General features: G+C 43.8%; 4 protein-coding genes and 1 non-coding gene across 7 annotated transcripts; 3 read left to right on the forward strand and 2 right to left on the reverse strand.

Moving 5' to 3' along the window:
• Nucleotides 1-438: 438 nt before the first annotated feature.
• ANKMY2 (ankyrin repeat and MYND domain containing 2) lies at nt 439-39,512 on the reverse strand. Of its 2 annotated transcripts, XM_038739858.1 has the most exons (11): nt 39,439-39,512; nt 39,240-39,389; nt 25,661-25,725; nt 18,578-18,716; nt 14,994-15,092; nt 12,004-12,164; nt 8,340-8,554; nt 7,204-7,339; nt 2,991-3,119; nt 2,246-2,387; nt 439-1,220 (listed from the first exon to the last, which is right to left on the reverse strand). In XM_038739858.1, the coding sequence occupies exons 2-11, from the start codon at nt 39,304-39,306 to the stop codon at nt 1,030-1,032; spliced, it is 1,344 nt and encodes a 447-aa protein (XP_038595786.1). In that variant the 5' UTR covers nt 39,307-39,389; nt 39,439-39,512; the 3' UTR covers nt 439-1,029. The 2 variants fall into 2 exon arrangements, with proteins under 2 accessions (XP_038595786.1, XP_038595794.1); XM_038739866.1 differs by lacking the exons at nt 25,661-25,725; nt 39,439-39,512 and having other exon boundaries at nt 39,240-39,316.
• Nucleotides 39,513-41,019: 1,507 nt separating this feature from the next.
• On the forward strand, nt 41,020-128,091 carry BZW2 (basic leucine zipper and W2 domains 2). Of its 2 annotated transcripts, none has more exons than XM_038767786.1 (12): nt 41,020-41,137; nt 69,528-69,592; nt 79,291-79,467; nt 84,756-84,859; nt 88,250-88,315; nt 94,310-94,445; nt 97,687-97,796; nt 101,785-101,955; nt 104,055-104,201; nt 109,735-109,873; nt 125,780-125,902; nt 127,665-128,091. In XM_038767786.1, exons 2-12 carry the CDS (start codon nt 69,535-69,537, stop codon nt 127,691-127,693), a joined length of 1,260 nt encoding a protein of 419 aa, XP_038623714.1. In that variant the 5' UTR covers nt 41,020-41,137; nt 69,528-69,534; the 3' UTR covers nt 127,694-128,091. The 2 variants fall into 2 exon arrangements, with proteins under 2 accessions (XP_038623714.1, XP_038623705.1); XM_038767777.1 differs by lacking the exon at nt 41,020-41,137 and adding an exon at nt 42,931-42,959.
• Nucleotides 128,092-178,517: 50,426 nt separating this feature from the next.
• On the forward strand, nt 178,518-227,684 carry TSPAN13 (tetraspanin 13). Its single transcript, XM_038741758.1, has 6 exons — nt 178,518-178,744; nt 213,156-213,323; nt 218,411-218,491; nt 221,029-221,142; nt 221,419-221,532; nt 226,533-227,684. The coding sequence occupies exons 1-6, from the start codon at nt 178,682-178,684 to the stop codon at nt 226,605-226,607; spliced, it is 615 nt and encodes a 204-aa protein (XP_038597686.1). The 5' UTR covers nt 178,518-178,681; the 3' UTR covers nt 226,608-227,684.
• A 6,255-nt stretch (nt 227,685-233,939) lies between these two features.
• LOC119924953 lies at nt 233,940-234,077 on the forward strand. The gene has a single exon (XR_005449630.1). It is a non-coding gene; the product is annotated as a small nucleolar RNA SNORA7 (small nucleolar RNA).
• A 2,346-nt stretch (nt 234,078-236,423) lies between these two features.
• On the reverse strand, nt 236,424-247,178 carry LOC119919934 (anterior gradient protein 2 homolog). Its single transcript, XM_038740750.1, has 8 exons — nt 247,125-247,178; nt 243,982-244,128; nt 243,784-243,847; nt 243,171-243,223; nt 241,079-241,152; nt 240,088-240,151; nt 238,696-238,779; nt 236,424-236,735 (listed from the first exon to the last, which is right to left on the reverse strand). The coding sequence occupies exons 2-8, from the start codon at nt 244,118-244,120 to the stop codon at nt 236,686-236,688; spliced, it is 528 nt and encodes a 175-aa protein (XP_038596678.1). The 5' UTR covers nt 244,121-244,128; nt 247,125-247,178; the 3' UTR covers nt 236,424-236,685.
• Nucleotides 247,179-288,358: the final 41,180 nt, after the last annotated feature.

Consider the following 288,358-nt stretch of genomic DNA (forward strand, 5'->3'; position numbering starts at 1 on the left):
CTCATCTGTAAAATGGGGATTAAGACTGTGAGCCCCATGTGAGACAACCTGATTACCTTGTATCCACCCTAGTGCTTAGACAGTGCTTGGCATGTAATAAGTGCTTAACAAATACCATAATAATAGTAATTATTATCAATTATTGTCCACCATGAGAGAATTGAGACATTCACAGTTAGTGTTTTGAGAACAGGGGAGGAAAGATGCTAGAGACATACAGAAGCAAATAGGATATACTTTCAAAAACAGTATACCCTGGCAGATTTTAAATAGTTTAAACCACAAATTCCTCCTTTACATTTGCCACACTATTTAATTTTAATTAGTCATTTCTCACAGCAACCCTCTCACAGCACATTAGCATTTCCTTCTCTTGGTGTTTTGTCAGTCTTCTGTGCAGATTTGAATATTAAAAAAAAGCTCTAATCTCTTTAGATGAATAGATCCCAAAGTAAATATTATTTATTTATATGAAAAGAATTTCACAGTCAGTGCAAGGGACATATCTAGGTCATAGAGATGGCATAACTAGGCTGACGGAACGTTAACTATAAGGTGAACGTTGTTGTATGGAAGCAAACTCATGAGAAAAAGGAAAAGCTGTAAATAGAAACCTTGGAAACTTGGAAGTTGCAAGGTGAATTTCAGGTGAAGTTGGCAGGAGACCGTCACGAACTGATTAGCTCCCAGAAGACTCTGAAAGACAATTTCTCATCAAGTCTTGTTTACCAATCATTAAATCAAAAAGTCTCATTATCTCTCCTTTTACCTCAGAAGAACAAAGATAGTCCACATGGTTCGGATGTTCCCACTGTAATGGCTTCTTGTCCAAGGATCAGATGCAGATACCTGAGATGGTTTGTCATGACACAGTGAGCCTGTCTAGACACACCTCAGGAGGGACGCCTAAAGTGATAACTACAATCAAGACTGACGTTTACTGCCTTAGGTTTGTCATGCAGCGACAAGGAGATGACACATGGATCTTCTAACTGACTGCACCTTTTGAAGCCATCAGCTAAATCCTCCTTACTCTTCTGATAGCCGCACGTCTCCAGAAATAGCATCTACACTGCTTTCGCTTTCGGACACAAACGCAGGCTGAAGAGATTCTTTAATTTTCTCTTTTTCTTCAGTCGCAGAATCCTCTTTCCTAAGTCCTGGCTCGGAATCTGACCTTTCTTCGTTTTTGGACGAGGAATCTACGGCCAGTGCTTCGTCTAATAAAAGAGGAAATAGTTACAAGTCTATAGAGTGGCACATAAGTTACCATCAAACAATCAAGGGCCTGACTTCACTTTACTAAGCATCTGCAGAAGAACAGAAGCAAAACACATGCTGTCTGTAATCAAGGAGCTCAAAATCTAATGGGGGAAGAAAGGCAGACAAAGTGTGGTTTGACCTAGCCCAGGTGAGCATAGGAAGTATCTTTGTTAAGGTTCTGGAAGTCTAAGAGAACTTCCTTAGGTCTGTTTTTCCATTTCAATAGCTTCTCTGATTACTTTGGCTCTGAACAGGATCTTCTGTTCATTTCCAGGGAACATGGTCGAAGTTTCTCAAAGGCAGGAATTGCCTCATTTACTTCTATTGTATATCAACCAAGAGGTGAGTAGAGTGCTCTACATTCAGAAAGGGCTTAATAAATGCTGATTCAGGATGGCAAGTCCATCTTGCACCTGGCCTGGTGCTGATGGGCCAGTTCCCTTTCAACTGCAAAAACTCTGGTCCCCTGGTCTAGCTTAATTAACAATCTAATTAACTTGTACCTACCCCAGGGCTTAGACCAGTGTTTGACACATAATAAGTGCGTAACAAATACCATTAAAAGAAAATGGTGTGTATATATCTATAATTCTATTTATCTATTTTAATGTTATTGATGTTACTGTTTTGTTTTGTTGTCTGTCTCCCCCTTCTAGACTGTGAGCCCGTTGTTGGGTAGGGATTATCTGTATCTATTGCCCAGTTGTACTTTCCAAGCACTTGGTACAGTGCTGTGCACACAGTAAGAGCTCAATAAATACGATTGATTGAGTGACAGGGACCGTGTCCAACCTGATTAGCCTGTATCTACTCCAGCACTTAGTAAAGTACCTGGATTATAGTAAGTGCTTAACAAATATCACAATTATTACTATTAAAAGATGAACATCAGGCTGGTCTCTTCCCAATCTGGTCCCTGGACCAGAGTTGCCCTCCATTTCTCAACTGGCCACTAACCGAGCTCCATATGTCCCACGGTTACCTTTCTTCTGCCTCTTTTCTTGCCGCTTTTTTTCCCTGGCAGCTTCTTTCTCTTGCTTTTCATATGATTCCTTCAGTATCTTGCAGACTTTTTTATGGGTAAACCAGTGTGTCTTCTGGCAGTTCTGATCACAATAGATCACCTAAAAAATGTACAAAGATATCATTTACAGCTCCATGACCGTGGTCCAACTTGTAACTTTAGAGTGTAGCAAGGGAATATTCTCCCGGCTAGAAAGCTAGAAAAATGCATTGCATTTGCGCTTCGGACTGCTAAATGATGCTTTCATAATGGTATATTGTTAAATGCTTCCTATGTGCTAAGCACTGGGCTAGGTTCAGGATAATCAGAATGAAAACTGCCTCCATTCCACACAGGGCTCAGGGTCTTATGTGGAAGGAAGAACGGATATTTAATCCCCAGTTTACAGATGAGACAACTGAGGCTCAGATCATTTAAGTGACTTGCCCAGGGTCACACAGAAGGCAAGTGGCAGAAACAGGATTAGAATCCGTGTCTCCTGACTCCCAGTTCTGTGCTTTATCCACAACAGCTTGAACTTTTAAAGCCTCGTGGTGCACCGATCAATGTAACTCATTCCATAATTCCCTTCCAAATGCATCTTTGGGCGCCCAATAGCTGTGCAAAATGTCCTACAAATTTACTTTTCCAACACACTGACAAAGTTGAACCCTGACTAATAGCTTTCCCAGCCTCCAGAGTGTTACCAGTTGCTCAGACTTACCATCTTGCACACTGAACACCGTTTATCGGCTCCCTTTTCGCCACATGTGGTACAAAATTCCACATCCACGAATCCCACTTGGCCAGTGATGGCTTGAGTAAGGACAGAGAAAGCAGTAGGGTCAGATCCCTAGTTGGGGAAGGGGAGAGGAAGAGGGAGAGGGAGTCAGCACAAGGGGGGGAAAAAAAGTGAAATCTCTTGAAACACCAAAATTAGGTAGATGTATTTTTTTTTAAGTGAAGACGCCCCAATATCAAACAGCCCCAAATAGAGGAACAGCAAGTGTCACAGGCACCTACTGTCTATGCAAGGGGACAAAGATGGTGTGTATTCCCTCCACAATTATTTGAGAGGGACTCCCAAGCCTACTCCTCCCAATTCTCAATTTTCTGACAAGGCTGCAGAGTTTCCCCTCAGGGTTGAAAAGACCCAAAATGCTGCCTTTCTGACCTATTTTTGGAAGGCTGTTACATTCCCAATCCTCACCCCCGTTTAAAATCCCCACTTCCTTTTCATTCCCCCCATGCTCAAAATTAAAAGTTGGCACCTAGGATGGAGTCAATTAGCTGGAAAATTCAGACCAGAAATCCAAATATCGAAAAACAGCCAACCAAAAATAAAAAACGCACACCAAAAAACCCAGAAGATTTGTCCTGAATGATACTGATTTCAGGACTCCGGTTCATCTTTCCACATGTCCTTTGGAAAAACATACTAAAATCTACCCCCGTCCCCAGATGCTGAAGATTATTGAATTTCCATTTGAATAGTTTATATATGACTAAATGCTGTCAAGAACAGAGCTCTTACTGGAAAATGCTGAATCTATATACCACTTGGAGAAATGTAAAGAGGCCTGGAATCTCATATTTTACCCTGCTCCAGAGTTTCAGGTTCTTAAACTGAACTGCTATAACCATGATTAAAATTTTATTTCTTTTATGTCTGTTTTTGTAATTTGGGCCCTAGGAGAAGTAGCAGCTAGAATTTATCATAATATACAGCCAGCTCTTTATTAAGTTTATGGGAGTTAAAAAAAAGTTTTCCAATTTCACAGGCTACTACTGTGCCTAGCATATATTTCCAATCATATGCCATTAACATTCTCTGGGCACATCTAAATTTAAAATCTGATAAAGTATTGTTGCCACACCCTAGCGATCCTTATCATTTTGAGGCAAATGAATACAGACGTTTGTTACTGAAGAAGAGATCGAGATTTTCTTCACTGTCAGTGTTTATAAATAGCTTGCTAGGGGAGGCCTATATAAGTGATAATAATAATGTGAATAATAATAACACTAATAATAAAATATGATATTTGTTAAGTGTTTATTATGTGCCAAGCACTGTACTAAGTGCTGGAGTAAATACTGTATGAAGCAGTTTTAAGGGTAGGGAGAATAGATATCGAATCCCCATTTTTAAAGACAAAGAAACTGAGCCACAGAGAATTAAACAATCACTAACTCAATCAAATTTATTGAACACTTATAATGTGCAGAGCACTGTACTAACTGCTTGGGAAAGTACAATATAACAGTGTTGGTAGATGTATTCCCTGCTCACAGTGAGTTTATAGTTAAGTAACTTACCCAAGGTCACCATCCAACAAGAAAGTCAAATAACTTGGTCTTAATCCCTGCTCCACCATTTGTCTGCTCTGTGACCTTGGTCAAACCACTAAACTTCCTGTGCCTCAGTTTCTTTATCTGTAAACTGGGGATTCAATACCTGCTCTTCCTCCTACGTAGACTGTGATTCTCATGTGGAACATAGACATCATGTGGGATATGGACTGTGTCTGACCTACTTATTGTGTATCTATCCCAATGTGGAGTACAGTGCTTGGCACATAGTAAGAGCTTAAAAATACCACAATTATTATATTAATTCCTATTACTAGTATTATGTAATACATTTCAAATTGTAGGTTGAAATTTTTCACCATTTGAATTTTCTTGTAAATGTACTTGGGAAGCACGTGTACATGGACATGCTTCATGGGAAGCAGTGTGGCTCAGTGGAAAGAGCACGGGCTTAGGAGTCAGAGGTCATGGGCTCTAATTCCAGCTCCGCCACTTGTCTGCTGTGTGACTTTGGGCAAGTCACTGAACTTCTCTGGACCTCAGTTCCCTCATCTGTAAAATGGGGATTAAGACTGTGAGCCCCATGTGGGACAAACTGACTACCTTGTAGACCCCCCAGTGCTTAGAACAGTCCTTGGCACACAGTAAGCACTTAACAAATGCTATTATTATGATTACTTGCTGAAATACTAATGAGTTCTGGTTCAGATGTTGAGTATTGCTGGCATTTTTGCAAAATGTTGAGATTAATTTTGCTAGAGCCTCTGCTTCTGCCTACTGTAGTAAGTAAACCACTCTAAACATCCCCCTTAGTGGGCTGAAAGGGCAATTGTTTCTTCCAAAGACCCAAAGTAATTTAACACTCAGTGATCAGTATAGAATAGGGCTTCATCAGAAACATCTGGGGTGAAACACTAAAAAAAAAAAAGTTTGCCAGTGTTACACTGCCTGTTCCATGTACTCAGTTACTCCAAGCAGAATAAACAGTCTATATCTGAGAACTTTAAAATGTACCATGTGATTTGGCACCTCCATTTTTCTTCTTATAATAAAGGCAATAACTCCTGTCTATACTTCCTCGTTAACAGAGCTCAGAATTCCACCTTGGAATAAAAAGCTACTGGAAGACTTAGTACCGGGAAAAACAGCATGAGCACTAGTCTTGAAGCATGAGATCATTTGGGAATTCTCACACTGGTAATCCAAAGCACTGGAAATGGTCTATCTTAGCTCTTAAATGCCTACAAGAGTCTACTGCTTTCACTAGGATAGTCAAATTACTAGTAGACTAACCTAAGTCTCCCTCACACAGCTCAGGCTAAACTACAGTCATTTCTCCCCTTGTAACCAGGGACACAAGATTGTGATAAGCACACTGCTTCCACTTTTAAAGAATATGTAGACACTATCCTTGACAAATCGGAAAATCTCTGGCTGTCCTCAACCCTGTCTGTCTCTATCTCTTGTCACTGTCCCTGCCTTAACCAAACAAAAATCTCTGGACGCAGTCAGAGGCAAGTGTGATTCCTTGGGAGGTTGCTGTGAGTTTAAAAATTGGAGCGATCACTATTTTACTACTACTACTACTACTACTACTACTACTAATAATAATAATAATAATGGTATTTGTTAGGCACCTACTATGTTAAGCACTTTTCTAAGCACTGGGGTAGACATAAGGTCATCAGATTAGATGCAGTCCCTGTCCCACAAAGATATCACAGTCTTAATATAGTGGTGTGTGTGTGTGCAAGCACGTGTGTGAATGTGTGTATGTAAATCTACGTGTGGGACGCAATAAATTATTCTTACTCCTGTGTTTAATTAGTCAGGCCAACAACAGAGAGGCATAGAGAAAAGACACCTGCCAAAGGGGAGCAGTTAAATCACTCTATTCTCAGAGGCAGACTATGCCTCTGACAGAGGTAATTTGTTTTACTGGTCAACTGGGGCATCATTTGTAAAGTCCATTTCTGTGAGAAAAATGATTGTACAAACCTTTTGCTGTGCTGAATGGGCTTTAGTTTCACGGATTAACTCACCTAAATCACTCAATCAGTGGTATTTGTTGAGTGCTTACCGTGTGCAAAGCACTGTACTAAATACCTGGGACAGTCCAATAAAGTACATAGATAACTCTTAAGGACCTACAAAATGTCCACAGATAGTGGAAAAATGATGATACACCTGAGGAGATACTGACAGCAGGAGAAGGACCAGAGAAACATGGTTTCTCGGTTAATCTCCCTCAACAGAAACACTCACACACTACAGGCATCAAATCCCCTCAAAACACCTGGTCAACCAATCAGGCATAATAATAACAATAATGATGACATTAATTAGGTGCTTATTATGTGCAAAGCACTGTTCTAAGCACTGGGGAGGTTACAGGATGATCAGGTTGTCCCACGGAGGGCTCACAGTCTTAATCCCCATTTTACGGATGAGGTAACTGAGGCCCAGAGAAGTTAAGTGATTTGACCAAAGTCACACAGCTGACAGTTGGCAGAGCCAGAATTTGAACCCATGACCTCTGACTCCAAAGCCCATGCTCTTTCCATTAAGCCACGCTGCTTCTCATATTATATTAAGAACAAGGATTTTGTTAAAAGGAGTCTTACAATTTCTACTGGTGCAATACTTCTCACAAGCTGCTGGAGGAGGGTAGCTTCACAATAAGGAAACTTTCGAATGCACTCTCGAATGAGCTTTTCTTGATACACAGGAAAGCCATCTACGTCTCTGCCTTTTAACAAGCTGAAAGAAAGCAAAATTTCCAAGAGAGTAAACTTCACAAACATTGTCGAGTTGTTGTTGATTGTCTATGTAAAGCAGTTTTGTCACGTCTCTGGCCAATTGGGGTTGGCCACGCGAATCAAAAACGGCATCAAACTTTCTTTTTGGACTGCAGCACTGCCTCTGATGCATCTGTAAAGTTCTCTCTTTGCAAACGTGTCTTGGGGCAGAAATAAGAGAAGAGTTTGTATTGGAATATATCCGCAGAATGACTAATGTGGCCATAAAGCTATGTCAAGAGCCATGCTAGAAGTGGCCATTGCTGAATAAGTTACTTCCAAAACATCTTTCTTATCAGAAAACCCAAAAATTCAAAACAAGGATCAGACTTGGCAGAACCCTCCTGTCTCAAGTAACTTTTCAAGAGCCAGAAAAAAAAATACTACTTTTCAGCATCATTTCCCATACACTCCTTACATCATCCCAATGAACTCAATCAATCGTATCTGTTAAACACATACAGTGAACAGAGCACCATATCAAGGTATTGGGAGAGTATGTAAGCTTGTTCATTCACTCATTCAATCGTATTTATTGAGCGCTTACTATGTGCAGAGCATTGTACTAGGCACTTGGGAAGTACAAGTTGGCAACTTATAGAGATGGTCCCTACCTAACAACGGGATCACAGTCTAGAAGATTGTGGGCAATCTTGTGGGCAGGGAATGTATCTACTGACTCTGTCATATACTCTCCCAAGCACTTAGTAGAGTGCTCTGTACACAGTAAGTGATCAATAAATATCACTGGTGATACAATACAATAGAATTAGCAGACACAAACCCTGCTCTCAAGGAGCTCAAGAGCGAAAATTAAACACTGAACTTTTTTTTTTACAGATGCGGGGAGAAGAAAGTGCCGCTGTAAAGAGGACATCAATTTCATAAATATAAACTAGGGTTTCAGGAAAAAATTTGCCAGTGTTTTAATATACAGGATTTAAAGAGATCCAAAGCACCACCTTTTGATTAGAACATCCAGCGAACCCTCACGTTCTTTCAAGAAGTTAATGCACTTCTGGAACACACAACTGATGTAGTGCATTTTTATAGCCAAGACTTCATTCATATCTCTTTGTTTCATGCATTTCTCACAAATCAGATCCAGCACCCGGTAGCATTTTGTCAGTGCTTCTGCTTCAGCCAAGAGAGGATTCTCTTTCACAAGCAGCACGATCTGAAAGAAATATCAGATAGCTTAGAAGAACGGCAGACTTTCCCTCAAAACCGAAGCCCAGGAGCAATACTATACTGGATCAGTTCCATATATACGTACTGAGGATCTACTGCTTGTAATATGCTGTGCTAAAAACTTGGCAAAGTACAAGAGAAGCACAAGATGCATTCTCTGCCTACAAGGAACTTACACTCTAGTTGGGGGAAACGAATATAAAATATTACAAATATGGAAACAGTGTTCCATCCAACCCAGGGATCTAGCAAGGCAACAGGATGCCTGGCAGAACAATTTAATAGTTTTCCTCCTTCATCTATCCTCAAGCTACATACACTAGAGAAGCAGCGTGGCTCAGTGGAAAGAGCACAGGCTTTGGAGTCAGAGGTCATGGGTTCAAATCCTGCTCTGCCAATTGTCAGCTGTGTGACTTTGGGCAAGTCACTTAACTTCTCTGTGCCTCAGTTCCCCCATCTGTAAAATGGGGATGAAGACTGTGAGCCCCCCGTGGGACAACCTGATCACCCTGTAACCTCCTCAGCGCTTAGAACGGTGCTTTGCACATAGTAAGCGCTTAATAAATGCCATTATTAGTATTATTGTTACCTTCTAGCACCCCTAACTATTCTCTTCTAACCCATTTTGGACCACAGCATTAATTTATTCAAATCCTTCTTGAACCTCTTGATAGTTTCCGCTTGCACATTCTCTCAAATAATGAATTCCAGATATTTACTATCCGGTGTATAAAAACTCAATTATCATTATTAGTATCATTATTATTGTTCAGCGCTTATTACATGACGAGCACTGTTCTAAGCCCTGGAGCCGATACAGTTTGATCAGATTGGACATTGTCCCTTTCCCACATGGGGCTTGCAGTCTAATGAGGAGGGAAAACAGATATTTTAGAGCTCAGGAAACTGAGGCACAGAGAAGTCAAGTGACTTGCCCAAGGTCACACAACATACAGAGCTGGGTTTAGAACCCAGTTCTTCTGACTTCTAGGCTTGTGCTCTTTCCACGTGGCCACACATCTTCAGCCTTCATCATTTTTATCATCTAGACTGTTTGCTTGTTGTGGGCAGGGAATGTGACTATTATATTGTTATATTATACTCTCCCAAGCGCTTTGTACAATGTTCTGCGCACAGTAAGCAGGAAATAAACACAAGTGATTGATCATCACGCATAACACTGTCTCTATATGTTGCCAACTTATACTTCCCAAGCACTTAATACAGTGCTCTGCACACAGTAAGTGCTCAATAAATATAATTGAATGAATGAATGAATAACAAAAAATTCCCTTGGATTTGTAAAGCACCTTTATGTATGCCAAAGAATTATCGTATTCCATATCCCAGTTTGTTCTCAGATTATCCTGGTGAGGTAGGGATAGGCAGGAATTAATATCCTCATTTTGTAAATGGGGAAGCTGAAGTTAAACGAATTGCCTGAGCTCACTCAGCAGGCCAAGGGCAGAGTTGGAATGCCAACCCAGGTCTCTCGACTACTAGATCTGGATTTTTTCCAGTGAAATAAAGTTAACTCACTCTAAATATAAAACACTGGGATTCTAGAAGTGGAAAACAAAACATCTGGAAAATTGAGCCAAGTAAAATTAAAATATTTAATTTTCATTTAAAAAGGAAAATTAATTTAAAATTTAAAAATAATATTGAATTATTTTTAGCCACATGAATTTTTTTTTTTTTTTTTTTTTACTGAGCATGAACTTCGGGCTCAAGAGTTGTTTTCACAGTTGAAAAAGATGGCACTGATGTTGAAATTCACTCCTGGGTGCATGCACGGCTACTATGGGCCTCCGCATCCAGGCTGAACTGTGTGTCCCGACAAAGACTGTCCCTTGTCGTGCTGTTGTGTTTTTGTTCGCAGGGCCCACTGCTATTTTTGCTTCTTCCTCCTCGTTTTACAATCCTTCCAGAGCCTCCGCTCAACTTGGACGGCCCCATCTAACCACAGAGCGCTGTATTGGCCCACCTGAACCGATTGATTTCCTACTCCCAGCCACTCTACAGTATGGCCTGAGAATTGGCTTAAAAATTCTCACAGCACTATACAAAACACTTGGGAGAGTAGAATATAACAATATAAAAGAAATATTCTCTGCCCGGACCAGTCTTCCGCCAAGCTTCACGGGAGCAGAAGAGAATCCCCATCGTCTTTACTCAATTTTCTTTTTTTCCTTTGGATTAGACCAACCGCTTTAAAAAAAATATTGGTTTCCACAGGCATCTGTCAACCTAAGAGTGCAGTTTGATGTCCTAAATGTGCGACAGAGCAGGAGAGCAGTAGCTGAGGGCTGTGTCTCTGTTCTTGAGTCCCAAGGAGGACTCATGACAGGGGTTCTGATGGAAAGTATGATGGGAAATGAAATGGATGCTGGGTCAAGGCAGAAGCTGATAATTATAGTAATAATAATAATAATAATAACAATTGTGGTACTCGTTAAGAGTTTACTATATTCCAGACACAGTACTAAGCACCAGAGTAGGTACAAGTTAATTTGGTTGGACACAGTCCCTATCCCACGTGGGGCTCACAGTCTTAATCACTGCTTCAAGAGAAGCAGTGTGGCTCAGTGGAAAGAGCCCGGGCTTTGGAGTCAGAGGTCATGGGTTCAAATCCTGGCTCCGCCACTTGTCAGCTGTGTGACTTTGGGCAAGTCACTTAACTTCTCTGTGCCTGTTACCTCATCTCTAAAATGAGGACTGAGACTGTGAGCCCCACGTGGGACAACCTGATCACCTTGTAACCTTCCCAACACTTAGAACAGTGCTTATACATTAGCAGTGTACATTATACACAAGTACATTATACACAGTGTACATTATACACAAGTACACTGGAAATATTGTTGTATTGGACTCTCCCAAATGCTTAGTATAGTGCTCTATACTATATACTATAGTATGTACTATATATAAGTATATAGTATATTATATATATATACTTATACACTATATACTATAGAGAAGCAGTGTGGCTCAGTGGAAAGAGCATGGGCTTTGGAGTCACAGGTCAGGGGTGTTCAAATCCTGGCTCTGCCAATTGTCAGCTGCGTGACTTTGGGCACGTCATAATTTCTCTGGGCCTCAGTTCCCTCATCTGTAAAATAAGGATTAAGACTGTGAGCCCCATGTGGGACAACCTGATCACCTTGTATCTCCCCAGCGCTTAGAACAGTGCTTTGCACATAGTATGAACTTAACAAATATCATCATCATTATTATTATTATTATTATTAAGCGAACTTAACAAATGCCATTATTATTATTAAGCGCTCAAATATGACTGAATGAATGAATTGATATCTTCTTCCAACAAATAACTTGAACTTGGTGATCATTCCTGCTATTCAGAGAAATGTTCAGCGTGTAAATGTCGAATAATTACACAAACGAAATTCAGTCACACAAAACCCTCACCTTTACAGGATGCAGGTTTGTTGTAGTGATAATCCTGTGTAGGGGCCCAGCCAACTTGATGGGCAGCTTGGGCTCTTTATCCAGTCCTTGGGGCTTGGTATAATAGTCCAGCCTTTCTCGAGGAAAGAAGTTGTTGATCACCGTCACACAATCATGTTGCCCTTTGAAAAGAGGAGAGGGGAGAAAACAATATATCATTCCTTAGTGTTCACTGAGTGCTTCCTATGTGCAGAGCCCTGTACTAAGCTAAGCTCTTGGGAGAGTACGATACAACACAGTTGGTAGGCATTTTCCCTACCAACAGGGAGCTTTTACAGACTAGATGGGGAGACAGACATTAATACAAATATATTACCGATATTCATTCACTCATTCATTCGTTCAAATTTATTGAGCGCTTATTGTGGGCAAAGCACTGTACTAAGTGCTTGAGAGAGAACATTACAGCAAAAGACACATTCCCTGCCCACAAAGAGCTCACAGTCTAGAGTGGGTGACAGACAGTAATATACATAAGTAAATAAATAATTAACAGATAAATGCATAACTCCCAAGGGGCTGGCAGGGGGGATAAATGAAGGGAGCAAGTCAGGGATATGTACGTAAATGCTGAAGAGATGCGAGTGAAGGTCATAATAGTAATAATAATAATAATAATGGCATTTATTAAGTGCTTACTATGTGCAAAGCACTGTTCTAAGCGCTGGGGAGGTTACAAGGTGATCAGGTTGTCCCATGGGGGGCTCACAGTCTTCGTCCCCATTTTCCAGATGAGGTAGCTGCGGCACAGAGAAGTGAAGTGACTTGCCCAAAGTCACACAGCTGACAATTGGCGGAGCCAGGATTTGAATCCATGACCTCTGACTCCAAAGCCCGTGCTCTTGCCACTGAGCCACACTGCTTCCTGGCTCTGCCACTTGTCTGCTGTGTGACCTTGGACAAGTCACTTCATTTCTCTGTGCCTCGGTTCCCTCATCTGTAAAATGGGCATTGAGACTGTGAGCCCAACATGGGACGGGGACTGTGTCCAACTCGACTTGCCACCCCAGCGCTTAGACAGTGCCTGGCACAAAGTAAGCGCTTAATACACACCATCATCATTATTATCAAGTGCTTAAAGGGTGCAGACGTGGGGAGAGGGAAGAGGGGGAAAAGGGGACTTAAGTGGGGAAGGCCTCTTGGAGGAATCATTTTGATAAGGTCTTAAGGGTGGGAAGAGTAGGGGTCTGTCGTATATGGAAGCGGAGGGAATTCCAGGCCAGAGGGAGGACATGGGCAAAAAGGCAGCAGCAAGACAGAGAAGACTCAGGTCTGGCGATTAAGTTGGTGTTGGAGGAATGAAGTGGGCGGACTTGCTGTAGGAGAGCAGAGAGGCAAGGTAGGAAGGAGAGAGGCGATTGGGCGCTTTAAAATCGACAGTCAGGAATTTCAGTTGGATATGGTGATGCATGGGCCACCACTGGAGATTCTTCAGCAGTGGGGAGACATGGACTGAACATTTTTTTAGGAAAATCATCTGGGCACCAGAGTGAGGTATGGGCTGGAGTGAGTAGAGACAGGAGGCAGGGAGGTCAGTGAGGAGACTGAAGCAGTGATCAAGAAGGGGCAGGAGAAGTGCTTGGATTGGCCTAGTAGCAATTTGGATGGAGACAGAAGGCCAGATTTTAGCAAGATTGTGAAGGTAGAACCGACAGGATTTGGTGACAGATTTATTATGTAGGTGAATGGCAGATATGAGTCGAGGACAAAGCTACAGCTATGGGCTTAGAATAATAACTAATAATAATGATGATGGCATTTGTTAAGCGCTTACTATGTACCAGCCACTGTTCTAAGCGTTGGGGTAGATACAAGGTTATCAGGTTGTCCCTTGAGGGGCTCAAAGTCTTAATTCCCATTTCATAGAGGAGGTAACAGGCATAGAGAAGTTAAGTGACTTGCCCAAAGTCACACAGCTGACAAGTGGCAGAGTAGGGATTAAAGCTCACAACCTCTGACTCCCAAGCCCGTGCTCTTTCCACTGAGCCATGCTGCTTCTGGGCTAGAGAGGATGGTGATGGTGTTGTATATAGTAATGGGAAAGATGCGGGGAGGACAGGGTTTGGGTGGGAAGATGAGGAGTTCTGGGAGCAGAAGAGAAGTAGAGTGGAGGTGATCCAGGGTGGTGGGTTACTGGTAAGAGATCAGCGAAGGGACAGGGGATCAAAAGAGTTGAGTTCAGTGCAGTGGTCCGTGTGGAGGAAAACCCACCATGCTTAGAATATTGCTTTGTAAGACACAGCAATCTATATGAAAAGCAAAGCAAAGGGATGGGAGAGTGGGTAATGCTTTATCCCTACACATCCGACAGATCGGTATTCTTCCCTTCTTCAAAGCCCTACTGAAGTCATATCTCTTCCAGGAAGCCTTCTTGAACTAGTGAACTTGAGAAGCCGTGTGGTTCAATGGAAAGAACACAGGCCTTGGAGTCAGAGGTCATGGGTTCAAACCCCGGCTCTGCCAATTGTCAGCTGTGTGACTTTGGGTGAGTCACTTAACTTCTCTGTGCCTCAGTTACCTCATCTGTAAAATGGGGATGAAGACTGTGAGCCCCCCATGGGACAACCTGATCACCTTGTAACCTCCCCAGCGCTTAGAACAGAGCTTTGCACATAGTAAGCGTTAACAAATACCATCATTATTATTATTAGTGTCTCCCCACCTTATTTTTCCTCCCTACCACCCTTAGTCCCACCCTCTACGCACTTAGGCAATCACCCCACTCCCAGCCCCACAGCACTTTTGACTGTACCCTTATACTTGGTTCGTTTCCCTAGCTATAATTTCTTTCAATGTCTGTCATCCAATTAGACCGTAAAGTCCTTAAGGGCAAAGATTGTGACTACCAAATCTAGAGTACTCTCCCAAGCCCTCGGCACAGTGTTCTCTAAATACCACTGATTGACAACACTGGTGGGAATCCGCAACCTAGCAACATTCGACCAATTTACCGACAAAGGCAGCCATCTGAGCCGCTGTTCTTCCAACCGAATTGACGACATCTGTCTCTGCTCCAGCTTCCAACATCACCCATGTGATTTCCTTATTGCCTGGATATGAACAGAGAACACACGTGTTGTCTTTAGGAGGTTCATGCATTCAATTGTATTTATTGAGCGCTTGCTGAGTGCAGATTTGGCAATAAATAGAGATAATCCCTACCCAACTATGGGCTCTTCAGCTAAGCTCTTCAGCTAACACCCTCCCTCTGGGTCTAGTAGCAAGCCATTAACACACATCTCTTACTTCTCTATAAAACCTAGAGTGGAACAGTGTGGCCTAGTAGAAGGAGCCTGGGTCCAGGAGACAGAAGACCTCGGTTCTAATTCTGGCTCCTCCACTTGACTGCTGTGTGACCTTGGACAAGTCATTTAACTTTTATATGCCTCAATACCCTCACCTATAAAATGAGGAGTAAATACCTGTTCTGCCTCCTACTTGAACTGTGAGATTCATGAGCGTGGGGGACAGTGTCCAACTTGATTATCTTGTACCTTTCTCTTAGTACAGTGCTTGGTACATAATGAGCATTTAACAAATACCCTAATGAAATTATTATTTCTAGATGGTGAGAACTAAATTACTGAAGGGGATCGCCATCAACATAAGAGTAGTTACACTATACGGACAGCTGAAAGAACTCCACATTCAATTTCACCTTCGAGTACAAATGTACATAATACAGAAAATTATCTATAATAATTGTAGTAGGGACAAAATGGTAATATTAGATTAAATATTAGTTGAAAGGGAATTGTTTGCAAGGAAAATTGATGGATTTATATTGTCTGAGCGTTAACCACACTATTAACTATTTTTAACCCTGGTTCCAACAAGTGACCTTACTGACGTTAGAGGGGTAGGGCTAATTAAATATATGACACTCTGCCTTCCTTCCACCTACTTTTCTCAGAGATAAACTATGTTCAGAGGAATGTCATTTGCTCAACCACGTTGTTCCACTTAATCCAAAACTGCACTTCTCCTGATTTAAGATGTGTCAAAGGAATATGGGGACAGAGACTGTGTCCACCCTGATTAACCTGTACCTACCCCAGTGCTTAGAATGGTGCTTAATGCACAGTAAGTGCTTTCAAATATGACAATAATCATAACAGTAACTTAATAATAGTGATAATAATATTTGAACAGAACCAGAATCACTTCTATCAAGACATGCAAGGCATAAAGGGTGGCGGGAGGGCTTGGATTTGGACCATCTTGGAGAAGCAGTGTGGCTCAGTGGAAAGAGCCTGGGTATGAGAGTCAGAGGTCATGGGTTCTAATCCCGGCTCCACCACTTGTCTGCTGTGTGACTTTGGGCAAGTCACTTAACTTCTCTGGGCCTCAGTTACCTCATCTGTAAAATGGGGATTAAGACTGTGAGCCCCATGTGGGACAACCTCATTACTTTGTATCCCCCTCTAGTGCTTAGAACAGTGCTTGGCACACAGTAAGCACTTAACAAATGCCATCAATAATTAATCTTGTCAGGCATTGATCTGGAGCAAAAGTATTCTACAAAGAAATTCATATGAAGCAGAGTTCAGGATTTTCTATTCCATCAGCCCAGACTCTTCCTTAGTGTCTAGACTGGCTTTTTAAAAAAAATGTACTTGTAAAATGCTTACTATGTGCCAGGCACTGTACTAAGCACTGGGGTAGATACAAGATAATCAGATTGAACACAGTCCATATCCCACATGGGACTCACAGTCAACTCACAGTCATAATCCCCATTTTACAGATGAGATAACTGAGGCACAGAGAATAAAGTGATGACCAAGATCACACAGCAGACAAATGGAGGAGCCGGGACTAGAACCCTGGTTTATTGGGGTTTTTTTACTTCCAGGCCCGGGCTCCATCCACTAGGTCACACTGCTTCTCACTAGGCTACGCGGCTTCTCATTTATCTTGATTTGGACCCTGTCCAAAAGCAGGGAGGGGGAGTGAGAGGAGGTTTGACCAGGGGAGTGAGAGGAGGTTTGACCATCGCACACAATGTAGCCTGAAGGGAGATAGGGGGTGTATTCCACTCCAGCTTTGGTATCCTAGCAACAGTACATCCTTCCTTCCCCACGGCAATGGCTTTAGGGACCCAAGGGGCAACCAAGCAGCATGCAAGGCAACTTTCCGCCCCCCTCACCCGGCAGCAGGAACCTGGCACGTTGCTGAAGTAGAGAGCAGATTCCAGGGTGGGAAGGGAGAAAGGGGTTGAGGGAGGGGCAGGGCCTAAGAGGAGAAGAGATAAATCAGGAACAAGAGAAAGCTGAGGGTGGAAGAAAAGAACTCCGAGAAGGAAGAGGAGGAAAAAAAATAAGATGAATCAAATGAGACGGAAATTGGGGAAGTAGGATTAAAAAAGAAGGTGGAGGACAAGGCAAATGGGGCAGCGTGGCCGAGCAGATTTAGCACAGGCCTGGCAGTCAGAAGGGTCTGGGTTCTAGTTCTGGCTCCACCATTGTCTGCTGTGTGACCTTGAGCAAGTTGCTTCACGTCTCTGTGCCTCAGTTACCTCATCTGCAAAATGGAGATTAAGATTGCGAGCCCCATGCGGGACATGGATTGGGTCCAAGCTATCCACCCCAGTACTTAGGACAGTGCCTGGCACACAATAAACACTTAACAGTGACCACAATTTTAGGAAGTAGCATGGCCTAGTAGATAAAGCATGGGCCTGAGTCAGAAAGACCTGGGTTCTAATCCCAGTAATGCTGCCTGTCTGCTGTGTGGCTTGACTTCTCTGTGCCTCAGTTTCCTCATCCATAAAACGGGGATTAAGACAGTGAGCCCCATGTGAGACAGGGACTGTGTCCAACTTGATTCACTTGTATCTACCCCAGCGTTTAGAACAATGCTTTCATTGATTCATTCACTCATTCAATCGTATTTATTGAGCGCTTACTGTGTGCAGAGCACTGTACTAAGTGCTTGGGAAGTACAAGTTGGCAACATACGGAAACGGTCCCTACCCAATAATGGGCTCACAGTCTAGAAGGGGGAGACAGACAACAAAACAAAACACGTGGACAGGTGTCAAGTCATCAGAATAAACAGAGGTAAATAACAATAATAATAATAATAATAATAATAATAATGGCATTTATTAAGCGCTTACTATGTGCAGAGCACTGTTCTAAGCGCTGGGGGGATACAAGGTGATCAAGTTGTCCCATGTGGGGCTCACAGTCTTAATCCCCATTTTACAGATGAGGTAACTGAGGCACAGAGAAGTTAAGTGACTTGCCCAAGGTCACACAGCAGACATGTGGTGGAGTCAGGATTCGAACGCATGACCTCTGACTCCAAAGCCCGTGCTCTTTCCACTGAGCCACGCTGCTTCTCCAACACATCACTGACAAAATAAATAGAATAGTAAATATGTACAAGTAAAATAAATAGAGTAATAAATCTGTACAAACATATATACAGGTGATGTGGGGAGGGGAAGGAGATAGGGCGGGGGGGATTGGCACATAGCAGGCACTTAACAAGTACCACAGTTATGAAAAACCTAGCGGTCCAAATTTACCTGAGAGCCCGGCAAACATCAGGGCGGTATAGCCATGCTCGTGTTCGTTGCAGTTGACGTCCGCTCCGTGTCGCAACAGCAGCCGGCACATGTCGATCTTCCCTTTATATGCTGCGTGCATCAGGGGAGTCATCCCATGCTTTGGGAGAGAGAGGGAAAGGGAAAAGCGTTGAGGGGTCCATTCATCAATTTTGTCTACCTGCCCCCCTGCTCAATCGCAAGCGCCTCGCAGGCAGGGATCCTGCCTACTTTCCTCTATTGTAGGCTCCCTAATGGCTAGTATGGTGGTCTGCACATGGTAGATTGTAAGCTCCCCGAGGACAGCAGTTATGTCTCGAACACGGGCCCGGGAGTCAGAAGGTTGTGGATTCTAATCCCGGCTCCACCGCTTGTCTGCTGTGTGACCCTGGGCAAGTGACTTCTCTTCTCTGGGATTCAGTTACCTCATCTGCAAAATGGGGACTGAGACTGTAAGCCCCAAGTGGGACAGGGACTGTGTCCAACCCAATTTGCTTGTACCCACCCCAGCGCTTAGTACAGTGCCTGACACACAGTAAATGTTCAACATATACCACAATTATTACTAGAGAAGCGGCGTGGCTCAGTGGAAAGAGTACAGGCTTTGGAGTCAGAGGTCATGGGTTCAAATCCCGGCTCTGCCAATTGTCAGCTGTGTGACTTTGGGCAAGTCACTTAACTTCTCTGTTCCTCAGTGACCTCATCTGTACAATGGGGATGAAGACTGTGAGCCCCCCGTGGGACAACCTGATCACCTTGTAACCTCCCCAGCACTTAGAACAGTGCCTTGCACATAGTAAGTGCTTAATAAATGCCATCATTATCATTATTATTATTATTATTATTACGTCTACTCATTCTACAGCAGACATAGAAGACTGTAAACTCGTTGAAGGCAGGGAACGTGTCTACCAACTCTGTTATACTGTATATTCTGTACTGTACTCTATATTCTGTATACTCTGTTATACTGTTCTAAGAGCTGTTCCAAGCTCTTAGAACAGTGCTCTGCACACAGTAAGTGCTCAATAAATACTACTGATTAATAGTGACTATTATAATAATGATTGTCACATTTGTTAAATGCTATGTGTGGGGCACCGTTCTAAGTGATGAGGTAGTTACAAGCTAAAGGGGTTGGACACAGTCTCTGTCCCACATGGGGTTCACAGTCTTAATCCTCATTTTGTAGATGGGGTAATGGTGGCACAGAGAAGTTAAGTGGCTTGCCCAAGATCACACAGCAGATGAGTGGCTGAGCTGGCATTAGAACCCAGGTCCTTCTGACTCCCAGGCTCGGGCTACATCCAGTCGTCCACGCTGCTTCTCTGATTGATTGGTTCTCTCCGAAGCGCCTAGTACAGTCCACACAGTATTCATTCATTCAATCGTATTTATTGAGCACTTACTGTGTGCAGAGCACTGTACTAAGTGCTTGGGAAGTACAAGTTGGCAACCTATAGAGATGGTCCCTACCCAACAATGGGCTCACAGTCTAGAAGAGTAGTCACTCCGTGAATCCTGTAGCCTGTTGGCTACAACCAAAGTAAAAAACCTTAAATGACACCTTTTTAACCCCAAACTCTTCTTTAGAAAAAAAAAAATCACAGGTCCTTGATCTATAATGTATAACGCTGAAGTGATGGTAAACATGTTCCCATTCTGAATCTAGGGAAGGTTCCAAAGCATGGACTTCATCTTTTTTTTTCCTTTAGGGAATATAGTAGATTTTTCCCCAAATAAAAGATTAAGTCAGGAAGTAACTTGTGAATAAATGAAACAGATGATCCCATTTGGCTATGTAGGTAACAAGCAAAATAATAGATGCTTGGCATACGACATTCACCCTTTTCAATCCTGGGTTTAAACTAATCTCCAAGAGTGCAGTCCTAATTTGCATTCTTCTTCAGCCTACCCTCTTGAATTTAATTGAAATATGGCAAGCAGCTGGAAGTACCTAGATAAAACATGGCCACACCATAAAGAACTAGAGAAAAAAAATAGAATGACTTCTCCACCATAGATTCTTCTAAGCAATTGAATATGGGATGAATATTTTTTATAGCGATCAAAGTGACCTCAGAGTCCAAAGAAGGGTCACTTTGTCCTAATCTCCAAGCATCTTTTGTTGACTTCTTTCTGCTCATTCATACACACACTCTCTCTCTTTCTCTCTCTCTCTCACACACACACACACAGAGAAACATTTTATTTGAATTGCAGAACCAGATTATATTTCCCTGATAGGAAACTATTAGAACAAAGCAGCCTTTTTAGCTTATTGTTTGGAGCAGTCGTTCTAATTAACGACCTTGGAATTAAAGCACATTTTCCTCTGCTCCCTTCCAAAGCTGTTCAGGGCGGAATACCATGAAGAAAATAAAAGATAGGCCCTTAATCAACTCCATGGGGTATAAGAAGCTACTCAGAGCAGAGAAATCATGTAACTGCTCGTGCACAATCCACTTCCTCAGCTCTAGTAATGAGGGTACTTAGCCAAAGGATTTCAAAGGAATACAGTGGAAAGACATCATCATTATCATCATCAATCGTATTTATTGAGCACTTACTGTGTGTAGAGCACTGTACTAAGCGCTTGGGAAGTACAAGTTGGCAACATATAGAGACAGTCCCTACCCAACAATGGGCTCACAGTCTAAAAAGACATGTTCGTGGACTTGAATATTCTAATTAAAAAACAACCTAGGATGGGGGTGAACATATGTGAGTTGGTCAACCCTCCAAATACTAGAGAAAATATCTACATTTATTCTTTTCGATTCTTTCAATCTAATGGAAAGGAATAGCATTACTGAATTAATTGATGGTACGTACTGAGCACTTACTGTGTACATTGTAATAGCAATCAATGGTATTTATCGAATGCTTACACTGGGTAGAGAGCACTGTGCTAAGTGCTTGGGAAAGGACAACTGAGTTTGTGGACACAATCCCAGCCCACAAAGTGCCTAAAAGCCTGGGTTTGTAGACACGATCCCAGATGACAGAATTTTTTTTTAATGGTATTTGTAAAGTGCTTACTATGTGCCAAGCACTGTTCTAATCACTGAGGGGGGATACAAGGTAATCAGGTTGTCCCATGTGGGGCTCACAGTCTTAATCTGCATTTTACAGATGCACAGAGAAGTTAAGTGACTTGCCCAAAGTCACACAGTTGACAAGTGGAAGAGCCAGGATTACAACCCATGACCTCTGACTCCCAAGCCTGTGCTCTTTCCCCTGAACATGTAGTTCTTCACGTTTATATTAGACTTGTTAAGGGGACTGATAAGCACTATGCAAATTAGCTTTTTTATGGTATTTGTTAAGTGCTTCCTATGAACCAGGCACTGTACTAAGCGCTTGGTACACACAAGAGAATCAGTTTGGACACAGTACTGGCCCCAGGTGGGGCTCACATTTTTAATCCTCATTTTACAGATGAGGAAACTGAGGCACAGATGAAGTGACTTGCCCAAGGTCACACAGCAGACAAGTAGTGGGCCTGGGATTAGAACCGAGGTCCTTCTGATGTCCAGGTCCGTGCTCTATCCACTAGGTCAAGCTGCTTCTCAATGTACAGTTTGAGGTTTGGTCCAGTTTGAGGGCTGCCTTTCATTTTGCAAGGACCTGGGTTCTAATCCCAGTTCTGTCTCTTGTCTGCTGTGTGACCTCAGGAAAGTCACTTCACTTCTCTGTGCCTCAGTTCCCTCAACTGCAAAATGGGGACTAACACTGTGAGCCCCATGTGGGACAGGGACTGTGTCCAACCCGACTTCCTGTATCCACCCCAGGGCACAATACAGTGCCTGGTACATAGGAAGCACTTAACATATACCACAATTATTATTATCAATCAATCAATCAATCAATCGTATTTATTGAGCGCTTACTATGTGCAGAGCACTGTACTAAGCGCTTGGGAAGTACAAATTGGCATCACATAGAGACAGTCCCTACCCAACAGTGGGCTCACAGTCTAAAAGGGGGAGACAGAGAACAGAACCAAACATACCAACAAAATAAAATAAGTAGGATAGAAATGTACAAGTAAAATAAATAAATAAATAAATAAATAGAGTAATAAATATGTACAACCATATATACATATATACAGGTGCTGTGGGGAAGGGAAGGAGGTAAGACGGGGGGATGGAGAGGGGGACGAGGGGGAGATGAAAGAAGGGGCTCAGTCTGGGAAGGCCTCCTGGAGGAGGTGAGCTCTCAGCAGGGCCTTGATTATTAATAATTATCATCATCATTATAATTATCATTATCATTATTATCATTATCATTATATTATCATTATCATTATAATAATTATCATTATTAGGAGGGTAGGGATCATGTCTACCTACCCTTTTTCCTCTCCAAAGTGAACAGAATAGTGTTTTTCACACAGCAGGTGCTTGATAAATATCACTGATTGACTGTGGGCAACTAGATTCACCTCAATCAATTAGTACTATTTATTGAGCAGGGCACTGTACTAAGTACTTGGGAGAATATGGTAGGGGCACATGACCCCTCCCCTAAAGGATCTTACAATCTAACACTGAGATAAGCCTAGCTTCCACCGAATTTAGAAGAACAGAAGGAAAGGACTTGAAGCTTTAATTCCTTTTTTGCTCTCCCCACTAGTCTCTAAGCCCATAAAGGGAACTGATCATCATCACCGGTATTTATCGAGCGTGTACCATTTGCAGAATACTGTACTAAGTGCTTGGGAGAGTACAATACAGCAGAGTTGGTAGACATATTCCCTGCCCACGTCAAGCTTACTGTCTAGAAGGGGACACAGAAATTAACACAAATAATTTCAAATATATAATATATAGATCCATACCTAATAATTGGAGATTAGGTACATAAATTCTGTGGGACAAATATCAAATGCCAAAGGTCACAGATCCCAGTGAGTAGATAACACAGAAGAGAGAAGGGGCTGGGGAAAAGATGGCTTAATTGGGGAAGGCCTCTGGGAGGAGATGTGACCTTATTAAGGCTTCCAAGGTGGGGACAGTAGTGGTGCCTTGACCTTTATTGGATTCTCCAGGGCGCCTAGGGTGACTTTCTGCTGAAAGGAGACACTCCAGATATTCTACTGCTTTAACTGAAGGAACTGAGATTTTCACTGAAGCTAAATTGGGTCCGTGAATTATTTCATCTTCTCGAAGCAGTAGTCAACGTGATCAGCAAGGCATTTACCAGTTTTATTTTGAGAGTTCACTCACGCTCCCTGACATCCTGTAGCTTGAAGTGATGCCATGGTCACAAGGGCCAAGTTTTTACGGAAACTGTTTACACATGCTCCCAGCACTACCTAGAACAGAGTTTGGCACTTGGGACAGGAATCTCATTCCCCTTCCAATTTAATCATCACTCTTTGTGTTCACATCATTTATCCTCCTCGATAAACATTTCATGTGTTGGGATTCCTCCTTGATGGGCTCAGAAGTGTTATTTCCCTATGCCCAGATGTCCTTGAAGTCACCTTGAAATTGATACTGGCCCCGACTCGGCTGCAGGGTTTAGTGGTTAAATCTTTAAAGCGCTCAGTCACCTTGCCCCCTCCTTCCTCCCCTCACTGCTCTCCTACTCCAACTCAGCTTGAACAATTTGTTCCTCTAACGCTCACCTTCTCATTCTTTCATTCATTCATTCAATTGTATTTATTGAGCACTTACTGTGTGCAGAGCACTGTACTAAGCGCTTGGGAAGTACAAATCGGCAACATATAGAGACGGTCCCTACCTAACAACGGGCTCACAGTCTAGAAGGGGGAGACAGACGACAAAACAAGTAGACAGGTGTCAATACCATCAGAATAAGTAGGATTATAGCTATATACACATTATTAATAAAATAGAATAATAAGCATTTAGTACAGTACCCTGCACACAGTAAACACTTAATACATTTGAACTGAATACGTGTTATATGGCACTCTTAGAGAAGCAGCGTGACTTGGTGGAAAAGAGCTCGGGTCACTTAGCTTCTCTGGGCTTCAGTGACCTCATCTGTAAAATGGGTAAGACTATGAGCCCCACGTGGGACAATCTGATGACCTCGTATCTCCCCTAGTGCTTAGAACAGTGCTTGGCACATAGTAAGCACTTAACAAATACCATCATTATTATTACTCTAGCGCTTAGAACAGTACGTGGCACATAGTAAGTGCTTAAATACCATCATTATTAGTATTATTATTCTAATGCTTAGAACAGTGCTTGGCACACGGTAAGTGCTTAACAAATACCATTACTATTACAGTCTTTTGCACCCAGTAAGCACTCGATAAATACAATTGAGTGAATGCACTGGTGGTGTCAGAATTAGAACTCAGGCCCAACGCCTCCCTTGCCCAAGGTCTTTCCATCAGGTCATGCTGTTTCTCTAAGATGCCACGTTCAGGGGAGAAAACAGTCCATTGGTGTGGAAGGCTGACACACAAACCCCTGCCCGCTTCGGGGCACTTAAGGCCCAGAGGAACACTATACCTCAATCTTGTCTGTCTCACTGCCGACCTCTCACCCATGTCCTGCCTCTGGTCTGAAACACCCTCCCTCCCCATAACTGACAGACAATTACTCTCTCCCCTTTAAAACTTACTGAGGGCCCATCTCCTCCAAGAGACCTTCCCTGACTGAACCCTCCTTTCCTCTTCTCCCACTCCCTTCTGCATCACCCTGACTTGATCCCTTTATTCATTCCCCTAGCCCAGCCCCATAGCACTTTTGTATATATCTGTAATTTCTTAAAATTTCTATTAATGTCTGTCTTCCCCTCTAGACTGTAAGCTTACTGTGGGCAGGAAATGTTTCCGTTTATTGTTATACTGTACTCTCCCAAGTGCTTAGTACAGTGCTCTGCTCATAGTAAGCGCTCAATAAATACAATTGACTGACTAACCATATCATTTGTACAAGTGTAAACTACCAAGGGGAAGACGTCAACCTTATTATTAACTCTGAGCTGCCAGGAAACCTATGCCTTTTGCAAACCACATTTCGGAAGTTGTGAATTTCAAAAGGAAAAGACTTCTATTTAAAAATGTTTCGGTACCTCATCTAAACAGTTGACTCGGACATTCTTGCTGCCTAAAAGTCTTCCGGCCTCTTGCATGTTGCCTTGAGAAATAAAACACAGAAAACAGAGATTACATTGTAGTAAATCATCGTCAAGGAAGAACCCAAAGAAAAATGAGAAGTCATGTCAGAGGACGTTTAAAAGTCAGTGTTTAAAAATATCAGGTAACTAGGCAAGAAACAAAAGGGCATTTTGTGGAAATAAATTATTGTATTATTAGATTCCCAAATGGAAGCATCCTGAATGTTAATGGGTAAAACCTCAATAGCACGGAAATAGTCATTTGGGCATATATACAATTGACATACAGGTAACTAATAATAATAATAGTAATAATAATGGTATTTGGTAAGCATTTACTATGTAAGTGCTGAATTAATAAAGACTATCAGGTCGAGCACAGATACTGACCCACATAAGGGGGAGGGAAAACAAGGATTTCATGCTCATTTTACAGAGAAGAAAACTGAGGCCTAGAAAGGTTCAGAGACTTGCCCATGGTTACTCATTCAATCATACTTATTGAGCACTTACTTTGTGCAGAGCACTGTACTAAGGGCTTGGAAAGTACAATTCGGCAACAAATAGAGACAATCCCTCCCCAATGGGCTCCCAGTCTAGGTTACATAGCAGGCACGTCGCAGAGCTGGGATTATTAACCCACATCCTCTGATTTCCAGGCCCATGCTCTCACTGCTAGGCCATGCTATACTTGCTGATACAAATGACTGTACCATATCCATTGCAAGGCCAAACTTCCCTGTCGATTCAGAATGTTAACAACAGAGGCAATTAGTATGCTTAGTTTTCCTACAGAACAGGGAACGCATCCTTGTGAACACAAACACAAAAGTCCTTTCTTCTGACCCTGAGGGGTCCCAAGGAGCTCACGTCATTGGATGACCGATACCCAATTTCTTAGCAAACCCAGTAGGGATGTGTAGTAGAAACTGTTGTTAAGACTCTATTACTTATTATTTATTACTCTATTTATTTATTTATTTTACTTGTACATATCTATTCTATTTATTTTATTTTGTTAGTATGTTTGGTTTTGTTCTCTGTCTCCCCCTTTTAGACTGTGAGCCCACTGTTGGGTAGGGACTGTCTCTATATGTTGCCAACTTGTACTTCCCAAGCACTTAGTACAGTGCTCTGCACACAGTAAGCGCTCAATAAATATGATTGATTGATTGATTGATTAAGACAGGACTTTGGTTCTTGTCCTATCCTGGAAGTGCCTCCCCCCCTTCAAATTTGGCAACCTCCCCATCTTCTACTCCCCTCTGATATCACATCTCCTCCAAGGGCCCTCCACTGAATACTTTCTCAGTCCCCCCACTTCTTAGCCCCCTAGCTGCCACTCAATCAATCAATCATACTTACTGAGTGCTCACTGGGTGCATTTCACCGTACTAAGCGCTTGGGAGAGTACGACACAAAAATATACTGGACACATTCCCTATCTACAAGCTGTGAAGCAGCTTGTGGAGTAGGGGTAAATGGTCTGTCTCTGAATTCAGAGGTTGTCGGTTCAATCCTGGCGGTCGGTCTGTAAATATAATGTGTGTGTGTGTGTAGATGCGCCTGTATAGAGATAAGCATTGTAAGGTGTAAATACAATGGTGTGTGTAAGCGTCTGCATAAAGTAAAATAAGGTTGTAAATGTACATGCGCATCTGCCTTCACCTGCGTAGTGTGTTTCTTCCCTGTCTATCTGTGTCAATTTAATAATAGAGTAAAATGCTCTGTCTGCAAAGGGCTGTGTACCAAAAAAAAAAAATGATATTTCTCTCTCTAACACCTGTATATATGTATATATGGTTGTACATATTTATTACTCTATTTATTTATTTATATATTTTACTTGTACATTTCTATCCTATTTATTTTATTTTGTTGGTATGTTTGGTTCTGTTCTCTGTCTCCCCCTTTTAGACTGTGAGCCCACTGTTGGGTAGGGACTGTCTCTATGTGTTGCCAATTTGTACTTCCCAAGCGCTTAGTACAGTGCTCTGCACATAGTAAGCGCTCAATAAATACGATTGATTGATTGATTGATTGATCTACAATGACCTAATTCTAATTCTGCTAATTCTGTTATGTACTACTCTCCCAGGAGCTTAGTACCATGCTCTGCATATAGTAAGCACTTAATACCTCTGATTTATCAATTAACTACAAACAACCACCAGGGTTCACACACATCTTACCTGCCCTGTCACTTACGCACTAGATCATGTATGTATCCTCTTTCCCTCCTCCCTCCTATCTGTAATTTAACTAGGCTGTAAGCTCCTTGAGGTTGGGAATTACATCTATTAACTATTGTACTCTCCTCTAGAGCTAAGTACAGTACTTAGAGAAGCAGCATGGCTCAGTGGAAAGAGCCTGGGCTTGGGAGTCAGAGGTCATGGGTTCTAATCCCGGCTCCGCCACAAGTCTGCTGTGTGACATTGGGCAAGTCACTTAACTTTTCTGAGCCTCAGTTACCTCATCTGTAAAATGGGGGTTAAGACAGTGAGCCCCACATGAGACAACTTGATCACCTTGTATCCCCCCAGCGCTTAGAACAGTGCCTCGCATATAGTGTTTAACAAATGCCATTATTATTATTATTACTTTACAGTCCTAGGTACCCAATCAATCAATAGTATTTACTGAGTGTTTACTGTGTGTGGAGCACTGTACTAAGTGCTTGGGAAAGTACAATTCAATAACTGTATTGTAATTCAATAATTCAGTTGGTAGATATGACTCCTGCTCACAAGCCTCCCCACCTCTAGACTGTGGGCAGGGAACGTGGCTGTTTTTTGTTGTGTTGTACTTTCCCAAGTGTTTACTACAGTGTTCTGCACACTGTAAGCGCACAATAAATACAATCAAATGAATGAATGAATGAAAGGAGCCCAATAAAGTTTACTGAGTGTGTAAAAGGGCTGAGGTCCCACAGTAGCTCCCCTGGACATAGTAGGCCAATCAGTCATATTTACTGAGCGTTCACTGTGTGCAGAGTACTGTATTAAACACTTGGGAGAGTACGGTATAACAATAGAGTCTTATGGGCATTCTCTGCCCATAATGAGCTCACAGTCTAGTAGATCTGGGAGAGGTGTATAGGGTGGCAAATGGTTGGTGATCCAGGAAAGAAATAGCTGTCAATCACCCCCACCCTAATCACCTGTCCATCAGTCAGAAGATGAAAAATCGAATAGATAAGAACCTGCCTTAAAGATGGCCACTATATCTCTGATTATTCCAAGCACTGGATCCTACCCTACCTGACGGCTGAAGACCAATGGGACTAATTTGCACATCTCAGCTAGAAATATTGCAGACAGAACAAAGACAGGATGATGAATATTAGCTTTTGGTTTTGCTATACGATCCCCTACCTGACACTGAAATTGCAAGCAACGGGGAATTATATTACTTCACATGGGGCTGCCCACCAGTTCTATTTAATTGAAGGGGGCTCAAAGAGAAATCTCGCTGAATTATATTGCATTGGCATCAATTTAAATTAATACCAAAGCCTTAACTCCACAGAGATAATGAATTCTGTAGGAAGGCCGAACAAAGAGGGGGAGTGATTATCCAAAAGGCTTTGTGACATTTATAAAAACATTCTGACTGGTACATTTGCCCGTGCTCCAGCCACATATTCATTTTTCATGCTATATGGTTGTCAGCCCATCATCGCCTAATAGATTCCCTTAACACAAAAGCAGATTGTGACTATGAAACTATGCCTTTCCTTTCTTCCCAATCATTCTAGGTTATATGCTTCTTTGGGCCATTAAATAAAAAAAAAAGAAAGAGGGCGGGGGGGAGGCTTTTCTTTTGGTGTTTGAATTACTTTTTAGATAGAGAATTAGAAAGTGCACATTAAATTCAACATAATTATTGCTCTGCTTGCTCTGGGGACATTAACCCCCATCCTCTTCCCTCCACAGGGCCATTTTAGAGATCTGCTCTCATAATCCGCTATACCCAAACTCACTCTTTTCATTCCTCCCAAGCTATTCTTCTAACTAGCTCACTCTCAGTTCTATCCCCTCCCTTACGTTGTTTCAAGGCTTAGAAACCACCCCCTCACGCCAAATCTGAAAGACCTCCTCATATTCAAAACCTTCCTGATATCCCACCTCCTTCAAAATATCTTGCCACGAAATTTCCAGACCCCCCGAGTCCTATAAACCCATTAGCCATCTCTAGAACTTATACCATTCTCTGCATTTAGGTGTATTTATTCAGTTGTACATTCAGGTATTTAATTTTATTACTGTATTAAAAATGTTTTATGACTGTCTTCTCCACTAGATTGCAAGCACCTTGTGAGCAAGGAACATGTCGCTTACTTATTAGGGAAGCATTGTACTCAGTGTTTGGGAGAATACATTACAACAGGGTTCAAGAAAGGTATAGACTATAATGGTTATTGGAGGAGAAAGTTCAGAAAGAAGGCCAAAGCTTTTTGGGTGGTAGATTCTTGGTGGGTAGGCCGCCTGGGTTATTTTCTTTGAAAGCCAGGGCAATGGAACACTGGTTTCATTTAAGTGTAGAAGTTTCCTCTTAGCCCTTAGTGAATCTGCAAGATTGTAAACTCTGCAAAGGCTGAGACCATGTCTTCCAACTCTAATGTATTCTCCCACGTGTTTAGTAGGGTGCTCTGCATAGAGTAAGTGCTCAGTGAATATTATTGATTGCTCGATTGGAAGCAGAAAGTAAGTAGACCCCCTGTGTTGTCCCAGAATTGGATAACCCCCATTTTTTTTAATGGTATTTAAGTGCTTACGCTGTGCCAGACACTTTACTAAGCACTGGGGCTGGTACAAAGTAATAAGGTTGGAGATCCGTTTCTGTCCCACATGGGGCTCATGGTCTGAGTTGGAAGGAAGAGGATTTAATCCTCATTTTACAGATGAGGTGACTGAGGCACAGAAAAGTTAAGTGACTTGTCCATGGTCACACAACAGACCGGTGATGGAGTCAGGATTAGAACCTAGGGTCTCTGACTCCCAGGTTTGTGCTCTTTCCATTAGGCCACACTGCTTCCCCTGGAACAGGGTTTGGGCCCACCCCTGTCTGCATACGGAAGAGTCCAAAAATTTAATTGGAGCAAGAGCTGTGGTTATTATAAAGTGGGCTAGCCAGCTTGCATGGGGCATCTGTTTACTTTCCTCAAATTCCCATTTTCACTTACAGATGCCTTCATATTAGTCTTGAGTGTCCCAGCTAAGCCAGCATATAGAGATAGGTTTATATTCAAAGGAAAAGTTAGGCATGTATTTCTAGCAATGAGACTAATATTTTTTGAGCCCTTATCATGTGCACAGCACTTTACTAAGTGCTTGGGAGGGTAGAATATAACAGAGTTGGTAGACACATTCCCTGTCCACAAGGAGCTTACAGTCTAGAGGACTGGACAAGATGTCAGAAATCAGCCACATGAGTCCTTGGGTACCCCTGTGGGAGATAGTATTCTTGTCTGGATGCACTATGGAATGGGAATCTCAAACTAGGTTAGTTAAAACACAGTCACTGTGATGTCTCAAAAAAATTAAAGCGTGACTTGAGAGTTACCGGAGAACTCACCTGAGTGGCTAATACATTCAAAAGTTATGGTCTCACCAAAAAGAAAATGTGCTAAGGCCTCTAGCTATTAGAGGTCATCCAGTCTTCTCCCAGGCCTGGGAGTTAGAAGGACCTGGGTTCTAACCCCACTTCCAGTTCTTGCCTGTCCCACCATCGATCCCCGGCCTACATCCTCCCCCACATCCGCCAAGCTAGCTCTCTTCCTCCCTTGAAGGCCCTACTGAGAGCTCACCTCCTCCAGGAGGCCTTCCCACACTGAGCCCCCTCCTTCCTCTCCCCCTCGCCTTACCTCCTTCCCTTCCCCACAGTACCTGTATATATGTTTTTACGTATTTATCACTCTATTTTACTTGTACATATTCTATTTATTTTATTTTAATATGTTTTGTTCTCTGTCTCCCCCTTCTAGATTGTGAGCCCACTGTTGGGTAGGGACCGTTTCTATATGTTGCCAACTTGTACTTCCCAAGCACTTAGTACAGTGCTCTGCACAGAGTAAGTGCTCAATAAATACGATTGAATGAATGAATGAATGAATGAAAGAAGCAGCTTGGAAAGAGCACGGGCTTGGGAGTCAGAGGTTGTGGATTCTAATCCCGGCTCTGCCACTTATTAGCTGTGTGACTTTGGGCAAGTCACTTAACTTCTCTGTGCCTCAGTTACCTCATCTGTAAAATAGGGATTAAGATTGTGAGCCCCATGTGGGACAACCTGATTGCCCTGTATCTACCCTAGAACTTACAACAGTGCTTGGCACATAGTAAGCACTTAAATACCATCAGTACAGTAAGAATTCAATAAATACCACTGACTGACATCCCCATTTTATAGTTGAGGAAAATGAAGGAACAGAGAAGTTAAGTGACTTGCCCAAAGCCACACAGCAAGCGGTCAGCAGAGTCCGGATTAGAACCCAGGTCCTCTAACTTTCAGGCCAGTGCTCTTTCCACTAGGCCGTGCTGCTTCTTGACACAGTTCAATTAATTACCTCTGCTGTGAAAAACATTTTGGACATAGGAACTTTCAAACATCTTTCTCAGTAAAAGACTGAGTAATTTCGTACTGCAGACGGTGTAATTCAATCAATCATATTTGAGTGCTTACTGTGTGCAGAGCATTGTTCTAAGTCCTGGAGAGAGCTACAGTTGGTAGACACGGTCCCTGCCCACAGCAAGTTTATAGTCTACTGGGGGATAGAGTCATTAATATAAATCAATTACGGATATGTACAAAAGTGTCATGGGTCCGTATTTGTATTATTTTGTATTTTTTGTAATTTGTAATAATTTTTATTAGCTGCCTTTCCTTGGGTTTCATAAAACATATAAATAGACTTATTTACCTGCTATCTCTTTACACGCAATTTATAGATTGTGTTACTATACAGCTATAAGTCATTCCAGAGTTGGATTTCTCCAACTGGATTTCTGGATTTCTCAGAGTTAGAGAAGCAGCGTGGCTCAGTGGAAAGAGCATAGGCTTTGGGGTCAGGGGTCATGGGTTCGAATCCCGGCTCCGCCACATGTCTGGTGTGTGACCTTGGGCAAGTCACTTCACTTCTCTGAGCCTCAGTTACCTCATCTGGAAAATGGGGATTAAGACTGTGAGCCCCATGTGGGACAACTTGATCACCTTGTATTCCCCCCAGCGCTTAGAACAGTGCTGTGCACATAGTAAGCACTTAGCAAATGCCATTATTATTATTTTATTTCTCAATAGCCCTTTTAAGTGTTATATTGGGGTGGCTCTGTGATTCATTTACGCTGGTATTCTGTTTTGATTTTATACATACACACACACACACACACACACACACACACCCCACCTCCCTTCCGATTTAAAGGACACTACTGACAGTGAAGTTCTTCTTACAAGTGGATGTGTGACCGCAAAGACCAATTTGGAATCTACATGGAGCACCCAAAAAAAAAAAATCTGTTGCGTTGTCTTGTTTTATATTTGCAGACTTTGTGGCCTTTTAGTCTTTTCTGCCTCCTTATCTCTTGCTCCTCATAATGCTTTTGCTTGAAAAGAGCCACTTCTTTCAGAGGAGCAGCATAGCCTAGTGGAAAGAGCACAGGCCTGAAAGTCAGAAGGTCTAGGTTCTGATCCCAGGTCTGCCACGTGCTTACTGCATGACCTTGGGCAAGTCACTTTACTTCTCCATGGGGCAGTTGCCTCATATGTAAAATGGGGATTAAGACTGTAAATCCCATGTGGGACAGAGACTGTGTCCAACCTGCTTCTATTCTGGCACTTAGTACAGTGCCTCGCATATAGTAAGCGGTTGAACAAATATCATTAAAAATACCACGGAGAGCAGTACCCCAAGTAGGTCTGTCCATGTGAAGATGAGCTAGGAAGGAGTTCTCAATGCTAGGTATTCAATGCTAGGTGCCTCTGATAGCACTTGTGACAATGACAATCAATCATTCAATCAAATGATCAATCAATCAATGACACCCAAAGGTATATAGTTTACTTATGAAGTTGAGCCCCATGACAGACAGGAACCATATGTCTAATTCCCATCTCAGCACATAATAATAATAATGGCATCTGTTAAATGCTTGTCTTTGTAAACACTGCTGTAAGCACTGGGGTAGATACATGCTAAATAGGTTGGATACAGTCCCTGCCACCCCCCCCACCCCGGGGACTCACAGTCTTCATCCCCATTTTACAGATGAAGTAACTGAGGCCCAGAGAAGGTCATAAAGCAGGCGAGTGGCAGAGCTGGGATTAGTAACGAGGTCCTTGTGACTCGCAGGACTATGCGAGGAGCCAGGAGTACCCTTCTAGACTAGGAGCCCACTGTTGGGTAGGGACCGTCTCTATATGTTGCCAACTTGTACTTCCCAAGCGCTTAGTACAGTGCTCTGCACACAGTAAGTGCTCAATAAATACGATTGAATGAATGAATGAATGAATATGCTCTATCCACTAGACCATGCTGATTCCCCAGTGCTCTGTACACAGTACTTAACCAGTACTGCAATTATAATAGAGGGGTCTTTTTTTAAAGACAATATTCAAATGAATGTGCATCAAAAATGTTGGACTATAATTTGAAAATGTGCTCTTTCAAACGTAAGAGCTTGCAATAACAAACTGCTTGGGGCATCACTGTAAATGATAATGACACGGGATAGAACATCACTCCAAGGACAAAACAAAATTATTGCTACTCTAATAATGACTTTTGAAATTCGTCAAGCTCTGTCTATGGGCCAAGCACTAATTGCTGAGGTGCATACAAGATAACCAGGTCAGTCCTTGTCCCACATGGGGTTTCCAGGCTAAGAGCACGAGATAACTGTTACTGAACCCCTCTGCATGTCAAATGAAGAATCTGAGGCCTAAAGCTATTTACTGAGCACTTACTGAGTGCAGACCACTGTATTAAGCACTTGAGAAAGAACAATACGAGACGTTAGACAAGACCCCTGCCCAAAAGGAGCTTACAGTCTAGAGGAACATTGGGAATTTTCTGGAATTTGAACGTTTTCTAATAGTCACTCCTGACTTTTCTGTCTGCGCTGTGCCATCACACCACACAGCGATCTTCAAATCTTCCTGGGGCCCAAGGGATCCCCGGGACATCCTGCCAAGAACCAGGATGACCTGTGAGTGGCATGGAAGGGCTAGAAAGGAAGGAAGTTAGGAGTTTCATCCCATCTTGACTGTGAACTGCCCTCCTTTCCACCCCATGGACACTCGGACAGGGCGAGGGGCTGGAGGATGGAGGTCATGGTGCTGCAGTGGATAGACAGCCCATGTTCCTTCCTTCCGCCCACTGACAACAACTGAACGCTTCCAGGCCTTAGATGTGAAGCTTCACCTCATCCTGCTGTTCAACGCCAGTTCTCCCTCCTCCTTAGCCTGGGAGCTCCATGTGGGGCAGGGACTGGGTCCGATCTCATTAACTTGGATTCATTCATTCATTCATTCAATTGCATTTACTGAGTGCTTACACAGAGCACTGTACTAAGCTCCTGGAAAGTACAGTAATAATAGTAATAATAATGATGGCATTTATTAAGCGCTTACTATGTGCAAAGCACTGTTCTAAGCGCTGGGGAGGTTACAAGGTGATCAGGTTGTCCCAGTGGGGCTCACAGTCTCAATTCCCACTTTACAGATGAGGTAACTGAGGCCCAGAGAAGTGAAGTGACTTGCCCAAAGTCACACAGCTGACAAGTGGCGGAGCTGGGGTTTGAACCCATGACCTCTGACTCCAAAGCCCGTGCTCTTCTCCAGTACAGCAATAAAGAGAGACCATGAGCTCACTGTCTAGAGGGGGGAGGAGACAGACATCAATACGAGTAGGCAGGCATCAATATAAATAAATAGAATTATAGAATTGAGAAGCAGCGTGGCTCAGTGGAAAGAGCCCAGGCTTGGGAGTCAGAGGTCACGGGCTCTAATCCTGGCTCCGCCACTTATCAGCTGTGTGACTTTGGGCAGGTCACTTAACTTCTCTGGGCCTCAGTTCTCTCATCTGTAAAATGGGGATTAAAATTGTGAGCCTCACGTGGGACAACCTTGACTACCTTGTATCCCCCCCCAAACCCCGCACCTAGAACAGTGCTTGGCACATAGTAAGTGCTTAACAAACACCAACATCATTGTTATTATTATTATTATTATTCTCTGTGCTTCAGTTACCTCATCTGTAAAATGGGGATTAGGACTGTGAGCCCCACATGGGACAACCTGATCACCTTGTATCCCCCCCAGTGTTTAGAACAGTGCTTCACACATAATAACAATTATGGTATTTGTTAAGTGCTTACCATGTGCGAAGCACTGTTCTAAGAGCTGGGCATTCTTCTATGTGCTGGACATAGTCAGCGCTTAACAAATACCATTATTATTATTATCATAGATACACACATAAGTGTTGTGAAGCGGGGAGGGGGAAAGCGCAAAAGGAGCAAGTCTGGGTGGCGCGGAACAGAGTGGGGGCCGATGAAGAGTGGGGGCTTGGTCTTGGATCTATCCTGGAGCTCAGTACAGTGCTCAGCACATAGTAAACGCTTAACCAGTCTGTGAGCCCGTTGTTGGATAGGGACTGTCTCTATATGTTGTCGACTTGTACTTCCCAAGCGCTTAGTACAGTGCTCTGCACACAGTAAGCGCTCCTCCCTTCAGGCTCGTGTCTCCTCCTACCTTCAGGACATCTCCATCTGGATGTCTGCCTGCCATCTAAAACTCAATATGTCCAAGACTGAGCTCCTTATCTTCCCTCCCAAACCCTGCCCTCTCCCTTTCCTGTCACTGTAGACGGCACTACCATCCTTCCCATCTCACAAGCCCGCAACCTTGGTGTCATCCTCAACTCTGCTCTCTCGTACACCCGTCACATCCAATCCGTCACCAAAATCTGCCAGTCTCACCTTTGCAACATCACCAAGAACAGCCCTTTCCTCTCCATCCAAACCGCTACCTTGCTGGTTCAATCTCTCATCCTATCCCGACTGGATTACTGCATCAGCCTCCTCTCTGATCTCCCAACCTCCTGTCTCTCCCCGCTTCAGTCTGTACTTCACGCTGCTGCCCGGATCATCTTTGTGCAGAAACGCTATGGACATGTTACTGCCCTCCTCAAATATCTCCAGTGGCTGCCAGTCAACCTACGCATCGAGAAAAAACTCCTCACCCTCGGCTTCAAGGTTGTCCATCCCCTCACCCCCTCCTACCTCTCCTCCCTTCTCTCCTTCTCCAGCCCAGCCCGCACCCTCACTCCTCTGCCACTAACCTCCTCACTGTACCTCGTTCTCGCCTGTCCCGCCATCGACCCCCGGCCTACGTCCTCCCCCTGGCCTGGAATGCCCTCCCTCCTCACATCCGCCAAGCTAGCTCTTTTCCTTCCTTCAAAGCCCTAGTGAGAGCTCACCTCCTCCAAGAGGCCTTCCCAGACTGAGTCCCCCTTTTCCTCTCCTCTTCCCCATCCCCCCAGCCCTACCTCCTTCCCCTCCCCACAGCACCTGTATATATGTTTGTACAGATTTATTACTCTATTTATATTACTTGTACATATTTACTATTCTATTCACTTTGTTAATGATGTGCATCTAGCTTTATTTCTGTTTGTTCTAATGTCATGACACCTGTCCACATGTTTTCTTTTGTTGTCTGTCTCCCTCTTCTAGACTGTGAGCCCACTGTTGGGTAGGGACCGTCTATATATGTGGCCGACTTGTACTTCCCAAGCACTTAGTACAGTGCTCTGCACACAGTAAGCGCTCAATAAATACGACTGAATGAATGAATAATAATAATAATAACAATAATACATAGTAATAATAGTAATGTTAGTCCAAAGCAATTGGGGTCAGTGAGCAGCCAGAGGGCCGGGATGGTCCTGGGGATGGTGGCCATTGGCGTGGGAACTGCCTGATGCCCACCAGGCCGGACTCCTGTCTCCTCCCGGCCTCCCAATCTCTCGACCTCCCAACCTTGGGAGACCGCAGGACTGGGCCAAGGGCCCGGCCGGCAGCAGGGCATCCTGGAAGTCCAAAGGACATGGATGCATTCACTCACTCTTATTTTATGGGGCGCTTACTATTACTAATAATAATGATGACATTTATTAAGCGCTTTCTACGTGCAAAGCACTATTCTAAGCGCTGGGGAGGTTACAAGGTGATCAGGTTGTCCCATGGGGGGCCTCACAGTCTTAATCCCCATTTCACAGATGAGGGAACTGAGGCCCAGAGAAGTTAAGTGACTTGCCCAAAGTCACACAGCTGACAATTGGCAGAGCCGGGATTTGAACCCATGACCTGTGACTCCAAAGCCCGTGCTCTTTCCACTGAGCCACGCTGCTTACTGTGTACAGAGTTCTTCTCATCCCGCCCCACCCCTTGCCTGCTGTGTGACTTTGGGTGAGTCGTTTCCCTACCTCTGGGCCTCCATTCCCTCACCTGGAAAATGGGGGTTAAGAGTGTGGGGGTCCATGAGGGTGGGCCGGGGGCCGCTTTAAGGGGAGGAGGCATGGTTTGGTTTTGTTGTCTGTCTCCCCCTTCTAGACTGGGAGCCCGTTGTTGGGTAGGGATTGTCTCTATCTGTGGCTGAACTGTACTTTCCAAGCGCTTAGTCCAGTGCTCTGCACACAGTAAGCGCTCAAGCAATACGATTGAATGAATAATGATGGCATTTATTAAGCACTTACTATGTGCAAAGCACTGTTCTAAGCACTGGGGAGGTTACAAGGTGACCAGGTTGTCCCTTGGGGGGCTCACAGTCCTAATCCCCATTTTACTGATGAGGTAACTGAGGCCCAGAGAAGTTAAGTGACTTGCCCAAAGTCACACAGCTGACCATTGGTGGAGCCGGGATTCAAACCTCTGACCTCTGACTCCAAAGCCCGGGGTCTTTCCACTGAGCCACGCTGTTTCTCCATGGATTGAAAGGAGATGGGGAGGCAGAGGTGGGGCAATGAGGAAGTGGGAGGAAGGGGCTAAGTGTAGAGAGGAAGGAGATCGGGGAGAAGGAGGTGGAGGAAATGAATGAATGAGGGAAAGCGTTTAGTCCAGTGTTCTGTACACAGTAAGCGCTCAATCAATACGATTGAATGAAAGGGAAGAGGAGGTGTCCAGCAGCACGTGACGGCCGGAGCAAGGCCCAGGGGCAGCCCCCCACCATGGGCTTAGTAGAAAAAGCCCGGGCTTGGGAGTCAGAGGTCATGGGTTCAAATCCCGGCTTTGCCGTTTATCAGCTGGATGACTTTCGGCATGTCACTTCACTTCCTTGGGTCTCAGTTCCTTCATCTGTCAAATGGGGATGAAGACTTTGAGCCCCACGTGGGACAACCTTGTATTACCTTGGATTACCTTGTATCCCCCCCCCCCCGCCCCCCGGCGCTTAGAACAGTGGCTGGCACAAAGTAAACGCTTTACAAATGCCATCTTGCCCCCGAACAATTCCTGCTGGGCTGGGGGTCCGGCCTTACCTTGGGCGATGACGTCCAGCAGCTCCTTCTCTTCCTGGCTCAGCCCGCCTTTCTGTGGCCCAGCCATCGCCGTCGCGGCTCCTGCTGCTGCTAGCCCTCCTTGTCCAGCTAGTCCGGCTGCTGGCCCTCCTGGTCCGGTTGCTGGCCCTCCTGGCCCGGTGGACCCGCTGCTGGCCCTGGTAGGCCTGCTGCTGCCCTCCTGGTCCTGCTGGTGGCCCTCCTGGTCCTAGTGTTGGCCCTGTTGCTGGCCCTCCTGGTGGTCCTTCTGCTGGCCCTCCTGCTCCGGCTTCTGCTAGCCCTGTTGGTCCTGCTGCTGGCCTTGCTGGCCCTGTTGGTCCTGCTGCTGGCCTTGCTGGCCCTGTTGGTCCTGCTGCTGGCCTTACTAGCCCTGCTGGTCCGGCTGCTGGTCCTGCTGTTGGCCCTGCTGCTGGTCCGGCTACTAGCCCCACTGCTAGCCCTGCTGCTGGCCCCCCTTTTCCGGCTGGTCCGGCTGTTGGCCCTGCTGCTGGTCCTGCTGCTAGCCCCGCTAGTCCTCCTGGTCCGGCTGCTTCTAGCGCTGCTGGTCCGGCGGCCGGCCCTGTTGGCCCTCCTGGTCCGGCTGCTGGCCTTCCTGGGGCTCCTGGTCCGGCAGCCCTGCTGGTCCTGCTGCTGGCCTTACTAGCCCTGCTGGCCCTCCTTTTCCGGCTGGTCCGGCTGTTGGCCCCGCTGCTAGCCCCGCTGGCCCTCCTGGTCCGGCTGCTGCTAGCCCTGCTGGCCCTGCTGGTCCGGAGGCCGGTCCTGTTGGTGCTCCTGGTCCTGGTGTTGGCCCTGCTGCTGGCCCTCCTGGTCCGGCTGCTGGCCCTCCTGGCCCGGCTGCTGGCCCTCCTGGCCCTGCTTCTGGCCTTGTAGGCCCTGCTGTCCGGCTGCTGGCCCTTCTGGCCCTGCTTCTGGCCTTGCTGGCCCTGCTGGTCCGGCTGCTGGCCCTCCTGGTGCTGCTGGTGGCCCTGCTGGCTCTACGGGTCCGGAGGCCGGCCCTGTGGGTCCTCCTGGTCCTGGTGTTGGCCCTGCTGGTCCGGCTGCTTGCCCTCCTGGTCCGGCTGCTGGCCCTCCTGGCCCGGCTGCTGGCCCTCCTGGCCCTGCTTCTGGCCTTGTAGGCCCTGCTGTCCGGCTGCTGGCCCTTCTGGCCCTGCTTCTGGCCTTGCTGGCCCTGCTGCTCCTGCTGGTGGCCCTGCTGGCCCGGCTGCTGGCCCTCCTGGGGCTGCTGGTGGCCCTGCTGGCCCTCCTGGTGCTGCTGCTGGCCCTCCTGGCCCTGCTTCTGGCCTTGTAGGCCCTGCTGTCCGGCTGCTGGCCCTTCTGGCCCTGCTTCTGGCCTTGCTGGCCCTGCTGCTCCTGCTGGTGGCCCTGCTGGTGGCCCTGCTGGTCCGGCTGCTGGCCCTCCTGGTGGCCCTGCTGGCCCTGCTGCTGGCCTTGCTGGCCCTCCTGCTCCGGCTGGTCCTGGTGTCCCGTCCGGCCCACGCGCCAAGGGGAAAATGGTTTTTTTTTTTGGGGGGGGGGTGGAGGGTTGGGTTGTGGTCCCTGTGTGTATGTGTGTGTGCGCCCAGCCAGGCCCTCTCCCCCCCGGGGGTCCGGGTCCGCGGCCGCTGGCCCTCCTCTTCCTCCCCTTCCTCCTCCTCTTCCTCCCCCTCCTCCCTTCCCCCCCTCCCGCGGCCGGGAGGGGCGGTGGGAGGGAGGGGCGAGCCTCAATCCCTCCTACTGCATTGGGATTGGGCGCGTGTGTTTGGGTGGGATTGATTGTGTGATTGTGTGATCGTGTGTGTGGTGGCGGCGGCTCATGTGTCGGTCCTTCCCGGCTCCATTGTCTGCCGCCGCCGCCCGCTCGCCCGCCCGCCCCCGGGCCAGGGCCGGCCCCCAAAGGGCAGGTAAGAGGACCGGGACGGACCGCCCCCCCCCCCCCGGACTCCTGGGTGCCCCACCCCGGGGTCCCAAGGGCCAGGGCGGCTCCCCGGCTCAGCCCCCGCCCCCACGGCCGCTCGGAAACACCCCTGGGGGGGCGGGAGTGGGGACCCATCGCCCTCTCACCCCCCAGCCCAGCCCACCTCCCATCCCATCCCCTCTAGTCCCATCCCATTCCCTTCTATCCCATCCCCTCTACTCCCATCCCATTCCATCCCTCCCCATCCCACCCCCATCCTATCCCATCCCCTCTAGTCCCATCCCATTACCTCCTACCCCATCCCATCCCACCCCTATCCCATACCATCCCTCCCCCATCCCATCCCCTCTAGTCCCATCCCATTCCCTTCTACCCCATCCCATCTCATCCCATCCCCTCTAGTCCCATCCCATTCCCTTCTACCCCATCCCATCTCATCCCATCTAGTCCCATCCCATTCTCTCCTACCCCATCCCATTCCCTCCTACCCCGTCCCATTTCATCCCTCCCCATCCCACCCTCATCCCATCCCATCCCACCCCATCCCATTCCCTCCTACCCCATCCCATTCCCTCCCACCCCATCCCATCCCCTCTAGTCCCATCCCATCCCCTCTAGTCCCATCCCATTCCCTCCTACCCCATCCCATTCCCTCCTACCCCATCCCATCCCACCCCTATCCCATCCCTCCCCATCCCATCCAGTCCCATCCCATTCCCTCCTACCCCATCCCATCCCACCCCCATCCCATTCCATCCTACCTCCCATCGCCTCTCTTCCCATCTCATTCCCTCCCACCCCATCCGATCCCACCTCCATAATAATAATAATAATGATGGTTTTTGTTAAGCACTTACTATGTGCCAAGCATAGTTTTAAACCTCATCCCACCCTATCCCATCCCCCATTTCACCCCATTCCACACCCCATTCCACCTTCCATCCCTTCCCTCCCATCCCACCTCCTATCCCACCCCTCATCCCATCCCATCCCTTGCATTGAGGACCGGACAAGCCAGTCCGGGCCATTAGCCCCCCTTGCCCGGCTTTTCAGAATCCACCTGTGCCCGATCCTTACTCGAGCACTTCATACAATGCTCTGCGCACAGGAGTTGCCCAATAAATCCTAATCAATTCATGATATATATATATATATATATACATTTTAAGGGCTGGATGTGGAGCACAGTACAGAAGGCTTGGGTGAGTACAATGGATCAATAAGTAGATCTCTTCCCTCGAGGATTTTACAATCCAGCGGGAGTGACAGACAACTAATATAAATTGCAGGTATGGGGGAAAAAGATCGAGTAAAGATATCCTACAGAACCGTGTTTGCAACTCTGTTGTATCCTCCTAAGCACTTAACTATAGTGCTCAGCAACCATTCATTCGTTCATTCATTGTCGTATTTAATGAGTGCTTATTGTGTGCAGAGCACTGTACTAAGCGCTTGGGAAGTACAAGTCGGCAACATATAGAGATGGTCCCTACTCAACAACGGGTTCACAGTCTAGAAGGGGGAGATAGATAGACAGCAAAACAAAACATGTAGAACGCTCAATAAATAATAAGCACTACCTCAGCCCCACAGCAGTTATGTAAATATATGGACATATTTATTATTCTATTTATTTTATTAATGGTGTGTATCTATAATTCTGTTTATATTGACGCTATTGATGCCTGTTTACTTGTGTTGATGTCTGTCTCCCCTCTTCTAGATCGTGAGCCCGTTGTCAGCAGGGATTGTTTCTAATTGTTGCTGAACTGTACTTTCCAAGCACTTAGAACAGTGCTCTGCATACAGTAAGCGCTCAATAAATACGATTGAATGAATGAATGTACATAGCTGTAATTTATTTATGTTAATGATTGTCTCCCCTCTCCAGACAGTAAGCTCATCGGGGGCAGGAAACGTGTCCAGCAACTCTGTTGTATCATATTTACTCAAGTGTTTAGGACAGTGCCCTGCACACTAAGTGCTCAGTAAATATGATTGAATCAATCGATGGTATTTACTGAGTGCTTTCTATGTGCAGAGCACTGCACTAATTGATTAAATCTCCTGCCACTGAAAAGTTCTCCAGAAAAGAGGCTGCGTTTCTTTCTCCTCTCTCTCTCCCTCTCCCCCTCCCCTCCTACCTGCACAAATAACACAAGCCCCTTTGGTAGTTGCTCATTGTTTACTGAATATGAAATATTTTGGAGCCTTTGTCCAGCTGGACTCTGAGTCGTTATCATTTGTCCTGTTAAAATGCAGGGCCCACGCCAATGTCTCCTGCTCTATGCTTTCTGACTAACCTTCAACTCGTTTGCATTTTCTGATTTGAACTGAGACCCAGGACACACATCGATCAATCAGTGGTGTTTATTGAGCCTTTAATCTGGGCAGCGCACTGTAATAAGCACTTAGGGGATTTAAACCTGAGTGAAGTCTCTTCTCAGAAACAAAACAAGTCCAGTAAATTGTTTGTGGCCCAAACTGGACCTTCTGTAAAATCTAGAGGTGATTGAAATGCTGGGAAGTGTTGCTTTGCTGAAAACACAATAGCTCAGATTAAATTTAAGGACACATTCTTTTTGACATTAAGAACAGTGTAACGCTAGGGCAATGTGGATAGAGTCCCAGTGATCCCTGGGGCTGGCACTTGCTAGATGGCTTTGTAAACTTGATAAAAATGCCTGTGGAGTAATCTCATGCTCATGGGATGCTTTAGCCGTGGAGGAGTCGGAAGAAATAGGTTCTCGACTGATATTGTTTCCATGATGTCTGCCAATGTTTTCTTCCAATTGCTTACCTGTCCCACTTACTGGTCTCCGTGGGAATTCTGTGACAAATCAGAAAATGTCCCTGTATTGGCAACATGTCATAAAAGGCAGTCTAACCAGTAGACACATTTAAAAGCTGCTGTCCGGTGAGTCTGCTGATAGTACCCCAAAGTACTTTGCATCATTGTTCCAAGGAGTGCAAATATTTATGTGGGAATAGGGTTGGCTCTTAAGCATTTGTTAAAAGGCTACTCCATCACTCGGGATCTTTCCTAAGTTCAGTGATTAGCAGTGATAATGTATCCTACCCATATTCCTGATTTCCTTTGAACATGGACAATGAAGGCTCTTCCTTCTCTTCAGTAGGTTAAATGTGACTTATTTGAGAACACCTTTTTTTTCTCAGCTATGATCAAGACATCTTGGTAAGGTCTTAGAGAGCAGCTAATATGAAACTCTCTCTCTCTCTCTCTCTCTCTCTCTCTCTCTCTCTCTCTCTCTCTCTCTCCCCCCCCCCCCCCCCCCCCCCAGCCCTGCGAAGCTATTTCTTGCAGCAATCAGCTACTCCTAAAATCTAGAGAATTATGCTAAATGTTCATTTTCATTGATATGGGGACCCCTAGGGGATTTAAACCTGAGTGAAGTCTCTTCTCAGAAACAAAACAAGTCCAGTAAATCGCTCGTGGCCCAAACTGGACCCTTCTGAAAAATCTAGCGGTGACTGAAATGCTGGGAAGGGTTGCTTTACTGAAAACACAATAGCTCAGATTAAATTTAAGGACACGTTCTTTTTGACATTAAGGACAGTGTAACACTAGGGCAAACTGGATAGAGTTTAAGAACTCAGACCTGTTCTGAGTTCCTAAAAGAGGAAATGGTTTCCAAGATAATGTTTCCTTTGAGGTGTCATTTCTTTCTCGTTGAAAAAAACATTGACCTCTAAAAGTTGTACTTTTGTGCACCCAAATCATTCTTTGGTGTGCAAGCAGCTGCTTTTAAGAAACTATTTGACTTTTTTTTATTTTTCCAAGTTGAGAATAATGATAATAATAATAATAATAATAATAATAATGATGGCATTTATTAAGCGCTTACTATGTGCAAAGCACTGTTCTAAGCACTGGGGAGGTTACAAGGTGATCAGGTTGCCCCACAGGGGGCTCACAGTCTTAACCCCCATTTTACAGCTGAGGTAACTGAGGCACAGAGAAGTGAAGTGACTTGCCCGAAGTCACACAGCTGACAATTGGCAGAGCCGGGATTTGAACTCATGAACTCTGACTCCAAAGCCCATGCTCTTTCCACTGAGCCACACTGCTTCTCCTATGAAAGCCTGACATGAGTACTTGACATTTAGAACATGGAATCCTTTTGGATTTCAGAGAAGTTGAAAAGGATGATCAGAGTTGCTAAATGACCATGCTTAATTTTATATTGCTATGATGAAGACAGGTATAATTAACTGGGATAGCTACCAACATTCAAAGTGGAGAATTTAAACCGGGGGCCAATTTGGATACAATTGAGCACTATTCAGACTGTTACCTTAAAATAACCTCCTTGCTGAAACTTACCCTAAAAATGATTGACTGTTAGCATTTTTTTTTCCTCCAGAACATAACTTTGCTGGGGTGTTTTTTCCCCCCATTTTAATTGACTATGTTTAGTGTAAAATTATTTTTTCATTCCCAGGGTAAAAAAAAATCTTCCTCGAGAGGAATATGGGATGAGTAGTTCAATCTGTGAGCATGGTGTGTTAATGCAAAAATTTGCTTACTTGATTCTAACTCCTTTGAAGATTGTGAGCCTGTTGTTGGGTAGAGACTGTCTCTACATGTTGCCCACTTGGACTTCCCAAGCACTTTGTACAGTGCTCTGCACACAGTAAGCACTCAATAAATACGACTGAGGAAGAAGAAGGGAGAGGGGAGAAAGCTTTAAGGTGCCCCCTTGGAATTAAAAGATTTAAAGACTTTAATCTCTTGTCTCTGAGGATATGTAACTGCATCGCTTATTAAAAAGTAACATGTTTGCATAGTAATCGTGGCACTTCTTTTCACAAGAACAGAGCTTTCATTTTGAAACAGGCCCAATTCTAGTTGCTCTCATGTCTTTAGAATTGCAATGAAACAAAGAGATAAACCAAAAAATGTGTTATTGGACCAATATTGAAAAAGGAATTCCCAATTTTTTTTAAAAAAGTGGTCCTCAATGCAGTTTTACTTCTTTGACCGATGAATGGGTAGCTTAAGCATGGCAAACTTTTTACATATAATTTTTTTTTTAATGGCATCATTGTTTAGTGGGAGTAGTTGGGTCTGGAAGTGACAATCTGGATTTTGGTCGTAGCTCTGCCTGCTGAGTGACCTAGGGTGAGTTGTTTAATCTCTCAGGGCTTTAATTTTCTCCTACCGACTGTCTCTCCCACTTCACGTGGGGTTTTGTATTAATGGGGTGTAATGGGAAGTAATAAGGAAGCACTTTGAAAAAATACAAGGGCTCCACAAATTCAAGATATCATCACTTCCACTCCAGTACTTGTTTTCCCTTGCACATTTTGGTAGGCACTCTATTGAGGAATTAGGGAATGTTCATCTCATACCACTTACCACTTACCAATCAATCATCTTCATTAAGCACTTATTGTGTACTAAGTGCTTGGGAAAGTACAACACAACAATACATTAGAGTTGGTAGATGCATTCCCTGCCCTCAACAAACTTATAATGTAGTGTAGAATTGGAAGAAGCAGATTGTTCCCACTGTAGATGTAAGCTCCTTGTAGGCCTGGAGCAAGTTGTACCAATTCTATTGTACTTTACTCTCCCAAGGGCTTGGTACAGTGCTTTGCACAAAGTGTTCAATAAGTACTATTAATGGATTCATCCCTGTAGCACATCAAGTACTCCAGCGTGAGGTCCTTCAGAAACACAGCCTCATCAGGCAAGAATTGGCTGGAATCGAATGGATAACAATAATCATTGTTGCATTTGTTAAGTGCTTACTACGTGCCGAGGATTGTATTAAGGCAGGGGTAGATTAACCCTACATTAACCTCGATTAACAAGTTAATCATGTCAGACACGGTCCTTGTCCCACAGCATGCTCAGGAGAGGGGAGAGCAGGTATTGAATTCCCATTTTACAGATGAGGAAACTGAGGCGCTGAAAAGTGAAAATTTGCCCAAGCTCACACAAGAAGACCAGTGGCGGAGCTGGGTAGAACCCAGGCCCTCTGGCTCCCAGGACTGTGCTTTAATACACTAGGCCAGGCTGCTTCCCACTGTGCACTGTGGGAAGCATGGTTTCTAATTTCTTAATAAAGCGCCTTAGCCAAACCATGAAATGGAAGAATATGTTCTAGAAGAATCTACAGTCCTGGAATGCTGCAGGTTTCTGTCCGTTGGGTCACTTTTAGCTCCACTAGGATAAAATTATTGCCCTTGATAGTTGGAAAGCAATAGTAATTAAGGTTTGGGCAAGATGTGCTTTTTCTTCTTTTCTTCCCCTTCTTTCCTTATAGCTTGCATGTGTCCAGTAGATGTGCAGACTCAAGTTTTATGATGCTGTATTATTATTATTATTATTTTAATCGACTTGGGTCTTCTAAAGTGAATATCTGCCCTGCCAGGGTAATGCTTTTTAGTAGATGATAAAAATATTAATAAACCATTACTTTTTTTCCCCTCTCAAGTTCCATTTATGGCACCGCCATCCTTCCCATCTCACAAGCCCGTGACCTTGGCATTATCCTTGACTCTGGTCTCTCATTCAACCCATGAATCCAATCTGTCACCAAATCCTGTCGGTCTCACCTTCACAACATCGCTAAAATCCACCCTTTCCTCTCCATCCAAACTGCTACCATGTTAGTACAGTCACTCATCCTATCCCACCTAGATTACTGCATCAGCCTCCTTTCTGTCCTTCCAACCTCCTGCCTCTCCCCACTGCAGTCCAACCTTCACTCGACTGCCCAGGTTATCTTTCTACAGAAACTTTCTGGGCCTGTCACCCCTCCTTCAAAAATCTCCTGTGACTATCTTATCTACCTCCGTATCAAACAAAAAAGTCCTCACCATTGGCTTTAAAGCTCTCCATCCCCTTGCCCCCTCCTACCTCCCCTTCCTTCTCTCCCTCTACATCCCAGCCCATACACTCGGCTCCTCCTGTGCCGCTAACCTTCTTACAGGCTTCCATCTCGCCTGTCACACCTCTGACCCGCAGCTCATGTCCTGAACGGCCTTCCTCCTCAAAGAGACATTGACTCTCCCCCACTTCAAAGCTTTACTAAAGGCACATCTCCTCCAAGAGGCCTTCCCAGACTAAGCCCCACATCTCCTCATCTCCCACTCCCTTCTGAGTCACTCTGACTTTCTCGCTTTGTTCTTCCCTCCCTCCCCACCCCACAGCACTTATGTATATATCTGTAATTCTAGGTATTTACGTGGATGCCTGTTTACTTGTATTGATATCTGTCTCCACACATCTAGACTGAGAGCGTGTACTGGGCAAGGGTTGTCACTCTTTATTGCTGTATTGTACTTTCCCAAGCGCTTAATACAGTGCTTTGCACACAGTAAGTGCTCAATAAATACAGTTGAATGAATGAATGAATTTATGAACTTGAAAATCACTGACAAAGGCATGCTGTTACCTACAAAATTTTCATCTGATATTTTACCATCATCATTCTACATTATTATGTTTCAAAGCACTGTTTTTCTTCACATTTGAGACTACTGAATGATGACGATGATGATATTAAGCGCTTACTATGTGTAAAGCACTGTTCTAAGCGTAGGGGAGGTTACAAGGTGATCAGGTTGTCCCACGGGGGGCTCACAGTCTTAATCCCCATTTTATAGATAAGTTAACTGAGGCACAGAGAAGTTAAGTGACATGCCCAAAGTCGCACAGCTGACAATTGGCAGAGTGGGGATTTGAACCCATGACTTCTGACTCCAAAGCCCGTGCTCTTTCACAAGTGACGGAATGGTCAAGCTACCCATTCCCACCCAAAAAAGTAAAGAAAGGATCCCAAAAGGGATATTTTATTTTAAATTTCCATTTCCTCTGCATGCAAAATTTCCTTTGAGAAGCATTTGGAATAATGAGTATCAATATTTCTCGGGCAAGCAGATTCACGTCTGTGGTTAATTCAGTCGCTGACGACTGGAAATGCCCAGTTCATGTCCATAATCCTGAGGATTGTTTACTAGGTTCTGTATTTATTTTCAAGAGCACCAAATCAACACTGAAGCTGTCTTCTTGGAAGACGCCGTTTAATATGAAAGCTTGTTATGAGTTATGGGAATTAAAAGGTTAGGTTCTCAAGGACACCAATTTTTTTCATGGTTTTGAAAAGGAAAATATTTAGATGTCTTTTCCAACAATGTGCATTTAAAATGGATTGTGTTATATCTCTGGGAGTCAGAAGGTCATGGGTTCCAATCCTGGCTCCGCCACTTGTCTGCTGTGTGACCTTAGGCAAGTCACTTCACTTCTCTGTGCCTCAGATTCCTCCTCTGTAAAATGGGGATTAAAGTGCAACCCAATTTGCTTGCATCCACCCCAGGGTTTTGTACCGTGCCTGGCACGAAGGAGGCACTTAACAAATAGCACAATTAGTATTATTATCATCCCCCGCATCTTACCTCCTGCCCTTCCCCACAACACCTGTATATATGTATATATGTTTGTACATATTTATTACTCTATTTATTCATTTATTTTACTTGTACCTATCTATTCTATTTTATTTTGTTAGTATGTTTGCTTTTGTTCTCTGTCTCCCCCTTCTAGACTGTGAGCCCACTGTTGGGTAGGGACTGTCTCTATATGTTGCCAGCTTGTACTTCCCAAGGGCTTAGTACAGTGCTCTGCACACAGTAAGCGCTCAATAAATATGATTGATTGATTGATTGATTGATTATTAGTATTATTTTTATTGTTTTTTGCATTTGCATGTCTCTCCACACACCACCCCCATTAAGACTGTGAACTCTTTGGGGTAAATCAGGTTGGCTTTTAGGTTCTCTTGCAGTTCCTTTGGGAGCCCAAATCAGTTGAGACACCCAGTAAGTGTCAAATAAGTAAACCCTGACAGTGTCAACTATCTGTTTATTAAAGTCACATTGGATAAATTAATTTCATCCCCCTAGCAGCTGTATTTATTGAGGATTTTACCATGTACAGAGAATTTTGCTGAGTGCTTGAGAGGGTATGATATAAATGTAATCTACATACAAGATTCTGCTTACTAGACCACAGGCCTGGAAGTCAGAAGGTCATGAATTCTAGTCCCGGCTCCACCACTTGTCTGCTCCGTGACCTTGGGCAAGTCACTTCACTTCTCTGGGCCTCAGTTACCTCATCTGTAAAATAGAGATTGAGACTGTGAGCCCACTGTTGGGTAGGGACTGTCTCTATGTGTTGCCGACTTGTACTTCCCAAACGCTTAGTACAGTGCTCTGCACACAGTAAGTGCTCAATAAATACGATTGATTGATTGATTGTCCAACCCAATTTGTGTTTGTACCCTCCAGCGCTTAGTACAGTGCCTGGCACAGGATGAGCACTTAACAAATACCACAATAAACTATTATTATTTTTATGGTAATTCTCTCCTCCCATTCCCTACCCCAACAAGTTTGAGACTGTCACCTCAAATTGAATCTGAATTGATTTTCCTGGAAGAAAGCATTATTTTCAGACTTCTACATTTCCTGAATAAGGAAAAACCTTCGAAGGTTTCATTCAATATCCTAATGTCCTAGGCTTTATTTATGTTACGGTTGATTGTGTGTCTGCTCCAAGCAGTAACTGTGTCTAAGCCAATAATTCAAGAAATCACGGCATCGTAACATTATTAACAATGCACTCAATGAGGCAGTGTTTCTATCAACCCTACTTCGTTAATGTAGCGGCTTCTGTTGTTCAATGTTTGAAACCTGAAGTCAGATGGATTCCAATTGCTCTAAACATTCGGGGTAATCTCCTCTGACACAAAGTACACTTTCAGCCAACTAAATTAGCCTGCATGTCAAGTCACCTCTAAAACGGAAAAGCTGCAAGACAACTTGATGGACAGGTTAGTCATTGAAATCACAAAAGTAACTGGCCATGACATTTACCCTCAGAGATTTGCATGAAAATTCAGCTCCCTTGCTTTTGGTAAACTTTGACGTTGTCAGTCCTGACAAGTGATCTATTTGGGTCAGGAGAGTTCCCTGGAAACTTAGTCATAAGCTTCAGTTTCCATTAGGGATTCCGCCCTGAAGTCATTGTCTTTCAAATCCTTCATGTATTTGGGAAGACCCCCAATTGTGACCTGTTTTAAAACAGATACATATTCGTTCAAATAAAGGAAATCATTACATCACACTCACATTCTGACTTGCCTTAAGGAAAAAAAAAGCGGAAGAATCCATTAGTGTGTCATTTGTCAGCTTTACAAATAAATGTACACTAAATTACCAATCCACGCAATAGTGTTTTAAACCTCTCCTCCTTCCATACAGAGATATTCAGTTAAGGAAGTGGACAGAATCAGCATTATTTTCTATTCCCACTAACCAAAGGCTATTTTCAAAATTAGGGACCCTCAACTAAACCAAAGAACTAAACCTCCTCATTGCAAAATGAGCAAAACATATGTGCATGCATGTGCACACACACACATACATGTACACACACACCACTCCCTACCTCCCGTGCTCCCCTCCCCCAACTCTGATTGGACTGTGGCCCATATTAAAAACAATATTGGACCTGGTTGAGGGGTGGTGTGGAGAGGAAATGTCCAGCAGCCTGGCCTAGTGGTTAGAGCACAATCCTGGGAATCAGCAGGTCATGGGCTCTAATCCAGGCTCTGCCATATATGTGTGTGACCTTTGTTAAGTCATTTCACTTCTCTGTGCCCCAGTTCCCTCATCTGTAAAATGGGAAGCCATCTACACAGATTTACACAGATGTAAATCTGTAAAATGTGAGCCCCACGTGGGACAGCAACTGTGTTCAACCCAATTACCTTATATTTACCCCAGTGCTTAGAACTGTGCCGGGCACATGGTAAGTGCTTAACAGATACCATAATTATTAAATCTACTTTTTTTCCAACTAATATTGTATTTGTAAACCTATTGCTTAACAAAGAATTTTACTAATAATCAATCGTATTGAGCGTTTACTGTGTGCAGAGCACTGTACTAAGCATTTGGGAAGTACAAGATGGCAACATATAGAGACAATCCCTACCCAACAGTGGGATCACTGTCTAAAAGACTAAAAGACTCCCTACTAATAAGGTAGGGAGGCCGTCATATTGGTAAGAGCATATGAAACTGGGAGTCAGGACATCTGGGTTTCTTGTCCTGGGTCTGTTCCGTAAACTGTTCTTCCTCTTAGACTAGGAGCCTCATTCAGAACCAGGTCTGAGGGGAGGAGAGGAGCGTCTCAATTAATAATAGTAATCATGGTATTTGATAAGCGCTTATTGTGTATCAAGCACTGCTCTAAGCACTAGGGTAGATTCCCCCCGGCCCTACCTCCTTCCCCTCCCCACAGCACCTTTGTATATGTTTGTACAGATTTATTACTCTGTTTTGCTTGTACATATTTAGTATTCTATTTAGTTTGTTAATGATGTGCATCATGTTTTGTTTTGCTGTCTGTTTCCCCTTTCTAGACTGTGAGCCCGTTGTTGGGTAGGGACTGTCTCTATATGTTGCCAACTTGTACTTCCCAAGCACTTAGTACAGTGCTCTGCACACAATAAGCGCTCAATAAATACCATTGAATGAATGAATGAATCTAGTGTTACTTCTATTTATTCTGATGACTTGACACCTGTCCACGTGTTTTGCTTTGTTGTCTGTCTCCCCCTTCTAGACTGTGAGCCCGTTGTTGGGTAGGGACCGTCTCTATATGCTGCCATCTTGTACTTACCAAGTGCTTAGTACAGTGCTCTGCACACAGTAAGCGCTCAATAAATGCGATTGAATGAATGAATGAATACAAGCTAATCAGGTTGGACCTAGTCCCTCTCCCACAAGTGGCTCACAGTCTTAATCCCCATTTTACAGATGAGGTAACTGAGGTCCAGAGAAATTAAGTGACTTGCCCAGGGTCACACAGCAGACAAGTGGAAGAGCCAGGATAAGAACCCAGGTCCTTCTGGCTCCCAGGCCTACTCTCTATCCACTAGGCCATGCTACTTTCTTCTCATTTGATTATCTTGTATCTACCCCAGCACTTAGCACAACGTGTAATGCCTGCTAAGTACTTTAATAAATATCACCATTATTATTGTATTTTTTTAATGGTGCTAAGTGCTTACTATGTGCCAGGCACTGTATTAAGTGCTGGGGTAGAATCTAGATGATCAAGTTGGACACAGTCCGTATCCCATGTAGGGCTCGAAGTCTTAATCCCAATTTTTCAGACAAGGTAACTGAGGCAACAGAGAAGTCAAGTGACTTTCCCACGATCACACAGCGGACAAGTGGTAGAGTCAGGACTAGAACCCAGGTCCTCTGGCTCCCAGGCCCCTGCTCTTTCCATAAGGCCATGCTGCTTCTCTTTGTTAAAGTGCTTACTGTATGTCAAGCATGGTTCTAAACCGTGGGGTAGATAAAAAAAATAATCTAATGAGAGTTGGTTTAATTCTAATCCCATTTTTGAATTAATCATTCATTCATCCATTCAGTCGTATTTATTGAGCACTTACTGTGTGCAGAGCACTGTACTAAGCGCTTGGAAAGTACAAGTCGGCAACATATGGAAACGGTCCCTACCCAACAGTGGGCTTAATCAGGTCAGACACAGTTCCTGCCCCTCGTTTATTAAAAGAAAATTGGCCATCTGTTCATCTGAAGTGATCGTGCAAAATAAGGAAATTCTGGCAGCTAGATATTCCTCCCCCCCTGCATGAAGATAAATAGTAATCATAATAATGATTATGGTATTTGTTAAGTACTCACTATGTGCCAGGCACTGTACTGAGCGCTAGGGTGGATATAAGCAAATCAGGTTGGACACAGTCCCTGTCCCACGTGGGGCTCACACTCTTACCCCCATTTTACAGATGAGGTAACTGGAGCGCTGAGAAATGAAATGACTTGCCCAAGGTCACACAGCAGACAAATGGTAGAGCTGGGATTAGAACCCATGATCTTCTTTCTGTTTCCTCTGCCCATGCTCTATCCACTAGGCCATGTTACCTCTCCCAGGTTCTAGGGGTGTGGGGCAGGGATCATTTTTATAGTGGATAATGGGTTCTTTTTCTGTCCCTGATGCCAGTTTCCAACTGCCCAGTTTTCCCACTGGGAACCAGTGTTCCCAGTTTATAGATACCCCCCACCCCATTAAATTAAGAAAGATGGCACCTTGGAAGGTTAATTTGTTTCATTGGGGTAGTCAGAGGGGGGGGTGACTAAATATCTGTTAATTAGGTGACAGTCGCACATAGAGAAGCAGCGTGGTTCAGTGGAAAGAGCACAGGCTTGGGAGTCAGAAGTCATGGGTTCTAATCCTGGCTCCACCACTTAGCTGTGTGACTTTGATCAAGTCACTTAACTTCTCTGTGCCTCAGTTCCCTCATCTGTAAAATGGGGATTAAGACTGTGAGCCCCATGTGGGACAACCTGATGACCTTGTATCTACCCCAGCGCTTAGAACAGTGCGTGGCATATAGTAAGCGCATAACAAATACCATCATCATCATCATCATCAACATCACTCTGGAGGGGAAAAAAGGGAGTGTTTGCCATTTGGAACCACAGGTTGAACAAGGGGATGGGGTGAGCCAGGTTTGCATAACAAGGGGTTCGTCAATCAATCAGTAGTATTTATTGAACATCTTTTATGTGCAGAGCAGTCTCCTAAGACCTAGAAAAATTTAGAGAAGAACTATCCCCCACATCTTACCTCCATCCCCCCCATCGTACCTCCATCCCCCCATCTTACCTCCTTCCCTTCCCCACAGCACCTGTATATATGTATATATGTTTGTACATATTTATTATGTATTATTATTTATTTTATTTTGTTAGTATGTTTGGTTTTCTTCTCTGTCTCCCCCTTTTAGACTGTGAGCCCACTGTTGGGTAGGGACTGTCTCTATATGTTGCCAATTTGTACCTCCCAAGCGCTTAGTACAGTGCTCTGCACATAGTAAGTGCTCAATAAATACGATTGATGATGATGATGATGATGATGATGGACTGGGAGTCAGGAGACCCAGGTTCTTGCTAGCTGTATGACCTTGGGCAAGTCACTTAGCTTTTCTGTGCCTCAGTTGTGTCCCATCTGATTATCCTTTATCTACCTCAACACTTAGTACCCAGAACACCCTTAGCAAATACCCTAGTTGTTATCAGGAGTAGTAGAACTATTGTCCTGAGGAAGTTGATTGTGTATTATTTCATACTATTAGGAGGTCCATCTCTGGAGTATCCATGAGCTCAGTATTTTACTCTTCCAAGTGCTTACTACAGTTTTCTGCACATGGCAAGCACTCAAATTATTATAATTAAGTGCTGTTGAGTTGTTTCCGATTCATAGCGATTCCTTGGATATACTTTCTCCAGAATGTCCTGCCCTCTGCCATAATCTGCGACCTTTATAAAAGTTCTTCCGTTTTCGTTGTTATGGTCTCTTGCCACCTAGCTGCTGGTCTGCCTCTTCCACATTTTCCCAGGACTTTTCCTAGCATTAGTGTCTTAATACCATTGGAAAATCCCAGGAAAAGGGCACCTAAGGGGATGGTATTTTTTCCTGGAACTTTATCAGGCAGCCTGACCTAGAAACCACCTCTTAAGTGCATTTTCTAGAAGACCTGAAATGATTTGTAAGAAGTTCTGTAACTTCCTTGATGGCAATAGTAGTAGTCCTAAACTCTTCCAGAGGCATGCACTTTTTTATTAGAAGTCTCACTGTTTAAGATGTGCTGCACATGGGTTGCTCCTTGCCGGGCTGTTTCCAAAGATGAATGATCCAGGTTTCGTGACATCTTCTGGGTGTCTGAATTTATTTTAAAATCTATGTCCTTCACTAGATTGTACAACTACTTGAGGGTAGAGAAGGTGCCTACTCTCTTTTGCATTTTACTCTCCCAATCACTTAGTACAGTGCTCTACCCACAACAAGTGTTCAATAAGTAATAATATTTAACTGTGGTATTTGTTAAGCACTTACTGTGTGCCAAGCACTGTTCCAAGCACAAGGGTAGATACCAGAAAATTGGCTTGGACACGGTCCCTTTTACACATAGGGCTCTTAATCCCATTTTACAGATGATTGTTTATTTGAGTGGAGGTGGGAAGGGTGCAATTTGGTAAACAAGTTTCGCACCCTCTTAGGGAAGAGATGTTTATGGGCATTAAGATTTTCAGGGCATCAAGGATTTTAATGTGTTTTCCTCCACTGCTCAGCAGACATAGTTTGGGATGTATAAATAATGTTACTGTGAATCTTTTCCTGCTGTGAACTACCATTTTGCTTTGCTTATATATTTGTTTATGGTGTTTATATGTTTTGCCCTCGTTCTGTTGCAGTGAATGAATCATTTGGAAATGATGCAGTCGGTCCTCTTGTTTTGTTTTATGGTATTTAGTGCTGACTATGTGCCAGGCACTGTACTAAGTGCTAGGGTAGATACAAGCTAACCAGGTTCATTCATTCATTCATTCAATCATATTTATTGAGCACTTACTGTGTGCAGAGCACTGTACTAAGCGCTTGGGAAGTACAAGTTGGCAACATGTAGAGACGGTCCCTACCCAACAGCCGGCTCACAGTCTAGAAGGGGGAGACAGACAACAAAACAAAACATATTAACAAAATAAAATAAATAGAATAAATAAATATAATATAAATATTCAGGACTCAAACACCCAGATTAGGGGCAGTTGTGGCTAAAATCCAAATTTCCCAGGAGAAATTTCATTGGAAATATATATCACTTGTCAAGAATTTTAATTATGAAGGAAAAAACCCCCAGTAAATCTAAGAAGAAAAAAAATCCAAGTTAATACTGAGTTTAAAATATAGGTTGGACACAGTCCCTGTCCCACATAAGGGTCACAATATTAATCCCCATTTTACATTTGAGGTAACTGAGGCACAGAGAAGTTAAGTGACTTGCCCCACCATGACACCCTGCCCTTGAATGCTTTCCATGAATTTCAGGTTAAAATTAGAACCTTATTTCCCAGAACATGAGGATTTGTAAAAGTTGTTCCCCCAATTCAAGCTGCTTGCATCCAGTTGGATAGCAAATCCATGTTTGGGAAGGAATTAATCAGTATGCAAATAGGACTGGAGCTTTGCTCCATCTTGGAGAGGAGTTTTGACACTTCTTGTTCTTGGAGAGGAGCTTTGACACTTCTTGTTTGCCTGTCTGTTGTCATTCCAGTCAGCTTCCAATTCTGCTCTCTTTTGCCTTTCCCTCAGGGGCAAGGAAACTATTTTAGGCGAAACGATGCAGTTTGTTGTTGAAGAACTAAATTACCGTGGGGAGGGGTCTGGTCTTAGCACTGAGGCAAAATTGAACGATCGAAAGTTCAAGAGTTGATGGGAAAAATTCAAAATTGCAAGGGAAGTTATTCCAATTTATGAACTGCCGAACAGGCATGTCTGTGGCCCGGCCAACTCCCTGAATCCCAGGAGAAAATTGAGGTGGTCTTGGGCCAGCTTGGAGGATTGAATTTGAGGTCTGGGTTTCCCATTTGAACTGCAGCTGCCTTGAGGGAAATCCACTCGAGGTCCTTTGCAGCTGCTTTAGCCTGTAGGGAGTATGGTCTAGTGGAAAGATCATGGCTCTGAGAGTCAGAGGGTCTAGCAACCAGTAATCAGTAGCATTTATTGAACGCTTACCCTGTGCAGAGCACTAAGCGCTTGGAAGAGTATGGTGGAAATGGTAGATCCCACCCCTGCCTTCCAATGCCTGCATAGTATCGACTTAAAATTGCTACTTGTATCGACGTAAAATTCCCAAACCGTGAGCACTGAAGCCTTCTACCAACTATTCCCGCCCTTAGTCAACTCCTCCATTACCTTCTTTACTAGCAGACCACAAAAAAACAAGTCAGAAACTTCAGAGCTTAACATTTTCCCTCAGCAAAAGAAGTACTATAAGAGTATTTAACAAATTGACTATTGTTTCCCGTGTCAAGAAAAGCTTCTGGCTCTCAAGACAGTTGTCTTATTTTTATTTGTCTTTCATCCTTAAATGCATTAATAGCCGAGCCAAAAGGAAAATTATTCATGTTTTTCAAGTCTCAAAATTGAAGTCTAGAGATGTTAATGAGCTGCATGAATAAACATGCAACAGTTTCCCCAAAGCGGCTATTAGGGAATTTATTCTCAGAGAATAGGTTCTCAAAACACTGTAACTTGAGTACACCATTATAGGTGAGCTTCATTTATACCCCATTTTCTGGATATTAAAAGCCAAGAAATTCTTTAGAGTAGCAATTTTCCAAATGTGTGATTAAATATCTCTGTTTGCTATAACTTGGGGATATCAGTGTGTGTTAAGAACAATTTTTGGTATCAGTGAATCACTTACTGGTGCAAAGCACTGTATTAAGTACTGAGACAGATATAAGGTAATCAAATTAGACACATGGGGCTCTTGCAATCTAATTGTTCTGGAAGATGATTCAGGCAGGAGAGTGTAAAATTAGTCCATGGTATTTTCTGAGTACTTTCTGTGTGCAAAGCACTAAGCAAGAGACTGAAGAGAGCTTATTATTATTATTATTGTGGTATTTGTTAAGTGGTTCCTATGTGTTATGCATTGTACGAAGCGCTGGGATATTTACAAGGTAATCAGGTTGGTTGTACATCCCAAGCACTTAGTACTGTGCTCTGTACACAGTAAGTGCTCAATAAATATGATTGAATGAATGACACGATCCCTGTCCTAAGTGGGGCTCACAATCTAAATAGGTGTGAGGACAAGTATTTAGTCCCCATTTTTCAGTGGAGGAAACTGAGGCCCGTAGAAGGTAAGCAATTTACCTGAAGTCACACACAGGCACTTGACAGAGCTGGGATTAGAACCCAGGTCCTCTGACTTTCAGGCTCGGGCTCTTTCCAGTAGACCATACTGCTTGAGTCTGGAAGATGCATTACTGTTTTCTCTGCGGATAACAAGGGAGTTTATGACAGTCATTGACAGTTTGAGAAGTCATTCGCTGAATATGCTGAATATTCTGAGTCTGGACAAATTATGTAACTGCTCTGTGCCTCAGTTTCTACATCTGTCAAATGGGAATTCACAGGGTGGTGGTGGTGGCGATGTTGGGTTGTGGACCCGCAGAAGCAGCCAGAGAGTGTTGAAGGAGAGTGAAGGGAAAAGACGGGAACCCAAAACCATAATATCTCACATTACAGCAACTGGTCCTTCAATGTAAAAATAGTGATTTATTTCCCTCCCGCAAGGGAAAATATGCTTCCCATGGGTAGTGTTATATTTTAGCCTTAACAACTGGGGATAGTGGGGAAAAGCGGGATCATTAAGAAAGGGTGAAACTGGTTTAAAGTAGATTTCTGCAGTAGCTAATAGGAACTGCAGCATGAAGCACCATGGCCTTGTGAAAAGAGCACAGGCCTGGGACTCAAGAGAGCTGAGTTCTAATTCCGGCTCTGCCTCTTACCAGCTGTTTTGGGCAAGCCAGTTAACTTCTAAGTGCTTCAAGTTTCCTCAACTGTAAAATGGGGATTAAATACTCGTCCCTTCCCCTTACACCATAGCCCCGTGTAGGATAGACTCTGTGCCTGATCTGATTGTCCTAAATCTGCCCCAGTGCTCAGCATAGTGTTGGGCCCATAGTAAGCACATAGTAGGGAGAAAATTATGTGTAGAGCATTGAGTTGAATCAGGTGTTTCTGGTGGAAAAAGCCCCACAGATCTCTGAGCATCCTATTGATTTTCTGCAAGGATGAGTTTTTGTGTGATTATAAGTTTAGTCTCCATTGTTAAGTCCTATTCCTCGTTCCTGAATGTCGGAAGAGCTTAGTTACTTATTTAGGGTCTGAACTTGCACTGTACGGTTCAGTTTTAAGGCGTATTCAGCAAATGACTTCTCAAACTGTCACTGATTGTCATAAACTCCGTTGTTATTTGCAGCCCACAGAGAAAATAGTAATGCATCTTCTATGATATTTGGCCATGTTTGGGGAAGCAGTTTCTCGGAGCCAGAAGTTTTATTGCTGTTCCCAGATTGAAAACAATACTGAAAGCACCGTAGGCATTTCAGTGGATTTCCTGCCATCAAGAAAATATCTTGAACCTATGGTGGCCAGCGATGGTGCTGAAAACCACCAGATCGTGAGATGCTCGGCAATCAATCAGTGCTATTATCTGAGCATTTATTGTGCACAGAACCCTGAACCAAGTGCTTCGGAGAGTACAGCTTCTAGACTGTGAGACTGTTTTTGGGTAGGGACCGTCTCTATGTGTTGCCAACTTGTACTTCCCAAGCGCTTAGTACAGTGCTCTGCACACAGTAAGCGCTCAATAAATCCAATTGAATGAATGAATACAACATAGTGAAGTTGAGAGAAGCAGCATGGCGCAGTGGGTAGACCACTGTCCTGGGAGTCAGAAGGTTATGGGTTCTAATCCCAGCTCTGCCACATGTCTATTATGTGACCTTGGGCAAGTTACTTCACTTCTCTGGGCCTCTGTTTCCTCCACTGCAAAATGGGGACTAAATACATGTCCTCCTGCCTACGTAGATTGTGAGCCCCACTTGGGACAGGGACCGTGTCCAACCCTATCACCTTATGACTATCCCAGCTCTCAGTATAGTGCCTGGCACTTAATAAGTGCTTAACAAATACCATAATTATTATTATTAGGGTTGGTGTTCACGATCCCTCCTCCCCAGGACCTTATAGCAATCATGTGTACTGACTTTATTGCCCTTCCCCAAGTGTTTTGTCCAGTGTTCTGCCCAGAAAATATGGTTGGACACAGTCCCTGTCCCTCATGGGACTCACCATCTTAATCCCTATTTTACACCTGAGGTAACTGAGGCCCAGAGAAATGAAGTGACCTGCCCAAAGTCCCACAGTAGACAAGTGGCAGAGCTGGGATTAGAACCCTTGTACTTCAGACAATAATAATAACAATAATAATAATAATAATAATAAGTGCTTAGTACAGTGCTGTGCACATAGTAAGCGCTCAATAAATACGATTGATGTTAATAATAATAATAATAATAATGATGTTTGTGGTATTTGTAAAACACTTAATATGTGCCAAGCTCTGGGATAGATAATGCAATCAGATCAGACAAATTCCCTGTCCCATGTGGGGTGCAGTCTAAAGGAGAGGGAGAATGGGCACTTAATCCCCATTTTGCAGATTAGGGAATTGAGGGACAAGGATGTTAAATGACTTGCGTAAGGTAACGCAGCAGACAAGCAGAGGAGCCAGGATTATTCATTCATTCATTCAACCAATTGTATTTATTGAATGCTTACTGTGGGCAAAGCACTGTACTAAGTGATTGGGAGAGTACAACAGAACAATAAACAGACATATTAGAACGCAAATTACCTGAACCCCCCCACCCCCCCCATCTTGTGCCCTCCCCACCTGCTTGTTTTATTTTGTTGTCTGTCTCTCCTTTCTAGACTGTGAGTCCGTTGCTGGGTGGGGACAGTCTCTAACTGTTGCTGAATTGTACTTTCCAAGCGCTTAGTACAGTGTACTGCACACAGTAAGTGCTCAATAAATGTGATTGAATGAATGAATGAATAAGCAGAGGAGCTAAAATTGATCTAGCCACCCGGACAGATGGGCGGAGAGGAAATGAAGAGTGGAGGGAGTGTGAGAGAGGAAACTATACCCTTATCTTACCCATGACAGGTTGGTTTTACTGCATGCCTGTATCTGAAATCTCCAGTGGACAGCCCGTAGATTTCCACAAAGCTGGCATTGGACTCATCTGCTCTGCCATGTTACTTCTAGTCATTCATTCATTCATTCATTCAATCGTATTTATTGAGCGCTTACTTGTGCAGAGCACTGTACTAAGCGCTTGGGAAGTACAAGTTGGCAACGTATAGAGACGGTCCCTACCCAACAACGGGCTCACAGTCTAGAAGGGGGAGACAGACAACGAAACAAAACATGTGGACAGGTGTCAGGTCGTCAGAACAAATAGAATTAAAGCTAAATGCACATCATTAACAAAATAAATAGAATAGTAAATATGTACTAGTAAAATAAATAGAGTAATAAATCTGTACAAACATATATACAGATGCTGTGGGGAGGGGAAGGAGGTAGGGTGGGGGGATGGGGAGGAGGAGAGGAAAAAGGGGGCTCAGTCTGGGGGCTGAGTCAATGTGTTCATGTTACATCTAGAGCCACTGCTTGGGGCTGTAGGTGCTCTCGAAAATTCATCTAACCACTCTGTTACATCATACTCTCAAGCGCTAAGGCCAGCGCTCTGCACACAGTAAGCACTCAGTAAATATCGGCATACCCACAGAGTCAAGAAGTAAGTATTGATCATTGATATGAGATTCACGGATGAAGGGCAAACCATAAGCAAACACTCGTGACCCACAGCGATGGCAAAGGGACTCCATCTCCCAACAATCTAGACTCCCCCTTCTAGACTGTGAGCCCGTTGTTGGGTAGGGACCATCTCTATATATTGCCAACTTGTACTTCCCAAGCGCTTAGTACAGTGCTCTGCACTAGTAAGCGCTCAATAAATACGATTGAATGAATGAATGAACAATCTGAAACCCTCCTTATTAATAAAATGAGGTCTTAGGGAGGTGCACACAATCTTCCCATCTATTAAGGTGCTGATTAGTGCTTTACTGCCCGAAGACAGACTTTTCATTAACCTGTTCAGCTCTTGAGCTGTAGTTTAGCCATTTTATTGGCTATAAAGCATCAGTCACAGCAGACTTAAGTTGCTTTGTGATCCGAAAGAGAGAAAAAGCTGTCTGTTCTGTTCTCCAGTGATCTGGGCTTTGTCCTGAATGCAGTGCCCTGGACACTGAGGCATGGGAGAAGCGTGGCACTGCCTTGGTGACCTTTAACAAGAGTGCCTGTTTTCCAAAGTGTTGTTTTATGGCTGCTTGTCATCTTTTGTTCATGAATGATCTCCCTAAAAGAAGTAATAATAATGGTATTTGTTAAGTGCTTATTATGTGCAAAACACTGTTCTAAGAGCTGGAGTAGAGTTAATCAGGTTGGACACAGTCGCTGTCCCACCACAGTCTTAATTCACATTTTTCAGATGAGGGAACTGAGACCAAGAGAAGTGAAGTGACTTGCCTAAGGTCACACAGTAGAAATGTGGTGGAGCTGGGATAATAATAATAATAATAATAATGATGGCATTTATTAAGCATTTACTATGTGCAAACCACTGTTCTAAGTGCTGGGGAGGTAACAAGGTGATCAGGTTGTCCCATGGGGGGCTCACAGTCTTCATCCCCATTTTACAGATGAGGTAACTGAGGCCCAGAGAAGTGAAGTGACTCACCCAAAGTCACACAGCTGACAAGTGGCGGAGCCGGAATTTGAACCCATGACCTCTGACTCCAAAGCCTGGGCTCTTTCCACTGAGCCACGCTGGTTCTCATTAGAAGGGATTAGAAGTGACCTTCTCACTTCCAGGCCCCTGCTCTGAGTTTCACCTCAGGATGGGTAGCAGTCTTGTCTGCTCATTAATCCAACGATCCCTTCTATGGGATGACTGGGGTTGGGTGCGGGCTTTGGCCCCTAGGCCATGCTGCTTCTCATGATTCAAATCACTGCTCTGCCACTGCCACTGCCCTGGACAAGTCACTTAACTTCTCTGGGACTCAGTTTACCTCATCAATAAAATGGGGATTAGGACTGTGAACCCCATGTGGGACAGAGACTGCATCCAATCTGATTATATTGTATCTACCCAGTGCTTAGTATAGTGCCTGGTGTGTAGTAAGCACTAAACAAGTACCATTAAAAAAAAGTAAGCACTCAATAAATACCATCATTTGGCTCTCAGTTTATGGAATTTGGTGCCAAGTACAACTAACCAAGAAATTCCTTATTGTAGTAGAAAATTAAGACACTTAAACTTTGTTGAGGGAACAGAATTTTGTAATAGTTTCATAGCAAATAAGGCTTTATAATGGAAATGAAAGTAGATCTTTCTCTTTTCATAGTAGTTTTGTCAACTCCCTATAAATATCAAGAATAGAGGGGGAGAAAAAGTAGTTTCAAAATCTACAGTTCCAACTATTTGGCATTCTTAGTGAAGCAGCGTGGCTCAGTGGAAAGAGCCCGGGCTTTGGAGTCAGAGATCATGGGTTCAAATCCCGGCTCTGCCAATTGTCAGCTGTGTGACTTTGGGCAAGTCACTTAACTTCTCTGTGCCTCAGTTGCCTCATCTGTAAAATGGGGATTAAGACTGTGAGGCCCCTGTGGGACAACCTGATCACCTTGTAATTTCCCCAGTGCTTAGAACAGTGCTTTGCACATAGTAAGCGCTTAATAAATGCCATTATTATTATTATTATTATTCTATAAACTCTTCCTGGCATCTCCTTTTAATGCCCATCGCTCTCTCACAGAGAAAGGGGTATAAAACTCTTCTCTTTGGAAATCTTAAGAGTCTTGGATGTGCTGCTTTTGAGCATGGAGCATCTGGGTGTAAATGACAGATGAGCCTCAAAGACTTGGGTCCTGAGAATCTGTAGAAAAATGAAATATAGTGCCAGTGATCTGCACCGCAGATCATAAACAATGGAAATGTAATGCAAGCAGCTGTTGCTTCATGCACAGTTGTGTTTTCTGTCGCCATTGGTTCGGAGTACGTTGTTTCGATTGCCCATATTTTGTAGGGATTGTGTACTTTTTTTTTGGCTTCTTGCTCATTTGTTAAAATTAGGCTTCAGACAGTAATCAGGACCCCAGAGCTGAAGTTAGCGGAGGTCCCGTGAAGAACACCTTGGATAGATGTTACTGTCTGCCAGGATGGAGTAAGTTAATTGTGGTATTTGTAAAGCGCTTACTGTGTACCCAGCGCTGTATTAAATGCTGAGGTAGATGAAGAATTTGCAGATCAGACACAGTCTCTGTCCCCCATGGGACTTGCTAGCAAAGTAGGAGAACAATATTGGATCCCCTTTTTGAAGATGAGAAAACTGAGGCATAGAGAAGTTAAGTGACTTGCCCGAGGTCACACAGCAAAGTGGCAGAAGAGGGATTAGAACCCAGGTCCTCTGACAGGCAGCCCCATATTGTTTCCACTAGACCATGCTTCTTCTAAGGTTAGAGCCAATATTGGCCTAAGATGTTGGACTATTTCCAGCTGATTTTTCAGGACATTTTCTCTGATTTGTTGAACTGTAGACAATTATCTAAGAGTAGTGACGTAATAATAATAATAATAATGATGATGATGATGGTATTTGTTAAGCGCTTACTATTCATTCATTCATTCAATCAATCATATTTATTGAGTGCTTACTGTGTGCAGAGCACTGTACTAAGCATTTGGGAAGTACAAGTTGGCAACATATAAAGACGGTCCCTACCTAACAGCGGGCTCACAGTCTAGAAGGGGGAGACAGACAACAAAACAAAACATATTAACAAAATAAAATAAATAGAATAAATATGTACAAATAAAATAAATAAATAAATGGAGTAATAAATACGTACAAACATATATACATATATGCAGGTGCTGTGGGGAGGGGAAGGAGGTAAGGTGGGGGAATGAGGATGGGGAGGAGGGGGAGAGGAAGGAGGGGGCTCAGTCTGGGAGGCTTATTATGTGCAAAGCATTGTTCTAATCACTGGGGGGATACAAAGTGATCAGGTTATCCCACTTGGGTCTCACAATCTTAATCCCCATTTTACAGATGAGGTAACTGAGGCACAGAGAAGTTAAGTGACTTGCCCAAATTCATACAGGCGATTAGTGGCAGAGCCAGGATTAGAACCCATGACCTCTGACTCCCGAGCCCGTGCTCTTTCCACTGAGCCATGGTGCTTCTTGAAGTTCCTAAATATTGAGCACCTTTATAGGAATTTAACTCACTGGGGAAACATCCTGATAGGGAACAGGATAGATGATAGATGAGAGGGAACATCTGGAAATAATTTATTTCTGAAAGGGGGAACGATTTGAAATCTTTTCAAATCCATGAGACATTTTGATTTTCTTCTCTGGTTTCAGAAACAAAAGACTATCTAGGCTGCTTTGAGGCAATTGAACCATTTTGTACCTGTATAGTTGTGAGTGTAGAGTAGCGTTGCTCAGTGAAAAGAGCACAGGCTTGGAGTCAGAGGTTGTGGGTTCTAATCCCGGCTCCGCCACTTGTCAGCTGTGTGACTTTGGGCAAGTCACTTAACATCTCTGTGCCTCAGTTTCCCTCATCTGTAAAATGGGGATTAAGACTGTGAGCCCCATGTGGGACAACGTTGATTACCTTGTATCACCCCCGCCCCCCTTGCCAGTGCTAGAACAGTGCTTGGCACATAGTAAGCACTTAACAAATACCAACATTATTATTATTATTATTTATTATTATTATTATGGAAGTGCTTGTTTCTGAATTCCTGGGAAATCCATCAATCGCGGATATTTATTGAGTGCTTACTGTGTTGAGAGCACTGTACCCAGCACTTGGGAAAATACAATAGAGTTGATAGTCATGTTACCTGCCCACAAGGAGTTTACAGTCTTGAGGGGGAAATAGCATTTATCATTATACTGGAAGTTGTAAATAAATATAAGATTATACAGAATTTTTGCCTAGAAGATTACTACTTATTTTTTATTTTATATTTTTAAAGCTTTTGCATTGTTTTGAGAGGGAAAACTATAAATGCTCCTATATAATATATATATATACTTCAAGTTGTATGAAAGTGTTGCTTCTAGAGTTAAATGTGATTGAGCTTTGTTTTTCCCAGGGTCTGGCTTATGCAATTTCTTGTTCAAAGTGCCTTTGCCTCTCCTGATCCAGGACTTTAGTGAGTACCTTATAAAGCCTGACCCTTGCTGAAGCTGATTATAGTGCTGCACACTTAAAGCTAAATATAGAAGAAGGCAGCGCCAAAGAATAACCGTGGAATGACAGATAGTCATATACTGCATTGCTGTTCCACGAATCCTTTCACAACAAGCGTCTTGGTTTCAGACGTGTATCCAGACTTTGTTACTGCAAATCTTTGCTTCTCTAGATATCCCCCTTTTGATGGATAAAATGTCAGAGTTGATGCTTTGCAGATCATCTGGGCATTAAATGCACTTTGAGGGGAGGAGAGAGGCCGCGTAGAAGGATGTTATCCCCAAATCACACCATCCATTATTAGTTAGCCTGGAGTTCCTCATTACACGGGTTGATTGGGTTATTCACAGGGAAATGGTTTATGCTTTTTTTGTGAAAAATGTAAGTCATCTCAAGGGATTTATTTACTGCAAGGTCTAGTTAGAGGGTTTTAGTTGAGCAGAGAAGGGAAAAAAGCTATAGTCCAAAGAGTCTGAAACGCTAGTCCTCTATCCACAGTGCCCTATCCGTCTTGTTGATATAGCACTGTCCTTGTCCTTTATACTGTTAATGTTTTTTATTTTTCATTCTTGCCAATGGCTCTGTCACCCATCTCCACTCCCCTGCCATGTTCTTAGATTGTGAGCTGCTTCAGAGCCATTGCGTCATTTTTTCCTCCATTTATTCCTCGTAAATACCGTTACTAGTACTAATAATAATCGTGGTATTTGTTAAGCATGTACTGTGTGCCAGGCACTGTACTAAGGGCTGGGGTAGATACAAGATAATCAGGGTGAACATAGTCCTGTCCCACATAGGGCTCATAGTCTTAACCCCCATTTTTCAGATGAGGGAACTGAGGCACAGAGAAGTGAAGCAACTTGCCCAAGCCTATTGTGGGCAGGGATTGTCTCCATTTGTTGCTGAATTCTACTTTCCAATTAATACAACTGAATGAATGAATGGGCCTCAGAAGGACCTGGGGTCTAATCCCGGCACTTCCATTTGTGTGCTGTGAGACCTTGGGCAAGTTACTTCACTTCTCTGTGGCTCATTTACCTCATTTGTATAATGGGGATTGAGACTGTGGGTCCCATGTGGGACAGGGACTGTATCCAACCCAATTTGCTTTTATCCACCACAGTGCTTAGAACAGTGCTTGGCACGTAGTAAGCACTCAACAAATACCATGATTATTATTAGTAGTAATAATAATAATAATAATCATCATCATCATACTATTTGCTAAGTGCTTACTATGTGCCAAGCACTGTTCTAAGCTTTGGGGTAGATTCAAGCAAAACAGGTTGGACACAGTCCGTGCCCCACGTGGGGCTCATACTCTTAACCCCATTTTATAGATGAGGTAACAGAGGCACGGAGAAGTTGAGTGACTTGCCCAAGATCACACACAGCACACATGTGGTGGAGCCGGGATTAGAACCCAGGTCCTTCTGACTCCCGGGCCCATGGTCTATCGACTAAGTCACGCTGCTTCCCAAATTGTGGTATTTGTTAACCGCCTCCCAACGTGGAACCGGCCATTGCCATGTGATATCGCCAACAAATGCCATCAAGGTGTTTCTGATTCATAGCGACTTTATGGACATATTGTCTCAAGAACATCCTTCTGCCATAATCCGTCACCTTACTGGCGAATCTTCCGTTATTGTTGTTATGATTTCTATCCCTCTAGCTGTTGATCTGCCTCTTCCATGTTTTTCTTGGACTTTTCCTAGTGTCTTCTCCAGAGAATTAGTCCACCTTATGATGTGTCCAAATTATGCTAACCTTGACTAGCCTATAAATTGAATGTTGTGATATAGGAGGAAGTCCAGCTCACCTTTCCAGTTCAGAGGGTGAGCATCTCTCTCACCCTCTCTCCATCTCTTCCTCCCTCCTTCATCATCATCATCATCAATCATATTTATTGAGCGCTTACTATGTGCAGCTCCCCCCTTCCCCCACCCAAGCCATCCTTTTGCCTACGGCAATAAACATCTCAGTAAATATCACTTATTGATTATTCTTTCCAGTGCCAACCACCAATCCCTTCATAATTAGCTGGATCAGAAACCTCATGGCTGCACCGAGTCCCCAGTGAATTCTTCTTAAATCATTACTGGTTTCTTTTTGCTTTATGGTGTTTACATAGTTTCAGATGGAAAGCCTAGGTCACTCCCTTTCCTGGGGTCTTTTCTGTGAGGAAAGAACAGTTCATAATAAGTTTTCCATTTCCAGTTCAGTGTCAGGTATCCCCACAACCTCATTTATTTCCAGGAAACTTCTGGCATTCTATGAAATTTAATAAAGATGACAGGTAGTTTGGTATAATAGTCTAAAGTCATTTGGTTACCAATCTAGTTTATAATTTCAATGGGAATCGCTTATAAAATCACTTTCTATAAAATCACATGTATTTTAAAAAGCAGCTCTACCAGTCTTCTGAAGTTCAGTGGAGGGTCTTCACAATCTATTATTTCAACCCAGGTTTTGGTGCTTTGTCATTAGAACCAAGTTCTATTATGCTTATCAAGCTTAATTTTCATTTCTTTCCTGTTTTTTTCAGAAATTTTATGAATAAGCATCAGAAGCCAGTGTTAACAGGGCAGAGGTTCAAGACACGGAAAAGGGGTACGTTGGATTTTTTAAATTATGTCTTTGAGTGTTCTCATAACCTGTGGTCTTCAGTTCAGCTGAATCCCATGCATTTCATATTGATTCTTTTTATAATCTGAGAAAGTGTATGGGCAAGTATTGGGAGTTTGGACATTTTTCTTCCCTATTTTGGTAATGTTCAGAAAACCTTCCTTGTAGCTCTTGGTGATAATAAGGGGCTCGTTCAGATTTTATCAAGATGATGGGCATTTACTCTCCGCGTATGTCCTTCACCCAAGGTTGTTACTGAAACTTTTGCCTGACTCTTAGAGTTCTCTGTGTCACTCAACCTAAAATGATGTCCTGAGAAAGTCCTGAAATTTCTGGGTGTCTCTCACATCCCACTGAAGATTCTTGGGATGGGTTGACATCAGGTGAGCCAGGCGTGGTTGGGGATGAACTGGACTATGTGACATACTGAGGCATAGAGAAGTTAAGTAACCTGCTTAAGGTCACACAAAACTTCTGTCCCCTCATCCCTCCCATTTCCAAATATTGGAAACATGTACAGTGAGGTGGGTGACTCCTTAGTGGAGATCTGAGAACATGCCTGCTAATTCTGTTGTACTGTATTCTCCCAAGGGCTTAATAGAGTGCTCTGCACATAGTAAGCTCTCAATAAATGATTGATTGATCTGATCAGGAATGATTTCCACATTGTAATAATAATAATAGTATTTTTAAGCACTTACTATATGCCAGGTGCTGTACTAAGTGCTGGAGTGGATACAAGCAAATCGAGTTGGATACAGTCCCTGTCCCATATAGGACTCACAGTCTTAATCCTCATTTTTCCAGATGAGGAAACTGAGGCTTAGAGAAGCGAAGTGACTTGCCCAAGGTCATGCAGCAGACAAGTGGCAGAGTCGTGATTTAGAACCCAGGTCTTTTTGACTCCCAGGCTTGTGCTCTATCCATTAGGTAATACTGCTTCTCAATAAATACTGTTATCAGGCTGACAGGCTGGCTCATCTCTAATTGCCCTTCTTAGTTCTTTCTCCCCTCTAACTTTCCTTACCTATTTTATTCCCTTGGAGCAACTGAGTATACTTCCCAAGCGCTCCAACTTGTACTTCCCAAGTGTTTAGTACAGTGCTCTGCACACAGTAAGTGCTCAATAAATACGATTGATTGAGTGAGTGAGTGAGATTAGGGCAGCAAAACCATCTCACTTCTGTTTGCTTCTTACTTCAGCTTTCCTGACCATTTCCATAATCATGAAATCTCACCCAAAAGGAGATGCCTTTTCAACCAGGCCAAAGATAGGAAACAGGCCTTCACACAGCAGGTGGTATCAAAAGAATCCTTTCCTCAGGAAGTTGTGACCTGGGGTGTCAATCAATCAATCAATTGTATTTACTGAGCTCTTTCTGTGTTGATTGAGTGATTCTTTTCTTATCATTTCCACAATGTTGCACTTCCTGTGTTAACTCTTTTCTTATCCTTTCCACAATGTTGCCAGTAAACTTTTAACTTCAAAAACCATTTATCTAAGCAGTTTCAAAAGGCTGTAATTAGTGAATGACAATTGAATGTAGAAACCTGATTACAGTATAATTTTAAGGTATCGGCTGCCTAGGGGAATTATGAAGTTCATTTTAGATACAAGAATATATTGTAGGACAATATGCTGTTCATTGCCTGCTGGGGGATTTTGTTAATCTGTGACTGGTATCTCCAGTTACAGCCCTTTTATTAAAGTAATGCTGATTCATAGATACTAAACTGAGCAGCCAAGATAGAACTGAAAAATGTGTTGCACAATGACCGGCTTGATTCCGGGAGTAAATTGAGACCCTGGGATTTGGTCTTAAATTTGAAACCGGAAAGATTTTCTCTTATTTAGAGCCGCTGATTTGCCTATGATTCATTTGGCATTTATGTTGTTTGTTTCAATTTTTTTTATGATGTATTTAGAGCATGTTTACATAATACTACATTAGATTATAGGTTGATGCGGCTGCATTAGCCTCTGCTTTGTGCAGGAATGAACTCCACTGCCCTAGTTAGATTGGGTAGGCAAACTGGAGACCAAAAAAAATGAGACCATAAGCTCATCTCTAGACCATAAGCTTGTTGAGGGCAGGGAATGTCTGTTTATTGTTATAGTGTACTCTCCCAAGCGCTTAGTATAGTGCTTTGCATACAGTAGGCGCTCAATGAATACGATCAAATAAATGAATGAATGAGTAGCAGTGGTATTTGAGCCGATACCGGACACATTGCAAAGGACTAAGCACATGGGAAAGTACAATGCAAAGAAATGATGTGTTCTCTGTCCACAAGGAGCTTACACTCTAATGGTAACAATATTTATTGAGCACCTACCACAAGCAGAGCACAGTATTGAATAGAAATGGCAAATTGCTGTCCTCAAGATACATCTGACTAGTGGGAGGAGCAATTGGGTGTAGATTGCCAACTATGCATGAGGTAAAAAATAAGGCCATAGACACACATGATGAAAGACAAAAGTAAACAACTATAGTACGGATGACCAGATTCATTCATTCATTCATATTTATCGGGTGCTTATTGTGTGCAGAGCACTGTACTAAGTGCTTGGGAGAGTACAATATAACAATAAACAGACACATTCCCTGCCCACAAGGAGTTTACAGTCTAGAGGGGGAGACAGGCACGAATAAAAATAAGTAAATAAATTACAGGTAAGAGGCATGGTAATGTGGCATGACCAGGAAAGTGAAAACTGATCTAGGAATCCCTCTGGGAGGAGGGACCACTTGTAAGATCAATTAATCAACTGTATTTTTGACCACTTACTCTGTGCAGAGCATTGTACTAAGCACTTGGGAGAGTACTGTATAATAGAGTTGGCATTCACGTTTCTTATCCACAAGAAGCTAAGATCCAGGAGGGTCATGGTTTGGAGACTTGAAAAACTAGAGTTCCTTAAAGGGAAAAAATTGGAGATGGGGTGTTGGTGTGATTTGCGTTCTACTTTGGAAGAAACCACGGTGGAAATCTTATAGGAGGTTCCTCCTAATGACCTGGATTTATTATTCAGAGAAATTGTCCAAGGGATCACTTTTCTAAACTGTGAGCCCGCTTTTGGGTAGGGACCGTCTCTATATGTTGCCAACTTGTACTTCCCAAGCGCTTAGTACAGTGCTCTGCACACAGTAAGCACTCAATAAATACTATTGAATGAATGAATGAATGAATCGCTATCTTTCCTGGTCAGTCACACCAGTGTAAGAACACAAGGCTATAGACAATGCCATATTGGGTCAGCTCATTGTGGGCAGGGATTGTATCTGTTATATTGTACTCTCCTAAGTGCTTAGTTTAGTGCTCAATAAATACGATAGACTGACTGACCAGTGGTCCATAATGTCGCCAGCAGTGGCCAGAGGATGATTAGAAAAATGTGTGATGGTTACCCCCTATGGATGGGCAATCTAACTTACCTAACATTTTCTTTAGTGAACCATTATGGGCTTCAGATGTCAAGTTCTCAAAACTGAGACCCTGGTTAATCAATCATTGGTATTTATTGAGCACCTCTTATGTGTAGAACACTGTACTAAGCGCTTGGGAGAGCACACTATTACTGAGTTGGTAAACACATCCCCTGCCCACCAGGATCTTACAGTCCATAAGGGGAGGCAGACATTCAAATGAATTATAACTATGTACTATTATAACTATAACTATTATAACTTATGTGCTGTAGGGCTGAAGGTGAGGTGAATATCGAGTGCTTAAAGGGTATGGATCTAAGAACATAGAGAATGCAGAAAAGAGTGGGAGTAGGGGAGATGAGGATATAGTCAGGAGGCTTCTTGGAGATGTTATTTTATGCAGACTGGGCTGTAGAAAGAAATCAACAAGGTAAGGTAGAAAGGGGCGAGCTGATTAAGTACTCTAAAGCCGGTGTAAAGGAGTTTCCGTTTGCAGAGGTGGATGGGCAAGATGGTGGTTCTTGAGGCGGGGTGGGGGGTGGGGAATTGTGGATTGAACATTTTTTTAGAAAAATAATCCAGGCAGCAGCAGCAGCAGGGAGAAACAGAAGGCCTGAAGAACAGTGAGGAGGCTGATGCAGTAGTCATGGAGGTATATGACTACTATATGAGAAGCAGCATGGCTCAGTGGAAAGAGCCCGGGCTTTGGAGTCAGAGGTCAGGGGTTCAAATCCTGGCTCCACCATTTGTCAGCTGTGTGACTTTGGGCAAGTCACTTAACTTCTCTGTTCCTCAGTTACCTCATCTGTAAAATGGGGATTAAGACTGTGAGCCCCCCATGGGACAACCTGATCACCTTGTAACTTCCCCAGCACTTAGAACAGTGCTTTGCACATAGTAAGCACTTAATAAATGCCATTATTATTATTATTATTATTATTATATGACAACTCGTTCGAGTTGCTCCTTGGGCTCTCCCACATCCAGCAGCGGTCTATCCTGCACCCATCCCTCAAGCCCCAGAAGCTGCTCATCAGCCACCTGGGAGAGCTCAAGCTGGCTGACTTTGGTCTGGTCTGGCTTGCGCCAAGTCTGTCCCCAGCCACACGAACTCCAGTAAAGTGGTCACCCTGCGGCACAGGCCCCCCCCCAACGTCCTTCTGGGCTCCACTGAGGACTCTGCTTGTTAGGATATGTGGAGATGATCCAGGGAGTGGCCACCTTTCCCGGAATGAAGGACGTCCAGGACCAGCTGGAGCGGATATTTCTACCCGGCCCGCACCCTCCGCTCCTCGGCCGCCGCTAACCTCCTCACTGGGCCTTGTTCTCACCTGTCCCACCATCGACCCCTGGCCCACGTTCTTCCCCTGGCCTGGAATGCCCTCCCTCCACACATTCATTCATTCAATGGTATTTATTGAGCGCTTACTGTGTGCAGAGCACTGTACTAAGTGTTTGGAAAGTACAAGTTGGCAACATATAGAGATGGTCCCTACCCAACAGTGGGCTCACAGTCTAGAAGGTTATTGGGTAGGGGCCATCTCTCTATGTTGCCGATTTGTACTTCCCAAGTGCTTAGTACAGTGCTCTGCGCACAATAAGAGCTCAATAAATATGATTGAATAAATGAATGAATATGATGAGTGCTTAACCCAGTCAAGTAGCAGTTTGCATGGAAAGGAAAGGGCAGATTTCCGCAATGTTGGGAAGGTAAAACCTCCAAGTTTTGGAGATAGATTGAATATGAATGTGGCTAGCAATTTTAATTGAGAAGCAGCATGACCTAATGGATAGGGCATGAACCTGGAAGTCATAAAGATCTGGGTTCTGATCCCAGCTCTGCCGCTTATCTGCTGTCACTTAACTTCTCTGTGCCTCAGTTACCTCGCCTGTAACATGGGGATTAAATAATAATAATAATTATGGTATTTGTTAACTGCTTACTGTGTACCAAGCACTGTTCTAAGCGCTGGGGTGGATACAAGCAAATCGGGCTGGACACAGTCCCTGCCCCACGTGGGGCTCACAGTCTCAATCCCCATTTTACAGACGAGGTAACTGAGACACAGAGAAGTGAAGTGACTTGCCTAAGGTCACACAGCAGACAAGCGGCGGAACCGCGATTAGAACCCATGACCTTCTGATTCCCAGGCCCACGCTCTATCCATTATGTCATGCTGCTTCTGATCACACTCCCTACTACGTAGGGATGGTGTCCAACCTGATTATCTTGTATCTACCCCAGAGCTAAGTACTGTACCTAACGCACTGTAAGTGCTTAACAAATACCATTAAAAAGAACAATTCGTTCCATGAAAATAGACCACCAACACAAAGAATGGTTTCCCATAGGAAGTACATGAATGCATTCCCAGGATCCAAAAAAAAGAGAAACAAAACAATATAAATGTTCTAGAGAGTGATAATAACACAATATCGTTTCTTGATCCATTCACAATGTAAATATATACCAATAATTAAAATTATGAATTAGATCTAAGTGTATTGTAAATGTAATTCACAAAGTGTTATCTTTCATATCCTACTGTGCGAAAAAGTTGCCTCCTGCTAAAATAGCAGCAGCTGCACAATATTTTTTATCAAGTGGAGAACAAAGAGCTATTTAAATGAGTTTTTAATCTCCCTATTGAGATCATTCCAAGTACTGAAAAGCAGATGGGGGAAGACACAGAAAGAGGTGTTTGAGCCAAGGTAGAGTTTGCAAAGCCAAAGCATTATTTCGGAGTGCTATAAGACGTGTCACCATTAACATTTGCAGCATTAGTTGGAAAAAAGTGCTGAGGGACTGTGATGGGAGGTCCTTGGATTAAGATCACTGTGGGGATCGCAGCGATTAATGTGTTTGTTTTTTAGTTACCACTGTCACATCCATCCAATGGGTCTCTTTTTATCGCTGTAGTGTTTTGGGGAAAATATAACTTTTGACTGCCCTTTGTTGCTGAAGAGATTTGTGCTTCCCAGAGAAATCTGCAGAAGATTGAAGAAGGGAAAGAATAATACTTTGGGGATGACATTTTCAATAACTGATCTGGGATCCTGGTGAAATGATTTGAAAGAGGGTAATTGGAGTAAGTGTCTGGAGGCTTGTGAATTCAGAGAAGCAGTGTAGTTTAGTGGAAAGAGTCAGAGGTCATGGGTTCTAATTCCGGCTCCGCCACTTATCAGCTGTGTGACTTTGGACAGGTCACTTCATTTCTCTGTGCCTCAGTTACCTCGTCTGTAAAATGGGGATTAAGACTGTGAGCCCCACCTGGGACAACCTCATTACCTTGCATGTACCCCAGCACTTAGAACAGTGCTTGACACATAGTAAGAGCTTAACAAATACCGTCGTCATCATTATTATTATTCTTGGGTAGGTCATCTGATTGCAATTAGACCATGGCTTTAATGTTTCTGTCTCTCTCCCCCACCACCTCACCCCCAAACCTCAATCCAGCTAGTCTAGTTTATTTAATTGTCAGTAGGGCAAAAAATGGGAATTTTAAGTTCCTCTCACTTATCTGAAGCTAAGATCTTCAGCTTGTCAGTGATGAATCTCTAAACAAAACAAAATATTCTCTGAAATCAATCAGTGATATTTAATAAGTGCTTACTGTGGGCAGAGCGCTGTACTAAGCTCTTGGGAGAGTACAATATAACAGAGTTGGCAGACATATTCCCTGCCCATACCTCCAGAGAGCAAAGAAACAAATGGACAATGTTTGCTGTGAAAACTACTGATTGCCGGAATAGCTGGCAGGAGACCTGCATTCTCCATTGTATCATGTTATTACATAGGTGGGCCACTTAACCTCTCTGGATTTCAGCTTCCCATTAGCCAAATGGGATCCTCTTTCCCAGCACTTAACAAATACGCTGGAGGCGTAGCGCGTTGTTGGGAGTCCTTTGGAATGATCATGTGATGGCACTACCAATTGTGTAATTTGTAATTGGAAAATGTGTTGGAGAAGCAGTGTGGCTCAGTGGATAGAGCATGGGTCTGGGTGTCAGAAAGACCTGGGTTCTGATTCCAGCTCTGCCGTGTGTCTGCTGGGTGACCTTGGGCAAATCACTTCCCTTCTGGGCCTCAGTTACCTCATCGGTTAAATGGGGATTAAGACTGTGAGCCCCATGTGGGACAGAGATTGTGTCCAACCTGATTACCTTTTGTCAACCCCAGTACTTAGAACAGTGCTTGGCACATAGTAAGTGCTTAACAAATACCATAATAATAATTATTATTATTCTGGGCCTCACATGCCCTAATTGGTTTGTGCAACATCACTATTGCTTTTGTAATTCAACATCAATCATATTTATTGACTGCTTACTGCGTGTTGAGCACTGTACTAAGCGCTTGGGAGAGTACAGTATAACAGCATTGTTAGACATGTTCCCTGCCCACAACCAACAAACGTACAGTCTAGAAGGGGAGACAGAAGTGAATATAAATCAATAAATTACAGATATGTACATATATACATCTCTAACAAAATGATCCTGGTTTAAATCTTCAAGCCCAGATAATCCAAAGTGCTCCCAAAGAGGCAAATACTCAAGGCAAAAGTTGACACCATGATTTCTAGGCAATTCATTCATTCATTCAATCATATTTATTCAGTGCTTACTATGTGCAGAGCACTGTACTAAGCACTTGGGATGTACAAGTTGGCAACATATAGAGACGGTCCGTACCCAACAACGGGCTCACAGTCTAGAAGGGGGAGACAGACAACAAAACAAAACATGTGGACAGGTGTCAAGTCATATATGTTTGTACATATATACTTCCCAAGCGCTTAGTACAGTGCTCTGCACATAGTAAGCGCTCAATAAATACGATTGATGATGATGATGAAGTCATCAGAATAAATAGAAGTAAAGCTAGATGCACATCATTAATAAAATAAATAGAATAGTAAAGATGTACAAGGGAATAAGAATGATGGTATTTGTTAAGCACGTACTATGTGCCAAGCACTGTTCTAAGCGCTGTGGTAGATACAAGGTATTCAGGTTGTCCCACATGGGGCTCACAGTCTTAATCCCCACTTTACAGGTGAGGTAACTGAGGCACAGAGAAGTTAAGTGACTTGCCCAAAGTCACACAGCTGACAAGTAGCGGAGCCAGGATTAGAACCCACGACCTCTGACTCCCAAGTCCGGGTCTTTCCACTAAGCTACACTGCTTCTCAGGAGTTCAAGACCTCCAAGCCAGAAATAGGTTGAACTATGTATATTGCTGGTACTGATTCAAAACAATTTCTGGGAAAGGGTACATAAGTTCCCTATGCTACCGCAGTCCTGAATATTTTTTAAATTATTTGGAACACTGATGTCTGTGTGGCACAGAAACTCCCCTGCATGTTTCATATTGCTTTCTGCTTGACCTTGGACACTGTAAGGATGTGAAATAAACCTGGCTGTCCCCGCAGATTAGAGAACAAAAACATTAGAAGCCCTTGCTAACCTGTAAGAGGCTTGTTAATCTATTAGGGCTTTCAAGGCCTGAACCAACCTTCCAAATCCCTAACAGTGAAAAATGTTAAATTGTGTGGCAGTCCCATGAGAATAAATCACTGCTTTTAGAGACAATGTTTACCTGATGAGGAGACCCCCATCTCCCTCCCTTTTTTATGGTATTTGTTAAGCGCTTACTATGTGCCTTTTAGACTGTGAGCCCACTGTTGGGTAGGGACTGTCTCTATATGTTGCCAACTTGTACTTCCCAAGCGCTTAGTACAGTGCTCTGCACACAGTAAGCGCTCAATAAATACGATTGATTGATTGATTGATGTGCCAGGCACTCTACTAATTGCTGGGGTAGATACAAGCAAGTCAGTTCACTTCTCTGTGCCTCAGTTACCTCATCTATAAAATGGGGATTAAGATTGTGATTGTAAGATTGTAAGGTTGGACTATGTCCAACCTGATTAGCTTATATCTACCCCAGTGCTTAGAACAGTGCCTGGAACATAGTAAGTGCTTAACAAATATCACAAAATCCAAAAAAGGTCCCTCCCACTTAGAGATGCAGGATTCATTAGGGCAGGGAACACTGCAACAATTGACTTGATTTTTCCTTCCCCCTTGGTTAGTCTACTCAACACGCAAAAAGGTCATTAGAAAAATTAAAAAAAAAAAACAAAAAAAACGAAAATAAAGGCAAATCAACTCATTATCTTGGCAGGCCTGTCTGTTTGCTGTGGACCATGTGAGTGACTCACAGTAGCCATTTTCTTCCAGATGAAAAAGAGAAATTCGAACCCACAGTCTTCAGGGATTCACTCGTCCAGGGTCTCAATGATGCCGGAGGTGACCTTGAGGCTGTAGCCAAGTTTCTGGACTCCACTGGCTCGCGATTAGACTATCGTCGCTATGCTGACACTCTCTTTGATGTCCTGGTAGCCGGCAGTATGCTTGGTAAATCTTGCGCTTCTGTCTTTCCATTTAACATCTTAGTTCTATGTTAAAAAACAAAGTACACCCTATTGAAAAAGGATTTGCTACGTGTTCCTTTGTTGTTAGCTACTCTATGAAGATAAAGGTAGAGTTTATAATAGGCTTGAATGCCTCTGTGAATGAATCAAAATGAAAATATCCAGTGTTTTAGAGTGCACAGGAAACGGGGCTGGTAATTTCAATCCCAGCTCTGCCCTTGGCCTGATGTGTGTGACTCTGGGGGATTTGTTTATAAGTAGGGTGGCCTAGTGGATATAAAATGAGCCTGGGAGTTAGAAGGACCTGGGTTCTAATCCTGACTCTGCCACGTGCATGCTGTATGATCTCGGGCAAGTCACTTTGCTTCTCTGTGCCTCAGTTCCTTCATCTGTAAAATAAGGATTAAGACTGTGATCCCCATGTGGGACGGGGACTATGTCCAACGTGATTAGCTTGTATGTACCCCAGCACTTACTACAGTGCCTGGCTTAACAAATGCCATTTAAATTACTGCAAAGCTGTAGTTGGCAAATCCCTTTTCATGACCCTCTCTAGACTGTGAGCTCGTTGTGGGCAGGGATTGTGTCTGTTCGTTGTTATAGTGTATTCTCCCAAGCCCTTAGTACAGTGTTTTGCACACAGTAAGTGCTCAATAAATACAATTGAATGAATGAATGATTTTTTTAAAAACCTCCTTGTGCCTCAGTCTCCTCATCTGTAAAATGGGAATCTATCAATAGCATTGAGTGCTTGCTATGTGCAAAGCACTTTAAAGAGTACATTAGAATTAGTAGCCATGGTTCCTACCCTCAGAGCATTTACAGTATAGCAGAGCAGAGAATAATTCATTCGTTCATTCATTCAGTCGTATTTATTGAGCGCTTACTGTGTGCAGAGCACTGTACTAAGCTCTTGGAAAGTACAATTCGGCAACAGATAGAGACAGTCCCTACCCAACAACGGGCTCTGCTTACCTCCTACCATGTGAGTCCCATGGGGGAGTAAACCTGTGTCTGATCTGATGTGTCAAGCAGCAGCATGACCTAATGGATGGAGACTGGGCCTGGGTTCTTATCCCAGCTCCTCCACTTGTGTACTGTGTGAACTTGGGCAAGCCACTTCACCTCTCTGGGCCTCGGTTACTTCATCTTTAAAATGGGGATAAGACTGTGAGCCCCATGTGGGACAAGGACTTGCTTGCTTGTATCTACCCATACCTACCCACATAGTAAGCGCTTAACAAACACCTCAATGATTATGTCTGCCCCAGGGCTTAGCACACTGTAAGCCCTTAATAAATTCCCTAATAAAGAATGAGCAAGTCCCAGACAGTCAGATTGCTCAGGATTTTGGCTGAGTGAGAAGGGATTTTTTTATTTTACAGCTGCTGCTGCTTCTTTCCATCCTGCAACTGCTGTGGGCTGGACTTCCCAAAGGTCCTTTTCCCTGCAGCTGACACAGGCAGTGACGGAAGAGAAATGAAGTCCTGCCGCTCTCCCTGCTTTAACCTTCTCCTGGCCCCCTTCATTCATTCAGTCATATTTATTGAGCGCTTCCTGTGTGCAGAGCACTGTACTAAGAGCCTTCCCTCACATCCTTCCAACAGAAAGGCCACAGAAGACATCTCTCCATCTCCATCTGTCGCTTTCTACTTCTCTCTCCAATCCCTGCTCCCCACCTGCTTCTAGGGGAGGGAAGCAGCAAAGCAACCACTTAGAACAGTGCTTTGCACATAGTAAGCGCTTAATAAATGTCATTATTATTATTAGTTTGTTTTTCCTGTCCTAAACCCGACTTAATAAATAGCCCTTGACCCAGAAGCAGCCACAATGATGGCTTCAAGTAGATTCTCTGTTTTTTTCCCTCATCACATCCTTCGCCCCCATCAAGAACTTATGACTTATTAAAAATGGATTTGAGAGGGCTGGACATTGTGCCTGTAAAAACCACTTTCTGTACTTTGTGGGGTGGGGGGCGGTTTGACTTCTCAACATTGTTGTAAGGGGGACTGCACATAAACTCCAGATCAGCTGAAACCAGCAAATGAAATTGCTGCAAATGGGTTATTTTGCTACCAGACCTTCAAATTGGGCAATTATAAGGTTTAATCGTGCAGTAGCAATCAGCAACTATTAGATGTGGCCCCAGACCTAAGAGGATCTGGTTGCCTTGATTTTCAGTTTCCCAGAAGCAGGGTAAACCAAAGAGTGATTTGGGACTCAGCCTTTGTTTCTGGGTTATTTGCCATCTAGCACCAATGAGACAGACAAGTGGCTTCTCCACTCTGGCTGGAGTTTTTTCATTCATTCAATCGTATTTATTGAGTGCTTACTGTGTGCAGAGCACTGTACTAAGCGCTTGGGCAGTACAAGTTGGCAACATCTAGAGACGGTCCCTACCCAACAGTGGGCTCACAGTCTAGAAGGGGGAGACAGAGAACAAAACAAAACATATTAACAAAATAAAATAAATAGAATAAATATGTACAAAGAAAATAAATAAATAGAGTAATAAATACGTACAAACATCTATACATATATACAGGTGCTGTGGGGAGGGGAAGGAGGTAAGGCGGAGGGGATGGGGAGGGGGAGCACTTGTTTGTTTGTTTTTAATGGTATTTGTTAAGCTCTTACTACATGCCCAGGCACTGAACTAAGAGCTGGAGTAGTTACAAGTTAATCAGATTGGACTCAGTCCCTGTTCCGCATAGGACTAACAGACTTGATCCCCACTTTACAGATGAAATAACTGAGGCACAGAGAAGTTAAGTGACTTGCCCAAGGCCACACAGCAAACAAGTGGCTGAGCAGGGATTAACTCATGTCTACCTACGTCCCAGGCCTGTGCTCTAGCCATTTTTTTAAATGGCATTTATTAAGCGCTTACTATGTGCAAAGTACTGTTCTAAGCGCTGGAGAGGTTACAAGATGATCAGGTTGTCCCACAGGGGGCTCACAGTCTTCATCCCCATTTTACAGATGAGGTAACTGAGGCCCAGAGAAGTTAAGTGACTTGCCCAAAGTCACACAGCTAATTGGCGGAGCCGGGATTTGAACCCATGACCTCTGACTCCAAAGCCCGTGCTCTTTCCCACTGAGCCACGCTGCTTCTCTTAGGTCATGCCGCTTCTCAGTTTACCTGTGACTCCAGGGAACAATCTCAGCTTTGCCCTGACTCCCAAAGGAAAAGGATTTCCAGCTTCCTCCTGTTTGGGCTTCAGTTTCCTCATCTGTAAAATGGAGCTATTATTAGGAGAAGCAGCATAGCGTAGTGGTTATAGCAGGGGGCAGGGAGTCAGAAGGTCATGGGTTCTAATCCTGCCTCCGCCACTTGTCTGCTGTGTGACCTTGGGTAAGTCATTTCACTTCTCTGGCCTCAGTTCCCTCATCTGGAAAATGGGGATTAAGACTGTGAGCCCCATGTGGGACAGGGACTGTGTCCAACCTGTTTATCTTGTGTCTACCCTAGTGCTTAGAACAGTGCCTGGTACATAGTAAGTGCTTAACAAATACAAGCGCTTAGTACAGTGCTCTGCACACAGTAAGCACTCAATAAATACGATTTAATGAAATACCATCATTATCATTATTAATATGACCACCTTTGTAACTTCAATAAAATGGGGATTATAAATACCTCCCTTTTTACCTGAAAGGCAATATGTATGAACAAAATGAATAATATGAACAGTGTTTTGGAAATTGTTATTACGATTATTACTACTGATTAACTTATATCTACTTCCGTGTTTAGAACAATGCTGGGCATATAATAAGTTCTTAACATGTACTGTAATTTAATTATTTTATTTATTTTAAAATGGATTCCATCTCTGTCAGAGCCATTAGGTAATGGAAAAAATAATAGTGGGAAAGAAAAAAAACTCAAAGTCTACTTCTCACTTATCTTTTGAGAATACTGCAGCCTAGTGGAAAAAAAACACAAGCTACTGGGGTAGATACAAGTTAAGAACAATAATAATAATAATAGTGTTATCGTTGAGTGATTTTTTTCCATGCCAAACCCTACACTAAGCAGTGTGGTAGATTCAAGATAATCAGTTCAGACAAAGTATCTGCCTCACATGGAGCTCTTAGGTGTTGGGGAGGCGAACAGGTATTGAATCCCCTGTTTACAGATGAGGAAACTGAGCCCCACAGAAGTTAAGTACGAATGCCATCATTATTATTATTATTATTAAGTGACTTGCCCAAGATCACACAGCAGGCAAATGGCAGAGCCAGGATTGGAACCCAGGTCCCATGACTCGGGCTCATTTTTTTTTTTCCACTAAGCTGCAGTATTTTCAAAAGAGAAGTGAGAGGTGGACTTCGAGGGTTTTTTTCTTTCCCCACTGTTATTTTTTCCATTCATTCATTCATTCATTCAAACGTATTTATTGAGCGCTTACTGTTTGCAGAGCACTGTACTAAGCGCTTGGGAAGTACAAGTTGGCAACATATAGAGAGGGTCCCTACCCAACAGCGGGCTCACCGTCTAGAAGGGGGAGACAGAGAACAAAACCAAACATATTAACAAAATAAAATAAATAGAATAAATATGTACAAATAGAGTAATAAATAAATAGAGTATTTATTCCATTGCCTAATGGCTCTGACAGAGATGGAATCTATTTTAAAATAAATAAATTAGAGTACTTGTTAAGTGCTTATTATGTGCCAAGCCCTGTTCTAAACACTGGGGTAGATACAAGGTAATCAGGTTCAATACAGTCCCCGTTCCACATGGGGCTCACACCCGCAATCCCCATTTTACAGATGAGGTAACTGAGGCCCCAGTGAAGTGAAGTTACTAGCCCAGGGTCACACAGCGTACGCGTGGCGGAGTTGGGATCAGAACCCAGGTCCTTCCAACTCCCAAGCCCGTGCTGATTCCACTCCGCCACGCTACCTCCATTTTGTCCATCCATCAATCATATTTATTGAGCGCTTACTGTGTGCAGAGCACTGTACTAAGCGCTTGGGAAGTACAAGTTGGCAACATATAGAGACGGTCCCTACCCAACAGTGGGCTCACAGTCTAAAAGGGGGAGACAGAGAACAAAACCAAACATACCAACAAAATAAAATAAATAGAACAGATATGTACAAGTAAAATAAATAAATAAATAGAGTAATAAATATGTACAAACATATATACAGGTGCTGTGGGGAAGGCAAACAGCGTGGCTCACTCGGCTTATCGCGTTTTGGTTCTACGGGCCCCTTCTAAGTATTTCTCCTTGTATGCCCCTCCCTTCTCCTCAGCCCCCGGAGGGACTCGGATAGATGACGGAGATAAGACCAAGATGACCAAGCACTGTGTGTTTTCTGCCGCCGAAGATCACGACGCCATCCGGAATTATGCTCAGGTTAGGGCTGGCCTGGAATCCCTTGATGAGCCGGAGAGAGAGCCGGAGTAGGAGGAGTAGCGGAGAAGACGGCCGGGAAGGGTCAGGGCTCACTTCTTTTTCAGTCCTTAAGGAAGGAAGATTCCCAGACAAAGCCTGCAGGAGGGGACTGTCTCTATATGTTGCCAATTTGTACTTCCCAAGCGCTTAGTACAGTACTCTGCACATAGTAAGCGCTCAATAAATACGAGTGATGATGATGACCATGCTGGAGACCTGCACAATCAGCCAGTACCCTCGTTTCATCCTCCCCTGATGAACATAGACATTAGTTATCTCATAAAGAAGCAGCATGGCTCAGTGGAAAGAGCGTGGGCTTTGGAGTCAGAGGTTGTGGGTTCAAATCCCGGCTCCGCCACATGTCTGCTGTGTGACCTTGGGCAAGTCACTTAACTTCTCAGAGCCTCATCTGTAAAATGGGATGATGACTGTGAGCCCCAGGCGGGACAACCTGATCACCTTGTATCCCCCCAGCATTTAGAACAGTGCTTTGCACATAGTAAGTGCTTAACAAATGCTATTATTATTATTATTATCCCAATAATTACTACAAGGCCTGCCACATAGTAAGCACTGAACAAATACCATTAAAGAGAAGCAGTGTGGCTTAGTGGAAAGAGCACGGGTTTGGGAGTCAGAGGTCATGGGTTCCAATCCCGGCTCTGCCACTTGTCAGCTGTGTGTCTTTAGGCAAGTCCCCATGTACAACCTCAATTCTCATTCTAGTTAATAGCCTTGCCGGTTTTGAAGCACTCTGAGGTGATCAATACACAACTGAATGGTTATTGTACTCTTTCTTCCTGATCTGTCCCTGAATTTTGAGACTCTAATATTCTAGCTCTCTGAATCATGCTGTTTGTAATGCTTTTTCTCATTAAGGTATTTATTGCCAACTGTTTAAATCCTTTTAGTAAGGTTCAGAGAGTTGTCTAAAACTTTTCTCACCTTTCATTTTTGTTGACTGACCGTTATTTGTACATATTTATTATTCTATTTGTTTTATTTTGTTAATGTTTTGTTTTGTTCTCTGTCTCCCCCTTCTACACTGTGAGCCCACTGTTGGGTAGGGACCATCTCTATATGTTGCTAACTTGTACTTCCCAAGTGCTTAGTACAGTGCTCTGCACACAGTAGGCGCTCAGTAAATACAATTGAATGAATGAATGAATTCCTTACGTGTGTGTTTCATAAGTTTTCTTCCATAGTTTTTGTAACAGGCTTTCCAAATTCACTCCATTTCAGTGTGGATGAAGTTGGTCATACACAACACAGTGCAGATTTCAATGATATCAATCAATCAATCATATTTATTGAGCGCTTACTGTGTGCAGAGCACTGTACTAAGCGCTTGGGAAGTCCATGTTGGCAACATATAGAGACGGTCCCTACCCAACAGCGGGCTCACAGTCTAGAAGGGGGAGACGGACAACAACAAAAAAACACATTAGCAAAATAAAATAAATAGAATAGTAAGTATGTACAAATATGGTAAATACGATTGAATTCATTCAATCGTATTTATTGAGCGCTTACTGTGTGCAGAGCACTGGACTAAGTGCTTGGGAAGTCCAAGTTGGCAACATATAGAGACGGTCCCTACCCAACAGCGGGCTCACAGTCTAGAAGGGGGAGACGGACAACAAAACAAAACATATTAACAAAATAAAATAAATACAATAGTAAATATGTACAAATAACAGTCAACAATGCATCGCTGAGTGAAGCCTGAAGAATTAGTTAAGGTGTTCACACTATAGTGTGAGTTTTCTGTAGGAAAGAATGTAAACAGCATGGCCTAATAGGAAAAAAAGAACACACTTCTGGGACCTAGAAGACCAGGGTTCTCCACCACTTGCTTGCTGTGCGACCTTGGACAAGTCCCTTAACTTATCTGTGCCTCAGTTTCCCCATCTGTAATCAATAACTGTTCTCTCTCAAACTTAGACTGTAAGCCCCATGCGAGACAGGGACTGTATCCAGTCTTTGAGCTATCCCAGTGCTTAGTACAGTGGTTGGCACAGAGTAAGCACGTGACAAACAATCAGTGGTATTTATTAAGTGTTTACTGGGTGAAGAACATTGGGGTAAGCACTGGGGAAAATACAAAACAGCAGAGTTGGTAGACACATTCCCTGCCCACAAGGACCTTAGGGTCTAGAGGGGGACAGGCACTAAAATAAACGCTGGCTAAGTATGTAAATGCTGTGGGGCTGAGGAGGGTGGATATCAAGTATTTGAAGGGGACAAATCCAAGGCCATGAGTGATGCAGAAGGGAGAGGGACTAGGGGAAATGAGGGTTTAGGGAAAACTGCTGCAGGCGATGTGATCTGAATAAGGTTTTGAAGGTGGGGAGATTCCTCTAGACTGTAAGCTCATTGTGGGCAGGGAATGCCACTGTTTATTCTTGTATGGTACTTTCCCAAGCGCTCAGTACAGTGCTCTGCACACAGTAAGCACTCAATAAATATGATTGAATGAATGAATGGTGATCTGCAGAAGCAGCGTGGCTCAGTGGAAAGAGCCCGGGCTTTGGAGTCAGAGGTCATGGGTTCAAATCCCGGCTCTGCCATTTGTCAGCTGTGTGACTTTGGGCAAGTCACTTCGCTTCTCTGGGCCTCAGTTACCTCATCTGGAAAATGGGGATTGAGACTGTGAGCCCCCCGTGGGACAACCTGAGCACCTTGTAACCTCCCCAGCGCTTAGAACAGTGCTTTGCACATAGTAAGCGCTTAATAAATGCCATCATCATCATCATCATCTGTAGTGTATGCAGGGTGAAATGCCATCATATTATGCAACCTATCAGTCAGTGGTATTTATGATGATGATGATGGCATTTGTTAAGCGCTTACTATGTGAAAAGCACTGTTCTAAGCACTGGGGAGGATACAAGGTGATCAGATTGTCCCACGTGGGGCTCACAGTCTTAATCCCCATTTTACAGATCAGGGAACTGAGGCTCAGAGAAGTGAAGTGACTTGCTCAAAGTCACACAGCTGACAAGTGGTGGACCTGGGATTTGAACCTATGATCTCTGACTCCCCACCCCGGGTTCTTTCCACTGAGCCATGCTGCTTCTCTATTGAGTGCTTACTTTGTGCAGAGCACTGTACTAAGCACTAGGTAGATTACAATATAGTTTATAGACATGATCCAACTGCTGTGTTATCAGAAAACTGTGTGTGTGTGTGTATGTGTGTGTGAGAGAAAGAGAGAGAGAGAGAGAGAGAGAGAGAGAGAGAGAATATATTAGGAGCTGGGATAATGGAAGTCTCTAATCCAATGCTACGATTTTGAAAACACATATTTTATTGTCTGCTGTCATCTAATTTAGCCTACTCTATCCCTAGGTCTTCAATAAGCTCATCAGACGATATAAATATTTGGAAAAAGCTTTTGAAGATGAGATCAAAAAGGTAATTGTTACAATGCTAACTCCTTAGGCTTACTATGAGGAACAGCATGGCTTAGTGGAAAGATCACGGGCTTTGGAGTCAGAGGTCAGGGGTTCAAATGCCAGCTCCGCCAGTTGTCAGCTGTGTGACTTGGGCAAGTCACTTCACTTCTCTGTGCCTCAGTTACCTCATCTGGAAAATGGGGATTAAGACTGTGAGCCCCCCCATGGGACAACCTGATCACCGTGTAACCTCCCCAGCGCTTAGAACAGTGCTTTGCACATAGTAAGCACTTGATAAATGCCATCATTATTATTATTATTACTACCTATTATATAGATGCTTAATGACTTCCATATGATTATGTTTGCAATTTAAGATGCTAGGCACAATAGATATCATACAATCTATTACTCTATTTATTTTACTTGTACATATCTATTCTATTTATTTTATTTTGTTAGTATGTTTGGTTTTGTTCTCTGTCTCCCCCTTTAAGACTGTGAGCCCACTGTTGGGTAGGGACTGTCTCTATATGTTGCCAATTTGTACTTCCCAAGCGCTTAGTACAGTGCTCTGCACATAGTAAGCACTCTGCACATAGTAAGCGCTCAATAAATACGATTGATGATGATGATACAATCTTATGGTGGGGAGTCATCGTCTTGACGTGGAATGGATCAGTCAGTGAGAGCTTACTATGTGAAGAGCACTGTACTAAGTGCTTTGGAGAGTACAGTACAACAGAGTTGGTTGGCATTTCCCTGCCCACAAGGAGCATGTGTGTCTAGAGGAGGAGACAGACATGAATATAAATAAATACTTTACAGTTGTGTACATAAATTGATATGTACATAGTGGAACAAGCATACATGTATGCAGAAGGATTGCAGCCTGAGAAATGATTTTACTGCGGTAGGCACAATATTTGTAGGCTTCCTGAACTAACATTTCTAGTTAGTATTTGTTGAGTACTCATGAACAGTGTGGCTGTGTATTAGCTGATGAGACAGAATATTAAGAAGATGTAGTCCCTGACCTGTTGGCGTATAAAAATCTAGCCATGTGGCTATGCTGTTCTGAGAGAAATTTAGGGTTGCGTTCATCAAGAAAGGTTTCCTTGCGGAGCTGGGTCATGATCTTATCAATCGATCATATTGAGTTTCAAGAGTAGAAGTGGCTGAGTCTTTTAGATTGGGACTGTATGCTGCCTGATTATTTTGTGTCTATCCCAGTGCTTAGTACAGTGCTTGGCACATATTAAGGGCTTAGCAAATACTACTAATGATAATTATTGTTATAACATAAAATACTAATTAGCATTAATAGTAATTATGGGGAAAATTGGGGGAAATTATGGGGAAAATAGGAAAACCAGTTCATGTCACTCCACAGGGAGGTGAGGGTGAAAATGAGATAAAATCCTTGAAACTATCACCTTGGGATGTGCTCTCTCTCTCCCTCTCTCTCTCTCTCTCTCTCTCTCTATGTATATAGGTATATATACACAAACACACATACTTATGTAAAGTTGAAACTGAGAGGAGAAGTGGAAAGTTCATGGTTGAGGCAAGAAAGTGGTATGGCACGATCTCTCTGCTTTCTGATTTATTCTCAATTGATATATTAAAAATGCAATCTTCCTGGCACTTGCTTTTATCCATATTTTTGGATTATTGGATTGGAATATCTGTGATTACTATCTAGCACTTTTTCAGGTACTTTTACTCATTGGAGAATAAAATTTGCCTCCCGCCCATGCTGCATCTGATGTTCTCAATTTTGTTCCTGTAATTTAAAAGGAATAATAATAATAATAATAATAATAATAATAATAATAACAATATTTGCTAAGAATTTACAATCTGCCAAACACTGTACAAAATGCTGGGGTAGATACAAGGTGATCGTGTCCCAGGTGGGGCACACAGTCTAAATTAGAAGGAGAACAGGTACTGAATCCCCATTTTGCAGATGAGGGAACAGAGGCCCAGAGAAGTTAAGTGACTCTCCCAAGGTCACACAGCAGGTGAGTGGCAGAGCCGGAATTAGACCTCAGGTCCTCTAACTCTCAGGCCTATGCTCTGTTCACTGGACCATGTTGCTTCACAAATACCGACTCATGAATTTGATGTACAATAAATGGTGTCTAACCTTTAGCTGCTGAAGGACACCTTGTGCCTTTTAGTGAAGGTTTCAGCAATCTTAGAAACCAGCAATCTATCTAAGTAGGACAGAGTTAAGGCAATAAAGGCCTTAAGAACAAAACATTCAAACCAGACACTTTACAAGAACATGATTGCTCTCCTCTCCCTTTCCAAAAGAAACAAACAACCTTTTTGTCTTTAAAATAATGATAAAACAAAAAAATCTCAACTTGAGTGATTATTATTTCTCCTGCAATTTTAACCAGTCCTGGATAAAACAGCACCTGCTTCTTCCCCATGAAGAGGGGGAGTGCAGGAGTAGCTTTAAGATCAGTAAAGGCTGAGTAGGTGTCCCTTTTCCAGTATTTTAGGGAAGCTGTAGCCATAGTAACCATCTTTTCAGACCTCATCCAAGGCTGATTTTCGAGTTATCTGGCTTTCCCCAAATACAGTCATTTATGAGATTACAAATGGGATGGGACAATATGTTCATTCATTCAATGATATTTACCAAGCACTTACTGGGTGCAAAACACTGTACAAAGCACTTGGGAGTATATGATACAACAACAGACACATTCCCTGCCCACAACAAGCTCACAGTCTAGAGGAGAGAGCGCACGGGTTTGGGAGTCAGGAAACCTGGGTTCTGGTCCCAGCTCTGCCACTGGCCCGCCATGTGACCTTGGATAAGTCACTTAATTTTGAGTCCATCCTCCTATCTCCCTCCCCACCCCTCAGGAGACACATACAATGTATAATTCCCACCAGTTGATTCTCCCCCAATGCTTAGTAAAGTGCTCTGTGCACAATAAGCATTTAATAAATGCTATTACCACTTAATCTTTGCGAGCCTCCATTTCCTCATCTGGAGAAAAGAGAATAAGAAACCTGTCCTCTCTCCTCCTTAGACTGTGAGTCCCATGTGGGACAGGGAACTTTGCCTGATCTGAATAGACTGTTACTACCCCATCTGCTTAACTCAGTTTGGCACATAATAAGTGCGTAATGAATACATTATTGTTGTTGGGGTCTTATGCTGTTGAGTTGTGTCCGATCCATAGCGACGCCATAGACACAATCTCTCCCCGAATGCCGCACTTCCACCTGCAATCATTCTGGTAGTGGATCCATAGAGTTTTCTTGGTAAAAATCCAGAATTGGTTTACGGTCGCCTCCTTCCATGCAGTAAACTTGTGTCTCCACCCTCGACTCTCTCCCCTGCTGCTGCTGCCCGGCACAGGTGAGTTTTGACTTGTAGCAGATTGTCTTCCACTCGCTAACCACTGGCCAAGCTAGAAATCAATCAATCAATCAATTGTATTTATTGAGCACTTACTGTGTGCAGAGCACTCTACTAAGCACTTGGGAAGTACAAGTTGGCAACATATAGAGACAGTCCCTACCCAACAGTGGGTTCACAGTCTATAAGGGGGAGACAGAGAACAAAACCAAACATTAACAAAATAAAATAAATAGAATAGATATGTACAAGTAAAATAAATAGAGTAATAAATATGTACAAACATATATACAGATATACAAGTGCTGTGGGGAAGGGAAGGAGGTAAGACGGGGGCGGGGGGGCGGGGGGGGGGATGGAGAATGGGAAGGCCTCTGCTTGACTCTCCCTCCTGTAGTCGGGACTAGTAGAGGACTGGAAACTCTCCAGGTGCAACCCTGAGCGGGGGAATACACTATTAGTGGATTACATTTCAGCATGTCTATGTCATTCATTGAATTCCAGAACTGCATTCTTGAAACTGTTGTTTTAACTTGGAAATTAATCAAAGGGCCAGTGTTCAGTAACTTGGCCTAGTTGACAGAGCAGGGGACCTGAGTTCTAATCTCGGTTTCATCACTTGCTTGCTGTATGACCTGGGGCAAGTCATTTGACTTGTCTGGGCCTCAGTTTCCTCATTTGTAAAATGGGGATTCAGTACCTGTTCTCCGGCCTCCTAGATTGTGAGCTCCGTAATAATAATAATAATAATGATTGTGGTATTGATTAAGTGCTTTCTGTGTCTGAGGCACTGTACTAAGCACTGGGGTAGATAAAAGATAGAGAACTTGTCTGCTGTGTGACCTTGGGCAAGCCACTTGACTTCTCCGTGCCTCAGATACCTCATCTGTAAAATGGAGATTATTCATTCATTCATTCATTCAATCATATTTATTGAGCGCTTACTGTGTGCAGAGCACTGTACTAAGTGCTTGGGAAGTACAAGTTGGCAACATATAGAGACGGTCCCTACCCAACAGTGGGCTCACAGTCTAGAAAAAGACTGTGAGTCCCATGTGGGACAACTACCCCAGAGCTTAGAAGAGTACTTGGCACGTAGTAAGTGCTTAACAAATACCATTATTATTATTATATTATTATTTTTAATAAGGAGCCTGGGGTAGTGGATAGAGCATGGGTCTGAAAATCAGAAGGTCTTGGGTTCTGATGCTGGCTCTGCCACTTGTCTGCTGTGTGACCTTGGGCAAGTCACTTCACTTCTCTGTGCCTCAGTTACCTCATCTGTAAAAAATGAGGATTAAGACTGTGAGCCCAATTTGGGACAGGGACTATGTCCAACCTGGTTAACTTACATCTACCCCAATGCTTAGAACAGTGCTTAGCACATAGTAAGCACTTAGCAAGTACCATAATTACTACACGAGATAATCGAGTTGGACATAGTCCCTCTCCCACATGAGACTCACAGTTTTAATCTCATTTTACGATGAAGAAACAGGCATGTGGCTGGGACTGTTTCTGATCTGATTATCTTGTGTCTACCCCAGTGCTTGGCACATAGTAAGTGCTTAACAAATACTACCATTATTATTATGACCTAAAAGGAGTCAGTGTGCCTAATGGAATTAGGTAGTGAATATAATGGATCCAGAGATAGGCTTAAAATAGCAGAGAGGAGGGATTATTGAACAATCTGCCTGTGGAAGCCACCTGGCTTTTCATGGGTAGAATCTTAACAGAGAGCAGTAACAAGTTTGAAACAAAGTTCCTAATGTGATTATACCTGAGCCATAGCATAATCAAAAATAACTCAAGAATTCTGTGTCATCTCCAGAGTTTGTAACAGCAAGAGCTGAGCTCTTCAGATCGTCAGTCACGAAAATGTATAATAACAGCTTTGAGATGAACATAGTGTTCTTTTTGATCACCCCTCAGTGGATTAATTACAGATTCTAATCTCCCCCACCCTGAAACCCAATTTCATGATACAATCAAGTGAAGATTGACTCGTGCTCAAGAACAAAGAAAAAATGAAAAAGCAAGGTGTTCCCCATGCCTAATCTGCATGCTTTTTGCCTTTCACTTTCTTTTTTTTTTTCTTTTCTTTTCTTTTTGGTATTTAAGCGCTTATTATGTGCCAGGCACTGCACTAAGAACTGGGGTAGATACAAGCTAATTGAGTTGGCTACAGTCCACGGGACTCATTACTCTATTTATTTATTTTACTTGTACATATCTATTCTATTTTATTTTGTTAGTATGTTTGGTTTTGTTCTCTGTCTCCCCCTTTTAGACTGTGAGCCCACTGTTGGGTAGGGACTGTCCCTATATGTTGCCAACTTGTACTTCCCAAGCGCTTAGTACAGTGCTCTGCACACAGTAAGCGCTCAATAAATACGATTGATTGATTGATTGATTTAACAGATGAGGTAATTGAGGTACAGAGCAGTGAAGTGACTTCCCCAAGGTCGCACAGCAGGCAGGAGACAGAACCGAGATGAGAACCCAGGTCCTTTGACCCCCCAGGTGTGTGCTCTATCCACTAGACTGCTCCTCAACTAAAATGTGTATGAAGTCGCCGTGCGATGCTGCCTACGGACACGGTTTCTCTTATTTGACCCACAGCTCCTCCTCTTCCTTAAAGCCTTTTCCGAAGCTGAGCAGACCAAGTTGGCAATGCTCACTGGGATCCTGCTAGCCAATGGGACACTCCCGGCCACCATCTTGACCAGCCTGTTTACCGACAACATCGTTAAAGAAGGTAAATTACCTTGTGTTTCTTTCCTGGGAAGGATGAGCGATGAGGCTAGAGAGAGAAAACAATCCCCACTTCACTAATTTGCAACTGAGGTACAGAGAAGTTACTTGCCCAGAATAACCCTGAATCAACTCAGAGGAATTGACATGGAGCCAGGTAATCCCCAAAGAACACTGGGGTGGTATCTGACTTCCAATTAATCAATCAATCAGGGTATATATTGAACCTCTACTATGTGCGTTTCACTGTATATGAATCAATCACATTGATTGAGTGGTTTTTGTATGCAGTCCACTGAACTGAGCTCTTGGGAGAGTACAGTATAATAGGGTTGGTAGACACATTCCCTGTCCTCAAGGAGTTTACAGTTGGGAGGCATGAAACATTTGGGAGACTACATTCGAACTAGTAGAGGAAATTCCTTCCCTCAGGGAGTTACAGGGTAACGGGGGAGACGGATGCCAAAATAACTTATAAATAAAAAGGAGGAAAAGTGACGAGCAGCGTGTCTTAATGGGGCATGGGCCTGGGAATCAGAAGATCTTGGTTCTAACCCCAGCTCTGCCACCTTTTTTTTTAAGTAATAATAATAATAATGATGGCATTTGTTAAGTGCTTACTATGTGCCAAGCACTGTTCTAAGCATTGGGGGGATACAAGGTGATCAGGTTGTCCCACGTGGGGCTCACAAGTAGTCGCTGTGAATACAAATACAAGTAGTATTTGTTAAGCATTTACTATGTGGCAGGCACTGTATTTGGTGCTGGGGAGGGGCAAGCTAATCAATTTGGGCACAGTCCCTGTCCCATATGAGGCTCACAGTCTTAATCCCCATTTTACAGATGAGGGAACTGAGGCCCAGAGAGATTAAGTGACTTGTCCAAGGTCACACAGGAGATAAGTGACAGAGCCGGGATTAGAACCCACGTCCTCTGACTCCGAAGCCTGTGCTCTTTCTGCTAAGCCACACTGCTTCTCTTCATACTAATCTAGTATCAGGGGTCCCCAAAATCTAACTGGAGAACCAGACGATTGTCTGCTTATATCTGTAGAGCACCTACTCTGTCCAGAGAGCTATTTTAAGCACTTCAAGGCCACTGTCACTGAATGTGTAACACCTAAGAACCAGCACCAGCTGTGTGGAAGGGGACAGAAGGCTCACATGATGTTGGAGGCTGTCATTCCTTGGTGCAACTGTAATATCATTATCATCATCATCTTCACAACGACTTTGACATCAGCAAGCCAGCATTGTCCATTTTCTATCTGCCTTCTCAGTTCCTCTAGTACAGTTTTAGGGTGAAAGGGCGGAGCCACTCCTGTGTAATATTCATTCATTCATTCATTCAATCATATTTATTGAGCGCTTACTGTGTGCAGAGCACTGTACTAAGCACTTGGGAAGTACAAGTTGGCAACATATAGAGACGGTCCCTACCCAACCACGGGCTCACAGTCTAGAAGAGGGAGACAGACAACAAAACAAAACACGTGGACAGGTGTCATCAGAATAAATAGAGGTAAAGCTAGCTGCACGTCATTAACAAAATAAATAGAATAGTAAATATGTACAAGTAAAATAAATGGAGTAATTAATCTGTACAAACATATATACAGGTACTGTAGGGATTTTGTTTGCAGACAAAATCCAGGCTGTGTCTATGCTAAGGAGGCTTTATTTCTTTTAACAGCAGGTTTAGTGAAAACTGAGAAGCACTGCGGCTTAGTGGAAAGAGCACGGGCTTGCGAATCAGAGGATGTGGGTTCTAATCCCAGCTCTGCCACTTGTCTTCTGTGTGACCTTGGGCAAGCCACTTAACTTCTCTGTGCCTGTTATCTCATCTGTAAAATGGGGATTAAGACTGTGAGCCCCACGTGGGACAACCTGATTACCTTGTACATACCCCAGTGCTTAGAACAGTGTTTGGCATATAGTAAGCACTTAACAAATACCATTATTATTATTATTAGTGTTTTTTTATTTTCAGGTATTTGGAAGTCTTAATGAGCATTATGAGCATTGTTCATAATAAGCCCAGAAGTCTGAATTGATTAGCTATTATCTATCCTAGTGTTTAGTACAGTCCTTGGCACATAGTAAGCACTTAAAATATACCCCAATTACTATTATCAGCTTGGGCCAAAATAGTCAGTGACCTCTAGAATGGAGGAGGAAAGCCAAGAATACAACTGGCTTCCATAAAGATTTAACCTATTCCTTGGTCATTTGACAAGTCCATTTGTCTATTTTTCACTGAAATCAACATTTGGCCTCCAAAACCATTCCTTTTTTTCAATCCCTACCATTGAGGCCTTTTACCGAAATGATTGAGTAGCTCTAATGAACTGATGTGAGCCCGTTGTTGGGTAGGGACCATCTCTATATGTTGCCGACTTGTTCTTCCCCAGCGCTTAGTACAGTGCTCTGCACACAGTAAGCGCTCAATAAATACAACTGAATGATACAACATTCTGCTTGAGGCATAGGTTATTAACTCCCTACTGAGAACATATGCATGCCTGCTTGATAAAGTAAAAGACTTGTCAAGATTAGAAATACCTAAGTGAAGTGAAAGGATTTTTAACCTGCAATTTTCAGCAGAAGAGCCTGTACCGCCGTCGACCTCCAGCCCACGTCCTTCCCCTGGCCTGGAATGCCCTCCCTCCGCACATCTGCCAAGCTAACTCTCTTCCTCCCTTCAAAGCCCTACTGAGAGCTCATCTCCTCCAGGAGGCCTTCCCAGACTGAGCCCCCTTTTTCCTCTCCTCCTCCCCATCCCCCCTGCCCTACCTCCTGTCTCAATGGAAAGAGCACAGGCTTGGGAGTCAGAGGTCATGGGTTCTAATTCCGGCTCCTCCACATGTCTGTGTGTGACCTTGGGAAAGTCACTTAACTTCTCTGAGCCTCAGTTACCTCAGTTGTAAAATGGGGATTAAGACTGTGAGCCCCACGTGGGACAACGTGATCACCTTGTATCCCCACAGCACTTAGAACAGTGTTTTGCGCATAGTAAGTGCTTAACAAATGTCGTCATTATTATCATTATTATTATTATTATTATTATTTGGCAGAGCTGGGATTAGAAGCCAGGTCCTTCTGCCTCTCAGTCCAGTGCTCTATCCACTAAGCCACTCTGCTTCTCGCTGTAGCTTACCTGTAGCGGAGAAACCACCAGAATTCATTGGTCAGTTGGCTGTAATTTCTGAAATGTTTCATCACTTCTATCATCTGTTCTCACAATAGGAATTGCAGTATCTTTTGCTGTGAAGCTTTTTAAAGCATGGATGGCAGAGAAAGACGCTAATTCGGTTACCTCCTCTTTGAGAAAAGCCAACTTGGACAAGAGGTTACTGGTAAGTTCCAGAAAATTATTAGTTAGCCCTGGCTCTCCCTAAAAGATTTTTGTGTTAATAAATGGATGCTTCAAGATACAAATAGAAGATTATCCCTGCTGGAGTTAAGAAAAGGTTCCACAGATGCTGTTGCAAGATTATTCATCTACTGGCAACTCGGTGGTGGATGTCAGGAAATATAGATTTCAGGTATCCCTTTTATGTTGTTATGGGTCAAACCAGAAGAAAAAATTGAGAAATGTTTTATGGTGTTTGTTAAGCACTTACTTTGTGCCACACATTTTACTAAATTGTGGGATGGGTACAAGTTAACAAGGTTGAACACAGTCCCTGTCCCACATAGGTAAGTGCTTAGCAGAGTTCTCCATATGCAGCAAGTGCTCAATCAATACCATTGATCAATAGAGTAGAATGGCAATAAAAGGAAGGTGATAAACAGCAGTCCCTGGCTCTACCTGCACTTCCAAACCCATCGCTTTGCACCTTATCAAAGCTCTTGGCCCCTCCCTTCCCCCCATCCCTGACCGCCATTTTCAGCTGTTCACTCTCCAATGGCTTTTTCCTCACTGCTTTCAAACATGGTCATGTCTCCACTATTGTAAAAAAAAAAAAAACCTTTCCTTCAATCATTCATTCATTCATTCAGTCAGTCATATTTACTGAGCACCTACTGTGTGCAAGACACTGTACTAAGCACTTAGGAGAGTATAATACAACAACAGACACATTCCCTGTCCATACCAAGTTACTGACCCATCTCCCTCCTACCGTTCTTTTCTAAAATCCTTGAGTGAGTGGTCTACATTCGGTGCCTCCATTTCTTCTCCTCCAATTCTCTCCTTGACCCCTTCCAGCCTGGCTTCCACCCCCTTTACTCTACAGAAGCTGCCCTATCTAAGGTCACCAATGATCTACTTCTTGCCAGATTTAATGGCCTCTGCTCCGTCCTAATCCTCCTCGACCTCTCAGCTGCCTTCGATGCTGTCTACCACCAGTGTCTCCTGGAAGCATCATCCAACCTCGGCTTACTGACATTGTCCGCTTCTGGTTCTCTCATCTCTCTGGCCACTCATTCTCCATCTCTTCTGCAGGCTTCTCCTCTACTTCCCACCCCCTACCTGTGGGCATCCCTTAAGGTTCAGTTCTGGATTCTCTTCTATTCCTCATCTTCAGTCACTCCTTGGGAGAACTCATTCATTCATATGGCTCTGACTACCATCTCTATGCAGATGATTCCCAAATCTACGTCTCCAACCCCCATCTCTCTCCTTCTCTACAGTCTTGTATTTTCCTCCTGTCTATTAGGATGTCCTGCCAACACCTCAAATGTAATATGTCCAAAACAGAGCTCCTTATCTTCCCACCCAAACCCTGTCTTCCCCCTGACTTTCCCATCACTGTAGGCAGCACCACCATACTGCCTGTCTCACAAGCCTGTACCCTCGGCACTGTCATCATTCTCATTCAACCCATACATTGTCTGTCACCAAATCCTATAGGTTCAAGTTTTGCAACATCACCAAAATCTGCCCTTCCTCTGCATCCAAACCGTTACCACTTTGATCCAAGCATTTATCCTATCCTGCCTTGATTATTGCATCAACCCCCTTGTTGACCTTCTCTCTCCCCACTCTAATCTATACTTCACTCTGCTGACCAGTTCATTTTTCTACTAAAACGTTTATTCCATGATCCCCCACTCCTCAACAACCTCCAATGGTTGCCCATCCACCTCCGCATCAAACAAAAATGCCTCACCATTGGTTTTAAAACACTCAGTCACCTTGCCCCCTCCTACCTCACCTCATTACTCTCCTACTATAACCCAGCCTGCATACTTTGTTCCTGTAATGGTAACTGTCTCACTGTACCTCAATCTCATCTATCTCACAGCTAACCTCTCGTCCACACCCTACCTCTGGCCTGGAATGCCCTCCCACTTCATATACAATGCAAGATTACTCTCCCCACCTTCGAAGCAAGAGGCCTTGCTTGATTAAGGCCTCATTTTCTCTTCTCCTACTCCCTTCTACATCACCATTGCACTTAGATTTGAACCATTTTTGACCCCTCAGCCCACAGAACTGATGCACATATCCGTATTTTATCTATTTATATTAATGTCTGTCTCCCCCTCTAAACTGTAAACTCATTATTGACAGGGAAAGTGTCTACAAGCTCTGCTACACTGTACTCTCCCAAGTGCTAAGTGTAGTGCTCAGCACACCGTATGTGCTCAATTAATACAGTTGATTAATTGATTTCACATATAGACATGCTGTGTATGGGTTTTTTAAAATGGTATTCGTTAAGTGCCTACTATGTGCCAGGCATTGTACTGTTATATATAAGGTATTGACCTAATGCTAATGAAATTATGTGGGCTGGGGAATCGTGAAATCTTCTAACTGTAATGCAGCAGATTAGGTATAAAGTGTGAGGAAGATAAGTATATGATCTACTTAACTTAGCAGGGCAAAGCGTTTAATGTATCATTCCTGAGTCCCTGTCCTCAAGGTATGACTAATATTGAGCTCTCCAAACTGCTCAGTAAGTTCAACTGTGCTAGAAAATAGCCAGGAGCTAAAAGACCATAAGCTCACTGAGTGCCGGGAATGTGTCTGTTATATTGTTATATTATACTCTCCATGTTCAGAAAAAGGAGCTCAGTGGTACTTACCCATTCAAACACAGCGTAATAATAACAATAATAATAATGGCACTTGTTAAGCACTTACTATGTGCCAAGCACTGTTCTAAGCACTGGAGGAGATACAAGGTAGTCAGGTTGTCCCACGTGGGGCTTGTAGATTGTAGATTGGGGCTTGTAGATTAAGAGTGTAAACCCCATGTGGGACGGGGACTGTGTCCAACCTGATTAGCTTGTATCTACCCCAGTGCTTAGAGTAGAGCTTGACACATTGTAAGCATTTAAATAATACCACAATCATTATTAGTATAATTATTATCTTTCTCCTGTCTGTCCGGCATCATGAATCGGATCCCTGTTCCATGCTAACAGACATTTAAGAAGATAGTGTGGTGGCTAAATTTTGTTTCCGTCTTTTAAGTTTTGTGTTTCTTAGGCTATTTTCCTGCCAGTTAACATAATCCTAATTATTCATTGCTCACTAATGGATGTTTACACCTACATTACTAAAGATTTCAGTTACCTAAGCTATTTTTGGTTAAAATCCCATATGGCTCAACATGGGGATTTGGAATAATATATTGTAGCTATGCAGCTCTAGATGTGCACAGCGATCTAGGTATTCATTTATTCTTTCAATGGTATTTATTGAGCTGTACTGTGTACAAAGCACTGTTCTAAGCACTGAGGAAAAATTACACAGAGGAGAATGCAACATAGCCCACAGGGCTCACCATCTATGAATTAGGGGGTGGGCAAACAGACAAGCAAGGAAAGATGAAACGAAGACTACCTCAAAGGTAAGAACAGTGGTATTTAGGGAGTGCTTACTGTTTGCAGAGCACTGTATTAAGCACTTGGGAGAGTACAGTATAACAGAATTGGTAGACACGTTCCCTGCCCACAACATTGATAAATGATAGATAAATGATTGCTACTGATGAATGATAAACGCAATAGGACATTGTGAGTTTGGGGCTCCCTGTGACACAATCAGGGCTGTTGAGAGTCCATCAGTTCAGCCGTGGCTGCCACCATCCCAATGTTCTTAAGGTTGTCTAGAATTCCCTTTATTCCTGGCTCATCCCCCCTTATCCTCTTGGAGAGCAGTTTGAGGTTTTAAGAGCTGTTTTAAAGGCTTAATATTTGCTCTCAGAAGTGCCTACCAGGTGTATCGGTAAATCCCAGAATGCCACACGCTGAGAACTCCTCTCCATCAGCATAAATCAAAATCTATCTTCCATTTAAAACTTTTCTTCATCAGGTGTATTTTGATTTCTTTAGATATTTTTAGAAATCTGCACATATCCTCCGATCATGCTCCCGTTTCTCCCACAGGAACTGTTTCCAGCCAACAGGCAGAACGTGGACCACTTTGCTAAATACTTCACTGACGCGGGGCTGAAAGAGCTCTCCGATTTTCTCAGAGTCCAGCAGTCACTCGGGACTCGGAAGGAACTTCAGAAAGAACTGCAGGAGCGTCTCTCACAGGAATGCCCGATCAAAGAGGTGGGATGCGCAGTGAGTCCGAACAAGGAGACATGGAGAGTCCATAGAGTTAGACGTAGTGAGTCTGTGGAGTGAGACGCAGTGAATCTGGGGATTGAGATGCAGTGAGATGTGGAGTGAGACCTAGGGAGCCTGTAGAGTGAAATAGTATCTGTATAGTGAACCATATTGAGTCCATATAGTGGGAAATAATGAGTCTACATTTCACTCATTCAATCGTATTTATTGAGCACTGTACTAAGGTCCGCATTTCCAATCCTCCTGTCTTCGAACACCGCTGAAAAGCAATTAGACACTTGTAGGAATGGAATAGTTCTCTTGCCTTTCAGAAAGCTTGCCTTTTCTTAAATTAAATAAAGATGTGTTATTTGCCTTTTCTAAATTAGGTCAAGTATTTGATTTTGGCTCAACTGGTGTATCATTACTGGCATAACTAGTACTGTATTCAAGTGTCTATATTACTAATATACCTTTGTAGATATTGTTACTATATCCATGCACATGACTTAATAATAATAAATGTGGCATTTGTCAAGTGCTTATTATGTACTAAGCACTAGGGCAGATACAGTATAATAGCGGGAGGACTGCTATTGAATGCCCATTTTACAGATGAGGAAACTGAGGTACAGAGAAGTTAAATGACTTGTCCAAAGTCACAAGCAGTCAGGGGCAGAGCTGGGACTAGAACCCAGGTTCTCTTGACTCCCCATTTACCTGTCATCTACCTGAATCAGGTGTTTCAATGCTTAGTAATTTATTAAAAAAAATTAATTGACTTCACACTATTTTGATGGTTACAAAAAGAATCGGTTAAATTAATTTGAAAAAAAAACACGTTTAGGGTTTCCTGCTGCCCGAAATGTGTACCTTTATTGTAGTTTGGATGGCCATTTTGTTCATTTCTTGTCCGCTTTTCTACTTCTTCATATTTCTAATAGTAATGATAATAATAATTGTGATATTTGTTAAGTGCTTACTATGTGCCAGGCCCAGCACTGTACTGAGTGCTGGAGTAGACACAAGATAATTGAGTTGGACACAGTCCTTGTCCCATGGGACTAACAGTCCAAGTGGGAGGGAGTGGAATTTAATCCCTTTTTCAAGATGACAAAACTGAGGCACAGAGAAGTTAAGTGACTTGCCCCAGGTCATACAGCAGACACGTAGCAGTACTGTGATTAGAACCCACATCCTCAACTAAGTGTGAATAATTTTCCTAGATGCGCAAATAACGTGGTTAGGATATTTCTGAGCCTCAATATAACAATAATAATAATAATAGTATTTGTTAAGCTCTTACTATGTGCCAGGTACTATGCTAAGCACTGCAGTGGAGACAAGCATATCTGTTGGACACAGTCCCTGTCCCACAAGGAGCTCACGGTGTTAATCCCCATTTTTACAGATGAGGTAACTGAGGCACAGAGAAGTGATGTGACTTGCCCAAGGTGACCCAGTAGACAAGTGGCAAAGCCAGGGTTAGAAACAGGTCCTTCAGACTCCGAGGCCTTTGCTCCATCCACTAGGCCACGCCGCTCATTTACTCCACACTGGTTGGAATTGTGTGCAGAGCTCTGTATTAAGAATTTGGGAGAGTACCATACCACAGACACATTCTCTGAAATGTCCTCTCCATCCCCCCCGGCCTTACCTCCTTCCCTTCCCCACAGCACCTGTATATGTGTATATATGTTTGTACATATTTATTACTCTATTTATTTATTTATTTATTTATTTATTTTACTTGTACCTATCTATTCTATTTATTTTATTTTGTTAGTATGTTTGGTTTTGTTCTCTGTCTCCCCCTTCTAGACTGTGAGCCCAATGTTGGGTAGGGACTGTCTCTATATGTTGCCAGCTTGTACTTCCCAAGCGCCTAGTACAGTGCTCTGCACACAGTAAGCGCTCAATAAATAGGTTTGATTGATTGATTGGAATCAGTGGAGAAAGCTCACTGTGGGCAGGGAACGTGTCTATTATTATATCGTACTCTCCCAAGCGCTTAGTACAGTGCTTTCCACTCAGTAAGCACTCCATAAATAAGACTGATTGACCGAATGAATGGATGGAAGCAGTTGTTTGTCTTTCTGCAGGTGGTACTCTATGTCAAAGAGGAGATGAAGAGAAATGACCTGGCAGAGACTGCCGTGATTGGGCTCCTGTGGGCTTGTATAATGAATGCTGTTGAATGGAACAAGAAGGAAGAGCTGGTGGCAGAACAGGCACTCAAGCATCTGAAGGTAAGCGACGACCCCCCGAACTCTCACATCTTGGCTGTCAGTAAAACTGGGTTTGTGGGCAATTCATTTATTCATTCATTCAGTTCATTCAGTCATTGAGCGCTTACTGTGTACAGAGCACTGTACTAAGCGCTTGGGAAGTTCAAGTCGGCAACATGTAGAGACGGTCCCTACCCAACAACGGGCTCACGGTCTAAAAGGGGGAGACAGACAACAAAACAAAACACGTAGACGGGTGTCAAAATTGTCAGAACAAATAGAATTAAAGCTATAAGCACATCATTAACAAAATAAATAGAATAGCAAATGTGTACAAGTAAACTAGAGTAATAAATCTGTACAAATATATATACAAGTGCTGTGGGGAGAGGAAGGAGGTAGGGTGGTAGGGATGGGGAGGAGGAGAGGAAAAAAGGGGCTCCGTCTGGGAAGGTCAACCCCACTTCCAGTCAACTGAGGACCTTTCTTCCCATTTCCCCCCCACCATTCACGCAATCCTAGCAGAAAAGAGCATGAGGCTGGGAGCCAGGAGACCTGGATTCTAGTCCCAATTGTGTCACTGGCCTGCTATGTGACCTCAGCCAAGTCATTTAACCTCCCCTTATCTGGGACAACCTGATCACCTTGTATCCTCCCCAGCACTTAGAACAGTACTTTGCACACAGTAAGCACTTAACAAATGCCATTATTATTATTACTTGTCTTATCTGCAAAATAATAATAATTGGGGAATTTGTCAAGTGCTTATTATTTGCAGGCACTGTACTAAGCGCTGGGATGAATACAAGCAAATCAGGTTGTACATAGTCCCTGTCCCACGTGGGGCTCACAATCTTAATGCCCATGTCTCTCCCATCCTAAAAAAACCCTCTGTTGACCCCAGCTCACCTTCTAGTTATCGCCCCATTTCCCTCCTACCATTCCTATCCAAACTCCTTGAATGAGTCGTCTACATGCGCTGCCTCGAATTCCTGAACACCAACTCTCTCCTCGACCCCCTCCAGTCTGGCTTCTATCCCCTACATTCCATGGAAACTGCCCTCTGAAAGGTCACCAATGACCTCCTGCTTGCCAAATCCAATGGCTCCTACTCTATCCTAATCCTCCTCGACCTCTCAGCTGCCTTCGACACTGTGGACCACCCCCTTCTCCTCAACATGCTATCCAAACTTGGCTTCACAGACTCTGTCCTCTCCTGGTTCTCCTCTTATCTCTCCGGTCGTTCATTCTCAGTCTCTTTTGCAGGCTTCTCCTCCCCCTTCCATCCCCTTACGGTGGGGGTTCCCCAAGGTTCAGTTCTTGGTCCCCTTCTGTTCTCGATCTACACTCACTCCCTTGGTGACCTCATTCGCTCCCACGGCTTCAACTATCATCTCTACGCTGATGACACCCAGATCTACATCTCTGCCCCTGCTCTCTCCCCCTCCCTCCAGGCTCGCATCTCCTCCTGCCTTCAGGACATCTCCATCTGGATGTCTGCCCGCCACCTAAAACTCAACATGTCCAAGACTGAACTCCTTGTCTTCCCTCCCAAACCCTGCCCTCTCCCTGACTTTCCCATCTCTGTTGACGGCACTACCATCCTTCCCGTCTCACAAGCCCGCAACCTTGGTGTCATCCTCGACTCCGCTCTCTCCTTCACCCCTCACATCCAAGCCATCACCAAAACCTGCCGGTCTCAGCTCTGCAACATTGCCAAGATCCGCCCTTTCGTCTCCATCCAAACTGCTACCCTGCTTGTTCAAGCTCTCATCCTATCCCGTCTGGACTACTGCATCAGCCTCCTCTCCGATCTCCCATCCTCATGTCTCTCCCCACTTCAATCCATACTTCATGCCGCTGCCTGGATTGTCTTTGTCCAGAAATGCTCTGGGCATGTTACTCCCCTCCTCAAAAATCTCCAGTGGCTACCAATCAATCTGCGCATCAGGCAGAAACTCCTCACCCTGGGCTTCAAGGCTGCCCATCACCTCGCCCCCTCCTACCTCACCTCCCTTCTCTCCTTCTCCAGCCCAGCCTGCACCCTCCGCTCCTCTGCCGCTAATCTCCTCACCAGGCCTCGTTCTCGCCTGTCCCGCCGTCGACCCCCGGCCCACGTCATCCACCAGGCCTGGAATGCCCTCCCTCTGCCCATCTGCCCAGCTAGCTCTCTTCCTCCCTTCAAGGCCCTACTGAGAGCTCACCTCCTCCAGTAGGCCTTCCCACACTGAGCCCCTTCCTTCCTCTCCCCCTCGTCCCCCTCTCCATCCCCACCGTCTTACCTCCTTTCCTTCCCCACACCACCTATATATATGTATATATGTTTGTACATATTTATTACTCTATTGATTTATTTATTTTACTTGTGCATATCTATTCTATTTATTTTATTTTGTTAATATGTTTGGTTTTGTTCTCTGTCTCCCCCTTCTAGACTGTAAGCCCACTGTTGTGTAGGGACTGTCTCTATATGTTGCCAACTTGTACTTCCCAAGTGCTTAGTACAGTGCTCTGCACACAGTAAGCGCTCAATAAATATGATTGATCGATTGATTGATTGATTAATCCCCATTTTACAGATGAGGTAACCGAGGTACAGATAAGTGAAGTGATTTGTCCAAGGTCCCACAGCAGACAAGTGGCGGAATGGGATTAGAACCCATGACCTTCCAACTCCCAGGCCCGTGCCCTATCCATTATACCATACTGCTTGGGAAGCCTGCTATCACTACCTCTTTAGTTGTGAAAGCCATGTGGGAGAGGGACAGTGTAAATACATCATCTTGAAACTACCCAGTGCATAGCACAGTGAATTGCACATGGTAAGCAGTGAATAAATACCATTACTACCATCATCAATTAATCCCGATCGACAGACATCCCCTCATTTAGTTCTGTTTATCTATTTTATCTATTTATACCAGTATTATCATTATTATTATTACTCCAAGATTCAGAGCACAGCAAAGTAGTTCAATGTTTCATATCCTTGAGGCTTTCATTTGTTTGCTGGTGGACCCTGAGGTGACATAGTTAACATATTCTTTGGTTTAAGAGGTGATCATAGTTAACGTATTCTTTGGGGTTTAAGGAGCTGTCAGCATTCAGACTGCAGAAGTAGATTTCTGACAACCGAGGCAGGGTTTTGGGTGGCTTAAAGATGAGTCATTACTAGGGACAAAAGAGAAATTGAACCTGATTTTTTTCAGCCCAAGGGTGGGCATTCACTGGACATCTAGACTGTCGGCTTGTGGGCAGGGAACGTATCTGTTCATTTTTGTATTGTACTCTCCCAAGCATTTAGTACAGTGCTCTGCACACAGTAAGCACTCAATAAATATGACTGAAAGAATGAATGGCTCAGGGGACAGTAAATCTATGAAACAGCGATGAAACGTTCACCTGTGAAACCAAAACCTCAGTAATTGGTAGTCCCATTTCCAGATCCTCAAATTCATTCATTCAATTGTATTAATTGCTTACTGTGTGCAGAGCACTGTACTAAGTGCTTGGGAAGTACTAGTTGGCAACCTATAGAGACGGTTCCTACCCAACAACAGGCTCACAGTCTAGAAAAACAGTCTAGAGAAGCAGCGTGGCTCAGTGGAAAGAGCACAGGCTTTGGAGTCAGAGGTCATGAGTTCAAATCCTGGCTCCACCAACTGTCAGCTGTGTGACTTTGGGCAAGTCACTTAGCTTCTCTGTGCCTCAGTTACCTCATCTGTAAAATGGGGATTAAAACTGTGAGCCCCCTGTGGGACAACCTGATCACCTTGTAACCTCCCCAGTGCTTAGAACAGTGCTTTGCACATAGTAAATGCTTAACAAATACCATTATTATTATTATTAGAAATGTAATTCTAGTTCTTGTATTATAGTTATGTAATGGAAAGCAGGTGCAAAATCTCTATGATAAATTAAGGAAAAACAAAACACCTATGTGAAAGACATCAGTCAGTCGTATCTATTGAGTGCTTATTGTGTGCAGAGCACTGTCCTAAGTACTGGGAGAGCACAATATAGCAGACACATCCCCTGCCCGCAACAAGCTTACAGTCTAGAGGGGGAGACAGTTATGAATACAAATACATTTATCTAAATAGCTATTAATACTGAGCTATTTTACCAGAATCAGATCAGAGATCTGTAGATCTTCAGTCTAATGTTCTTCCACCTGAGCTATTTCAGTTACATCAGCGCTACATCAGCGTTGTAGATTTTTCTTTGTATTCATTGAGCTGAAATATTTCAGTATTTGTTAATGAATTGATTATATCATGTGATTTTTCAGTTGTTTGTGAAATATATCTTTGATTCAAGAGAAACTTCCAAAATTCCAAAATTCGTAAACCAGGGATCGTGAGTTCAAATCTCACTAGGGCCTGCCACATAGCATTTCCCCTTCTAGACTGTGAGCCCATTGTTGGGTAGGGACCGTCTCTATATGTTGCTGATTTGTACTTCCCAAGCCCTTAGTACAGTGTTCTGCAAACAGCGGTAAGCACTCTATAAATATGATTGAATGAATGAATGAAAATTGTACTTAGCATTTTATGGCAATTTACAGTATTCATTTTTTGCCAGTGTAGCATAAAGATATGGGCCTCTATCTCAGCCCAAAAGGCCCTGTTAAGAAACCCTGAATTGATAGAGTTTAGAACTAAGCTCCATGCATAGAGAGAGATGTGGAAGCAGGACTTTAGAGTCCATCGTTAGAGCTTCAGAAACTCACTCATCTCCCGTTGAACCAAAGGAAAGTGTGCAGAGAAGTGAACGTTTCCTTGGTCATCATCATCATCAATCGTATTTATTGAGCGCTTACTATGTGCAGAGCACTGTACTAAGCGCTTGGGAAGTACAAATTGGCAACATACAGAGACAGTCCCTACCCAACAGTGGGCTCACAGTCTAAAAGGGGGGAGACAGAACAAAACCAAACATACTAACAAAATAAAATAGAATAGATATGTACAAGTAAAATAGATAGAGTAATAAATATGTACAAACATATATACATATATGGTCATTCCTCACAGGAGGGGAAGAAATGTGATCCCAGGCTCAGTCTAGTTTTTGTTTCTTTTGGACACAAGAGGAGAGACTGTAATAATAGTGATGGTATTTGTTAAGCGCTTACTATGTGCCAAGCACAGTTCTAAGCACGGGGGTAGATAACAAGCTAATCAGGTTGTCCCACGTGGGGCTCACAGACTTCATCCCCATTTTACAGATGAGGGAACTGAGGCCAGAGAAGTGAAGTGCCTTGCCCAAAGTCACACAGCTGACAAGGGGTGGAGACGGGATCAGAACCCATGACCTCTGACTCCCAAGCCTAGGCTCCTTCCACCAAGCCACACTGGTGAAAAAGACAATGTTGAAGAGTCGTTAGGATTTCCGTATTAGAAGTATGTTGTCAACAATCTGGGGATGTTCCAGTTGCAGCACTGTAGAAAACAGAACTGTTAAAATTGAGTTTGGGGAGAAGAGTAGCCTGCAGACTGAGGGCTGGTGGTTGCTACTCTGCGGAGTAATGTTTCTTCCTTGTCCTTTCCAGCATTATGCACCTCTGCTGGCTGTGTTCAGTTCTCAAGGTCAGTCAGAGCTTATCCTCCTCCAGAAAGTTCAAGAGTACTGCTATGACAACATCCATTTCATGAAAGCTTTCCAGAAGATTGTGGTGCTCTTCTACAAAGGTATCTATCTGTGTAGTTTTTTTTTTTTTCCAGGAGTCTCCCATTTCCTGCTGAAGAGTTATGGGTGGATTTTTCTCTTTTTTGGCATGAGAGGAGAGGAAATTTGTTTTTATGAGGAACTGATTTTTTTTTCCAAAAGCCATGAGAGGGTGAATATGTGTGAGGTGATTTTGAATGTTCTTTATATCTAGTGGAAAGGTCACAGGACTGCAAGTCAGAAGGTCTCGGTTCTTATCCTGGCTTCTCCACCTGCCTGATGTGTGACCTCGACAAAGGCACTGAACTTATTTGTGCCTCAGTTTCCTCTTCTGTAAAATGGGATTAAATACTTGGTCTCCCTCCCATGTAGACTGTGAATCCCCATGTGGGACAGGGACTGAATCTGATTATCTTATATAATAACTGTGATATTGGGTAAGGGCTAACCAGTTGCCAGGTCCTGTTTTAAGGAACAAGATAAACAGGTAGGATACAGTCCCCATTATAATAATAATAATAATAATAATAATGGTATTTGTTAAGTGCTTACTATATGCCAAGCACTGTTCTAAGCGCTGGGGGAAATACAAGGTCATCAGGCTGTCCCACATGAGGCTCACAGTCTTCATCCCCATTTTCCAGATGAGGTCACTAAGACACAGAGAAGTAAAGTGACTTGCCCAAAGTCACACAGCGGACAAGTGGCTTAGTCATGATTAGAACCCACAACCTCTGACTCCCAAGCCCGGGCTCTTTCCACTAAGCCAGGCTGCTTCTCTGTACCACATGAGGTAGAACAGATGCCATTTTTCAGATGAGGAAACCGAGGCAATGAGAAGTTCAGTGACTTGGGCATGTCACTGAACTTCTCTGGGCCTCAGTTACCTCATCTGTAAAATGGGAATTAAGACTGTGAGCCCCCCGTGGGACAACCTGATCACCCTGTAACCTTCTCAGTGCTTAGTGCAGTGCTTTGCACATAGTAAGTGCTTAATAAATGCCATTATTATTATTATTATTATTGCCCAGGGTCACACAGCAGGTAAGGGGCAGAGCTGGGATTAGAGCAGAGGTCCACTGGCTCCCAGGCACAGGCTCTTTCCACTAGGCCATGAGATGCCTAGCACAGTGCCCGGCACGGAGTAACACTTAAATAAAATAATTATTAGGTAAAAGTTTGTTGGAGAGAGAGAACACCATACATCACTTATTCAAGCAAGCAGTCACTCACCAACGTAGATATTGTCATGGAGCAGAAGAGAACACGCAGAAGATTGTAAAAAACAGGTGCCCACCAACTCTCCAGGGTTCTGTGGGTGGTAGTGAGCGGCGGGAGAACTCTGGGGTGTTGGGTAATAATAATAATAATAATAATAATAATGGCATTTATTAAGCGCTTACTATGTGCAAAGCACTGTTCTAAGCGCTGGGGAGGTTACAAGGTGATCAGGTTGTCCCACGTGGGGCTCACAGTCTTAATCCTCATTTTACAGATGAGGGAACTGAGGCCCAGAGAAGTGAAGTGACTTGCCCAAAGTCACACAGCTGACAATTGGCAGAGCTGGGATTTGAACCCATGACCTCTGACTCCAAATCCCATGCTCTTCCCACTGAGCCACGCTGCTTCTCTAGTTGCAGTTTCTCTTATACTTTTCTGCTGCTGCCCTTCCCTCTGTGTTGCCTTTGTCAGACCACCGTCCAAGATGACTTTTGGAGGGCATTGAACCTGGGCTTTCACGCCCAGAGGCAGGTCAGGGACCTGGGGTTGAGCCCACTGGCCTTTTTTTATGGTATTGGTTAAGCGCTTACTATGTGCCAGGCACTGTACTAAGCACTTGGGTCGATACAGGCTATTGAAGCAAGATGGCCTAGTGGGTAGAACACAGGATTGGGAGTCAAAAGGTGGTGGGTCCTGATCCTGGCGCTGCCACTTGTCTGCTGTGTGGCCTTGGGCGAGCCACTTCACTTTTCTGTGCCTCGGTGACCTCATCTGTAAAATGGGGATTAAGAATCAATCAATCAATCAATCAGTCATATTTATTAAGCGCTTACTGTGTGCAGAGCACTGTACTAAGCGCTTGGGAAGTACAAGTTGGCAACATATAGAGACAGTCCCTACCCAACAGTGGGCTCACAGTCTAAAAGGGGGAGACAGAGAACAAAACCAAACATACTAACAAAATAAAATAAATAGAATAGATCGGGACAGGGACTGTGTCCAACCCGATTGGCTTGTATTCACCCCAGTTCTTAGTTTTCATTCATTCATTCATTCATTCAATCGTATTTACTGAGCACTTACTGTGTGCAGAGCACTGTGCTAAGTGCTTGGGAAGTACAAGTCGGCAACCTATAGTGACAGTCCCTACCCAACAATGGGCTCACAGTCTAGGGGGGGAGACAGACAACAAAACAAAACATGTGGACAGGTGTCAAGTCAATGCCTTTTCATTCATTCATTCATTCAATCGTATTTATTGAGCGCTTACTGTGTGCAGAGCACTGTACTAAGCACTGTAGAGTCTTCTAGACTGTGAGCCCGCTGTTGGGTAGTGACCGTCTCTGTATGTTGCCAACTTGTACTTCCCAAGTGCTTAGTACAGTGCTCTGTACACAGTAAGTGCTCAATAAATACGATTGAATGAATGAATACTAAGCACTTGGGAAGCGCAAATTGGCAACATATAGAGACGGTCCCTACCCAACAACGGGCTCACAGTCTAGAAGGGGGGAGACAGACAACACAACAAAACATGTGGAGAGCTGTCAAGTCATCAGAACAAAACTTGACAAATTAACAAATACTATTATTATTATTATTATTGTTATTATTATTATTATTATTATTATTATTATTATTATTATTATTGACTGGGCTGCAGGAGGAAGGGAAAGACCAGAAGACCAGTGAGGGCCCTGCCATCAAGACTCTTTTTAATGCAGGGGACAGGAGGGAGCGGTTATATTGGCACCTTCTTGGTCACCACACACTCTCTGGAATTGTTCCTGGGCTGAACAATCCCCGTGCTCAGAGAAAGGAATCGGGGAAGATAGCAGCTGTGCATGTGTGTGTTGTGTGATATTTGTTAAGCGCTTACTATGTGCTAAGCACTGTACTAGGAGCTGGGAAAAATATAAGGTAATCATGTCAAACAGTGTGTGTGTGTTTGTGCGCACGCACAACATATAAGGTTGTTTTAAACCTTCTAAGTGTCTTGCTACCGACATAGTGAATGCACCAACAGGTTGTCCTTTTCGATGTTTCTGATCTTATTTACTTCAGTCCAACTGCTTTGCCGTTCGAAGAAGTTAATTGGTTTCAGGTTTTCCTTTTCATTGATGTCTCAGATTATAGCCTGAAGTTGCTATAGAGGTGTATGCCATATGTTGTGGGAGATGGATGTTACGGAATTTAATATTGACAGCTTATACTTGCTGGAGGAAAAACCTAGTGAATCAAAATGAGTCTGGGTCTTCTGAACACTGGGGATTCTGTTTTCTCATTAAATTGTGGGGGAGGAAATCTTTTAAATTTAAGGATTGTTGGGATTCAGGTTCTTTTTTTTTTCTAATAGTATTTGTTCAGTGCTTACTATATGCCAGGCACTGTTCTAAGCACCGGGGAAGGTACAAGTTAGTCAGGTTGGACACAGTCCCTGTCTCACATGGGGCTCACAGTCTTAATCTCCATTTTCCAGATGAGGTAACAGGCACAAAGAAGTAAAGTGACTTGCCCGAGGTCACACAGCAGACAAAGGGCAGAGCTGGAATTTAGAACCCACCACCTTTTCACTCCCAGACACTTGTCCTATCTGCTACATATGCTGCTTCTCTTGTACCCTCAGAGATAAGTGATAGGTGAATTATGATGTTGTGCCCTCATAATGCACATTAACATTTTATTTCCCTGTGTTGGGAGGCAGAGAAGACCATAATAATAATAATAACATGGCATTTATTAGGCGCTTACTATGTACAAAGCACTGTTCTAAGCACTGGGGAGGTTACAAAGTGATCAGGTTGTCCCACGGGGGCTCATAGTCTTAATCCCTATTTTACAGATTTGGTAACAGAGGCACAGAGAAGTTAAGTGACTTGCCCAAGGTCACACAGCTGACAAGCGGCAGAGCTGGGATTTGAACCCGTGACCCCTGACTCCAGAGCCCGGGCTTTTTCCACTGAGCTACGCTGCTTCTCCTAATAATAATAATAATGATGGTATTTATTAAGTGCTTACTATGTGCAAGAAATCAGGAAGATAAGAACTATGATCCAGCAATGGGAACATGAGTAAAGCTACAGTTGAAAGTGCCTGGGCTTGGGAGCCAGAGGTCATGGGTTCAAATCCTGGCTCCACCCATTGTCAGCTGTGTGACTTTGGGCAAGTCATTTAACGTCTCTGGGCCTCAGTTACCTCATCTGTAAAATGGGGATTAAGACTGTGAGCACCCCCTGGGACAACCTGATCACCTTGTAACCTCCCCAGCGCTTAGAACAGTGCTTTGCACATAGTAAGCGCTTAACAAATACCATCATTATATTATATTACATTATGAGGACTGTGTCCAACCCGATTTGCTTGTATCTACCCCAGGGCTTAGAACAGTGCCTTAGAACAATCCCAATTCGAACCCACGACCTCTGACTCCCAAGCCCGGGTTCTTTCCATGCTGCTTCTCCTTCTTACTTATCCACCACTTCTTCTTACCAGTTCTAATGGAAGCCCAAGAAGCTAAATGACCCAGGGGCAGGTCTGGGGCCCCTCAATAATCTACAAAATTGGATAATAGTCTTGTGTAATCCAGAGGTGACTAGACTCAGCAGGTGGAACAAAGCTCAAGGCAGGTCAGGTTCACATTAATCCTCGCTGCCCTAGGCCCTGCTGAAAATATATTCCCAGAACAATTTCCTCAGCACTGAAAATGCATCTCTGAGGAGACAGGATTCACAAATTTAAAGCTGAATGTAATTTTTGTAAAGCCTGTGAGCCACTGTGTTATCAGCAGCAATTTCATTTTCTTTCCCTGAAACAAATAACTTTTCTTGTTTGAACTCGAGTGCATGGAGTCTCTTGGGACTTAAGTCCCATGCAGACGAGAAAAGAATCGTTGCATTATAGTTGAGATTTACTAAGGAATTATTTTTTCGGTAATTGTTTTTATTTCCTTTTATGCCAGGTAGTTTTTGCTTATAAAGTGCAGGAAGATGTCTGTAAACTGAGGAGGAAAAGATGCTACAGCATTACATTTTATATGTAATTTAATGTAATGACATTTTTATGAGCATCTGAGTGAATGATTGAAAACTCAATAATAATAATGTTGGCATTTGTTAAGCGCTTACTATGTGCAAAGCACTGTTCTAAGTGACAGAGAGGATACAAGGTGATCAGGTTGCCCCACGTGGGGCTCACAGTCTTAATCCCCATTTTACAGATGAGGTAGCTGAGGCCCAGAGAAGTTAAGTGACTTGCCCAAAGTCACACAGCTGACAATTGGCGGACCCAGGATTTGAACCCATGACCTTTGACTCCAAAGCCCGGGCTCTTTCCCCTGAGCCATGCTGCTTCTCTAGAGATTTTTCCTTTTATTTTTCTGGTATATTTTGACATGGCTAAGTATCATTACAATTAAACCGTAATGTAGAAGGTTATATATCCCCAAACTCTTCCACCTACCAAGTTTTGGAATGTTATGTAGTAGTAAGGGACCGTCTCTATATGTTGCTGATTTGTACTTCCCAAGCACTTAGTACAGTGTTTTGCACACAGTAAGCACTCAGTATGATTGAATGAATGAATAGTAAAATAAACAGTCAATTAATCAATGGTTTTTAGTGAGTGTGATTACAGAGCACTTGTACTAAATACTGGGGAGAGTACAGTATGACCACAAACAGCTGACAGTTTAGACAGGGAGACAGACATTAAAATAAATTAGGAATATTGTACATCCCTGCTGTGGGGCTGAGGGTGGGATGACTATCCATCGCTTGAAGGGTACAAACCCAAGTGCATAAGAAATACGGGAGAGAAGGAGTGGGGAATTCCTAGGGCTTAGTCAAGGAAGGCTTCTTGTAGGTGATGTGATTTTAATAAGGCATTAAAGGTGGGGAAAGTGGTGGTCTGTCATATACAGAGAAGCAGCTTGGCTCAGTGGAAAAAGCCCGGGCTTTGGAGTCAGAGGTCATGGATTCAAATCCCAGCTCCGCCAATTGTCAGCTGTGTAACTCTGGGCAATTCACTCAACTTCTCTGGGCCTCAGTTACCTCATCTGTAAAATGGGGATTAAGACGGTGAGCCCCCCAGGACAACCTGATCGCCTTGTAACCTCCCCAGCACTTAGAACAGTGCTTTGCACATAGTAAGTGCTTAATAAATGCCATTATTATTATTATTATTATTACTGGGGGGGGGTGGCAGGATGTGGGCAAGGGGTCAGAGGTGAGAGAGATGAGATGGAGATATAGCGAGCAGGTTGGTATTAGAGGAGTGAACACCACGGTCAGGTTTGTAGTAGGAAATCAGCAAGGTAAGGTGGGAGGAGGTTGAACTGATTGAGTGCTTTAAAGCTGTGGCCGGGAGTTCCTGTTTGACGCGAAGGTGGATGGGCAACCACTGGAGGTTCTTGAGTGGGGAAGATGTGGACTGAACATTTTTTCAGAAACATCCGGGCAGCAGTGTGAAGTATAGACTGGAGTCGGGAGAGCCAGGAGGCAGGGAGATTTGTAATAATAATAATAATGATGGCATTTGATAAGTGCTTACTATGTGCAAAGCACTGTTCTAAGCGCTAGGGAGGTTACAAGGTGATCAGGTTGTCCCAAGTGGGGCTCGCAGTCTTAATCCCCATTTTACAGATGAGGTAACTGAGGCCCAGAGAAGTTAAGTGACTTGCCCAAAGCCACACAGCTGACAATTGGCGGAGCGGGATTTGAACCCATGACCTCTGACTCCAAAGCCCGTGCTCTTTCCACTGAGCCACACTGATTCTCTAATAGCAGTTGTAGTAGTAATGAAAGTACTTAGAAAGTCCCTCCTAGACTGTGAGCCCGTTGTTGGGTAGGGACCGTCTCTATCTGTTGCCAACTTGTACTTCCCAAGTGCTTAGTACAGTGCTCTGCACCCAGTAAGTGCCCAATAAATACGATTGAATGAATAAATGAATACTTAGTAAGTGCAACTGTGTTCAATCTGCCCGCAAATCCTGTTGGTTCAATCTTCACAAAGTTGTTAGAATCCACCCTTTCCCCTCCATCCAAATAGCTACCTTGATAAGGTCTTATTCATTCATTCATTCATTCAATCGTATTTATTGAGCGCTTACTGTGTGCAGAGCACTGTACTTATCCCACCCCGATTACAGCCTCCTTGCTGACCTCTCTTGCCTCCTGTCTCTCCCTACTTCAGTCCATACTTCATTCACTCTGCTGCCTGGATCATTTCTCTGAAAAAGTGTTCAGTCCATGTCTCCTCCAGAACCTCCAGTGGTTGCCCATCCACCTCTGCCTCAAACAGAAACTTCTCACTGTTAGCTTTAAAGCATTCATTCACCTTGCCCCCTCTTTCCTTACCTCACTGCTGTCCTTATACAGCCCATGCTCCCCTAAAGCCAACCTAATCGTCCATCTCGCCACCGACCCCTTGTCCTGCCTCTGGCCTGAAACTCCCTGATCCTGCATCTCCGACAATTTCTCTCCCCAACTTCAACACTTCATTAGAAGCACATCTCTTCCAAGAGGTCATCCCCGACTAAGCCCTCATTTCCTCTTCTCTTGCACTGGGATTTGCTCCCCTAATTCACCCTCCCCTCAGCCCCACAACACTCATCGGTGATTCATTTATTTGTAATAATGTCTATCTCCCTCTCCAAACCATAAGCTCCTTATGGGCAGGTAACATGTCTGTATAGAAGAGAAGCAGCATGACCTAGTGGATAGAGCAAGGGCTTGGGAATCAGAGGTCATGAGTTCTAATCCTGGCTCCTCCACTTGTCAGCTGTGTGACTTTGGGCAAGTCACTTAACTTCTCTGTGCCTCAGTTACCTCATTTGTAAAATGGGGATTAAGACTGTGAGACCCAAATGGGACAACCTCATTACGTTGTATCTACCCCGGCGCTTAGAACAGTGCTTGGCACATAGTAAGCGCTTAACAAATACCATCATTATCATCTTCTAGACTGTGAGCCCACTGTTGGGTAGGGACCGTCTCTATATGTTGCCAACTTGTACTTCCCAAGCGCTTAGTACAGTGCTCTGCACACAGTAAGCACTCAATAAATATGATTGATTATTATTATTATCAACTCTGTTATATTGTTCTCTCCCAAGCACTTAGTAGAGTGTTCTGCACACAGTAAGTGCTCAGTAAATATGATTGGCTGCAAAGCACTATTCTAATGCCGAGAAAGAAAACATGGACAAAATATGGAAAGGGCACTGCAGTGGACACATAAGGAAAAAAAATAAAACAATAAGAACACAAAATGAACATAAAGACAAGGATAAGGGTACTCAGAAAAATAAAATAAAATAAAGGTTCCATCAGTAAAGTGTCTGAAACTCTATGTGTCCAAAGCCTCTCGATCCTACAAGCGTCTATGGAGATATTAGAAATAATACTAATAATAACAGTAATAAAATGGCATTTGTTAAGCACTATGTGCCTCAAGTACTGTATTATTTCAGAGGACCCTGCTTAAAAATATCTTCTGAGCTGTGTATTCCAGTTGTTCTTCAAATGGCCATGCTATCAGCTTATAAATTTTTCTTAACAAACCATTCATTCTGGCTGGAAGATATTTTTAAAAAGAAACCTTTCTCATTTAAGCCACCCAGTTTAGGGGGAACTGCTGCTCAGGACTTTAAATGTCATCTTAATCACCTGTAATCAAAAATAACCCAATTAATAAGAAAATTTCACCCCCTAGGTCTTATAAAAATGTGTGGATGATTAAACCACTCCCCCTTTGTTGGGGCAAATGGTTTAATTGCGTGTCTCTGGAGACTGTTAATCATTATCTTTTATAAATAACACAGCTGTAAGGATGAATTAATTATAAATAATGCTCTCAGAAGTGAAAAGAAAGATGGTAATTGCCTCTTTGTGAGGAAATTCTGTTTTCATTGGAAAGATTCAGCCCTGTACCAAAAGCTAGACTTCATTTTTGAATGAAGAAAACAAAAGTCAGTGGTCCTTTGTCCACGATCACTCGATCATTCTCAATTCTATGGTCTAATTCATCCTTATTTTTCACTTTTCTGAATATATGGTGCTCGTTTTTCACTATTTATAGCACCTATAGTTGTCCTTTGTATTTGAAGAAAACACTACTGACAACCTGTGAGTCCGTGAGTAGCTGAAAAGGGCAAAGTGGGATCCACAGTCCCGGCCTTACTGTGCTCACTAAAAGGCTGGCCTTGTGTTGTCATCTTTAATGCTTGCAGTGCCTGGCCCTGTTTTCTATTTTTCCTCCTTGTCTGTCATTCCTTTTGCTCAAAAGGAACGCTGCTCATAGAGAAGCAGCGTGGCTCGGTGGAAAGAGCACGGGCTTTGGAGTCAGAGGTCGTGGGTTCAAATCCCAGCTCCACCAATTAGCTGTGTGACTTTGGGCAGGTCACTTAACTTCTCTGGGCCTCAGTTTCCTCATCTGTAAAATGGGGATTAAGACTGTGAGCACCCCGTGGGACAACCTGATCACCTTGTAACCTCCCCAGTGCTTGGAACAGTGCTTTGCACATAGTAAGCGCTTAACAAATGCCATCATTATATTATATTATATTATGAGGACTGTGTCCAACCCGATTTGCTTGTATCTACCCCAGGGCTTAGAACAGTGCCTTAGAACAGTCAGACTGTGAGCCCCCCATGGGACAACCTGATCACTTTGTAACCTCCCCAGTGCTTAGAACAGTGCTTTGCACACAGTAAGTGCTTAATAAATGTCATTATTATTATTATTATTATTATTATTATTATTATTATTATAAAGCCAGCCACTCTCTTTGGGTCTTTCCTCAGCAATTAACTTCCAATTTTCAGCCTAGTCTTCCTAATGTTTCCTCTGCTGTCCTTGCTTTTAATGAAATTCAGGGAAGGGTTTTTTGCTCACTCTTAGCGAGGCTATCCTAGTGGTCTACTTAGAGTCCTTCCAAGTGCTCAAATGCTCCATATCAGGAGTTTGGGATTCTAGGTTCTTAGTGGGAGCTCTGTCAGGACTGAGGATGCTAGAACTTCAACACTGAGCTAACTCCCCAGAATTGGTTTCAAGGCTCTCTTCCAACTCATCCTACATGTCCTATCTGCTCCCTTCACCCACTCTTCCCCGCACTGTAGCCCCTCTCATGCCAACCTTCTAGCTCTTCCTCTCTCTCAAATCTCCATCACCTTTCTCACACCGCTCTCCTAGCTTGAAACTCCCTCCCTCCCAAAATCTGACAGACGACAGCTCTCTCGCCCTCCAAAACCCTCTTAACGTCCCACCTCCTCCAAAAAGCCTTCCCTGGTATAATTTCCCAACATCCGCAGCCATTTATATCAGTCAGTCAACTCCAGCCCTTAAGAATCAATCAATCAATTCAGCGTGGCTCAGTGGAAAGAGCACGGACTTGGGCATCAGAGGTCATGGGTTCAAATCCTGGCTCCTCCAATTGTCAGCTGTGTGACTTCGGGCAAGTCACTTAACTTCTCTGTGCCTCAATTACCACATCTGTAAAATGGGGATTAAGACTGTGAGCCCCACGTGGGACAACCTGATCACTTTGTATCCTCCCCAGTGCTTAGAACAGTGCTTTGCACATAGTAAACGCTTAACAAATACCATTATTATTATTATTATTATTTATTGAGTGCTTACTGCGTACAACACAACAATATAACAGACAGATTCCCTACTCAATTCATACTTAACCTCAGCACTTTTGTATATACATGTATTCAATTATTTTGACCCCTTTAGTTGTACAGTTGCTAGACAATCACTACCCTCATCAACTCTGAAATCCCTCTATCGGACAACAGCCTCCTCACCTCCCTTTTCTTCCTCGTACCCCCTCCACAAATCTGTCCTATTCCCCTCCAGAGACCTCCAATCTTTAGACTCAATCCAAAGTTCTCAAGTCATCACACACCAATTAGTCTCCATACCCAAATTACCATGCCTTGACAACAAAATTGATGCCTTCAACAGCACTTTCTCTATTGAACTCAGCTTACTGTCTCCCCTATCCCTTCATGGATCTCTTACCAGTAACCCACAGCCCTGGATCACCTCCATAGTCTGCTTCATTCACTCTTGTGCACAAATGGCAGAGCGCTACTGGCAGAAATCCACATAGACCAACCCTGTCCATAATGATAATAATGTTAATAATGACGATGGCATTTACTAAGCGCTTACTATGTGCAAAGTACTGTTCTAAGCACTGGGGAGATTATAAGGTGATCAGGTTGTCCCACGGGGGGCTCACAGTCTTAATCCCCATTTTTACAGATGAGGGAACTGAGGCACAGAGAAGTTAAGTGACTTGCCCAAAATCACACAACTGACAGAGCCAAGATTTGAACCCATGACCACTGACTCCAAAGCCCAGGCTCTTTCCACTGAGCCATGCTGCTCATCCACCCCATCGCTTAGGATAGTACCTGGCACATATTAAGCACTTATTATTATTACTCATCCCAGCCTGCTTTAACTCTGCCCTTTCCTCTTCCCAGCAACATCATTGCTCCATCCTTATCGATTCCCATTTTCCCTCCCAGTTGATCCAGATATTTAACTCTCTCCTCAAACCGCTTGTCTCTCCAACTCCTCAATTTCTTGCCCCAATGACCCGCCCACATACCTTATTGAGAAAATTGAAACCATCAGGCATAGTCTCCCTAAAATCTCCCCCTGCTCCTCTCTAGTCCCTCCCTCCTCTGCCCCTTCTTCAACTCTCCCATCTTACCCAGCAGGATCTCAAGAGGAGGTCTTCTTTCTCCTCACCTGCACCTCTGACCCCATCCCTTCGCATCTTCTCAAAGAGTTTGTCCCCTTCCGTCTTCCCTTCTTGAGCTCCATCTTCAAGCGTTCACTAACCAGTGGGTTCTTCCCCACTGCTTTCAAACATGCCCACGTCTCCGCAGTCCTAAGAAAAACCTCTCCCTTGTGCCCCACAGCTCCCTCCAGTTATCACCCGATCCCCCTCCTACCATTCCTCTCCAGACTTCTTGAGTGAGATGTCTGAATAATAACAATTCAATCCCAGAACGGTGCCCAGCCTGCCCAGGAAAACTTGGGTGGTCGGTAGTGGTTGCCAACTTGTACTTCCCAAGTGCTTAGTACAGTGCTCTGCACACAGTAAGTACTCAATAAATATGATTGATTGATTGATTGATTGATTGGTGAGTGGTTGTCATTTAGTGTGTTTTCAAAGATTAGTAATTTAGAGCATCAGAAACAGCCACAGGACCCAGGCACCTGAGTTTGAGGCTGCCCCTGGCCTCTACTGTGTGACCTTGGGAAAGTCACAAGACTTCTGGGCATCTGTTGTCTCATCCGTAAGTTGGAGGTAAGTAGATTGTGAGCTCACTGTGGGATAGGAACTATTTCTAATCTCATAACCTTGAGCCCATCCCATTGCTTACATCACTCTTCTGCCTGGATCATTTTTCTACAAAAATGTTCAGTCCCTGTCTCCCCACTCCTCAAGAACCTCCATTGGCTGCCCATCCACCTCCACATCAAACAGGAACTCCCGGCCATCAGCTTTAAAGCAATCAATCAGCTTTCCCCCTCCTACCTCACCTCACTAATCTCATTCATTCATTCAGTAGCATTTATTGAGCTCTTACTGTGTGCAGAGCACTGTACTAAGTGCTTGGGAAGTACAAGTTGGTAACTACAAGTTGGTATCTACCCAATAGCGGGCTCACAGTCTAGAAGGGGGAGACAGACCACAAAACAACACATATTAACAAAATAAAATAAATAGAATAGTATTTAGAATTAAGTAATAAAATCTCCTACCACACACTCTGCTCCTCCAGGGCCAGCTTATTCACTGTGCCTCCATCTCTTCTATCTTGCCACCAACCCCTTTCCCACATCCTTCCTCTGGAACTCCCACCCCCTCCACAGATGCCAGACCATCACTCTCCCCATCCTGAAACCCTCATTAAGGTTAGTACAGTGCACCACACACAGTAAGTGTTCAGTAAATACATTCGATTGTTTTTTCAGGTCACATTTTCTCCAAGGGGCCTTCCTTGATTAAGCCTTTTTTTCCGGCTCCCTCTCCGTTCTGTGTTGTCTCTGCACTTTGGATTTGTGACCTTTGGGCATTTGATATTTGCCTTTCTTTCAGTCCCGTAACACTTCTGTACACATCCATAAATTACGTAGTATAAATCACTTATACTAATGACTGTCTCCCCCTCTAGACTAAACTCGTGTTTGCCAGGCAATGTGTCTATTAACTCTGATGGTATTGTACTCTCCCAAGCGGTTAGTGCTGTGCCCTGCATAGAGCAGGCACTCAATAATTAGCATTGATTATTTCCAGTGAATATACTAGTGTAATTTCCTTTAATTATGATAATACTTTGTTTTTTATGTTCTTTTTAATATCACTTGTTAAGTGTATACTATGTGCCAGGCACTGTACGGAGCACTGGGGTAAATACAAGATGATCAGGTTGTACCTAATCTCTGTCCATGTAGGGCTTGTGGTCTAAGGAGGAAGGAGAACGGGTATGGAATCCCCGTTTTACAGAAGCGGAAACTGAGGCTCAGAAAAGTTAAGTCACTTGCCCAAGGTCACACAGTAGACAATGGCAGAGCCTGTTTCTCACTGTTGAGTAGCCCTTGAGTAGCCTAAATTCCACAGAGCTCCTGATCACCTCTGTGTTGTCAGTGCTTTGCCCCAGTAATCCCTCCCAAGGGGTCTTCTAGTCTGTGAGCCCACTGTTGGGTAGGGATCGTCTCTATATGTTGCCAAATTGTACTTCCCATGTGCTTAGTACAGTGCTCTGCACACAGTAAGCGCTCAATAAATACAATTGAATGAATGAATGAATGAGTCCATTCCGTAATCCCACACAAGAGGTTGGACATTGTGAATTTTAAGCACTCCTCTCACCCAGCAGTTACATTGAGGGCCCATTCATCAGAAGGGTAGGAAAACTGCTGCTTTTGCTAATTCAAGGGTAGAATTCAGAGTCAGAAGGACCAGGGTTCTCATCACGGCTCTGCCACTTGTCTGCTGTGTGACCTTGGGCAAAGTCACTTAACTTCTCTGGGTCTCAATTACCTCATCTGTAAAATGGGGATTAGGACTATGGGCCCCATTTGGGACAGGGACTGTGTCCAATCTGATTTGCTTGTATTCCTCTCTGTCCCCCAGTGCTTAATAAAGCACCCGGCACATAGTAAGAGCTTAACAAATGCCCCAATTATTATTATTGTTATTATTATTATTGTTATTATTATTATTATTATTGAGCGCCATGTGGGGTAGGGACTGTGTTTCACCCGTTTAGCTTGTATATACCCCAGCCCTTAGAATAGTGCTGGACACATAGTAAGTGCACAACAAATGCTACTATGATTAATCTTATTATTAATAACTATAATAATAATACTAATAATAATTCAATCCCAAAACAGTGCCCAGCTTGCCCTGGAAACCTTGGGTGGTGAGTGGTGGTGAGTGGCTGTCATTTAGTGTGTTTACAAAGATCAGTAATATAGAGCATCAGAAACAGCCCTAGGGCCTGAGTCTGAGACTGCCATGGCCTCTACCGTGTGACCTTGGGAAAGTCACTAGACTTCTGGGCATCTGTTGTCTCATCCATAAATTGGAGGTAAATAGATTGTGAGCTCAGTGTGGGATAGGGACTATTCCTGATCTCATAACCTTGAACCCATCCCAAGTCATCGTATTTATTGAGCGCTTATTGTGTACTAAGCACGAGGGAGACTACAGCATAACAGGCATATTCCTTGCCCACAATGATCTTACAGTCAAGGGGGGCAACACATTCTTAGTGCTTCATAAATGCCATAATTATCAATATTTGCTTAATATGTCATTCATTCAATAGTATTTATTGAGCGCTTCCTGTGTGCAGAGCACTGTACTAAGTGCTTGGGAAGTACAGGTTGGCAACATATAGAGATGGTCCCTACCCAACAACGGGATCTGTGGCATTGTTGCTAAACACTGTGGTTGACAGAGTGCATTGTAAGCTCATTGTGAGCAGGGAATGTGTCAGTTTATTGTTATATTGTCCTCTCCCGAGTGCTTATTACAGTGCTCTGCACACAATAAGAACTCAATAAGTACAATTGAATGAATGAATGAGCATATCAAGCATATCCTATTACTTAAGCATTGCCATATACTTATTTTCTTTCCCTTCTTCTTCTGTAAATAATTTTAGTGTTCACCTCCTAGAGACTGTAAGCTCCTTGAAGTCAAGAATTATGTCTACAAACTCTGTTGTACTCCCTCACACTTCAATAGACACTCAAATAAGCTCATTTTAGGCAGGGGATGTGTCTGCAGCGTGGCCCAGTGGAAAGAGCCCGGGCTTGGGAGTCAGAGGTCATGGGTTCAAATGCCGGCTCTGCCACATGTCTGCTGAGTGACCTTGGGTAAGTCACTTCACTTCTCTGAGCCTCTGTTCCCTCATCTGTAAAATGGGGATTAAGACTGTGAGCCCTGCGTGGGCCAACCTGATCACCTTGTATCCTCCCCAGCGCTTAGAACAGTGCTTTGCACATAGTAAGCACTTAACAAATGCCATCATTACTATATTGTACTCTCCTAAGCATGCAGTACAGTGCTCTGTGCACAGCAAAAGCTGAATAAATACAATTGAAGGAATGAATGATCCATTTCTTCTATGTAGCCTAAACTTTGTAACCTCTGGTCTTAATTGCAGCTGATGTCCTGAGCGAAGAAGCCATCCTGAAGTGGTACAAGGAAGCACACCTCGGGAAAGGGAAAAGTGTCTTCCTTGACCAGATGAAGAAATTCGTCGAGTGGCTGCAAAACGCCGAAGAAGGTAAGGTTTTCCCACCTGCAAATCTCTTCATGTCAACAGAGGAAGCAGGTGGGCGGATGGGTTCCTGCAAATTCGATCGACCGGTGGTATTTATTGAGCACTTACTGAGTACAGAACACTGTACTGAGCACCTGGGAGAGTCCAGTACAATAGAGTTGGGAGTCACGATCCCTGTCCAGAAGGAGGGAAGCCGCAGAGTTAAAAGGATGCGTGCATGAGTCGATCAATCAATCAATCGGTGGTATTTGTTCAGAGAAGCAGCGTGGATCAGTGGAAAGAGCCGGGCTTTGGAGTCAGAGGTCATGGGTTCTAATCCCGGCTCCGCCAACTGTCAGCTGTGTGACTTTGGGCAAGTCACTTAACTTCTCTGTGCCTCAGTTCCCTCATCTGGAAAATGGGGATTGAGACCGTGAGCCCCCCGTGGGACAACCTGATCACCTTGTAACCTCCCCAGCGCTTAGAACAGTGCTTTGCACATAGTAAGCGCTTAATAAATTCCATTATTATTATTATTATTATTTGTTGAGTGCTTACTGTGTGCAGAGCACTGTGCTAAGCGCTTGGGACAGTACAATGTGTCCCAATGCCGTGCAATGTCATGGTTGCAGGATAATTGTCTAAGGGGTACAGACCCAACTGTGTAACGGAAAGAGCACAGGCCTGGGAGCCAGAAGGACCTGGGTTCTAATCCTGTCTCTGCCACGTGTCTGCTGTGTGACCTTGGGCGACTCACTTCACTTCTCTGTCCCCCAGTTACCTCATCTGTACAATGGGGATTGAGAGTGTGAGCCCCAAGTGGGACAGGGACTGTGTCCAACCTGATTGCCTTGTATCTACCTTAGTGCTTAAAACGGTGCTTGGCACGTAGTAAGTGCATACCAAATTCCACAAGGATTGTGCAACAAAAGGATGCTTATATTGAGACTTCGAGTTGTCTCTTCTTTGACATTTATGTCCCTCTGGGTCATCTAAATTCTACCAACTCTCAATTTAGAAGTTGAATCTGCTCAAAACTGCCCTGTGGGGAGTTGGCTTGAAATATAACGGGGGGTGATGTCTGCAGAACTTGATTCATTTTGATAGTCATTTTAAGGGATGCTTTAGAAAAGATTTCACGACCATTAAAATCACCACCTTCAGCTCAAGAGCTCCAGGAAACCAGCTCCTGGGGAAATGCTTAAGCCCCATTTCACAGGCCATAAACTGTATTTGATCTTCACTGCTGCTATTTCGGAGGTCTCCGGTGATATAAAGAAAATGAGAAAATGTGGCTACTCTTTCCCTTCCCCATAGTCATCCAGAACTCCTGCCAGGAAAGGGAAGCAGCACGGCCCGGGAGTCAGAAAGACCTGGGTTCTAATCTCGACTCCACCACTGGTCTGCTGTGTTACTTTGGGCAAGTCGCTTAACTTCTCTGGGTCTCAGTCGCCTCATCTGTAAAATGGGGATTAAGACTGTCAGACCAACCCGATTAGTTTAAAACAGTGCTTGACACAAATTAAGCTTTTAACAAATACCATCATCATCCTCGTCATCATCAGAAAAGGGGTAAAGGATGAAAACATTCATCTGGATAAGGACCTGGCTTTGATGTGTGCCCAGAGTGGCTGAGCCTCTGGGTCCCTGGCTGAACTGTTTCACCACACAAACATTCAAAAAGGTGAATTTCCCCTTCCTGGTGTCTTCTTCAAATACAAAGGACAACTCTGTATTGTTTCAAACAGCTCAAAAACAGTTTCCTCTTCTGTTTCTTCCCACCTAGAGTCCGAATCGGAAGGAGAGGAGAATTAGATGCTTCAGCAGGCTTTCTCAGCATCCTCGTCTGGAAGCGGAGCCTTTGGGGCCGGAGAAGCTAGCCTTCCCTGTCACGCAGACGACTCTAGGGTAGACAACCCATTGTGTAGGAGAAAATGGTTAATCCACAGCCTACCTGGAGCATCAGGCCCTCTGGCTTGGGACTCCACCGGTAACTCAAAGCCATCCAACAAAGAGCCCAGTAGGAGAGAACGAATGGCAGATATTCCCGGGACTCCTTTTTATTAGCAGTGGTCTTTTCAGGTAGTTCGTGAACTCCCACAAACAACGCCTGTTGGTAATTGTGTATTTGCTTGTGAATGTGATTGGATGACACCACTTTTTAAATTTTAAATATTATGATGATGATGAAATAAATAGCTTTTTGTATTTGAGCTCACTTGCCCCGAGTCTTTGTCTCCCCGTCTCGCTGGTGACATTCCCATTTGAGTCTGAATGGTACTTTCAAAGTGCTTAGTACAGTGCTCTGCATACAGTAAGCGCTCAATAAATACGATTGAATGAGGGAATGAATGAGTCCTTTTGTGGGGACCCAAGTTACATGGACTTTCTGTTTTCAGGGAGGGTGGTCTTTGATACGAATTGGGGTTCCCCAGCCCAGGCTGTCCAGATCGTGGCATTTGGAGCTGGAGTAGTTATAGTATGTGTAAAGCACTGTGCTAAGCGCTGGGCCGCAGGAGTTATATGTTAGGGGAAAGCTGAAAGACTCATGTGGGTGTCTCTGGTCAAGTCCTTTCCTGGTTTCAATGGGAGCTGATGGGAGTCTTGTGTCGTGGGGTAATAATAATAATAATGGTACTTCATTCATTCAGTTGTATTTATTGAGCACTTACTGTGTGGACAGTGCTGTACTAAGTGCTTGGGAAATACAAGTCGGCAGCATATAGAGATGGTCTCTACCCAACAACGGGCTCACGGTCTAGAAGGGGGAGACAGACAACAAAGCAAAACATGTAGACAGGTGTCAAAATCGTCAGAACAAATAGAATTAAAGCTACATGCACATCAATAACAAAATAGAATAGAAAATATGTACAAGTAAAATAAATAGAGTAATAAATCTGTACAAATGTATATACAAGTGCTATGGAGAGGGGAAGGAGGTAGGGCCAGGGGGGGATGGGGAGGAGGAGAGGAAAAAAGGGGCTCAGTCTGGGAAGGCCCATTTACTATGTGCCAAGCACTGGGATGGGATTCAAGTTAATCAGGTTGGACGCAGACCTTGTCCCACATGGGGATCACACTCTTAATCCCCATTTTACGGATGGGGTAACCGAGGCCCAAAGAAGTTGAGTGACTTGCCCGAGGCCCCGCAGTCGACAGGTGGCAGAGTCGGGATTGGAACCCAGGTCCTTCTGACTTCCAGAATGGGCTGTATCCTGCAGGGATTCTCCCCATGGTGCCGGGGCTCAGGGACCATCCCACACTAGATGCCTCCCTGCACAGAAGAAGGAAGGGGATCCCACACTTGTCTTAGGCTGTTGAGCTGTCTCCGACCCGTAGTGACACCACGGACACATCTCTCCCAGAACACACCACTCTCCATCTGCAATTGTTTCGGTAGTGGTTCCAGAGTGTTTTCTTGGTAAAAATCCAGAAGTGATTTACCATCGCCTTCTTCCGATAAAGTAAACTTGAGTCTCCGCCCTCGACTCTCCCATGCCACTGCTGCCCAGCACAGGTGAGTTTTGACTTGTAGCCGATTGCCTTCCATCATCATCATCAATCGTATTTATTGAGCGCTTACTGTGTGCACAGCACTGTACTAAGCGCTTGGGAAGTACAAGTTGGCAACATATAGAGACAGTCCCTATCCAACAGTGGGCTCAGTCTAAAAGGGGGAGACAGAGAACAAAACCAAACATACTAACAAAATAAAATAAATAGGATAGATATGTACTAGTAAAATAAATAAATAAATAAATAGAGTAACAAATATGTACAAACATATATACAGGTGCAGTGGGGAAGGGAAGGAGATAAGATGGGGGGATGGAGAGGGGGACGAGGGGGAGAGGAAGGAAGGGGCTCAGTCTGGGAAGGCCTCCTGGAGTAGGTGAGCTCTCAATAGGGCCTTGAAGGGAGGAAGAGAGCTAGCTAGCTTCCACTCACTAGCCATCAGCCAAGCTAGGAATAGAATGGGCTCGAATCCCAGCTCCGCCAATTGTCAGCTGTGTGACTTTGGGCAAGTCACTTCACTTCTCTGTGCCTCAGTTACCTCATCTGTAAAATGGGGATGAAGACTGTGAGCCCCCCATGGGACAACCCGATCACCTTGTAACCTTCCCAGCGCTTAGAACAGTGCTTTGCACATAGTAAGCGCTTCATAAATACCATTATTATTATTATCAGGCCTCTGCTTGACTCTCCCTCGTGTAGTCGAGACCGGTAGAGGACTGGAAACTCTCCAGGTGCAACCCGGAGAGGGGAAATCCCACACCTCAAGTCAATTTTGTGTTGTTCTACTGGGAGGGTCCCATGTTCTCAGTAGTAACTCCGACACAGGTAACACGATAATAATAATACTAATAATAATGATGGTATTTGTTAAGTGCTTACTACGTGGCTAGCACTAAGCACTGGAGTAGACACAAGTCAATCAGGTTGGACATAGTCCCTGTCCCACATGGGGCTCTCGCTTTTAATCCGCATTTTACAGACGAGGTAACCGACACCCAGAGAAGCAAAGTGACTTGCCCGAGGTCACAATAATAATAATAATGATGGTATTTGTTAAGCGCTTACTATGTGCAAAGCACTGTTCTAAGCACATGTGGCAGAGCTGGGATTAGAAGCCAGTTTCTTCTGACTGGCAGGCCTGGGATCCATCCCCTGGACCACGCTGTTTCCGTCATTCTTTTCCCGGTCACCCAGATCCGCTATAGAGCGGATGTTTGACCTTCCCGTGGTGGTACGTGCCGTGTCCCATGTCACAAACGTCCCTGTGAACTGTCTGCCAACTCCCTAGTCACAACCCAGCCAGGGTTCATAGTAAAAATATGCCGCAGCGGCGGCGGCCCTGATGGGAATTTGGGTGAAATCAAAGTCCGAGATGCTGTAGAGTGGTCGCCAAGGAGAAGAAATGGATGCACCGGACAAAAATTCAGGCCACATTGCCCACTAGGTCGGGGGAGTTAGTGTGGATTCTGTTTTGAGGTGTCCTGTTAAAGAAATAATAATAATGATCGGCTTTGTTAAGTTCTTACTATGTGCCAGGCCTATGTACTAAGCTCCGGGATAGATATAAGCAAATCAAGTTGGACACAGTCCCTGTCCCATGTGAGGCTCAAAGTCGCAATCCCCATTTTGCAGATAGGGTCCCTGAGGCCCAGAGAAGTGAAGTGACTGGCCCAAGGTCACACTGCAGACGGATGGCGGAGCCTGGATTAGAACCCATTAGGGATTGTCTCTATCTGTTGCTGAACTGTACTTTCCAAGCTCTTAGCACACAGCAAGTACTCAATAAATACGATAGAATGAATGAGTAAATACGATATAATGAATGAATTAATGAATTACCTTCTGACTCCCATGACTGTTCTGTATCCGCTAAACCATGCTGCTTTTAACATGCTGCAGGCTTGGGAGTCTGAGGTCATGGGTTCTAATCCCGTCATGGGTTCTAATCCCGGCTCTGTCACTTGTCAGCTGTGTGACTTTGGGCAAGTCACTTCACTTCTCTGGGCCTCAGTTACCTCATCTGGAAAATGGGGACAACCTGATTACCTTGTACCTACCCCAGCACTTAAAACGGTGCTTGGCACATAGTAAGCACTTAATAAATACCATTATTATTATTATTATTATTATTATTATTATTATTATTATTATGCTGCATCCATTGTACACCCCTGCCCGACACACACAAAGAAAGAAGGGTGATTCCTGCTTTGATGGCTTCGTTTGGGATGGCAGGTTGGGGCTGAAGGGTGCCCTGAGCACTTGTGATATTTCCAGGCCAGGAAACCCCAAGATTGAATTAAAAATTGTGGTATTTGTTAAATGCTTACTATGTGCCACACACTCTACTAAGCGCTGGGATGGCTACAAACAAATCGGGTTGGAGTGGGAGAAGAGGAAATGAGGGCTTAGTTGGAGAGGGCCTCTTGGAAGAGATGTGCTTTTAATATGGTTTTTAACTTGGTGAGAGTTTGTTCATTTATGGTATTTTTTAAGCACTTACTAAGTGCCAGGATAATGCTAGAAAAAGTTCAGAGAAATCGTGGAAGAGGCAGACCAGAAGCTAGAAGATAGAAACCATAGCAACAATAACGGAAGAACCGTTAGCAAGGTTACAGATTATGGCAGAAGTCAGGACGTTCTGGAAAAAACCTATCCATAAATTCGCTATGAATCAGAGACAACTTGACGGCATTTGATGATAATAATAATAATATGCCAGGTGCTGTTCTAAGCACTAAAGTAGATACAGTTCATTCATTCAATCGTATTTTTTGAGCACTCACTGTGTGCAGAGCACTGTACTAAGCGCTTGTTTAAGTTTATCAGTTTGGACACAGTCCCAGTCCCACATGGAACTCACGGCCTTAATCCCCATTTTCCATATGCGGTAACTGACGCACAGAGACGTGAAGTGACTTGCCCAAGATCACACAGCAGACAAGTGGAGGAGCCGGATTAGGATCCAAGTCCTTCTGACTCCCAAACCCATTCTCTTCCCACAAGGCCACGCTGATGTTGGCAATGAAGAGAGAGGCCGTTCCAGGCCGGAGGCAGGACACGGGTGAGAAATCCGTGGTGTGCCACTTGTCTGCTGTGTGACCTCGGGCAAGTCACTTAATCCCCCTATGCCTCAGTTACCTCCTCTGTATAATGGGGATTGAGTCTGTGAGCCTCACGTGGGACAGGAACTATGTCCAACCCGATTTGCTTGTATCCACCCCAGTGCTTAGTACAATGCCTGGCACATAGTAAGCGCTTAACAAATGCCATCATCATCATCATTATTATTAATAATAGTAATAATGATGGCATTTATCAAGCGTTTACTATGTGCAAAGCACTGTTCTAAGCACTGGGGAGGTTACAAGGTAATCAGGTTGTCCCACGTGGGGCTCACAGTCTTAATCCCCATTTTACAGATGAGGTAACTGGGGCACAGAGAAGTGAAGTGTCTTGCCCAAAGTCACACAGCTGACAGTTGGCAGAGCCGGGATTTGAACCCCTGACCTCTGACTCCAAAGCCCGAGCTCTTTCCACTGAGCCACGCTGCTTCTCTATAAATAAATAATGATGGTATTTGTTAAGCGCTTACTCTGTGCACAGCACTGTTCTAAGCGCTGGGGGGATACAAGCTGATCAGGTTGTCCCACGTGGGGCTCACAGTCTTAATCCCCATTTTACAGATGAGGTAACTGAGGCACAGAAAAGTGAAGTGTCTTGCCCAAAGTCACACAGCTGACAGTTGGTAGAGCTGGGATTTGAACCCCTGACCTCTGACTCCAAAGCCCGGGCTCTGTCCACTGAGCCACGCTGCTTCTCTATAAATAAATAATGATGGTATTTGTTAAGCGCTTACTCTGTGCAAAGCACTGTTCTAAGCGCTGGGGGGATACAGGGTGATCAGGCTGTCCCACGTGGGGCTCACAGTCTTAATCCCCATTTTACAGATGAGGTAACTGAGGCACAGAGAAGTGAAGTGTCTTTCCCAAAGTCACACAGCTGACAATTGGCAGAGCCGGGATTTGAACCCCTGACCTCTGACTCCAAAGCCCGTGCTCTTTCCACTGAGCCACGCTGCTTCTCTTTAAATAAATAATGATGGTATTTGTTAAGCGCTTACTCTGTGCAAAGCACTGTTCTAAGTGCTGGGGGGGGATACAGGGTGATCAGGTTTTCCCACGTGGGGCTCACAGTCTTAATCCCCATTTTACAGATGAGGTAACTGAGGCACAGAGAAGTGAAGTGTCTTGCCCAAAGTCATACAGCTGACAATTGGCGGAGCCGGGATTGGAACCATGACCTCTGACTCCAAAGCCCGGGCTGTTTCCACTGATCCACGCTGCTTCTCTCATTATTATTATTATTATTATTATTATTATTATTATTATTATTATTATTATTATTATTATTATTAATAATAATAATAATAATAATAATAATAATAGCTTTTGACCCAGGCCCACCTTGAGCCCTGTCAGCCCCCAACCATGCCAGTCAGACTCCCTACTTGTGCTGCCCCTGCCTCTTGTTTACTCTCATCACACGGAACACTATCTGCTTTGGACTAAAATAAGAACTTGGAAACTGAGCCCCCTTGGAAAACTAAATGGCCTTAATCAACCGATCTTTTCTGAGCCCCTATTGCGTGCATGCCTCTGTATTAAGTGCTTGGGAAATAAGCTGAGGTCAAGCGAGTGAATCACATTAAGATGTCAATGCCTGCCGGGTTGTTTTTAGGTCTTTAATCTATTCAATCAATAGATTCAATTCAATTAATTGAAATTAAATTAATTTAATTAATCTATTTAAGCAGAGAAGCAGCGTGGCTCAGTGGAAAGAGCACGGGCTTTGGAGTTCGGATTCCGGCCCCACCAATTGTCAGCTGTGTGACTTTGGGCAAGTCACTTAACTTCTCTGGGCCTCAGTTCCCTCGTCTGTGAAATGGGGATTAAGACTGTGAGCCCCCCGTGGGACAACCTGATCACCTTGTAACCTCCCCCGTGCTTAGAACAGTGCTTTGCACATAGTAAGTGCTTAATAAATGCCATTATCATTATTATTATTATTATTATTATTACTTTATTATTATTATTCCCCCCCACTTCAGGGTTCTGACATGGAAGGGGGCTGACACCTAGTGGACCCCCTGAGCCAAAGCACTCAGGACAAACAGTTCCTTCCCTCATTCAATAATAATAATTGTGGTATTTGTTAAGCGCTTATTAATGGTCAAGCACCGTTATAATAATAATAATAATAATAATAATAATAATAATAATAATAATTAAGTGCTTACTATGTGCAAAGCACTGTTCTAAGCGCTGGGGAGGTTACAAGGTGATCAGGTTGCCCCTCGTGGAGCTCACAGTCTTAATCCCCATTTTACAGATGAGGGAACTGAGGCCCAGAGAAGTGAAGTGACTTGCCCAAAGTCACACAGCTGACAAGTGGTGGAGCCGGGATTTGAACCCCTGACCTCTGACTCCAAAGCCTGTGCTCTTTCCACTGAGCCATGCACCGTTCTAAGCACTGGGGTCGATACAAGGTAATCAGATCAGACACAGTCCCTGTTCCCATTTTACAGATGAGGGACCTGCGGCCCGAAGAAATGGCTTGCCCAAGGCCACACAGCAGGGGAGTGGCGGAGTCAGGATTAGAATTCTTGTCCTTCTGCCTCCCAAGTCTGTGCTCTATCCACTAGGCAATGCTGCTATTAACTCTGTTATATTGTACTCTCCCAAGACCTTAGTGCAGTGCGGTGTACACAGCCCTCAATAAGTACAGAGAAGCAGCGTGGCTCAGTGGAAAGAGCCCAGGCTTTGGAGTCAGAGGTCATGGGTTCAAATCACGGCTCCACCAACTGTCAGCTGTGTGACTTGGGCAAGTCACTCAACTTCACTGTGCCTCAGTTACCTCATCTGGAAAATGGGGATGAAGACTGTGAACCCCGCCCCGTGGGACAACCTGATCACCTTGTAACCTCCCCAGCGCTTAGAACAGTGCTTTGCAATCAATCAATCGTATATATTGAGCGCTTACTGTGTGCAGAGCACTGTACTAAGCGCTTGGGAAGTACAAGTTGGCAACATATAGAGACAGTCCCTACCCAACAGTGGGCTCACAGTCTAGAAGGGGGAGACAGAGAACAAACCAAACATACTAACAAAATAAAATAAATAGAATAGATATGTACAAGTAAAATAAATAAATAGAGTAATAAATATGTACAAACATATATACATATATACAGGTGCTGTGGGGAAGGGAAGGAGGTAAGCGCTTAATAAATGCTATTATTATTATTACTACTGATTAATTGCTCTGTTAAGTGCTCTGGCACTGTACTAAGCATTAGGGTAGATTCAAGACAATCAGATCGAACACAGAACCTGTCCCACACTGGCCCACAGTGTAGGAGGAAGGAAGAATAAGTATTTCATCCTAAATTTAAAGACAAGGAAACTGAGGCGCAAAGAAGTAAGACTGTGAACCCGTTTTTGGGTAGGGACTGTCTCTATATTTTGCCGAATTGTACTTTCCAAGCGTTTAGTACAGTGTTCTGCACACAGTAAGAGCTCAATTTAAATATGATTTAATGAGTGAATGAAAGTAAAGCGACTTTCCCAAGATCACAGAGCAGGCCGGGATTAGAACCAGGAACTCCTGACACTTAATCGAATGTGAACACCTCAAGGGACAGGATCTGTCTCTAATTTCTCCCTGAATACTCTTTCCCAACACTTACCACAGTGCTGGGCATACAGTAACTGCATATGTATATATGTTTGTACATATTTATTACTCTATTTATTTTACTTGTACATATCTATTCTATTTATTTTATTTTGTTAATATGTTTGGTTTTGTTCTCTGTCTCCCCCTTCTAGACTGTGAGCCCACTGTTGGGTAGGGACCGTCTCTATATGTTGCCAACTTGTACTTCCCAAGTGCTTAGTACAGTGCTCTGCACACAGTAGGCACTCAATAAATACGATTGATTGATTGATTGATTAATAAATACTATTACTGCTACCCAATGCTGTGTTCTGTCCATTAAGTCGTGCTGCCTTCCTCGGCGCAACAACTCTGAGGCTGAAATGACAAGACAAAGACTCTAGTCTGGACTCGCCATCATGTTTCTGGAAATATTCAATCTCCCCCATTCCATTTGGGGATGAAGATCTCTTTCTGCGGACTTCAGCGGCGCGTGGGATACCAACAGTCCAGAGTCAAGGAAGCTCTGACGAGTTGGAAATGCCCAGGGAAACTTGCATGGTCTTTGGTTAAGAAGTAAACACTCATGGGGTGAAATCAGCGAGCTGCAACCAAAAGAAAAATAAGGCTTTCTTGGACATGAGACTTCAGTTCATCTTCCAGCAACCTTTCTGACGATAATGAAAACCAAAAAGATCTTTGGACTCAGCATGTCCATCCGATTCATTCACAAACAGATTCTGGGACCTCGCTTGCCTCCATACCTAACTGCCCGAAGATGTGTAACATAGGAGAAGGCTAGCCCCCTTTTCCTTTTTTTTTTGAATGGTATTGGTTAAGTGCTTACTATGTGCCAGGCGCTGTACTAAGCACTGGGGTAGAAACAAGCAAATCGAGTTGGACACAGTCCATTTCTCACATGGGGCTCACAGTCTTAATCCCCATTTTACAGATGAGGTCCCTGAGGCCTAGAGAAGTTAATGTGACTTGCCCAAGGTCATTAATCAATTGTATTTACTGAGTACTTACTGCATGCAGGGCACTACTAAGTGCTTGGATGAGTACCATGTAACAAAATCACAGAGTTGGAAGCTACGTTCCCTGTCCACAATGAGCTGACAGTCTAAAGGGAGGCAGCAGATTAGAACCCACATCTTTTTCCACTAAGGCATCCTGTTTCTCTGCATTTTCCCTTGCACTGACCCAGAGCTGGTGAGATCAACTATCCTTTTAAGCATTTGATATTCATTCCACCCTTAACCCCACAGCACTTCAGTGCATGTCCGTAATTTATTTTTATATCCGTCACCCCAGATTATCTGGTTTTGGCAACATATAGAGACAGTCCCTACCCAACAGTGGGCTCACAGTCTAAAAGGGGGAGACAGAGAACAAAAGCAAACATACTAACAAAATAAAATAGAATAAATATGTACAAGTAAAATAAATAAATAAATAAATACAGTAGTCAATACGTATAAATATATATACATATATACAGGTGCTTTGGGGAAGGGAAGGAGGTAAGATGTGGGGGATGGAGAGGGGGACATAAAATAATCGGATTGAACAAAGTCCCTGTCCCACATGGGGCTCATAGTCTTAATCCCCATTTTACAGCTGAGGGAAGTGAGGCCCAGAGAAGTGAAATGATTTATTTGCCCAAGCTTCCCCAGCAGACAAGTGGCAGGTTAAGGATTAGAACCCAGATCTGTCTGACTCCCAGGAACATGCTCTATCCATTAGGCAATGCTGCTTCTATCCCGGACTTAATAATAATGATGGAATTTATTAAGCGCTTACTATGTGCAAAGCACTGTTCTAAGCACTGGAGAGCTATTGGCCAGTAAATAATTTATTAAAAGCGCTTACTATGTGCAAAGCACTGTTCTAAGCGCTGGGGAGGATACAAGGTGATCAAGTTGTCCCACGTGGGGCTCACAGTCTTAATCCCCATTTTACAGGTGAGGTAACTGAGGCACAGAGAAGCTAAGTGATTTGCCCAAAGTCACACAGCTGACAAGTGGCGGAGTCTGAATTTGAACCCATGACCTCTGACTCCCAAGCCCGTGCTCTTTCCACTGAGCCACACTGCTTCTCTATACATGTACACATAACAACAGTAATTGTGGCATATGGTTAAGGGCTCACTATGTGCTGAGCACTGTACAAAGAGCTGGGATTAGATACGAGAAATCAAGTCCCATATGGGATTCACAGCCTAAGTAGGTGGGAGAACAAGAAATCTTGACACACTCTTCTTTTTCGGAGAGGGGTGATACAGCCGGATGGAGAAAGACTCAGCAGTACTCTCCCAAGCGCTTAGTACAGAGCTCTGCACACGGTAAGCACTCAATAAATAACATTGATTGATTGACCCTCAGAGAAACTGATTCTACGGAATAAAACAAACGTGCCACGGGATGGAGTGGGCAGGTTGACCAGCAAGGCTGCAGAACGGGATGATTAAGTCAGCACAGAAAACCAAGCACCCCATGGGGCAATCAATCAATCAATCAATCACTCGTATTCATTGAGCGCTTACTGTGTGCAGAGCACTGTACTAAGCACTTGGGAATTACAAGTTGGCAACATATAGAGACGGTCCCTACCCAACAGTGGGCTCACAGTCTAGAAGGGGGAGACAGAGAACAAAACCAAACATATTAACAAAATAAAATAAATAGAATAGATATGTACAAGTAAAATAAATAAATAGAGTAGTAAATATGTACAAACATATATACATATATACAGGTGCTGTGGGGAAGGGAAGGAGGTCAGATGGGGGGATGGAGAGGGGGAGAAGGGGGAGAGGAAGGAGCAGCATAGTCTAGTGGACAGTACCCCAGCCTGGGAATCAGAAGGACCCGGGTTCTAATCCTGGATCCGCCCCATATCTGCTGTGTGACCGTGGGCCAGTCACTTCACTTCCCTGGGCCTCGGTTATCTCAGTTGTAAAATGGGGGTTCATTCATTCATTCATTCATTCAATCATATTTATTGAGAGCTTACTGTGTGCAGGGCACTGTACTAAGTGCTTGGGAAGTACAAGTTGGCAACATATAGAGACAGTCCCTACCCAACAGTGGGCTCACAGTCTAGAAGGGGGAGACAGACAACAAAACAAAACACATTAACAAAATAAAATAAATAGAATAGTAAATATGTACAAGTAAAATAGAGTAATAAATATGTACGGACATATATACAGGTGCTGTGGGGAGGGGAAGGAGGTAGGGCGGGGGGATGAGGAGGAGGAGAGGAAAAAGGGGGCTCAGTCTGGGAAGGCCTCTTGGAGGTGGTGAGTTCTCAGTAGGGCTTTGAAGGGAGGAAAAGAGCTAGTTTGGCAGATGTGAGGAGGGAGGGCATTCCGGACCAGGGGGAGGACGTGGGCCGGGGGTCGATGGTGGGACAGGCGAGAACGAGGCACGGTGAGGAGGTGAGCGGCAGAGGAGCGGAGGGTGCGGGCTGGGCTGGAGAAGGAGAGAAGGGAGGTGAGGTAGGAGGGGGCGAGGTGATGGAGACTGTGAGCCCTGTGTGGGACAGGAACTTTGTTCAACCCGATTACTTTGTATCTACCCCAGCGCTTAGTATAGCGTCTAGCTCATGGTAAGCACTTTGCAAATACTGCCGTTATTATTATTATTATTGTTGTTATTATTACTATCACGATTAAGACACACAACCTTGGAGGATTTCAGGGTAAATGAAAACCTCTGGTGCTGAAGACTAGCACAGAACCCATAAAGGTCACTGGAAAAATACCTCATTACTGCGGCATTCAGATTGCAACTGTTGAAGGGAAAGCAAACAGCCCTCAGGCTAGAAATGGTTGGTCTTACACTGTACCCGATCATATCCGCCGTTCAACCACAGGCCAAACACTGGCTGGGCAAGTAGAGGAGGAAGGAGAAGTCCAGCTGGGACCCAACACTGACATCAATGTTTTAAGGACAACCTTCAAGTTCCCTCAGGGCAGGGGCCGCCATGCTCCCTGCCTCTACTTTCGCAGCCTGCTTCATTCATTCTCCCCTGGGGAGGAGGCTGGAATGAGATGTGGAGACAGGGAGGGAGGAGATGAAGGAGACTTTGAAGAGGTCTCAATTCCTTCCCTCTCTGTCCCCCTACCCTTTAGCCCACAAGCCGTAATAATTATATTAATAAGTGTGATGTTTGTTAAGCGCTTACCACGTGCCAGGCACAGGCACTGGCCTTCCCAGGCTGAGCCCCTTCCTTCCCCCTCGTCCCCCTCTCCACCCCCCCATCTTACCTCCTTCCCTTCCCCACAGCACCTGCATATATGTATATATGTTTGTACATATTTATTACTCTATTTATTTATTTATTTTACTTGTACATATCTATTCTATTTATTTTATTTTGTTAGTATGTTTGGTTTTGTTCTCTGTCTCCCCCTTTTAGCCTGTGAGCCCACTGTTGGGTAGGGACTGTCTCTGTATGTTGCCAATTTGTACTTCCCAAGCGCTTAGGACAGTGCTCTGCACATAGTAAGCGCTCAATAAATACGATTGATGATGATGGGCAGAGCACTGGGGTGGAGGCACACTAATCAGGTTGGACACAGTTCCTGTCCCACATGACGGTCATAGTCTTAATCCCCATTTTATAGATGAGGAAACTGAGGCGCAGAAAAATGAAGTGACTTGCCTAAGGTCACACAGCAGACAGGTGGCAGAGCCGGGATTAAAACCGAGTCCTCTGACCTCAGGCCCGTGCTCTCTCCACTAGGCCACACTGCTTCTCGATAATAAATGGTCTACTTCGGAGCTGGGGAGACGCTTCTCAAAGCAGTCCATGGGACTTACCCCGGACATTCAAAATAAACACTAAATTTCCTCAAGAAATAGACAGTGCAAAGTGCATGTGGGTAGTCATGATAGCGTTTATTAAGCACTTACTGGGAGAGCACTGTACTAAGTGCTGCAGGAGAATACGTATGTTTAAATTGGACATAATTCCTGTCCCTCAGGGACTCCCAGTTACTCCGAGAGGGTGTTTGTGATGGCAGATTTTAGTACAGGATCAAGTTGCAACATCTTTTTAAGGAATATTTAAGGCTAGATTGATTGAATAGTTCACGAAAATGCAGTTCACAGGACAGAAAAATAGGAGACAAAAGCGAGTCCAAGGAATTTGCAAGATCACTTACGTCTTACAGTTCAGAAGTTTAGGGGAGGCAAGGAATGGGTCACTCCCTCTGAGTGGATTCAGAGCTTGGCATGCTACTGGCGTTTGTTCCACTGTGTGACCTTGGGCAAGTCACTTAACTTTTCTGTGCCGCAGTTCCTTCATCTGTAAAATGGGGATTAAGACTGTGAGCCCCAAGTGGGACAGGAACTGTATCCAACCCTATATGCTTGTATCCACCCCAATACCTAGTAATAATAATAATAAATATGATGGCATTTATTAAGCCCTTACTATGTGCAAAGCACCGTTCTAAGTGCTGGGGAGGTTACAGGTGATCAGGTTGTCCCACAGGGGGCTCACAGTCTTAACCCCCATTTTACAGATGAGGTAGCTGAGGCACAGAGAAGTTAAGTGACTTGCCCAAAGTCACACAGCTGACAATTGGCGGAGCCAGGATTTGAACCCATGAACTCTGACTCCAAAGTCTGGGCTCTTTCCAGTGAGTCACGCTGCTTCTCTAGTAATAATAATATTAATGATGGCATTTGGTAGGCACTTAGTATGTGCAAAGCACTGTTCTAAGCGCTGGGGAGGATACAAGGTGATCAGATTGTCCCGTGTGGGGCTCACAGTCTTAATCCCCATTTTACAGATGAGGTCACTGAGGCACAGGGAAGCTAAGTGACTTGCCCAAGGTCACACAGCTGACAATTGGCAGAGCTGGGATTTGAACCCATGACCTCTGACTCCAAAGCCCGTGCTCTTTCCATTGAGCCACGCTGCTTCTGTACTGCTAGTACAGTACCTGGCACGTAGTGTACACTTAAAAAATGCCATTACTGTTATTATTACAATTATTATTATTATTCCCAAGTCTAGGAGAGTAGAAGTGACGGTATTTATTGTACATTACGCACTATATACTACACTTTGGCAGGACGACAGAAAATCAATTTATAATCCCAGCACCCACAGAGCACTTCTGCTCACTGGTTCCCGGACCATTCTAACCATCAGTCAGTGATATTACTGAGTGCTTAGTGTATGCTACTGTGCTAAGCGCCCAAGTGCTTATCATAAGCAAAGACTTAGTCCTGAGTGCGAGGTTCTGGTTGCAACGAAAACGTCTTATAAGCTGACACATTCCCTGCCTGCAAAGGTAATTAGGTTTGCAATAATTTGCCACTGGCACTGCGGTAGCTACCTAATTGCAGCAAATTTGAAAATCCTGCTGAATCTTATTTTTGCCAAAATTGCAGTATAAAGTGTATGATGAGGAGAAGAAAACTGTTTCGAAATGTAAATCGATGAAGCTTGAAGAAAAAAAAGGACTTTCGAAAAGCTGAAATGTTATACAGGATTTTCAGGAATGGTGCTGAGAGGCATCCCATACGTTAGGGAACTGTGGGCAGGGAACATGCTTAGCAACTCGTGTGACTGAATGAATGAACTCTGTTCTATTGTACTCTTCCAAGTGCTTAGTACAATGCTCTGTACATTGTAAGTGCTCAATAAATACCATTAATTGGTTTAGTCTTCATAAAAATGCTAAAACCCAAGACGCATTTGTCAAATGATGGTGGAGGTGTTTGTGTTCCCTTTTCACTCTCTTCCTCTCTTTGCCAATGATAATAATACTAATATTAATAATTATAATATTTGTTAAGCACTTACTATGTGCCAGACACTGTATTAAGCGCTGGGGTGGATACAAACAAATCAAATTGGGCACAATCCCTGTCCCACGTGGAGTTCACAGTCTCCAGCCCCATCCACTGTTGGGTAGGGACTGTATATGTTGCCAACTTGCATTTCCGAAGCGCTTAGTACAGTGCTCTGCACACAGTAAGTGCTCAATAAATACGATTGATGATTTTCCAGATGAGGGAACTGAGGCCCAGAGAAGTGAAATGACTTGCCCACAGTCACACAGCAGAGAAGTGCGGAGCCAGGATTAGAACCCATGACCTTCTGACACCCAGTCCCGTGCTCTATCCACTGAACCATGCTGCTTCTTAGGTAGCTATCTGATGTGGTGAGCCCACATTCATTTATTCATTCAATCGTATTTATCAATAATAATAATAATAATGGTATTTGTTAAGCTCTTACTATGTGCAAAGCACTGTTCTAAGCACTGGGGGATACAAGGTGATACAATTTATTGAGCGCTTACTGTGTGCAGAGCACTGTACTAAGCGCTTAGCACTGTATTAAGCACACAAAAAGCTGCCTTTTCAGTGACTGTGATCCCGTGAACAACGAGGAAGAGACTTTGCAAAGCCACTGATGGGCTGTACCTGAGACAGGTGATTGCTGGACTGTGGGGGTGGAGCATGGAGGGAGGAGGGGCTTTCTCTCCCTGTTCTACCCTGTAAGGAGCCTGGACAAATCAGCTGCCACACCTAAGCTAAATAAAAGGCGTTTGCTTTGAGGTAGGTAAGGGGGCATTTGGAAGTCGCACTTGGAAGAAGAAGCATGTCGAGAGCAGTGAAAGCAGCAGAGAGGTATCAGCTCTTGGAAGCAGAAAGAAGCAGCGTTGGCAGATCGGGCTCCTTTGAGCCCAGACCAATATTGGACCTTTGGGTGATGGACTGAGTGAGAGTGTGTTTTGTGTCACTCTCTTGCATGTTGGTAAAACTAAGTAAAAAAACTTTCCACAGTAACCTTGGTGATCAGAGGTGTGGTGTGACTTCTACTAGGTGTCACTGAGGCTCTCCTGGTCCAGAAAGGTCCTGGTTGGTATGAACCCGGGGCTCTTGACGTCTATCAGCACTTAGCAGAGTATATTGCAACCAGGAGGTGCTCACTGAATACTACTGAGAAGCAGTGTGGCCTAGTGGAAAGAGCACAGGCCTAGCAGTCAAAGGACCTGGCTTCCTGATGTACCTTCTATGTTTGTCTCCTAAATGTCTGTCTCCCTACCTCTAGACTTTAGGTTCATTGTGAGCCCACTGTTGGGTAGGGACTGACTCTATATGTTGTCAACTTGTACTTCCCAAGTGCTTAGTACAGTGCTCTGCACACAGTAAGCGCTCAATAAATATCATTATCATCATCAATCGTATTTATTGAGCACTATGTGCAGAGCACTGTACTAAGCGCTTGGGAAGTACAAATTGGCAACATATAGAGACAGTCCCTACCCAACAGTGGGCTCACAGTCTAAAAATGATTGACTGTAGGCAGGGAATGTCTGTTTATTGTCATATTGTACTCTCCCAAGCCCTTAGTACAGTACTCTGCACACAGTCATAATAATAATAATTATGGTACTTGCGAAGCTCTTATGATGTGCCAAGCACTGTTCTAAGCACTGGTGTAGATACAAGGTAAGTAGGTTGGGCACAGTCCCTGTCCCACGTGGGGTTCACCCTCTTAATTCCCATTTTACAAATAAGGTAACTAAGGCCCAGATTAACAATAATAATAATAATAGCATTTATTAAGCGCTTACTATGTGCAAAGCACTGTTCTAAGCACTGGGGAGGTTACAAGGTGATCAGGTTGTCCCATGGGGGCTCACAGTCTTAATCCCCATTTTCCAGATGAGGTAACTGAGGCACAGAGAAGTGAAGTGACTTGCCCAAAGTCACACATGTCAAATGGCGGAGTGGGGATTTGAATCCATGACCTCTGATTCCAAAGCACATGCTCTTTCCACTGAGCCACACTGGTTCTCAATGTGCCAAGCACTGTTCTAAGCACTGGTGTAGATACAAGGTAAGTGGGTTGGGCACAGTCCCTGTCCCACCTAGGGCTCACCCTCTTAATCCCTATTTTACAAATAAGGTAACAAAGGCCCAGATTAGTAAAGTGACTTGCCCAAGGTCACACAGCAGACATGTGACAGGGTCAGGATTACAACTCAGGTCCTCCTGACTCCAAAGCCTGGACTCTCTCCCCTACACTCTGCTGCACTTAATCAATAGGATTGAGTGAATGAATTAATGAAAGAATAATAATAATAATGATGGCATTTGTTAAGCGCTTACTATATGCAAAGCACTGTTCTAAGCGCTGGGGTGGATACAAGGTGATCAGGTTGTCCCACATGGGGTTCACAGTCTTAAACCCTATTTTACAGATGAGGTAACTGAGGCACAGAGAAGTTAAGTGACTTGTCCAAAATCACACAGCTGACAATTGGTGGAGCGGGGATTTGAAGACATGACCTCTGATTCCCAAGCCCGGGCTCTTTCAATCAATCAATCAATCGTATTTATTGAGCACTTACTGTGTGCAGAGCACTGTACTAAGTGCTTGGGAAGTACAAGCTGGCAACATATAGAGACAGTCCCTACCCAACAGTGGGCTCACAGTCTAGAAGGGGGAGACAGAGAACAAAACCAAACATACTAACAAAATAAAATAAATAGAATAGATATGTACAAGTAAGATAAATAGAGTAATAAATATGTACAAACATATATACATATATACAGGTGCTGTGGGGAAGGGAAGGAGGTAAGATGGGGAGATGGAGAGGGGGACAAGGGGGAGAGGAAGGAAGGGGTTCAGTCTGGGAAGGCCTCCTGGAGGAGGTGAGCTCTCAGTAGGGCCTTGAAGGGAGGAAGAGAGCTAGCTTGGCGGATGGGCGGAGGGAGGGCATTCCAGGCCTTTCCACTGAGCCAGGCTGGTTCTCTAAGGAATGAACAAGTGCAGACTGTGAGCCCACTGTTGGGTAGGGACTGTCTCTATATGTTGCCAATTTGTACTTCCCAAGCGCTTAGTACAGTGCTCTGCACATAGTAAGCGCTCAATAAATACGATTGATGATGAGAGGTGACACAGAAAGGGAGATGAGGGCTTAGTCGGGTCAGGGCCATTTGGAGGAGATGTGATTTTAGGAAGGGTTTGAAAGCGGGGAGGAGCCCAATTTAGGGGTGGCAACAAGGCACCCGCAGGAGCACCAGCTGCCTTGGGGCGCTCTGCCAGCGTGGAGCTTGGCTTGGCACACACCCTCGCCTGCTCCCTTCCCCCAGCCCGAGCTGGCCCCGTCTCTCAAACACAGTCACGTCCTCCACAGGCTAATGGATTAAAACCCAAAGCAGCAGGTGACATCACGTCGCCTCTACAGCCACACAGTTACAGAGGCAGATCTTAGTCCACTCCCAAACCGGACCTGTCAAACGGTGGCAAAATTATTTCAATCAATCAGGTGATCAATTCTATTTTTGGACTGCGTGCAGCGCACTCTACTAAGCACTTGGGAGAGTACAGTATAACAATATAACACACAGAGAAAACAAAATGTTCCATGCTGCCCAGTCAGTCATATTTAGGATGATGATGGCATTTGTTAAGCGCTTACTATGTGCAAAGCACTGTTCTAAGCGCTGGGGGGGATACAAGGTGATTAAGTTGTCCCACGTGGGGCTCAGAGTCTTAATCCCCATTTTTCAGATGAGGCATATGAGGCTCAGAGAAGTTAAGTGATTTGCCCAAGGTCACACAATAGACATGTGGTGGAGCCGGGATTCGAACCCATGACCTCTGACTCCAAAGCCCGTGCTCTTTCCACCGAGCCACGCTGCTTCTCTGTTGAGCTCTTACTGTGTGCAGAGCACTATACTAAGTGTTGGGGAGCATACAATATGACAGAGTTGTTAGGTTCTTTGCCCACAACAAGGTTACACTATAGAGGAGTAGATAGAGGTGCTTGAATGCGATGAGCCACATTTCGTAAACAAGGAGCAGACACGTTTTAAGGTGAACACCTCAGTTCTACAGAACTTCTGGATCACTTCCAAACACGATCTCCTTCCATCATCTTCATCATCAGTATAGGCTCAGCCCCTACTATGTGCAGCACACTGTGCTACGTGATTGGGGATGTCCGGCCGGAATGAAAGTCACAGTTCTTGCCCTCAAGCAATTTATAGTCTCTATAGATCTCAAGACTTGCTTTTGAGTCCAGGCATTTGCGGTTCAGACCTCCTAATTATAACAATAATAGTGATGATGGTATTAAGCGCTTACTGTGTGCCAAGCACTGTTCTAAGCACTGGGGTAATCAGGTTGTCCCACGTGGGGCGCGCAATCTTAATCCCCATTTTACAGATGAGGTGCCTGAGGCACAGAGAATTTAAATGGCTTGCCCAAGGTCACAAGGCAGAGAAGCAGCGTGGCTCAGTGGGAACGAGCCCGGGCTTTGGAGTCAGAGGTCGTGGGTTCGAATCCCAGCTCCGCCACATGTCTGCTGTGTGACCTTGGACAAGTCACTTCTCTGAGCCTCAGTTCCCTCATCTGTAAAATGGGGATTGACTGTGAGCCCCACGTAGGACAATCTGATCACCTTGTATCCCTCCCAGCGCTTAGAACAGTGCTTTGCACATAGTAAGCGCTTAACAAAGCCATTATTATTATTATTATTATTAAGTGGCGAAGCTGGGATTAGAACTCATGTCCTCTGACTCCCAAACTCATGTTCTTTCCGCTAAGCCATGCTGCTTCTCGTTCTTCTTCCCGTAGATGCCAAATGCAGGGAGCTGACTGTTCTCCCCTCAAACTAGCAGCAGTGAGAGCCCTCCTGAGCCCTCACGGCTAGATGATGGTGGCTAGAGCGTGCTCCTGGGAGTCAGAAGGACCTGGGTTCTAATCCCATCTCCGCCACTGTTCTGCTGTGTGACCTTAGGTAAGTCACTTCACTTCTCTGTGTCTTAGTTCCCTCATCTGCAAAATGGGAATTAAAACTGTGAGCCTCATGTGGAACAGGGACTGTGTCCAACCCAATTAACTTGTATCTACCCTAGCACTTAGAACAGTGCTAGCACATAGTAAGTGCTTAACAAGTACCATTATTATTATTATTATTATTATTAAGGGAGAGCCTGCCTGAGCCCTTGGGGCTGAGTGATTAAGGCAAGGACCCTGGGTGAGGAGCCTTCAGAAGTGGAGCAGGCGTGGTCTAATGGATAGAGCACGGGCCTGAGAGTAAGAAGGACCTGGGTTCTAATTCCGGCTCCACCACTAATCTGCTATGTGACCTTGGGCAAGTCACTTCACTTCTCTCACCTCAGTTACCTCATCTGTAAAATGGGGATTAAGACCGTGAGCCCCACGCGGGACAGGGAGTGTATCCAACCTGATCAGCGTGTTTCTACCCCAGCCCTTAGAATAGTGCCTGGCCCATAGTAAGCACTTAATATTATTAAGTGCCGTCGAGCCTTTTCCAATTCACAGTGACTCCATGGATATACTTTCTCCAGAACGTCCTGTCCTCTGCCATCATCCGCAACCTTTCTACGGCTCTTCCGTTAACGTTGTTATGATCTCTCTCCATCTATCCGCAGGTCTGTCTCTTCCGCGTTTTCCCTGGACTTTTCCTAGCATTAGTGTCTTCTCCAGAGAATCAGTCCTCCTGATTACGTGTCCAAAATATGCTAATTTAAGTCGAGTCATTTGGCCTTCCAAAGATCACTTTGGTTTAATTTGCTCCAAAATCCATTTATTTGTTTTTTGGGCAGTCCATGGCATTCGCAAAAGCCTTCTCCAACACCACATTTCAAAAGAATTGATGTTCTGTTTTTTTTAATGGTATCTATTAAGTGCTAAATAGATATCGTAAAAAAAAAATCCACCCATTACTGCCTTGGGCCTATGTCTGGGGGGGGGCTTCAGAGGGAAGGAGGGAGAGGGAGAGGATTCAGGGACTCTTCCCACACTTGCCTATCCTAAGAGCTCTTCTCCCAGTCCATCAATAACCCCACTGCCACAAATGCCACAATTACTACTATCATTATTGTTGCTTGCAGAGCAGTGTGCTAAGCATTTGGGAAAGTACCATTCTATGCCCTCTGGAATTTACAATCTGACCTCTTTTGGGTACCAATTCTGGACTGGGGACTTTGTAAACGCCTGCCAAACTCAGACTCATTCATTCATTCATTCAATCGTATTTATTGAGCCCTTACTGTGTGCAGAGCACTGTACTAAGCACTTGGGAAGTACAAATCGGCAACATATAGAGACGGTCCTTACCCAACAATGGGCTCACAGTCCCCTCCCCGCACCTCACTCTCTGCCTCTCTCGTCTGTCTTTCATCTCCCCCTTGCCCCTCAAAGCTCCACCCAGAGTTTGCCTCTGCAAGCTCAGAAAGAAAAGTTAGCCCCTATGCTTCTCCCCAGTTTTGAAAGCAGTATATGGAACCAGTGAAATCCAGCCCAAGATTTCATAAAGGCTTGAACAGTAAAGGGCTACACAGGCTTTGTTTCCATAAAGCCTTTGGAGAAGCAGCGTAGCTCAGTGGAAAGAGCACGGGCTTTGGAGTCAGAGGTCATGGGTTCAAATCCCGGCTCCGCCAACTGTCAGCTGTGTGACTTTGGGCAAGTCATTTCACTTCTCTGGGCCTCAGTTACCTCATCTGTAAAATGGGGATTAAAACTGAGAGCCCCCCGTGGGACAACCTGATCACTTTGTAACCTGAACAGTGCTTCCACCTTGGGAGACAGGATGGACCACTGGTTAAGCTCAGTAATAACATCACTTCCGTGTTTGTGCTCTTAGCCAACTTAATGCATTGGATATCATCTGTCAGCAGCAGTCCTTCTACTTGCCCTAATCAGGGAAAAAGCTTAATTGGTACCACGCCACTGATGCAAAGAGACCTGAAATGTCACTTGAGTCCATCAGCACTGCAGTGGGAAAGACTCAGTAAAAAGGTAGTCAGATCTGATCCGTTTTATTTCAGATCTGCAAATTAAAGATGGTTCTAGGAGTAAGAAAGCCTGCATCTACTGGGGGAAGAAAGGAAGAGAATGAAGTTTCCAATCAATTCCTGGAGGTGTGCTTTAAAGAGACTTAATCACAGTCTAAACGGCGAGCTTATTGTGGGCAGGAAATGTGTCTATTTATTGGTGTATTGTACTCTTCCAAGTGCTTAGTATAGTGCTTTGCTCACAGTAGGTGCTCAATAAATACAATCAAATGAATGAATTAATGATCGATCGTTTAACCATTTTTCAGTTGTGGTTGTTTTGCCCCAAACCTTCTGCATAGCAAAGGCATGACTCAGTGGGGCTATATTGTTATATTTGATCAATATTATGAAGAATTACAATGAAGTTTTAATTAGCATCCATAAAGCTAGCAGACATTACTCATGATAGGGGCATTGCTCTTGGTAGAGGTTTCTACATGGGAAGTAGCCATGGCTCAGTGGAAAGAGCCTGGGCTTGGGAGTCAGAGGTCATGGGTTCTAATTCAGGCTCTACCGCTTGTCAGCTGTGTGACTTTGGGCAAGCCACTTCACTTCTCTTTGTCTCAGTTCCCTCATCTGTAAAATGGGGATGAAGACTGTGAGCCCCACGTGGGACAACCTGATCACCTTGTATCCTTCCCAGCGCTTAGAACAGTGCTTTGCACTTAGTAAGTGCTTAACAAATGCCATCATTATTATTATTATTACATCCACTTTTGGAAACAAGCAAAAGGAATGAAAACAAAATTAAACCTAATACCAAACAGTACCCTACAGTGCCTTAGCATTCTGCATCTTGCTGCCAACAGCCGTAATTATAATCCTTCCCACGGTTGAGCATATTAATCAACCAAATGAAACCCACACAAACAAAATCCTTCTATGAGTGTGGCTAGGTGAATATGGCTAGCAGCTGAAATGCACAAAATGGTGATCTATGGTAAACAGAGGAATTTCTGCTTACCGCTCCAGGAAATGAAATGCAGAACATCTCCCAGAGGAGGTCAAGAGAATTCTCCAATCTGGGCTTGAAAGCATCTAATAAACTTGTACTTCCCAAGCGCTTAGTACAGTGCTCTGCACACAGTAAGCGCTCAATAAATACTATTGAATGAATGAATGAATGAAACCCAGGGTGATTAGTAACAACAATACATCCATATGCAATTGCAGTAATCAGTGGTGAATTCTGTTGAATTACTTCAACTCTGATGTTGTGCCCTTCCACTTAACATTGAGGTAGGACAGTTGGACACAAAGAGGTGTGGGTTCCTTCTATGACTTTTCAAATGATATTTAAGCCTAAGTATCCCATCTGCCCACAGCACTATTGAGAGTGTACTTGCTCTACACACAGTAAGTGCTCAATAAGCACCGCTGAAGGCCTCATGTCCAATTCTGTACTTGGCACAGCATCTAGCCCGATCGAGACTGTGAGCCCCATATGGGAACAGGGACTATGTCCAACCTGATTTGCTTGTATCCACCCCAGCGCTTAGTACAGTGCCCGGCACATAGTAGGTGCTTAACAAATGTCATCATTATTATTATCATTATTATTATCCCATGTTTGAGCTCTTTTTTCTCTTAATAAAAATGGGAGAATAAACTTTTGTAGGTCTTTGCAACCCCCCTTTTTTTCCTTTTGTCTTTCTCAGTTTTGAGTGCTTACTATGTGTTGAGAACTATATACCCCATGCTTAGGAATAGGATGATGGTAGAGAGCATAAGCCAAGGAGCAGACTTTCACATGGCAACAACTCGTTGTGCTGTACACTCCCAAGTGCTTAGAACAGTGCTCTGCACCCAGTAAGTGCTCAATAAATACACTTGATGGATTGCTGTAGCTCAGATGGTGCTGCCTAGTCCATGCTTTCGCTTTTCAACAACCCTGTCACCTTTCATCCCTCCAATCCCATCCTACTTTCCGGGACAAGATGGTGGACCCAGGACATGGTTTACTTTTCCTCCCCGGTGGAACTTCATTCAGGACCTTTCTGAGACTCCAGACTCAATCACACACTGTACTGGGTGTCCCAATTTACTCCCTGGATGTATTTTAAGGACAGTAAGTCTTTCTACTTTTGCAGACCAGAGCTGTAGTAGCATTTTTGAAGCTTCTGTCTGTCAGTGCCTCATGAAAGCTCTTTGAGGGGAAGGTCTGTTTCCTATACTCTACTCTCCCAAGAGCTTAGTACAGTTCTCTGCACACAGGAGGCACTGAATAAATTTTATTATTTGTGAGCAGATTGTTTTCAGGATGCTGGAGTACCATGTAAGAGTTCAGAAATGCATTAGCTGTAGCTCCATGATCCATCTTTCTGAGAGTATGTCTCCCAAGGTCACAAAGCAGGTTTCTAATATCTTCCCTCACATTTCCCCCCCCCCCCCCCCCCCCCCCCCGGTAATTAGACTCAGGCAACTGGCACTAATTCTGATTGATTTAAAAATGACCACCGGCATGGTATTTAGATCACCACAGGAAGAGTGGTTATGAAGAAATGTACTGTGCTAAACCAAAATGTCATCTTCCATATGTTCTGTTTTCCCAGTGCATTCTGAGAAAAATGTATCCACTAAATCAAAGTGACATAACATTTTCATAAAGACCTTTGAAAGTATTGTTATTTTAGACCCCCAAAATTAAAAAAAAAATTACCCTGAAAATCTCTCACAGAGAAGGCCGTGTGAGAATAACTTGGAATAGCAGCCAGGCAGGAATGAATGGAAGATTTTGAACCAAAATGCTCATTTTCAAAGGCGCCCATCTAAATTCAGCCATCTAGATGTTCTTTTCATTATACAATGCATGAGGCTAGGCAGTGGAAAAAGACTAAAGCGTTTCCAGTTTTTCATGCTACAGATTTTTCTATTTTTTTTAACATGTCAGGGAACGGCAATTAAGTCTGTTAAACTGGGTTGGCGCAAAGGCCTGTGATGAGAGAAGCTGTTTCTAGGCAGTATAAACCAAATCCCCAACCCCACTCTGGAGGAATATACTTTAATACGAAACAATTTCTGAAAGAGTTCCCCCTCTTTGGGGACATTTGAGCTCCACCCTGGAAAAAAGGAGGGGAAAAAAGACCCTCCCTCAACCTTCAACAGAAAATGGGGTTAACCCATCAGCTCTAAATTAAAAGAGACTCAGTCCTCCGTTAGAAGGTTATATTCAAAGTGGAAGAAATACGCTTCCACAAAGTCCTGATTCAAGGGCATTGTCTGCTGTGAGATCTTGGGCAAGTCACTTCACCTCTGGGCCTCAGTTACCTCATCTGTAAAGTGGGGATTAAGACTGTGAGTCCCATGTGGGACATGGACTGTATCCAAATTGATTGGCTTGTGTCTACCCCAGCGCTAAGAACAGTGTAGTTCTAACAGCACAGCACATAGCACACAGTAAGCACTTAACAAATACCATAGTTATTATTATTATTTCTGAGAATTGGCATGGCTTAGTGGAAGGAACACAGGCTTGGGAGTCAGAGGTTGTGGGTTCTAATCCCAGCTCCGCCCCAGTCAACTGTGTGACTTTGGGTAAGTCGCTTAACTTTGGGCCTCAATTATCTCCTCTGTAAAATGGGGACTAAGACTGTGAGCCCCATGTGGGACAACCTGATCACCTTGTGTCTACCCCAGCACTTAGAACAGTGCTTGGCACATAGTAAGCGCTTAACAAATACCATCATCGTCATCATCAAAAGATACAAATTGGTACTGAACCAAAAGGCATTGTAGAAAGCAAAATGTTCAGAGAAAAGCAGGGAACAGAAAAGGGATTGGTAGGAGAAGGAAGTAGACTGTAAGCTCATTGTGGGCAGGGAATGTGTCTGTTTATTGTTATATTGTACTCTCCCAAGTGCTTAGTTCAGTGCTCTGCACATGTAAGTGCTCAATAAAAAAGACTGATTGGCTGATTGACAGAGGTACCGGCTTGAAACTGCCAACAGATGGGAGGGAGAATCAGCGTGCAAGAAAAAGCTGTGTGGCCTCATGGAGAAAGCACAGGCTGGGAGTCAGGGGACCTGTGGTCTGACCTTACCACTTACCTGCTGTGTGACCTTGGGCAAGTCATTTCACTTCTCTGTGCCTCAGTTCCCTCATCTGCAAAATGGCGATTCAGTACCTGTCTTCCGACTTAGACTGGGAGCCCCATGTAGGACCTGTACCTACTCCAGCGCTTAGTACAGTGCTGGGCACATAGCGCTTAACAAATACCACAATTATACTGTTATTATTAGGTGAGGAAGCTGTGAGGCAACCCAGAGTCACGTGTTGTCACTCCCAGTGAGACCTTGTCAACATTTATTCCTGAGCCCGTCGAAGCAGAGCCTCGGTGACGGCCCCAGAGCTGGGAAATGGCCCCAGAATGGGAAATATCTGCTGCTTTGGGGACCAAAGATGTCCCCCCCAAAAGAGACACATCACATGCAAAGAGCCAATCAACTCCCAACACCCTGAGTCATACCAAACCATCAGACATCTCAAGCTCTTACCATTGGAACAGATCAACTGAGAAGCAGCATGGTCTAGTGAATAGAGCACTGGCCTGGAAGCTAGAAGGACGTGGGTTCTAATCCTGTCTCTGCCACTCCATCTGCTGTGTAGGCTTGGGTATGTCACAACTTCTCTGTGCCTCAGTTCTGTAAAAGTGGGGATTAAGACTGTGAGCCCCATGCGGGGACATGGACTGTGTCCAACTTGATTAGCTTCTATCCACCCCAGTGCTTAGTACAGTGCCTGGCTCATGATGTGTGCTCAACAAATAGTATTAAAAAATAGTGAATGCTCAATTACTTTTGCAAATTGACTTATTTGTAAATATTTTTTTATAATTCAACTCCCCTGTTAGAGTGTAAGCTCTTGGCAGGCAGAGAACGTGTCTTGCGCTTCTATTGTACTTTCCCTAGTGCTCTGGCCAGAGCATTGCACATTAACAGGCAATAGGAGAAGCAGCATGGCTCAGTGGAAAGATCCCGGGCTTTGGAGTCAGAGGTCATGGGTTCAAATCCCGCCCCTGCCACTTGTCAGCTGTATGACTTTGGGCAAGTCATTTCACTTCTCTGCACCTCAGTTACCTCAACTGTAAAATGGGGATTAAGACTGTGAGCCCCCCGCGGGACAACCTGATCATCATGTAACCTCCCCAGTGCTTAGAACAGTGCTTTGCACATAGTAAGCGCTTACTAAATGCCACTTAAAAAAAAACAGGCACTCAAAAAATACCAGTGCCACACTACCCAGGGACCACATTTCCTGGTGACAAGGGTGCTGAAAGTGGATCTTAGTAAATACATACATTGTAGCGAGAAACACTATCACTTGTTATCGAAACATCTCTGAATATTCATTTGTCAATAGCGTCTAACTATCAGCGATGGAACAATTTAAGGGCTTAGGTGTCTTCTGAATAATTCATATTGCGAGAGCTTTTTCAGGAATGACATTGGATAAAACTACCAGCAACTACATAGGCATGCGGAAAAAAGATACAGTGTTATGGTAACTCTACTCCTGCCCTGACCCATAAAAGAATGATGATATCAGACTCAGGTTTATCTTCTGTCCTCTCTCAGTGGCTCTGAAATTAAGACCACCGTGCCATGGGACTCTTTTAGGGCGGGTTGAGGTACCGCAGTTAGTGGATGTGTCTCAGAATGGTGTTTTCAACTCAGGCATCTCTGAGCAGGTTATCCGTGTAAATGCCGGCCTCATGTACAGGATGGCTTAAGATTTTCGTCAGTGATCTAGTTGGTGGAGTAGAGTCTCTGCTCATTAAATAAACATATCTAGTTGTTGGGAGAGATGGACAGTGGCAAACGAGAGAAGTGTCCAGAAAAACAGAATTTTCACAGGATAAAACTTCTGCTAGTTCATCAGCTCTACCTCTACTGTGTCCTTTACCTCTATCATTCATTCATTCATTCAATTATATTTATTGAGTGCTTACTGTGTGCAGAGCACTGTACTAAGCGCTTGGGAAATACAAGTCGGCAACATATAATAATAATAATAATAATGATAGCATTTATTAAGCGCTCACTATGTGCAAAGCACTGTTCTAAGCACTGGGGAGGTTACAAGGTGATCAGGTTGTCCCATGGGGGGCTCACAGTCTTAATCCCCATTTTACAGATGAGGTAACTGAGGCCCAGAGAAGTTAAGTGACTTGCCCAAAGTCACACAGCTGGCAATTGGCAGAGCCGGGATTTGAACCCATGACCTCTGACTCCAAAGCCCGGGCTCTTTCCACTGAGCCACGCTGAGACGGCCCCTACCCAACAACGGGCTCACAGTCTAGAAGGGGGAGACAGACAACAAAACAAAACATGTTGACAGGTGTCAAAATCGTCAGAACAAATAGAATTAAACCTATATGCAGATCATCAACAAAATAAATATAAATAGTAAATATGTACAAGTAAAATACATAGAGTAATAAATCTGTACAAACATATATACAGGTGCTGTGGGGAGGGGAAGGAGGTAGGGCGGGGGGGATGGGGAGGGGGAGAGGGAGGAGGGGGCACAGTATGGGAAGGCCTCCTGGAGGAGGTGAGCTCTCAGTAGAGCTTTGAAGGGAGGAAGAGAGCTAGCTTGGCGGATGTGGGGAGGGAGGGCATTCCAGGCCAGGGGGAGGACGTGGGCCGGGGGTCGACGGCGGGACAGGCGAGAACAAGGCACAGTGAGTAGGTTAGCGGCAGAGGAGCGGAGGATGCAGGCTGGGATGGAGAAGGAAAGAAGGGAAGTGAGGTAGGAGGGGGTGAGGTGATGGACAGCCTTGAAGCCAAGAGTGAGGAGTTTCTGCCTGATGCATAGGTTGACAGGTAGCCACTGGAGTCTTTTACTTATTGCATCTCTCCAAAGTGCTTAGTACAGTGCTCTGCACACAGTGAGCACCCAATAAATATGACTGATTATTATTTTCTCCCAAGTGTTTAGTGCAGTGTTCTGTGGACAGCAGATGCTCAAAAAACATCATTGATGACAAAGGAGAAACAGATACTAGAAATGTAAAAGGCGGTGGAAGGGGCGGGGAGAATGACAAACCATGTAAAAGAAGACAGATGAATTTGTGTGCCCTTGGGCAAGTCCCTTATCTTATCTGTGCCTCAGTTTCCTCATCTGGAAAATGGTGATTAAATACCTGTTCTCCCTCCTCCTTGGACTGTGAGCCCTGTGTAGGATAGAGACCCTGTCTTTTCTGATTAACCTGACTCCACCCTGGCACTTATTAGAGCCAGTGCTAGACACATAGTAAGAGCCTAAGAAATAGCATGGTTATTAATTCATTATTATTAATCATTATTATCATCAACATCAGAGTAGCCTTGTAGATAACAAAGCCAAAATGGGGACAATAACTTAGATAGACCTTGAGCCCCATGGGCGATGGAGACTGTGTCCAATCTAATTAACTTATCTCTAATCCAGCGTTTAGAACAGTGTTTGATGCAAAATAAATGCAGTGTTGCCTAATGGTTAGTGTACAGGTCTTGGAATCAGACGGATCAGGGTTCTAATCCCAGCTCAGCCAGGTGTCTGCTATGTTACCTTGGGCAAGTCACTTAACTTCTCTGTGCCTCAGTTCCCCCTGGGTTTCAGTTACTTTATCTGTAAAATGTTGATTAAGAGTGAGAGCCCCATGTGGGACAGGGACTGTGTCCAACCTGATTAGCTTATAATAATAATAATGACAATAATAATAATAATAATAATTATGGTACTTGTTAAGTGCTTACTATGTGCCAGGCACTGTACTAAGTGTTGGTGGGGAACACAAGCAAGTTGTGTTGGACAAAGCCCCTGTCCCATGTGGGGCTCACGGTCTTAATCCCCATTTTCCAGATGAGGTAACTGAGCCACAGATAAGTCAAGTTACTTGTCCAAGGTCACACAGCAGACCAGTGGTGGAGCCAGGATTAGAACCTTTGACCTTCTGATTCCCAGGCTTTAGATACTAAGCCATGCTATTTCCCAGGTCATGCTGTTTGTATCTACCCCAGTGCTTAGAACAGTGCTTGAATCATAGTAAGTGCTTTACAAGTAGCATCATTATTATTATTATTATTGTTATTATTATTATTATTATTATTATTACCTGGGCCCGCACCTAAATGGGAATGTGGAGAACTAGAAAAAGGGGGTGGTGGAGAAGTACTAGGATTATTAAAAATCATTGAAAATCAGATTGATGATGAGTGCTTGAATGAGCAAGGACTACTCAGCCCCGAAAAGAATGCTGAAAGGCCATTTCATAATGATTTTCAAGTGTATTGTAAGTTATTATTCGGGGACTCTAAATCAGATATTCTCATCCACTGGGGGACTAACAAGAGGAAATATAATTAAACTGGAGCATGAGAAAATTTAATTTCATATAAAGAAAAATTTCCTGACAAGGGTTATAAACAATGAATTACAGAAAGCTGCTGTGGCTTTTTCTCCTTTAGAAAATTCTTTAAAAGGACTGATTGGCCCTTGTCAGAGATGACTGGGGGGCATTTCCCCCTGAATGTGGAGGAATGAATTCAACAACTTCTGGAACTGTGACTTTAAGTCTATATTCCCTTTTGCCAGGGGCAGGCATGATTTCTGAAAGGAAATTTGTCGCAGGAGGGTCTGGTTGGTGGACCAAATCTGCCCGAGAACTGTGCCTGGCAAGAAGGATTCACGCTCTTGAAAGGGAATCAATCAATCAATCAATCAATCGTATTTATTGAGTGCTTACTGTGTGCAGAGCACTGTACTAAGCGCTTGGGAAGTACAAGTTGGCAACATATAGAGACAGTCCCTACCCAACAGTGGGCTCACAGTTCTGCCCAGTGCATCTGGGAACCCTGAAGTTAACTTGTCCACCTGATTAGCAGATGATATTTGATGCTGGGACATAATTATCATCATCATCATCGTCAATGCTAATTATTGAGCATTTACTGTGAGCATTGCACACAGTACTAAGCGCTTGGGAGAATTGGGAGACACATTCCCTGCCCACAAGGAGCATTGTGGTTGGGGCCTCGGCACTGCCAGAATCCAAGCAGGAGCAATGCGGAGTAAGCAGCGTGGCCTAGTGGAAAGAGCATGGGCTTGGGAGTCAGAGGACATGGGTTCTAATCCCGACTCCACCACAAGTCTGCTGTGTGACCTTGGGCAAGTCACTTAACGTCTCTGTGCCTCGGTTCCCACATCTGTAAAGTGGTGATTAAGACTGAGTCCCATATGGGACAGGGACCGTGTCCAAACTGATTACTCTGTATTTACCCCAGCTCTTTGAACACTGCTTGGCACATAGTAAGCACTTAACAAATACCACAATTATTATTGTTAAAAGGTCACCAATGAGACTCTTGGACCAATAAGTAGGTTGTACATGAGGACTCAATGCTGGAGAGGCAGTATTGCCTAGTGGAAAGAGCCTAATCCTGGGAGTCACGAGGCCTGGGTTTATATCCCTGGGTTTATATCTTTTAGACTGTGAGCCCACTGTTGGGTAGGGACTGTCTCTATATGTTGCCAACTTGTACTTCCCAAGCGCTTAGTACAGTGCTCTGCACACAGTAAGCGCTCAATAAATATGATTGATGATGATGATATCCCAGCTCTCTCATTGGCAAGTCACTGAACCATTCTTGCCCTCGGTTTCCTCATCATCGGTATAATGGGGATGAGGTAGATAGTGTGGGTCAGGGGCTGTGTCCAATTGCATAGCCCTGTATTCATTCATTCAGTCGTATTTATTGAGCACTTACCGTGTGCAGAGCACTGTACTAAGCGCTTGGAAAGTGCAAGTCGGCAACATATAGAGACGGTCCCTACCCAACAATGGGCACACAGTTTAGAAGGGGGAGACAGACAAAAGTCATCCACCCCGGCACCTAGCACATAGTAAGTGCTTAATTAATGTCACAGTTACTATTGTTTTCTTACTACGTCTATTGCTGTACTTTCCAAGCACTTAGTACAGTGTTCTGCACACAGTAAGTGTTTAATAAACATGACTGACTGAATGAATTAATGAATTAGTCCAATTTTGCGGAGGTGGCTTACAAGATACTTCCTCCAACTTTTGCAGGCTAATGAATCACAGCCAGTTAATGCTGGGAAGAGGTAGGCAAATTCCTTGGAAAGCCACTAACATCGAAGCAGACACTCTCACTTTTCAGGGACAACCCTCTGGCCTTCTTCAGAAACTGCTTAGGAATTTTATAATAATAATTTTGGTATTTGTTAAGCGCTTACTATGTGCAAAGCACTGTTCTAAGCGCTGGGGAATATACAAGGGCCAACAGCATAGCATTTTAGAACAAACAGGACCTGAACAAAATTAAGTGATTTGCAGTCTACTCTCCCCAGGTTTACTTCCCCCAAATTATTATCTTTCCACTGTTAAGTGGTCTCAAAACTCATGAGAAATCACCTCCAAGTATTGAGCGTTGGGACAATGGACATTTGGTTTCTCCCAAAAGAGGATCCCAACTCTGTGAACTAGAAACTCACTCAAAAAGGGAGATTTTAACATTTATCATCCATTGATATCTGTGGATAATAAATCATATATTGCAAGTTTCCTGTTGAGAACTGAAGGCGCAAATGTCTTCCTCCAGGAAGTCTTCCCTGACTAATCTCTCATCTCCCTAGCCTATTTTCACCTCCCTAGTGCATCACACACACTTTAGTCCTACTCCCTAAATGTTTAGGTTCTCACCGTGCCCCTTACCCCCATACTATTTTTGTACATATCTTTAAAGTTGGTTGCTTCCCTTAACTGTAATTGTCTTCCCCGTTTCAACTGTAAGCTCCTTGAGGGTTTGGACTGTGTCTAGCAACTCTGCTGTTCTCCCCAAGTGCTTAATACAGTACACTGTGTGCACAGTATGCACTCAATGAGCTATCGATCAATCATCAGCTGCCATTCCTATTGTCAGTAGATTGTTCAAATGTCCTTCAATTTGTGGATGTTCCGTCTTGTTCATCGCCCCAAGTCAATTCCCACGTGCTCAATTAAACATGGACCTTAGGAGAATGCTGTGGTCTCGATAAAAGGCTTATAATTAAACAATAATAAGCCATCTCTATATGTTGCCAGCTTGTACTTCCCAAGCGCTTTGTACAGTGCTCTGCACACAGTAAGCGCTCAATAAATACAATTGAATGAATGAATGAATGAATAATAATAATGATTTTGGTAGTTGTTAAGCGCTTACAGTGCCAAGCACTGTTCTAAGTGCTGGGGTAGATACAAGGCAATCAGGTTGTCCCACATGGGGCTCACAGTTTTAATCCCCATTTTACAGATGGGGTAACTCCACCACTGGTCTGCTGTTTGACCTTGGGCAAGTCACTTCACTTCTCTGTGCCTCAATTCCCTCATCTGTAAAATGGGGATTAAGACTGTGAGTCCCCCAGTGTGGGACAACCTGATTACCTTGTATCTACCCCAGCACTTAGGACAGTCCTTGGCACATAGTAAGCGCTTCACAAACACCACCATCATCATCTGAGGCACAGAGAAGTGAAGTGACTTGCCCAAAGTCACACAGCTGACAAGCGGTGGAGTCGGGATTAGAACCCATGACCTCTGACTCCCAAGCCCGGGCTCTTTCCGCTAAGCCACGCTGCTTCTAGTAATTGGTATTGATAAAACTCCCGAGACGTGACTGCTTTCCCCATCAAGACTGTAAGCTCATTGTGGGCAGGGACTGTGTCTAGCAGTTCTGTTGTATCGTACTATCCCGAGTGCTTAGTACAGTGTTCTGCACACAGTAAGCGCTCAGTAAGTACCAATGGTTGATTGATTGACTGTCAGTCACACTATTAGGTCTTTCAATTAGCTGCTGTTTTAACTAGAAGCGCATCCACTCAAAAGCACTGCACTTGTGTGCAAAAGGAGGCCTGTTGACAAGTAAACATTCCTTCTAAAAATAGACACTGGATACATGAAAATAATGGCTCTGATTGTGAAACACCATTTTTTTGGAGCACTTTAAAGCCCCAAGATATAGTCTATCCTGCATAATATAAAGCAGGTTGCTGTATTTTGCCCTGACAACCCCTCGAAAACCCTAACCCTTCGGAAAGGAAATGAAGAGGTATTTGTTCCTAAAGAGTTGCTTGAGATGAAATTCAGAGGTTATCTCCACTTCAGGAGGGATCCCTTTGTTCTATTATACATTAATGAGGACTCTGTTCTGGGAAGATTTAAAGAGACATACAAACTTTCCACCAGACAATAGCCGAGGCATAAAGAACCTTAACTAAAAAAGTCAAAAGGTCATCCTGTTCACCAGCATAAATGACCTGAATAGCAGGTAGCAATGGAGAAACTGAATGGTCTGCTTACAGATTTCACACAAACCAATTTTCCTCCCGCAAAATATCGCTAAGTAACAGCAACTGCCTAGCCAGAAGTGATATGGAGTGGAATAACATGATCTCAGGACTCACTGCTTTAGCGGAGTAAGGGAAGAAATACTGGGGAAGGAAGATCTGCTTACCTTTTGTTTGCTATGAAAGTCCCGGACACACTAATCTATTCAGCCTCTTCAGGATATTCTAGAGTTTGTTTGTTTGTTCAGGGTATTTATTAAGTGTGTACTATGTGCCAGGCACTGTTTTAAGCATAGCAGTACATTCAAGCAGCGTGCAGCATGACTCAGTGGAAAGAGACTGGGCTTTGAAGTCAGAGGTCAAATCCCAGCTCCGCCACTTGTCAGCTGTGTGACTTTGGGCAAGTCACTTAACTTCTCTGGGCCTCAGTTACCTCATCTGTAAAATGGGGATTAAGACGGTGAGCCCCCCCATGGGACAACCCGATCACTTTGTAACCTCCCTAGCACTTAGAACAGTGCTTTGCACATAGTAAGCATTTAATAAATGCCATTATTATTATTATTATACAAGCTAATCAGGTTGGACATAGTCCATGTCCCACATGGGGCTCACAATCTTAATCCCCATTTTACAGATGAGGTAATGGAGACATAGAAAAGTGAACAGTGCTTTGCACATAGTAAGCACTTAATAAATGCCATTATTATTATTATTATACAAGCTAATCAGGTTGGACATAGTCCATGTCCCACATGGGGCTCACAGTCTTAATCCCCATTTTACAGATGAGGTAATGGAGACATAGAGAAGTAAACAGTGCTTTGCACATAGTAAGCACTTAATAAATGCCATTATTATTATTATTATACAAGTTAATCATCATCATCATCAATCGTATTTATTGAGCGCTTACTATGTGCAGAGCACTGTACTAAGCGCTTGGGAAGTACAATTTGGCAACACATAGAGACAGTCCCTACCCAACAGTGGGCTCACAGTCTAAAGGGGGGAGACAGAGAACAAAACCAAACGTACCAACAAAATAAAATAAATAGGATAGATATGTACAAGTAAAATAAATAAATAAATAAATAGAGTAATAAATATGTACAACCATATATACATATATACAGGTGCTGTGGGGAAGGGAAGGAGGTAGGATGGGGGGATGGAGAGGGGGAAGAGGGGGAGAGGAAGGAAAGGAATCAGGGAGGTAGGATGGGGGGATGGAGAGGGGGAAGAGGGGGAGAGGAAGGAAAGGAATCAGGTTGGACATAGTCCATGTCCCACATGGGGCTCACAGTCTTAATCCCCATTTTACAGATGAGGTAATGGAGACATAGAGAAGTGAAGTGACTTGCCCAAGATCACAGCAGGCAAGTGGAGGAGACAGAATTAGAACCCAGGTCCTTTTGACTTCCAAGCCCATGGTCTATCCACTCGGCCAGGTTGCTTCTTCTGAGTTAAGAATCTCTCCCCAAGCTAAGTTGCCGGGGGAATCTGCTTCATCCCCAACATAATATATCCCCCCCTTCACTCCCTGAAATCTTTAAAATAACACATTAGCCCAGATCAGGAGGAAACAGCCTAGAAGCTATTCATGAAACCGACATCTTAACAAAGAATTGAACCAAGAAAGTAATCCGATTTCCTTTTCCCATTCACTAGTCGGGCCCCATCCTGGCTGGGCCCGGGGATAGGGAACAATCCCTGTCTCCATTGCAACCAGCTTCAAAGCCAGCAAACATACTCCGAAGGAGCAAATTTGGTTATTTATATAGGTGGATCATTTGGGAAGCAAATTGTGTGTGTGGATCTTTTGACTAGACCCTTATGAGCAGGGGTGAAAGTGATCAATCAGTGGTATATACTTATTTATTGACTATGAGCAGAGCACTGTACTAAGTGCTTGGGAGAATACGATAAGAGAAGCAGTGTGGTCTAGTGGATAGAGCATGAGCCTGGGGGTCAGAAGGACCTGGGCTCTGATCCTAGCTCTGCCACTTGCCTGCTGTGTGACCTTGGGCAAGTCACTTCACTTCTCTGGGCCTCAGTTACCTCATCTGTAAAAGGGTGATTAAGGCTCTGAGTCCCATGTGAGACAAGGACTTTGTCCAGCACAATCTCCTTGTATCCACCTCAGTGCTTAGTACAGTGCCTGGCATATAAGTGATTAACAAATACCACAGTTATTATTAGTAACAATAATACTAATAATAATAATGGCATTTATTAAGCGCTTACTATGAGCAAAGCACTGTTCTAAGCACTGGGGGAGATTACAGGGTGATGAGGTTGTCCCACGGGGGGCTCACAGTCTTCATCCCCATTTTACAGTGCTCTGCACACAGTAAGCACTCAATAAATACAATTGAATGAATGAATGAATGTTCTGTTCTGAATGCTTTCAGAGTGGATGCTTTTGGGGGGTTTTAGGGGGGCGTCGGATGGATCCATGTGTCCTGGGGACTCCCCAGCAGACAAGCTGAACTGCTTTGGAGCAGACCCACCCCAGACACAGCACTATCCACCTGCCCAAGGCCACGGTATGGCATCCAAGCTGCAGACGGTAACCTCATAATGGGCAAGGAATGTGTCTGTTTATTCTTACAGTGTACTCTCCCAAGCGCTTAGTACAGTGCTCTTCACACAGTAAGTGCTTAATAAATGCGATTGACTGAATGGCTGACAGTAGGTCCAGCAGCAGGTGAAGCCCAGAATTAGCAGGGGCTATCCAGAGTGGGGTTGGGGAAAAAAAAACAAAATCAATCTGCGTTTCTGCCCCCGACCCAGACTGGGTATGTTGGGGTTCTTTCTGTCTGCTCGGGAATGATCTAGCATCTCACCGCCACCATAATAAATGATGGCATTTATTAAGCGCTTACTATGTGCAAAGCACTGTTCTAAGCGCTGGGGTGGTTACAAGGTGATCAGGTCGTTCCACAGGCAACTCACAGTCTTAATCCCCATTTTCCAGATAAGGTAACTGAGGCACAGAGAAGTGAAGTGACTTGCCCAAAGTCACACAGCTGACAGTTGGCGGAGCCGGGATTTGAACCCATGGCCTCTGACTCCAAAGCCCGGGCTCTTTCCACTGAGCCACGCTGCTTCTCAATGGATAGAGCACGGGCCTGAGGGTTGGAAGGACCAGGGTTCTAATCCCCGCTCTTCCACGTGTCTTGTCTGTGACCTTGAGTAAGTCATTTAACTTCTCTGCACCTCAGTTACCTCATCTGTAAAATGGGAATTAAGAGTATGAGCTCCCATGTGGGACATGGACTGTGTCCAACCTGATTACCTGGTATCTATCCCAGTATTTAGAATAGTGCTTGGCACATAGTAGGCGCTTAACAAGCACCATAATTATTATTATTATTGTGTTTGAAATGCTTGGCTCAGTCAGTCAATCATATTTATTAATTCAATCATATTTATTGAGTGCTTACTGTGTATAGAGCACTGAACTAAACTTTTGGGAGAGTACAATAAAACAGTATAACAGACACTTTCCCTGACCACAACGAGCTTACAGTCTAGATGGGGAGACAGACATTAATATAGATAAATAAAATTACAGATATAATAATAATGGCATTTATTAAGCGCTTACTATGTGCAAAGCACTGTTCTAAGCTCTGGGGAGGTTACAAGGTGTTCAGGTTGTCCCACCGGGGGACTCACAGTCTTCATCCGCATTTTCCAGATGAGGGAACTGAGGTCCAGAGAAGTTAAGTGACTTGCCCAAAGTCACACAGCTGACAATTGGCAGAGCTGGGATTTGAACCCATGACCTCTGACTCCAAAGCCCGGGCTCTTTCCACTAAGCCAGGCTGCTTCTCCTATGTACATATGTACATACACTCTGTGGGGCTGGGAGGGGGGATGAATAAAGGGAGCAAGTCAGGGTGAGGCAGAAAGGAGTGTGAGAAGAGGATAGGAGGGATTAGTCAAGGAAGGCCTCTTGGAGGAGATAATAATAATAATAATGGCATTTATTAAGCGCTTACTATATGCAAAGCACTGTTCTAAGCACTGGGGGAGATACAAGGTGATCAGGTTGTCCCACAGGGGGCTCACAGTCAATCCTCATTTTACAGATGAGGTAATTGAGGCACAGAGAAGTTAAGTGACTTGCCCAAAGTCACACAGCTGACAATTGGCAGAGCCGGGAATTGAACCCATGACCTCTGACTCCAAAGCCCGGGCTCTTTCCACTGAGCCATGCTGCTTGATGAGCCTCCAAAAGGGCCTTGAAGCGGGGAGAGTCATTGCCTGTCAAATTTGAGGAGGGAGGGCGTTCCAGGACAGAGGCAGGATGTGGGCAAGATGTCAGCCACAAGATCGGCTAGGTTCTCTGTTCATACTTTTGTCTCCCCTCCCACTGAAGCCCAGAAGCCCTGCCTGGTCCAATTAATATAACTAGACAACTTTACTTTAGCCCTAACCCCATGTTGACTTGAGTGGAGAAGCAGCGTAACTCAGCGGAAAGAGCCCGGGCTTTGGAGTCGGAGATCATGAGTTCAAATCCCAGCTCTGCCACTTGTCAGCTGTGTGACTTTGAGCAAGTCACTTAACTTCTCTGTGCTTCAGTTACCTCATCTGGAAAATGGGGGTGAAGACTGTGAGCCCCCCGTGGGACAACCTGATCACCCTGTAACCTCCCCAGCGCTTAGAACAGTGCTTTGCACATAGTAAGCGCTTAATAAATGCTATCATTATTATTATTATTGAGTTCATTTTAACTTTCACCCCTACATATACGTGTCAAACTAAAATCCTCAGTCTTCTTTCACTTATTTGCTCCGGGCTCTGGAACGGAAAAAGGCAACCCCTCACCCTACCAGCCATCTCATAGTGCCTTTTGTTGGGCACACATGGGGACTATTTATTTATTTTACTTGTACATATCTATTCTATTTATTTTATTTTGTTAATATGTTTTGTTTTGTTCTCTGTCTCCCCCTTCTAGACTGTGAGCCCGCTGTTGGGTAGGGACCGTCTCTATATGTTGCCACCTTGGACTTCCCAAGCACTTAGTACAGTGCTTTGCACACAGTAAGCGCTCAATAAATACGATTGATTGATTGATTGACTGGAAGAGGAAGTGTGGATGGCTGAGTGCATACTGCCAGAACAACTCAAACACAGGTCCTGCTGGTGGTTGGACATGTGTAGTTCTGAGGAGAACCGTGTCTGAACAACCCTTGCCTGAATGACAAGGTGCCAGAAAAGATGCCTGGCTGTATTTTTCCAAAGTGTCCAAGTGCCTAAGAGATTTTTTTCCCCTTAGGAGCACACACGGACTGATAAATTCTCACCGCCAATAGCACCGTCTTCAAACCGAAGGACGACTCTACTACTGCTATTTATGCTGAGGCTTAAAAATGAAATGGGACATTCTGTTCAGTTTTTACTTAGAAAACGCACACGTAGAAGCTGAAGAAGAAAATGATTCAGCATTCACCATGGGCTTGTGTGGGAAGATGGCCTTTTTGTACTTTTCCAGATGTGGACTTCCATGTCTGATCTGGAGCACATTCACTGCAGCACTCCTATTGCGTTCTGGGAACATTTTTAGACTGTGAGCCCACTGTTGGGTAGGGACTGTCTCTATATGTTGCCAACTTGTACTTCCCAAGCACTTAGTACAGTGCTCTGCACACAGTAAGCGCTCAATAAATACGATTGATTGATTGATTGACTCTAACTCCAAGCTTCCTCCCTTCTCTGTCCCATTCTCATGGTGGCTGGCAGGAAAGGGGGAGGTTCATAAGTTTGGGCTGGTGTTCTGATTTTCAATTAAAAAAAAATTTGGGTCACCTTATTTTTAGAAGCCAGTCACACATACATACTAGAAAACAGGAAACACCTCCCAAAACACAATGTCTGCCTTCCTTTGCCCCTTGGGAGCTCAACCTCAAAGACTATTTAAAGACAGAACACATCCAACCCTTCAAGCAGCATTTATCAACACTCCTCCAATGCCTTCCTCCCTCTATGTCATCTCTATATTCGTTCAATCGTTTTTATTCATTCAGCCACATTGATTGAGCACTTACTGTGTGCAGAGCACTGTGCTGTACTTCCCACGTCCTCCTGCTAGCCTGGAAGCCCTCTCCCTCCATAAACACCAGATCACCACTCCCTCCACCTTCAAAGCATTATTAAGGTCACATCTCCAAGAGGCCTTCCCCGATTAATCCCTCTTTTCCCCAGCTCCCTCTCCTTTTCCCATCATACATTCAATCGTATTTATTGAGCGCTTACTGTGTGCAGAGCACTGTACTAAGCGCTTGGGAAGTACAGGTCGGCAACATATAGAGACGGTCCCTACCCAACAACAGGCTCACAGTCTAGAAGGGGGAGACAGACAACAAAACCAAACATGTGGACAGGTGTCAAGGCGTCAGAACAAATAGAATTAAAGCTAAACGCACATCATTAACAAAATAAATAGAACAGTAAATATGTACAAGGAAAATAGAGTAATAAATCTGTACAAACATATATACAGATGCTGTGGGGAGGGGAAGGAGGTAGGGCAGGGGGGATGGGGAGGAGGAGAAAAAGGGGGCTCAGGGTGGGAAGGCTTCCTGGAGGAGGTGAGCTCTCAGTAGGGCTTTGAAGGGAGGAAAAGAGCTAGCTTGGCGGATGTGTGGAGGGAGGGCATTCCAGGCCAGGGGGAGGACGTGGGCCGGGGGTCGACAGCGGGACGGGCGAGAACGAGGAATGGTGAGGAGGTGAGCGGCAGAGGAGCAGAGGGTGCTGGCTGGGCTGGAGAAAGAAGGGAGGTGAGGTAGGAGGGGGTGAGGGGATGGACAGCCTTGAAGCCGAGAGTAAGGAGTTTTTGCCTGATGCATAGGTTGACAGGCAGCATCTATGCACTTGGATCTGTGACCTTTGGAAATTTGATATTTGTCCCCCCACAACCTCACAGCACTTACGTACATGTCCTTAGACTATATATTATAAATTGCGTATCCATATTAATGTCCATCTCCTCATCTGGACTGTAAGTTGATTATGGGCAGGGACTGTGTTTGCTAATTCTGTTGACGTACTCTCCCAAGTGCAATGCACATAGTAAGTACTCAATCAATCAATCGTATTTATTGAGCGCTTACTGTGTGCACAGCACTGTACCAAGCGCTTGGGAAGTACAAGTTGGCAACATAAAGAGACGGTCCCTACCCAACGGTGGGCTCACAGTCTAGAATAAATACCATTGATTGATCGATGTTCACGGAAACCTCAAATTGAACATGTCCAGTTCCTCATCTTCTCACCCAAACCCTCTCTCCTCCCTGTAACTTTCCCACCACTGTTTTCAGCAGGACTATAGTTCCTTTCTCACAAGCTCTTGACAAACTGAGTATCATTCTGAAATCATTTCTCTCCTTCAACCTGCATATTCAGTCAGCCACCACTTCCTCTCGGTTTCATCCTCACAACCTTTCTGGTCTCCCTCCACCCATTCCTCTCTCCTCAAACTGGTACAGTCGTGGTCCAGCACAGTGCTCTGCACACAGGAAGCGCTCAATAAATATGATTGAATGAATGAATGACTATCCTGTGTGGATCACTGCATTGGCCTCTGGCTGACCTCCTTGCCTCCAGCCTCTCTCCCCTCTTCAGTCCACACTTCACTCTGCTGTCCGTATCATTTTTCTTCGACGTCATTCTGCAAATGTCTTCCCGCTGCTCGAAAACCTGCAATGACTGCCCATCTATCTCCCAAACAGAGACTATTCATTCTGAGGGATTCAATTAGCTCTCTCTATCTCTCTCTCTCTCACCCACTTACTCTCCCACTTCAACCCAGCCTGTGCACTTTTCAAACATAAGCCTACTCACTCAATCTCATCTCTCTCTCGCTCTCACCACCAAGCCTTTACTCACACCCTCTTTCCTGCCTGGAAACCCCTCCCTCTCTGCATCCCACAGGCCACTATTCTCTTCCTTATAATAATAATAATAATGGCATTCATTCATTCAATCGTATTTATTTAGCGCCTACTGTGTGCAGAGCACTGGACTAAGCCCTTGGGAAGTACAAGTTGACAACATCATCATCATCATCAGTCGTATTTATTGAGCGCTTACTGTGTGCAGAGCACTGTACTAAGTGCTTGGGAAGTACAAATTGGCAACATATAGAGACAGTCCCTACCCAACAGTGGGCTCACAGTCTAGAAAGGGGAGCGCTTACTATGTGCAAGGCACTGCACTAAGCGCTTGGGAAGTACAAGTTGGCAACATATAGAGACGGTCCCTACCCAACAGTGGGTTCACAGTCTAGAAGGGGGAGCGCTTACCATGTGCAAAGCCCTGCACTAAGCTGCTGGGAAGGTTAACAAGGGGTTCAGGTTGTCCCACGGGGGGCTCACAGTCTTCATCCCCATTTTACAGATGAGGTAACTGAGGCCCAGAGAAGTTAAGTGGCTTGCCCAAAGTCACACAGCTGATAAGTGGTGGAGCTGGGATTTGAACCCATGACCTTTGACTCCAAAGTCCGGGCTCTTTCCACTGAGCCACGCTACTGCTATCTGTTCCGGAAAGCCTTTCTTGACAATCTCACCTCCACACCAGCGTGGCTCAGTGGAAAGAGCCCGGGCTTTGGAGTCAGAGGTCATGGGTTCAAATCCCGGCTCCGCCAATTGTCAGCTGTGTGACTTTGGGCAAGTCACTTAACTTAGTTACCTCATCTGTAAAATGGGGATGAAGACTGTGAGCCCCCCATGGGACAACCTGATCACCTTGTAACCTCCCCAGCGCTTAGAACAGTGCTTTGCACATAGTAGATGCTTAATAAATGCCATTATTATTAGTCTCCTTCCTTTCTGCATCACTTATGCATTTAAACCTTACCCCCTATGCACTTTGGAACTCACCCCACACCCACAACACTTATGCATATTTGCATAGTCTTATTCTCAGTCATTTCCTTTACCTAGGGTTTATTTTAGTTTCCTTGCCCTTCCTCGCTAGATTGCAAGCGCCTTGAAGACTGTTATTATCTACCGACTCTTTTGTACTATCCCAGGTGCTCAGAGCATCTTGGCTTAGTGGAACAAGTACCCGCTTGGGAGTCAGGGGACATGGGTTCTAATCTCGCTCTGCCACTTGTCTGCTTTGTGACCTCGGGCAAGTCACTTAACTTCTCGGTGCTTCAGTTTCCTCATCTGTAAAAGGGAGATTGAGACCAGGAGCCCCATGTGGGCTCCTTCTAGACTGTGAGCCCGCTGTTGGGTAGGGACCGTCAATATATGTTGCCAACTTGGCCTTCCCAAGTGCTTAGTATAATAATAATAATAATAATAATAGCATTTGTTAAGCACTTACTACATGCAAAGCACTGTTCGAAGCGCTGGGGGGGATACAAGGTGATCAGGGTGTCCCACAGGGGGCTCACAGTCTTAATCCCCATTTTACAGATGAGGCAACTGAGGCACAGAGAAGTGACTTGCCCAAAGTCACCCAGCTGACATACACACACACACTCCCGCACACTCGAACTCCCTCACACACACACTCCAAGCTCCCTGACACATACTCCCCCAAACTCCCTCACATACCCCCCAAACTCCCTCACGCACACACACCCCAAACTCCCCCACCACACCCAACGTCCCTCACACATACCACAAACTCCCTCACACCCACACTCCCTCACATACACACACACATACCACAAAACTCCCTCACACACCCACCCCCTCACACACCCCCAAACTCCCTCACACACACACACACGCACACACATACACACTCCCAAGCTCCCTCCCACATACTCCCTCACACACTCACTCCCACAAGCTCCCTCCCACATACCCCAAACTCCCTCCCACATACCCAAACTCACACACATACACTCCCACACACCCAAACTCCCTCACACACACTCCCCCAAACTCCCCCCCCCCACACAGACACAAACACACACACACACTCCCACATACCCAAACTCCCTCACACGTACAGTAAGCGCTCAATAAATATGATTGAATGAATGTGGGACAAGGTTCAACCGGATTATCTTGTATCTACCCCAGTGCTTAGTATGGCGCCTGGCACATAGCAAGTGCTTAACAAACACCACAATTATTATTATTGCAGCAAATGCCCAGTAAGTATCGAATTTATTGAGCACTTACTGTGCACTGAGCACTGTACTAAGCACTTGGGAGAATACCATATAACAGATCCATATTTAATGCCCTCTCTTTCTCTTTCTCTCTCTCTCTCTCACACACACAGACACACACACACACTAACCTTCTGACTGTCCCTCCATCCCATCTATCTCTCCACCAACCTTTCACCCACATCCAACCTCGGGCCTGGAATACCCTCCCTCCTCATATCAGACAGATAATTTCTTTCCCCCATTCACAGCCTATTTGAAGGCCCATCTCCTCCAAGAAGCCTTCCCTGACTGAGCCCTCCTCCTCTCCTCTTCTCCCACTGCCTTCTGCACTATTCTTACTTGCTCCTTCATTTATCATCATCATCATCAATTGTATTTATTGAGCGCTTACTGTGTGCAGAGCACTGTACTAAGCGCTTGGGAAGTACAAGTTGGCAACATATAGAGACAGTCCTTACCCAACGGTGGGCTCACAGTCTAAAAGTGCTGTGATATTTTATAATAATAAAATATTATTATTATTATCCCAGCGCTTATCCTCCCATTTATCCTCCCTCCCATCCCCACATACATGTATCTGTATATATCTGTCATTTATTTATTTCTGTATTCAATCAATCTACGTATTTATTGATCTTACTTGTCCGCTGTGGGACCATGGGCAAGTCACTTTACTTCTCTGAGCTTCAGTTCCCTCATCCATAAAATGGGAAATGAGACCGTGACCCCCATGTGAAGCAGCGTGGTTCAGTGGAAAGAGCCCGGGCTTTGGAGTCAGAGGTCATGGGTTCAAATCCCGGCTCCGCCAATTGTCAGCTGTGTGACTCTGGGCAAGTCACTTCACTTCTCTGGGCCTCAGTGCCCTCATCTGGAAAATGGGGATGAAGATTGTGAGCCCCCCGTGGGACAACCTGATCACCTTGTAACCTCCCCAGCACTTAGAACAGTGCTTTGCACATAGTAAATGCTTAATAAATGCCATTATTATTATTATTATGTGGAACAGGGACTGCTTCCAACCTGATTTGCTTGTATCCATCCCAGCGCTTAGTACAGTGCCTGGCACATAGCAAGTGCTTACAAATACCATTATTATTATTATTAATGTCTGCCTCCCGCTCTAAGCAGTGAGCTCATTGTGAGTGGGAATGTGTCTGTTCGTTGTTAGAGTGTACTCTCCCCAGCGCTTAGTACAGTGCCTGGCACATAGCAAGTGCTTACAAATATCATTATTATTATTTTTATTATTAATGCCTGTCTACCCCTCTAGATGGTGAGCTCACTGTGAGCGGGAATGTGTCTGTTTGTTGTTATAGTGCACTCTCTCCAGGGCTTAGCACTGTGCCTGGCACATAGTAAGTGCTTAACAAACACCGTTATTATTATTAATATTATTATTAATATCTGTCTCCCCCTCTAGACGGTAAAGTCATTGTGGGTGGGAATGTGTCTGTTGTTATAGTGTACTCTCCCCAGCGCTTAGTACAGTGCTTTGCATACAGTAAGCGCTCAATCGATACGATTGAACAAATGAATGTACGTAAGGGATTTACAAAGCAGCACAGGCAGGATTGCGTCGACGTCCAGGGCCAAAGCAGTGCGTTTTATAAGGGGAGCTATGGATCCCAGCGCTAAGAACAGTGCTTTGCACATAGTAAGTGCTTAACAAATGCCATCATTATCATTATTAGAGAAGCAATGTGGCTCAGTGGAAAGAGCACGGGCTTTGGAGTCAGAGGTTATGGGTTCAAATTCCGGCTCCACCAATTGTCAGCTGTGTGACTTTGGGCAAGTCACTTAACTTCTCTGTGCCTCAGTCACCTCACCTGTAAAATGGGGATTAAGACTGTGAGCCCTCTGGGGGACAACCTGATCACCTTGTAACCTCCCCAGCGCTTTGCACATAGTAAGTGCTTAATAAATGCCATTATTATTATTATTATTATCATCCCAGCACTTAGAACAGTGCTTTGCACGTAGTCAGCGCTTAGCAAATGCCATCATTATTATTATTAGAGAAGCAGCGTGGCTCAGTGGAAAGAGCCCGGGCTTTGGAGTCTTACCTCCTTCCCTTCCCCACAGCACCTGTATATATGTATATATGGTTGTACATATTTATTACTCTATTTATTTATTTATTTATTTATTTTACTTGTACATTTCTATCCTATTTATTTTATTTTGTTGGTATGTTTGGTTCTGTTCTCTGTCTCCCCCTTTTAGACTGTGAGCCCACTGTTGGGTAGGGACTGTCTCTATGTGTTGCCAATTTGTACTTCCCAAGCGCTTAGTACAGTGCTCTGCACATAGTAAGCACTCAATAAATATGATTGATTGATTGATTGATTGAGTCAGAGGTCATGGGTTCAAATTCCGACTCTGTCAATTGTCAGCTTGTGACTTTGGGCAAGTCATTTACCTTCTCTGTGCCTCAGTGACCTCATCTGTAAAATGGGGATGAACACTGTGAGCCCCCCGTGGGACAAACTGATCAACTTGTAACCTCCCCAGCTCTTAGAACATGGGTAGGGAGTGTCTCTATATGTTGCCAACTTGTACTTCCCAAGTGCTTAGTACGGTGCTCTGCACACAGTAAGCGCTCAATAAATATGATTGATTGATTGATTGATTAGAACAGTGCTTAGCACATAGTAACCGCTTAACAAATGCCATCATTATTATTATCAAATGCCATCATTATTATTCTCAGAGAAGCAGCGTGGCTCAGTGGAAAGAGCATGGGCTTTGGAGTCAGAGGTCATGGGTCAGCTGTGTGACTTTGGGCAAGCCACTTAACTTCTCTGGGCCTCAGTTACCTCATCTGTAAAATGGGGATTGAGACTGTGAGCCCCCTGTGGGACAACCTGATCACCTGGTAACGTCCCCAGCGCTTAGAACAGGGCTGGGCACATAGTAAGCGCTTAAGAAATGCCATCGTTATTATTATTAGACACCCCTTCCTGCCAGGCTCCTCCCCCTTCCTGCCTTCACCTGTCGTGGGGTGACGTCACCCTAGGGGGGCGGGACCAGAGAGGCCTCCCGGAGCGAGTGACGTCACCGCATCGATTTGCATATCGTATCTTTGTTCCGGGCGGCGGCCAATGGGGTGGCGGGGGGGCTGGTGATGTCACCGCATCTATTAGCATATTGCACCTTTGTGCCGGACGGCGGCCAATGGGGTGGCGAGGTCGGCCCCGCCCCCCCGGCCTCCCGGAGCGGGTGACGTCACCCCATCGATTTGCATATTGAAGCTTTGTGCCGGGCGGCGGCCAATGGGGTCTCACGGTGGGGCAGGGCGGCCCATGGGGGGGCGGGGGCGGGGCTAGAGAGGCGGGTCCCGGACTCCAGGAGCGAATGACGTCACCGCACCATCTGGCTTTAATTATATTTGTTCTGACGACATGACACCTGACCACATGTTTTGTTCTGTTGTCTGTCTCCCCGTTCTAGACGGTGAGCCCATTGTTGGGTAGGGACCGTCTCTATATGTTGCCAACTTGTACTTCCCAAACGCTTAGTACAGTGTTCTGCACACAGTAAGCGCTCAATGAATACAATACAATGAATGCATGAATTTGCATATTGTACCTTGTAGAGAAACAGAGTGGCTCAGTGGAAAGAGCCCGGGCTTTGGAGTCAAAGGTCATGGGTTCAAACCCCAGCTCCGCCAACTGTCAGCTGTGTGACTTTGAGCAAGTCACTTCACTTCTCTGTGACTCACCTCATCTGTAAAGTGGGGATGAAGACTGTGATCCCCCCTGAAGGACGACATGATTACCTTGTAACCTCCCCAAAGCTAGAACAGTGCTTTGCACATAGTAAGCATTTAATAAACGCCATCATTATTATTATTATTAATAACTGTCAGCTGTGTGACTTTGGGCAAGTCACTTAACTTCTCTGTTTCTCGTTTCCCTCATCTGTAAAATGGGGATTAAGAATGTGAGCCCCCACGTTGGACAACCTGATCTCCTTGTAACCTCCCCAGCACTTAGAACAGTGCTTTGCACATAGTAAATGCTTAATAAATGTCATCATTATTATTATTATTACCTTTGTGCCGGGTGGCGACCAATGGGGTCTCGCGGTGGGGCGGGGCGACCAATGGGGTGGCGGGGGCGGGGCCAGAGAGGCAGACCCCGCCCTTGGCCTCCCGGAGAGGGTGACGTCACCGTTTCGATTTGCATATTGCACCTTTGCGACGGGCGGCTGCCAATGGGGTCCCGCGGCGGGGCGGGGTGGCCAATGGGGTGGCGGGTGGCGGGGACATAGAGGCAGACCCCGCCCTCCCGGAGCGGGTGACGTCACCGATAGATTTGCATATGGTATCTTTGTAAGTGGCGGCGGCCAATGGGGTCTCGCGGCGGGGCGGGGCAGCCAATAGGGTAGGCGCCCCCGGCCGCCCGCGGCGGGTGACGTCACCGCAGCGATTTGCATGTTGCACCTTTGTAACGGGCGGCGGCCAATGGGGTCCCGCGGCGGGGCAGCCACTAGAGTAGGGGGCGGGGCCAGACAGGCAGACCCCGCCCCTCCCTCCCGGGGTGGATGACGTCATCGCAACGATTTGCATGTTGCACCTTTGTAATGAGCGGCGGCCAATGGGGTCCCGCGGCGGGGCGGGGCAGCTAACAGGGTAGGGGGTGGGGCCAGAGAGACAGACCCCGCCCCCGGCCTCCCGGAGCCGGTGACGTCACCGCACCTATTTGCATATTGCACCTTTGTAACGGGCGGCGGACAATGGGGTCCCGCGGTGGGGCGGGGCGGCCAATGGGGGGGCGGGGGGCGTCACCGCAGCGATTTGCATGTTGCACCTTTGTAACGGGCGGCGTCCAATGGGGTCCCGCGGCGGGGCGGGGCAGCTAATAGGGGTAGGGGGCGGGGCCAAAGAGGCAGACCCCGCCCCCTGCCTCCCGGAGCCGGTGACGTCACCGCATATATTTGCATATTGCACCTTTGTAACGGGCGGCGGCCAATGGGGTCCCGCGGCGGGGCGGGGCGGCCAATGGGGGGGCGGGGGGTGTCACCGCAGCGATTTGCATGTTGCACCTTTGTAACGGGCGGCGGCCAATGGTGTCCCGCGGCGGGGCAGCCACTAGGATGGGGGCGGGGCCAGAGAGGCAGACTCCGCCCCCTGCCTCCCGGAGGCGGTGACGTCACCGCACCTATTTGCATTTGCACCTTTGTAACGGGCGGCGGCCAATGGGGGGGCGGGGGGCGTCACCGCAGCGATTTGCATGTTGCTCCTTTGTAACGGGCAGCGGCCAATGGGGTCCCGCGGCGGGGCAGCCACTAGGATAGGGGGCGGGGCCAGAGGTAGACCCCGCCCCCGGCCTCCCGGGGCCGGTGACATCACCGCACCTATTTGCATACCGTACCTTTGTAACGGGCGGCGGCCAATGGGGTCCCGCTGCGGGGCGGGGCGGCCAATGGGGGGGCGGGGGGCGTCACCGCAACGATTTGCATGTTGCACCTTTGTAACGGGCGGGGGCCAATGGGGTCCCGCGGCGGGGCAGCCACTAGGGTAGGGGGCGGGGCCATAAAAGCAGACCCCACCCCCTGCCTCCCGGAGCCGGTGACGTCACCGCACATATTTGCATATTGCACCTTTGTAACGGGCGGCGGCCAATGGGGTCCCGCGGCGGGGCGGGGCGGCCAATGGGGGGCGGGGGGCGTCACCGCAGAGATTTGCATGTTGCACCTTTGTAACGGGCGGCGGCCAATGGGGTCCCGCGGCGGGGCAGCCACTAGGATGGGGGCGGGGCCAGAGAGGCAGACCCCACCCCCGGCCTCCCGGAGCCGGTGACGTCACCGCATATATTTGCATATTGCACCTTTGTAACGGGCGGCGGCCAATGGGGTCCCGCGGCGGGGCGGGGCGGCCAATGGGGGGGGCGGGGGGCGTCGCCGCAGCGATTTGCATGTTGCACCTTTGTAACAGGCGGCGGCCAATGGGGTCCCGCGGCGGGGCGGGGCGGCCAATGGGAGGGCGGGGCCCGGCGGGAGAAGGGGGAGGAGGAAGAGGAGGAGGCAGGAGGCGGGACGAGGGGGTTGCGGAGGCGGCGGTGGCCGCGGTCCTGAGCGCGCCCCGAGCACCGCAGGCACACAGGGCAGGCGACGGGCACCAGGCACCAGGCACCTCCTCCTCCTCGTCCTCCTCCTCCTCGTCCTCCTCTTCTTCTTCCTCCTCCTCCTCCTCCTCCTCCCGCAGCTGTTGGTCCGCGTCGAGCGTCCAGGATGGTGTGCGGCGGGTTTGCCTGCTCCAAGAACTGCCTCTGCGCCCTCAACTTGCTGTACACGGTGAGAATCATCTTCATCATCATCAATCGTATTTATTGAGCGCTTACTATGTGCAGAGCACTGTGCTAAGCGCTTGGGGAGTACAAATTGGCAACATCTAGAGACGGTCCCTACCCAGCAGCGGGCTCACAGTCGAAAAGGGGGAGACAGAGAACAAAACCCAACGTACTAACAAAATAAAATAAATAGAATAGATATGGACAAGTAAAATAAATAAATAAATAGAGTAATAAATATGTACAAACATATATACATATCATCATCAATCGTATTTATTGAGCGCTTACTATGTGCAGAGCACTGGACTAAGCGCTTGGGGAGTACAAATTGGCAACATAGAGACAGTCCCTACCCAACAGTGGGTTCACAGTCTAAGAGGGGGAGACAGAGAACAAAACCAAACGTACTAACAAAATAAAATAAATAGAAAAGATAGGTACAAGTAAAATACATAAATAAATGAGTAATAAATATGTACAAACATATATACATATCATCATCATCAATCGTATTTATTGAGCACTTACTATGTGCAGAGCACTGGACTAAGCGCTTGGGGAGTACAAATTGGCAACACATAGAGACAGTCCCTACCCAGCAGTGGGCTCACAGTCGAAAAGGGGGAGACGGAGAACACAAGCCAACGTACTAACAAAATAAAATAAATAGAATAGATATGGACAAATAAAATAAATAAATAAATAGAGTAATAAATATGTACAAACATATATACATATCATCATCATCAATCGTATTTATTGAGCGCTTACTATGTGCAGAGCACTGGACTAAGCGCTTGGGGAGTACAAATTGGCAACACATAGAGACAGTCCCTACCCAGCAGCGGGCTCACAGTCTAAAAGGGGGAGACAGAGAACAAAACCCAACGTACTAACAAAATAAAATAAATACAATAGACAAGTACAAGTAAAATAAATAAATAGAGTAATAAATATGTACGAACATATATACATATCATCATCATCATCATCAATCATATTTATTGAGCGCTTCCTATGTGCAGAGCACTGGACTAAGCGCTTGGGGAGTACAAATTGGCAACATCTAGAGACGGTCCCTACCCAGCAGCGGGCTCACAGTCGAAAAGGGGGAGACAGAAAACAAAACCCAACGTACTAACAAAATAAAATAAATAGAATAGATATGGACAAATAAAATAAATAAATAAATAAATAGAGTAATAAATATGTACAAACATATACATATCATCATCATCATCATCATCATCATCATCAATCGTATTTATTGAGCGCTTCCTATGTGCAGAGCACTGGACTAAGCGCTTGGGGAGTACAAATTGGCAACATCTAGAGACGGTCCCTACCCAGCAGTGGGCTCACAGTCGAAAAGGGGGAGACAGAGAACAAAACCCAACGTACTAACGAAATAAAATAAATAGAATAGATATGGACAAGTAAAATAAATAAATAAATAGAGTAATAAATATGTACAAACATATATACATATCATCATCATCAATCGTATTTATTGAGCGCTTACTATGTGCAGAGCACTGGACTAAGCGCTTGGGGAGTACAAATTGGCAACACATAGAGACAGTCCCTACCCAGCAGCGGGCTCACAGTCTAAAAGGGGGAGACAGAGAACAAAACCCAACGTACTAACAAAATAAAATAAATACAATAGACAAGTACAAGTAAAATAAATAAATAGAGTAATAAATATGTACGAACATATATACATATCATCATCATCATCATCAATCATATTTATTGAGCGCTTCCTTTGTGCAGAGCACTGGACTAAGCGCTTGGGGAGTACAAATTGGCAACATCTAGAGACGGTCCCTACCCAGCAGCGGGCTCACAGTCGAAAAGGGGGAGACAGAAAACAAAACCCAACGTACTAACAAAATAAAATAAATAGAATAGATATGGACAAATAAAATAAATAAATAAATAAATAGAGTAATAAATATGTACAAACATATACATATCATCATCATCATCATCATCATCATCAATCGTATTTATTGAGCGCTTCCTATGTGCAGAGCACTGGACTAAGCGCTTGGGGAGTACAAATTGGCAACATCTAGAGACGGTCCCTACCCAGCAGTGGGCTCACAGTCGAAAAGGGGGAGACAGAGAACAAAACCCAACGTACTAACGAAATAAAATAAATAGAATAGATATGGACAAATAAAATAAATAAATAAATAGAGTAATAAATATGTACAAACATATACATATCATCATCATCATCATCATCATCAATCGTATTTATTGAGCGCTTCCTATGTGCAGAGCACTGGACTAAGCGCTTGGGGAGTACAAATTGGCAACATCTAGAGACAGTCCCTACCCAGCAGTGGGCTCACAGTCGAAAAGGGGGAGACAGAGAACAAAACCCAACGTACTAACAAAATAAAATAAATAGAATAGATAGGTACAAATAAAATAAATAAATAGAGTAATAAATATGTACAAACATATATACATATCATCATCATCAATCATATTTATTGAGCGCTTACTATGTGCAGAGCACTGTACTAAGCGCTTGGGGAGTACAAATTGGCAACATCTAGAGACGGTCCCTACCCAGCAGTGGGCTCACAGTCGAAAAGGGGGAGACAGAGAACAAAACCCAACGTACTAACAAAATAAAATAAATAGAATAGATAGGTACAAGTAAAATAAATAAATAGAGTAATAAATATGTACAAACATATATATACATAGAATCATCCCGCCCTCCGCCCCAATCGGCCCCTCCCGAGCGCTTAGAACAGTGCTTTGCACATCGGAAGCGCTTACCAGATGCCGTCATTATTATTCTTAGCCCAGCGCTGTGCACACAGTAAGCGCCCACTAAATAGTAGAGTGCTTAGTACAGTGCTCTGCACACAATAAGCGCTCAATACATACAATTGAATGAAATAGGACCGAATGCATGAAGCAGAGGGGCTCGGGAGTCGGAGGTCGTGGGTTCGAGTCCCGCCTCCGCCGCATGTCTGCTGGGTGACCTTGGGCAAGTCACTTCGCTTCTCTGAGCCTCCGTTCCCTCATCTGGAAAATGGGGATGAAGGCTGGGAGCCCCCCGTGGGACAACCTCATCGCCTTGTAGCCCCCCCAGCGCTTAGAGCAGTGCTTGGCACATAGTAGGTGCTTAACAAATGCCATCATCATTGATATTATTATTCTCTGGGCCTCAGTTCCCTCATCTGTAAAATGGGGATGAAGACTGGGAGCCCCCCGTGGGACAATCTCATCACCTTGTAGCCCCCCACCAGCGCTTAGAACAGTGCTTGGCACATTGTAGGCGCTTAACAAATGCCATCATCATCATTATTATTATTCTCTGGGCCTCAGTTCCCTCATCTGTAAAATGGGGATGAAGATTGGGAGCCACCTGTGGGACAACCTGATCACCTTGTATCCACCCCCAGCGATTAGAACAGTGCTTGGCACGTAGTAAGCGCTTAACAAATGCCATCATCATCATTATTATTATTCTCTGGTCCTCAGTTCCCTCATCTATAAAATGGGGATGAAGACTGGGAGCCCCCTGTGGGACAACCTCATCACCTTGTATCCACCCCCAGCGATTAGACCAGTGCTTGGCACATATTAAAGCGCTTAACAAATGTCATTATTATTATTATTATTCTTTGGTCCTCAGTTCCCTCATCTGTAAAATGGGGATGAAGATTGGGAGCCGCCTGTGGGACAACCTGATCACCTTGTATCCACCCCCACCGATTAGAACAGTGCTTGGCACGTAGTAAGCGCTTAACAAATGCCATCATTATTATTATTGTTATTATTCTCTGGGCCTCAGTTCCCTCATCTGTAAAATGGGGATGAAGACTGGGAGCCCCCTGTGGGACAACCTGATCACCTTGGATCCACCCCCACCGATTAGAACAGTGCTTGGCACGTAGTAAGCGCTTAACAAATGCCATCATTATTGTTATTGTTATTATTCTCTGGGCCTCAGTTCCCTCATCTGTAAAATGGGGATGAAGACTGGAAGCCCCCTGTGGGACAAGCTGATTACCTTGTATCCACCCCCAGCGATTAGACCAGTGCTTGGCACGTAGTAAGCGCTTAACAAATGCCATCATTTTTATTATTATTATTCTCTGGGCCTCAGTTCCCTCATCAGTAAAATGGGGATGAAGACTGGGAGCCACCTTGTATCCACCCCCACCGATTAGAACAGTGCTTGGCACATAGTAGGTGCTTAACAAATGCCATCATCATCATCATTATTATTATTCTCTGGGCTCAGTTCCCTCATCTGTAAAATGGGGATGAAGACTGGGAGCCACCTGTGGGACAACCTGATCACCTTAGATCCACCCCCACCGATTAGACCAGTGCTTGGCACGTAGTAAGCGCTTAACAAATGCCACCATCATTATTATTATTATTCTCTGGTCCTCAGTTCCCTCATCTGTAAAATGGGGATGAAGGCTGGGAGCCCCCTGTGGGACAACCTGATCATCTTGTATCCACCCCCACCGATTAGAACAGTGCTTGGCACGTAGTAAGCGCTTAACAAATGCCATCATTATTATTATTGTTATTATTCTCTGGGCCTCAGTTCCCTCATCTGTAAAATGGGGATGAAGACTGGGAGCCCCCTGTGGGACAACCTGATCACCTTGGATCCACCCCCAGTGATTAGAACAGTGCTTGGCACATAGTCAGCACTTAACAAATGCCATCATCATCATCATTATTATTCTCTGGGCTCAGTTCCCTCATCTGTAAAATGGGGATGAAGACTGGGAGCCACCTTGTATCCACCCCCACCGATTAGAACAGTGCTTGGCACATAGTAAACGCTTAACAAATGCCATCATCATCATCATTATTATTATTCTCTGGTCCTCAGTTCCTTCATCTGTAAAATGGGGATGAAGACTGGGAGCCCCCTGTGGGACAACCTGATCACCTTATATCCACCCCCACCGATTAGAACAGTGCCTAGCACATAGTAAGCGCTTAACAAATGCCATTATTATTATTATTATTATTCTCTGGTCCTCACTTCCCTCACCTGTAAAACGGGGATGAAGACTGTAGGGTAGGGACTGTCTCTATATGTTGCCAACTTGTACTTTCCAAGCGCTTAGTACAGTGCTCTGCACACAGTAAGCGCTCAGTAAGTACAATTGATTGATTGACTGTGAGCCCCCTGTGGGACAAGCTGATTACCTTGTATCCACCCTCAGCGATTAGACCAGTGCTTGGCACATAGTAAGCACTTAACAAATGCCATCATTATTATTATTCTTATTCTCTGGGCCTCAGTTCCCTCATCTGTAAAATGGGGATGAAGACTGTGAGTCCCACGGGGGACAACATGATCACCCCAGCGCTTAGAACAGTAATTTGCACACAGTAAGCGCTTAAAAATGCCATTATTATTATTATTATTATTATTATGAAAGAGTGAAAGGCTGAGCGCCTCCTCGCCAAGTGCTTAGTACAGTGCTCTGCACACTAATAAATACGATTGATTGATCTCCCACCGGTGCCCGGGGATTCTCTCTAGTGCTCCAGCGCTTAGAACAGTGCTTCGCACATAGTAAGCGCTTAACAAATGCCATTATTATTATTATTATTATTGTCCAATCCTCCTTCCCCCACGTCTAGTACAGTGTCCTGCATAAGGCCAGTGCTCAATCAAAACGAATGAGCCCCCCGGGATCAGCCCCCCTGCACAGCCCTCCCACCATCCTCTGTTGCCGATTTGTCCTCTCCCAAGCGCTTAGTACAGTGCTCTGCACACAGTAAGCGCCCAATAAGTACGATTGAAAGAATCATCATCCTCCCTTCCCCACCTCCATCCCCTTTTTCCGCACGTCTGGACACCTCCCTCCAGGCTGTCTGCCATCTGGGACAGGTCCCTGAATAATAATAATAATTATTATTATTATTATTAATATTCTTTAAGTGCTTATAATGTGCCAAGCACTGTTCTAAGCTCTGGGGTAGAAACAAGCTAATAATGATTGTATTTGTTAAGGGCTTATAATGTGCCAAGCATTGAAGCTGATAATAATGATATTCGTCAAGCGCTTTTAATGTGCCAAGCGCTGTTCTAAGCAATGAGGTAGATACAAGCTAATAATAATGCTATTTGCTAAGTGCTTATAATGTGCCAAGCACTGTCCTAAAGCTAATAATAATGATATTTGTTAAGTGCTTATAATGTGCCAAGCGCTGTTTTGAGTGCTGCAGTAAATACAAGCTAATAGTAATGATACTCGTTAAGCGCTTATAATGTGCCAAGCGCTGTTCTAAGCACTGAGGTAGGTACACGCTAAAAATAATATTTAAGTGATTATAATGTGCCAAGCACTCTTCTAAGTGCTTCAGTAAATACAAGCTAATAATAATGATACTCGTTAAGCGCTTATAATGTGCCAAGTGCTGTTCTAAGTGCTGAGGTAGATACAAGTTAATAATAATATTTAAGTGCTTACAATGTGCCAAGCACTGTTCTAAGTGCTGCGGTAAATACAAGCTAATAATAATGATATTCGTTAAGCGCTTATAATGTGCCAAGCGCTGTTCTAAGCACTGAGGTAGATACAAGCTAATAATAATAATATTTAAGTGCTTACAATGTGCCAAGCACTGTTCTAAGTGCTGCGGTAAATACAAGCTAATAATAATGATATTCGTTAAGCGCTTATAATGTGCCAAGCGCTGTTCTAAGCGCTGAGGTAGATACACGCTAATAATAATATTTAAATGCTTATAATGTGCCAAGCACTGTTCTAAGCGCTACGGTAAATGCAAGCTAATAATAATGGTATTTGTTAAGCACTTATAATGTGCCAAGCGCTGTTCTAAGCGCTGAGGTAGATACAAACTAATAATAATATTTAAGTGCTTATAATGTGCCAAGCACTGTTCTAAGTGCTGCGGTAAATACGAGCTAATAATAATGATATTCGTTAAGCGCTTATAATGTGCCAAGCGCTGTTCTAAGTGCTGCGGTAAATACAAGCTAATAATAGTGATATTCGTTAAGCGCTTATAATGTGCCAAGTGCTGTTCTAAGCGCTGAGGTAGATACAAGCTAATAATAATATTTAAGTGCTTATAATGTGCCAAACACTGTTCTAAGTGCTGCGGTAAATATGAGCTAATAATAATGATATTCGTTAAGTGCTTATAATGTGCCAAGTGCTGTTCTAAGCGCTGAGGTAGATACAAGCTAATAATAATGATATTTGTTAAGTGCTTATAATGTGCGAAGCACTGTTTTAAGCTCTGAGGTAGATACAAGCTAATAATGATATTTGTTAAGTGCTTATAATGTGCCAAGCACTGTTCTAAGCGCTGCAGTAGTTACAAACTAATAATAATGATAATCGTTAAGCGTTTATAATGTGCCAAGCACTGTTCTAAGTGCTGCAGTAGATACAAGCTAATAATAATGATATTCGTTAGGCGCTTATAATGTGCCAAGCACTGTTCTAAGCACTGGGGTAGATACAAGCTAATAATGATGGTATTTGTTAAGCGCTTACTATGTGCCAAGCACTGTTCTAAGCGCCAGGGTAGATTCCCCCCCCTTTCTAGACTGTGAGCTCGTTGTTGGGTTGGGACCGTCTCTATATGTTGCTGATTTGTACTCTCCCAAGCGCTTAGTACAGTGCTCTACACACAGTAAGCGCTCAGTAAATTCGATTGAATGGATGAATGAAATAATAATGAGGGCATTTATTAAGCGCTTACTATGTGCAAAGCACTGTTCTAAGCGCTGGGGAGGTTGCAAGGTGATCAGGTTGTCCCACGGTCTTAATCCCCATTTTACAGCTGAGGGAACTGAAGCACAGAGAAGTTAAGTGACTTGCCCAAAGTCACACAGCTGACAGTTGGCAGAGCTGGGATCCAGGGTGGTCAGGTTGTTCCACGTGGGACTCCCAGTCTCAATCCTCATTTTACAGATGAGGGAGCTGAGGCCCTGAGAAGTGAAACGACTTGCCCAAGGTCACACAGCTGACGAGTAGCGGAGCCGGGATTGGAGCCCCCAACATTTGACTCCCAAATCCATGTTCTTGCCTCTAAGCCACCTCATCCTGGCTCCTCCTTTTTCTGTTGTGTGACCTTGGGCTAGTCATTTCACTTCTCTGGGCCTCTGTCTCCGCATCTGGAAAAGGGGGATTAAGACTGGGAGCCCTATAAGGGACAGGACTGTGTCCAATCTTGTAGCTACCCCAGTGCACCTCCTCCAAGAAGCCTTCCCAGACTGTCCCACTTTTCCTCAGCTCCCCCTCCCTTCCACATCACCCTGACTCACTCCCTTTGCTCTTCCCCCTTCTCCCCACCCCACAGCACACATATATATATAGTATACTTATATAATTCTATTTATTTATATTGATGCCTGTTTACTTGTATTAATCTCTGTCTCCCCGCCCTCCTTTAGACTATAAACCTTTGTGGGCAGGGATTGTCTCTTTATTTCTGTATTATACTTTCCAAGTGCTTAGTACAGTGCTCTGCACACAGTAAGCACTCAATAAGTGCGACTGACTGAATGAATAAATACAGTACCTGTCACATTATAAGCGTTTAACAAATAACATAAAAAGAAACCCCAAACATTGGGGCCAAGCTTTCTGGTGCAGCCGGTATCCACCATCAGCAGAAAAGGAGCTGGTCATCACAGAGCAATTGTCGGGCTCATATTTTAACACAACCAAGAGCCATCAGCAGTAGAAGCAGCGTGGCTCAGTGGAAAGAGCGCGGGCTTGGGAATCAGAGGTCATGGGTTCGAATCCCGGCTCCGCCACTTGTCAGCTGTGTGACCTTGGGCAAGTCACTTCTCTGTGCCTCGGTTACCTCATCTGTAAAATGGGGATTAAGACTGTGAGCCCCAAGTGGGACAACCTGATCACCTTGTTTCCCCCCCAGCGCTTAGAACAGTGCTTTGCACATAGTAAGCGCTTAGATACCACCATTATTATTATTATTATCAGCCGGACTTTGAGGCCAGAGCAATATGTTGACCCTTTCCTGCCAATCAGGTGCATCTGCTGTAATTAGCTTGGTTACCAATTATACGCTCCTTTCTTTTTCCTTTCGGGGAGAGTCAACCACAGGAGGAGACTGACCTCTTGACGCTAGAGCCACGTGTATTGTTTCGGCACAAAATCCACCTTTGTCTACTTCAGTTGTGCTTATCGTGCATAAAGCGAACGCTGATCTGTTCGGCCGGTAATGATTTCAGTTGATAGGGAAGCCATTCTAGCGCTGGCCTAAGATCCCAGTGTACTGCCGAGTTCTAGTTTTTTTATCTGCCCGGGATTTGCCTCTTGCCCATTAATGTATGATTGGTTTACTCTCTGGGTTTGTTTCCTGAGCTAGAGAAGGGTGGCTTGTAGAGATGTCTGCCTGCGCAGTGTGAGATTGGCTTTTGGCTCCAGGCACGCGCAGAAATAGAATCCATCAGCCGCATCGTCTTTGAATAGGCGAATGCATGTAGATGGATGAACGAGATATCTGTAAAGTAGCCCGTAAGCCATATTTAAGCCTTGTTTCCTTTCATGATCTGTTCCGTTTTAGGGGCGTGTGGAAAGAGGGAGGCAAAAAAGCAACAGAATGAATGTGAAGTCTACTCGTTTTGTTTGGATCTGTACATAGTGATTATCCATTCAAATGGCAAGGGATCTTGAATTAACCAGTCCCAGATTTTTTTGCATGTTTTATTTTAATGGGGAATCCAGTCAACCGGCAAACGGCTTTCGAATTATGTCCCAGATTAAACCATATGAATTGATGAAAGACCCCGAATGGGGTCTCCAATTTTTATGGTCCATAAGTGGTCACAGTCAAACCCACAAGGTGGGGAATTCATTCCATCACAGACCTAAGACTGTTATTTATTTAGATTTTTTAAAAAAAATTTAGATAGTGGGTTTTATTATTGGAAGGTGTGGGGCAAAAATGGGTTAAGGACGAAGCTGTGTTTGGTAAAGTCAAGTAGACACCTGAATTTGTACTTTAATTGCTAGCCTGCCTCCACCATCAATTTAGAAATGAACCTGCAGCTGGAGAGGGAGGGGGAATCTAATTCTTATTCAGACCCATTCAGCCTTGACCTGAACTAAGAGATGGATATGCCAGGGTCAGATGTCACAAGAGCCACTGTCTGGTAGTAATTCCGGGTTGAGAATTCCTGGGAGGTTTTTCCAAGACTGAGCATAGCAGGCAGCAGTGTAGAAACAGAAGGAATGGGGAAAAAAAAAAAAACTTTGATAATCAATCAGTCAAACGATTTGAGCAGAGCACCGTACTGAGCACCTGAGAGAATGCAGTAGAAGAGCTGATCCTGTCCATAGAGATTTACACATTTATTATTATTGCTATTAAGCACTTACTGTGTGTCAAGTGTTCTTCTAAGCGCTGGGGTAGATATGAGTTTATTCTGCCCCGGAGGGGCTCAAGTCTTCTAAGTAGAAGGGAGAACAGATAGTGAATTCCCATTCTACTGTGTTGCCAACTTGTACTTCCCAAGCGCTTAGTACAGTGCTCTGCACACAGTAAGCGCTCAATAAATACGATTGAATGAATGAATTCTACAGTTGAGAAAACTGAGGCATGGAGAAATTGTGATTTGTCCAAGGTCACACAGCAAGCAGAGGTGGGATTAGAACCCAGCCTCTCTGACTGTCAGGCCCATTTTCTTTCCACTAGATCATGCTGCTTCTCAATAATTTAGCAGATTCTCATTCATTCAATCGTATTTATTGAGCACTTACTCTGTGCAGAGCACTGTACTAAGCGCTTGAGAAGTACAAATCGGCAACATATAGAGACAGTCCTTACCCAACAACGGGCTCACAGTTGAGATACCCTGAACCAAAATGGCTGTAACTAACTTTGTCCTCAGCCAATTAGTCTCTGTCCCTGAATGTGTGTCACCAAAGCAGAGGCAGTATTTATTAATAATAATAATAATAATGGTTTTTGTTAAGCACTTACTACATGCCAAGCGCTGTTCTAAGCACTGGGATAGATACAAGGTAATCAGGTTGTCCCACGTGGGGCTCACAGTCTTCATCCCCATTTGACAGATTAGGGAACTGAGGCCCAGAGAAGTTAAGTGACTGGCCCAAAGTCACACAGCTGACAAGTGGCAGGGGTGGGATTAGAACCCATGACCTCTAAATCCTAAACCCGGGCTCTTTCCACTAAACCACGCTGCTTCTCAATCAGTATTTGTGAGTGAGGGAGTCTGAGGCCCCGGGTTAGGCAGTGGCTGTCTTTTTATCTGTGGAGAGGGGAGACTAATCTGGCCCATTGTATTTTCCAGCAAGTCCCAAAACAAGGAGATTGGGGATAAAATGCTCAAATAAGATAAGAGGCCTATAATCTCTTCTTGCTCCCATCTGCCCTGAATTGCTTGTCCCCATTTCACCACTCAAATTTTAGGGTTGGAGGCTTTAGCTTTGGGCATGGCATTTGCTTAGCGCTTACTACATGTCAAGCACTGTTCTGAGGCATATTCTTCAAGTAACTGCGCTGGGATTCTGGGGCAGGGGAATTGTGGCTTTTGGGGGGATTTAGGGAGACCCTGGTATATTATCCCCCTTCTAGACTGAGCCTGTTGTTGGGTAGGGACCGTCTCTACATGTTGCCAACTTGTACTTCCCAAGTGCTTAGTACAGTGCTCTGCACACAGTAAGCGGTCCATAAATACGATTGATTGAATGAATGAATGAATTATCATTGGGGGTCGTTTGTCGGCCACATAAGGGACTTGAAAGCAGGTCACCTTCTAGTGTTTAATGGCATGGGAAGCGTGAAGTTGCTGAGGATGCCAGATTCAGCCTAGAGGGCAGATGTTCCCAACTCTACCCAAATGTCTGGTGGGAAAAAACAGATCAACCCTTTACCAAGCCAGAGGTTTATTCCGATATTCATTTTATTTTATTATATGGTCATCATAAATAATTCCAAAGACTTTAACTGAATCTATAGGAGATTTCTTAGCTTCTGTTCTTGCTTTTTGCAAATGGGCTGCCTTCACTTCTGAAAGTAAATTTGAACTCTGAAAGTCAGAAATCTCTTTAGATTTATTTAAGCATGTAGTATATAAATGTCCTCTGTATTGGAAGATGACACCACCACCAGTGAAGCCTTCCTAAGGGGAAGGGGGGGGTGGTGGTGTGTGTGTGTGTGTGTGTGTGTGTGTAAAGCCCAGTGTTTGAATAACAGTCAGAAAGAGGGTTGTATTCATTCATTCAATTGTATTTATTGAGTGCTTACTGTGTGCAGAGCACAGTACTAAGCGCTTGGGAAGTACAAGTTGGCAACATATAGAGACGGTCCCTACCCAACAGTGGGCTCAGAGTCTAGAAGGGGAAGACAGACAGCAAACCAAACATGTGGACAGGTGTCAAGTCGTCATAAGCACAACATACCTGTACTTACATGCTAAATACGAGGATCATATCTTGAGGTATTTGCATGTGGATCTTAAATTGTGTATTTTCCCCCCATCTCCTATAGCATTTTTATTCCCAATGAACGTTAAAATATTTTGAGACAAGAAGAGCCAGGTGTTGAAAATAATGACCAGTTTGAACACTTAAAGCTGGGAGACCTGAATATGGAGATGCTCTGTATTTCTCTTCAGCTGAATAGCCAAGCATTTCATCAGTTTTACTTTGTGGTAAATACTATGCCCCCTTTGGGATAATTCTGAGAGATTAAAAACGTCTGGCCATTAAATACCACACCCAAGTGGGTAAAAAGCATATGAAATTTATTACCCCAGAAAATTGGGAGGTCAGAAATACCAATTGGTTTCTGAAGGAAGGTGTAGATAAAATATATGGATAATACCTGTTCTCTCTCCAACTTTGATTGTGAGCCCATGCGGGACAGGGAATGTGTCTGATCTTATTGTTTTGTCTCTAACCCAGTTTTTAGTACAGTGCTTAGCACATGGTGAGCACTTAACATAATAATAATAGCAGCAACAATAATAATAGATCTATAGCTATTTTTAGCAGGAAAGTTTAGGGACTTCAGGCAGTGTGACTCTAACCTTGAGAGAGAGAGATAGAGCAAGCAACCTTCTAACTTTTCCTCCCATTAGTATTTAGGGCTTTTGTTGGAAGGGGAGGAACAAGCAGGGCATCACTTATTACAAAGTAGTGCAATGAAATCTCTTCCGTAGAACTGGAGAATGAATGGAAAAAAAATCTTCCCGAAAATAACTTATAAAATGTCATTTTCTAATACTAGGTCTTTTTTTGTGAGCCCCCCATAGGACAACCTGATCACCTTGTACCCTCCCCAGCGCTTAGAACAGTGCTTTGCACATAGTAAGTGCTTAATAAATGCCATTATTATTATTATTATTATTTTTAATCTATGCTCCTCTAGTGGATCTCTGCCACTCACCACACGAACCCAAGCAGTTCAGGGATGTAGAAGCAGTGTGCTTATATTTTGGGTTCCTTACAATGCAACAGCTTTAAATTCAAACTAAAACACTGTGGAGAGGAGGCTTCGGGAGAGAACGTTCAGTATGGTGAAAAGATTCCTCTGAGGCAACTTTTCCTTACTCGGTAGTCAATAAGTAAGTTAGTTGACTCTCTTCTCTTAAACTTCCCACAATACCAGAATTTAGGAAAGATTCACAGGATGTTTTCTATCCATAAAATCTGAGTTGCAAGATTTTCTTGGTACATAATGTACATCCATAATCCACTCTGTCCTGCAAGTGCTTTCTGAATGATCAAATTTGGTGAAGGTTGTGGCCAAACTAAGCAGTCTCCTTGAAGCCAGATCAAATATTTGAATAATCCGAACACAATAAGCTCAGTCTTTATACTACCTCATTCTTTGGCATCATTTTAGTCCAAGCTCCAAAGCAAAAAATAAAATAAAATGGGGACAGGTTTCAAAGAATGAAAAAGGTTGGAACACACAATGAGATGCGGCAAGAGAACTTTATAGATTTTTGCCTAGCCCTTTGCAGTTAAGACCGGAGACTTCAGAATCTTGGGAATCTAATCCTCTCGCCCAGGATTGTGGGATTCAAACCAAGTAAAGCTAAACTAGGATTAATTTAGTGAGTATCTCTGTGACTAAAATTTTGTATGAGAGAAACAGATTGAACATTTCAACTACTCTCTTGGGAAACCTGGAAAATGACAAAGATTGGATAAACCTACAGAATTGGAGTGTCTAATCATCCCAGCTCCAAAGTCTCAAAATAAAAAATGGGGACCCAGCATGGAATGTGGTAAGAGATTGAGAGTCAGGAGACCCAAGTTCTAATCCTTCCTCTCCAACTGGCACACTGTGTGACTTTGGAAAAGTCTCAACTGCCTAGTTCCTCGCTTTCTTCATCTGTAAAATGGGGGTAAAATACCTGTTCACCCTCCCTCCTAGACTGTGAGGTTCATCTGGGACAGGGATTGAAATGAATCTGGTTATCTTGTATCTACCCTAGCGTTTGACATGTAGTAAGTGCTTAACAAATATCATCATGATTATTATCGTATTCCATGAGTAAATAAAATGTTCAAAGTAGAAAGCTGGACACCTAAGACATGGGTACTTTCTAGAGATTTTGTTCTTCCTGACCGTAATTTGTAGTTAGAACTGGGAAGTCCCAGTTCTGACCAATCCCCGCACTTGGCCCAGCTAAAATCAAAGCCAATCCTAGTTCCTCCCAGATAATTCGCACGGCATATGGTGATGCCCCACTAATGGTGCTGCCACCAGTTCTGACCAATCACCTCACTTGGCCCAACTAAAATCAAAGCCAATCCTAGTTCCTCCCAGATAATTCTCAGGGCATATGGTGATGGCCCACTAATGGTGCTGCCACCCCGTGCTATCTGTGAGGTTAAAGGGCAGGGAGAAGTCTCTCATCACAGGTGCCCAAGGACCACTCCCACCTGGGAGAGTTTACATTTCCTTGTTCCCTGTGGACTTCGGAGAGCTGAGTCCAGCGGCACCGACAGATCCTATCCCACCTGGATTACTGTATCAGCCTCCCTGCCTCCTGTCTCTCCCCAGTCCAGTCTATCCTTCACTCTGCTGCCTGGATCATTTTTCTGCAAAAACATTCAGTCCATGTTTCCCCACTCCTCAAGAACCTCCAGTAGTTACCCATCCACCTCTGCATCAAACAGAAACGTCTTACCGTCGATTTCAAAGACCTCAACTCCCTTGCCCCCTCCTAACTCACCTCGCTGCCTTTACTACAACCCAGCCCTCACGCTTTGCTTCTTTAATAACGTCCTACTCGCTGTATCTCAATCTTGTCTATCTCATCCATGTCCTGCCTATATTCGGAATACCCTTCCCCCTTCATATCCGACAGACAATGACTCTCCCCACCTTGGAAGCCTTATCATTCATTCAGTTGTATTTATTGAGCGCTTACTGTGTGCAGAGCTCTGTACTAAGTGCTTGGGAAGTACAAGTTGGCAACATATGGAGACGGCCCCTAACCAACAGCGGGCTCACAGTCTAGAAGGGGGAGACAGACATAAAACAAAACATATTAAAAAAATAAAATAAATAGAATAGTAACTATGTACACGTAAAATAGAGTAATAAATCTGTACAAACATATATACAGGTGCTGTGGGGAGGGGAATCGAAGGCACATCTCCTCCAAGAGGCCTTCCCTGACTAAATCCTCCTTTCCTCTTCCGCTGTTCCCTTCTGCTTCACCTTGACTTGCTCCCTTCATTCATCCCCCATTCCAGCCCCACAACATTTATGTACATATCTGTAATTTTATTTATCTTCATTAATGTCTGTCTCCCCATCTAGACTGTAAGCTTAATGTGGACAGGGAATGTGTCTGTTATATTGTACTCTCCCAAATGCTTAGTACAGTGCTGTGCACACAGTAAGCACTCAAAAATATGATTGATTTCTATTGATTACAGCCCTAGAAAAGGCTCTGATTAACCTTTGGCTCAGGTGCTATGTCAACCATGCTTTTTCTTGAGCACTTACTACGTGCACTGCACTATATTAGGAGAGTGCAAGATGAGAATTAGCAGACACATTCCCTGCCTATAATGAGTTATATGTTTGCAAAACTTGATTTAAGTCTTCTTCCAGACTAATTATGGGGGAATAGCCATAAGAGAGAAGCAGCTTGGCTCAGTGGAAAGACCTCGGGCTTGGGAGTCAGAGGTCATGGGTTCAAATCCCGGCTCTGCCAACTGTCAGCTGTGTGACTTTGGGCAAGTCACTTAACTTCTCTGTGCCTCAGTTACCTCATCTGTAAAATGGGGAATAAGACTGTGAGCCTCACATGGGACAACGTGATCACCTTGTATCCTTCCCAGCACTTAGAACAGTGTTTTGCACATAGTAAGCCCCTAACAAATGCCATCATTATTAAAAAGAGTTTCTGGATATTTTCCTCCATTTCCCCAAGATGTTTGTTGAAATTGATTGACTTTGTAACCAGGGAATTTAAGGTCCTTATCTTTCCTCAGAGGTTTAAAGGATGTATGAAAGTGCACAATTCGAGTAGTAAATAGTCATTTTAAACACTTGCTACGTGTAAAGCACTGTACTAAACCCGGGAAAGTACATGGGTGAGAGTTGTGCTTTGCACCCACTAGGTGTTCGGTAAATGAAGCTTAGCCAAGTATGTTGCCTTATGGGTTTTTGAACCAAACTCTTCCTGTTCATCAAATAGATAACCTCTACTCCCACCTTCTGTATTATTTGGAATTTATTCCTAAACTTTATGAGTTTCATAACTGATAAAAATTTCAGTTGATAAGGCTACTTTGGGAAACTGCTGGAATAGACAGGGTTGGAGCTATTTTCTCTTTTTTTTTTTTTAATGCACCTCTATTTGTTCTGGCCTTTGTGATTTGTGAAGACCCCTAAAGATCAGATATAAAATGATTTTACTCATTTATGTAATCCAGGTCCTATGTGAGAGTAGAATGCTGTTTATCAGAGTCTTATTCATTCATTCAGTCGTATTTATTGAGCACTTATTGTGTGCAGAGCACTGTACTAAGCACTTCCTGATAACTGACAATCCACCAGATGGAAGCAAATGAAGAATGATAGATCTTGTGGACTACTCTTGGGTTGCATTTTTTTTTACTTGCGTACCCTTCAATGCCAGCATTATTCTCACATACTTTTTATGGTATTTAAGTGCTTATTATGTGCAAGGCAGCATACTATGTGCTGGGATAGATAAAAGCTAACATGGACACAGTCCATGTTCCACGGGGGCTCATAGTCTTTATCCCCATTTTACAGGTGAGGTGACTGAGGCACAGGGAAGTGACTTGCCCAAGGTCACCCAACAGACAAGTGGGAGAGCCAGGATTAGAACCCAGGTCCTTCCGACTCCCAAGCCTGTGTTCTATCCACTAGACCACACTGCCTCTCTCAACTGAGGTTTCTATTTGGTGCTTTTATTGCAGACTTTCCCTGTGTTAGAAAATGCTGGTGCGTGCTTCCATTTTTCCTTTTTCAAAATGGCTCGTTGTTTTAAATTGCAAAGAAACATATTTTCATAACCTCACAAGTTCAGAAGTAATAATAAGAATTATCGTGGTACTTATTAAGCACTTATGTGCCATACCACTGTTCTAAGCGCTGGAGTAGATACAAGATAATTAGGTAGGACACAGGCTCTGTCCCAGATAGGGCTCACAGCCTTAATCCCCATTTTACAGATGAGGTAACTGAGGCCTAGGGAAGTGAAGTGACTTGCCCAAGGTCACACTGCAGACATGTGGGGGAGCCAGGATTAGAACCCACCTCCTCTGACTCCCAGGCCCATGGTCTATCCACTAATAATAATAATAATAATAATAATAATAATAATAATGGCATTTGTTAAACGCTTACTATGTGCAAAGCACTGTTCTAAGCGCTGGGGAGGATATAAGGTGATCAGGTTGTCCCATGTTCAAATCCCAGCTCTGCCACTTGTCAGCTGTGTGACTTTGGGCAACTCATTTAATTCATTCATTCAGTTGTATTTATTGAGCGCTTACTGTGTGCAGAGCACTGTACTAAGCGCTTGGGAAGTACAAGTTGGCAACATATAGAGACGGTCCCTACCCAACAGTGGGCTCACAGTCTAGCAGTGGGCTCACTTAACTTCTCTGGGCCTCAGTTACCTCATCTGTAAATTGGGGATTAAGGCTGTGAGCCCCCCATGGGACAATCTGATCACCTTGTAACCTCCCCAGCACTTAGAACAGTGCTTTGCAGATAGTAAGTGTTTAATAAATGCCATTATTACTTATGTGGGGCTCACAGTCTTAACCCCCATTTTACAGATGAATTAGGCCATGCTGCTTCTCAATACAAGTTCTCTCTCCCTCCCTCTTAGAGCGTGAGTTCCATGTAGGGCAGGGACTGTATCCAACCTGATTCACTTGCATCTCCCCTAACTCTTAGAACAGTGCTTGACACTGTAAGCGCTCAACAAATACCATAATTAATTCCAAAAACAATGACAGATGACTAAGAACATCAGCAGCTCCGAGAAGCAGCGTGGTGTAATGGAAAGAGTTCAGACTTGGGAGTCCAGAGGACCTGGATTCTCATCCTGTATCCACCACTTGTCTGCTGTGGGACTTTGGGCAAGTCACATCACTTCTCTGTGCCTCAGTTACCTCAACTGCAAAACTGTGAGCCCCACGTGGGACATGGGCTGTGTTCAACCTGATTACCTTGACTCTATCCCAGCGCTTAATACAGTGCCTGGAACAAAGTCAGCGCTTAAAAAATGCCATTAAAAAAATGAGCAGGATCTTTCAATAGGAATTAATAAAGCAAAGTCTCTTTCCATCCCACTATCATTAGCCTGATTGGGATGATACTGACAAGGTATTAGCTCGCTCCCACTGCGGTGAAGAAGTGGACAGCTTCAAACCCCAGTTGATGATGAGGGTTTTGGAAAGAAAGCAGGAAGTTGTGAGAGGAAGCCAGGTTGATTAGTGTCATTGAACAGATGTTTGTTTTTTTTTTTCCAAAGTTCTTCCACTTCAGTTCTGTTTTTTAGAGATTTTAATCTGGTGTGAATTTTTTTAATATAAATAGGTTCATATAATAATAATAATTGTGATATTAATCAATTATTATGAGCCTTGTTTTGATGTCTGTCTCCCCCCCACTAGACTGTAAGCCCATTGTGAGCAGGGATTGTCTCTCTTTATTGCTGAATTGTACTTTCCAAGCGCTTAGTAGAGTGTTCTGCTCACAGTAAGCGCTCAGTAATGTGGCTTAGTGGAAAGAGCTTGGGCAGGGGAGTCAGAGGTCGTGCGTTCTAATCCCGGCCCCGCCACTTGTCTGCTCTGTTACTTTGGGTGAGTCACTTCACTTCTCTGTGCCTCAGTTCCCTCATCTGTAAAAATGGGAATTAAGACTGTGAGCCCCATGTGGGACAACCTGATCACCTTATATTCCCCCCAGCGCTTAGAACAGTGCTTTGCACATAGTAAGCACTTAACAAATACCAGCATTATTATTATTATTATTATTATTATTATTATTATTATTATTATTAAATATAGTTGAGTGAATGAAGTTCAGGATCCATACAACCTAATCAGGTTGGACACGTTTCTTGCCCCACATGAGGTTCCCATTCTAAGGGGAAGGGAGAACAGGTATTTTACAGATGAAGAAACTGAGGCACAGAGAAGTTAAGTGACTTGCGCGAAGTCACACGGCAGGCAAGTGGAAGAACTGAGATTAGAACCCAGGTCCTCTGGCTCTTTCCAATGGGCTGGGCTTATGGAACTCCTTGGTTAAACTAGAAAGAAATGTGTGTAGAATTGGAGCCCCTTTAAATGAGGAAATCTGAACTGTTTCAGTTGAGTGCCCTTCCCAGTGTTTGCAGTCCCTGGCATTTTCAGGTGACACAGCTGAAGTGATATTTGCGGTCTCACTTGTGGATGAAGAATGTCTTTAGGGCATCCAAATACCTGATACGGTGTTGAAATGGTTTCATGCTTCCCGTGCTATTAAACACTAGAAGAAGGTGACCTGCTTTCATCTCCCTTATGATGCCGCCAACTGACCATCCCCCCCATCGATAACATACCGGGGTCTCTCTAAGAACCACCCAAAAGCCACAACTGCCCTGCCCCAGAATCCCAGCATAGTTACTTGAAGAAGGTGCCTTAGAAAAGTGCTTGGACACATAGTAAACACTTAACAAATGCCATATAAAAAAAAGCCAGCGTGGCAAAGGGTCCAAAGCAATGTTGTTTACTGGAGTCAGGTATGTTGGAGTTGGGCCATCCCATACTGGTATCCCGGCCTGTTATTTCCTCCACCCTCAGGGTGGGGTTGAGAGGCCTCCCTATCCCCCATCCATCCTGCCCCCCTGCAATATTCCAGGCCCCTCCTGGGTTCCCCCTCGTCTCTGAGAAGGAGCACGGCCTGGTTCTAATCCTTACTCTACCACTTGTCTGCTGTGTGATCTAGGGCAAGTCACTTCACTTCTCTGGGCCTCAGCTAACGCACCTGTAAAATGGGGATTGAGAGTGGGAGCCCTATAGGGACAGGGACTATGTCCAACCCGATTATTTTGTATCTACTCCAGCGCTTCATACAGTGCCTGGCATATAGTAGGTACTTCACAAATACCATTATTATTATTATTGGATGGCCTGGGACATTTAATAATAATAAGAATAATAATAATGGTATTAAGCGCTTATTATGTGCAAAGCACTGTTCTAAGCACTGGAGAGGATACAAGGTGACCAGGTTGTCCCACGTGGGGCTCACAGTCTTAATCCCCATTTTACAAATGAAGTAACTGAGGCACAGAGAAATCAAGTGACTTGCCCAGAGTCACACAGCTGACAATTGGCAGAGCTGGGATTTGAACCCATGACCTCTGACTCCAAAGCCCATGCTCTTTCCACTGAGCCAACGCTGCATTTCTGAGTTGTGCCCAAATAGTTTGGGGTGTTTTCTGCCTGAGGATTGTGGCAGCCGCTTTTCAGGCTTCTGGAAATGGTCATGTTTAAGCCCTGGCCAAGAACTCTTTCCATTCCAGATCATAATAATATTTAATTGCTTACTATGTGCCAAGCACTGTACTGAACACTAGGGTGGATACAAGGTCATCAGGTCAGACACAATCCCAGTCCTATGCAGTATTCACAGTCCAGAGGGAAGGGAGAAGAGGCACTGAATCCCCATTTTACACATGACGAAACGAAAGCACATGATTTGCCCAACGTCAGACAACAGGGAAGTGGTGAGGCTTGGGTGAGAACCGAGCCTCACTCCCAGACCTAGAAATCTTTCCACTAGGCCTTGCTGCTTTTTTTTTTTAAATGGCATTTATTAAGCACTTACTATGTGCAAAGCACTTTTCTAAGTGCTGGGGAGGTTACAAGGTGATCAGGTTGTCCCACGGGGGGCTCACAGTCTTCATCCCCATTTTACAGATGAGGTAACTGAGGCCCAGAGAAGTTAAGTGACTTGCCCAAAGTCGCACAGCTGACAAGTGGCGGAGCCTCCCTGTGTGGCCTCCCTGCCATCTGAGAGAACCAGGCAGCCACAACTGGGATGTCCCATCACTCCTGAAACCTAACCCCCTTACCTGACTTGGTGATCCTGGAGCAGGGAAGGAAGTAGTTGAGGGGTAGGAAGGATATTGGGGCGGGGGGAGGGAGGTCGTGGGGAGGGGTCTGGAGGAAGAGGAGCCAAGATAATAGGTTTATATTTAGGATTTTGCAAATTGCTCCCAGTGATTGCTCAGTCAATGCCATTATCCCCACCATAGGGATATTGGACACAACTATTGGACTATTGTCCAAACTATTTGGACACAACTCAGAAGTGCCCCGGGCCATCTAATAATGATAATAATAATAATAATAGCATTAAGCACCTACTATATGCCAGACATTCACTATGCACTATCCCTGTGCACTATAGGACAAAGATAGGCAAGCCTTCTATAAGATGAGAATTCATGAACCCCCAACCCCAGCCTCATGATATGGGTGGGGACCAAGTAAGACGTATTTTGTAGGGAAAGTGAAACTGAGATAAATGAATCTTGAGTGACTTGTCCACGTGAACATGACTCAGGTTTTGTCAAACAAACAGGCCCAGTAATGGAAAGGATCAACAGAGGTGTGCCATATGGACGTCAACTGGCAATCTCCCTGCTGTTCTCCCCAAGTCCTGATGTGCTGGGTTCCTAAATGGCTTCAAAATGGAGGACAACTAGATGCTAGCAGTCAACGTGACTGGTCTAAGGGTCCTAAGGATGGATGTGGAGAGAGAGCCAACTGGAGAGAACTTGGAGGAGGAAAGGAAGGAGGGTTAGGGGGGAAACCTGGATGGAAGAATAATGATGATATCTGTTAAGCACGTACTATGTGCTAAGCACTGTTCTAAGCGCTGGGGTAGATTTCCGTCACTGTGGAGGGTACTGCCATCCTTCTCATCTCACAAGCCCGCAAACTTGGTGTCATCCTTGACTCCGTTCTCTCATTCACCCTACACATCCAATCCGTCACCAAAACCTGCCGGTCTTACCTTCACAAGATCTGCCTTTTCCTCTCCATCCAAACCGCTACCTTGGTACAGTCTCTCATCCTATCCCCACTGGATTACTGCATCAGCCTCCTCTCTGATCTCCCATCCTCCTGTCTCTCCCCGCTTCAGTCTATACTTCATTCTGCTGCCCAGATTATCTTTCTATAGAAACGCTCTGGGCATGTCACTCCCCTCCTCAAAAATCTCCAGTGGCTGCCTGTCAACCTACGAATCGAGCAAAAACTCCTCACTCTCGGCTTCAAGGCTCTCCATCAGCTCGCCCCCCTCCTACCTCACCTCCCTTCTCTCCTTCTCCAGCCCAGCCTGCACCCTCCGCTCCTCTGCCGCTGCTAACCTCCTCACCATGCCTCGTTCTCGCCTTTCCCGCTGTCGACCCCTGGCCCATATCCTTCCCCTGGCCTGGAATGCCCTCCCTCCTCGCATCCGCCAAAGTAGCTCTCTTCCCCACTTCGAATCCCTACTGAGAGCTCGTCTCCTCCAGAAGGCCTTCCCAGACTGAGCCCCCTTTTCTCTGCTCCTTCCCTCCTTTTGCTTTACTCCCTTCCCTGCCCCACAGCACTTGTACATATTTATACATATTTATTACTCTATTTTATTAATGATGTGTATAATTCTATTTATCTATTTTGTTGGTATTGATGCCTGTCTACTTGTTTTGTTTTGTTGTCTGTCTCCCCCTTCTAGACTATGAGCCCGTTGTTGGGTAGGGATCGTCTCTATCTGTTGCTGAATTGTACTTTCCAAGTGCTTAGTACAGTCTCTGCACACAGTAAGCACTCAATAAATATGACTGAATGAATGAATACAAGGTAATCAGGTTGTCCCACGTGGGGCTCACCGTTTTAATCCCATTTTACAGAATGAGGTAACTGAGGCACAGAGAAGTTAAGTGACTTGCCCAAAGTCACACAGCAGACAAGTGGCGGTCTCTGGATTAGCACCCATGACCAACTCCCAGGCCTATGCTCTAACCATGAGGGAAGGAGATTGCATAGTGGATAGAGCACAGGCATCAGATGGAATCAGATGGTCATGGGTTCTAATCCTAACTCTGCCACTTGTTTGCTGTGTGGTCTTGGGCAAGTGACTTAACTTCTCTGGGCCTCAGCTACCTCATCCGTAAAATGGGGATTAAGACTGCGAGTCTTGTGAGGGACAAGTACTGTGTCCAATCTGATTGCTTGTATCCACCCCCGTGCTTAGGACAATGCCTGGCACATAGTAAGCGCTTAACAAATACCACAATTATTATTATTATGCCATGTTGCCTTGCCCCAAGTGGGTATTGAATCAGTGGTATTGAGTGCTTGCTATATGCAGAGCATTGTATTAAGCACTTGGGAGAGTACAATATAACAGAATTAGAAGACACAGTCCCTCCCCTTAGTGAGCTTGCAGTCTAGAATAAATAAATAAGTACTGATCCTACTATCAGCCTCATAATATATTCATTCATTCATTCAATCGTATTTATTGAGCACTTACTGTGTGCAGAGCACTGTACTAAGTGCTTGGGAAGTACAAGTTGGCAACATATAGAGACGGTCCCTACCCAACAGTGGGCTCACAGTCTAGAAGGGGGAGACAGAACAAAACAAAGCATATTAACAAAATAAAATAAATAGAATAAATATGTACAAATAAAATCAATCAATCATATTTATTGAGCGCTTACTGTGTGCAGAGCACTGTACTAAGCGCTTGGGAAGTACAAGTTGACAATGTGTCTTCCCCAAGTTCCTTGTGGGCATTCATTCATTCAGTCGTCTTTATTGACCGCTTACTGTGGGCAAAGCCCTGTACTTAGCACAGGGGCTGGGTCTACCAACTCTGTTGTGCTTTCCCAGTGCTTAGTACAGTGCTGCGCACATAATAAGCTTACACTAAATGGCATTGACTGGTCAACCCACAATGCCTGTAGTCTCTTGGCTCATCCAGATTAGGGCAATGATTTCCTCTGCATTCCACTAGCTGAGAGGTATGGCGTGAACAGGCTGCAGATATGGCCAGCTCGAACAACAGGAATGGCTAGATAGGACAGAATATATCCTTCTCATTGTATTTTTAGGTTATTCCCCGACTCTCTTCAAATCCTCCTTGCTGCCTGTTCGTGTTGAGGCCGCTTCTTGCACTGTGTTGCTTGGCTGATGGAAAGGTATTGGTCCAGGGTGGTTTGAGCACATTTCTGTCTGCCTGCAAACTCCTCGGGGCTCATGTTTCCATGACGACTGAAAATCAGAGCTTCAGTTCTAAACGCCACAGCCTTTTCCTGTCTGGGAGCCCACAGCTCTTGTCTATAAATGTACATTCGATCGAGCGCTTGACTTTATTTGATTTGCATTTATTTCCCTCCCACCCTCAGACTCATGGCACTTTTGAACATATTTGTAAATTTTGTGAATATATGGCTCCCCCCTCTAGACTGTAAGGTCGTTGTGGGCAGGGGATGTGTGGTACTGTACTCTCCCAAGTGCTTAGTGCAGTGCTCTGCACGCAGTAAGAGCTCAATAAATACCATTGATTCCACCGCTTGATCTTTTTTCCATGTCTGTTGCCCCCCTCCTTCCCCCTGCCCTCCCACCAAAAGGTGTGAGGTCCTTGTGGACAGCTAATATGTCTTGTGCTTCTATTGTGCTTCCCAAGGACTTCTTATGGCACATTGAGTCAGTACATGCTCAATAAATACTGTTATGACTACCGCACTTCTGTAGTTTCTTCTGAAATCATACAGCTTGGCCAAAGTGGTCAAACAGCATGCGCTAGTGGCTAGAGCCTGGGCTTGGGAGTCAGAAGAACCTGAGTTTTAATTTCGGCTCCACCACTCCTCTGCTCTGAGACCTTGGGCAAGTCACTTAACTTCTCTGTGCCTCACCTCATCTGTAAAATGGGATTAAGACCGTGAGCTCCATGTGGGACCTGATTATCTGGTATACACCCTAACGCTTAGAATAGTACCTGGCACAAAGTAAGCACTTAAACAAATACCATAAAAAAGTGTTCATCAACTCTGCTTACTGGCGTTATAGAGGAGTTGAATATTTGATTCTGAAATCTTGTGGTATGGGGGAAATTGTAGTCTTTTACTCTTGAATTCCTATCATTTACCAAGTGCTGATTTAGATTTGGAAGCGTGGATGCTTTCTACCTACTTGATTTTTTTTGCTTAATGAGTTTCTGATAATTAAGAATCCAGGCAACCATTACATTAATTAGCATCTGATTATAAAATTTCACCTTCAGACAGCATAGTTTATTACTGAACCTGAACTCAGTGCTGAAGTAGCATAGTAATGGGTTTAAGGAAATTCCTCTAGAGCCAGGAAGAAAATTATATATTTTTCTCATCCATTTCAAACTTCAGAACTGTAATGTCCCCTTGCTCCCCCCATTTCCTGTAATCTTCAAAATTGGATTACTCAAAAATGTTTCTTGTGGATAACTTTCAGTTTTTTAAAACAAAAATCAATGATTTTAGGATTATGGCTTTCCATAGCTGTTCTGAGGGAAGGGAGACATTTTATTCTCTGTTACTGAATGAAAGGAACACAATAGACAAGAAAATTTTAGCATGGGAGGGCAGGCGGCTTAAAATTTTGCTGAAACATTCAATGCTGTTCCAGTTGCAGTGAGCTTAGTTTTTTTTCCCCTTCTTTCGATGAGCATAGAAGGTCACGTATTTAAGACCGTGAGGAGAAAGCTGCAATAGCAAAACAGCTCATACATCTTTTTTTTTGTTAACACCTTTGCCAATGCAGTACTAGAAAAGTGATAGCTGAAAATTTATTTGTATTTATTTATATGATAAAGCTTATTGGTGGGAAAACCATTTGATGTCAGCCTGGTTAAATTGTTCTACCTATGATAAGCCTTATGCAAATAGAAAAAAATAATGGAGACCCCAGTCTATTTTCCTAACTCAGAATGATGTTGACATTTGGGTCTTCCTCCTTAGTTTTAAATGTTTCATGGGGCAGAGGTTCAGGGTTTGCCCAGGTAATTTAAGTTAAAGGTCAAAGATGGAGGTCTGTCTATTTCTGATCAGTAACTCGAAGTTTCCCAAGCGTTGTCCCCTTATTTTTACAGTTGTCTCTGATCAGATAATAATAATAATAATAATAATGGCATTTGTTAAGCACTTACTATGTGCAGAGCACTGTTCTAAGCGCTGGGGGTGGATACAAGGTGATCAAGTTGTCCCACGTGGGGCTCACAGTCTTAATCCCCATTTTACAGATGAGGTAACTGAGGCTCAGAGAAGTTAAGTGACTTGCCCAAGGTCACACGGCAGACATGTGGCGGAGCCGGGATTTGAACCCATGACCTTCTCCTAGTCCCAGCCCATCAGTCCCCATAACTGTGACGGCTTAACTGTGACCCCCTAAAAACTTTTGCATTTCTCCCCCATTAACTGTTGCTGCTTACCTAAACAGTGCATGCCCAAGATAAGGAAAAAGAAACACCCTCCAAAAGCCGATTGCAGTGTTTTAATGAACTCTCACCAATTTATAGCGAGAAGTCCTGCTTATATTGTTATATTTTACTCTCAAAGTGCTCTGCACACATTAAGCGCTCAATAAATACGATTGATTTCCTCACCACAGAGCTCCTGTGAACTCAAATCCTGGTTTACAGTATTATTTCATTTGTTTGCAGTTTTTCTTCTTTGTCGTTTTCCTCCCTCTTTCTCTGGATGCGTTTTGCGATTTCTGTTAAATGCAGTGCTAAATGCAGAAAACTGTGGGTCAGAAAACCTTAACCAGCACTTGACCGAATCTCCGTTTTAGGATGTGTTTCAAATTCAATTAAACTAATAGCTAAGAAGGATGTCTTTCCTTTCTCACACTAATATGCTAATTCCTCGCCAAAGAAAAGGAACCACTGAAGACCCCTAAAGCTCATTCAGGCTAAGGAATGTAGGGCAGAAGAAAGGCCCTGAAGTTTGATTGGATAGTTCAGTGCTGCTCATTCTGTGATTTCTGCAATGATGATGGATTTGCTCGTTTCAAATTAGTAGGGAAAATACTATCTGGGCCTTCTGTCCAGGGTCTACACAGGATCAGACAATGAACCTAATGAGAAATGCCTTCTCTCTGCCTGTTCCCTTTGTGTTCTGGCTTTTCCTGGGAATCCGTTTGGGGGAAATGTGATTGTCTTTGCCACAGGTATGTGCCAGTGTTTTCTAGACAGAGGGTATCACAGCTTAGTCGATGTGAACAGGACAAATTCTAAGGGGCAGCAGCTGATAGATAACTCACATGTCGATATGGGAATTAAAATTACTAAAATTATTTATTTTTATGGTATTTAAGTGCTTACTAGGCCATACTGCTTCTCTGAGGCCTTTCCCAACTAAATCCTTTTTCCTTTTTTTTCTTTTCTTTCTTTAATGGTATTTGTTAAGCGCTTACTCAGTGCCAGGTACTGCACTATGCTCTGGGGTGGATACGACTAAATCAGGTTGGACACAGTCCATGTCACACATGGGGCTCACAGTCTTAATCCCCATTATACAGATGAGGTAACCGAGAAACAGAGAAGTCGTTAATCATATTTATAGAGCACTTCCCGTCCTGTGCGCAGGACTAAGTGCTTGGGGGAGTACACTATAGCAGACACGTTCCCCACCCACATCGAGCTTTACAGTGACTTGCCCAAGGTCACACAGAAGACAAGTGGCGTAGCAGAATTAGAACGCAGGTCCTTCTGACTCCTAGGCCCATGGTCTATCCTCTAGGCAACACTGCCCTTTTTCCTCTACTCTTTCCTTAGCTGGTTATGCCACCTGCTCTGCCCTTTTCCTCTTCTCCTCCTTGCTTCTTCCCACAACCCAATGGTGAGGGAGAATTGATTGATTTGCACTTGGATCTGTAACCCTTAAGCACTTGATATTCACCGCACAGCACTTATGTACCTAGGGTATTTAAGCGCTTTCTCTGTACCAGGCACTGTACTGCATATATTCCCTCATTTTCCCTATCTGTTTTCATACCTGTTTCCCCCCGGTAGATTGTAAGCTCACTGTGAGCAGGAACGGTGTCTTACCAATAGTACTCTCCAAATTCTTAGAATAGTGCTCTGCACACAATAAACACTGGATAAATATTGATTAAAAATTAGTTCATGGGCATGACTTCAACAGCTGCTTCTGGGCATGTTACTCCCGTCCTCAAAAATCTCCAGTGGCTGCCAGTCAACCTACGCATCAAGCAAAAGCTCCTCACTCTCGGCTTCAAGGCTGTCCATCCCCTCGCCCCCTCCTACCTCACCTCCCTTCTCTCCTTCTCCAACCCAGCCCACACCCTCCGCTCCTCTACCGCTAACCTCCTCACTGTACCTCGTTCTCGCCTGTCCCGCCATCAACCCCCGGCCCACGTCCTCCCCCTGGCCTTGAATGCCTTCCCTCCACACATCTGCCCAGCTAGCTCTCTTCCTCCCTTCAAAGCCCTACTGAGAGCTCACCTCCTCCAAGAGGCCTTCCCAGATTGAGCCCTCTTTTTTGTCTCCTCCTCTGCACTCCCCACCCTACCTTCTTCCCCTCCCCGCGGCACCTGTATATATGTTTGTACAGATTTATCACTCTATTTTACTTGTACATATTTACTATTCTATTCTATTTATTTTGTTAATGATGTGCATTTAGCTTTAATTCTATTTGTTCTGACAACTTGACACCTGTTTACATGTTTTGCTTTGTTGTCTGTCTCCCCCTTCTAGACTGTGAACCCGTTGTTGGGTAGGGACCGTCTCTATATGTTGCCAACTTGTACTTCCCAAGCGCTTAGTACAGTGCTGTGCACACAGTAAGTGCTCAATAAATACTATTGAATGAATGAATGCTTCCTAAGGAACCACTGTGATCTTTATTGTTGCATTTCTGTGACTGTTTTCCCGCAGTTCTTGTTCTAGGCGTTCACCAAAACTCATCCTTGTGTGCCCATAACTGCCCTTTTGGTGCATTGGTTGAAGAGGCAATGTTTGTTTGACAAACTTTTCAGCCTTTTTTGTGCTTCCCTCTCCACCAGTCAGAGTCCATTATAATCCCAAGAGTTCCACGATTAACCTTCCTTTGTTTTTAAAAGTAAACAGGAAGGGTTGGAGTTTCCTGCTCGCACAAACCTTGCTTTCTCCGAGTTGTTGGATCCATAATCTGGTTTATCCACATTACATCTCCCAAAGGAAGGGAAACATTACTTCTGTGTCTGAATTTACTTTCTGTTTCAAATTAGTTTCTAGGGAAATGTGACACTGAAGAACAGTGCCCTCTGGGAAGAAGCTGATGGAGCCAAACCAATGAACTGAACTAATTTATTGATTTAGGCACATTAATATCTGTCTCCCCCTTAAGGCTGTGAGCTCATTGTGGGCAGGGAATGTGTCTGTTTATTGTTGTACACTCCCAAGTGCTTAGTACAGTGTTCTGCACACAGTAAGCGCTCAATAAATATGATTGAATGAATGAACTAAACGTTCTTGAACTGAATGTCGTAAGATGTAACCGGTCACATATCTTGTCTCGGAGGAGGGAGGAGATATCAAGCGATAATGTAATCATGCCCTCTGGCTCCAGCAAAGGAAAGAAGAAACCACTCCATGTCTTCATGTTATGTTCCCTTGGGATTTTTTTCCCCAACGACCAAGAAATTCATATCTAGTTGACATTTCTTCTGCTGTATGTCCATCTCCTCCTCTTGAAGTCTTCACTAGGTTGTTAATGCCTTGAGGGCAGGGATTGTTTTACACATCTGCGTTCATTCATTCACTCAATCGTATTTATTGAGCACTTACTGTGTGCAGAGCACTGTACTAAGCGCCTGGGCCCACTGTTGGGTAAGGACTGTCTCTATATGTTGCCAATTTGTACTTCCCAAGTGCTTAGTACAGTGCTTTGCACACAGTAAGCGCTCAATAAATATGATTGATGATGATGATGATGTGTATGTATATGTACATATTATGGAATTTGTTAAGTGTTTGCTATATGTCAGGCGCTCTACTAAGTGCTGGGGTAGATATAGGACAATTGAGTTGGACACAGTCCATGTCCCACGTAGGGCTCACAGTCTTAATCCCCATTTTACAGATGAGATAACTGAGGCGACAGAGAAGTGAAGTGACTTGCCCAAGGTCACACAGCAGACAAGTGGCGGAGATGGGATTAGAACCCAGGTCCTTCAGTCTCCCAGGCCCGTGCTCTAGCCATTAGGCCAAGCTGCTTCTCTATACTTATTTTGTACTCTCTCAAGTACTTAGTGCAGTATATTCCTAATAAGTAGCATTGCTTGATTAATAGTAAGACATTTATGTTAATATCAAACGCTTAATGCAGTGCTCTGCACACAGTAAGTGCTTTCAGAATGTGATTGATTAAAATGAAGAGCTGGCCTCTCCATAATATCCCCTTAGATATTTAGAATGATTAATTCATCCTTAGTCTTCTCTAAGTTAAACAACCCCAATTGCATTTTCTCTTCCCACCTGCCTTATTTTCCATTCCTTTAATCAGTTTTGTCACTGTACTCTGGATTCGCTCCAATTTCTCTACATCCATTTTAAAGTGAAGTGACCACACTGCACTCTATCTAATAAGGTTTCAACTACGCAGTCTAGAGTTGAAGGATAACATATCATGACTCTTGCATATCCTATTCCCGACAATACCTCCTGGAATTGTACGGAGTGGATATTTTCATCAGAGAGACATGAGTAATTCCTGTCGGACTGCTGCTTACGTACAACCTGGCTTTTTTTTTTTTTCCATCACCGTTGTCTCTCGCCAGTCTGCCCCCGCCCTGTATTGGTTTTTGTGTGTTTGCTGTCCTACCTTCCTCTAGTCCCTATGGGGTGAGGCTCATGTAACAATAGCCGGCCAATTAGGATGTCAGGTAGGGTGGGATCTTACTGACCAGCCACAGGAACAAGGGAGAACGATTGTGGTAATCTATCACTAGGAAGAGAGGAAATATCCCAGGCACAATTTATTCTTCACAAACATTATTGACCGCTTCCTTAATTCTGAGGCTTTTTGAGGTTGCTGTAAATTGATTGTGTGATCCCTGACTCAGCTCTCATGTCCCCTCCTCATCCTCCACTCTGCGTCAACTAAACACTTGGCTGTGTATACCCCTTGAGCACTTTGATACTCACCCCAGAGTTGTAGCGCTTGTGTAAATATTTTTTTACTCCATTTTCCCGTCTGTAGTTTATTTTAATGTCTGTCTCTTCCTGTAGATTATAAACTCCTTGCGGGCAAGGATTGCATCTACCAACTCTACTATATTGTACTTTCCCAAACACGTAGTATAATAATCAGCTCACAGTATGCACTCAGTAAATACCATCCATTGAATGATTATTTGTTCTAATGCCCTGCTACCCATATTAAACTGGCTAGTCAGCCATTGCTAAGGCCAGATTTATTTAATCCATCATTGGTATTTATTGAGCGGTGCTTATTTTGTGCAGAGCAATCAATCAGTGGTATTTATTGAACACTTACTGGGTGCAGAGAACTGTACTAAGTGCATGAGAGAGTACAGTGTAACAGCTGGTAGACATGTTCCCTGCTCACAAGGAGTTTACAGTCTAGTGAGAGGGCCATATGGTCTACAGCACAGTACTAAGTCTTTGGGTGAATATAATAAATAGAGTTGGTAGAAATGAACCCTGTTCTCAAGGAGCTTACATTCTAATGGTTGGGTATGTTATTTTCAAATCCTTGTGACTTTCTGCCTCACTAAAACACTGGAAAGGGGAAAAGGTATCTGAAAATGTTTCTCTGTTTCTCTACCCAAAAGTTAAAGCCAGAGCAGTGAGTGTGTACATTAGCTGCTTCCTTTATGCAACACGACCTTCAAGCTCTGATTAAAATGGTTGGTTTAATATTGCTGATCACTTTTCTATTTCCATCGACTGTTTCAGTATTCATCATACTTAATTATCCAGATTCTCTCAGTGCTAAAGGATCGTAAAAGCTTAATATGTAGCACTTATTGATTACCTGCAAGGCTGGGTTGTATCCGGGGGCCGCCAAAAGTGTCAATTAAGAATAGTGACATTTAAGAAGTAGTAGTAGTAGTATTTATGGAATGCTTACTTTGTGTAGAGCACTGCACTAAGCACTGGGAGAGGATACCCAGGAGGGAATTAGACATGGTCCCTATCCTTTTGGGAATCTCACAATCCAGGAATTTAGATGTAAACATTGGGGTAGATAGAGAATTATGAGATCAGACCAAATCCCTCACTCAGGGCTTACCATCAGTCTTATCACCGTTTTACAGATGAGGAATCTGATACCCAGGAATCTCAGTAATAATTATGGTATTTGTTAAGCGCTTAGTATGTGCCAAGCACTGTTCATTCATTCAGTCGTAATTATTGAGTGCTTAGTGTGTGCAAAGCACTGTTCTAAGCACTGGGGTAGATACGAGGTAATCATTTGGACACAGACCCTGCCCCATGTGGGGTTCCCAGTCTTAATCCCCATTTTACGGATGAGGTAACTGAGGCACAGAGAAGAGAAGCGACTTGCCCAAGGTCACACAACAGACAGGTGGCAGAGCTGGGATTAGAACCCATGTCCTCCGACTCCCAAGCCTATGTTCTTGCCACTGAGCCATACTGCTTCTGTAAGTGACTTGCCCAAGATCACGCTGCAGTCCCGTGACAAACCTGGGACTCAAACCTGAGTCTCCTGTTTCCCAGCCAGTCTTGTGCTCTTTTTACTGGGCCACGTGATGATTTGCAATTTGTACAAAGACTAATACCATCTGGAGGGGATGTGCAATTCCCTTGGGCAAGTTAGATGAGTTTTCATGGCCAAAGTCTATGTACTCGGCAGTCATGTGGTAAGTAGATGAGGTGTGCACTTAAGAAATTGCTGAATGCTTTATTTTCAGTGACACCATTTGTAAAGTATATTTTAAGTGCAAAATGACTTCAGAAAGAAGAGGTTTATGGTGGCTTGTTTTGTCTGTGGGACTGTTCTACTAAAATAAACTCTCCCTCCTGAAGTCTTGCTCCTTCTGTAATGGTAGTAGTTTTTTAGACTGTGAGCCCACTGTTGGGTAGGGACTGTCTCTATATGTTGCCAACTTGTACTTCCCAAGCGCTTAGTACAGTGCTCTGCACACAGTAAGCGCTCAATAAATACGATTGATTGATGTACCAAACACTGTAATAATAATAATAATTGTAGTATTTGTTAAGCTCTTACTATGTCCCAGGCACTGTACTAAGCGCTTGGTTGGATATAAGCAAATTGGGTTGGACACAGTCCTTGTCCCACTTGGGGCTCACAGTCTCATATAAATAATGATGGAATTTGTTAAGCGCTTACTATGTGCCAGGCACTCTATGAAGCGCTGAGGTGGATACAAGCAAATTGAGTTGGACACAGTCCCTGTCCCATGAGGGGCTCACAGTCTCAATCCCCATTTTACAGTTGAGATAACTGAGGTCCAGAGAAGTAAAGTGACTTGTCAGCTGTGTGACCTTGGATAAGTAGCAGAGCCGGGATTAGAACCCATGACCTTCTCACCCTCCAGGCCCTCGTTGTATACACTATGCCATGCTGCTTCAAGTGCTGGGGTGGCTATACAACATGAGCAGATTGGACACAGTCCCCATCCATCCCACACGGTGCTCACAGTCTAGAAGAGAGAAGAGGTATTTCATCCATTTTACAGGTGACAAAACTGAGGCACGGAAGTCAATCGACCTGACCACGGTCACACAGGGCACGGGTGGCAGAGCCACTTTTACAGCCCACACTTGAGCGATCACAGAAATTGATTTCTTTCTCTCCCTGTCTGTCCTTCTTGCAGCTGGTCAGCCTGTTGCTGATCGGAATCGCCGCCTGGGGCATCGGCTTCGGGCTCATTTCCAGCCTGCGAGTGGTCGGCGTCGTCATCGCGGTGGGCATCTTCCTGTTTCTGATCGCGTTGGTTGGGCTGATTGGAGCCGTCAAACACCATCAGGTGTTGCTCTTCTTCGTATCCTTTGTGGTGGTCAGATCTGAGGATTTCTGGTGATGCCATTGCACAAAATAATAATAATAGAGATGGTATTTGTTAAGCGTTTACTATGTGCTAAGCACTGGTGTAGGCACAAGGTAATCAGGTTGTCCCACGTGGGGCTCACAGACTTAATCCCCACTTTACGGATGAGGTAACTGAGGCACAGAGATATTAAGTGACTTGCCCAAAGTCACACAGTTGACAAGTGGCAGAGCTGGGATTAGAACCCATGACCTGATTCCACAGCCCGCGCTCTTTCCATTTGTTAAGCACTTACTATGTGTCAAGCACTGTTCTGAGTGCTGGAGCAGATCTGAAATAATCAGGTTGGAGACAGTCTCTGTCTCGTTCACACTCTTAATCCCCATTTTCCAGTTGAGGTAAACTGAGGCCCAGAGAAGTGAAGTGACTTGCCCAAGGTCACACAGCAGACAGGTGGAAGAGCTGGGATGAGAACCCAGGTCCGTGTTCTATCCACTGGGCAAAGCTGCTTCATAATGATTTGTGCTTTTCATTCATTCAATCGTATTTATTGAGCGCTTACTGTGCGCAGAGCACTAAGCGCTTGGGAAGTACAAGTCGGCAACGTATAGAGATGGTCCCTACCCAACGACGGGCTCACAGTCTAGAAGGGGGAGACAGACAACGAAACAAAACACGTGGACAGGTGTCAAGTCATCAGAATAAATAGAAATAAAGCGAGATGCACATCATTCACAAAATAAATAAAATAGTAAAGATGTACAAGTAAAATAAATACAGTAATAAATCTGTACAAACATATATACAGGTGCTGGGGGGAGGGGAAGGAGGTAGGGCGGGGGGATGGGGAGGAGGAGAGGAAAAAGGGGGCTCAGTCTGGGAAGGCCTCTTGGAGGAGGTGAGCTCTCAGTAGGTGTGCTTCTTTTCCAATCTCGCTCCCTCCCTGCTGCCGCTGAGCGACCTAGAAATTGACATTAAAATCTCAAGGGCAGGTTTGGGAGAAGGTTGTTGGCACCTGCTGCTGATCTGCTTAATCAGCCAGGCTCGCGGTCACATGGGACTCGGTCAGCTGATGGCGGGCGGAAAAACTCTTTGGAGCGTACAAAGTCTGTTGCTCTACAAACTTCTACTTGATAAATCAATCGGTGGTATTTACTGAGTGCATACCGTACACAGAGCACTGCGCGAAGCACTCGGGAGGGTACAATACAACCGAATCAGTGGACACGTTCCTTGCCCACAATGAGCTTGCAGGCTAGCAGGGGAGGAAGGTGATATAAATACATAATTCCCAGACTGAGCCCCCTTTTTCCTCTCCTCCCCACCTCCTGTGTGCAGACCCGTGGCTCAGCGGAAAGAGCCCGGGCTTTGGAGTCAGAGGTCATGGGTTCGAGTCCCGGCTCTGCCACATGTCTGCTGTGTGACCTTGGGCAAGTCACTTCACTTCTCTGAGTCTCAGTTGCCTCATCTGTAGAATGGGGATGAAGACTGTGAGCCCCACGTGGGACAACTTGATCGCCTTGTATCCTCCCCAGCGCTGTAAGCGCTTAACAAATGCCACCTCCTTCCCCTCCCCACAGCACAGTGTGACTCAGTGGAAAGAGCACAGGCCTTGGAGTCGGAGGTCGTGGGTTCAAACCCCGGCTCTGCCAATTGTCAGCTGTGTGACTTTGGGCGAGCCACTTCTCTGTGCCTCAATTCCCTCATCTGTAAAATGGGGATTGAGTGTGAGCCACCCCGTGGGACAGCCTGATCACCCTGTAACCTCCCCAGTGCTTAGAACAATCAGTCAATCAATCAATCGTATTTATTGAGCGCTTACTGTGTGCAGAGCACTGTACTAAGTGCTTGGGAAGTACAAGTTGGCAACATATAGAGACAGTCCCTACCCAACAGTGGGCTCACAGTCTAAAAAAGAGCAGTGCTTTGTACGTAGTAAGCGTTTAATAAGTACCATTATTATTATTATTATTATAGATTTATTACTCTATTTTACTTGAACATATTTACTATTCCATTTTTGTTAATGATGTGCACATAGCTTTAATTCTATTTGTTCTGATGACTTTGACACCTGTCTACATGTTTTGTTTTGTTGTCTGTCTCCCCATTCTAGACTGTGAGCCCGTTGTTAGGTAGGGACCGTCTCTATATGTTGCCGACTTGTACTTCCCAAGCGCTTAGTACAGTGCTCTGCACACAGTAAGCGCTCAATAAATACGATTGAATGAATGAATACTTTATATTACAAGATTTCAAGATATGTGCATGTGTTGTGGGGTTGGATAAAATATCCAGTGTCCAGAGGTCACAGATCCAAGTGAGATCCACATGAGGATAGAGCACAGGCCTGGTAATCACAAGGACCTGGGATCTAGTCACAGCTTTGCCACTTATCTGCTCTGTGACATTGGGAAAGTCGCTTCACTGCTCTTTGCCTCAGTTACCTCATCTGTAAAATGGGGATTAAGACTGAGCCCCATGTGGTACATGGACCAGGCCCAATCTGATTATTTTGTATCTACCCCAGAGCTTAGAAAAGTGCCCGCCACATAGCGAGCACTTACCAAATACCATAAAACCAACAACCAACCAAATTTTAAGGTGGTTAATTTTATCTGTCGCCTTTGACCTCTGCCTCAGTTCCACCGATGGTGCTCACCGTGTCCAACAGTGTGGCTGAAAGGAGCGGTGAGTGACCCAGAGTCATTGCCATCCTGAAGCCAAAACTTCTTATTCTCCACTGACACAATCGTACTGAGATGGGACAACAGTTAAACATTGGAGCTAGCCAGGACCGCTGATTAGCCACACTAATCAGGGATTTCAAATATTGGTGAGAGCAAGGGAGGCTTGTTTCTAGCTGTGGGTGATGTTTAGAGTTGGTGATGAAGCGTGCCAGGGTTAGTCCATTTGCCATTTTGTCTAACCAGTTTTTTTCATATGCATGTTTGGAGAGATGCATCAGGTGTACTCTTAATATTTAAGCATTTATTCTACAAATTGTGGGTGTGCTCAGGCTTGATAAACTCAGGGTAATTTGACTTTGTTCCAAAGTCATTTAACTGTGCTTCAAGGACACTGGGGCTTTATGGAGGTAAAACCCACTTGAATTTCCACCACATATGCTTTAAGAATTAGGATTTTTTCTGATCTTAGAACTGCCTTAAATTGGTCTTTTTGATTTTGCAAGCCTCCTAGATTAGTGCATAATCCACCAAATCATTAATTCTTTATTTACAAATACATGAAGAGTGTCTTCTGCGATCTCCAGATTATAGTTTTGATCTTTTGGAATCTGAGAGTGAAAGTCAAAAGGTGTCAGTTTGAAACGAAGAATGGCACCATAATTTTTCTGAACAAGGAAGCAATGTCCAATAGAGCATCTTAAAAGCAAGTAATTATAAACTAGTCTTAAAACTCCCCTGGTGATGCAGTCCTTGAAATGCTGGAAACTGTAGAACTAATTCGAGTGCTTTGTGCACTCATTAGGCTGTAGCTATAACATTACATGGTGATTGTTAATTTCAAATCTTGCCTTTATTTGCCTGATAAACTACCCAAGTTCAGATCCCAGTATAGAATCCTCACAGTTTCTGGATTCCCTACTTCCATTTATCTATGTCTGTTGGTTTGATCTCCTCCTTCCCAATCCTATATGGGGAAACCAGAAATCTCCAACATCTGAGATGCCCCCCACCAAAAAAAAGAAACCCAAAACAAAACTATTGACTGGAGAAGTTCTCAAGGATAAAAGAGGCAATGCCGTGCCTTCGGGGAATTTATGGTCTAATGAAATGTATTTTTTTTTTTGGCTGGGGGCCGGTACAGGATTTCTTAATCACTTACTGTGTATTAAACAGCGTAGTAAGATGCAAGAGAATCAGGTTGGACACAGTCTCTGTCCCACATGGGATCGCAGTCTAAGTAGAAGTGAGAACAGGCATTGAATCTCCATCTTACAGTTGAGGAAACACAGGCACAGAGAGGTGAAGTGACTTACCCAAGGTCACACAGCAAACAAGCAGCAGAGCTGGGATTAGAACCCAGGTCTTCTGAATCCCAGGCCCATGGTCTATCAATCAATCAATCAGTCGTATTTATTGAGCACTTACTGTGTGCAGAGCACTGTACTAAGCGCTTGGGAAGTACAAGTTGGCAACATATAGAGACGGTCCCTACCCAACAGTGGGCTTACAGTCTAGAAGGGGGAGACAGAGAACAAAACAAAACATATTAACAAAATAAATAGAATAGATATGTACAAGTAAAAAAAATAAATATCCACAAGGCCATGCTGCTTCCCAAATAGTTGGTATAGACATAAGGGGAAATTCACCTAGAAAAGGACAGAAGTCCAGAACATGCAATAATCAAACCCAGGAGCACTTTAAGATTCTGCAAGGCCCAGGTGCGTATGTTCAAACTGCTGGCTACATCTTAGAACAGTGCTCAGCGCTTAGAACAGTGCTTGGCACATAGTAAGCGCTTAATAAATTCCATTATTATTATTATTACATCAATTGAAGCAGCAGCTACAGCGTGTAATAATAATTGTGGTATTTGTTAACTGCTTACTCTATGCCAAGCCCTGGATTAAGTGCTGGGTTGGATGCAGGATAATCATAACAGACACAGTCCCCATCCCGCATGAAGCTCCACTCTAAGTAAGAGGTAGAACTGGCATTGAGTCCCCATCCAACAGATGAGGAAACCGAGGCACAGAGACGTGAAAAGCCTTGTGTGTGGTTACACAACAAGCAAGTAGCAGAGCCGGGTTGAGACTCCAGGATCCTCTGGTTCCCAGGCCGATGCTCTTTTCACTAGGCCTCGATGCTTTCACGTGGCAGAGGGATATGCACTGGGATATCACTGGGGCAAGCCTCATCTGGAAGTCTGATGGGTTTTGGGGTTGGGTCATAGAGGACAGTTTGTCTTGGGGAGCTGCCCATTTGGTCCAGGGTTAAAGAGCCTGGCTAAGTGTGTGCTTATAAGATTGCTAAAGAGGTGAAGTACCTGGTTAAATGTGAAGTGTATTTTTTCGAAAAGGTAGACTACTGTCCTTAACTATGAACTCACAGTACATGATTATTCTTTTGCTGGTATTTATTGTGCAGTTTTCTGTCTCTTGCGCGTGTTTGGCACTGAACCAGGAGCAGCAGGTAAGAGTCTCAATGTTGATCTTTATTTTGTGTCTCTCCCACTTTCTTGACCTCTTCTACTTCCTCCCTTTTCTTCCCCCCACCCCTTCCTCATTCTGTCTCTCTAGTGAAGGGCAAGGGGGACAAAATAATAGCAGTTCATGTTCAGAATGGCTTAAGTGCCACCACTAGCCAGATCCATTAGCATCATTAAATAGCATCGTAAAATTGTTGCACCCGTGCCAATTTATGGCATAAAATTTGATACCAAACACGTTCCCTGTCTTAGAAGCAATCCTCTTCCGTTTCCATTTTCTAACCTACAGGAAGAAACTTTCAGGGCTGAGACCACGTGGTCACCCTTTCCATACATTTATTCATTCAATCGTATTTATTGAGCACTAACTGTTTGCAGAGCACTGTACTAAGTGCTTGGAAAGTACAGTTCAGCAACAGAGACAATTCCTGCCCACAACAGGCTCACAGTCTAGAAGGGGGGAAACAGACATCAAAACAAGTAAACAGGCATCGATAGCATCAATATAAATAAATAAAATTATAGATGTATACACATCATTAATAAAATAAATAGAATCATAAATATGTACATATATGTACACAAGTGCTGTGGGGTGGGGAGGTGGGGTAGAGCTGAGAGAGTGAGTGGGGTTGATGGGGAGGGGAGGATAGTGTGATGCTCTAAGGAGTAGGTCTTTGAAGTTCTCAGGCCCATGAATCAATCAATCATATTTGCTGAGTGCTGATTTTGTGCAGATCACTTTTAGACTGTGAGCCCACTGTTGGGTAGGGACTGTCTCTATATGTTGCCAATTTGTACTTCCCAAGCGCTTAGTACAGTGCTCTGCACATAGTAAGCGCTCAATAAATACGATTGATGATGATTGCTCTACCAAGTGCTTGGGAGAGTACAATATAACTGAGTTGGTAGACACATTCCATGACCGCAGCGAGCTTAGAGTCTGTCAATCAACAGTGTACATTGAGCGCCTACTGTGTGCAGAACCCTGTACTTAGCTAAGAGTGTATTTGCAGCGACAGCTAGCATTCTCAACTTTCAGAAAGTCAGAAGGGCTTTGGTGTTTTGCTGTGACTTTTGGACTCTGAGCCTTTAAGAGCCTGAAAGTCTGTGCCTCTAACCAAATCCTTAATCCCTTCTGTTGGATATATCATTGTACTCTCCCAAATGCTTAGTACAGTGCTCTGCACATAGTAAGTGCTCAGTAGATACAATTGATCATTGCCCTTGTCTTTTTTACATTGTTTTCATTTCATGCCTCCTCATAGTCTGTTGCCCATCCCCTTCATTCATTTAGATTGTGAGCCCTTTGAAGAACAGGAACCCTGTCTATTTTTGGGTATTTCTTACCCAGTTCTCTGCACAGAGTAGGCACTTAATAAATGTTGAGTATACTACTTCTATAAATGCAGGACAGGGCTGACTGCATCATACCGATGAGTCCCGCTTGGAAGTATCAATTAATCAGTCAGTGGTATGCTCTAGTCTGCAAGCTCGTTGTGGGCAGGGCACATATCTACCAACTCAGGTGCACTGTACTTTCCCAAACACTTAGTACAGTGCTCTGCACACAGTAAGATCTCAGTAAATATGATTGAGTGCTTTTGTTGTGCAGAGAACTGTATGAAACGTTTGGGAGAATACAATGCCACAGAGTTGGTAGATGTGTTCCTTTGCCCATAAAGGAGCTTAGAGTCTAGAGGGGGAGACAGGCATTAAAATGTTACCAATATGTACAGAAGACTAAAAATTGCTCTGTTTATCTTAAAACTAGACTGTAAGGTCCAGAGGGATGAGATCATTTCTACCAACTCCATTGTATTATACTCTCCCAAGTTTTACTTCAGTGCTCTGCACACAGTAAGTGCCCAATAAATACCATTGATTGAGTAAAAGAAATAGCTGCAATGAGGCAAGAATTCTCATCTCCCCTTTTTATAATTACCTACATTGGAGGAGTGAATAGAGCATGGTCCTGGGAGTCATTCATTCATTCATTCATTCAATCATTCAATCATATTTATTGAGCGCTTACTGTGTTCAGAGCACTGAACTAAGCGCTTGGAAAGTAAAAATCAAGTGCTTAGTACAGTGCTCTGCACACAGTAAGCGCTCAATAAATACGATTGAATGAATGAAATCGGCAACATAAAGCCATGGGTTCGAATCCTTGTTCTGCCACTTGTCCGCTGAGTAGCTTTGGGGAAGTCACGTCACTTCTCTGAGCCTCAGTTACCTCATCTATAAAATGGGGATGAAGACTGTGAGCCCAATGCGGAACAGGGACTTTGTCCAACCTGACTTGCTCATATCCACCCCAGCGCTTAGTACAGTGTGTGACACCTAGTAAGTGCTTAACAAATACCGTAATTGTGACTACATCTCCCATGCTGACCTCTGCACCTCAGGATCAATTCATCAGTGATATTTACTGAGCACTTACTTGGGAGAGTGCAGTACCACAGAGTGGGTAGACATGGTTTATGCCTGACATTTATTGTTTTGTTAAATGTATTCCTAGGGTCAGCTTCTGGAAGTTGGATGGAACAATACAGCCAGTGCTAGAAATGATATCCAGAGGAGTTTGAACTGCTGTGGATTCCGAAGTTTTAACCAGACCGACACCTGCCTTGCTGTAAGTCTGGGTGATAGACTGTTCCCGCAGGAAAAGGTCAACGTATCCTAGGAAACAAGCTGTCAAGAGACCTAGCAGGCCCTTGCTTCCCTTGCTCCTTCCTTAAAATTTCCTACCGGACTTCCCCTTTCCTCCATGACTTTCATTTGGGTCCGAAAAGGCCGAGACAGTGGGGTGGGAGAGAGCCGAAGGGTGAAGGAGCAAAAGAAGCACCGGAATAAATCTTTTCCCAGGAAACGAGGTCAGTCCCAAAATCTTGTGCGTTTTCTATTTCAGACGTGCTTCCAAACCGGCCATGTGTGTTCTCCGTGCGCACCGATCATAGAAGAATATGCGGGAGAGGTTTTGCGATTTGTCGGGGGCATCGGTCTCTTCTTTAGTTTCACGGAGGTGAGTGAAAGAGGCAGGCTTTTCTCCAGTTCATCATTGGTTTTTAGACTGTGAGCCCACTATTGGGTAGGGACTGTCTCTATATGTTGCCAACTTGTACTTCCCAAGCACTTAGTACAGTGCTCTGCACACAGTAAGCGCTCAATAAATACGATTGATGATGATGATGGTTTCTATGGAAATTTGTCTGGCATTTCTGTCAATGTGACCTGGAAATAGAATGTTTTTTTTTAATGGTATTTAAGTACTTACTATGTGTCAGGCACTGTATAAGTGTTGTGGTAGATACAAGCTAATCAAGTTGGATGCAGTCTGTGTCCCAGTCCATCTCTGTCTTCATCCCCATTTTACAGATGAGGTAACTGAAGCACAGAGAAGTTGTGATTTGCCTGAGGTCATACAGCAGTCAAGTGGTAGAGCTGGGATTAGAACCCAGGTCCTTTGACTGCCAGGTCTGTGCTTTAAGCAGTAGGCCATACTGCTTGTCAAAATTTCATCTCCTTTTAAGGGTTCAGGACAGTGTAGTTTATGCCCTGCAATTTTTAGTGGCCCAGGATGTTTTCTCCAATGCAACACTCTTTGACACCAGTTAGAAAACCTGCAATATTATCCTTAATAGCAGTGTAGGCCTGAAGAGTAGTATTTAAGGTACAAACCCTTTCTTAGGTGCAAAGGACCAGGGTAGTTATAAAATAGATTAGACCAATTCCTGTCCCACAAAGAATTCACAATCTTGGTGGTGGGGAAAGCAGCTATCTCTATCCCTAATCAATCTGTCAGTTATACTTTAGCACCTACTGTGTGTAGAGCACTGTGCTAAGCATAGTAATAATTAATAATTGTGGTATTTGCCGAGTGCTTACTCTGCACCAGGCACTGTACTAAGCACTGGGGTGGATACAAGCAAATTGGATTGGACATAGTCTCTGTCCCACATGAGGTTCACAGTCTTTATCCCCATTTTACGGGTGAGGTAACTGAGGCATAGAAGAGTGAAGAGAGTTGTCCAAGGTCACACAGCAGACAAGTGGCAGAGCCAGGATTAGACTCTAGGTCCTTCTCACTTCCAGGCCGATGCTCTGTCCACCAGACTACTCTGCTTTAAAAGTACAGTATAACAGAGTTTGTAAATGTATTCCCTGCCCATAACAGGCTTACAGTTTAGAATGGGAGATGGGTATTAACATAATAATAATAATAATAATAATAATACTTGAATTTATTGAGTACTTACTATGTGCAAAGCACTGTTCTAAGTGCTGGGGGGGTTACAAAGTGATCAGGTTGTCCCATGTGGGGGGGGGGGGGGCGCTCAGTCTTCATCCCCATTTTACAGATGAGGTCACTGAGGCCCAGAGAAGTGAAGTGAGTTGCCCAAAGTCACACAGCTGACAATTGGTAGAGCCGGGATTTGAACCCATGACCTCTGACTCCAAAGCCCGGGCTCTTTCCACTGAGCCACGCTGTAAATTATGGATATATATATATATATACATCCATATATATATGCTATATGTATGGATATATAATATATGTATTAGTACTATGGGGTTGAGAGAGGGGTGAATAAAGGGTGGAAATCCAAGTGCAAAGACAATGCAGAAGGGAGTGAGAGACGAGGAAATGAGGGCCTAGTCAGGGAAGGCCTCTTGGAGAAGCTGGGCCTTCAGAAAGGCTTTGAAGGTGGAGAGGGTGAGTGTCTGTTGGATATAAAGAGGAAAGGCATTCCAGGCCAGAGAAAGGAGTTCGGTGAGAGGCGAGATAGACGATGCTGAGGTACAGTGAGTAGCTTGACATCAGAGGAGCGAAGTGTGTGGGCTTTGTTGTAATGGGAAATCAGGAAGACAAGATAGGAGGGGGCAAGTTGATTGAGAGCTTTAAAGCCAATGGTAAGGAGTTTATGTTTGATGCAGAGGTGGATGGGAAACCGCTGGAGATTCTTGAGTGAACTGAATGGTTTTGTAGAAAAATGATCTGGGCGGCAGAGTGAAGTATGGTCTGAAATGGGGAGAGACAAGAGGCAAGAAAGTCAGCAAAGAGGCTTATGCAGTAGGGAAGGTGGTAGCAGTTTGGGGGGAAGGGGAAAGGGAGGATTCTAGCAATATTGTAAAGGTTGAACCGAGGTCATGGGTTCAAATCCCGTCTCCGCCACTTGTCAGCTGTGTGACTTTGGGCAAGTCACAACTTCTCTGGGCCTCAGTTACCTCATCTGGAAAATGGGGATTAAATGTGAGCCCCCAGTGGGACAACCTGATCACCTTGTAACCTCCCCAGTGCTTAGAACAGTGCTTTGCACATAGTAAGCACTTAATAAATGCCATTATTATTATTATTATTAAAGGGTTTGGCGACATTGAATACGTGGGTTGAATAAGAGAGAGGAGTCAAGGCTAACGCCAAGATTATGGGCTTGTGAGACAGGAAGGATGATGGAGATGTCTATCATGACAAGGACAGTCACGGGGAGGAAAGGGTTTGTGTGGGAAGATGAGGTGTTTTCCTCTGGATATGTTAAGTTTGAGGTGTTGGTGGGACATCCAAGTAGAGGTGTCCTGAAGGCAGGGGGAAATGTGAAACTGCAGAGGAAGATCAGAGCTGGATATTTAGATTTGGGAATCATCCACATAGGGATGGTAGATGAAGCCTTGGGAGCGAATTAGTTCTCCAAGGGAGTGGGTGTAGATGGAGAATAGGAAGGGGACCCAGAACTGTTCTTTGAGGGAATTCCACAGTTAGGGAGTGGGAGGCAGAGGAGGAGCCCACAGAAGAGACTGAGAATGAGTGGCCAGAGAGATGAGAAGGAGAACCAGGAAAGGACGGTGTCAGCGAAGCCAAGGTTGGGTAACATTTCCCGGAGAAAGGAGGAGGCGGTCCATAGTGACAAAGGCAACTGAGAGATTGAGGAGGATTAGGATGGAGTAGAGGACATTGGATTTGACAAGGAGGAGATCATTTGGAGAGGTTAAATGACCCCAAGGCCCTACAGCAGCTCAGTAGCAGGCCTGGGAGTAGAACCCAGTCTTGTGTTCTTCTGTGTAAATTATGCAAATTAAGCTCCCGTTGACTTTAATTAACCTAGTATTGCCAAACCACGGCTGGTTGTGGCAAACCACAATGAGGGAAAGAGCACGTGCCTGGGAGTTAGAGGATTTGGCTACTAATCCTGGCTCTGCCACTTGTATGCTGGTGACCTCAGGCAAATCACTTCACTTCTCATTGTACCTCGATCTCATCTATCTCTCAGCCAATCTCTCATTCATATCCTCCCTCTGGCCTGGAACCTCTTCCCTTCTCATATAAGACAGGCAACTGCTGTCCCCTACTTCAAAGACTTATTGAAAGCACATCTCCCTGACTAAGCTCTCCTCTGTCCTTTCCCACTCCCTTCTTTGTCCCCCTGACTTGCTCTTTTTATTCATCCCCCCCTCCCAGTCCCATGACACTTAATAATAATAATAATGATGGTATGTATTAAGCGCTTACTATGTGCAAAGCACTGTTCTAAGCGCTGGGGAGGTTACAAGGTGATCAGGTTGTCCCATGGGGGGCTCACAGTCTTAATCCCCATTTTCCAGATGAGGTAACTGAGGCCCAGAGAAGTTAAGTGACTTGCCCAAAGTCCCACAGCTGACAATTGGCGGAACCGGGATTTGAACCCCTGACCTCTGACTCCAAAGCCCGGGCTCTTTCCACTTAGCCACGCTGCTTCACTTGTGTATATAGCTTTTATTTATGTCCGTTAATGTCTGTCTCTCCCTCTAGACTGTGAGTTCCTTGTGGGCAGGGAATGTGTCTGTTGTATTGTACTCTCCCAAGTGCTTAGTACAGTGATTTGAAAACAGCAAGCACTCAGTATATACGACTGAAAGAACGAATGACTTAACTTGTCTATGCCTCGGTTCCCTCGTCTGTAAAGTGAGGATTATATAGTAAGTGCTTAACAAGTACATTAATTATTATTTAGTAGTATTCCTGAGATTTTCAGGGCTCAAAATCTAAGGAGGGAGAACAGGTATTGAATCCCTATTTTATAGATGAGGTCACTGAGACACAGAGAAGTTGGGTGAACTGTCAAAGGTCACACAGAAGACACGTGGCTGGAGTCAGGATTAGAACTCAGGTTCTTCAACTCCCAGACCCGTGCTCTTTCTATTAGGTCATTCTGCTCCTCCACGGTTGTAGGGGAGAACATACGCTGAGTCTCAGCAAATTAATTGGGTCCTCCTGAAGTCATGCAGTGTTGGGGAGGATTTGTTTTTCCAGTTGATGGATTTCAAATTTCTTAAATTTCCAATGTAAAAATCACGGTGATAAAGATCACTTAACTGTGCGTTTTCCTCCCTTAAGATGGCACCGCACGGTTGTTAGGAATCTACAGGGAAAGATGGGTTTGAAAGTGGCAGAGCAGCATTGAGAAGATTGGGTAACTCACTGCCCTTTCAGACAGAGTTTGTATTTTGTTTCAATAATCTAAGAAATGCAGCCTCTCTTTCACTTCAGGACCAAATTTGTGGGGGCGTTGGGAGTCTTTTTTAATACGAACTAGGAGTTAGGCTTGGATTCTAATCCCTGCTCCGACTCTTATTTGCTGTTTTGACCTTGGGAAAATCATTTAACTTCTCTGTGTCTGTTTCCTCAGTTGTAAAATGGTGATTAAATACCTCTTCTCCCTCTCCCTTAGACTCTGAGCCCCAAGAGAGATAGGGACTGTCTAATCTGATTGTATTTATTTAGCAGGGTGTTTGGCACTTAAAGATCAAATTATTAGGTCTAAATATAGTACAGAGCAAATGAAGATACATTCTCCATCAACTGCATTCCACTCCTTTAATAATCTTTGCCTTGTGTCTTTTCCTTCTAGATAGAAGGTATACTTTTCTTCTGATACCAATAATTCAAGAGCTCCCAAGAGGTGTTTTAGAATTGTCCCCAGAGAAACTCGAAAGCTCTGCTATCAGTAAAGTGGCTGAATATAATTAAAGCTGTCTGTCCTTTTTCAGATTTTGGGCGTGTGGTTGACCTACAGATACAGGAATCAGAAGGATCCTCGGGCAAACCCCAGTGCATTTCTCTGATGGAATTAAAAGCAAGGACAATCGTTTCTCCCTCTTTCACTCCCACCCCACTGTTCAATCTAAATTAATCTAATCTGCACTTCACCTAAGGGAAATTGAAGTGTTCTGATAAAACTTAGGTTTCAGAAGCATACTTGTATGAGGTGGAATTTACCCCGTTTTTGGTTTGTAATTGTTATCTTTCACCACTTTCCTGGTCTTTTTTTTTTATTCTGTTGCTGAGCATATCCTGAATACTTGTGATCTCTTCTAGACTACAGCAGTTAACACAACCTACCGTATCTGCAGTTTATAGCACTGTTCACTGTTGCCTTCATATTTGTACGTGCGGAAAAAAAAACTTTATATGGCCATCTTTCATCGAAATCAAACCTACAGCTCACGGAAAGTAATCAAGACATATGTAGCAAGTGTTGTACCGGTAGAAGTTGAGTCAGAAAAGGTAAAGTGAAATCGGACCAGGAAGTAGCTAGTTTCCTTCGAATGTCAGGAAAAGAAGGCGATCTAGAGAATGCCAAATTCATGATGGTCTTTTTATGAAAAACTCAGTGTGGTTTTAAAGCAGCTGTAGATGTCAAGGTAGAAATTGGACTCTTGTAGTCTTATTTTACATTTAGATGTATACCAAGAGAGAGGTGCCCCAGAGCAAAGAAGATGTATATAAGTTTGAGTTGTCCAAGTGAAAAGGGGAGGCGGCCTTCTGATGGAAAAAAAAAACAAAATTCCACATTTATATATAAAATTTATTCCCCCTCCCCTAAAGTCAAGTGAACGTCAATTCAAAATCTTTGAATTTTTGTTATGCTATTTCTTTTTATAGGATGAACTTGATGCCCCCAAAATGTTTTTTTTTTTCAAAAGAAACCATTCTGAAACTAGTGTATTGTGACACACTAGTAAAGGAAAATGATGTTCCCTTATTTCAAACCTGGCCCATCTTTATGAAGTTTCTCAGTATTGTAACGGTATCTGAAGTTCTAAAGTGCAAACATTTTGAATGTGATATGTCATAATTTACAGTTTTAAATTGCATTGTAGTTTCAGAGTTTGTTTTAAAAAATAAAGGTTGGAAAACCATTTTCAGGCTTGAAATTTTGTGTTAAAGAAGATGCAAGTTGAGATGCAAAACCAATTTTATTTACTGCCTTAGTTCTTAATCGAGCTCTTTATTGTCTGGCTGAATTAGACTACGACTGCTTGCTCAGTGTGGATTTTGAATACAAGTGGTATCATGCATTGAATGCCTATTTGGTGCAGTGAACTGCATTAGATACAGTAAGCGCTCAATAAATGCAACTGATTGATAGATATTTGGAAAGAACAGAATAAAGCAACAAGCTCCCTGCTCACAGCAACTTACACATTGCTTCCAAGACATTCTCACATGGTGGCTGCTTCCACAAAGTCAATCGGTCATCAGAAGTGCTTACTGAGCACTTAATAATAATAATGGCATTTATTAAGCGCTTACTATGTGCAAAGCACTGTTCTAAGTGCTGGCACTGTTCTGTGGGCAGAGCACTGTAGTAAGTGCTTGGGAGCGTTCAATAGAGTGAGTAGAGATAATCCTGCCCTCAAGGAGTATATCCATTTTTTGGTCAACTGGCATTTTGCAGAGCAAAAAATGTTGGCCATGTACACTTGTGTGAAAAATATTTAGAAAACATTTTGCATCAAAACTATGGGGAGACTGCTTAATATTTTTATCTTCTTTTAAAAGCAGACCTTTTTCCCAGTCCTGAGTGTTTTATGGTAAATTATGCAGGGTTATGGTTCGAAGAGTTAGTAAGCAATACAGAACTCTCTCTGGGTCCAAGAATGATGGGGCTAGAGTCCATCAGGAAGGCTGGATGAGCTTCAGTCATGGGAGGAAGAATTGATTCTAGTGTCACTGTGGCTGCGCGATTGCTAGAGTCTCCCATCAGGAAGGTCGGATGGGATAAGCCCCAGTCTTGGGAGGAAGAATTGATACTAGTGTCAGTGGCTGCACCACTTGCACTCATCCCTGCTTGTTGAGGCACAGAGTGCAGTGGGCCAGTAGGCAGGCAGGGATGCAGTACGTCAAGAGGTGCATGTGCCATCTTTGTCCTCATTAGCAGAATCTGCACTCGAACCCGTGTCTCTCGAGTCCCTGAGAGGTGCTGTTTCCACTGAACTCATAGCAGGGCAGGGAACTTGGAATACCACCGTTGGAAAAGTGATACTAATCACTTTCACTAATCACTAGGAGAAGCAGTGTGGCTCAGTAGAAAGAGCACTGGCTTGGGAGTCAGAGTCAGAGGTCATGGGTCCTAATCCTGGCTCCACCACTTGTCAGCTGTGTGACAAGCAAGTCACTTAACTTCTCTGTGCCTCAGTTACCTCATCTGTAAAACGGGGATTAAGACTGTGAGCCCCATTTGGGACAACCTGACCACCTTGTACCCACCCCCCAGTGCTTAGAACAGTGCTTTGCTTAAAAAGCAAAGTGGTATTTGCTTAAAAATGCCATTATTATTATTATTATTATTATTAATCCAACTTTCCTAATCCAGTGAGAAAAGTGGAATCGACTCACTCGGCAATCCAACAGAAGCCACCCGACTCCTTTCCGATCATCTGTAGAGAAGCTGTGTGGAGAGTCTAGTGGAGAAGTCTAGTGGAGAGAGCACAGGCCTTGGAGTCAGAGGACCTGGGTTCTAATCCTGGCTCTGCCACATGTCGGCACTTCACTTCTCTGGGCCTCCATTTCCTCAACTGTCAAATGGGGATTAAATCCTATACCCTCCCACTTTGATCATATTGAGTCAGGGACTGATGATCTCGGATCTATCCCAGCACTTAGAACAGTGCTTGGAGCATAGTTAGTGCTTTCCAAATACCATAATCACCATCATCATCTATTCCTGCTGCCCGCTGAGCTACTAGCAGTGCCATCTCCTCTTAGATCCATCTTTTGTCCTCTTCATGCTGTGCTCTTGGGTCCTTGAGGCTGAAAAATCACCAGGTCAGTGGAAACGTGCACCTCCAAAACAGGTATATTCAACCGTGGCATTTCTGTACATCTCGACTTTTTTAGACTGTTTCTTGTGAGCAAGGATCACATCTACCAACTCTGGTGTACCTTCCCACGCACTCAGTACTGTACTAAGGATCCACAGTATGTGATTTTTAAACGTTTATCTGCATAGCCATCTTTTTCCCCCTACTTGTAAATTATTCCAAGCTGCGTTGCCTGTCAAGCTCTTGGAGAGCAGGGAACCATGTCAGTTCTTCATTGTTCTCTGCCAAGTATTTGTTAGGATCCTCTCACAATGAAGGTGCTCAGTTAAAAAACGTTAATTGATACATTTAACAGGACGATTGCACACTAAATGGTTCCAAGAAAAGCTACACTGGGCAAAGGTGTGACCCCTTAAGCTAAAATAATGTTGCCTTAACTCCTCTTACAATGCAAATCCCTCTGTACCTTTTAATGATGTCGGATTGCCTAAACCAAAGCTCTGTTTTGAAATTGCAAGCAGGTTAATTCCTTAGTCACTGGTAGTCTATTGATTTATTCTGTAGAAAGCAGTGTGGTCTAGTGGAAAGGGAGTCAAAGGGCCTGGGTCCTAATGCTGACTCTGCCACTTGTCTGCCATGTGACCTTGGACAAGTCACTTCCCTTCTCCGTTCCTCCATTTCCTCATCTGTAAAATGGGGATTAAATCCTGCATCCTCCTACTCTGACTATGAACCTCATGTGGAGTATCACTCAGCAAGTCACTTAACATCTGTAAAATGAGAATTACATCCTACTCCCTCTTAGTAAGACTTCTGAGCCCAATGTGGGACAGGAACTGTGTCCAACCTGATTATTTAGCAACTACTCCAACACTTGGTATAGTGCTTGATGCATAGTAAGTGATTAACAAATGCTATTATTATTATCATCATCATCATCATTATTATTACGAAGCGTGATCTGACTCCCTGGCAAAAGGCATTCATGGGGTTCAGAGCTGGAACTCTACCCTTGGTTTATATACTTGAAGTAGACTTGACGTATGGACCCCTGAACTCACGGAGTTTCTAATCTATTTGATGAGAACGATAAGGGAGCAGCATAGCGTAGTGGAAAGGTTACAGGCCCGAGGGTCAGAGCATCTGGGTTCTCATCAATCAATCAATCAGTGGTATTTGATTGCTTATTGTGTGCTGAGCACTATACTGTTTGGGAAAGTCGAATACAGAGTTGTTATACACATTCCCTGCCCATAAGAGTGTACTATTTAATCCCAGCTCTGTCACTTTAGGCCACACTGTTTCCCTCCTATGTGAGCTGGGGAAAGTCATTTCTCTTTTTTGTACCTCAGTATCCTCATCTGTATTGGGTATTCAATACCTGTTCCCCCTGTTGGCCTATATATCTTTGCATAAACACCCTCAAGAACACCACTAGAGAAGCAGCATGACTTAGGACTCAGTGTGAGCCCGCTGTTGGGTAGGGACCATCTCTATATGTTGCCAACTTGTACTTCCCAAGCACTTAGTACAGTGCTCTGCACACAGTAAGCACTCAGTAAATACGATTGAATGAATGAATGAATGAAGTCTGCCTGCTATGTGACCATTGCCAAGTCACTTGACTTTTCAGTCCCTCAGTTTCCCCATCTGAAAAATGGGGAAACTAGTTTCCCTCTAGACTGAAAGCTCATTGTGGGCAGGAAATGTCTGCTTATTATATTGTACTCTCTCCCAAGAACTTAGTACAGTAGAAAGAGCACAGACTTGGGAGTCAGAGGTCATGAGTTCCAATCCCGACTCCGCCACTTGTCAGCTGTGCGATTTTGGGCAAGTCACTTAACTTCTAGACTGTGAGCCCACTGTTGGGTAGGGACTGTCTCTATATGTTGCCAACTTGTACTTCCCAAGCGCTTAGTACAGTGCTCTGCACATAGTAAGCGCTCAATAAATACGATTGATTAACTTCTCTGGGCTTCAGTTACCTCATTTGTAAAATGGGGATTAAGACTGTGAGCCCCATGTGGGACAACCTGATTACCATGTATCCCCCAGTGCTTAGAACAGTGCTTGGCACATAGTAAGCATTTAACAAATACCATTATTATTATTACAGTGCTCTGCACACAGTGCTCAACAGATGATTGAATAAATGAACGAATAAAATGGGGATTAAATACACATCATTCATTCATTCAATCATATTTATTGAGCACTTACTGTGTGCAGAGCACTGTACTAAGCATTTGGAAAGTACAATTCAGCAACAAATAGAGACAATCCCTACCCAACAATGTGCTCACACCTCCTTCGCCATTAGACTGTTGGCCCCTTGTGAGACAAGGACTGTATTCAATCTGATTACCTGAATCTCCCCCAGCAGTTAGCACAGTTCTTGACACATATGTGCTTAATGAATATTGTAATTATTTTAACACTACCTTTGGATGAGAATGCTCTAGTCATCTGACGATACAACAATGAAAACAGTCGGTATAAGGGTTCTGTTTTTAGCTAAAATTGTTTCACATAACATTTTAATGGATAAGCAGATTGTCATATTAAAACAGGTTACGGGCTGGGGAGTAAGATTTCTCTTTTAAAGATTACCCCATTTGCAAATAGAAGTACAATGCCTCAGCCAGCTCACAGTCGGAAAACCCACAGAAATATGACACTGCCTTTTTATAGTTCCTTGTCCCACACCTCCCGCACAGTTCCTTTGAGTAGTTTGTAATTCTGAATAGAATTTCAGAAACTTGAATCATTCTTTTGTGTCCAGTGCTGCAGATGGTATTTTTTAAGTGGTTGCAATGTTGTAAGCGTTAGGTGAGATAGAAGAGAATCAGGTCAGAACCAGACCCTGCTCCACAAACAGCCCACGGTCCAAGATCAATTAATAATATTTATTAAGCATTTACTGTGGGCAGAATACTGGACTTGGGACGAGTACAACAGAGTTGGTCCCTGCCCAACATTCACTCATTCATTCATTCAATCGAATTTATCGAGCACTTACTGTGGGCAAAGCACAGTACTAAGCGCTTGGGAGAGTACATTATAACATCAGACACATTCCCTACCCACAATGAGCTCACAGTCTAGAGGAGAAGATGGACTTTAAAATAAATGTCAGATATGCACAAAAGTGCTCTATAACTGAGGTTGTGTTATGAGGTTGTGTACAAGTTACGTTGCCAACTTGTACTTCCCGAGTGCTTAGCACAGTGCTCTGCACACAGCTCTCAATAAATACGATTGAATGAATGAGGGAAGGGTGAACAGCAGGTGCTTAAAGGGAACAGATTCAAATGTCTCCGTGACGCAGAAGGGAATAAGGAAAATAGGGCTTAATTGCGGAAGGCTTCTTGGAGCAGATGTGATCGTAGTGAGGCTTTGAAGATGGGGAGAGTAATGGTAGGTTGTGTGTGAAGGGGGAGGAGTTCCAGGCCAGAGGAAAAACATGGACAAGGGGTCGGTGATGAAATAGATGAGATTGTGGTATAGTGAGTAGGTTGGCATCGGTGCAGTGAAGTGTGTGGGCTGGGTTGGAGTTCAGCGAGATAAGGTTGGGAGGAGATCTGTTTGAATGCTACAAAGCCCACCAGAGCTGCTAACTAACTTTCCACAGGGAGTGTAGGGGTGAATGGGGGGAGATGAGGACTGGGAAGAAATGGATTTCAAAGGGCTACTAGTTTCCCAAAGCCACCATTAGGGAGTCTCTTGACCCCTACTAGGAAACGCAGATCTCCCCTTAGATTGTGACCACCCCCTCCCTGTCCCCGTCCCTCCATGACCACCAAGGGGAGGAGGAAGTGTCTGATGATTTTTTTAATGGTGTTTTTTAAGCACTTACTATGTGCCAGGCACTGAACTAAGCACTGGGGTAGATACAAGCTAAGCAGGTTGGACACAGTCCGTGACCCATGTAGTGTTCATAAGAGGGAGACAGGCCTTTAATCCCCATTTTACATTTGAGGAAACAAGTATAGCCAAGATAAAAGACTTGCCAAAATCACACGGCAGGCAGGGAATTAGCCAAGTTGGCAGCAGAGCCTGGGTCTCCTGACACTTAATCCCGTGTTCTTTCCACTTTCAATTTTCATTAAGCCATTAAGCATTTTCAGTTCCTTAGAATTCAAGTTTGGCATTCTGGAGAACCAGTCTGACCAAAAATCAAAAGGGAGTTTTTATAATAGGTGACATCAAATATGAATGTGAATTATTTTCATAGTTTTGGGATTGGTAATATATATCTGCTGAATATCCTTGTGATAACAGATGAGTAAGTTTTGTGTTCTAAAGGTTAATTTAGTTGCTGAGGATTATAGTATTCGGTAAGCCCTTAGTCCCCTCTCAGGATCGTACCTGGAGAGTTTCCAGTACTCTACCAGTCTTGACTATGGGAGGGAGAGTCAAGAAGAGGCTTAACCACTCCATTCCTAGCTTGGGCAGGGGCTAGAGAGTGGAAGGCAATCTGCTACAAGTCAAAACTTCCCGGTGCTGGGCAGCAGCGGCACGGGAGAGACTCGAAGGCAGAAACTCAAGTTTACTGCGCAGAAGGAGGCAATGGTAAACCAATTCCATATTTTTACCAAGAAACTCTATGGATACACTTCCAGAACGATTGCAGTTGGAGGTGGGGAGTTCTGGAAGTGTATCCAGGATAAGACAAGACAAACCCTTAGTAGAGTGCTTTGCTCATAGTAAGCACTGATGTTAAATACAAAGTATTCAGGTGGGAAGCTGACTGTGAGCCCACTATTGGGTAGGGACTGTCTCTATATGTTGCCAACTTGTACTTCCCAAGCGCTTAGTACAGTGCTCTGCACACAGTAAGCGCTCAATAAATACGATTGGTTGATTGATTGAAGCTGTCTCTGCTGGATATTCTTTTAAATCAAAGAGTAGGGAGGGCAGCTATCATCCCCATTTTACAGATGAAGAAACTGAGGTCTTGAGATCTTATGTGATTTATCCAAGACCCGAGGTGCAGAGCTGGGAGTAGAACCCAGATATCTTCATAATAATTGTGGTATTTAAGCACTTGGTGCCAAGCAGATAGTACTAAATGCTGGGGTAGTTACAATAAAATCAAGACCAGACACAGCCTCTGCACTGAGAAGGGCTCACAGTCTAAGAGGGAAAGGGAGTAGGTATCTTATCCCTGTTTTCATAGAGAAGAATCTGAAGTACAGAGAAGCTAAGTAACTTGCCTAAGGTCACAGAGCAGATCTGGGGTTAGAACCTTTCTAACCCTCTAACCTTGTGTTCTGTCCACTAGTATAAGCTGTTTTTCTATTACTTCAACCAGTCCTGGATTCACTGGGGGCAAATTGCCTCTGGAAGAATAACCCACTACCAAATGTAACAGCAGGTTCTGTGAGGTGCAGAATTCTGTGAAGAAAAGAACAAGTTGGCAAGTTTCTTTCATGTACAGAGTGGACAGAACAAATGAAAAAGAGCCACCTTCATATAATTTAAAGTCAAGGAATTCCAGTATGGGGGTACGAAGAGCAGTTAAGGTAGAAAAATTAAATGCCAGAAAGCCTTCTTTCCCTAAAATGTTTAGTGGTCATGGACCTGGTTGTTTCTTTGAACATCTAGTTGCCAACTTGTACTTCCCAAGCGCTTAGTACAGTGCTCTGCACACAGTAAGCACTCAATAAATGCGATTGATGATGATTGATGATCTAGAGTGAAACTGCTGGTGTCAGTCGCCCTGAAGACAATCTTGCCTCAGCTACTGATGAAGAACCACTGCCCCAAATACCCCACTCATTCATAAAATAAGCTCCTATAGGGAAAGAGCAACATTCACACTCTGCTTTGACTCATTATTTTGAATGTGTGATTCTTATGTTCTGCTCCCTAGAAATGTACTTATAAGTCGGTTGGTAATTCTACTTTATTCTTGAGGGAGATTTTCAAAGGAACTCTCACTGCTGGCTTCAGAATTGGGATTCGCAAAGCCATTTTATGTTTGTTTTTTTTATCGTTTTTGTTTTATCGAAAGGGAAAGAAATCACAGACAGATTGAGGTCCCCCAAAATTGCACTCTTGCCTCTGGAGTTATTTAGCTTCCCACAAGAATGCCAGGAACGTGGGTCTTGGCTATTGAGAAGACCGCTATGGCTTAACATCCCCCAAATTCTCGGTTGTTGCAACCCCAATCTCTGGCTCAAACACCCGGGAATGACCAGGGCCATGGGTGAAGAAAAAAAATACACCACCACACAAAAGTCAGTTTATACAAAAAGAGCAGACTCCACGTGCCTTTTAACGATATGGACATCACTGCCTTGTGTTCAATTGAGCAAAAAGAATGGGCAACTTGGGCTTTTGATTACAAGTGCTCTGCAACAGAGTGACTGCCAACTCTTCTGCCATTGACTGGCTAGCAAATCCTCCCTTTCCATCATTAAGGAACAGGTGGATTCCGACCGTTTCAAGGTTATTCTGGCCTTATCCATCCATCTCAGACAATGGCATTTATCGAGCGTTTTATGCAAAGTACAGAGTGGTTGGGAGAGTCAGTCAGTTGTACTTATTAAGGGCTTACTTTGTGCGGAGCACTGTATTAAGCGCTTAGGAGACTGAGATATGGTGCCATGGGATAATCACCCAACAACTATGCATTGGTGTTACAAGTGGCCACATACATGGTTCGTCATCAATGCAGTATTTATTGAGCTCTTTCCATGGGGAAAGCAGTGTATTAAGTGCTTAACATGTTTCGGGAAGTCCAGGACCTTCCTCCTCCTGCCCTCAAGGTGTTTACAATCTCAGAGAGGCAATTAAAGTTGATTAGAAGAAGACCAAGTAAAAACTGGATAGCTCGAACACCCCCAAAGAGGATTTATTAAAAAAATAATCATGGCTTACTGTTGAAGCATACAACGCAGCTTTTAAAAAGTAGTCGGTAAAAAAAAAAAAAGAAACCTACTACAACACTAAACCGTAATCCTAGTTTCACCAGGGACCAGTGCGTCAGCCTTCCTCATTTTAAGCTAAAAATCACCCTTCTGGGCTCCAAGAAGACTGGGTGGAAAAGGAACAGGTATCTCGCCTGTCAACTCTTTGGTTGGTTTTGTTTTTACAGTTCAGTCTTCAGCAGCTTCAGAGCTTTCTTCATGTTATCCAGCACTAAAAGGAAAACACAATAAGAAACGCATTTTCATTCCAAGGGACTGCCGTGATTGTAATTATGCTTAATGAATTGGCCAACACTAATCAGAGCAGAACAGGGGACTGTTGCTGTGTTTTCATCAGTTCCACCACCCGCCCACTTAATAAAAGGACCAGTCACTACCACCAAGCCAGACACTGTCCACCTAAGATGGGTCTCAGCTCCCTGCCTATTCCCGTTCCTGTGTGTTGACGGGATGATGGCTGATAAAGTAGGGTGGTGGGTTACAGGCACGAGGTAGGTTGGCAAGAGTGAGTGCAATTAGTGTGGTTACGCTGAGGAGCCAGCAGAAATGACCCTGCTGCTAGTTTAATTCATAGACTTGGAGTTGACAGTCTTGATTGGAAACCCGAAAATGTGACTAATATCTATATTTTGGCAAAATACCATGCAAATATTCCCCACCATCACCAGGTTCCTAGGGATACAATTCTCACAGTCCTAGATTGAATATATTTTATTCCTATGGAAATTAAAGGAGCCTGCCTATGAAAAAGCTTCTACAGCAGCTTTTTTACATAAGCCACGTCTACTGAGAGGAAGTGTTGTCTGATGGAAATGGTCGAGAAGCCAGAAGACCTGGGCAATGCTGAGCGCTTATTGTGTGCAGAGCACTGGTTGCCCATCCACCTCCGCATCAATCAGAAACTCCTCACCATTGGTTTTAAACCAATCACCTTGCCCCTTTGTACCTCACCTCTCTACTCTCCTACTACAACCCACCCCACCCACTTTGCTTCTCTAATGCTAACCTTCACACCATACCTTGATCTCGTCTAACTCACCACCAACCTCTCGCCCACATCCTGCCTCTGGCCTGGACCATCCTCCCCATATCCAAAAGACGATAACTCTCCCCCACTTCAAAGCCTTATTAAAGACACTTCTCCTCCAAGAAGCCCTCTTTTCCTTTTTTTCAGCTCTCTCCTCTCTCACCCTGACTTTCTCCCTTTGTTCATCCCCCACAGCACTATTAGAGAAGCAGCGTGGCTCAGTGGAAAGAGCCCGGGCTTTGGAGTCAGAGGTCATGGGTTCAAATATCGGCTCCGCCAATTGTCACCTGTGTGAGTTTGGGCAAGTCACTTCATCATCATCATCAATCGTATTTATTGAGCACTTACTGTGTGCAGAGCACTGTACTAAGCGCTTGGGAAGTACAAGTTGGCAACATATACAGTCCCTACCCAACAGTGGGCTCACAGTCACACTTCACTTCTCTGTGCCTCAGTTTCCTCATCTGTATAATGGGGATTAAGACAGTGAGCCCCCCGTGGGACAACCTGATCACCTTGTAACCTCCCCAGCGCTTAGAACAGTGCTTTGCACATAGTAAGCACTTAATAAATGCCATTATTATTATTGTTATTTACAAATCTGTAATTTAGTTATATTAATATCTGTCTCCCCCTCAAGACTCTAAGCTCATTGTGGGCAGGGAATGTATGCTATATTGTATTCTCCCAAGAGCTCAGTACAGTGCTCTGCATACAGTAAATGCTCAATAAATATGATTGATTGATTGACTATGCACTTTGCAGAGTACAACAGAGTTGTTAGGCATGTTCCTGGACCTCAAGGAGTTTAGCTCAAGGGAGGAGCTTTCATTTTAGAAGGCACTGGTCTCAGCTTTGCCCCTAACCTTCTGTCAAACTTTGGAGAGTCATTTATGCTCTCTGAGCTTCTCTTTTCTCATCTGTGAAATGGGGATAATACAGTCTTGCCCCTCCTTACCTCCAAGGGAAGCTATGAAGAGGAAATGAGATAAGTGATGGGAATGCTCTCTGGAAAAATAAAATGCACTCTACAAAGAGAAAGGATTCATCAGCATCATTAGGAGGACATGAAATGAGGCCCAGGAGAGACATTCATTGATTCGGAACTCTTCTCTGAGTTAGTTCAGGAAAAGGCATTACTTACACAAGGCAGCATCTGAAGGCTCATAAGCATAGAGGCGGTTGCTATATCTCCCAGTAATGTCAGCTCTCACGGTCAGGGAAGGGTCTGCAGAAGCAAACAAAAGGGATGCTTAGATTCTCGGCGTATGGAATGAGATGCCTATATCTTCTTCACCTCCCTTCCTAAGGAAAACAGGGAGGGTCACATCTGTTTATAGCATTGTTTGGGCAAGACAGACAGGTGCCAATGTAAGTCACAAAGCCTCAAACCAAGAACTGTGCAGTGATGTGAAAGTGGTAGGTCTCCAAACCTCATGGTTTAAAAGGGCTCAAATAGCAACAGGGACACTCTGATACTCTTAGCCATGTGGAGAGGCTAGTTGGGCATGTTTGGCGCAGTATAGGCCATTAACACTACAATTCTTCACATGAAAATTCTCTAGGGGCAGGGAACGTATCTGCTAATCCTATAGTACTCTCCCAAGCACTTAGTACAGCGTTAGGCACATAGTAAGTGTCTTGTCAGTACCACTGGTTGATTGATTGAGAGGCTTGAATAGATTAGAATTAGGATTAGAATTTGTTGGGGGAGGAAATCAATCAAATTTACTGAGCACTTACTGTGTGCAGACCACTGTACTGAATGCTTGAGAGAGTATAGTATAACAGAGTTGGAAGACATGTTCCCTGCCTACAATGAGTTTACAGTCTAGAGGGCTGTAAAAACCCAGAGCCTGATTAGTTTGCAACACACAGGGTTAGTGTGATTGAGATTTCTTCTAGACCCATCAACAGACATTTTTCCATTAAGCATTCTGGCTGGAACTCTATTAGGGAATTAAATAATGCTCTACTACTAATAACAAAAGCCTGGATGCAGTGTGATATGCTAGGAAAAAAAAATGGTTCTGCACATGTAGGTGACAGTGGGCATGGCGTGTACCATGATGTCAGGTCGTCTTAATGCAGGGGATTTGTTGCCAACTTGTAATTCCCAAGCGCTTAGTACAGTGCTCTGCACACAGTAAGCGCTCAATAAATATGATTGATTGATTGATTGATTGATTTCTTGAGAATACAACCCCTGTCCTAGGGGAGAGCTGGGTGAATTCAGAAATAGGTGGCACAAAAGTGTCTGCTCTTACCGTTCTTACCAATTGTCCGATTCTCTACATTTAGGGAAATGCAGTTTTAAGACATTCCTATTTCAAATTTTTCTCCCTTCCAACTGGCATCTGTTGTATCTACTTTTAGTGTTTTTAAAATAGCTTTCAAAGCAGCCAGAGTCAATCAAAATGGGTTCTATATCAGCCACTCAAAATGTTTGTGATTGTGATTGAGTATGCTAAACCTGCCAGCCTAGGCAAAATTCTGTCCTCCAATTCACTAACTGAAAGGCATCCGTTTTACTCACCAATGAACATAATTCTTGGGACATATTGACCATCGGGTGCAAGGTGTTTGTCAGTTGTTTCATACTGGAATGAAAATAATACTTTAGGTTAGTCCATTCTCCACTTTCTGGAGACCATTGAAAGCAGTGTGGTCTAGTGGAAAGAGTATGGGCCTGGGAATCAGAGGACCTGGGTTCTGACCCCAGCTCCACCACTTGTCTGGTCTTCTCTATGCCTCAGTTTCCTCATCTGTAAAATGGGGATCAAATCCTACTCCTTCCTACATAGACTTTGAACTCCATGTAGGACAGGAACTATGTCCAATTTGAGTATGTTGTTTCTACCCATTGCTTAATATGGTATCGTATTAATCATAGATTAATAGCAACTGAAGTGTAAGAAATAACAGAAGCACACAAAATGCTTAAACTTGGTGGGAATTTCTAATCACTAAATTAAGCCGATTCAAAGAGTTTGGGGTGAATTGGGAGGGGTGAGACTAATGAGGGAAATTCAATCTCTGAAGTCCCATCCTTTAGGGCTCCAGTGTGGGTTTTGGGTTATGGTATGACTAGCCTCCAGGTAATGCATGGAGATAGTGGAATCCGATTTAAAGAAAAGCTGGTAAATAATAATAATTATGGTATTTGTTGAGCACTTACTATGTGCCAAACACTATTCTAAGCCCTGGGATAGATATAAGGTAGTCAGGTTATCCCACGTGGGGGCTCACAGTCTTAATCTTAATCTTATTAAGCGCTTAATAAGTGCTTAATAAATGCCATTATTATTAATCCCCATTTTCCAGATGAGATAACTGAGTCCCAGAGAAGTGAAGTAATTTGCCCCAAGTACCGCAGCAGACACGTGGCGGAGCCGGGATTAGAACTCATGACCTTCTGACTCCAGGCCCGGTTTCTTTCCACTATGTCATGTTGCTTCCCCCACGTCTTCAGAGAGACTGAAACTAGGGCTCCCTATGAATAAGGAAAGCATTTAAGTTCAACTTACAATAAGATTCAGAAGAACAAACTTGTCTGCCCATTTCTGGATTTCACTGCTTTCGGCAAACACTTTCTTCAGAGCTAGAATGAAATGAAAAAGATTCTAAGCCTCCAGTTGGCTCTAAGAAGCATACACCTTCAACTGAGAATTTTGGCTTGATAAATGTTTTAAAATAAACACTTTTTTAATTCTCAAATCAACCGTCAGAATTGCTGACCTCTGGTAAAACTGCATGGGATATGGGCAGTTTTTTCTGAAAATAGCCATTTATGACAACCTACACAACAAAATAGGTGCTTGGAATGAGTAGCATTTTGGGGGAGAGAATGGGGCAGACAAGGGAATTGATTTGGGGAGCCCCATCTTTAATCCCACCTTTCGTGATGTCCATGATGGCCAACCTGACTGACAGATTATTTGGGCCGTCCAGCCTTCAACCCTACTATTCATTCATTCATTCAATCGTATTTATTGAGCGCTTACTGTGTGCAGAGCACTGTATTAAGTGCTTGGGAAGTACAAGTTGGCAACATATAAAGACGGTCCCTAACCAACAAGGGGCTCACTGTCTGACCTACAACCCAACTGTCACCTCATAGAGATTAAGGGTAAGTGCCTAAAGTAATAATTGTGGGGGCTTTGTTGAGCACTTACATGTGCCAAACACTTGGGTAGATACAATAAATAAAACAAACAATAAAACAGATCAGACAAATCCCTGTCCTACATGGGGCTCACAGTCTCAAGAGGAGGGAGAACAAGTATTGAATCCCCATTTTATAGATTACGAAATTGAGTTACTGATAAGTCAAATGACTTGCCCAAGGTCACGCAACAGGCAAGTGGGCTAGCTGGGTAGAGAACTCAGCCATCCTGATTCAGAGTGAGGTGCTCTATCTATTAGTCCTCACTGCTACCCTGAGTTCAAGCAGGTGGCAAGGATGAAGGGGATAGCACAAAGCTCGCCTCAGGCAGCAACTGTCAGTCAGGGGCACCCTGAAACAGTGAACAGGTATAATAATAATAATAATAATGATATTTGTTAAGCACTTACTGTGTGCAAAGCACTGTTCTAAGCACTGGGGAGGTTACAAGGTGATCAGGTTGTCCCACAAGGGGCTCATGGTCTTCATCCCCATTTTACAGATGAAGCAACTGAGGCCCAGAGAAGTGAAGTGACTTGCCCAAAGTCACACAGCTGACAATTGGCGGAGCCGGGATTTGAACTCATGGCGTCTGACTCCAAAGCCCGGGCTCTTTGCACTGAGCCACGCTACTTCTCTCAGCGGTTCTATTAATGTGTGTCTCCCCCTCTAGACTGTAAGCTCACCGTGGACAGGGAATGTGTCTGCTTACTGTTATACTGTACTTTCCCAAGCTCTCAGCACAATACTCTGCACACAGTAAGCGCTCAATAAATACAACTTAATGAACAAATGAAGTTTCTGTTAGGGTTCAAACTAAACAGTCTCTCCTTGAATACTAACTCCAAATTTGGTTTCCTACTTTGAGATCGCTTAGCATTTTGTGTAGTGTTTCCAGCTACATTGTTCTCTTTAATCAATCAGTTGTATTTATTGAGCACTTACTGTGTGCAGAGCATTGTACCAAGCATTTAGGAGAGTTCATGACACTTCTAACCAAAATTACCCCATCTGTACAATCTTAGAAAGACAGCTATCTGCTGATCCACAATAACCTGCAACAAAAATTCCCGTTTCAAATTTCCCATGCGTTGCTTGGAAAAAAAATGCTGTGAAGTTTTGTACCATTCCTTCATTCCTTCCTTCATTCAGTCAATCGTATTTATTGAGTGCTTACTGTGTGCAGAGCACTGTACTAAGCGCTTGGAAAGTACAATTCAGCAACAGATAGAGCCAGTCCCTACGTACCACTAAGAATGATTTCAGGATTTTCTTTTCAGTAGGACATATTCCCAGCAAACCTGGAGAATGCATTTCCAATAAACAGCAAAAAACAGTGTTTCAATTTCGATGGCTTTCAGGACTTTTGGATTTTTGGGGGTGTCCTTGAATATTAAAAGACACCTTCAACACTTAAAACAGATTTTCCCCAAGAATTAGAAACATGAAATTACCTTGGCTGTGTGGACATTCCTCCAAATGGTGGATAATCATCAGGGGTCTGTTGCTTTAAAAAAGAAAAAAAAAAGTCATATAGGGTCCTATAAATGACTGCAAAGATTATCTAAGGATACCTGCACGATACCACCTATTAAATGCCTGGTTTGGTACTATTGCTAAATGCAATTTTAATGTTAGTAATACCTTTGCTTCATGACCAGTGCTGTGCACACAGTAAGCGCTCAATAAATACAATTGAATGAATGAATGACTAATCATTGGGTTGTGTATTTTTAAAAAACACCACTAGATGGTGATATCGAGGCCTTTTGATGTAGAAGAAAATCCTGTTTAGACTTTGATTTAATAATAATAATAATAATAATAATAATAATGGCATTTATTAAGCGCTTACTATGTGCAAAGCACTGTTCTAAGCGATGGAGAGGTTACAAGGTGATCAGGTTGTCCCACGGGGTGTTCACAGTCTTAATTCCCATTTTACAGATGAGGTAACTGGGGCACAGAGAAGTTAAGTGACTTGCCAAAAGTCACACAGCTGACAATTGGTGGAGTCGGGATTTGAACCCACGACCTCTGACTCCAAAGTCCGGCCTCTTGATTTACCTGCTTTTAGATTTGTATAAGGCTTCTTCATACGTCTGAGTCCAGAAAAGATTATCCCCCCAGCCTAGACAGAAAAAAAAAAATAGTTTTTAGTGCACGTAAAGTTGCTGCCAGCTAAAGGAAATGATCCAGACCGGGATTATGAGGTAAAACGGAAGGAAGGCAGGTTGTAGAGGAATAACCCGTGAAATCCTTTACCTCTGGAGAGAGTCTGGGGAAATTTTGTGTGAGTCTCCTTTACTTCCTTTTTCCCTCCGGTTTTGGCAGAAATGTCCTTAGCCATAGTATGAGAGACAGCCACGAGGACCAGGAACACTGACAGGAAAGTTTTCTCCATGGTGAAAACTGAGAAAGTGAATAAAGAAAACAAACAAACAAAAAAGATTCCTCTTTAAAAATATCAAGATTAAATCTCATCACTAGGATTCATCAAGAACTAGCAGGTGAAATTAATTGGATGCTCTTAGTTTACACCACTGAGAATACAAGGCTAGAGAGAAATGGCCAATAAGCCAAAAATTGGCCATTTAGAACAAGTGGCCTTATTCCACAGACCAACATGTAATTAGTGAACACACAACCGTGACTACAAACCCCTGGAGGCCAATGTGAGGGAAAGATCCTGATTCATAAAACACCTCCCTCTGATCGTTTGAGTAACTTTATTCACTTCCCATATCCTTCACATAAGTTCACTCCCCCTCCTTGCAGCCAATTCAGTTAATCAAAGTATTTTTTGAGTGTTTCTTGAGCACAGAGCACTGTACTAAGTGCTTGGGGGAGTAGGGTTGATAGACATGATCCCTGCCCTCAAGGAGCTTAGAATCTAGCTTTCCAATTGGAAAGGACATGCCTATGGGTAAAGGCATGAACTAAAACAAGCACCTTTACAAGAAGAGATGAACAGAAAGAAGAAAACAATGAAAACAAAATCACCAGGGTGCCATTCCCATCTGTCGGAGCACTCAGTACAGTGCACAAGCGTTTAGTACAGTGCTTTGCACCCAGTAAGCACTCGATAAATGATTGAATGGATAAATGGGGAGGGGCCCTCTACAGGGTGGGATAAAAAAACCTAAATGAAATCCTTGAAATATAACCCCACGTGTCTGTAAAGCGGAACAATCTGAGATGTGTTACAGAACTAAATTTGGAACATCGGTTTGGCATAACCTTGAATTTAAACAAGTTTCCTGGTGCAGATTAGGGCCTAAAAAGGAGATTGAATATTTGGAACATCGTAGGGGACAAAAGAAACCCACACCAAATTTCTAATGCCAGATGATTATGTGGTTCTGAGATTGCCCCACTATTTTCTATGTGAAAACACCACAGTCACAGAATGTCTTTACTTATAAAGATCTAAAAGAGCAAAGAAGGAGAGTTTCATCTGTTTTCATGCCCTCAGTACTTGAGAACTGATGTCATCTTCCTCCTTGGATATTCCCCTTAATAAGTCGAACTCGTAAACATTCCCCAAGTCAAGTATCTTTACAGGAATTTAACTAGGACAAGTCTGATATAATTCAAAGTTTCTATAATCCAAGCTTCTGAGTTTTATAATTATGCCTTGAATTTGTGGGCCACTTATTCCACCCCCCAAAATGACTTTTACATTACCTGTCTTATTTTGTTCTCACAGCATTCCTGGGAGGTAGGAAGAGGCATGAATTACTATCCTCATGTCACAGATGAGGAAACTGAGGCTCAGAGAGGTTAAGACGACTTGACACCTGTCCACATGTTTTGTTTTGTTGTCTGTCTCCCCCTTCTAGACTGTGAGCCCGTTATTGGGTAAGGACCATCTCTATATGTTGCCAACTTGTATTTCCCAAGCGCTTAGTACAATGCTCTGCATACAGTAGTGCTCAATAAATATGACTAACTGAATGAAAGTAACCTGCTCAAAGTCACCCAGCAGACCACTGGCAGAGCTAGGACTAGAATCCAGACCCTCAAATTCCCAACCTATATCCTTTCCACTAAGTCACACTCTCCCAGGAGAGCTGGCATTTTGCTTTTGCTGTGTCTATTCTATTATATTCTTCCAAGCTCTCAGAACAGCATTCTGCACACAGGAAGCTCTCCATAAATACATCTGATTGATTCTTCCTCAGGACATTTCTGGGTAGATGGCCAACTTTCGCAAACATCTGAAGGCTTTCAGCTTCTATCCTTTATTAAATAGACACAAAGTATGAACCTTTATTTACCTGGGCAGATGGCCCAATCCACACACTGTCTGACTAATGAGCAACAACTGACTCTAACGCTAGTTTTGCTGCTCATTGGCAGGTGTAAGTAGATGGCTTCAGCCACCCTATTTTGAGTATTTTATCCAAAAATCCTCACCTAATAATAATAATGGCATTTATTAAGCACTTACTATGTGCAAAGCACTGTTCTAAGCGCTGGGGAGGTTACAGGGTGATCAGGCTGTCCCCCAGGGGCTCACAGTCTTCATCCCTATTTTACAGATGAAGTAACTGAGGCCCAGAGAGGTGAAGTGACTTGCCCAAAGTCACACAGCTGACACTTGGTGGAGCCGGGATTTGAACCCATGACCTCTGACTCCAAATCAATCAATCAATCATATTTATTGAGCGCTTACTATGTGCAGAGCACTGTACTAAGCGCTTGGGAAGTACAAATTGGCAACACATAGAGATAGTCCCTACCCAACAGTGGGCTCACAGTCTAAAAGGGGGAGACAGAGAACAGAACCAAACATACCAACAAAATAAAATAAATAGGATAGAAATGTACAAGTAAAATAAATAAATAAATAAATAAATAGAGTCCCTTTCCATTGAGCCACGCTGCTTCTCTAAGTCGAGGTCTGAGTCTCATTGTTCTCATTTGACTGAGAGTTTCAGACCAGCCTCTACTGCATTGAAAGAACAACCAGTACAAAGTTTGGTAAAAAAAAAAAAAAAAAATTTCCCTGAGCTGGGATGGTACATTCCAAGTTGTGAAATCAGATTCTGATCTCCTGGGAGAACCGAGCTACTTGTGGTTTAACCAGGAACACATTTGCTACTGAGACTCAATCAGAGAGAAGATGGAGAAAAAAGAAAGCCACGTGAGACAGAAATTCCAACCCATTTGGCCTTTCGGTGGGTAGGAGAGCGTCCAAAGATTAAGCCATATCTGTACCCAACAAAAATTCCCAACTCTAAACCTGCTCAAGAAAACATACATCCCATTTGATTTGTATTTGTAAAGGAAGTTGCACTGCTTTTGGAATCTACTCATTCTTTATTCTTCTCCCCTTCCCAACGCCCGAGTACAAAGCTCACCCAGCTGGAGGCGTGTATCTGAACAAAGGCCAGAAGGCTTACCTTGTTTCCCCTCCCACTTGAATGAGAAGTTAGGAAAGACTTCCGTGGTCCAGTGAGCTGAGCCCTGGGTTCAGCCAGCCTTTTTATGCTCCTGAACACACCTCAGACCCACCCCCAAACCCTGCATTTGAATATCGTGAACAAAAATACCTTTCCAATTTCTAAGTGAAAGCTTTTCTCAAGTAAAACAATTTCCTCTTCTGCAGAACTGAGCATTAAGAATCCCACCATCCCGAAGGAATGCTTTTAGGCACTGGGAAAAGGACACTTTGAAGGAGTTTATTTTCAAAGATGGGCACTAGTCCAAGTCCAGGTAAGCTTAAATCAAGGCATTTGATTTGCCCAGAGGCTGATTTGTCTTTATATGATTGGGTGAAAGGGGTTTTATTACTACAGGTGAGAGTTCTATTATTTAGGAAAGAAAAGTATATTGGATGCCTTAAATCTTCCATCTTTCCTGTTCAGACTTGGATGTTTCCAGGTTCCATTCAACCTGTTTTTCATGATGGCCATTTTTTGGATATCCCCCAGAGTTTGCTGAATACACATGTAAAAGCAGAAACTGTAGTTTACATAGTTTCTTCTGATCCAGGAAGCTTCTAAATCATCACATTGTTTTGAGGATACAAAAGTTCTAAATGTGATTTTGGATTTTTCTAGCATTTTCAATCAATCAAGAGTATTTAGTGAGTGTTTTCTCTGTGCAGAGCTCTGGGCAGCCTTTTACTTCCAAAGAGCTGGAAGTGTTTTCACATGGCAAATCAAGATTTCAACTCACAACATCCCCAAGTATCTGACAGGCGATTAACCTTATTTCTAGCTTTATAGGTGAAAAAGCTGAGCTTCAGGGAAGATTATTCAAGAGCACCCAGTTGATTAGCAGCTGAACCTGGACTGTGAGACAGATTTGCTGATTCTCCATCTAAGAACATAAGGCTGGATGACCATCTTCAAAACTGACTAATTTTACTGTTGATGCACAATCATTTGATTATAGTTAATGTACACGATCCTATAGAAAACATTGGATTTTAAAAATCAGATCCATTATTATCCAAACTCCTGGTTTATAAAAATTATGACTGCATTTTCAAGTGGCTCATTGTAAACAGGGGACGTATCTACGAACTCTGTTGAACTGTACTCTGTTAGGTGGTTAGTATAGAGCTCTGCACACAGCCAGCACTCAATAAATACCACTGATCGATTGGCTGATATTTGCCAAGCACCGAACAAACCACTGGATTAGATACAAGACACTCAGATTGGACAGAGTCCCTGTCCCGCGTGGGGTTCACAGAAGGCAGGAGTAGGATTTAGTCCCCATTTTTCAGAAGAGGAAACTAAGGCTCAGAGATGTTATGTGAGTTACTCAATGTCACACAGCAGGCAAGTGGCTGAGCCGGAATTAGAACACAGGTCCTCTTACTCCCAGACCTGGGCTCTTTCCACTAAACCACATTGTTCTCAAAGTCTTTAGACTCCTGGTAGAGTCCGTCTAGCAATGGATCCAAAGAAACAACACGAAAAGTCTTAGTGAATTAGCAAGACACTCTCCTGAGTGTATAATGCTTAGAACTCACATTTAACTGCAATGAACCTTGTCTTCATTACATATTCAGAGCTATCCAAATCTTGCCTGAGGATCTTAGGAATTATGCTACTTTTTGCTGGAAGAATAGGTGAAAAGGAAGAAAAAGGAAGCAACTATTTACCTTTTTCACAGCACGGTGACGAGAAACTAGCTGGGTTTTTTTTTTTTTTATTTCCTGTATCATGATACACCAAGTAAACCAGATGACCTAAATCTGTGCTGAGGAGCTTACCACAAGCAGAAATGTTAGACTGTTCTCGCTCCAAGGGCATCCATCACTGCAAGACTTTGGAGGACTCTGTCAACCTGACTATTAAATTTGTGGCCTCCAGCCATAGCCAGAGAAGACTGACTTCCAATGCTATTAGAGGATTCATTGGTGTTTGACAGACACTTCCACTGATGAATTTGTTGATTTTTTGCCAAGTTAGTTTATTAAATGTGAGTAAATCACTTAGCAAATAAAAGGTACATATGTTATTGTTAAAGCAATCAGGTTGCTTAGGACAACTTGGCGAGGCTCTTCTGCAGTGCCTAAGTAGTCGATATCTAGTTCCAAATTGTTTGCTTCAAGCAGCGTGGCTCAGTGGAAAGAGCCCGGGCTCTGGAGTCAGAGGTCATGGGTTCAAATCCCGGCTCCGCCACTTGTCAGCTGTGTGACTTTGAGCAAGTTACTTAACTTCTCTGTGCCTCAGTCACTTCATCTGTAAAATGAGGATTAAGACTGTGAGCCCGCCGTGGGACAGCCTCATCATCTTGTAACCTCCCCAGCGCATAGAACAGTGCATTGCACATAGTAAGCACTTAACAAATGCCATCATTATTATTATTATTATTACTAAGCACTGGGGTGAATACAAGCAAATCAGGATGGATGCAGTCCCTGCCCCATATGTATCTCACAGTCTCAAACCCCATTTCACAGATGAGGTGACTGAGGCACAGAGAAGGGAAGTGACTTGCCCAAGGTCACACAGCAGACAAATGGCAGATCTGGGATTAGAACCCATGACCTTCTGACTCAGAGGCCCATGCTAAAGTGCTCACACTTATGCATGTACTGTTTTGTTGTGTTCCATGCACAGGAGACAGTGAGAGAGGTACAAAGACACACAGAAAGACAGAGAGACTCAGCTGAATGGCAATCAGTCCATTGGCTGACTGGACAACTCCTCCTAATACTTAACAACACGTGTACTTAGTGATAATTCAGAGTCTTATTTTTATGTAAATATCAATTAGCGATGGTAAACATACTGGATCCGGTGGAGTCATTAAAAGAAGAACCACCCCTAGGAAGTGTCATTCTTGGTTTTCTGGCTACATTCCCACTCCTGGAATTATACTTTACCCCTCTAACATTTTCAAGTGCAGTTTCAGCCCAACAGGTTTTTCTCCATCTTGCCAGTTTAAGGAAAAAAACACCCACAAAACCCAACCTCCCTTGTAGCATTTATTTCTTCTCATCTAACCAGGCATCTCAATTAGGATGTCTTGGTATTTAGCAGTCAATCTATTGGAAAGGAACATTACTTGGGAATCAGCATGGCCTAGTAGATAAAGCAAGGGACTGGGAGCCCAAAGACCTGGGTTTTAATCCCTGCTCCTTCATTCATTGGTTCAATCGTATTAATTGAGCACTTACTATGTGCAGAGCACTATACTAAGTGCTTAGCACTGCTCCTTGCCTACTATGTGACTTTGTGTAAGTCACTTAATTTTGCTGTGCCTCAATTTCCTCAACTGCAAAATGGGGATTCAATACTTATTCACCTCCCCTACCCAGCTGTGAGTCTTATGTGGGACAAGGAATGTATCTGGCCTGATTAACTTGTATCTACTCCAGAACTTATAACGGTGCTTGACTCAAGGCAAGGACATCAATATCTTTTAAAAAAATTGAAACAAAATCTGGTTGGTTTCAAAATGATAAATGCTTACTAAGGGTACACTAAAAAGACTTGACAATGTGGGAGGTTAGTCTAATTTGCAATGATTGGTTCATCAAGTATGTGTACCTTAGTAATTGTGTTATTTTATTAAGTGCTTACAGTTTGTGAAGCACTGTACTAAGCACTGGGGTAGATGGAAGATAATTAGGTTGGATGTAGTCTCCGTCCCACATGAGGCTCATAATCTAAGGAGGATGTATGACAGTTCTCATCATACGCACTTACTGTGTGCAGAGAACTGTACTAAATATTTGGGGATGTACAATATAAAAAAGCTGTTCCCTGCCCACAACAAGCTTGTAGTCCCTTGAGAAAGAGACAGACACTGATATGAATAAAAAATTAAGGATGTACATAAGTGCTGTGGGGCTGAGGAAGGAATGACTAAAGGGTGAAAATCCAAGTGCAAGGATGAGACAGAAGGGAGAGGGAGAAGGGGAAACGAGGGCTTAATTGGGGAAGGCCTCTTGGAGGAGATGTGCCTTCCATAAGGCTTTGAAGGTAGGAAGAGTCTGTTGGATTGTCTGGTGGATATAAAGAGGGAGGACAATTCAGGCCAGAGGCAGGACGTGGGTGAGAGGCAAGATAGGAGGTGGAAAGGTGATTGAAGGCTTTAAAGTTAATGGTAAGGAGTTTCTATGTGCCGTGGAGGTGGGTGGGCAACAACTTGAGGTTGTTGAAGAGTGGGGAGCATGGACTGAATGGTTTTGTAGAAAAAACGATCCAGGCAGCAGAGTAACATGGGGACTGGAGTGGGGAGAGGCAGGAGGCAGGGAGGTCAACAAGGAGGCTGATGATGATGACGATGGTATTTGTTAAGCGCTTACTGTGTGCCAAGCACTGTTCTAAGCACTGGGGTAGCACAAGGTAATCAGGTTGTCCCACATGGGGCTCACAGTCTTAATCCCCATTTTACAGATGAGGTAACTGAGGCACAGAGAAGTTAAGTGACTTGCCCAAAGTCACACAGCAGACAAGTGGTGAAGGTGGGATTAGAACCCACAACCTCTGACTCCACTAAGTCACACTACTTCTAGTCAAGGTGGGAGAGGATAAGTGACTAGATTAATGTGGTAGCAGTTTGGATGGAGAGGATAGGGTGGATTTTAACCATATTGTGAAGTTTGGACTGACAGGATTTGGTGTTGTGATGAATTTGTGGGTTGAATGAGAGAGAGGGGTCGAGTATAACACCATGATTATGGGCCTGTGAGACAGGGAGGATGGTTGCGCTGTCTCCAGTGAAGGAAAGTCATGGGGAGGACAGGGTTTGGACACATTAAGTTTGAGGTGTGGGAGGTGCACCCCGGTAGAGATGTCCTGAAGGCAGGAAGAAATGCGAGGCTACAGAGAAGGAGAGAGATCAGGGCTGGAGATGTAGATTTGGAAATCATCCACATAGAGATGGTAGTTGAAGCCATGGGAGCGAAGGAGTTCACCAAGGGAATGGGTGTAGATGAGGACTAGAAGGAGGCTCCACCATTCTTCCTGTCTCACAAGGTGTAACCTTGGCATTATCCTTGTGTCCTCTCATTCAACCCACATATTCAATTCAACACTATTCCACCTTCACAACATCGCTAAAATCCTCTCCTTCCTCTCCATTCAAACTGCTGGCACATTAACACAATCATTCATCCTATTCCACCTGGATAGCCTCCTGTCTCTCCCCACTCTGGTCCAAACTTCACTCTGCTGTCTGGATCATTTTTCTACAAAAACTTTCAGGATATGTTTCCCCACCCCTCAAGAACCTCCAGTGGTTTCCCATCCACCACTGCATCAAACAAAAACTCCTCACCCTTGGCTTCAAAGCAGTCAATCACCTCACCCCCTCCTACCTCACCTCACTACTCTCCTACTACAACCCAGCCCCCACACCTCACTCCTTTAATGCTAATCTTCTCACTATACCTTGATCTCATCTATCTCACTGCTGGCCCCTCACCCAGGTCCTGCCCCTGGCCTGCAACGCCCTCCGTCCCCAAATCCGACGATTACTCTCCCATCCTTCAAAGCCTTATTGAAGGCACATGTTCTCCAATAGGCTTGACTAAGCCCCCCCTTTCATCATCTCCAACTCGCCCCATTTCACTCTGACTTGCTCCCTTTATTCATCCCTTCTCTCAGCCCCACATCACTTTTGTGCTCATCTGTAATTTATTTATGTATATTAATGTCTGTCTCCTGTTCTAGACTGTAAGGTCATTGTGGGCAGGGAATGTGTCTGTTTACTATTGTATTGTAGTCTCCCAAGCGTTTACTACAGTGCTCTGCACACAGTAAGTGCTCAATAAATTCTACTGAATGAATCAAAGGACCAAACCCAGAACTGAGCATTGAGGGACTCCCACAGTTTGGGGATGGGAGGCACAGAAAGATACCCCAAAAGAGATTGAGAATGAGTGTCCAGAGAGATAGGAGAACCAACAGAGGATGGTGTCGGTAAAGCCAAGGGTGGATAATGTTTCCAGCAGAAGGGGTTGGTCACCAGTCTTGAAGGCAGCTGAGAGATTGAGGAGGATTAGAGTAGAGTAGAGGACATTTGGCAAGAAGGAAATCATTAGTGACTTTTGAGAGGGCAATTTTGGTAGAGTGAAGCGGATTGAAGCCATATTGGAGGGTGTCCAGGAGAGAATTGGAGACAAATGGGGAGCTGGGATTAGAACCCAGGTCCTCTGATTCCCAGGCCCATGTCCTTTCCCCAAGGCCCTGTCTGGCCCACCACATTCGTCACCTAAGGAATTAGTAAGGTTGGGTTGTGCCTAGAGATTTTACTCCATACACAGTGCACACCCATAGATCATCCACCAGAATACCTGCCCTGTGCCCGCAGAAAAGTCGTCTTCTTTCCCTGCCCAACCCACAGTTCTGTTCCTGGTCTCTTTGGTTCGGGGGGAGTTTAGGTCTCCCCCTCCTGCAGGGTAAGAAGGGTGTCCTCCCATCCATCTCCTCCCCCGGCAACCCAATCCTTCAGCAGGTGGGCTGTCATGGCTGCATGACTGTCCTCCCTCAGGACAAGCGAGTGGGCCAGGACTCAGACAGGAGGGGGAAAGCTGAGAAAGAAAGGGGACAAAAAAACGAGGAGGAATCAGACTCACCTCAGTAAGAACTGTGAGTTCGTTGTAGCCAGGGAATGTGTCTGTTTATTGTTATACTGTACTCTCCCAAGCGCATAGTACAGTGTTATCACACAGTAAGTGCTCAATAAATACGAGTAAATGAATTAATAAACATAAGGTTCTCAAGGGCAGGGATCATGTCTACTAACTCTCTTTAACACTCCCAGGTGTTTAGTATAGTGCTTGGCACAGAGTAAGAACTGTAAGTTCGTTGTGGCCAGGGAATGTGTCTGTTTATTGTTATAGTGTACTCTCCCAAGCGCTTAGTACAGTGTTATTCACACAGTAAGTGCTCAATAAATATGAGTAAATGAATTAATGAACAAAAGATTCTCAAGGGCAGGGATCATGCCTACTAACTCTCTTGTACTCTTCCAAGTGTTTAGTATAGTGCCTGGCACAGAGTAAGTGCTCAGTCAATACTGTTGATTATTGCAGTCCTGAGTATGAATAACCTCTGGCTTCCTGAGGAGGGGAGGCTGTGTTAGTGACTACTCCATTAATTAATTAATTAATTCATGCATTCATAATAACTGTGGTATTTTTAAAGCACTTACTATGTGCCAAACACTAAGTGCTGGGGTAGATTCAAGATAATCAGGTCAGGCAGGAAGGACAGATATTGAATTCACATTTTCCAGGAGTAATAATAATTATGGTACTTGTTAAATGCTTTCTATGTGCCAAGCACCCTTCTAAGTGCTGGGGTAGATTTGACCCCCCTCCTTCCCCTCCTCCTCCCCATCCCCCCCGCCCTACCTTCTTCCCCTCCCCACAGCACCTGTACATATATGTTTGTACAGTTTTATTACTCTATTTTACTTGTACATATTTACTATTCTATTTATTTTATTAATGATGTGCATCTAGCTTTACTTCTATTCTGATGACTTGACACCCGTCCACATATTTTGTTTTGTTGTCTGTCTCCCCCTTCTAGACTGTGAGCCCGTTGTTGGGTAGGGACTGTCTCTATATGTTGCCAACTTGTACTTCCCAAGTGCTTAGTACAGCGCTCTGCACACAGTAAGCGCTCAATAAATACTGCTGAATGAATGAATGAAGCAAATCGGGTTGGACACAGTCCCTGTCCCACATGGGGCTCACAGTCTTAATCCCCTTTTTTTTACAGATGAGGTAACTGAGGCCCAGAGAAGTGAAGTGACTTGCCCAAGGTTACACAGCAAGCATGTGGTGGGGCCGGGGTTAGAACCCCATCCTTCTGACTCTAACAGTACTTATTAAGCACTTACTCATTCATTCATTCAATCGTATTTATTGAGCGCTTACTGTGTGCAGAGCACTGTACTAAGCACTGGGGAAGTACAAGTTGGCAACATATAGAGACGGTCCCTACCCAACAGCGGGCTCACAGTCTAGGAGGGGGAGACAGAGAACAAAACAAAACATATTAACAAAATAAAATAAGTAGAATAAATATGTACAAATAAAATAAATTAATAAATATGTACAAACCTATATACATATATACAGGACTTATATACATATATACAGTGCTTACTGTGTGCAGAACACTGTATTGAGCACTGGGAAAGTTGGGAACTGGACACAATTCTCCCTTGGGGGCTTGCAGAGAAGTGACTTGTCCAAGGCCACCCAGCAGCCAAAGAGCTGAGCTGGGATTAGAACCCAGGTTCTCTGCATTCGTTCATTCATTCACTCAATCATTCATTCATTCATTCGTGCAGCAGGATTTACCCACACCTAACCATTCCTACAATTTATGCTAATAATCGGACCCAATGACTTTGGATCAATTAGAGAAACCTGCAGATATTTCAGGTCTCCAGTTGGATTACAGGTGATCGAAATTTCAGATCACTCATTTTCCACGAGGGATAGTGCAAATCTTTCCTCTTCATCAGTATGAATATGAAAGTATCAGACTGTAGAAAATTTCTGGTGAGGATTAGGACTCACAGAAATAAAGTCAGATACTTCGTTTTGGGTGCTATTCTTTCTTGAAATATTTTACACACAATTCTAATCCAGCTCTAATGAAAGTTAAATATTGCATTGACTGTCTATCTCCAGTAGAATCTATTATAGCAAATCTTAAAATGGGTTAATTTGTGCCAATAATTTTTTTTGTGATCCTTTGATTTCGAGAAAACTTACTATACAATACAGAAAATTCTGCCTCTACAGGGATGGCTTATCTGCTTTTGTCTTATTCTTAGGGTTCAACTTTGAGAGTTGATCACTTGGAAATTGCAATTTTCTCTTTCCCTAAATAAATCTTTGCCTTAAGGTATATCATCAATCATCACAATTGGTATTTATTGAACACTTACTATATACAGAGCACTGTACTAAGTGCTTGGGAGAGTACACTATAGCCAAGTCACATTTGTTTTGAAGGCTGGCCAGAATCACTTTCGAGTCTCCCCCTCATCCCCCTCTCCATCCCCCCCATCTTACCTCCTTCCCTTCCCCACAGCACCTGTATATATGTATATATGTTTGTACATATTTATTACTCTATTTATTTATTTATTTTACTTGTACACATCTATTCTATTTATTTTATTTTGTTAGTATGTTTGGTTTTGTTCTCTGTCTCCCCCTTTTAGACTGTGAGCCCACTGTTGGGTAGGGACTGTCTCTATATGTTGCCAACTTGGACTTCCCAAGCACTTAGTACAGTGCTCTGCACACAGTAAGCACTCAATAAATATGATTGATTGATTGATTAATTTCATTTTGGAAAGTAGAAATGTACAGATGGTGAATCCCATTTTATGTCCGTGGGGAACGCTGATCTGCGTGTGACTGATTCCAATACAGCTCCATTCCTTCTGCTGTTTAGGTAACAGGTCAGCCCAGAAAGCAAACAGTGGTGAAAGTTGAATCACGCAGTTTCCCTTAGTGATTCTCTAAGTCCTCGTCATCACTCTAGCTTTGCAAATTTTTCAACGTCCTTTTTGTAGACTGTGCTCACAACAAGCTGGAAAAGTCAAATTGAGAAGCGGCATGGCCTAATGAAAGACCCTGGGCTTGGGAATCAGAGGACTTGGGTTCTAAACCCAGCTCCAACCCTTTGCCTGTGGTCCGAATTTGGGCAAGCCACTTCACTTTTCAGTGCCTCAGTTTCCCCATCTATAAAATCTGAATTCAATACCTGCTCTCCCTCCTACTTTGGCTGTGAGCCCCATGTGGGACAAGAATTAGGTCTGACCAGATTATCTGGTGTCTACCAGAGAAGCAATGTCTACCTCTATAATAATGATGGCATTTATTAAGCGCTTACTATGTGCAAAGCACTGTTCTAAGCACAGGGGAGGTTACAAGGTGATCAGGTTGTCCCTCGGGGGGCTTACAGTCTTAATCCCCATTTTACAGATGAGGGAACTGAGGGCCAGAGAAGTGAAGTGACTTGCCCAAAGTCACACAGCTGACAATTGGCAGAGCTAGGATTTGAACCCATGACCTCTGACTCCAAAGCCCGGGCTCTTTTCCACTGAGCCACGCTGCTTCTCTATCTAGAGAAGCAGCGTGCTTTAATGGAGAGAGCATGGGCTTGGGAGTTAAAGGTCATGGGTTCTAATCCCAACTCTGCCACTAATCAGCTGTGTGACTTTGGGCAAGTCACTTAACTTCTCTGTGCCTCATCTGTAAAAGGGGAATTAAGACTGTGAGTCCTACATGGGAAACCTGATCACCTTGTATCTACCCCAGCACTTAGAACAGTGCTTGGCACATAGTAAGCACTTAACAAATACCATCATTATTATTATTACCACCGGTCTTGGCATGTAGAAAGCGCTTAACATATACCGCAATTATTATTATTAGTTTCAGACCCTTGACAGGTTTAAGAATACAACCCCTTAGTTGAATTTCCCCCCTGCTACAATTGGGAAAAAAATCAGCTCTAATTCTTTAAGGCTGTGAAAAATAATTCTACAACTCTTTAGTGATTGCAATTTTAAACCAGTTTTCACTTTTTCTATAAATGGCCCTCCACATGCAAGTCCTTTTACTTTCTAAATACTGAAGGAACTACATTCTAAAATAATAATTATTATTAAGTGGGACATAGCAAGTGCTTAACTTATACCACTATCATTATCATTATTACTTAGGGTTACTGCAGAAATACACACAATCTTGTCAAAGAAACGAACACTTGGTTGTAAGACCTAGGCCAGCTCCACGTAGTGTAATTCATTGGTACATGTGTACTAGTTGTTGAGCTTTGCCCTGTGAAGCCTAGAAATACAACTGATGATGTTGACATGCAAAATGGTCCAAAAATGTTATTGTAGTCCCAAACTTGTTAGGTTTACACCCAATCAGATTTAAAACACAATGAATCATTGTCCAGTCCCCCCACCACTCAGCACAGTGCTTTTTTATAGTAGTTGTTAAGCACTTACTGTGAGCCAGGCACTGTACTAAGCACTGGGGTAGATACGAGCTAATCAGGTTGGACAAAGTCTACATCCCACGTGGGACTCACAGTCTTAACCCCTATTTTACAAATGAGGGAACTGAGCCAAAAAGAAGTTAAGGGACTTGTCCAAGGTCACAGAGCAGACAAGTGGTGGAGCCATGGTTAGAACCCCAGGCCTTCTGATTCCCAGGCCTGTGAGCTTATCGCTCGGCAACCCTGCTTCTCGTGCTTTTGCCCTTTTATTAAACCAATGGCTAATAAATACCCTGGGGATTATTAGGAGGGTCACTGTGTACATCGTTGTGTGTGGTTGGACACCCAAGCATGGGACGTACAGGAAGCGCTGGGGCTATAACATGTTTGGGCTCTGAACGGGGTCCAGGATTGATGACTAGAGTATCTCTGCTCTTTTTCCCACTACACTCTATGTCACACATACAGAGCTAACTCCGTGAGAGGTAGAATTGTACTTTTAATACAATCAATCAAACAATCAGTGGCATTTATTGGGAACTTACTTTGCGCAGAGCACTGTCCTAAATGCTTGGGAGAATTCAATACCGATGGTAGACACATTCCCTGCCCTCAAGGGGCTTACAGTCTAACAGAGTAGACAGATATTGAATTTAATTATAGGTAAGGGAAGGCACAGAGTTTAAGAATATGTACATAAATGTTGTGGAGTTGGTGGTTTTATTATTACTCTTCCTATTGTTACCAGTATTACTAATACTACTAATAGTAGTAATTGTGGTATTTGTAAAGTGTTTACTCTGTGCCGGGCAATGTAATAAGCACTGGGGTACCTACAGGTTTAATGAGGCAAACACAGTCCCTGTTCCACTTTGGACTCTCAGTCTTAATTCCTGTTTTACAGATGAGGCAACGGAGGCACAGGGAAGTTAATTGTTTTGCCCAAGGTCACAAAGCAGGTATGTGGTGAAGCCAGGATTAGCACCCAAGACCTCTGAGTCCCAGGCCCGTGCTCTTTCCAGTAGGTCATGCAGCTTGTGTTGGGCTAAGTACAAAACAATGAGTTGAATCACAATTCCTGCCTCCGCACAAGGCTCACAGTCTAAAGAGGAGGGAGAACAGGTATTGAATCTACATTTTCCCCATGAGGAAAATGAGGCACATAGAAGATGTGACTTGCCAGCTACGTAAGTGGTGGCGCCGAGATTAGAACCCATGTCATTCACTCCTTCATTCATTCAATTGTATTTATTGAGCGCTTACTGTGTGCAGAGCACTGTACTAAGCGCTTGGGAAGTACAAGTTGTACACGTCTCCTAAGTCCCAGGTGTGTGCCCTTTCCACTAGACCCAATATCATGATTTTCTATTGTTCCCCGCTCCCCAGATGAAACTCCATTAACTCATCCTAAACTTCCCAACACAGTGTAGGAGAAAAGCTTAGGGCTGATTAACCCCTCTTTTCTTTCTCTTGCAGGAGAGCATAACTGGGCCATGAAAGTACAAGTAAGAATCTCTCCAGGGCATTGTTTTGAGCCCACTGTTGAGTAGGGACTGCCTTTATCTGTTGCTGAATTGTACTTTCCAAGTGCTCAGTACAGTGCTCTGCACACAGTAAGCACTCAATAAATGCGATTGAATGAATGAATGAAACCAACAGTTATAATAATGTTGGTATTTGTTAAGCGCTTACTATGTGCCAAGCACTGTTCTAAGTGCTGTCAGCACTGTAGTTATCTGGTCAAGTGTAATAATGGTGCCTAGTGAGCGCTCACCGGGTGCAATGCACTGTTCTAAGTCCTTGGGCAAGTTCAAGGAAAGCACACAAAGCATTCCCTGCCTACAAGATGCTTCCACTTTAATGTGTGTTAACACTACACACCGTTGGCAAAGCAGCAGGGACCAGTGCAAAGACAACGGAACTGGGAGTCAGAAGGACCTGGGTTCTAATCCTGGCTCTGACACTAGTCTGCTGGGTGACCTTGGGCAAGTCACCTTACTTCTCTGGGCCTCAGTTACTCTATCTGGAAAATGAGGATTAAGATTGTGAGCCCCACGTGGGACAGGGACTGTGTCCAACCTGATTTGCTTGTATCCACCCCAAAGCTTAGTTCAGTGCCTGGCACATAGTAGGTGATTAAATAATGCCACAATTATCGTTATTATCATCCTAGCCCCAAATCTCACATTTTCCTCAATACTGAGTTTTTTGGCTTCAGTAAATTGAATAATTGCCTTCATCCTCTAATTTTCTGTCATGAATTTTAAGCCAGCGAACACTCAAATACCATCGACAAATCTGTATGTTTTCTTTTAAGGGGAACCTTCTCGCAGCACAAGAAATGGCACTTACAAAGTCTCTAGAATCACTCTCATATATTTAGATATGGGAAGAAGAGAGGATAAAACTTCTGGAAATACCATGCCGTTCTTTTTTCCCTTGTCCCTAGGAAAAACATTTATTTCGGCCAATTGATGACATTGGTATTGATCTGATCCATTCTGGTTCCTTCTAGATCCTCCACAGTCTAGTTTCCATCACCTTCACTGCACTTTCCAAGGTCACCATTTTCTGATTTCTTGTCAAATCTAATACTTTCCACTCTGTTCTAATTCCCCTTAACCTCTCTGCTGCCTTTGACACTGTTGACTTAGACTGTGAGCCCACTGTTAGGTAGGAACTGTCTCTATATGTTGCCAACTTGTACTTCCCAAGCACTTAGTACAGTGCTCTGCACACAGTAAGCGCTTAACAAATACGATTGATTGATTGATTGATTGATTGATTGGTTCAGAAACAAATTCCTACAAGGGTTTCCTTAGGATGAATCTGTGGCCTTGGGGGCCACAGATGGCATCTAATTTTTATTTGTGCATTTTCCCTCAGTGCTTAATAGAGTGTTTTGCACACAATTGGCACCCAATAAGAATTATTGAATTGCATAAATGACAAGCCAAACATCGATCCCCTTCCTAGCTGGCACTGAGTGTGGGAACGGAACTTGAAAAGTCGGTTGGTGAAACTGGGCCGGTTTGTCAGGGGCAGGGGGTTTCTCTGGGTTGGGCCCCCCACAGACCTGTAACTCCTAATTAATGGAGAGATCATTCCTTTTCTGAGCTATTGTGTTCCTAGTCAGTGTTTGCAGAACTGAGAAACAGGAATCAGCTAGGAGCAGAACAGCCAGGAGGGGTGAAGTCTGGTGGTGATTAGTGCCATGGTGATTTGGGAGCGGCTCTGTTTGAGAAACAACAAGGCCTTTTCGCTTGAGTTATATCTGCTAGTTGCAGCGGGCCCTAGGAAGTGGAGGGGAGGGGAGGACACAGAGAAGACACGTTTGCCAGACTGTGACATCAAGAGCAGATGCTTAAACCTGATAGGAGGTCTGATTTAGGTGGGGTGGGAGAACGCTGTCTCTTTAGTGCTTTATATGTCGGTAAAACAACATCTTTTACTTCCTGCTTTTGAATTTATCGTGTGCAGCTATCCTGCTTAATGAATGATAAAAGATAAACCACAGGCTATTTCTACCATGCAGTAAACGTGGATTACGGAGAAAACCCTGAGCTGATGTGATAGAGGGACGTTCCGGTTATGATCTTAATCATTTATTTAACCAGGCAAATCCTTGAAAAGAGATGGAGGGGCAGTCACATTTCATAAGTTTTGGAGTTTTTTTGTTTTTTTTTCTTGGGTAATGGTGATGATGAGCTGGAGCTGTAGTGATGGCAAAGAGATAGGCTCCGGGATTTGGGTCTGTAAAGTGCACAGGGAGACAACACAGATTCTGATGAACTGAATAAATTCTTCCATCAATTGTGGTAGTGTTGGAGAGAAATCAGGGCAAAATCAGGACACCAATCCACCCCTCTCTCCTTTCCCTGACCTCTATCACTCTCCTTCTCTCTGAATATCTTGGCTGAGAATTACCTTCACAAACTCTGGTGATGAGCCCTGTGTCTCCCCCCTGCCACTCCACATTACATTTTCCTTCCAGTCCTGGTGATAAAGCAATTGTCCTGTATGCTTACAGAGACAAATAGATGGGCTGACAGACAGATAAAAGCTAAAGCTGAATGCACTAAGAAGCTTGCATCTGTGAAGTTGTCCAGCACGATGACTTTTTATTCAACTTCAAACCCTTCTGCTTCTCCCTGACTTGCTCCATTTATTCATCCCCACTCCGAACCCCACAGCACTTACGTACAAATCTGTAATTTATTAGTTTATTTTAATGTCTGTCTCCCCCTCTAGGCTGTAAACTCGCTGTGGGCAGGGAATGTGTCTGTTATATTGTGGTGCTCTCCCAAGTGCTTAAGGCAGTGCTCAGCACACAGTAGCGCTCAATAAATATGATTGACTATGACATTTAAAAGGCTTTGCTTTGGGAATTCAATTGCCGTAATTGGATTAGAACCCAAAGCACAGTTCGGGGGCAGGATTTTGGGGAATGAAAATGGATAACAGCTTAGAACAGTGCTTTGCACATAGTAAGCGCTTAATAAATGTCATCACTATTATAAAAGGAAAAAACATGTCAAGTAATCAAAAGTATTTATTGCGCTCTACTGTGCACTGAGCATTGTATTAAGTGCTTGGGAAAGTACAGTAGAGGAAATGGACAGGATCCTTGCCCTCATGGAGCTGTCCTTCTGCAGTTTCAAAGATGGATTGCTCGGATCCATGAAATCTGATTTTCATGGGAATCTAAATTATAGGTCTGTAATCTCGGATTTACTTCAATCCATTTACTAACTCTAAAGATACTATGTGTGCACATCATAGGGCTGGTCTGTGGGTAATAAGTGAGTCTGGTCATTACAGAGCTTGGATTCTGTGCCTACCTCTTTTCTAGACTGTGAGCCCACTGTTGGGTAGGGACCATCTCTATGTGTTGCCAACTTGTACTTCCCAAGCGCTTAGTACAGTGCTTTGCACACAGTAAGCGCTCAATAAATACGATTGATTGATTGATTGATTGATTTTTGCCTACAGTTTGGAATTTTAACTGCATGTTTGTAGAATGAAAACTATTCTGCCGACCTGTCAGTCTTTCAACTGACATCCAGCACAGCCAGCTCATTCCTGAGTTTAGAACAATTTATGTGCTTAGTCAATCAGTGATATTTATTGAGAGCTTACAGTATGTACAACATTATACAAAGCACTTGGTATTGCGGTATTTGTTAAAAACTTACTTTGTGCCAGTCACTGTACTAATTTCTGGGGTAGATTCAAGATAATCAGGTTGGACACAGTCCCTGTTCTAAATGGGAATCACCATCTAATCTCTATTTTACAGATGAAGTAACTGAGGCATAGGTGAGGCACAGAGACATCTTGTCTGTATGTTTTCCCATCCTTTTCTTATGTGTACATTCTGTTGGTAGCATTTGGACGATGAGGAGCTAGGTGAAAAATCTCTCTCAGAGTTCATCTCCACCACCTGTATCTAATTATTTTTCTATACTACACAAAGTGTACCACATTTTGTAATTTGTAATAACGTGACGGAAAACCTTGTTCCTCTGAAGCTCAGCTCCACCACAGAGAGTGGCAGAAGAATAAAAAAATTCCATCAACCTTTTGATTCCTTTTCGCCATCCAGAAAAGAGAAAAATATTGGAGGAAGCAAAGAAACTTTTCAGAGTAAGTTTGTGAGGATCTGAGAATTATCTAAGACATGAATAATCAATTGCTCGTAGAAATTTCCAGGAACTTCCATTTAATGAGTTCCTGCTTACTGCACAAAGACAATGTAATGAGGCTGGACTTTGTGTTTGGAATCAATTCACAGGCCATGTTTTTTTTTTTGTTTTATGTAGAGAAGGAGGTAAAAACTGGAAAATTGTAAAATTATTTATTTAGATCATGGGCTAATCAACTTTTTGAAAATTATTGCTCAATTTCAAATGATTGACTTCAGGATTTATCTACCTTTTAATGAAGGCAAGGAATTTGAGCAAATATTTGTCAACACTTCTTTGACCTAAAAGTTTTGTAAAACTACATGCTTCTTGGCAAACCAGCTGCTTCTCACATAGGGAAGACACTTCAATTTTTGAAGGATTATGCCTTATTAACTAACCACTTCTTGAAGTGAAATCTCCAAAGGTGAAAATATTTCTGCCGATGATGACAATGAGTGGTGTTTTATTGGAACTTCATTTGAATTTTGGACATTTACTGTAGAGACTTTTAATGCAATCTTGCAAATAGTCACCAGCCCAATGGGAAAGATGAGTTGTACTGAATCAGTAGGGAATGAAGTTGATTTGATTTTATTGCCATTGTCCAGAAATTGTCCTAGACCAACTGGGAATATGATGGAGATTCATTAATCAGTCCATCAATGGTTACACCTGTAGCGAGACGACTGTTTTCTCAACTCTACCGAGTTTTACCTCATCTGCTGGCTGGCTGAGATATAAATTATGAACGTTAAAGCATGAGGAGCTTCCAGTGACTCACCATTTCTGTAAGAATGCAAAATGATGGAGCAGCAAAGACAGGGAAGATCGGAGTGCATGAGTGCGGGTGTGAGTGTGAGGGTGTGTTTTTGAGTGTGTGGAGAGGGGAGTGTGAAAGGGTGTTTGTGCAACTGTTTGAATTTGTGGGCATGAGTTTATGTGAATGCCTGGGTGAGTGTGGAAGTGTATCCAAATGTGAATGGGCATGCAGGAGTGTGAATGGGGGTTTGAGTATGTGTGCTCAAATGTTCAAGAGATTCCCAAAGACCCTCACAAGAGGCTTTCCCTGACTAAGCCCCCTTTTCCTCTTCTCCCACTCCCTTCTGCGTCACCCTGATCTGCTCCCTTTATTCATCCCCCCTCCCAGCCCCACGGCACTTATGTATATATCTGTCATTTTTTTTTTTTAAATGTCCGTCTCCCGCTTGAGACTGTTAAGCTCGTCCTGGGCAGGGAAAGTGTCTGTTTATATATTGTACTCCCCCAAGTGCTTAGTACAGTGCTCTGCACAAAGTAAGCATGCAATAAAAAGGATTGAATGAATGAATGCTTCACCAGCAGCTGTGTCAAATTTGAAATGTACGACTCTTCATGGGTGTGTGTATTTGTGTGGGTATGTGACAGTTTGTGAGTATCTGTGGAGTGTATCTGTCCATTGGACTGGAGCGTCGTTGGCAATGGTTACATTAAAAAGTATATAGGGCCATGACTGGGGGGATTCATGCTGGCTATGGATAGTCTGAATGACTCTCTTGTAATCACTCAGGCACTTTGGAACTCCAATTCTCCTAGCAAAAGCACCATATAGCTCAGGGTTGCTAAGAGGAAAATGCGTACCAGGCATGATTGTAAAGTGACAAGGAACTATGAAATGCTTTGTAAATATTGATTAAAATGCCTTTGGGGTTGCTATTCAGGAAACTCACCAGAACTCTGATAACTTTGATTGTAGACCTCCCTCAGGAAAGAAAATATTAGTCCATAGCACATATTGCAAATGGGGGTTAGACTCCTGATAGGAAAATCTAAATCACATTTTGAAGTTCCAAAGCACCTTTCTTTCATTCAGTAGAGCGTGTACAGTGTATAGAGCTGATTCTTGGGAGAGTCGAGGAGGATCAAAGAATGTAATCCTGGCTCTTAGACTTACCATCTAATGGAAGAGGCAGAGTTCCAATATACAATATTCATATTTACAGAGTGGGAGCCAAAGGAAGAACACAAATATAACAGATAGTAACATGATGGCAAAATCCATCAGCCAATCAATGATATTTATTAAGCACTACATAAAGAACATTGTAGTAAGCTCTAGGGGAGTGAAATAGGCATGATCCCTGCCCTCAGGAAGTTTACAATCTAGCCTGGGACACCAGACACTAAAATAAATTGTAGGTAGGGGGAAGCAACAGAATTTAAAGAGATGTTTATGTAAGTACTGTAGGGGAGAGAAGGTAGGGTAAGTACTTAAGGATTTAGGGAATAAGCATTCAAGTGCACAGCAGACGTCATGGTGGGAGGGTGGAATAGGATGTGAAGATGAGAGATTTAAGCAGGGAAGATTTCCTGGAGGAGATGTGATTTTAGGAGAGTCTCGAAGATGGGGAGATCATGGGACTGTTGGATATGAAGTGAGAGAAAGTTCCAGGAAGGAGGAAGGGAACAGAAGGGGAGAATCAGCATGGCCTAGTGGATAGAGCACAGGCCTAGGAGTCAGAAGGTCATGGATTCTAATTCCGGCTCCTCCATTTGTCTGCTGTGTGACCTTGGGAAGTCACTTCACTTCTCTATGCCTCAGTTATCTCATCTGTAAAATGGAGACTGAGACTGTGAGCCCATGTGGGACAAGGGACTGTGTCCAACCTGATTTGCTTACAGTGCTTAGTGCAGTGTCTGGCACATAATAAGCACTTAATAAATACCATAATTATTAGTTATTACTATTATTAAGCAAGGTGCCAGACTCTCAGTCCAGTGGCCTGACCCCAACCATCGTCAGTGCTTACAACAGTGCTTGGCACATAGTAAGTGCTTAACAAATACCATCATTTTATTATTATAACCATTAGCCCTACTTCCCACATGCAGCAATATGGACTGTTTACCAGACCAAAGTTTTATTCTTCCTAAGAATGGTATTACAGTCTCATGGGGCTCAGCCTAGAGAATTTGGAGTTTGGCTGCATTGTTTTTTCAATGGTACTGTCACGGGCTTACTGTGTGTCAAGCACTGTTTAAACACTGGAGAGGTACAGGGTAATCAGGTTGGGCAGGGTCCTTGTCTCACATGGGGCTCACAGTCTAAATTGGAGAGAGGAGGATTTAATCCCCATTTTACAAATGAGGAAATGGAGACACAAAGAAGTAAAGTGACTTGCCCAAGGTCACACAGCAGGCTAGAGGCAGAGCCTGGATTAGAACTCAGGTCCTCTTAGTGTTTCTCCCCCTGCCCTGGAGGGTTACCCCACCTTGCCTCCCCAGAATGGAGGGTTTGCAGCTCAAGGAAACCAGCAAGGTGGACTCCAAACATTATGTTTATTATAGTCATGTAGTCAGAATGTCCTTTGGATCAAAAGGGCTCATTAAAGACCTGCTCTGGTAGAGGAATTCATCTTGACCTTTGAAAGACTTGGAAAAGCAGCATAGCCTAGTGGATCGAGCACAGGCCTGAGAGTCAGAAGGACCTGAGTTCTAATCTTGGCTCCGCCATTCTTCTGCTATGTGACTTTAGATAAATCATTTACCTTCTCTGTGCCCCATGTGTAAAATGGGGATTAAGTCTGTGAGCCCCATGTAGGACATGGACTGTGTCCAATCTGGTTACCTTGTATCTACCCTAGTGCTTAGAGTAGTGCCTGGCACGTAATAAGTGCCATTGGAAAAAAAAAAGGCAAACTAGCTTGTTGGATGCCATATGCTATCAAAAACAGAATTGTTACCACTTTTTTTTCAATAATTGTCATCCAGTCATCTGCCAGCCTCCACTACAACGTTTCTCCCAGCCCCCTACTAGTAGAAAGCCCCTTCTTTGGGTTTTTCTGGCAGGAAATATGTCCGTTATATTGTACTCTTCCAAGCACTTAGTACAGTGCTGTGCACACAGTACGTGCTCAATAAATATAATTGGTTGATTGATTTTACACCTCACCCTACAAGTAACTCTTTCTCCTTCTGCCCTGTATGGCGTAGCTTTGTCACAGACCTAAATCCGTCAGTAATACTAGTGGTATTTGTTAATTGCTTACTACACACCAAGCACTGGGGTGACTAGTCGGATTAGACAGTCAGTCTGTGGCCCACATGAGGCTCATAGTATATGAGGGAGAAACAACAGGCTTGAATCCCCATTTTGCAGATAAGGAAACTGAGGAATAAAGAAGTCATGTGACTTGCCCAAGGTCAGACAGCAGAGAAGTGGAGGTGTTAGACTTAGAATCCGGTGATTCTCAGTTCTGTGCTCTTTCCACTTGGCCCCACTGACTTTTCACGTTTGGAATGAGATGAATGTGATAAACCACACTGACTCTCCCCAACACACTGGCAACACCTTGAAAAGCTGATCACCATCGCATTATCCAACTTTGCTAACTTTTGTTGCCTGGAGGGGGTTGTTTAGTTTATCACAATGGGTCAAATCAATGCGTTGGCTATTAGGTGAGGGAGGGGGAGATCCACTTGAATTAACTTACAGTTGAACTGGTATTTATCTGTGAATCAAAGAGGAAGGAATTGTTTCAGTGAACCAGGCAGGGCTAAGGGCTTCCTCTAGTCAAGGCCAAGCACTTCACTAGCTAGTGAGAACTCCAACATTTGACAGCTTCCAGTAAAAACAAGGCCACTTTGCTTCCACATCTGTTGCTGGGTGACTTCCTGACTCTGGAGAATTGGATAGTTGCAACTGGGCTCCTCGTCACTCCCAAGAATCATCTACCAGAGAATGGAACGGGATACTTTCCCTCTTGGTGTAGTGGAGTTTACTGGTCAATGCCATTGCTAGCATAAACTTTCTGTTTGGTTAAAGGCAAGAAGAGTCAGGACATAATCATGGGAAGCAGCATGGCTCAGTGGAAAGAGCCCGGGCTCTGCAGTCAAAGGTCATGTGTTCAAATTGTCAGCTGTGTGATTTTGGGCAAGTCGCTTCACTTCTCTGGGCCTCAGTTACCTCATCTGTAAAATGGGGATTAAGACTGTGAGCCCAACGTGGGACAACCTGATCACCTTGTAACTTCCCCAGCACTTAGAACAGTGCTTTGCACATAGTAAGTGCTTAATAAATGTCATTATTATTATTTATTTATTTTGAGACTCATAACATGATGTCTGTCATAATTTCTTAGATAATTAGAAAAAGAGGTTTTTCAACCGGATGTCTCTCTCAACACTGTACAGTTTTCAATTTCACTTGTTTTTGTAGTTGATGGTAAGAGTCTGTTAAATTCATTAAACTCTGATTTCCTGGTAACGTGACTGAGAGCCAACTTTCTTTCCAGAAAAGGGTATTTATCAGCATCATCCCTGATGTGCGATGTGTCCGTTGTGACCAAAACTGTGGGTCTCACATTGGCCTTTTCAGTCCCACGTGCACTTATAGGTTTATGGTCTAGTTCAAAGAGCACGGGTATGGGAATCAGGGGACTTGGGTTCTAATCCTGGTTCCGCCACTTGTTTTCTGCTCAGTTAACTTCTCTATTCCCCACTTGCCTCGTCTGTAAAATGGGATTGACACTCTGAGTCTGACATGGAACGTGGACTGTATCCATCCTGATTAGCTTGTATCTACCCTAGTGTTTAGAATAGTGCCCGGCACATAGAAAATGATTTGCAAATGCCATCAGAGCTTAGAACAGTGCTCAGCACTTAGAACAGTGCTTTGCACATAGTAAGCACTTAACAAATATCATCATTATTATTAAAAAAAGAACAAAACCCAAAAACCTTTAACATCGGTGGTGTCTTCTTCCAATAAAAAGGACAAGTGTGTTTGGTGGGTGTGTAAAGAATAGTGCCTGGCATATAGGGAGTTGCCTAACAAGTACCATTAAAAAACAAACCAAAAATCTTCAATGTCAGTCCTGTCTTCTGCCTATAAATACATATATAATTACATCATTTGTTAAGTGCTGACTATGTGCCAAGCACTGTTCTAAGCATTGGGGTAGATATAAGGTAATCAGGTTGTCAATCAATCAATCATATTTATTAAGCGCTTACTGTGTGCAGAGCACTGTACTAAGCACTTGGGAAGTACATGTAGGACTCACAGTCTTAATCCCCATTTTACAGATGAGGTAACTGAGGCACAGAGAAGTTAAGTGACTTGCCCAAGGTCACATAGGAGACAAGTGGCAGAGCCGGAATTAGAACCCATGTCCTCTGACTTCCAAGCCCGTGCTCTTTCCACTGAGCCATGCTGCTTCTATCTATCTATATATCTATATATATCCCATATATATATATATCCATACATATATATGGGATATATAGATATATATAGATATATATCCCATATATAGATATATCCATACATATATATGGGATATATATATAGATATATATCCCTTATATATATCTATATATATCTATACATATATATGGGATATATATATAGGTATATATGTCCCATTCTGTAGTTATGAACTCTCAACCACCTTTAATAATAACAAGTGATGATGGTGTTTGTTAAGCACTCATTATGTGTGACGCACTGTTAGCACTTCTGTGCATATCAATTTACATACACTATTATTAAAGCCCTCTCCATCTGCATATCTATTTTTTCTTACTGTTCTAGCCATAAATTACTTTGGGTCAGTTACCCCACTGGAAGGTAGGGCCTTCTAACTCCATTTCACTCTTCCATGTGCTCTGCATACAGAAGGGGCTCAAAAAATACAGTTGACTGATCTCTTCAATGACCCTCCCATTTGCCTGTTAGCCAGAATCACCATTTTGGCCCTGCTCTTTCATATTTATCATGAAGGAATCACTATGTCGCTGGAGAAGAGTAAAAACAAGAGTCCCGTTGAGGTTTGTGAGATGTGAAGGTGTAAAATGATAAAAAAAATTCAGTGTCATTCATTCATTCAATCGTATTTATTGAGCGCTTACTGTGTGCAGAGCACTGTACTAAACGCTTGGGAAGTACAAGTTGGCAACATATAGAGACGGTCCCGACCCATCAGTGGGCTCATAGTCTAGAAGGGGGAGACAGAGAACAAAACAAAACATATTAACAAAATAAAATAAATAGAATAAATATGTACAAATAAAATACATAAATGAATAGAGTAATAAATCCGTACAAACATATATACATATATACAGGTGCTGTGGGGAGGGGAAGGAGGTAAGGTGGGAGGATGGGGAGGGGGAGGAGGGGGAGAGGAAGGAGGGGGCTCAGTCTGGGAAGGCCTCCTGGAGGAGGTGAGCTCTCAGTAGGGCCTTGAAGGGAGGAAGAGAAAAATCGCAAATCGCAAGTCTCCACATGCATATCTGTATAACAAAATGTCCTTTTGTATCCTCTTCAGACACCCTGAATTTACTTAGTGGATTTTACTTAGTGTGGGGCTTTGTGAGAATACAACACTGTGAGCTCATTGTGGGCAGGGATTGTCACTCTTTCTTGCTGTACTTTATTATCCCAAGTGCTTAGTACAGTGCTCTGCACACAGTAAGCACTCAATATATATGATTGAATGAATGAATTTAACGCCAGGCCAACTTTGTGTACCTACAAAGGGAAAACATTGAACTTTCCTTAACTTTCCTCTAGACTGTCAGCTCATTGTGGGCAGGGGACATGTCCGCTAATTCTGTTGTGTTGTACTCTCCCAAGCGCTTAGAACAGTACTCTGCGCATAGTAAGTGCTCAATAAATCACCACACTGCTCAAAGCAGCGTGGCTCAGTGGAAAGAGCCCGGGCTTGGGAGTCAGAGGTCATGGGTTCTAATCCCAGCTCCGCCACTTATCAGCTGTGTGACTTTGGGCAAGTCACTTCACTACTCTGTGCCTCAGTTCCCTCATCTGTAAAATGGGGATTAAGATTGTGAGCCCCCCGGGGGGACAACCTGATCACCTTATAACCTCCCCAGCGCTTAGAACAGTGCTTTGCACATAGTAAGCGCTTAATAAATGCTATTATTTATTATTATTATTACTCTGGGCCTCAGTTACCTCATCTGGAAAATGGGGATTAAGACTGTGAGTCCCACGTGGGACAACCTAATCACCTTGTATCCCCCAGTGCTTAGAACAGTGCTTCGCACGTAGTAAGTGCTTCACAAATGCCATCATTATTACGGAAGCAGCGTGGCTCAGTGGAAAGAGCCCGGGCTTTGGAGTCAGAGGTCATGGGTTCAAATCCCACCTCCGCCACTTGTCAGCTGTGTGACTTTGGGCAAGTCACTTAACTTCTCCGTGCCTCAGTTACCTCATCTGTAAAATGGGGATTAAGACTGTGAGCCCCCCGTGGGGCTACCTGATCACCTTGTAACCTCCCGAGTGCTTAGAACAGTGCTTTGCACACAGTAAGCGCTTAATAAATGCCATTATTATTATTAAATTTGATTGATTGATAACACGTTTTCAGTCTTTCTTACGTGCTTTAAACCATCTAAAGACAAAAGGGGAAGAAGTGAATAACAAATTCCCCACTCAAATGTCCCAGGTGGAGGCAAGGATAGTTACGACCCAAAGTTAAAACTGATAAAGAGCAGAGTTCCTTCATCTAGATCCTTCTGGATCTTAAATGCTGAGGTGTCCTTAAATGAAAGAGATTACAGAGCTAAGGTAATTTTTTTTTTTTCCGTTTTGCTCTAGTCTAGTGCAAATATTTGTGTATTGGGAAATAACGCAGCTCCTTGGTCTTGTAACAGCCACCTGCTTAGAAAGAGCCAACACCCATCTCTGTAAGAGACGGATTTTGGGTGTGTCCTACTACATCCGTTTCCTAACTGGACAACTCAATGCACTGACGTTAAAAGCCTGGCTCTGTTTAAGACACTCTGTACTAAAATGACGACTCATTGTATTTTAAAAGGAAAATGGGCATTCGTGAGGGGCTGTAAAGATCAGTTTTAATTAACTTAATCAAATTAAATTAGTTAACTTTTCTGTGCCTCAGTTACCTCATCTGTAAAATGGGGATTAAGACTGTGAGCCCCCCCGTGGGACAACCTGATCACCTTGTAACCTCCCCAGTACTTAGAACAGTGCTTGGCACATAGTAATAATAATAATAATGATGGGATTTGTTAAGCACTTACTATGTGCCAAGCACTGTTTTAAGCACTGGGGGGGGGGGGGGGGGGATACAAGGTGATCAGGTTGTCCCACGTGGGGCTCACAGTCTTCATCCCCATTTTACAGATGAGGGAATTGAGGCTCAGATAAGTTAGGTGACTTGCCCAAGATCACACAGCAGACATTTGGGGGAGCCAGAATTAGAACCCATGACCTCTGACTCCCAAGCCCGTGCTCTTTCCACGGAGCCATGCTGCTTTTAATAAATGCCTTTATTATTATTATTATGAATTCTGAAAAGCAGTGAGGTCTAGTGGCTAAAGCATGGGCCTGAGAGTCAGAAGGACCTGGGTTCTAATCCCAACAGCTGCCACTTGTCAGCTTTGTGACCTTGGGCAAGTTACTTAACTCTTCTGGGCCTCAGTTACCTCATCTGTAAAATGGAGATTAAGACTGTGAGCCCTATGTGGGACAGGGACTGGATCCAATAATAATAATTGTGGTATTTGTTAAGTGCTTACTATGTGCCAAGCACTGTTCTAAGCGCTGGGGTAGTTAAAAGGTAATGAGGTTTTGTTAGAAAAATGAAGGTTAAATCCTTAAATTTGATGAAAAACATTTGATCAATCTTTTTTATTGCCAAGATGAACTAATGTTACACTACAAATACATCCTAATCTCGCCTGGTTGACATAAACCAATTGTCAGCTGTGTGACCTTAGGCAAGTCACAACTTCTCTGTGCCTCAGTTACCTCTTCTGTAAAATGGGGATTAAGACCGTGAGCCCCACGTGGGACATCCTGATCACCTTGTATCCTCCCCAGCGCTTAGAACAGTGCTTTGCACATATTCATTCATTCATTGTCGTATTTATTGAGCACTTACTGTGTGCAGAGCACTGTACTAAGTGCTTGGGAAGTACAAGCTGGCAACATATAGAGATGGTCCCTACCCAACAACGGGCTCACAGTCTAGAAGGGGGAGACATAGTAAGCTCTTAACAAATGCCATCATTATTATTATTATAATCGATTACGCACACTTGACTGAGTTGTCGATATCTCACTGTTGTCAAAAGAATGGACAAAGATTTGGAATAGGGTTTCTTGGAAGATTGAGTTTGTAGTCGAACTACTTGGAGGGAGATTTCCATCTCCCCTGGCTTCAGGGTCTGGAGTATTAGCACCTGTGCTGATTGCTTGTGTAAATGCATTCACTTTTCTGGTCTGTTAGAGACTCCATTTAACTCAGCCATGATCTGAATATTAAGTTTGGATCAATGCTGATAGTCAACAGCCAACAAGTTTTCCTACTGTTACTTTGAGTGCCAGCTGTGATATTGAATGCCATTTAGCCATTTGCAAACACTGGGTAGGAATAATGTGCCCGGAAACACTTGTCATGCCATTTTGTACGTGACTTGGTAAAAATAAAAGCTAAATAAAACACAATTTCTACTGAAATTTTAAGAAAAATAATAAATCCTAATAACTACTCCAAATTATCTGTTTTTTTTAAATCTGAGAAATCCATACCCTACCTATATTTCTTGGAGTCCAGTGAGTTTTTAAGCAATCCATCCAAGCTTTTAGCAGTTTGACAAGGAACTTATTTAGAATGGATGGCTAGTAGTTGAAGTTCTCACTCTTGACCCAAGCGGAATCATTTTCTAGTGATTTTCAAGTAAGTCGCAGCATGAGCAGTGATCACTGCTGCTACTTTCCATCACCACAGTGGATTTTGGTGATGATTTCTTCGCATCAAGTAGGTCTTCTCTGGAATAGCAGACAGATATGTGATTACTATGGCATTTATTAAGCGCTAAGTGTGACATTTTTATTCTTTTGGGTGGAGAAACTGCATATATTCAAACTCAATTAATATAATTTATTGAATGCCTAATGTAGGAAGAAGACTGTACCATGTGCTTGGGAGAATACATTCGAGTTAATAGATGTGATCCCTGCCTTCAAGGAGGCATTTTTTATTGCTGCAAACATTGTTTCCTGTTCTGCTTTGTGTTCATATCCAGAAATATCAGTTCCTTGACAAACACACCAATTCAGATTTTTATCACGTAATAGGAATTATAATTGTGGTATTTGATAAGTGTGCGGTATGTGCTAAGCACTGTTCTAAACATTAGGGTAGAGACAAGATAATCATGTTGGACACAGTTCCTGTCCCATATGGGGCTCACCATCCCCCATTTTACAGATGAGGTAACTGAGGCGCAGAGAAGTTAAGTGACTTGCCCAAGGTAACACAGCAGACAAGTGACAGGATTAGAACCCAGCTCCTCTGACTCCTAGGCCTGTGCTCTTTCCACTAGACCACGCTGCTTGTTTTCACTCTTATTTTTACATTTTCTCCCTCTCAAAACTGGGCCATAATAGACATATTAAAAAAAAACACAAACAAAAAACTAGGACTAGTCTTGGTTAATGACTGGACTTTACTGGATAAATACTGTCTGGTGAAATCCTGTATTCGTGGTCTATTAATTTAAATTTAGAAGATATATCATTTTGGAGAATGTAGCCTGTAGGTGATCAATTAATAGGTTCTACTCTCCCCTAGAAGATTCATCCTCCTTGTGGGATGGCCTCGACGTTAAAGAGCAGACTGATCTCTCTGACATCTTTACGTCACATATAACTCACATATATACCTCACAATCAGGGCAGAGTGTGTGTGTGTTTTGTCGGGGGTGGTGTTGAGTGGAGTAGGGGGATGGGTTTATAGGAAGGATTTAACCACTTTGAGTCTGATTGACAATCACTCCTGCACAGAGGACCTCAGTCATTTTTTTCCGATTTTTTCCTCATGACTGATCCAAGTTGAATAGAAACACACCCTTTATGTGGCAGTACTGCAATCCCTTCCTAATCTCTTGAAATCTCACCTCTCCTTTGCTTAAAAAATCCCAGATAAATCTTCCAAACAGAAGGGGGAAATAACAGAGAAGCAGTCAGAGAATTGCACACAGTTACAATTGTTTCCCGGATCTAATTATAATAATAATGATGGCATTTGTTAAGCGCTTACTATGTGCAAAGCACTGTTCTAAGTGCTGGGGGGATGCAAGGTGATCAAGTTGTCCCACGTGGGGCTCACAGTCTTAATCCCCATTTTACAGATGAGGTAACTGAGGCTCAGAGAAGTGAAGTGAGCCCACTGTTGGGTAGGGACCGTCTCTATATGTTGCCAACTTGTACTTCCCAAGCGCTTAGTACAGTGCTTTGCACACAGTAAGTGCTCAATAAATACGATTAATTGATTAAAGTGACTTGCCCAAAGTCACACAGCTGACAATTGGCAGAGCCGGGATTTGAGCCCATGACCTCTGAATCCAAAGCCTGTGCTCTTTCCACTGAGCCACGCTGCTTCTCGACTTATATACCTATACTTAATTTATTTTTATTAATGTCTGTCTCCCCCTCTAGACCGTCAGCTTGTTGTGGGCAGGGAACGTGTAATAGCGTACTCTCTGTAATCATTCTTAGTACGGTGCTCCGCGCACAGTAGGTGCTCAATAAATACAACTGATGGACGATCTAGGCAATCAATTCATCCTAAAGGTGTAGGGAACAAATTTCAATGCTGGTTGTGGCTTCCTGGCATCTGACCTCTCAGAGGCCAAGGTTTTTCTTCCCCAGCAATTTACAGGTCCATCTGAATCAGTTGCAAGAAGGGTAAATTTGTTCTACATTTTTGTTCATCAAAAGACGCATAGTGCATAAACGCCTGTATGCACAACCAAATATCTAAAGGTTGTCTACCTGGATCATTTGATTTAGAAATCCATCCAAATGTTTTTCCCACTTTAGAGATTGATATTTATAAAGCAAAACCCTCTTACAGTTCTAATAGCCTACATTTGTAGGCTATGTTGCCAACTCGTACTTCCCAAGCGCTTAGTACAGTGCACTGCGCACAGTAAGCGCTCAATAAATACGATTGATGATGATGATTTGTATAGAGCTTTTCTTTTTCCAAAGTTCTTTCACATAATTTATTTCATTCTGTCCCTCACAATATCCTCGTGAGGTAGAAAGAAGCTGGTTTTACGATCTCTATTTTGAAAATCAGGTCCAGACAACTGAAGGAACTTACCCAAGATCACATAACTTGTACTTCCCAAGCGTGTAGTACAGTGTCCTGCACACAGTAAGTGCTCAATAAATATGATTGAATGAATGAATAGCAGTCAAGTGACAGAGCTGGGACTAGAACCCAGGTCTTCCAATTCCTCAACCTGTGTTCTGCTCACTAGACCACACTGTCTCTTAGGCTGATGCAGCTCTGATGATTTTTACACTGCTTGGCTCTGAGGCGGATCATTGAGGGGCTAGGACCTTATTCTGGGCACGATGTGCAGCTGGTCTACTGCATAAAATTCCACTCTGCTTTGGAACTAGCGGCTTACCTATCTAATGATAATAGTATAATTCATTCAATCGTATTTATTGAGCGCTTACTGTGTGTAGAGTACTGTTTTAAGTACTTGGGAAAGTACAATACAGCAATAAAGAGAGACAATCCCTGCCCACAAGGAGCTCACAGTCAATCTCATCAAGCACTTACTAGATGCCTAGTAATTAATCTTATTTATTGAGCGCTTATTGTGTGCAGAACAGTAGACTAAGCACTTGGAGAGTACAATTCCCCTTCTTCCTCTCCCCCTCCTCCCCTTCTCCATCCCCTCCGCCTTACCTCCTTCCCTTCCCCACAGCACCTGTATATATGTATATATGTTTGTACGTATTTATTACCTATTTATTTATTTATTTATTTATTTATTTTACTTGTACATATCTATTCTACTTATTTTATTTTGTTAATATATTTTGTTTTGTTCTCTGTATCCCCCTTCTAGACTGTGAGCCCACTGTTGGGTAGGGACTGTCTCTATGTGTTGCCAACTTGTACTTCCCAAGCGCTTAGTACAGTGCTCTGCACACAGTAAGCACTCAATAAATATGATTGATTGATTGATTGATACAATTAGTACAATTAGAAGCAGTGTGGCTCAGTGGAAAGAGCCCGGGCTTTGGAGTCAGAGTTCATGGGTTCAAACCCTGGCTCCACCACTTGTCAGCTGTGTGACTTTGGGCAAGTCACTTCACTTCTCTGGGCCTCAGTTACCTCATCTGTAAAATGGGGATGAAGACTGTGAGCCCCCCCGTGGGAGAACCTGATCACCTTGTAACCTCCCCAGCGCTTAGAATAGTGCTTTGCACATAGTAAGTGCTTAATAAATGTCATTATTATTATTAATATTACAATACAACAATATGAGACACATTCCTCACCCACAACAATCTTACAGTCCAGAGTCAATCGTGTTTATTGAGCGCTTACTGCATGATGATGATGGTATTTGTTAAGCGCTTGCTATGTGGTAGGCACTGTGCAGAACACTGTACTAAGTAGTTGGGAGATTACAGATGAGGGAACTGAGGTACAGAGAAGTTTAGTGACTTGTCCAAGGTCACAAAGCAGACATGTGGGGAAGCCGGGATAAGAACTCAGGCTAGGATCTTCCCACTAGGCCTCCCTGCTTCTCAACAGAGTTGGCAGAGCGGTTCCCTGCCCACAACAAGCTTACAGTCTCTAGACTAAGGAGTGTTAGAATCACACTCTATTTAAAGTTTGCTCAAGCTATTCTATACAGATTACTGAATTCATTATTATAATAATAATAATAACAATAATAATGGTATTTGTCAAGTGTTTCCGATTGCCTGGAGGTTCCGGCAGTCCGCTGGGACGAGGACATGTGGGCCAAAAGCCAGTCATCTCACCGCACCACCTGTCCTCCAACCGGGCAAGAAGAGGCGAGAGTGGGGAACTAAGAGGAGGCTCAGGCGTGGATCAATTTAGGGGACTGGGCCAGCCCAGGCAAGTCCCTCTATAATAATAATCATAACAGTAATAATCGTGGTATTTGTGAAGCACTTACTATGTGCCAGGCACTGTACTAAGCCATTCGGGTTGGTCACAGGCCTTGTCCCACATGGGGCTCACAGTCTCCATCCCCATTTTGCAAATGAGGTAACTGAGGCCCAGAGAAGTGAAGTGACTTCCCCAAGGTGGTGGAGCTAGGAATTAGAGCCCAGTTCCTCCGACTCCCAAGCCCAGGCTCTCTCCGTCAGGCCATGCTGCTTGTCTCCTGCTTCTTTACAATCCACAGTCTTTCCTTATTGTCAAACGTGAGATGCAGGAGCACCTCTGGGCATCTTTGGGGCTTCACGGTGGATCTGGGGTTTTGGGGAGCCGGCGGAGGCTACCCTGAGCTTTTGCTGGATCACAGTTTGGGCAGATCCTCACCTGAAAGGGCGTCGGAGCACCTCAGTAGGATAATGCGGTAATATTAGAGAAGCAGCGTGGCTCAGTGGAAAGAGCCCGGGCTTTGGAGTCCCCCCTCGCCTTACCTCCTTCCCCTCCCCACAGCACCTGTACATATGTATATATGTTTGTACGTATTTATTACTCTATTTTATTTGTACATATTTATTCAATTTATTTTATTTTGTTAATATGTTTTGTTTTGTTCTCTGTCTCCCCCTTCTAGACTGTGAGCCCACTGATGCGTAGGGACCGTCTCTATATGTTGCCAACTTGTACTTCCCAAGCGCTTAGTACAGTGCTCTGCACACAGTAAGCGCTCAATAAATACGATTGAATGAATGAATGAATGAATGCTGAGCACTGTTCTAAGAGCTGCGGTAGATACAAGGTAATCAGGTTGTCCCATGTGGGGCTCATAATTGGTATACATAGAGGAAAAAAGTGAGGAAATCAAAGGACCAAGAGCTCAAATAACCTGTGTCAGAGAATACAGCAATTCAGAGATAAAGTTCATTAATTAATTAATTAATTCAATCATTTATTGAGTGCTTACTGTGTGCAAAGCATTGTACCAAGTGCTTGGGAGAGCACAATATAACAATCAACAGACACAGGGAAGATTAGCTCTCTTCCTCCCTTCAAAGCCTTACTGAGAGCTCACCTCCCCAAGAGGCCTTCCCAGACTGAGCCCCCTTTTTCCTCTCCCCCTCCCCATCCCCCCCACCCTACCTCCTTCCCCTCCCCACAGCACCTGTATATATGTTTGTACAGATTTATTACTCTATTTATTTTACTTATATATATTTACTATTCTATTAATTTTGTTAATGATGTGCATTTAGCTTTAATTCTATTTATTCTGATGGCTTGACACCTGTCCACATGTTTTGTTTTGTTGTCTGTTTCCCCCTTCTAGACTGTGAGCCCATTGTTGGGTAGGGACCATCTCTATATGTCTCCAACTTGTACTTCCCAAGTGCTTAGTACAGTGCTCTGCACACAGTAAGTGCTCAATAAATATGATTGAATGAATGACTGTGACAATTAGTTGGATTCAGTCCCTGTCCACTCAAGATTCACATTCTAAGAGGGAGGATGGAAAAGGTGTTTTTTCCTCCTTTTACAGATGAGGAAACTGAGGCACAGAGTAGTTAAGTGACTTTCCCAAGATCACACATCAGGCAAGTGGTGGAGTTGGAATTCCCCAATGTCAGTACTGTCCTCTTTCCAGTAGAACCACTATCAATTAATCAATCAATCAATGGCATTTACTGAACATTTTCTAGATTCAGAGTATTAAAAATAATAATAATTATTATGGTACTTTTTAAGATCTTACTGTGTGCTTTATGCCACAGTGTAGGTTCAGAATTAATTCCTTCATAGCAGGGACAGTGGGTTTCTTTCCCTAATGTCTCAGGGCAACACTCCCTTTCTAGATTGTGAGCCCGCTGTTGGGTAGGGACTGTCTCTATGTGTTGCCGACTTGTACTTCCCAAGCGCTTAGTACAGTGTTCTGCACACAGTAAGCGCTCAATAAATACTATTGATTGATTGATTGATTGGGTTGCTTACCTGGATACAGGTGATAGGCAGTACTACAACAGGGTGGCATTAAATCCCCCCTCCCACATGATGCCAAGTGCCTTTTTCCTGTGTCTATACATTTACCTGACAAACAAAACAGCTAACTAATAAAGGCATAAAGTGTTCAATTTAATATTTATAAAATGGCTTTTGATACTTTCGTTTCTGTTTTGAGTAAAGGTAGAGCTGTTACTGATTTGCTTCCGGAGGGAGGTGTACACCTACGCACAAACATGATTTGAGGAACATACTGCCCATCAGGGGATAGGTTCTTCGCAGTCATTTCATGCTGTCTGGAAGAGGGAAAGTAAAGATTATTTTAAAAAATCATCTTAAAATAGTGCTTTTGGAGAATGGCATATTTTAAACAGTAGAATAAATTTTTAAAAAAACCTATGAAAAAAATCCTCCACCAAACACCTTGTAGCCCATACTTATTATACTACTAAAATCTCTTTGGCTTACAGTCTAATTAAAAAGAAACTTTCCCACATATTATGAGATTCAGCATCACAAAGTTATCATGGGCTATTTCTTGAATTTCATCATTTTCTGCTAAGGCATTTTTCAGAGCAAGGATGAAAAATATACAGTAACTGTTTAAAATCAGAAAAGGTGATTTAATATTTAACGTAAGGCATGTATATGGTTTTTCTATTTGCAAGAGTTTCTAGTCTGTGGTTTGCTTAACTTGCACCTGTCCTTATCTAGCAGAAATGTGCTGTAAATTCTCCTCCTCTAGGTTTCAGCTTAGAACTCAAGGGATCTCCTTCTTCAAACACCAGTTAAACTCCTTATTAGGAAGCCTAAAGATAGCTATAATTACCTTGAGAATATTGACAGTCTTCCAAATGGTGAATAACTGTAAGTGGCTTGGTACTAAATGAAGAAAGTGTTGGTTATTTGATGTAGTATTTAATTTGGAAACCTTTAATTTTGAATAAAGGCCACATAAGCCATTTGTTTCTGCATCGTACGTTTGATAAATAATATGTTGTCCCGTTACTAAGAAATAGGAAAAGTATTAGGCAGTGCCCAATGCAAGCAGAGAGAAAGTTAAGTAGGCAGGGAGGGTGCCTAGAGTTGATAAAGATGAGGAAATGTTCAGTACCCTATTTTAAGTTCAACTGAGGTCAACGGGACTGAAAGGAAAGTAGCAAAAGTACAGATTCTGATAATGCCTCCGGACTAGAAGCTTGTCAATCAATTGTATTTATTAAGCGCTTACTGTGTGCAGAGCACTGTACTAAGTGTTTGGGAAAGTACAATACAAAAATAAAGAGTGACAATCAATTCCTGCCCACAATGAGTTCACAATCTAGACGGGGCAAGGAACACATCCACCAACTCTGTTGTACTCTTCCAAGAGCTTAAATCAATGCTTAGCACACAGTGAGCACTCAATTAACACCATTAATTGATTAAGAATACCTGTTGTCTTGGAACTACATTTCCCAGATTTCTGTGGGACTGAGGCCAATTAGCAAATCAGACAGAGCTTTTACATTCAGTTGAGGGAACTCATCTGCTTTCCCTGTTTGCTGAGTTTTCCTTTGACAGTTCCGAGGGCTGTCTTTCTTCACTGCACCCTGTGAGTACACATGCCCAGACTTTCGTGTGTCTAAAGGAGTTTGCTTGGGTATTCATTGTGGATGGTGCATATTATGAAACCTGTATATCTAGTGAAGGGGCTAATTTAGCTCTGGTTTAGCTTCCTCACAGTGTTGGACTAGATTTCTGAGTTGGAGAGATGTCTGGGACTGAATCTTTTGTGGTTATAATTTCATTCTTGTGGCTTGGAAACTGAAGCAGAGATGGTTTCAGGGTCTAACCAGTTGGTGCCCCTGAAAGGTATACTAGTAAACTTGCCATGAGGCCAGGTCCTTACTCCTTACCCCTAGAAGTCAATGAGCTGGGTTATTATCTTGTCAGTCAATTGTATTTATTGAACACTTATTGTGTATAGAGCACTGTATTAAGCACTTGGGAAAGTACAATGTAATAGACACATTCCCTGCCTACAAAGTTGACCTGGCTCTGTGCACAGAGGAATCAGACAGACTCTGTCTTATGTAGGTTTTGACTTGCATGGGAGAGAGTCCTAAAAGAAAATCTATCAGTGGTATTTGAGTACCTGCTGTGTGTGGAGCGCTGTACTAAGCGCTTGGGAGAGTGCAATAGAGTTGATAGTCACATTCCCTGTCTAATCCCTCAAATTCTCTTTTCTCAAACGCCCAGGAGACAGAAAACACAGGGCAGCTTTCAGACCTCGGTTCTTTCCCCTAGACAGGGTAAGTAGGAACAAGAGAGCAATGAACATAATAATAACAATGATAATAATGATGGTATTTTTAAGCACTTACTATGGGCCGGGGCCCTTTACTAAGCACTGGGATAGAATCAAGCTGATTGGGTTGGACACAACCCTGACCCAAATGGGGCCCACAGTCTTAATCTCCATTTTATGGATGAGGTAACAGAGGCATAGAGAAGTTAAAAGACTTGCCCAAGGTCTCACAGCAGACAAGTGGCAGAGCCAGGATTAGAACCCAGGTCCTTCTGACTCCCAGGCTTGTGCTCTATCCTCTTAGCAATGCTGCTTCTCATATCATAGCCATAGCTGTATCATAGGAACATAACTGTTCTTTGAAATTTCAACTCCTCAGTGGTGAAACCTGCTCCATGGAACTGAAACAACCCCATTTCCTCCACCATTAACCCAAATTCTGACACCACTGGCTCAGTTTGAAGCCAAAACGAAAGACAGGTTGGAGAGGGAGGAAGAGATTTTGTAACTATAACTTTGCCCCCTAGCAACCAGATTTTTACATATCATGGCAGGAAACCTGTGTAGGTATAAACTGGGATTTTCTAGCTCCAGGGAACATATTAACAATGGTTCTGCCAGCACATTGTTGGCATTTAATAGAGACTGAGTAATGTGTCAGTAAGTTAATTGCTTACTTATTCTGGGTCAAATCTGTACCCAGTTTTCTTTATATATAATTGGGCCAGTCAGTATCTCCCTGAAGAGGTGGCAGGAGGGTACCAACATCTAATTATAAGTTCCCAATTTCACAAAATGAAGCTAACTTTTCTTCAGGAAGTTGACAAAAAAAATCCTGTTATCTATTTGGATGATTGCTTAGATGAATGGCAGTTAAGTCCACAGATCTCTCCTGGGTCAGATTCCTTACCTTATTTGGGAATGAAAGAGCCTTTCGTATTAAGTCTGAGCCTAAGAAATGCTATCTCCTCCTATCCTGTATTGGGAACAGAGGAATAAATATTGTGGCCATTTAGTGCAAAGTTATACAGCAGGTATTTATCAAGGAATTTGAAGCTGACCAAGGCCATATGAGGTACATTGAGCTCAGCAGATCCTCAAAAAATGAAATCTCCCACTAGGAATGATGGAAGAATCTCAATTTGGCGACTTCAGGACTGAGAACCCGTGTACAGGGATTGATCATAATTCATTCAATCATATTTATTGAGTGCTTACTGTGTGCAGAGCACTGTACTAAGCACTTAATCAATCATATTTATTGAGGGCTTATTATGTGTAGAACACAGGCTTGGGAGTCAGAAGAAGTGGGTTCTAATTCCTACTCTGCCACTTGTCTGCTGTGTGACCCTGGGCAAGCCACTTAACTTCTCTGAGCCCCACATGGGACAACCTGATCTACCTTGTATCTAATCCAGCATTTAGACCAGTGCTTGGCACATAGTAAGCGCTTAACAAATAGCATTATTGTTATTATTATTATTACCAAGTGCTTGGGAGAGCAAAACATAACAAAATTAGTAGACATATTCCCTGACCACCACAAGTTTACAGTCATAATGTATTGTACCAACTGAATTCCTCTCTGGCTCCTCTATAGGATGAAAGAAATGAGAATACAGGGGAGCAAACAAAGATTTTCCTGGTCATGACTATGAAAACTTAGAAAATAAAATAGAGTTACAAGACCTCCTGATAATATCTGAAGTAATTTCTTTTCCTTTGTGTTTGCCATGGCTGCCATGAAGAGGAAGGGCAGGGTCAAAGTTGAATGCAGTATCACATGGTCCAGAAGAGTACTGCAAAACAGCTCTGAGCTGGAAAACAATGCTAGCTTTCAGCCAAATGTTTACAGTCTGTGTTTTAAAAAAAAGTTAATGGGTGATTAAAACTCTACCTGTATGCAAGTGGTTGTGACTTTCATCCAGTGATGTGACTCAAGTGATTGACAGTTAAATAACTGGACCTGCCTATGCTGTCTTTAGCCAAAAGGCTATCTTCCCTGCAGGATGTTGAGGCTGGGGGCTATTATAAACTACTCGAGGCAGGGGTCTAGTTGAAATTAATAATGGCATTTGTTAAGCGCTTACTATGTGAAAAGCACTGTTCTAAGTGCTGGATAATGATGGCATTTATTAAGTGCTTACTCTGTGCAAAGCACTGTTCTAAATGCTGGGGAGGTTACAAGGTGATCAGGTTGTCCCACGGAGGGCTCACAGTCTTAATCCCCATTTTACAGATGAGGTAACTGAGGCACAGAGAAGTTAAGTGACTTGCCTAAAGTCACACAGCTGACAATTGGCAGAGCCGAGATTTGAACCCATGACCTCTGACTCCAAAGCCCGGGCTCTTTCCATTGAGCCACGCTGTAGCCTCAAATGAATGATTTGCTTACTGTGGGCTGGGAATGTGCCTGTTTATTGTTATGTTGTACTCTTCCAAGTGCTTAATACAGTGCTTTGCAGACAGTATGCACACAATAAATACGATTGAATGAATTTGACCCTAAATTTCTTAGGGTTTCTTGTGTTTCTGTATCTCAAAAGAGAATCCCTTTAATTTTCAGGGGTAGGTGAGGCCTAATGGTCGCTTAACTTCTCTGTGCCTCAGTGACCTCATCTGTAAAATAAGGATTGAGACTGTGAGCCCCTTGTGGGACAAGGGACTGTGTCCAGCCCAATTTGCTTGTATCTACTCCAGCACTTAGTGCTATGCCTGGCACATAGTAAGTACTTAACAAATACCATAATAATTATTATGATTTGACAGAGCAGAGGACTGACATTTAACAAACCCATGTTCTAATTGTAGCTCTGATGTTTAACTTCATGCAAGTCACTTAACCTTTCCAGGTCTCAGTTTCCTTACCTGAAAACTGAAGATTAGACATCTGCTCCCCCTACCTCTTAAATTGTGGGACAAAGACTTCCCAGTGCAAGTGCTTAAATTTTTTTTTTAGAGGCAAAACTGTTCACACCAGTTGGAAAAAGTACAGCAATGGAGCAGGATTAAAATGGTTTGTTACTGGTTTGGTACTGTATTTTAGGGAGGAATACAGAGGTGTTTGCAAGAGAGAGTCGGTCAACAGTGAAATCAGATCCTCTTGGCATAGGTTTCAGTGAAAATCTGCTTTGTAATTACAGGAGATTTTCTGATAGTCAAGAGACCTACAGACTAGTTCAGGGAGGCTCTTTTTTTTTCTCTGATATTGTCTGCAGTAGGTGAGCATTATGCTGGATTGTTGCTTTGCTGATAGTTGTAGATTGTAAATAGACCAGGTAGACTGTTGGGAGAGGTGTTAGCCAGCTCAGAAGCATGGGAAAAACCCCTTCACCTACAGGATCCTGACCAGGTTGAGATTTCAGAAACTCTGCCCCATTTCAACTCATTCTAGAGAGGCGGGTGGCCAGGACTTTGTTGAACTTTAAGGCTCCTTCCTGATTTTAGAATGGGACTACACATTCATTCATTCATTCATTCAATCGTATTTATTGAGTGCTTACTGTGTGCAGAGCACTGTGCTAAGCACTTGGGAAGTACAAGTTGACAACATATAGAGACAGTCCCTACCCAACAGTGGGCTCACAGTCTAGAAGGGGGAGACAGAGAACAAAACAAAACATATTAACAAAATAAAATAAGTAGAATACATATGTGCAAGTAAAATAAATCAATAGGGTAATAAATACATACAAACATATACACATATATACAGGTGCTGTGGGGAAGGGAGTAAGGGGGGGGATGGAGAGGGGGAGGAGGGGGCTCAGTTTGGGAAGGCCTCTTGGAGGAGGTGAGCTCTCAGTAGGGCCTTGAAGGGAGGAAGAGAGCTAGCTTGGTGGATGTGCGGAGGGAGGGCATTCCAGGCCAGGGGGATGATGTGGGCCGGGGGTCGACGGCAGGACAGGCGAGAATGAGGCACCGTGAGGAGATTAGAGAGGAGAGAATGAGGCACCGTGAGGAGATCGAGAGTCAGAGAACTTGGGTTCTAATCCCTGAACTGCCAAGTGATTGCTGTATGACCCTGAGAAGTCACTTAACTTCTCTGTACCTCAGTTTCCTCAACTGTAAAATGTAGATTAAATACCTGTTCTCCTCCTACTTAGAGTGTGAGCCCCACATGGGTCAGGGACTGTGTCTGAACCGATTGGCTTGTATCTACCCCAGTGCTTAGAACAGTGCTTGACACATAGTAAGCATCCCAGCGTGGCTCAGTGGAAAGAGCACGGGCTTGGGAGTCAGAGGTCATGGGTTCTAATCCCGGCTCCGCCACTTCTCTGCTGTGTGACTTTGGGCAAGTCACTTCACTTCTCTGTGCCTCAGTTACCTCATCTGTAAAATGGGGATTAAGACTGTGAGCCCCATGTGGGACAACCTGATTACCTTGGATCCCCCCAGCGCTTAGAATAGTGCTTTGCACATAATAAGCACTTAACAAATTCCATTATTATTACCCCCCTAGACTGTAAGCTCCCTCTAGACTGTGAGTTTGTTGTGGGTAGGGAATGTGTCTGTTATTACAGTGTACTCTCCCAAGTGCTTAGTACAGTGCTTTGCACACAGTAAGCGCTCAATAAATCATCATCATCATCAATCGTATTTATTGAGTGCTTACTATGTGCAGAGCAGTGTACTAAGCGCTTGGGAAGTACAAATTGGCAACATATAGAGACAGTCCCTACCCAACAGTGGGCTAAATGTGAATGAATGAATGAAATACTATAATAATAGCTGCATATGAATGCTCACTTGGTATGGTACACTCTACAGAAAATATAGAATGAAAAGCACAGAATGAGGTACCAATACCATGAAATACCCCAGTGAAACAACAAAAAAAGTGACATGTTGCTTTCCCAAAGGGCACTTACCAGAAATTCTGGTTACCGCTAGAGGATTTTCACCCTAGCAATGTTTGCAGTCTGGTTTTCATTATCCACGATATCTAAACAGAAACACTGTTTATTGGTGGACACTGGCTGTATAACAACAGTATGAAGGAAATGCCTGGAATCGATTAATGGTATTTACTGAGTGCTTATTATGTGCAGAGCATTGTCAACAGCATCTAGTGACACCCAGAAAATAGGATACATTGGTTGTCAGGAGGGGACCCAATTCAATCATCATTGGTAATTATTGCGTGCTTACTGTGTGTAGGACACTGTACTAAGCACTTGGGAGAGTACTATACAACAAAGTTGGCAGACACGTTCCCTGCTCACCAGAAGTAAGCTT

The sequence above is a fragment of the Tachyglossus aculeatus genome, chromosome 2, assembly GCF_015852505.1.
Source record: "Tachyglossus aculeatus isolate mTacAcu1 chromosome 2, mTacAcu1.pri, whole genome shotgun sequence".
Classification (NCBI taxonomy): domain Eukaryota; kingdom Metazoa; phylum Chordata; class Mammalia; order Monotremata; family Tachyglossidae; genus Tachyglossus; species Tachyglossus aculeatus.

Excerpts from the sequence above, each read along its gene's own strand:
- ANKMY2 (XM_038739858.1), bottom strand. The coding sequence starts at position 39,306 with ATGGCTGGGCCACAGAAAGGCGGGCTGAGCCAGGAAGAGAAGGAGCTG. Across the intron at positions 15,093-18,577 it reads GATGTTTGCCGGGCTCTCAG|GCAATAAGGAAATCACATGG; the intron begins GTAAATTTGGAC and ends GTTCATATCCAG. Across the intron at positions 12,165-14,993 it reads TCAGATGGCTGCCTTTGTCG|GGCAACATGATTGTGTGACG; the intron begins GTAAATTGGTCG and ends CTCTTTTCAAAG.
- BZW2 (XM_038767786.1), top strand. The coding sequence starts at position 69,535 with ATGAATAAGCATCAGAAGCCAGTGTTAACAGGGCAGAGGTTCAAGACA. Across the intron at positions 109,874-125,779 it reads TGTGGTGCTCTTCTACAAAG|CTGATGTCCTGAGCGAAGAA; the intron begins GTATCTATCTGT and ends TCTTAATTGCAG. Across the intron at positions 125,903-127,664 it reads GCTGCAAAACGCCGAAGAAG|AGTCCGAATCGGAAGGAGAG; the intron begins GTAAGGTTTTCC and ends CTTCCCACCTAG.
- TSPAN13 (XM_038741758.1), top strand. The coding sequence starts at position 178,682 with ATGGTGTGCGGCGGGTTTGCCTGCTCCAAGAACTGCCTCTGCGCCCTC. Across the intron at positions 178,745-213,155 it reads CCCTCAACTTGCTGTACACG|CTGGTCAGCCTGTTGCTGAT; the intron begins GTGAGAATCATC and ends TCCTTCTTGCAG. Across the intron at positions 221,533-226,532 it reads TCTTCTTTAGTTTCACGGAG|ATTTTGGGCGTGTGGTTGAC; the intron begins GTGAGTGAAAGA and ends GTCCTTTTTCAG.
- LOC119919934 (XM_038740750.1), bottom strand. The coding sequence starts at position 244,120 with ATGGAGAAAACTTTCCTGTCAGTGTTCCTGGTCCTCGTGGCTGTCTCT. Across the intron at positions 243,848-243,981 it reads TCCCCAGACTCTCTCCAGAG|GCTGGGGGGATAATCTTTTC; the intron begins GTAAAGGATTTC and ends TTTTCTGTCTAG. Across the intron at positions 236,736-238,695 it reads GCCTTCAGATGCTGCCTTGT|TGCTGGATAACATGAAGAAA; the intron begins GTAAGTAATGCC and ends TTTTCCTTTTAG.